Source organism: Aulostomus chinensis, chromosome 11 (genome assembly GCF_037954235.1).
Source record: "Aulostomus chinensis isolate RoL2024-O1b breed Wild chromosome 11, RoL_Achi_v1.0, whole genome shotgun sequence".
Classification (NCBI taxonomy): Eukaryota; Metazoa; Chordata; class Actinopteri; order Syngnathiformes; family Aulostomidae; genus Aulostomus; species Aulostomus chinensis.
Window position 1 is genome coordinate 21,976,080 of NC_141330.1, and position 282,725 is coordinate 22,258,804.

Below are 282,725 nucleotides of genomic sequence, written 5' to 3' on the forward strand. Positions count from 1 at the left end.
CAACTGGTGGGGCTCCCATGCCCTGGGTGCCTCCCCCAATTTTAACTACATTCTAGTCATCCACATCATCACATCTACACTCCCACGCACAACAAGCACCCTGCACCCATGTTGGGATGGGAGGGGGGGCAGCTGGGGCGGGGAGTGGGTCCAGTGCTGCCTCCTTTGCTAACCTCACCATTGCAGGTCTGGGGGCCTGGCCGGTGCTCTTGGGGGGGGGGGGGGTGGTCCTCCTTCCGGCGTGGTGGTTGGGCTGGGGTTTGCTGGCGGTTTCACTAAGTCTGAGGTGCCCTGGACCGTATCAGCATCTATGGAGTACTCAGCCCCTGTATGGAGGAAGATGAGGGTATTGTTTTGTCCAGGGTTGGCGGTCCTGGGCGTGCGTGCCTTCGGCTTACCCTGGCAGGCGGGCTGGGCCTCTCAGGGGAGTGGGGGGTCCTGGCTGGCTGGCTGGTGGTGCCCTATAGCCTGAAGCCCGCCTTCTCTGGGGGGAGGGGGAGAACAGGGGATGGGTGGAGGGCATGGGGATCGAGGGTTGGTGGGGGTAGCCCTGTACGGGGGTGGTGGGCCTGGTCATTGTGGTGGGCTGTGGTTGCCCAGCCTGGGTGTGGTGTGTGGGTGGGTGTCAGCCTCGCCGCTGGCGGACCTCTTGGGGGGCTCTGGTCGGGTCTCGGGCCAGAGGGGCCCTATAACCCTGGGCTCTGCTCATGCTGTGGGGGGGAGGGGGGGGATGCCCGACTGTCCTCTCTGCCCCGTCTTTCTTTTCTGTGGGTTTCTTCCGGGTGGGGATTGCTGCTCCTATGCTTTCCTACGGGTCCTGGCAAGGGTTGGGCCTGTGGCTGTTTCCTGGGGGGAGGGGTGGCCTGGGGCTCCCCGTGTCCAGGGGGTTTCTGGGTGCTCTGGTGGCCTGGTCCTGACCTGCCTGCTATCCTGGACTGGGTGTGTGATGTCCTGGCCCCCCCACATCAGCTACAGCCAGCTACGCACAGCATCCAAGACAAACCGTAGTACACACACATACACACGCGCACATAAACACATACACACGTATACCAGCCAAATGGTGAGCCTGCACTGGAAATTCTGCAACCAATGTTTTTTTCCTTTTTTTTTTCTTTTCTCCTCTCTGTTGTTGTTGTTACTTTTTCTTTGTTTGTTTGTTTGTTTGGTTTTTGTTTTTTTCTGCTATTGTTGTTGTTGTTTTTGTCCCCCCCCCTTGTCTTTCCTGTCCCTGTTCTCTCTTCCTATCCACTCCTGAGCCTCAGTCTGGTAGATTTATCAATGAACCAATACCATTCCTAATACAGTTAAACATACATGGCAATAGGAGGAGTTTATCAGATTCCTATTGCAGTAAAACTGCTTCAGTACAACAAGACACCAGGAACACTGATGCTGCTTGCCCCAGCTTCTGAGCAGGACAGGTTTAAAAAAAAAAAAAAAAAAAAAAAAGAATAAATGTTTGACTTGGATGTGTTTGTCATAGAAATATTGTGCATATAGCTGATCTACAAGTTCAGAAAACCTTAATGATATGAGGGACGAAATTTATTTTTATTATTTCTCAGTCAATATTTGACTATTGAGAATAATTTTGGCATTGTTTGGTTTTGACATGTTAATGTTCTTATTTCTTAGAAGTAAAAAATAATGCTTAAATATAAAATGAATTATTGCTCGTTTGACATGTCACACTGCACACTTGAGCACACTAACCATTTTCTCTTTAATCTGTTAAGATTACCTGTCTGGCATGAGTTGGAGAGACCAGCACTGAAAGCATGATAAGGCGAATGCTATCTGCTACCATGACCAACGCTCTGGCCTGCAGGTTCAACTGGGTGGGAAAGTCACCGAAGAGAGCCTTCAAGGAGACGCTCATGCAAGACTGCATGTTTGGTGAGTTGGTAGATTGATGGATATTGAATTAAATTAATTCATATATATTTTAACTGTTTTAAGTAAATAGGACTGGTACAAAAAGGACACTGGACAATTGTCACTTTGGAATGGAACCTGCCCACTGCTGCTTTTATTTTGAAGTATTTCTTTGTTTTCCATAGCAGCTGCTCGTCAATTTGACCGGAAGCTGACTGAAAAGCAGTTCGGGATGGAAGTACAGAAGTGGCTGCGCTTTGCACATGAGAGGATTGGCGGGGTGCCAAGGAAAGAGGTGCCAAAGAGTTAGGGACTAATGGTTTGGAGTTGGAGGCCAGTGGGTGTCATGGGGTTTGAAACCGTTCATCTTGTTCATGTTGAACTGCAGTCCTTTTGTGAAACTGATTAGATTGGAATCTAAAGTTTAATAAAGGACTAAATGAATAATTTGTCTGTTTGTTTCTGTTCATAGAGCATGAAGGTAAAGCAGCTGTTCTCAACCTTGGTTTCTGAAAAAATGTATACATATATATTTATATATGTGTATATATGTACATGTATGCAATCTGCAAGCTCCCAAGGTATTTTTGCATATTCATCTTGAATGGCCTAAGTATAATACATTTTGGGGTCCCCAAAAAGTATTCCTTTCATAGGAACACTTGGGGGTCTGTATAAAAAGGTTGAGAACCACTTCGGTAAGCATACTTCATGAACCATTTCAGCATTTGTCAACCTTCCTCTGTTCTGCAGGGGTTGCTCCAAACTTGGTTGTCCAGCAGTGACATCACTACCATTCAGACATATGGCAGTGAAGTCACGAGTAGATGACTTTGACATGCCCCCTGTGGAACTCCGCCAAATATAGATTAAAGTGATTATTTTGGCATTATTTGAGGCATATTGAAAAATAGAGGAAGGTTGAAAATGTGCTGGAATGGCCCTTTAGCAATATTTTTTCAATTTATAACTCAATGTATATATAGTTGAATCAATGTTTGTGGAATTGTATGTTCTTTCAATGTTGATGATAACATGGTTGAATCAAGGTTGATTCATTGTCTACATAGATTGAAAATTCAACATCATTTCCATGCTGATCATAATGAGCAACTTCAATGTTATTTTCAATGTTTAACATCAATGTTGATCTCAATTATTGGCCTGACAAAATCTCAATGTTGATTCAAGAACTTTTTGCTGTCTGGGGTCCCACAGGCCTTTAAAGTAGCAGTAATTAGACCCCTTCTTTTTATCAGTAATGGCAACACACAGGCAAGATCGTGAAGTCCGCGAGCTGCTCACCATCCACTGTGAAGAAGAGACTTGGCGGCAGATTTCTGGAACCGTGCAGGACACAGTGATTTATGGGAACATCACCGGCATTTTGAGCCACGGCGCACTTTTACGTGTAATGATGATGTTGCCAGCGCGATGACATACGAGAGAGAAAAACACAGGCATGCAGCCCTCACAGCGGGAGTTCAGACCTGCGTCTGCTGGAAGCTTGAATGCGCCTTAATGCCGAGCAAACGTGGGTGCAAAAACCCACGTTGGCACACGTTTTTCAATGCGAAAGGGGTACAAGTGACTGATAGAATCTGGAATTTGAATATCCATCCATCCATCGTCGTCTTCCGCTTATTCCTTACTACTAAGGGTCGCGGGGGGGCTGGAGCCTATCCCAGCATCTACGGGCGAGAGGCGGGGTTCACCCTGGACAGGTAGCCAGTCCATCGCAGGGCTAACATACAGAGACGAACAACCATTCACACTCACAGTCATACCTACGGTCAATTTAGAGAATCAAATTGTCCCCAAATTGCATGTCTTTGGATGGTGGGAGGAAGACAGAGTACCCAGAGAGAACCCACGCAGGAACAGGGAGAACATGGAGACTCCACACAGAAAGATCCCGCACCCGAGCCGGGACTCGAATTGGACTCGAATAGACTCGAACCCGGAACCTTCTTGCTGTGAGGCCACAGTGCTAATCACTGCACCACCATGCAGCCCCAATTTGAATATCGAAGGGTTGAATTCAAGCCTAATATCAATAACACACATTGTTTTTGGTTTTCATGCATTTCTTGCCCTTTCAGTAGATATTGAAGACACTTATCTATACTTCTCTCTTTTATTTTTCAGTGTTCTTTGCTCCAAATAAACACTGTTCATAATCTTGAATCTAGCACTTCGCACGGTCTTGTGGTCTCCAAACTTTCAAATTTCAAGAAAGGGTGAAATTCAAGCAATGGTTGCAATGGCCATAGCATAAGATTTCATCTGTATTTTTCCTGATAAGATTATTTTGCTAACTGCACATAAACTAACAAGAGGAATTACAAAATGGAAAGCTGTATTTGGACATAATACAACTTTAATACTAAAATATTTTGACAAAGACTAGAATTTGGATGGAATAGACCAGTGATCATCAACTGGCGGCCCCCGGGCCGAATCCGGCCCACCGAGCCGTCCAATCTGGCCCGCGACAGGATTCCAAAATTGTGAGGATCAAAGAGAAAATATCATGGGGCAACAGGGTAGCCGACTGGAAACTGCACTGTGCTATCACTGCGGAGACTGGCTAGGCCTGACGTCTGCACAGAGGCAATAGGTGGCGTCTGCGGGAGGGGAGTCGGATGGGGATTAGCTCCTGGTCGCGGCTCCTGTTGGTGGTCGAGGTAGTTTGCGCTAACGAAATGCGACAGGCGGACACCGCATGCCTGTGCATGACGAGGATGACCGTACCTCCCCAATTCTCGGCAGGGAGGAATTGGCGACGACTAAATTGGAGAGGGGGAAAATGGCGGAAAAAGAACGGTGGAAAAATACAGTGAAAAAAATATATATATCATGTGGTCCACACTATTAAAGCAACTGAAAACAGAAACAACTAAGACTCTTAACTGTCAGTAATCCCCACCATTTATGACTATTTAGGCTACATTCCGAAATGAGGACAGACTCGTTGCACTGTTTAACATTTATTGTTTCACACTGTTCTTTTTTACTTTTCCTCATGCCCTTACATAACATTTGGTTTTTATTTCACTTTGTTTACTTTGTTTCAAAAAATCAACTACTTGGGCACGGAGTTCAACGAAGCGCTCCAGTGCTTTGCCCTTACTGAGCCAGCGCACGTCATTGTGCAGCAACAGGTCATCATGAGAAGCTTGGGATTCGAGCACAAATTTGCGGAACAGGCGGTGCTGCGTGCTTGAATTTCCTCTGATGTGGTTAATAATTTGCATAGTTTTCTCCATCACCTCTTTGAGCTCCCCACTTAGTTTTGCGCACAGCACACTTTGATGGATAATACAGTGAAGTGCGTTAGTTTTAGGAGCGACAGTCTTTATTCTGCTCACCAGGCCCTTGTTTTTGCCAATCATGGCAGGTGCACCATCTGTTACTGTCAGGTTGATTTTATCCAGGGACAATCTATGGCTTTTAAAAAAATCCTCCAGTTTTCCAAAGATGACGTCAGCAGTGGTGTTGCCCTCCAGCGGAAGCAATGCCAGCAGCTCCTCTCGGAAATCTTTGCCATCAAAGTATCTGACAAAAACGCACAACTGTGAAATATCCGTGTTGTCAGTGAACTCATCAATAGCCAGCACAATGTATTTGGCTTCCTTGATCCCGTCAATAACAGCTTGCTGGACATGCTCTGCCAAGACGTGTACACGACGTGCAGCAGTTGAAGCAGAGAGAGGTATTTGTTTGACAGATGCAATAACTCTGTCCATGGATTTGTCGGGGCCAAGTTCCTCCAGAATGGCGAGCATGCACTCCTTTAAAACCTCACTTTCCGTGAAAGGCCGGTTATGTTTGCAAAGCACCCAGGCAGCCCGCAGAGATGCACACGTTACTCTCTCTTGATCGGTTAAAGTTCGAGTAATAATGCCCCTTGCACGGGAGTAGGCAGATTTCAATGTGGCGATTTTTCTCTGACGGGCCTCTGACTGCTCAGGATATGAATCCTTGAAATTTGTATGTTTAGTGTTGTGGTGACGGCGCAGATTATATTATTTTGCAACAGCAACAGTTTCGTTGCAAATGAGGCATACAGGTGACGCATTTCGGAAGGTTGGCATGATAAATGCGTACTTTTCAGTCCAGTCACTATTAAAGGATCTGTTTTCCACATCAACTTTTCGTTTCATGGCCTTTGAGAGTGCCATTTTACCTGTGCTAAGAGGCCGTTTCCTTTCACTTCCGCGGTGTTTGTTTTTCAAGTGCTCTATTAATAAAGTTGACTTAATTGAGTTGAGGCAAAATATCTCGATCACTCCTGGTGGTTGACTGTGGTATAGGTGATAGGAGCCTAACTCATAAAGCCTAAACATGCCTTCATTTTTGTAATGAAATGGAAAAAATATAAACAATAAACATCAAATAATGTTGTGCAAAAATTCGATTTTTATTTAATTTTTATTTGAGGGTCCGGCCCCCAAGGTGACTGTCCGGTAAAATTCTGGCCCTCTGACAAATATAGTTGGTGACCCCTGGAATAGACCTTTAAATCTAATATAATTGGATAAGAGCCTCCAGCTCTGCAGACACATACAATTGGCCTGAGTAACTAAAAGTGGCTTTTGTTGTTGTTGTTGTTGTGATTAAAATCTATTCAGAATCAGAATCAGAATACTTTATTGATGCCTGTGGGAAAATTAAGTTAGTTGCAGTTGCTCCCATTGTAGAATGCTAGAATAGAAAAAGAACTATATTGAAGAATGTAAAATAATATGTTAAAATAGGGAAAAAGGAATATGTTACCAAATATAAAACGTTAAAAAAGTACACTATATGGTCCACTATACTAATGAAAATAGGAAATAAGAAATGTATGTTAACACTATGCAACAATGTACATAACCATAGACATCCATCCATCCATCCATTTTCTTCCACTTATCCTGATTAAGGATTGCAGGGTGGGTGGAGCCTATCCCAGTGGCTTTCAGGTGAGAGGAGGACCTGGATGGGTCACCAGTCCATTGCAGGGCCAACATATAGAGACAGACGACCATTCATACTCACAGCCACACCTACGGTCAATTTAGAGTATCAATCAGCCTAGTCCCCAATTGCATGTCTTTGGACTGTGGGAGGAAGCCAGAGTACCCGCAGAGAACCCACACATGCACAGGGAGAACATGCAAACTCCACACAGAAAAATCCCGTGCCAAAGCCAGGACTCAAACCCTGAACCTTCTTGCCGCCCCAACCACAGAAAATCGTAAACAAATATGCAGTATGTAAATAAATATGTTGAGTATGTGCATTATGTTACAATAAGTATGTGGGCATGGCTGTGAGTGTGAATGGTTGTCTGTCTATATATGTTGGCCCAGCGATGGACGGGCAACCTGTCCACGGTGAACCCCGCCTCTCACTTCAAAGCCACTGGGATAGGCTCCACACACCCTGCGACCCTTAACAGGATAAGCGGTAGAAAATGGATGGATGGGTGAATGGATGGATAATAATAAAGTCATTGTGACAGTGACAGATTTTTTCATTATTTTAATAATAGTTTGCTCCTCTAAAATTTTGATAAATGTTGACGGAGAAAAAAGTAAATGCATGTTTGATAATTTCTATTGAAGGTATTTACTCATAATGAACCAATCTGTCAGGGGAGCTGAGAAGAAATACTGTTTATATACATGAAGGATATGAAGATGAGTTGAGTCAAGTTGAGTTTATCTAAATTGATGCCTATTTTAATCCACAGTCATTATTTCATAAGGATTAATTTCTAAAAAGTGCTGCAAGATAGTTTGTACAAGTGAGAAAGTTCAACAGAGTAGTGAAAAAAGAAAATGAAACAACCTCGTCATTAGAATATGTTTTCCCCATCTCTTTTCTTGCCAGATAAAGGAAGATTTCTCAGAAATTTCCACTGCCACCTCTGTACAGCATTAATACAAAACAAAGGAAATAGCAAACCCTTCCAGAGTTCATACCAGAAATGAGCTCTGCATAAAAAGTGATTGATGCAAGCTGACAGTATGACATGGAAACTTGAAGCTCAAGACAAGAAGGTTGAGGAGCAGAGAGTCTGGGAAATAATGTAGTAAGACCACAATGTTTGCTTTTTTTTGTTTACTAGACTTAATGCAGCGCTCCTATTTCTCATGCTGATGTATGCGTGTTTGTGTGTGTGTGTTGTGTGTGTGTGTGTGTGTGAAAGATGTCAGCCACAGGAAGTGAGGGTCGCCAAGTGTCAGTCAAATGCTTCTGCAATATGTGATATTGAAGGCTGTTGATAGAAAAAATTCAGACTTGGGGTTAAAGTAAGATCACACGAATTAGAATTTGGTCAAGTAAGAAGGAAGTTTGTGGTACTTATAGATAGTATCAAGGCTAAATCTAGACCTCCAGGATGATTATCTGGTTTAACACTCAGGTTCAATAATTTGTTTATAAATCATCAATCGTACCCTGAAATCTGCTGCAATTTCAGGCGACACAATTTAAATATGTATTTTCTATCTAACGATCATTTCCTGTCCTCATCCCATGTAACAATTGTAGCATTTTCATAAGTGGTCTCCTAAAAACCTAAGGATTTCTAAAAAACAAAAACAAAAAACAAAACAACAACAACAACGAAAGACCAACCTTGATAGAATTGTCCATATCCATTAAAACCTTGATTTCTCATTCTATGTTGCAGATAGAAAACAACACCAAAAACAACCAACTTGGACTTTGGCTTTTACGTAGAAATACACTTCATTTTGCCCTCGTAATATTTCATTTAAAAAAAGAAATCAATGAATAACAGCTCAGATGATGTGGCTATTATATCAAGCCTTAAATGGAGAACAACCCACAGATTGCATTAGATCGAAATGGGTGAGGCTTGTGTGAATTGCTTTACTTACTCCATGAGATTATGAGATGTAAAAATGAAAATATTATTATTTATTTTATGGCCCAATTTCCCCATTACAGTGACTTTGCTTAAAAGTAAATCAAACATTTAAATTATTCTTGTAGGATTTTTTTTTTTATTTGAAAAAGTGCTCTCAGGTTTGTAACAGCCTCAGCTGTAAAGCTGTCCTGTTTGTGTGATGACTCACTAAATGATAATGATCATATCTGGAAAGTTCACATTAAAGGGCAGGGAAGTCCAGTAGTATCCTATTACATAGTTGGCCATTTATCTGGAGTGTAAGTAATACATTTCACTCGTCATGATGGTGTGCAATTGTGTGTGAGCTGTAATAAAGGACAGAGGACCTTTTAAAAAATTTTAATATTTGAGGATTTACGAGAGGAGGAACACTTTTTGTCAGTACAAAAGGACAGTACAAAGCTTGTTCAAAAAGTAAATATTTCTACTGCATATTTAATTCATTCAGCTAACTGAATATGTGTCCTGTTGTATATTCCGAATGTTTAAAGAACTGACTCAAAGGAAAAAAGCTGTCTATAAAATAAGTTCGAAGAATTGTGTATTCTGGGAAAAGGAAACTATACAACCATATTTCTGGCAGGACAAGCTGAATTAACACAACTAGAACTTAAAGACTGTTATATTTGGACTGAATATGCTTTCATGTTGTTGTTAATTTAGGTTATGGAATGTGTCTAATAAAAACCAAAGGAAGTCATGTTGCATAAAAGACGAGAATCATCATTATATCTTGTTCTAAATATTTCCTTTATTGCTGTTTGAAGCAAATCAGGTATGAATGAATTCTTCACTGTCATATGTTATCGTAGTTATTATGTTAGCCTGACTGTCTTTACATAGGTGACAATAACAAAACACAAATTTTTACATCATTTTTACTCTTTTGTGGACATTTTTTTCTGTTCCTGTTCACACAGTGACTGGAACACATCTGGAGACGGACCATTCATTTACCTGGACATGTACAACTATGATAATTCCACCAGCGATGAAACCAGCGATAGATTTGCAGTCTCTGCAGTTTTCTATTACATGCTGTTCTGTCTAGGTTTAGTAGGTATGTTCAAGATGCTAAAACTGATTCAGTGCACACTCGTATCTATATCTATTTTAGTTATGTTCTACTTTGCCAAACCTAAATAATGACTCTTTCAGGCAACACCACTGTCCTCTGGATTCTCCTCCGCTATATACAGCTGAAGACAATGACTGACGTTTGCCTCCTGAACCTGGCCCTGTCTGATCTGATGCTGGCTGGAACCCTACCCCTGTGGGATGACAACTTTCTGAATCTTGTATCATGTAAACTCATCACAGGAGTCTATCAAGTGAGGCTTTATTTTAACAAGGGTTATTATTTATGAAACAATGAAGAATCAATCATATAAAATGTAAAACGTGACTCATGCTCAGAATTTTTTGAGATTTCAAAACCACCTACATTACGAATTTTTTTTTCTGGAGTTTTTTTTTTTTTGAGGTGTGAAAAGTCATTCACTTCCTGAAAAATCCCCATGCAAGAATGTAAGGAAAGATGCTGATTTGTATTTGGTGAATAATCATCATCTCACAACTTGCAAAATTCCTACTTTTACTCTACTACATGCCTATTAGCAAACTACTCTTTTGCTCTGCAAACAAAATGAGTGTGTTTTGTAACAACAGAATCCATTCACCAGAGAGATCAGGTCTTGTCTGTCTGAAGTGAAACAGGTGCTGTGGAATGAAGGAAATACAAAGAACCTCATTGCAGCCAGTAAAGCTTTGTGTAACATCCTGTTTTGACTTTGACATCCCTTCCCCCTCTCTGCCTCTCTGAACAGTTGGGTTTCTACAGTGGAACTTTGTTTGTGACCCTACTGAGCATTGACCGCTACCTGGCCATCGTCCATGCTGTGGCAGCCATGAGAGTCCGAACTCTTCGCTATGGGATCACAGCTAGTATTACTATCTGGGTTCTATCCATCTTCATGGCAACCCCACAAGTTGTCTTTGCCTCCATTGAGGTGGATATTGATGACAGCAGCTCCCTGAGTTGCCAGCCTTTGTACCCAGACGACAGGCAGCAATTTTGGAAGATGATACGGAATTTCAGTGAAACCACAGTGAGCCTTTTCCTGTCCCTCCCCATCATGATTTTCTGCTACGTGAAAATCCTGGTTGTGTTGTCGAAGACCAGAAACTCCAAGAAAGGCAGAGCTGTGAAGTTGATATTCATCATAGTGTGTGTGTTTGTGGTATGCTGGGTGCCTTACAATGTCACTGCTCTCCTTCAGACTCTGCAGCTGTTTGACATCTTAAACACGGAGCATGCTTCAACGACAATCAACTCTGCAATGGGCTATTCTGAGATCATAGCACTCTCTCATTGCTGTGTTAATCCAGTCATCTATGCATTTGTTGGGGAGAAATTCAGGAAGTGCCTGGTCAGTCTGTTGAGTAAATTCCTCTGCTGGAGGAGCAGAGGGCCTTTGAGCCACAGAGACACCGCAGATAGAGAGACTTCCAACACACCAGTAAAATCAGATTATTAAGAATGATGCATGTGTATGTGTGCGTGTGTTTGTGTGTGTGTGTGTGTGTGTGTACTTGTAATGACAAATAAAGAGAAAAAGAAAACACTAGATCACACTTTCTTCATAGGACAAACAAGATGAATGTAACCTAGTACATGGCTTGGCGCATGCTCAGAGAACCAAAATAAATTCAAAATGTTGCACAGATAAGTTCATGATTGGGTCCACGGTGTTCATTCTTGAATATTATAAGTTCATCGTTCTGTAGTAATTCAGGAATATTAGTCCTTGAAAAATAAATAAGTATGGATAAGCTAGAGATGGGCAGCACGGTGGTGCAGTGGTTAGCATTGTTGCCTCACAGCAAGAAGGTTCCAGATTTGAGTCCCGGCTCGGGCACGGGATCTTTCTGTGTGAAGTTTGCATGTTCTCCCTGTGCCTGCGTGGGTTCCAGGTACTCTGGCTTCTTCCCACAATCCAAAGGCATGGAAATGGGGAATAGGCTGATTGATACTCTAAATTGGTGTGGCTTTGAGTGTGAATGTTGTCTGTCTATACATGTCGGCCCTGCGATGGACTGGCAACCTGTCCACAGTTAACCCTGGATGCCTGAAAGCCGCTGGGATAGGCTCCAGCCCCCCCCCCCCCCGCTTCCCCCAACAGGAATAAGCACAAGAAAATGGATGGATGGAAGTTAGAGATGTTTCAAATGCGGGCGGCACGGTGGTGTAGTGGTTGGCACTGTTGCCTCTCTGCAAGAAGGTTCTGGGTTTGAGCCCCAGATCTGGCACAAGGTCTTTCTGTGTGGAGTTTGAATGTCCCCCCTGTGCCTTCCTGGGTTCTCTCCGGGTACCCCAGCATCCCCCCAGAGTCCAAAGACATGCCAATGGGGACTAAGCCAATTGAATACATAAACTGACTGTAGGTGTGGCTGTGAGTGTGAATGGTTGTCTATCTATATATGTTGGCGACCTGTCCAGGGTGTACCCCGCCGTCGTCGTCCTCCACTTATCCAGGTCCAGGTTGCGGGGGCAGCAGCCTCAGCAAGGACCCCCAGACTTTCCTCTCCCAAGCCACTTCCACCAGCTCTTCCGGGGACATCCTGAGGTGTTCCCAGGCCAGCCATGATCCCTCCAGCATATCCTGGGTTGGCAGCGAACACCCCCCGCAAGAGCTGGAGGTTGTGGCTTGATGGCGCTAAGAGGACCACATCATCCGCAAAAAAGCAGAGACGACATCCTCCCACCACCAAACTTGACCCTCTCCACCACCTGGATGTGCCTAGAAATTCTGTCCATAAAAGTTATGAACAGAGCCGGTGACAAAGGGCAGCCTTGGTGGAGTCCAACCCTCACTTGGAACAAGTTCGACTTACTGTCAGCAATACAAACCAGACTCTCACTCCTCTGGTTGAGAGACTGAATGGCCCTTTGTAAGGGGCCATCCACCCCATACATGGTCATAAGCCTTTTCCAAATCCACAAAGCACATGTGGACTGGTTGGGCAAACTCCCATACGCCTTCCAACACATTCACCCCCGGAGCTCTGCCACGGTAGAGTTGGTTCACTGCCTCGGTGACTTCTGCCCCACACGCTCCGATGGACATCCTTATGTTCAAACATGGTGTTAGTTATGGACAAACTGCAACTCGCCCAGAAGTCCAATAACTGCACACCACTCAGGTTCTGTTCGGGCCTACTGTTCCTCCCAATCACATCCCTTCAGGTCAGGCTGTCATTGCCCATGTGAGTGTTGAAGTCCCCTAGTAGGACCTCTTGCCCAAAGGCTGCTAGGGCTAGGGCTAGGCTGCTGCCCCCCCCCCCGCAACCCTTAACAGCATAAGCGGTAGAAAATGGATGGATGGATGGATGTTTCAAATGCAGTTGAAAACAAAACTTGTCATTTATTCAGATATTTTATTTGTGTATTAAATTTTGGTTATAATTTTTTTTCCCAAGAGTAGTGAGCCTTTGAATATACCTGTTTACTACAGGAAATGTATAAGGCTGAAAGAAATACACCACTAAGTATCAAAGTATCAGTTCCTCTTTATTGAAAAAAAATACATGACTAATTGAGAACAATATTCAGATAAAGTGATTAAGAACAGAGCAGTTTGGGCATGAAAAAGCCACTGAACTGGCAGAACCGATGAGACTTACCCACATCTAATGACCAACAGAAGAGTCTTCACTACATCTTGCAGGCTCGGTTTTCTAAATGACACACACTTCTACATTCACACTTGCTATGAAGTTAGTATATCAACCGCTTACATTACTGACAATATATTATATGTTACACCTTTACATCTGGTACACCATAAAACTGAAAAACTTTATCAGTAAATCACAGTGTATTGCTGTTAATTGTATGTCACTCACACATTGTTTAAGTATTTAGGCCACGAGTTTCATTATGCTTTTCCAGCTTTGCTCACTTGTGAATAACAACACAAATACATCAGTGTCTTGCTTTATGCTGCAATCTCAGTCTGCTGAATGCACCTTTCATAAAATCATACAAAACATGACAATTATTAAGGCCAATTGGATATGTGGAGCACTACTGCCTCCAGGTTGCTGTGCAGGACTCTTTTCTTTCCTTGGTCACTTCCAGACCCTACTACAGGACTGTCCTTGTGCTTCCTCTCAAATGATGTCAATTGAATGTACTTGCTCCTGCCAATACTACTGTTGTGCCAACTCTACCAGACCAAGAGATTAATTCAGAGATGTGGCTATTAGTCTAGCTGAAGAAAGGCTTTCGGCCTGTGAGGCCTAACACCCCTTTTCAAAGCCTGAATTCGAGTGACCACATGCTCTTGAACAAAGGATCGTAAAAGAGGGGTGATGACTCTGGCCACTGGCCCCCCTCTGAGAACCTGGCCACTGACCACATCCAAGAACCTGTCAAAATGCTGTTGGCTGAGAGCCAGTATCATCCCACAGGAAGTGACATCACATATAAACTTCAGCGCGGAGAAGATTCTTTCTCTCAGTGATTTTCTTCTCTCGGTGGTTTTCTTCCCTTGGGTGGTTTGCAACATCTTCAGAAGATTCAACTTCTCCGGTTCTCCACCTCGGACCTTGAGTGTAGTGCAGCAACGACAGATCTGCTCCACAAGGACAACTCTCTCCCTCCTGTCACAGCGTCCAGAGAAGCCACCGTCGAGCCACGCAATCAGCGTGAACTGGTCCCTGGTGAAAGAAAGCTCAACAGCTTCTTCATTGTTCCCACCAGTAACTCCAGCAGACCCTGCAGGCTGCCCCGCCGCTGCTCTGCTGCCCTCCGAGTCGAGCTGAACCGCGCTCCGGAACACGGAAACTGAATACCTTTCCGCTCCACCGGGTCAAGTAAGGATTCCTTTAACTAGGCATTTTCTGGGCAGAGAAATAGCTTAGTGTGTTGTATAATGTCTATGAATGCTCTGTTCATGTGACGGAAGTCCTGTAATTAGCAGAAATTACATAGAATTATATATTATTTATTGGCGTTAGTTATTAATAACCGTGACATCTCAAGAAGGTGTTACCGGTTATTAATACTGCACAAGTGTGTTAACACACATTTTTGGGTTTGCCTTTGTCCTCTCTCTCTCTCTCTTTCTCTCTCTCTCACTAAGCGCTCCGCTTAGTTATTAACATTCCATAAGTTCTACCTCCACGGTGCTAACTAGCGGCTAGCTAGCCTCAGCTAACTAGTCTGCTGCGATGCTAACTGATTGCAAGGCAACCAGACTCCCTCCTCCCCTTCCTCACTCCCTCACTCACACGTTTACACACACACACACACACACACACACACACACACACACACACACACACACACACACATGTTATCACTTGTGTCTTTTGTCAATTTGCTGATTGATTGATGCACTGTGTTAATAAATATATTTTTATTATATGAGAGAAATCGTAGTGTCTTTTGTGTTCGAATTTGTGGTCACGTGTCTAAGCAATAGCCAGTGCTTGGATCTCATCCTTCAACATCAGAGCTGTCCCTAGGTAGTTAATGTTACAGAATATTGACTGTTTAGTAGATAAACTCTGTTCAAGACTGATAACTGTTACAAGTTTGGTCGTATTATAGTTTCCCTGAACTCATCAGGGTGGTGCCCCGAATAATTAATATTTAATATTAATTAGTAATTTATTTAATAATCGATAATTATATTCATAATTATCGATTATCATAATTTTGACCAATTCGCTCTTCAGCGCACAACACTACCTACCCTTTTCTCATCTTCCTATGTCTCTGAAGTTCTGCATTAGTATTCTACAGCTCATGGCTGTAACTTAATTCCATAAATCATCTGGTTATAGTGCTTCTTTGGTATTTCTGACATGTTTTTGAAGCCACTCCTGCCAACTTTTTAGCCGTGAACTTGACTCAAGTCATGTCACTTTTTTTGACCAGCACCAAAACAAAAGTTATCTCATGATACTTTACAAGTACAGCAGATCTAGCATCACACTCCTTCAATGAAAATACACTCAACATATTCTCCATGAGCAAGCACACCCTGCAACAGCAGCGATGAAAACCTTCCTTTTAACATGCAGGAACGCTGTAATCCAGCCTGGAAGTGACAAAAGCATGGACAAGTTTTTCAGCATCTTTTTGAGACAGGATGTGCCTGATCTTAGCAATGTTACATAAATGAAAGAAGGCAGTCCTGGAGTTTTTTTTTAATGTGGGAGTTAAAGGACAAATCCTGATCAAAGATCCTTATAGTAGTGCTGGGGGCCAGGGTGATGCCATCCAGGGTACCTAGCTCATTAGATAAGGTGTCTCTAAGGTGTTGTAAGCCCAGCACAGTAAGTTCAGTTTTATCAGAGTTTAATAAAACGATTTTTTTAGGTCATCCATGTTTTTATTTCCTTTCGGGGAATAAAGGGGATCTGTTCTCACTCACAGAAGCCCCATGATGTTATAAAGCCTGTGAGTGGCCTTCATGAAACCCTGATGATGATGTCTTGCACTTGTCCAACATTGAGAACCGGGCACTCCTGTTCACACTGCTCAGCATGTTTTGCACTTATAGGATAGGGTTTTTATCAGGAATACAGTTTTGATTGAGCTCAATGTAATTCATTCATAGCCTAGATTCCCGTCCTTTTTATGCTCACAAACAATTGATGATAAGTATGGAGATATATCTGTATTCAATTGATCCTTTACCTTATTCTTAATTTTATCTGCCATTAAAGAACCTAATGGCACTAATTAGACAACCTCAGCATTTGTTAAAATTCAGGTGTGTGGAGAGGTGTCTTTTGATACTATTGTTGGGCTGGTGTTGGGAAACTGACTTGAATTGCACTGAATTTAATTGAATTTCCTTCTGGAGCAGTTTGGGTGCAGTGTTTGTATCCCTGGAGTTGTGTCCATCAGTCTAATTTTTAACTGCAGGAATGGATGCCTAAAACATAATTTTCATCTTCTGAAAATGCAGCACACCCTCTTTGTAGCAGTTGCCTCAATTTTTTGTGGGTCTGGTGTCATATGGTCAACTGACATTGCAGTGTCCATTGCTCAAGTTAATGGATGTATAACTGTCTGTGATTTATCAGGAGAGCATGCTGAATTGGCTGTGCTTCCACTAATGCTCAATGTTCTTGCTGTATTTTCATGAGTGCTGACTAACTTCACATTGTGAATAGCTTTGATTTTCTGTAGCTGTCTCAATTATTTGCTAGAAGATGGAGACAAAAGTCCAGTGCTACAGCTTTAAAGCTGGTTAAGTTTAGGGTAACTGTATGTCACGGTATGACTGCAATGTCTTTTATGGTTTTATTGCACATTCTAAGTATTATCAGAGAGCCATGCATAACCAGTGTAATTTTGAGCTTGATAGTCATTGGAATCTTGTTGGACACGATGTATGCTGAGCAGCAATACAGTAAGTGGGCAAACCAGCTGTGTTTGGTTGTCTGGTCATACAATTCTGTTAACTGAATCAAAATCATGGTTCAAGTAATTTGACAAAATTTTCCATTCACAGTACATTTCTTTTTTGAAACTGCCAGTCTTGAAACTGTAACTAGCTGAGTTAGAAGCATTAGTTTGTTCAAAAATTGAGCATAAAACCTGTGCAGAGCTGTGCAAGCTTCTCGCTGTGCTGTGGTAAGCTTGCATCTGTGAACTTGTGGTTCTGTTTATCACTGTGGGCTGGAACATGAACAAATCAAAAGCATTCTCAGGAACTAGCAAGATATATATGTTGCGAATGCAAGCCCACCCAAATTTATTGGCCAGGGGGGTGGGCAAATGTAAAAGGGTTGCACAATTTACTCTTTCTTAAAGTACAAATCATCTCTGATGTTTAATACAGTACAACATCAAACATCTGTGGCTTGGTCATCTGCTTCAGCATTGAGCATGAATGCCACCGTCAACTCAGTTGTTTTCAGCACTGGCAGGTAAAGCTGTTTTTCCTCCTCCACAAGTGATTTAAATGTCTATTTTACAAACTTCTGTGAAATGTTGTGCACTGCTGTATTGAATTGCAAGCAGGTTATATTTAAATGAGAGTTTGTGAGCCCGAATGGTTCTATGTTGATAAGAGAAAGGGGAAAATATCTATTTTCCTTTTCCTCATCCTGCATTAAGATAGCTTGAGTATTGCAAACAGCAGAATGATCACAGCTGCAACTGAAATGAACAATGCTAAAGTAGTTCATTGACAGGCATGGATATGATTACCTGTTTATTATTACCTCCATTAATTTGCTAATGTGATCTCAACTTTTTATCAGTTCCCTTCCAGAATTTCTAAAATAGTATACCCAAATGTAGATATCATCCAGCAGTTCATACTGAATGTTAATTTTCTTTAAAACAATCGCTGAACTTTTACACAAGTCCACCCAGTGCACTTCTACTTTGAGTGTGTTTTGACCCTTTGAATTATATTGCAAGATTACAAGTGTTCAGAAGTAATTATTTACATATGTCTGATAGTAAAACTTAAATGTTTTTTCAGGGTATATTGCAAGACCCCCAAATTATCTTTCTTTAGCACATGCTGATAAGTTGGCCAGAAATCATTCATTTTCTCTCCCCTAATTCATCCAGCTTTGCCGATATCACTGCAAGTCCTTCGGATTACTATGACGACAGCCCTTTGCCTGATTTTGACTTTGGAAGGTGTGTGTATGAGCGTCATGGAGCTACTTTTCTTCCCACCCTCTACTCCATTGTCTTCCTCCTTGGGCTCCTTGGTAACTCTCTCGTTATCTGGGTCATTGTTTATGGGGTGCGACTCCGCAACATGACCGACGTGTGTCTCCTAAACTTGGCAATTGCTGACCTCCTCCTGGTGTGTTCCCTCCCCTTCCTGGCCCACCAAGCTCAGGACCAGTGGCTCTTCGGGAATGCCATGTGCAAGGTGGTTTTGGGTATTTATTATGTTGGCTTTTACTGTGGCATTTTTTTCATCACTCTTATGAGTATTGACCGTTACTTGGCCATTGTACATGCTGTTTACGCTATGAGAGCACGCACTCGATCCTTTGGAATTGTTGCAGCAGTTGTCACATGGGTAGCTGGGGTTTTTGCCTCCTTCCCTGAACTGACCTTTCTTCAGCAGAGGCCAAGTAACAACAACTCTTATTTCTGTTATCCTGTGTATCCCTCTTTATATGACACTAACGCTCACTTTTGGAGTGTCTTCAGCCTTTTTGAAATGAACATTTTAGGTTTATACATCCCCATTGTCATCATAGGCTTCTGCTACCAGCAGATCATCTGGCGACTGCTTTACAGCCAGTCATCCAAGAAACATGCCATCCGTTTGGTCCTCATTGTGGTGACTGTTTTCTTATGCTGCTGGGTCCCCTACAATGTTGCATCACTTTTCAAAGCCCTGGAGCTTCTGCATTTTTACACTGAATGTGGAAGCAGCAAAGCCATCAGACTAGCTCTGCAGGTTACTGAGATCATTGGCTACATTCACAGCTGCCTAAACCCTGTGCTCTATGTGTTTGTCGGGAAGAGATTCAGGAGGAGCTTGCTAAGATTGATCAGCAGGGCTCCCTGCCGAATGTGGCAGGTCCTTAAGGTGTTTGTACCTCAGGAGCGAATCAGTCGGTCAGTCAACTCACAAACCACCAGCCTGGATGAGAGGAGCACTGCTGTGTAAAGACAGAGTCCTAGATGATGAGAATAACCCTTATGAAACATGAAAAATCATAGTCTGTTAAATTTATTTTTTGTGAAATTTTGTATGACAGTGACACATGCCATCACCTTGTGGCATAAATGTGTTTACCAAGAGTTATTTTTATTTTGTTTATGTTATATATTCATATATTTTTATAAGCTGTAAAGCCTACATAACAAAAAAAATACAGAAAAATATTAACATTAACATTGTTTGGACTCTTTAGGTTTTAAACTGAACTGTAAATGGAATCAAATTTTATAACTTCCAGGCTTCATGTGATTCCTTGAATTCTTACCAGCCAAAAGAAAGAGTACAGTTAAAATGCTGAAGTTCAGCATTCAAGGTACATTGTGAGCACTCTCAAAATGCAATGTGCAGCACAATTTCTCTGGTGCAGCAAGTGTCATAACCGCTGTAACAACAGGTTTGCTCTTACCATCATCTCTGAGAAAACCACAATCTCCGGGGTGAAGTCATAAATTTTTTTTTTATGTCCAACCAGCTGCAGTGAAGGCTGACGGCTGTGGTGCCTCAAGTGACTGGTGTCTAGGCTGAACAATTTGCACTGGGACACACCTAAAAAAATTTATTAAACAGTTGTATATATTTTTTATGATAATATAAAGTACAGATGTTATTTTTCTAATTCATATAATTTGCTCTATGGATCAACAGAAGAAGTGGTAGAAAATGGATAGATGGATGGATCAACATATAAAAAGTTTTATGAACTTAAAACTAACTTGGGGGTTCTTCATAATGAATTGAAGCCCTCACCTGTAATGGAAGAAAAAGGAAAGATATTTTTTATGTAACCTGAAGAGGAAGATTTAAAAATCTCCACACCCTATCTCTTACAGAGCAAGAACTAATTTCTTTATTTTATTATGGTTAAATTTGAAAAAACGTGTTTGCTTTCATGTATCTTTATTGTACCGTGTCATTAAGTTATTTTGTACAGAATCCAGCCATGATGTTTGAATATGGAACCATTTTACCATTACAATTTTGTCTTAAACAAACAATGACAAAAAACTAGAAATAATGTAATTGCATGTTGACCAAATTATAAGACCATAACCATAAAAGTATTTTAGAGCCAAAAATGATCAAATAGTGAAAAAGTCAGTAAGATAAAAAATTAAGGAATTAATGATGAATAATATAATTTGAAAAGCATGTATCAGCTACCATTCATTGTACCAAGCTAAGTAGCATTCACCTGGTCTCTATCTATAACAGTTACTAGGAAGCATATATCCCCCAAAAGTGTTTTTTTTTTTTTAAAGAAGATTCTACCTTAAACTCCATCCATCCATCCATTTTCTGTACCATTTATCCATTAAAGATCGCGTTGGGGGGGTTGGAGCCATTCCCAGCTGACATTGGCCAAGAAGCAGGGTACACCCTGGACAGGTTGCCAGTCCACCGTAGGGCACCTTCAACTCTTTGGCGTATATTTCTTTTGCTGTGTCAACTGAATCGTGCACATTTTCAAGTTATTTCATCAGCTCTTTTGTGGCGTCTACTAGTTCCATGGATTCTGGTATATTAGTGTACTTTATATCTGCCTTTTGATTGATTTGATTGTTTCTTTTTGTGTGTGATTTGGATGTATGAGCATACATACATGTACACATGTGTGTCCCCATTATCACTGCCGTACTTAAACCATAATCGGCAAAAAAAAAGAGATAAAGAAGGGTGCGGTAGGGATCTCTATGCATAAGTGAAAGTTGAATTTAATTGATAAGGAGATCATATTACAGTTTTTTTGGAAAATTGGTAAATTGTACAATAAGCTGTTGAAAGAAGTTTAGGTCATATATTTTTGTCTTTTTGTCAAGATTTCATGTTTCAGTGCCTGCTGTTGCCAAGACCCTGCAGATCTCACACCTGATAAAAAAAAAAACCACAATTTCAGTCTGCACAAACACAGGGTGTCATAGCACTTCATCATGAGTGAACTATGTTCAACTACATCTGTTGAAAGACAGTATTTTACTTCCAACTAGAGCATTTTTGTGTTTCTGTGTTTTGCAATGATACAAAGTCAACACATTCATGAAGAGTAGCAGGAGAGACTCAATGATTCAAGGACACTGTAAATGTGACAATGTAATATGCTAAATAAAAATGCTGAATATCATCATGATGAGTATTTTATTTGACTACATCAAAATTAATTAGTAGAACTCCAACAGGAATCTTGATGTGGAATATCCATATGTAAATTAAGTTTACTTCTTAAAAATAAATTAATATTTGACTCACAGTTTACATAGTTGAAATATTTGTAATAATGAATGTGTGTTTTACCGACATTTTCGAGAATATACCACAAATATCAATTAGTTTTGATATGTACAATTAAACGAGTCAACTCAATTTTTTTGGAGACGTAACTAACAACAACAAAAATTAAGTAAACAGAGCGGGAGTGACGTCAATCCCCGACGTGGAGGCAGTTTGAAGATTGTGGCAGGCATGACGCACGTATTGCCGGGCACATGGCACAGAGGACTGAAGAGAATTGAATTTCAACCTGGCCTGACCGTAAGTAATTCTAAACAATTGTCTATTTTCTGATGACCCTCCGTCATTACAGAAGCCAGACATGAGCATGAAATATCAGTTGACACACATGACTATCGCGGCGATACCATTCCTCGCCAGAGCTTATATGCCCTACTTATTTGGTTCTTAATGTTAGTTCTCAAGGTGCCGGGTCAACTCCACCTCTCTCAAAAGATTCGTATGGTTGAGTGCCGTGTCAACTAGCAAGGCACCGCGTCGGGCTTTAATAACGGTGGGTCTGGCTGTATTTTGGGCTGCTTTGACAGCCTACCGAGTGCTGTCTCAGGGACCGAACTACCGGACTCTCGTCTACGTGGACGAAGATTTTTTTTTTTTACTTATGTACCTGAACTCTCAGGCTGGACTCTGCCTTCATTTTCAGTGCAAGTCTCCTGTCTGGAGTGACTGTGTGTGTGTGTGTGTGTGTGTGTGTGTGTGTGTGTATCTCTAGTAGACATTTTAAAAGTTCACAAGAAAAGAGATTTTGCATGTCAGCTAAAGGATAAACTATCCAGTCAAGCTTTGTTTGTTCAGTGGAAGACTATAAATGCAATGTCCAATACACCAAGTGTGATGAACCATTTATTTTCACCTCAGCACAGGTAAAATACATTTCAGTCCACATGTCTTTTCAGATAAGGTTTCATTTTAGTAGTTTCTGTTGGTTGAAAACTGCTACACTGACATGCACACCTGTGGCTTACCTGTATTCTTTGAAATCATAACACCCAACCTAGAGGCCAAACATAAAAACTACATTTGGCGCCAACAGACATAGCAAAGTCCAGTTGACTTATGTCAATTCCATTGTGATATTTATGACCTGGATTAATGAGAATATGCACAAACACTTTCATTAGTATTGAAGTCATTATCAGTGTTGTCATTTGTGCATGACTGTTATCATTCAGATTTGTTGTAGTTGAAAAGATACATCTTTGTTTTGTATAGCTGATATGTAGTTTGGTAATTTATTGTATTCTGGTGACATTCTGCCTGCTCTAACCACTTTCCTTTACAATGTCTACAGAATTCTGATGATTCAGCCATCAATGTGGAAGAAGAGCTGGCAGTGCAGATGATGGCTCCGTACCTTCCACATAGTGAAATGGACAAGTCAGGGATGTAGGGATCGTCTTTGAGGGTTCCATCATACTCGACCACCTTGAAGATCTCAGCAGAGCCAGCTGCTATTTGCTTGGCTAACTATGGCTTTGTTTTGTAAAATCATCTCCAGGTGTTGTCTGATTCTGATTGCACAATCTGATGTTATTGCATATTTACATTTTGCATTAATGGGATTTTTTTTTAAATTCCTGTTAGGCATGATGCTTCAAATTTTTAATTTAGAGTTTAAAGGCAGTTTCACCAGAAGTGACTTAAATGTACATCTAAAGGAGAAAGTAGTAGTTGTTTGTATTTTCAGTTTGGATTACCTGCAGTTGTGAGAAATGCAGGTGTTTTAAAAAGCGCAAGAGTTGACCATTGTATTTTCACATCTCAAGCGAAGCAGCATATGCTGGAGATGATAGCTAGGCCTAGCTACTAGTCATCAATTTGTTTAGTGTGAAGACTACACCTGGCATTAATATGTATCTTTAATGTGTATCTTAAGCATTTTAGTTCAGACGCATTTGATCTTGGGTATCCTGAATTTCCTTTCCTCTAACAGCTTTGAATGTGCTGCTGTGGATAATGTGCACATAACTGCAATGGTAAGATAAACGGACATATTGAGATAAATGTTGGTTGGTCATTGTTGAGTTGGAAAAACATAGCATGCTGTGGTTGTGATACAGCTCCAGTTCTTGTGGAGAAGTATTTGAAGAAAAAAAATCTTTGTTGAAATACACTTTGGTTATTACTTGAAATGTAGAACATAAAAAAAAGTTTATGCTGGTATGTCCAGATGTTTAAAGAAATTCTTTGGGAAATTAAAAAAAAAATAAAGCTTTTGTTTTGTGAGCTCTTGGTCATATTGTTTTTTAGTACTGAATATCTTTCAATAAAAATTTGGATTAAAAAAAAACAGTCAGTACAACACTTTTTTTTTTTAGCAGTCATTAACAAATTTCCAATTATTTGCTACAAATGTTTGAAATTATATTTACTCAGTTAAACTGCTTTCTACTCAGGTTTTCCACATGGTTAACACAGTATTTGTTACATTTACTCAATTTGTGAACCAAATCAATTCATTCAGATGTACTTGAAAATATTACTGAATTTACTAATTACTCTTGTTTTAACAGATTTGAGAGCTTTCAAATCTACTCAATATTTCTCAGTGTGAAAATGTTACACTGATTGAATTAAGTAATATGCAGTATTTGTTTTTAGAGTGGTGCAGTGGTTAGCGCTGTTACCTCGGTTGATATAGTTATCAAATATACAGGTCTTCATCCTGTAATTTCATCCTTCTTGTCGTGGTTGGTCATGGCTTTTGCCATGAATTTCCCCAAAAGATGTGAACTTAAAAGCCTTGAATCAAATCAAGGACATTGTTTTTATGTGATGATTAGTGTACCCTGCTCAGGCCTTAAGTTGCCTCTACCCATGTTGTGGTTCTAATAAACAAATATAATTAATAAGATACTGTGACATCAAATGCAAGTCAATTTAATTTTATTTGTATAGTGCCAAATCACAATGTTATGACACTTTCCAAGTACAGCAGATCTAGCACCACACTCCAATGAGTTTACACCCAACAATTTGAACTCCGGCTGTAAGGGCTGCATGCCTGTGTTTTTCTCTCTCGTACGTCATCGCACTTACGTCATTTCACTTAAACATGCGCCGGAACACTGAGAGGTAAACAACATTGATGTCACAGAGTCAAGCGTTAGCTTTGTCGTTGCATGCATTGCAATTTTGTCTCTTTTGCAAAGCATACAAACTTGGTGCAGATTGGAAAATGTCTTGAGTGGTAATGCAGCGAAGGAGGATGGAGTTTCTGGCGAGTCTGGAAGGGAGCCGAAGAAGCTACAGGCGAAGCCTGAAAGGCAGCACAGTGACAAATCAGGATGTGACAGGAAGGTCACACATGAACACACACACACTCATTTTATTCTACTTTTTATTTTAACTGAAACACTTATATATTAAGGATAACAAGAGACATAGAAAGTAATTTGTCAAACACTGACACTGAATTTGCAGTAAGCTGCTCTACATTACAAGGTAATCCATAACTCCATGGCAGCAGAAGCTCAATTGGCTCTTCTCTTAATACTTAGTCTTCTGATCAGAAACATTAGTCGAATGCTTTATGTAAAGCTTTTAAATATAATTTTCAAATAAATAATGAATGGAGCAACTTCTGATAAATCCCTATTAACTTCTTGAAACCAAGTCAGCAAATAGGGCTGCACGGTGGTGCAGTGGTTAGCGCTGTCGCCTCACAGCAAGAAGGTTCCAGGTTCAAGTCCTGGCTCGGCACGGGATCTTTCTGTGTGAAGTTTGCATGTTCTCCCTGTGCCTGCATAGGTTCCCTCCAGGTACTCGGGCTTCTTCCCACCGTCCAAAGACATGCAAATGGGGACTAGGCTGATTGAATATTCTAAGTTGGCCAAGGGCGTGGCTGTGAGTGTGAATGGTTGTCTGTGTATATATGTTGGCCCTGCGATGGACTGGCGACCTGTCCAGGGTATCGCCCGCCTCTCGCCCAAAAGCTGCTGGGATAGGCTCCAGCCCCCCTGCGACACTTAATAGGAGTAAGCGGAAGACAATGGATGGATGGACAATTCATCAAATAACATACTTCCATATAAAAGTCACATCCACTTCTGGTTTAAATCACACCTATTTTTGCCCCCCAACCACCCCTTGTATGGAAATGGATAATAACAATTTTAACATGAAATAACAATTAAGTGTATGAAATTTATATGGAGATTCAGGCGCACAAGTTGCTCCTTGTATTTTTAATGGGAAAATAACACAGGACAAAATAAAATATTTACATGTAGTAAAATGTAAACACAGTCTTCTGTACAGAGAAATACACATGTAAAAATGAAATAAGTCATGATAAGACATTCAAATGACATTGCTTACTCTTTTTCTATAGGTAATTAAAATATGACAGTTACTCTGTATGATGTTTAAATCCCAGCCCTCTCTGCACATCTTTACATCATGACATAAAGAGATGGTGATTCCACAAAGCATTTACTGCTACAATCATGTAATACTTGTATAAATTCTAGAGAATTTTTTTCTTTGTTAAGAGATTAACAGGGTTTCGGGAAACACAGATTCCACAACACTGAATTAAAATGATACAAATGGGAGACCATCTGTACAAACCAATTCATCTGAACATAATTAATTTCATTTCATCTTAATCATTAATTAATTAAAATGTACAAAAAAGTGTTAGTTTCATCCTCCTAAATCAGTTGGCACAAAAGAAAAACTCAAACTGTGTAAACTGATGGATATTCATAAGGGATATATTTGAATATTGTTGGTGCAAGAATCTGGTGAATCCTTGATCATTAAAATTCACTGAGAATATGAGAACTTTCCAGACAATTGTTTCAACATTCATCCAAGTAGATGGACATGATAAAAGATGCTAAAAAAAAACTTGCAACATACAGTACAACAATATCTACCCACAAAATACAAACACAAAGCAAAAAACAATAAAAAGACAACTCATCCCTCAGCAATTAAACCACCAAACAATATCTTACTAGAATAAATAAAGAGAAACTGGTCTTATTTAAACACTCATATGTCTAGGTTCAGTATGGTCTGTCATACCTTAAAATGGGAAGCCATGGAAACAAAAAAAAAACGTTGTTGACTTTGGTTTTGTTACAGAAATGAAACTAACAATGACTAAGTTAAAGTATAAGTGCCTGTATTTTATAGACACACATTTCATACATCATCTCCAAAAAAACCCTTCACTCGCCTGGGGTTTTGCAGTTATTAATACTTAATATAGAAGAGAACTTAGCACAATACAGATAACCACTGCAGATACTGGTACGTACATGCCTTTTAAGAAAACAGCTACAACACAAGTCTTCATAAATAATTTCACACATTTTAGAGCGGCAACATTGCGCATGGGAGTGATGAAGCATACATTTCTACTAGAGGCCTGCTGCAGGGACTCATCAGTCCCTCCATAAAAATGCAGTTATGCTATCACATAATTAAACGCATAATCAGCTAAAGTCTGCACATTTATGCGGGGGCCGCATTTTTCACAGACACGCACTTTGCCGCATAATTCGCTGATTTCCACACAAAATGCACAAAATATGTGGGGCTTGCATAATTCCATAATCTCCGCATTTTCATTGCAAAAAAGAACATATCTTCACAGAAAGTTGAAAAATCAAGAGCGTTGTGAAGCGATATCATTGGAAAGCTGCAATCCCTCTGAAGAAGACATGATTAAGTCCGAAAATCAGTCTGATTTGCCATCAAAAATAAACTTGGAATTTGTTTGACTCATCAGCATTTTTTTAAGTTTGAGCCATGTGTTTATTTAGGTCTGAAATAAAACAAGAAGAGAACATAATAATTACTCCCAGCACTTTCTGTGATGAAGTATGCTTGGTTATCATCGGAAGTCACTAGAAATGAATGATTGGTTTTGAATGGAATGAGTGATGGGGGAATCACCCTCAGTTTTTGCAAATTCTCGCAGTTTCATTGCATAAAAATCCTACATATTCTGTCACATTTTGTAAGAAAATGTGCCTCATAATCAGGGATTGTTGCCTGCAACAATCACAATAATACTACATCTTTCTGGAAGGACTGGCTCATCTCTCCAACAGCATGGATTCACTAATGAATAAAATAAATAATGAAATAGATTGTTAATTTAAATTCTACAAAATGAGAATGGAAGGCAGGAATACTTTATATACAAATGAGGCGAATGCAGGTAGAATTCTGAGAAGCTTAGCCAAGTGCTTGCTCAGGTTTGTTTCTACTTCGCAAACTGAAATGTTGACATAAAGATCACACAACTATTGCACTTAAAATAACCACAATGTATTTCTGGAAAACATGGTTCAGTCATCATTTTGTTGTTAGAGAAGTAGAACTTTCTTCCCACATCACTGTTTTTTTCTTTCTACTCACTATCAAACCTTTCTTTCCTAAAATGTATTAAAAAAGACAGTTCTCTGTTTAACTGTACATGGTTTCACTTACAAAAAGTAATATGCTCTCCTTACAAAAAAAACAACATTTTCTTGTGTTCAACTGAAAGCAGCCTGAATTTCTCCTGTTATACATTACATTTTCTTTGTAACACTGTCCAAACAGCAAGACTTTGTGCTGGCTTGTTGAGAAAGTTTTGTTTTCTACCTGCTAAGTCGAGGTTGAAAATCTCATGCAGATTCCAAAAGTTAATTTGTTGTGAGGGGCATAAACCTAGTATGTCATTGTCCAAAAGGTATGGGGAAGAAGATGTTTTTGTCAGCAGAGGTCAGTCATTCAGCAGCAGCAGGATGTTTTGGATCAGTGAGGGAAATGGTGCTGGTGGTAACAGGGGCACTGCTCTTGACATCTCTACTGAACCAATGCAGCAGCCACATGAGAATGGTGGAGAAAGCTATCCTGTCAGGTGTTGTTGAGCAGGCGGCTGACAAGGAAAGCTTTAATAGTGCCAATGGCCCGAACATCATTCTGGTGTTTACGTCTCTCGATGAAGGAAATGAGTCTGGAAGTGTCAAGATATGAGCTGAGATCCTGAGATTGAAGCAACTGTGGTGGCTGTGTGCGATTTAAGATGGCATGTCCAGCGTCTCTATTGGTTGAGCCTTGAGGCTGGAGCCAGGACTCCTGCAGGCAGGACACTGCAGTGGGCCGTCTCACCGGATCGCCCTGTAGCAGCAGGCCAATGAAGTCCTTGGCAGCTGGACTAACAGCTTGAAAGTAGTCCTCGGGGAAGCTGAAGTCAAGGCGGCAGATGTTCAGACAAGTCTCCTCCAAACTTTCATCCAGGAAAGGCGAGGCACCACTCAGCACAACATAGGTCACCACCCCTGCAAACGAGACAATCAATACGCTACATGCATGCCAACAGCACAACACCACATAAAATAGCTGTCAGACTATCATTATTACTACATTACACAATAGTTTGTCTGTAGTATTACTTCCTGTGATTGTACAGGGTAATTTAACTCTGTATTATGTGTCATATTTCACAGACCTAAGCTCCAGAGGTCAGACATCAGAGAGGCAGGCTGACCCAAAACCAGCTCAGGAGCAGAGAACTCTGGGCTACCCGCAAGAGGATGGATGTAGGAGGATGAGTTTAGTTTAACAGCATCACCAAAGTCCGTCAGCTTCACCACAGCCTGAGAAGATGCATGCTCCACCACAATGTTCTCAGGCTGCCGGCACAGGGAAAAAGGACATTAACACTGCGTTTACACTTCAGGTCCTAATACCCAGATCCTGTTTTCTGTATTCATACATGAGCAAAAAATCTGGGTCATGTAAACCCACAATGTAAATGAGGTCTTAGATCAAAGAGATATCCAGGGAAACATATTTCTATGTGGTGAGTGGATGTTTAGGTTATGTAGAATGTGCATTTACTTTGAGATCGAGGTGTGCTATCTTCCATTGGTGAAGGTACTGGAGAGCTTCAAGAATATCTCTAAGGTACAGAGCCACTTTTTCCTCAGTCAAGTTTCCCAAGTTTACTATATAGTCCAGGAAACGTCCCTGGTCTGCCCTGAACACAGCAAACCATAACACAGAGCTTTGGACAAATGTCATACAACAATGGAATAAACATCATTCATACTTACAACTCTAGTACAAGTATGTAGCTGTTGGCTGTTTCATATGTGTCCAGCAACTTGACCAAGTTGGGATGATCCAAAGTCTGGAGGAGGCAGATCTCCTGCAGCACCTGATCTTGATGCAACAGCTTCTTGTTGACATATTTCACTGCTACTGTACTTTTGCTCCCTTGTTGGTCACACCGCTTGGCAACTGAGAAACGTCCCCTAATGAGAAGGGCCAGAACAGCTGTCAGTCACCATTACAGCAATCTTTCAGCAGATGCCTTACTTTCTCCTTTAAAAAGTGTCTGTTGTGCATTTCCCTGAATTCATATCCATTTATATGGTCATCTTCACATTCAGATACATACAAATCCACTGCCACTGGTAGTGATATCAGTCATGTTGCGAATCTCATGGTTTTCATTTGGTAATGAAGTCCCTCTTGATAGTCATATATCAAAGTTGAAATTTATGGGTTGGTACCTTCCGAGTTCACTGATTTCTGTGTAGATGGACTGAAAGTTGGTTTTCCATAAAATGTCACTGCCATCATTTTGGGTTCCTGGGAATAAATATTCTGCTTAGAGCTTTTTTTTTCTTTAGCATCACATTCTTTTTTTCTTAAGTACCACACTGAGCTTTGCAAAAGGTCAATTTAAAAAAAATCTGGACCTTGATGGCTCTCACCTGAGATACTGAGGCTTGCACAGGCAGAGACAGAACCTGCTACATTAGTGGCGACACATGTGTATACACCAGCGTCCTCTCCAGACACGCCCAGGACACAAAGAGATGCCTCTCCACTCTCACTTTGTTAATAGAGAATGAATCTTTTATCACTACCAAACTGCACATCTTTAAAGTTGTTATGCAATGATAATTACAATCAAACAGGAACTTCAAACTACTGAAAGGTATCTTGTCACCTGCAAATGATTTTGTACTGTCCGTTATTGTAGAGGGTGTTGTTGTCTGGCCCCCGCCAGGTGATGGTAGGTTGGGGTCGACCACACACTTTACATCTCAGAGTAACACTGTCACCACTCTCACATGCAGCATTGCTTAGTGGGATAAGGAACACTGGAGGGGCTGGAATTGAAAAAGCAAGGTAAAAAAAAAGTCATTTTCCTTGTTTTCTTACAACATTCTATTACAAAAAATACAAACAAAATACAATTGTCACATATTGGCAGTTTAAACCCATTCCACCCACCAGACTACAGCCCAAAGCAGGGAGTGTACTACAAGTTATATACAATCATAGCATTTTAGTTGAATTGATACCAAATGATAAAGTAGATGCAAATATGTATTAAGAAAAAAAACAACAAATAATTGTAAGAAATGAATAAATAGAATCAAATAAATGAGAAAAAAAGAATATGTTGTCCCACTTAAAAACATTTACATTTTCTTCATAACACACACTAACAAAGACATACATACCATTGCAGATGAGGTTAGGATTTAGAAGCTATAATGACAAAGTGAAAACAAATATAAATTTATTGCACAAATTTAACAAAAAACAAAACAAATACAGTAAATACATTAAACTCTTTTCAGCTCTCTCCACCTTAACAGAGACTTTGCTGGCCAGACTGCCTGGAGATTTATGATAGCCGTTCTCCATCATCCTGCCTTCCTTATCTCTCTTCTCAGACTTTCTGCAGATACGAAGCGCTGTATGCCATGATAATGATTTTCTAAACCAAAGAGAAAAGATTTTATTGCTTTTTTACTTTTACATTTACTCTTGTTTTCATCACAGGAGAAATGTCCCTCAATCTTACTTGATGGGTCCTTCTGGAAGTTCGGGGGTAATGGAGGATGAGGTATGTCCTAATACATAGCCAGGGATCCAGCCTTCAGCAGCAGGGCAGTGCTCGTTGGCTGACCTGTAGACCAGGAACATGTTCTGCTGGTTGCTGGCTAGCATTTGGACCACCTCATCCTGCATGACGCTGATCTCATCCTCCTTCACTGCCATGTAGTCCTGGGTCACCAACATGGTGGACAAACTGCTGCTGCTACTGCTTTCACTCTGTTGGAGGATCAGAAAACTTAAGGTTTTAAAATGTCAGGAGTCCAATAAAATTTAGGAAACAAAGATGCTACACATGCACAAAAATTAGGCTGTACAGTAAATATATCAGTATCTTTCAATCAATCAAATGTTTGAGTTGAGTGTCAGTCAAACCTACAACTTCGCTAATAATGTGAATGCATGCATCAAAGGAGGTAAATAGCTTTTTATCCTGCAGATGGATTGTTAATATGATAATATTATATAGATATAATGATGACAAACAAGTTCCTATGTCAGAGAGTACTCCATTTGTGAGAAGCTGTGAAGCATATCTTACTGTATGATCTCTCAATTACAGATGCCGTAATGAGGACCTTTGTGTTAACCAAAGTAAGACAGCTAACTTGATTTACAGGGCACAATGGGAATGTGCTTCTCATACGTGAGACAGAGCAGAGGTTCTTGATGATTTTGTATGAGAATTCATGTTTACGACAATGAATGAAAGCAAGAAAAGAAGTTGATAGAGTCATTTAGTGATGTTAGTGTCTATGGGCTGCAGTTTAGAAATGAGCTTTGCAGTGTGTCGGTGAATTAGATCCAGACTGTTAGTACACTGAGGAAAACCCAGAAAATTCTTGTTTTCACATACTTGGTGAAGTTAGTGCACTCAGGAAGCCATTAATCTACAACATAGTCGTTGTTGCAAGCCATTCTCAGTGGCAGTGGCAGGCTGGCTGGTAGCCAGTCAGAGAGGAGGGGTTAGTGACTGCGAGTAGCTTCACTGAAGCCTGGACCTCCTCTCAGAATCTTACCCCAGTTCTCTGCGTGGAATGTATGGGATGCTTGCTGGTGGAGGAGCAGGTGCTCATGCGATCTAAATCCTTATTGTTGGTGGAGGGTCGGAGATGAGTGGGCAGCCCATGACTCCCCTTGCCAAAAGTGTCACCTCCTCCATCGCTGTCACTGAGGTAGGAGAAGGAATGAGGCCAGCTATTTGGAGAGGGACGCATTGTTGGGACCATAGCCCAGAGAGAGTTGCCTTTATGAGCCAAGCTGCTTGAAGTAAAAGCTTCCTTTCCTCCTCCTATTCCTCCATCTCCTCCTCCTCCAAGGGACTGAGATGAAATCAGAGGGGGGACTGTCCTGACATGGGGGCTTTTGAGGGTCAGATTCAAAGGAGTCATAGACATTTGTGGTATCACAGTTGAGTGGTGTTTCTGGGTGTCTTCATAGTTTCCCAGACCCTGTCTAAAACTCCCCTCCAGGGTGCCTGACAGCCTGTTACTTTTAATGCTTCCATGCCAACCATCCAGCATCCTCATCTGGGCCACCTCAAAGTGTAACAGCTCCAAACTGGAGGTGCTGTCTGAGTGGGGGTTAGAGGGAAGGGGCTGAGGGTGGCAGGGGGACCACATACCTGCTGATCTGTCGGGCCCCTTGGGGTGTACAGGCTGGGGGAGGCATGAGGAAGGCTGGGGAATCCTGGAGGGTCTGGAGCAAGGGCCACACAGGGAAGAAGAGCTGCCCCCTGACTCTCCACAGCCACTGCTGCCACCTACCCCTCCCATGTTGGAGGGGTTGGTGGAGCTGCTGCCTCCTGGAAGGCCTGCATTACTAGTGCTGCTGTTTCTGTTGGGGGAAACACCAGGACCACCAACACCAACATGGTTCCTCTGGTACTCTATAGGGGATGTTAGCGCTGTGGAAGTGAATAAATTGAACTTAGAAGTAAATCATAAAAATACACTCATGCAAATGTATGATTTATGACTATCAGATTCTGACACTTATTATCTGACTAAGCTGATAGAGTTTTGCTGGCTGTAATAACTGCAGTAATCTCTTACCATTGAGGAAATTCTGCTGGTTCTCCAATATCTGACTGACCTGGTGGAGCCAGACTTGACAAACCCCTGGACTGTTTGAATGGAGGGTGTACCTCTCCAGGCTACCACTGGAGGATCTGGAAGTTAGTGTAAACTTACAGGGGTCATCTGCATTTTCTTCTACACCCAACCAGCTCACCTGAATTTATGAAGCAGGAGCAGTAGAAAAGAGAAGAAGGAGAGCATTTAATTGTTCAGAGGGGAATGATGGGACATTAGCTTATGGCAGGTGTTACATGTTGTCACCCCTATTCATCAAAGACTGACGTTTGGTCAACTCCCCCTGACGTCCACAGCCGATGTTGAGTGTACCCCTCTATGTCACATGGTTGTGTCTCCAACACTCTCATCCATTTCAACCAGCAACGCAGGACTCTGTCCTACAAATGTTGTATTCTGTCTGGTCCAATTTTCTTACTAATCTAATATTCTTTGAGTAGTTAGGGTTAGAGTTGGGGAATAGGGGTGAGACTCTGTTGCCTGGATAGCTAATCCCCTTTCGTGAAAATCAAAAAATGAGAGATTTGCATTCAGATCTATCAAATTGTCTACATTGTCAAGTGAAGCAGAGGGGGTACCCTCAACGTTTGCTGTGGATGCCAGAGGGAGTAAACCAAACGTCGGTCTTTGATGAATAGGGTCGAGATCGCGCTGTGGGTGTGAGTATCTTTCTGCCATTTTATGGAGATCCTCTAACCTTGATGCTGTTTTTGAAGAGGTAGCCAGGAGTGGAGAAGCCCTTCTTTTTGTCCAGGGGCTCGCTAAATATAACAATTTGCTCAAATAGGAACACTCTCCTTTCTTTCAGTCTGGATAGAAGTCCCCCATCCTGGTCTGAAACCAAAAAGGTGTCTTGGAGAAGCAATCTGCCCTGGGCTATGATTTTACCCTGAAGAAAGAAGTAGAGCAAAGAAGAGACCAAAGGACATTTTCTCATAAAAACAGAGCAGAAGCATTTATTATTTATTTATGTAAGTTTTAAAAAACAGGAAAAAATCCAGCTTCAATATTTATCTACACAGATAAGTGCACACTGACACCTAGTGGCGGTTTATCTTTATATCTCTCTCACTCACTCTCTCGCTCTCTCTCGATATACACTGTATATATGTGTGTGTGTGTGTGTGTGTGTGTGTGTGTGTGTGTGTGTGTGTACACACAGCGGGTAAAATAAATATTGAACACATCACCATTTTTCTCAGTAAATATATTTGTAAAGGTGCTACTGACATGAAATTTTCATCAGATCAGGCACAATCCATGCAACACACACATGCAATGGAATCAAACCTTAGATGTACCTAAATTAAGTAATGTGTTAAAAAATGACACAGGGAAGAAGTACTGAATGCATGAAGAAAGTGAGGTACAAAAAGGTACGGGAACCCAAGACACCAGCTGAAATATGTCAGTAATTAGAAAGCAATCCTGCCCCTTGTCAGAGCAAATTAATACAGTGTCAGCTGGTCCAGTTCCAACTGATGTCCTATAAAAAGGTATCTCATTGCCAAGGTGTCACAAAGAGAAACATCTCTTGATGGGTAAAAGCAAAGAACTCTCTCAAGACCTTCACAACCTTATTGCAGCTGATGGCATTGGTGACAAAAGGATTTCTAATCTTCTGAATGTTCCAGTGAGCACTGTTTGGGCTGTTATCCAGAAGTGGAAACAATATTATTTCACAATAAACTGGCCACAACCAGGTGCTCCTTGCAAGATTTCTGACAGAGGAGTTAAAAGAATTATCAGAAGAGCTGTCCAAGTGCCATGGGCTGTATGCACGTTCACCATGTAAGACTCCATTGCAGAAGAAAAAACTGAAAATGCAGAAACTCATTTAATGTTTGCTGCACAACACACACACACACAGATACACACATACACACACACACACATATATATATATATATATATATATATATATATATATATATATATATACACACATACATACATACATACATATCCAAATACACAATGTGTGTGTATATATATATATATATATATATATATATATATATGTGTGTGTGTGTGTGTGTCATTTAAAGTTTGCTGAATATATACACATGTATATACATATATACACGCGCGCGCGCACACACACACACACACACACACACACACACACATACATATATACAGTATATATATTCTGCGGCATGGTGGTGCAGCGGTCAGCACTGTCGCCTCACAGCAAGGTTCTGGGTTTGAGTCCTCGAGGCACAGAATCTTTCTGTGTGGAGTTTGCATGTTGTCCCTGTGCCTGTGTGGGTTCTCTCCTGGCACTCCGGCTTCTTCCCACAGTCCAAAGACATGCAAAAGGGGACTAGGCTAATTGGATACTCTAAATTGACCGTAGGTATGAATGTCAGTGTGAATGGTTGTCTGTCTATATATGTTGGCCCTGCAATGGACTGATGACCTGTCCAGGGTGTACTCTGCCTCCCCCCTGAAAGCCGCTGGGATAGGCTCCAGCCCCCCCCCCCCCCCGACCCATGCCAGGACCCGTAGGAAAGAATAGGAGCAGCAACCCCCACCTGGAAGCAACCCACAGAGAGACGGGGCAGAGATGACCCCGGTCCCGCCCACCGCCCCCGTACAGAGCTATACCCCCCAACCCACGATCCCCATCCCCTCCACCCATCCCCTGTTCTCCCCCTCCCCCCAGAGCAGGCAGGCTTCAGGCTATAGGGCACCACCAGCCAGCCAGCCAGGACTCCCCACTCCCCCGAGAGGCCCAGCCTGCCCGCCGGGGTCAGACGAAGGCACGCACGCCCAGGACTGCCACCACCGGACAAAACAATCATACCCTCATCTTCCTCCATACTCCATAGATGCTGATACGGTCCAGAGCACCTCAGACTTAGTGAAACTGGCAGCGAGCGATCCACCGCACAACAGCAGGGCCCGCGACCAACCCCAGCCCAACCACCACGCCGGGAGGAGGACTCCCCCACCCAAAGAGCACCGGCCAGGCCCCCAGGTCTGCAATGGACCCCCCATGCCGGGTCGGGCCCCGACCCAGCCCAAGGACCCCCAACCCCCAATCCCACAGGGTGCTGCCATGATAGGGGAAGCCGCCCCCATGCCCCCCACACCATCCCTCAACAGGCAAGACCCAAAGCCGCCCCAGAAGACAGTAACCCAGGGCCCACCAGCCCAGCGAGCCACCGGACACCCAAGGTACCCAGCGTCCATAGCCACCCGCCCCGGGGCCAGAGCCACGAAGCCCAGTCCCCCCCATCAAAACTATGTGATGGATTTAATTATCAGGGACCAGATTTGTTCAAACTCTGACAATCAACTTTCCTCCCAAGCAGACATTCTCTCCATGGAAATGTGGTCTAATAAAAGGTTTCTATATTGAGTAATGCTCAGGTTGTTCTTGGATTTCCAATTAATCAGGATGGCCTTCTTTGCGATGCTTAGAGCAGTGAGGAGCATGCAGGATTTGTTTACTTCCATATTAACATTAGTGAGGTCACCTAACAGACAAAGTGAGGGGGAGATGGGGATGGGGTACCCTAACCACCGTGATAGGTCTTTACAAACCCCCCGCCAAAAATTGTTAACAGGTGTACAAAGTCATATAGCATGCAGATAGCAGTCTGGTGAGCCAGTTGCACAATATGGACAAATGTTTGTTTGTGTGAGGCCCATCTGGAACATCCTTTGTCCTGTGTAGTGTGTTCTGTGGAGAACCTTGTAATTTATTAATTGTAGGTTACCACTGCGAATCATTCTAAATGTGTGAGAGCAGATTTGTATCTAAAAGTTAGGGTGTGGATTGATCGACAGATCTTTCTCCCATTTGGAGGAAGGAATAGAGATTATAAATTCTGTGTTTGAAACTATTGAGTTCATTTTAGACAGTAGCTTAGGGGGTGAAATTTGTAAAAAATCTGTTATTCTAGGTGGAAGCCCTAAGTCCAACTGGGTAAGGTCAAACCGTGCCTGTATTATAGATTTGAGCTGAAGATATTCCAGAAATTTGTTTTTGTTAATACCATAATTTCCTGTAATTTGGTTGAATTCTATGAATTCTTTGTCTTGGAAGATATGCTCTAGATTTTTAATCCCTTTATCAGCCCATGCAGCAAAATGTATTGTTTTTTTTTTTTATTTTGCAGGATGTCAGGATTGTTCCAGATAGATGTGAGCCTGCAAGGGGCGTTCGAGAGCCCATTGCTTTTGAGAATTCCCACCAGGCTATGAGGGTGTTGCTGATGCTAATATACTTAAAGCAGCTGTGGAGATTGATAACAGGGCTGATAAAAGGGAGATTTGGATTTCTTTGCAGAATGTTTGTTCAATAACGCGCCATGCTTGGTCTAATGAGTTTGGTTTTAACCATTTTAGTATGTATTGCAACCTATTGGCCAAGTAGTAATTATACAAATTTGGTAGTTCCAAGCCACCACAGTCTTTACTCTTTTGTAAAGTCTTTAAGCTTATACGTGGTAGTTTAGCTTTCCAGAGAAATTTGGAGATGTTAGAGTTGAGTGTTTTGAACCGAGGTTGGGTCAGAACCATCGAGAAAACATAGTTGATTTTTGGCAAGATCATCATTTTTACTGTTGCTATTCTTCCCATAAGTGATATGGGTAGTGTGCGCCACCGGGTGAGGTCATCCTCTATTTCTTTAATTAAGACAGTATGATTTAGCCATGTCAAGTCAGAAAGTTTGGCGGAGATGTTGATGCCCAGGTATTTAATGTTTCCTGGCCAGTGCCTGGTGCGGCGAGCGTACTCTGGAAACCTGAGTTGATGGGAAGAACAGTTGACTTGCTCCAATTAATTGAGTAGTCAGAAATGGTTGAGAATTTGTCAATGAGTGCTATCGTTTCAGGGAGAGATCATTGTGCATTCCGTAGGAAAAGTAATACATCATCAGCATAAAGGCTTATCTTATGGTTCACATTTGTAGTATCAATTCCCTTGATATTTTTGTTTTGCCGGACTGCAGCTGCAAGTGGCTCTATGAATATAGCAAAAAGGGAAAGGGAATGTGGACAACCCTGTCTGGTTCCTCTTTGGAGAGAGAAGCTTGGAGAAGTTTGATCATTTGTTCTGACACAAGCACTGGGAGTGCGGTAAAATGTTTTGATCCAGTTTACAAAGTTATCTCCAAACCCAAACTTTTGTAATGCGGTGAGGAGAAAATTCCAATTTACCCTGTCGAATGCTTTTTCTGCATCTAGGGAGACAATTATGGCATCCTTGCTCTGACTGTTACAGTAGTCTATCAGGTTGATAAGTCTACGTGTGTTGTTGGTAGAGTGGAATTAGATGCCACACAGGACACATTTACTTCAGAGGTTCTTTGAGCGCCACATTTATTTCTGACCACATTTGCAACAGGTCATTCTTTAAAAGAGTGTCTCAACTTCTCAGGCAAAGGGAGCGAACAGCTCATTTGTGGCTCTTCAAATAAAGAAAGAAATGGAAAAGACAAATAAATAAAAATAAATAAATGAAATACAGCAGTGGACTGGATTTCAGTAAGCTTCACTAAACACACGTGGGACTTCCCAGAGATTGGACAACTCCACACATGGTCAATTACCATGTACTCCAGAACACCATGGTCGGCGACCAGCCTTCAAAATGCCAGGAAACAAACTTCAGTAGTGCCGACTCCTTTACACGACGGGACCGTCCACTCTGCACATCTTAGGGTTGTCTGCACGTAAAACAGGAAGAATAACTCTGGAGCTCATGGCGGGATAACAATAACATTACCAATTACTGCCGCCTTGTGGCCAAAGTCTGCAATAACAAGCATGCCTGTGACAGTGCACTTTCAATCTGTTTCTCAAGTTTAGGGGACATTACACCAGAAAGAAAACAATAAATAACACATGTACTAACACTAAATTAACTAGGGGAATTATACCAACACGAAACAGTGAATAATACTTGATTTACCACATGGTTACATACTCCCCTGCAAATAGTCAGTGTCCGCGGTGACTACAAAACATGTACTGACTCAAACGCTTCCTGCAATGCTTTCTCAAAGAGGGCAGTACCCAGGCTTGTCACAACCTGGGAGACCAAGTCTGTGCTGACTGAGACAGCATTACAGGCTGACCTAGGCAGGTGGAATGGGTTTGGTTGCATACCTGCAGTTGCCCGTTTGCTCTTCCTAATGGCAAGTGTTGGTGCATCTGCTTTACTTCTTGCTCTGCCTGTTAACATTTGTCTTTCCCTGTTTGCTGGGGTGAGCAAGTCGCTGTCACCTACATCTGAGTGCACATCACTGTTTGTACATTCTATTTCTGTGTCACCATTTCTCACATCTGTATGACCTTCAAAGGTTTCTACACTGTCACCCTCATCTGCAGGTGTGGCTATAGGTAAATTGGTAAAGTGTAAGGTAAAGTGTAAGGTAAAGTGGGTGGCATGGCTCAGGGGTAGAGTGGTCGTCTAGTAACCAAAGGGTCGCTGGTTCGATCCCCGACCCCGGTGACCATGTCGAAGTGTCCTTGAGCAAGATACTGAACCCATAATTGCTCCTGATGAGTAGGTTGGCGCCTTGCATGGTAGCCTCCACCATCAGTGTGTGAGTGCGTGTGTGAATGGGTGAATGAGATGACACTGTAAAGCGCTTTGAGTGCCGCTAAGGTAGAAAAGCGCTATATAAATTGAGTCCATTTACCATTTACCATTTAAATTGACCCTGTCTGCCACATGAGGTAGAGTTGCTGTTTGCACAGGCTGGGGAGAAAAGACTTCCTCAACCACCACAAAATCAGAACCAGGTGACTCTGGCACATCTTCAGCCACTGGCTCTGTACTGGGCTGCACCCTATTCTTAAGTCTGGGTTTGGGAACTGGTTTTGCACAAGGCTGCAACTCTGACCTATGAACTCTCTTAATGGGACCTCCCTCAAAAGGTTCAACAGTGTGTGTGGTGCCTTGGATATCAACTACCTTGTAGACTATTGGACTCCATGCGTCTTGAATCTTACGTCTATCCAAGGGTCTGTGACGCAGGAGGACCAACTGACCAGTGTCTACTGGAGGGCAATACACTTTGTCATTTTGTAGTGCAACTCGCTCAGCTGCCTTCTGGCTTTCTCATGTGCCTGCCTGAGTCTCTCCTGGTGAACAGACAGCCAGTCCTGTTTCCTGTCTGGCACACACTCCCGCCCAAGCAGTGCATCTACTGGGAGATGTGGCTGAAACCCAAAAAGCAAATAATAGGGTACCCTGTGGAAGAATGAGGGGTGACATTATAGGCATACACTAGTTCAGGAAGATATTCTGGCCAATGCCTTTTTTTCTCCGGAGGAAGTGTCCTTCACAAATCATGGAGTGTTCGATTGTATCTTTCGCACTGAGCGTTTCCTTGTGGCCTGTATGGAGTTGTCCTATTCTTTTTAACCCAATACAGCTTGCACAGTTCTGATATCATTTTACTCTCAAAATTTCTACCTTGATCAGAGTGAAGCCTCTCGGGGACCCCCTTTCATGAACCACTCCCTGAGCAACACTTTAGCTGTAGTGTCCGCTTTCTGGTCCCTAGTTGGATATGCTTCCGTGAATTTTGTGAATACATCGGTCACAACAAGGACATTTTCACGTCCATCTGAAGCTGATTCTAACACAATAAAATCAACAGCCACAACCTCTAGAGGTCGGAAGGCCAGAAATGCCCTGACGGGAGCCTGGATTTTTGGCTGAGGCACCTTGGTTAAAATGCACCTTTCACAGTTTTTAACCCAGCATTCAACATCCTCACAGAGCCCTACCCAGAAACATCTCTCCCTTAGCAAGTTTACAGTGCGTTCTATGCCCTGATGTCCCATGCTGTTGTGTACACTCTATAGCACATGATCCCTCAAACAACAGGGCACGAGTAACTGCCACAGCTCGCCATGATGTGGATCTTTGACAAATCTGTACAACAAACCTTCCCTTTGCTTTATGCAGCTCCCCTGTTTCAGCAGCCTTTTCACTTGGCTAGACAGGGCTGCTCTCTCTCTGGGGCTTGGTCTCCTTCCCTGCTCCCAAAATGTCCAGAAGGCTTTAAGGGTGGGATCACTGCTCTGAAATCAGCTCCTCCCTGGTATTGCCTGGCAGAGTTGAGGTGTTACCTTGCCTTGTACTTAAATCAACCGACCCTGACTCCACAGCATGGATTTGTCTCACCCTGTAACACTCAAGACCCTGAGTGACAAGACTAGGATCCAGAACTGTCCCTCACCTAATCAGGCTACAAACTGAAATGCAATTGCCAAAATCTGCATCAGGATCTGTTTCAGGCTCCCCTGCAAACTCCTGCCAAGAGAGGGTATCGGCGGCGGCATTGCTCGAACCAGGATGGTACTTAGCGTCAAAATCAAAAACAGACAGTTGTGCAACTCACCTCTGCTCTAAAGCACCTAACTTAGCTGTCTGGAGGTGGCAGAGAGGATTGTTGTCTGTCAGGACAACAAACTTTGAGCCAAGCAAGTAACCCCTGAATTTTTCAGCAACTGCCCACTTTAAGGCGAACAACTCTAACTTCATACTACTGTAATTGCGGTCATTCTTCTCAGCCTGTCGTAGTCTACAGCTAGCGTAGGCTATGACTCATTTGGTGTCGCCCTGCTGCTGACACAATACAGCACCTAATCCATGCTGACTGGCATCTGTGTCAAGTATGAAGGGTTGTGTGAAATCGGCAAAACCCAAAATGGGTGCAGTAGTCAGTTTTTCTTTTAAGTGTTCAAACAATGAGCCACACTCTGGTGTCCACATTGCACAAAACTGGTCACCGAGTTTTCCTGTTTTTCTCACACCTGAACATTTGTTGACTAGATCATGCAAAGGCCCAGCCATCTGTGAGAAACCTTGAATGAATCTACTGTAGTAGCTACAGAAACCCAAAAATGACTGCAGCTCTTTAACAGTGGCTGGAACCTTCCAGTTTTTAACAGCAAAGACCTTGGAGGGGTCAGTACCTACACCTACTGCTGACACCTGATGCCCCAGAAACTTCACTGACTGCTGTAGGAAAGCACACTTCTGCAACTTAACCTTAAGGCCAGTCTCTGCCAGCCTCTTAAGTACAGTTTCAAGTCTCTCCAGATGTTGCTCAAATGTTTCAAAAAACACCAAGATATAATCTGGGTAAACCAGAAGTATCTGGAAAATCCGATCATTCATACTGACTTGCATAAGTCTCTGGAATGTAGCTGGCCCGTTACACACACCAAAAGGCATCCTCACATACTCGTATAAGCCAAACGGTGTAGCGAACGCTGTCTTTACCCTATCTCTCCCATGCATGGCCACCTGGTGGTACCTGCTTCCCAGATCTATAGTTGAAAAGAATTGTGCTCCTCTCAGAGCATCAAAACTCTCATCAATCCTTGGGAGAGGAAATGCATAACGTCTTGTCTTTGAGTTGAGTTTTCTGTAATCAACACATAACCTCAGACTACCGTCTGCCTTTCTCACAAGCACAATTGGCGAAACATCAGCACTGGCGCTCTCTTGGATGACGCCTTTTTTCAACAGCTTGCCAATGTGTTCTCTGACTTCACTGTACTGAGTGGGTGGGATTTGTCTGTATGGTTGTGTCACGGGTATGTTGTCTGTGAGATGTATCTCATGTTGCACTTTGTCAGTGTACCCTAGATCCTCATCTTCTGTTGCAAATACGAAAGAGTACTTTTCCAGCAACAAAGCCAGCTGTGCGCGCTGTTCTGGGTTACCATCTACATTTAGTTGGTCCAGGATGGACTGCACATCTGCGGACATGTCAGGGTGCTTGTCAACACTAACTTCCTCAGTATCAGCTGAGATTCTCTTGAACTGTACCTCACAAACCTCATCACTTATTACACTGTCTACATGAGTCAGAACCCCCAACCTAGTCCTTGGCTTTAACCAGATCTCTTCATCAGGCATGTTCATGACTTGTACTGGGAAAATGTGACTCTCAGATGAAACTAAGGTAGGTACAATCACCAAACCTCCCAGCAAAGGGGCATTTACAGGCTCAAGCAAAGTAAGGGGCCATTCTCACCAACAGTCCTAAGTCCCCTAGCCATGACGGTAGCTGCAGATGAAGCAGGCACATGTACTATATCCTTACCAGCTACCCTAGCAAAGGAGAGTCTGTCTGTTACATTTGCTACCTGAAGGTGATGAAAAGCCTCCCTCCAGTGAGAGTTAAGTTTACCCTGTAGTGCGGTGCCAAACTCAGTGTGTACTAGCTCCTTACATTTTTTTGACAATATTCATCCCAATGAGACCTGGTACAGAGTGAGAGAGTGAGCAGAATCTTTGACTATCAAGAAACTTTGCTCTGGGATAGTCAGACCCAGGGCTTCAACATTAAGCTCCACATAGCCTACATAGGGCAAGTCTAGTCCATTGGCTGCAGTGATCTTTAACAACTCAAATGCAGGAAGAATACCTTCTCCTTTTTTCTGACAAGTGTTCCCTGAAAAAACTCTCAGAAATTGTACTGACCATGCTACCAGTGTCGAGCAGGCATGATACTGTTTCACTTCAACAGTTTTGCATTCGCCAACTGCACGTTCTAAGATTTTACCCCTGTCAGGTGTCTCTTTTGGTGAGCCAGGTGCTTCCCCTCGAGTTGTTTGGCTCATGACAACCGAGGGTACGAGTTTTCCTGCTCTACAGAGGGACCAGGTGTAGAGGAATCGTGTTCCCTTTTGGCCTGTGGACACATTCATACAATGTGACCAACACCCTTACAGTTGAAGCAGATAGGCTGACCATCAGGTGTGAACTTTGGCTGTAGTCTAGCCCGTGGCTTGGATTCTAGAAAGGTATGTTGAGTATTACACTTACTCAGTTCACTTACAGCACAGGCTAGCTCAGCGAGTGTTTTGCTTAGTTCTGCCAGCTGTTTTTCCTGATGGGCAACTGCTCTTTGAACATCACCTAACACAGTACATTGGTTATTGTTTGTTGTAACAGTAGAGCATTGGACTTCTGAAACATCAGACTTTGCTTCGCTACTCTTTAACAGCCTGGGATGGGGGGACCTGCTGTCCTCCATTTCCCACAGGAAAGCTTCACTCCTCACATCCAGAAGGCTGGAGTCTGGTTCGTCCCTAACCATTTTTCTGAGATCATGCCGGAGGGCTGCATCTCTTAAACCCTCGATTAACTGATCCCTGAGCACAGTTTTCTCATTAGATATTACATTTGATGACTGTTTCACTACAGAGCTTAAGATCTGGGACAATGCATGGGAGTAGTCAGGGAGGTCTTCCCCATCTGCTTGTTTACAGTTCTAAAAGGACTGCAACAGTTGTGTGGTACTGCGTTTTTCACCAAATGCATTTCTCAGGTAGGAGTACAAATCACGGGGAGCCGCTGACTGATGCCCCATGCACGATCTCACCTCTTCTAATGCAGGACCATGTAACGGAAGTCAACCACTGCCAAATACCTCCAAAGAGTAAGACAAGTACAGAGACATCAGCTGAATGGTAAGAACAAGGTCTGAGCCATCAACATGTAGGCACTGCCAATCATCAGATAGCCCGCTGGAAACATAAGCTGGCCAAGGGAGGAGATAGAGGCTACAGCTGTCAAGACCAGAAAACTCCTCTCCATGCATGGAGGGTTTCACCCTAAGTCCAGTCCTGAGGCTGTACACTAGGCAGAAAGAGGGAAAATGGTGACTAGTGAGCATCAGAGCCACTGCCCAGCATGAAACATGGGAAATCCAAGAGTACATTAAGAATATGGCCTCTCAGGATGAGCTGCTCAGTGAATGCCTCAGACAGCTGAAACCCAACGAAAGTGAGGAGGGAGAGGAGCAGACATCGACGGATGGGCCCCTACAAGGCATGTATAACCACCATATTGAGGAAGTGACTGATTTCAAGAAGACAAAAGGCTGAAACATGCTGGGCTGACAGACAGCACAGAAGCACTCATCATGGGAGCACAACTGGTATCCCTAAGCACAAGAGCCATAGAGGCCAAGTCTACCAAACTAGATCATACTCAAGGTGATTATGCATTATTTGAGTCAGGTAAGTTATTGAAACATATGAGCACACTCTTACATCAAATCCTTGAAGGCGCCCTATATTCATCATGTCATTGCAACACTTGGGGACCACACACATCACCTCGACAGCTTTCTAACAGAAAGAGGGAAAGTAAACACAAAAATTTAGCATCTAATATCAGGAAACAGAGACCTTTAATCTTATTCTCAAGCTGTTCCATGATAACAGACATGATAGATTGACAGTTTATCTCAGTATATTGCTTTGAGAAGAAGCTTCAGCACAATGTCTTACCTCCAGGTTTGTTGTATCTACTCCAGCCTTCTTAGAAATTTTAAGAAGATCCTGGGAAGCAGTTAAAATGGGTTGAGAAACACTGGCTGTTGAGAAACATACTCAATAATTTCATTAGCCTGAATGCTGGATATCAGCTTACTTTCAGTAGCAGCTGGTACTTCATTATACGCTGGACAGGTTTGATGAGCAGATCAGTGATCTGCAGCCTGTGGCCCAATTGCTGCTTGAGCTCCTGGTCAAAGACAGGAATGTTATTGTCTCTCAGAGGAATGATGACATTTAATACAAGAAGACCATTTGTTTTAGGGCTGGGCAGTAAGTATGTATATAAAGTTGTGCAGAGTGGCTTGATAGTCTTACTTCAAAGTAAGTGTCGATGTACTCTGACACAATGTGCTCAGATTTAGGCTTGTTCTGGCAGTACACGATGTACATGTGTAGCCTCCGCTCCTATAATTCGAACAAACCCAGAGAAAAGAGGCAGCTTTTAAAAGTGAAATGAAATGTGGCATGGTACATTTTTACATCTACCTTTACCTTCAACAAAAAGGGAACCTTGTCTATGTTTTAGTCCGTCAGCAGAATTACATAGAAACTTTGTGTGTGATACTCACCAACCTTAGTGGAGTGATATAACATTGGGCATGGAATCCTTTAAATTTTGAACTTTTTTCAAAATATTACATCATAAGCCGCTTTGTACGCTACTCCATTATAACTGTTTCAGCAATGAAAACAACGGATGGATTCTGTAGAGCACTGTGCTACTTCAACAAAATGACTCTTCTCACAGTCACAGAGATCCATTTAGTGTGACTTAACATTTACAAATTTGACGAGTCACAAGACTAACTGATTCATCCACATTCAAGTTAAAGGGGGTTAACCTCTTACTGGTTAGTTGTAATGACAATGAGCCACTCCCCTGTAAATGTTTCTGATAGAAAACTGTGGATAAGTTGTTCGGAGAGTCACACAACCACCACAACATAACATGTCTCACAATTGGAATTTCATCCATTTGGTCTGATAACATTTGGCTCATCGATAAGTGCCGCACAACTGAATTATTTATCTAAGGTCAAGTAAAATGAGGGCTCACCCAAAGTAGCCAGCTCTGTCAATAGAGAATTTGCAATTACTGTAACATCCTCATTACCACATGGTGTCTACATACAGGAATACCATTTAGTCTAAAATACAGAGAGTTTTACCTGGCCACCATGAGCTTAAAGCATTGTGTGAACTCATTTGTTACGGGCTTGACTTTAATGGATATTAATTTACACGAAAATATAATGCCATAGCTATAACATAGTAGAAAATTGGCATATTTTTTTATTACATCTCACCTGTTTGACAAACAAAGAAGCAAGCCTCTCAGGATCCTCCAAACACTTCTCAAGCTCACCCAGGAAAATACTGTAGAGACATCAAGACATGAAACTGTCATTTTTAAGAACCCAGCCTGAAACAATTATTTTTGTTTATGTTCATGAGCCAGTCATAGGCCAGACTATTGGAAAGACTGCATACTCCTTGTGCCAGTCATAGATCTGGTGGATGTTTCCAAAGACCATCTTGTCTTTTCCTCTCATGTCATCTGGAACACCCTCCTCCTTCATTCTGCTCATGTAACCCTGAGGACAGAGAAGAAGATATGAAGCAAATATTCACCAATTACTGAACTGGAAGCTGTTTCCAAGATACTTTTTCATGTCTTCAATACCTCCACTACTGATCCCAGGTCTCTGACATAGTCTCTCTCAGTCTCCACCAGCTCCAGCATCACATAACTGACAGAAAACAGAAATAGTCAGCGTGTAATAAAAAAAAAATATAATGCACTCAGTTATGTTTGAACATCAGAAATATGCCATACAAGCACACAACTGAGGAACAAATATGATTTACAAGTTAAACTGGGCTTGAGTTTATGAAAACACAAGATGCAGGCTTGTCACTCACTGTCTTCTCTTGAGGAAGCTGGACTTGTGCTCATCCACCTCACTGATAGGTGAGGAGGAGGAGAGGAGGGAGTTGTCTGAGGGGTTTAGGGAGGGAGAGCTGTCACCTTGCTCCACTGGCAGAAAACTGGGACGGTCCCCTAGTGACTGGAAGAGAAAAAGTAACCAAGATGAAAAAGGTGATGCTTTTGGTGTGGTATGTGTTTATATTCTGGCCAGCAGTAATGTGTGTTTATAATGGGGAATGTTGATCAGCGTGTGCAGTGCCCTTTTGTCGAAACATTGGACAGCCGGCATGGAGTGAGTCATCACTGACAGATAACTAGTCAGCCATAATTCTATTCTCTGTTAATAAAAAAAAGTGTGTGCATCAGAATAAGTCTGTGTGCAAATGTGCAAATGTGCAAATGTGCGTGAGAGATTCCTGTCTCACCATCTTACTCTTCACAAGCTCTTCAATGGCACTGACCAGTTCGGCAGCACTAGGAGTCTCTGAGCTACCAGGATGAGTGGACAGACGTGATACAGACTGAAAAAGAGAAAGAAAATAAAAAGTTCAAAACTCAAGGTATGGCAATATTTATGTAAATGTAGAGCCGGAGAGTGCTGCATGCTCTCAAGAGTCATATAGACTAGTGCCGTCTATGTATGTGATCAAGCTCACCATGGTCGAGATCACCCCACTCTCCCTTATAAAAGGGTTAAAAAGGGGCCAAGTTGGAGCCATTCTCATGCTAGTTTGATGGTAACAGGGGTTAAGGGGTTGATTTAGATCAAGAGCAAGGGTTTTTAGCACTGGCACTATGATTTGTCAAACAACTTGTAAACAGTCTTGCTGGATGAAAGGTTCATGAAAGGTTCAAAAGAATGAAAGGTTCATGGCAGGCAAAGCAGCAGAAGTTGTAACAGCCATACTTAATGGGAAGACAACATGTTGGGTGTACTGCAGAAAAAAAGTGAATGGAGTATTCCCTTCAGCAACAAGAAAATAATAACACTCCAAGACATTTATTTGGTGGCAATTATATAAGGAGAAGGCAAGAAGAAAGGGAAGTAAAGATCTTAGGGGTTTTATATGGAGAGAAAGAGAAACTGAGAAAAAAGAGAGGCAAAAAAGAAATGGACATAATGCTGAGGGGAGAAACGTGCAACCATCAAGAAAATAAGAGGAAACGGAAAAATATTAGTGCCAAAGTAAAAGTTCCATCAATCCATCCATCCGTTGTCTATGCTGCTTATCCATCCAGGGTTGCGGGGGGGTGGGGGGGGTGAGCCTATCCCAGCAGACATTGGGCGAGAAGTGGGGTACAGCCTAGACAGGTCGCCAGTCAATCGTAGGGCCATCAGAGGCAATTAGGAGCTCAGTATCTTGCTCAAGGATACTTTGACATGGTCATCGGGGGAAGTTAGGATTGAGCGACCCTTCGGTTGCTAGAAGGCCACTTTATCTCTGAGCAATGCCACCCCCAAAGTAAAAGTTAAGGTGGTTTATTTATTATTAAGAAAAATGGAAAAATTTGAGGTGGCACAGCAAGAAGGTTACGGGTTCGAGTCCCGGCTTAGGCACAGGATCTTTCTGTGTGGAGTTTGTATGTTCTCCCTGTGCCTGTGTGGGTTCCCTCCAGGTACTCCAACTCCTTCCTACAGTCCAAAGACATGCAAATGGAGACGAGGCTAATTCAATACTCTAAATTGACCGTAGGTATGACTGTGAGTGTGAATGGTTGTCTGTCTATATGTTGGCCCTGCGATGGACTGGTGACCTGTCCAAGGTGAACCCCGCCTCTCCCTGAAAGCCGGTGGGATAGGCTCCAGCCCCCCCACAACCCTTAATCAGGATAAGTGGAAGAAAATGGATGGCAAAATTTGACATCAATAAAAATCTTTTTCTCTAGAGCCAGTTCTACTCTCAGGTTTTTTTTTAAGCGTAATTCTCTTTGAGTGAACAATTTGGCTTGTAAAAACTAAAGTTTCAAGCTTATTTTGTTTAAATCTAAAGAGTAGAAAGAACAGACATTTATAAAGGTAAAAGAGACAGAGAAATAAATGGTCTGGTTACCCTGAAAAATATACTTGAGTTCAGAAATTAAATATTTGCATTTGGTTACTTTCCATCTCTTTTCCCAGTTCAGCACACCAATGTATTTGTTGAAAATAAAAGACAAACTTGTGACTGTACATACGCACTGACCTTGTCATCCTGGGAGTCAGGCTGCAGCAGACTGTGTTGCTGGATGGCCATCGGGGGAGGAAGAGGGACAGCATCAGCCCCCTCCTCGCCCTCTTCTTCCCCACAGCTCTGTATGCCTGATGAGGAAGACTTTGACAGAGTACCACTGCTAAGTCCCTCATTACGTATACGCTAGCAAGAGACAAAAAGAGCAGAGACTGAGCTACTAGGTCAGGAGGCTTCAAGGAGCAGTGGTCAGCTACTCTAACTGTTCTTACGTCCTCCAGTGTTTCATCCTGTGGTGTAACAGCGCTGTCGTCAGAGTCCTTCTGTGAGCCTGGCATGGCATCCATGTTCTTCCTTGTGCCATCGCGGTTCTTTTTGTGCTTGTGGGCAAGTTTCTTGATGTGGCCATCTGCTTTGCCAGAGCTGAGGTGCCTCACGGGGCTGGTCAGCCATTTCCTCAAGGTGTTACCTGGACGTTTAGGACCGGGTGAACTGTGAGGCCCCACGGTGAGGCTGGAACCCAGCTGTAGGGTATCATTACCAGATACAGACAAGGTGTCTAAAAGTGGAAAGGGTTGATAACAGCATTAGATATTTACCAAGACACAGTTTGCTGTCTGAATGAAAACAAAAGTTATCTCATGATTAATTAAATACAAGAAAAGACCTAGAAGAATTAATTGATCTATTCTTAATTTCAGAATTTACACTAAACAAAACTAATTAAAAATTCCTGTTAAAACAGAAACAATACGATCCTTTACTTGGAGGTAGCTGAATCTCAGATGTTTATAATATATATATATATATATATATATATATATATATATATATATATATATATATATATATATATATATATATATATACTGTATATATATTTATTTATTTATAACCGGCTGCACCATCTCAGTCATCCTTTTCGCCCTCACCATGAATATGATTGTCAAGTCAGCTGAGGTAGAGTGCAGGGGCCCCTTGACAACATCAGGAGTACGCCAGCCCCCAATAAGAGCCTTCATGGATGACCTTACTGTCACCACTACATCCGTACCAGGCAGCAGGTGGATTCTTCAAGGCCTAGAGAAGCTCATCACCTGGGCAAGGATGAGCTTTAAACTAGCAAAATCAAGGTCTCTAGTGCTCAAGAGAGGGAAAGTAGTGGACAGATTCCGCTTCTAACTGGCTGGAGCCACCATCCCTTCCATCACAGAGAAGCCAGTTAAGAGCCTTGGGAAGTTCTTTGATTGTAGCCTCAAAGACTCTGCCTCCATCCAGAGAACCAGCACTGAACTAGAGGACTGGCTTACTGGTTGACAAAACTGGTCCGCCAGGGAGGTTCAAGGCCTGGATTTACCAGCATTCCATCCTGCCCCGGATCCTGTGGCCTCTGCTAGTGTACACTGTACCTTTAACAACTGCCGAGGGCATGGAGAGAAAGATCAGCAGCTACCTGCGGAGATGGCTTGGTCTACCACGCAGCCTAAGCAGCCCTGCTCTGTATGGCACCAGCAACATCCTGCAGCTCCAAATCAGTGGCCTCACTGAGGAGTTCATGGTGTCCAGAACACGGGAAGCACTGCAATACAGAGAATCCAGAGATCCAAAGGTGGCATCAGCTGGTATCCAGGTGCGAAAAGGCAGGAAATGGAGTGCAGGCAAAGCCCTGGACGTGGCGGAGTCTCGGCTGAGGCAGAAATCATTGGTGGGGTCCATAGAAACAGGGCGTGCAGGCATTGGGTATTTTCCATCAACCAGAGTTGACCAGGGCAAGGAGCGCCAACATCTGATCCAGGAGGAAGTGCAGGCAGGCGTGGAGGAAGGACGAGCTAGCAGGATGGTGGGAATGGGGAAGCAAGGAGCATGGACTAAATGGGAAAATGTTCTGCAACGGAAAATCACCTGGTCGAACATCTGGAAAGCAGACTTCCAACACATCAGGTTCTTAGTCCAGGCTGTTTATGATGTCCTTCCAAACCCAGCAAACCTCCACGTCTGGGGTAAAACGGAGACACCATCCTGTCCCCACTGCCCAGGACGAGGCTCCCTGGAACACCTACTCAGCAGCTGCCCAAAAGCCCTTGGAGACGGGCGCTATCGCTGGCGCCACGACCAAGTGCTTAGGACAGTGGCTGACAGCATCGCCACCGCCATCAACACCAGCAAAAGCCACCACAGTCCACAGACCATTATGTTCCACAGAGCTGGAGAGAAGCCCAACATACCACCACGGGCAAAGGCCGGCCTCCTCACCTCCGCCAATGACTGGCAACTGGAAGTGGACCTGGGCAGACAGCTGAAGTTCCCTCTCAGGATTACATCGACCAGGCTTCGCCCAGACATGATCATTGTCTCGAATTCCACCAAGCAGCTGATCATTCTGGAGCTCACTGTGCCATGGGAGGAACGCATGGACGAGACCAATGAGACAAAACGTGCCAAGTACCAGGAGCTGGTGGAAGAGTGCAGGAGGCAGGGCTGGAAGATGATCTCGTCGGGGAGGCAAAACGGAAGGCTATCAGATCCGCAACTGAAGCCGCAGAGAAAGCCACAAGATGGCTTTAGATTAAGAGGGCAGAACCGTGGGCAAACGCTGCTGGGACACAGGCCGGGGATTGATCACCCCGGTCATGTCGCCTGGGCTGAGGGGGACTGATGTTGAAAGACCCGAAACCCCGATGATCCCAGGATACAACATCACTGATAATGTGTCCCAGCGCACATAACATATATATATATATATATATATATACACATACATACACACACATATATATATATACACACATATATATATATATATATATATATATATATATATATATACACACACACACACACACACACACACACACACACACACACACACACACACATATATATGACTTGGAGCTACTCTCCCAGTCAGACTGGGAGAGTAGCTCCAACAGATCCCTGGTACAACATATGAAGTCTCTGTCCAGAAGATACAGTGCAGAGCCCTCAAACTCCCAGACCTCTGATAGAGGACCCGAACGACGACACAACACCACCACCCTGAGAGAGTGGGGTTAGGTGGGTTGGGGTGCGGTGGTATAATTTTAAATTTGATAGAGTTTATCACATTTTTCATTTGACCCTTAGAGATAGGGTGAGAAGCTCAGTCATTCGGGTAGTGCTCAGAGTAGAGCCGCTGCTTCTCCATGTATATTAGCCATACTAATCCCTGACAAGCACCCAGAGTTCAGACCGGCAGGCAGAGCTGCAGTTTAACACGCCCCTCTGCTGGTTCCTTTGTGTTGTCACCCACCCAGCCTATAAAAACTATGTCTGCCTCGAGGCTGTAAAAGCCTACGCCAACATCTGGAGGAGGAATTTATAGCAACCCAGTTAAAATTAAAACCACTGCTCCAGCAAACCAACCCAATAAAATTATTAAATGTCCAAATATTCGATCTCTCCCATCCAAGTCTCTCCTAGTGAATGATTTAATTACAAAATACCAAATTGATGTATTAGCACTTACTTAAACCTGGGTGCAGCAAGATGAATGTCAGTTTAAATGAATCTTCCCCTCCTAGTTACATTAACTACCATGTACCTCGTAGCACTGGCAGAGGAGGAGGAGTAGCTGCAATTTATCAGTCAAATTTGCTTATTAAACCTCGACCTAATAGTTCATTTTATTCATTTGAGAGCCTGACTGTCAGCTTTTCCCACCCAGACTGGAAAGCAGAGAAACCACTCTTACTTGCTGTGGTGTACCGTATTCCTGCACCTTATCCTGAGTTCTTAGATGAATTCCCTGACTTTCTGTCAAACTTAGCACTGAATTCCGACTAAGTCATTATAGTGGGTGACTTTAACATTCATGTGGACGTCGATGATGATTGTCTGGCCACTGCATTTAAGTTGCTTCTGAATTCAGTTGGTTTCTCTCATGGGTAAACAAACCCACTCACACTTATAATCATATCCTTGATTTAGTACTTACTTATTGAATAGAAGCGGACCGCATCACAGTTCTTTTTCAAAACCTCGTCTTGTCTGATCACTCCTTAATCACATTTGAATTTACCTTAACAAATTATATCTGACCTGGGAAAAATACCTGCTTCAGTAGATGCTTATCTGACTCTGCTGTTTCTATATTTAAAGAGCTTATTCCAGCATAGCTTGCTGCCACATCTTGTAATCATATAATAGGCAGTTATGCTAATTTCACCCCCACGCAGGTAGACTATCTTATAAATAGCACTGCAGCAGCACTCCTCGGGACACTTGATACCGTAGCTCCCCTGAAAAAGGTTATCAACCAGAAAAGAATAGCTCCCTGGTATAGCCCAAACCTGCGCGCTTTGAAACAGAAGACCAGACAACTGGAAAGGAAGACACATTCTAGCCAGCATGAAGACGACCATCAAGCCTGGAAGGATAGTTTATTAATATATATATAAAAAAAGAACTCTGTAATGCTAGAAACGCCTACTACTCAGCCTTAATAGAAAAGAATAAGAACAACCCCAGGTTCCTCTTCGACACTGTGGCCAGGCTAACCAAGAACCACAGTGCTGTTGAGCCATGCATCCCTCCAACTCTCAGCAGTAACGACGTCCTATCTTTCTTTACTGGAAAGATTGTGAATATTAGAACAAATATTGCCAGTAATGGAGCACAGACTACAATACCGGTAGAAGCACCTCACAGACTTGGTGCATTCTTGGACAGCTTCTCCCCATCAACCTGTCAGACTTACCTTCTGCAATTACTTCCTCCAAGTCAGCCACTTGTCTGCTGGATCCCATCCCTACAAGACTACTTAAGGGTGCCTTCCCCTTAGTCAACACTCCTATATTAAACAAAATCAATCTTTCCCTTGTCACAGGTTACGTGCCACAAGCCTTTAAGGTGGCCGTCATTAACCCTTTACTTAAAAAACCTTGTCTTGACCCAAATGTATTAGCCAACTATAGGCCTATATCAAACCTCCCCTACATCTCCAAGATCCTTCACAAGGTTGTCCTGGAGCAGCTACACAAACATCTGCACAGCAACGAGCTCTTTTAAGCCTACCAGTCTGGATTCAGAGAACACCATATCACTGAAACAGCACTGGTCAAAGTCTCTAATGATCTTCTTATAGCTTCAGACAGAGGTCTTGTCTCTGTACTTGTACTTTTGGACCTCAGTGCTGCATTTGACACCATCGACCACAACGTCCTACTACAAAGACTAGACCATGAAATTGGGATTAAAGGACATGCCCTAAAATGGTTCAAGTCATACTTATCTGACAGGTTATAGTTAGTTAATGGTAAAAATGACCATTCAGAGTATAGCAAAGTTACATATGGTGTACCACAGGGTTCAGTTTTAGGACCAATTCTCTTCATTCTTTACATGCTCCCATTAGGTGACATAATCCGGAAGCACTCAATGAACTTTCATTGTTATGCAGATGACACGCAACTCTACTTGTCTATGGAGCCAGATGACAGAAGCCGGTTTACCAATCTGCAAAACTGCCTGAAAAACATTAAATCCTGGATGTCTTCTAACTTCTTACTATTGAATTCAGATAAAACTGAGGTCATCGTGTTTGGACCAAAACACCTCAGGGACACACTCTCTAATCAGATCGCTACTGTAGATGGCATTATCCTGACCAACCACAAGGAACCTTGGAGTCATTTTTGAGCAGGACCTTTCTTTCAGCTCCCACATAAAGCATGTAACTAGGACCGCCATCTTCCACCTGTGCAGTATCACTAAGATTAGAAATATCCTTTCCCAGAGTGATGCTGAGAAACTGGTGCATGCATTTATCACTTCTAGGCTGGACTACTGTAACTCTCTCCTGTCAGGATGTCCAGAAAATTCTCGTAGTTGTTGTAGTTTGGCCTTGGTGTTTCGCAGTCTCTCTGTGTTTCCACAGATCCACCGGAGCTCCATCTCTCTGCACCAACTGCCACCTGCATCGCCCCCTTACCCCCCCCCTTTTCCCTGCTGTTACACCGGCCTGCGCTCCCCTCCCATGAACCAGTCTGCCATCCAGTTCTCCAATCAAGCTGGCTCGCTCTCCCTGCCCCCCCTGCCTACCAGAAGTGCATATTTTGTATTATAAACCATTTTCTTGCCTGTAACAACATCTATTGCAAGTCTGTCTGTCCTGGGTGAGGGATCCCTCCTCCGTTGCTCACCCTGAGGTTTCTCAGATTTTTCCCTGTTAAAAGGGTTGTCTATGGAGTTTATCCTCAGTCGATGTGAGGCTCTGAGGGCAGAGGATGTTGTTATGAGGCCATGAAAAGCCCTTTGAGACAAACAGTTTGTGAAAACGGGCTATACAAATAATATTGCCTTGCCTATAGAGGAGTCAATTGAGGTGGTTCGGGCATCTGGTGAGGATGCCTCCTGGACGCCTCACTTGGGCAGTGTTCCAGGCATGCCAAACAGGGAGGAGGCCTTGAGGCCGACCCAGAGGAGGAGGAGGAGGAGGAAAAACTGCTATATATTCTGGCTAAATTAATCTATTTTTCCATATATTAGGAGTCATTACTCTGCATAAAACAGAGGGGGGACAATTTTTAGAAAGCATGTAATTTTTAAAAATTCAATCACATACATTATTCTCACCTGTCTGTGTAGGTTCTCATTCATCCAGGTCATCGTAGATCGAAGCGAAGTAAAATCTGGTCAACTGGACATAAGTTTATCTTGAAGACGTTTCACCTCTCATCCGAGAGGCTTCTTCAGTTCTAGTGAAGAGTGTGGAAACTCCAGCTTATAAACCTATGTGGGAGTGGTCAGTGCTATTGTGGTGGAAACGACCCTCCCGAGACTCACCTGGCCTCCCCAAACAACAGTCGTTGTGCGGTGTCAGGGAGTTTCAGGGGTGGTCGTTTGGGAGTTTCACTGACCACTCGATGCTAATGGGCTGTGCTGGCATCAGCCGTTCCACATGGGTCTTTCAGTTGAGCTCTTTGGGGAAGTTTTGAAAGGACTTGGTTGTAAATAGGTGAAAGGAAATGTCGCAGTCCACCTCCTCTGTTCAAAGATGGTTTCTCTATCCTGACGTGGATGGCTTCTTTAACTCCTCTTTCAAACCATCTGTCCTCTCTGTCGAGGATTTGGACATGATCGTCCTGGAAGGAGTGGCTTTCCTCCTTGAGGTGGAGGAAAACCGCTGAGTCCTGTCCTCCAGAGTTGGCTCTTCTATGTTGGGCCATGCGCTTGTTGAGGGGCTGTTTGGTTTCCCCTATGTAGAGATCCGTGCAGGCCTCACTGCATCTGACAGCGTATACCAGATTGCTTTTCTGGCTGTGAGGGGTGGGATCTTTGGGGTGAACCAGTCTTTGTCTCAGAGTGTTGTCTGGTTTAAAAGACACAGGGATGCGGTGCTTATTATAGATTCTCCTTAATTTCTCAGAAACCCCTGCCACATAGGGGATCACTATGTTTTTTCTCCTGCCTTCTTCATCTTCCCTCCTCCTGGAGCTCTCCTCCTTTCTGGACCTGGAAGAGGATTTTACAAAGGTCCAGTCTGGGAACCCACAAGTTTTAAGTGCTCTTTTCAGATGCTGCTGTTCTTTTTTCCGGCCTTGGACGCTGGTGGGGATGGTCTCCGCTCGGTGTTGCAGCGTCCTGATGACACCTAACTTGTGCTCCAGAGGGTGGTGAGAGTCAAAAAGCAAGTATTGGTCAGTGTGGGTGGGTTTCTTGTACACATCCACCCTCAGGCTCCTGTCCTCTTGAATGTAGACGTCGCAGTCCAAAAAGGGCAGATGGTTGTCTTTCACATCCTCTCTGGTGAACTTGATGTTGACGTCTCCCGAGTTGATGTGTGCTGTAAACGGTTGTACCTCCTGAATCTTGATCTTCACCCAGGTGTCATCAACGTATCGGAACCAGTGGGTGGGGGAGGGTCCACTGAAGGAAGTCAGGGCCCTCTGTTCCACCTCTTCCATGTATAGGTTGGCCACGATAGGATATACGGGAGAACCCATGGCACAGCTGTGTTTTTGCCTGAAAAACTTTCCTCTGTACTGGAAGTAGGTTGTGTTCAGGCAAAGGTCCAGAAGTTGGCAGATTTGGTCCGGATTGAGGTTGGTCCTGTTGCTGAGGGTGTTGTCCAGCTGTAGGCGTTTCTTCACTGTTTCCACAGCCTCCATGGTAGGGACGCAGGTGAACAAGGAGGTCACATCGTAGGACACCATGGTCTCATCTGGGTCCAGCTTGAGTTCTCTAACCTTGTTCACGAAGTCCATGGAATTCTGGACGTGGTGGGGGGTTTTCCCTACCAAGGGGGCTAAGATGGTGGCGACGTGTTTGGCGATGTTGTACGTCACGGAGTTTATGCTGCTGACAATGGGTCGGAGCGGGGCACCTTCCTTGTGGATTTTGGGGAGGCCGTAAATCCGTGGGACTGCGTCTCCGGGGTACAGGCGGTGATACTCCAAGCGGTTGATGATTTCCCCCTTTTGCAGCTTCTGTAGGTGTTCCACCACTTTCTTCTTATAGCTGCTGGTGGGGTCGCGTTTTAAGGTCTCATATGTGTGAATGTCACTGAGAAGAGAACTGATCTTGTTCTGGTAGTCAGTTGTGTCAAGGACCACCGTGCATCTTCCTTTGTCAGCCGGAAGGATGGTGATGTTCTCATCTTTGCTCAGTGCATTCAAGGCCTTCCTTTCCTGGACCGAGAGGTTGGCAGAGGGGACCTTCGCTTCGGAGAGGGCCGCTGTGACCTTGAGTTGTAGTTCATCTGCTTCTGTGGTGGAGAGGTTGTTCTTCTTGATGGCGGATTCTGTGGCAGTGATGAGGTCCACAGTCGGGAGATGTTTCGGGGTGACAGCAAAGTTCATTCCTTTGGCAAGGACGCGTTTCTCAGGACTGGTGAGCTCCCTGTTGGATAAGTTCCTTATCCACCTGTCCTGTGAGTCCGCTGGGGTTGGGCCTTCTGCTTCTCGTTCCCGGTCGAGGCGAGACTGGAGGCGCGCGAATTTCCTTTTCTGCCTCTCCTTGCTCTTCTGATGTTGAGATAGTTGGGCTGTCCCAACGAAGGAGGTGACCTTGTCCCAGATGGCGGGTGGCAAAAATGGCGTTAACTCTTGATTAAGGTGATCTAGCTTGCTCTTTAGTCCCTCGATGGTGAAATGGACCTGTCTCACTCTCTCGTTGAGAAGCTGATTTTGGGCCCGTTCCAAAATCTTGCTGGCCCTGTGGCCCCTCACGGTGGATCCTAGTAGTAGGCTAGTGGGAATGAGGTTGTGTTGGCGGCATCGGAGGTTGAAACGTAGATGGTTCCTGTAGTCTGCGATTTTCCTTGCAGTCCTTTCGCATTCCCGCACCACACTAAGGATGTCCTTCCCATAGTGTTCGGCAAGATGTCTGTGTAGGTTCTCATTCATCCAGGTCATCGTAGATCGAAGCGAAGTAAAATCTGGTCAACTGCATGTAAGTTTATCTTGAAGATGTTTCACCTCTCATCCGAGAGGCTTCTTCAGTTCTAGTGAAGAGTGTGGAAACTCCTGATCAATATGGTTTTGTGTAGATTTAATATTTCATCATATAGCTCATTTACCAAATTATCTTCACTGCTATAATGCCTCAGCATAATCCACAAATGATTCGTGAGTCCTGGCAGTAGAAGATAGTGGGATGATATAGCTGTAGTAAATGGACTCAATTTTATGTAGCGCTTTTCTACCTTAGAATGTCATTCACCCATTCACACACACACTCACACGGTAGAGGCTACCTTGCAAGGTGCCAACTTACTCATCAGGAGCAATTATGGGTTCAGTATCTTGCTCAAGGACACTTGGACATGGTCACTGGGGTCAAGGATCGAACCAGTGACCAGTGACCCGCTAGACGGCCACTCTACCCCTGAGCCATGCCGCCCTCAAAACAACAATCAAATTATTTCTGGTCCAATGAGCAATTTATTTTTCCTTCCAGTCAGACAACTGTGACAGCCTATATGTAATTTGACTGGTACCTTACATACTACTTCCATTGTAACTGAAAAAAGAAAACACAATACACACACATCTATATATGAGAGAAATACTATATTATGAACCAAAAGATGCACTGAGGCTCAATGTTGTTGTAATGTGTCACACGTGATCAGGGCACCTCCCTAGGTCCAGCAGCCAGAATTTGCAGTTGTCAGAGTGTCCCCCCTGTGCTGAATCCATGGAACAAAATGGGTAAAGAGACACTAAGGGCACAATTCCATGGGCCATGTCAGTCACAGGGCTCGGGACTACTGAGTTGAAACTGTCACTTTCGGCATCCTCACAATAAGAATCTTTTCATGTTGCAAAACTGGTTTAGAAATGCCCAGTTCCAAGTAAGAACAGTTCTACAGTAACTAAAACTATAGAAGTGTGCAGTCCAGCGTAAGGAAAAAGAGAGTCAAACCTAGCATTAGACAGAAGGATATTTTCTCTGCTGCCCTCCCTCCCTCCATCGTGATTTGGTTACTGTGAGGACATTGGACATCGTGGCTTTTGAAGGGAATGTCTGGAAACATGAAGCATATCTACCGTATTCCCCTTTGTAGATGCACCCACTCAGTTTGTGTGGGTGGGTACATATTTTACAAGCTATGGGATGCATACAAGTAGTGCAGTATGCTTGGAGGAAATATAAATTTGGTTATGAAATCCAACAAAAAGGAGCAGCCTACTAAGAGAATCTCTGTTATTTTTTTATTATTATAATAATTTCAGATAATTCCGCAGGTTATAAAAGCTTCCTTTTCCAACTACTGAACTACTGACATTATTTTCCACTGTATTTTCTTACAACTCTATGTCCCTATGTGCACCATGCAAATTAAATTAGCCTCAGTGTGCTGCTCAGATGTACAAAGATCTCTGTTTATCTGTAAGTGTATGTGCTTACACCTCACCAGCCTCTTTCCTCTGAGAACATGCACATAGATACACTGGCTCCGAGTTCTGTTATCAATAACACCTTCATTCTGTGTGCAATTCTAATTATGTAACTCTTTAAGGCAAACTGAGTAATTTGGTAAATAAGGAAATACTGATGACAAAGTGACCTACAAAACATGGGGATCAGCTGAAACCAAGGGGCTTAAGTTAGTTTATGTTGTCATTGATTTATTCATCTTCAGCTGTTTCTGTCCAGAGTATAATCTACAGCTGTTCTGGCCACTCAAAGACACCAAAAGCAAATATAGAAGCAAAAGTAGATTAAAAACACACCTCCACAATAAAACACAAAAGAATGATTTCAGTGAAAAAAATAAGGAGTCAGCCTTTCTTCCTGTACTGTGCCAGGAAATCATTCAGCCAATTCTAAAGTAGGGTCCCTCCAAATCTTCTTTCATATTATGTACAAATGAAAAAGGTGGATGTGATACTGACAATAAAAAGGTTGCCAGAGAAATATTTGTTTATGATATTACCATAGAAACAAGCAGCACAGGACTCACTTACTCTTTCAGATTCGAAAGAGAAGGACACTTCATAACCATCTTTGTCAGGTGAGGGTCAGGTTGGTATATAGGTCCTTCTTCAAGTTTAATATTCACTTAGTGGCTACATGATCATGTTCCCCTATTTTGTGAATTATTTTGTCACAATTTCTGTATCTTTTTGTAATCTGAAATTAAATCATGGTAAGGATGAAGCCCAGGAAGCTGAAGCTCAGTGAAATTTCAATTTATGTTCATCACTAACTGACAATCATTAATTGACAACTCTATTAGGTTGTACATGTACTGGCTTCATATCCACCTCAGAATTGATATCGCAATTATTTTATTAGTTTAGGAAGCTATTAATGTTTTTTTATATATCTGTTTATCAGCTTTTATACAACAAACCTTCAACAACCTTCAGGCTCTTGGTAGTGACACTTAAAATGGGTAAATTTGTTCATAAATGAGCAGTGTCTGTACTAATACTACAAGCTTAAATTGTATTAATCCCTTAAGACAGAACAAAACCAGGTATCAATTTATTACCATGGACCTGAAGGCAGCAAAATATACTGATATCTTAAAAGCAAACTTAAAGAATTGGTGAGATCTAATTTTCTTACTTATTTAACACTTGCATTTAGCTGCTAAATTACAAATTTTAGCACATTTTATTTTTTTATTCTTTACATTTATTTTGACCACTCAAATAGATTTCACCTTCTTTCCATGATTATTATCATTACTTATTATAAATATTGCTTTCTAATATGTTTTAATAATTCATTATTAAAATTATTATTTGTATCCTTATTCACCCTTTAATGCTCGACACTGAATTTTATCTTTATACAAATACATTTCACTTTTAGTATATTATCTGTTTCTTTTTTCCTGCCTATGGTTCCTTCCCTTCCCTTCCCTTCGCTTCCCTTCCGTATTCCTTTTGTCACTTTAACTATGTGGTTTATGATGTAGTGCAGGGGCCCGTTTCACAAAGCAGGTTCATCAAACCCTGAGTTTAATCCTGATCTCTGAGTTGATCTACCCTGCAATAGAAAACTCAGAGTTTTTGGTTTCAGAACAGCGGATTTGAATCAGTTTGATCAACTCAGAGTAGGTTCATCTGGGGTAAAGCACGATCACGACAACTCTAAAAAGCCAGCATAAATGGAGCCCAGAGTCACCGAGTCACCATGGCGACAGAGAAGAGGAGAGCTTTGTTTTTCACGTCAGTGGAGTTGGAAATCTTGATGCGATCATGTGAAGAGTTCCAACACGCATTAAAAAAAGAAGTGCAACACCGCTGCAGCTGCAAAAGAGAGAGAGATGGCGTGGAAGAACATTGCTGCTCGGGTCAATGCGAGAGTTTGAATGTAGTCCTTTGCAATAATGATTATTACAGAGGAAGCTGCTTACATGGTAGCGCATTAATTTGTATCATTCAGATGCAAGAGAAACGCACTTGGCAGCAACTTAAAATGAAGCATAAAAACATCATTCAAACAGGTAAGACCATCTCAGGGGTACCCCATGTTCTGCATTGTAAATTAAATATTAAGTGGCTGTTTGACTGTTTACGATAGTTGTTTTATCCCCAACATCATGATGGTTTCATACACAAATGTCTTCATCGATATCATGTTCTGTTAAATAATTAAGCCTATTTAAACTAACACAGACTTCTACTCAGCCAACAGAAAGAAGGCAAATGCCCATAAAACGGGTGGTGGCCCAGCACCACCACCTCTAACAGAGGCACAGGAGCCAGAGTTTAGGAGGGCCAGTGGCTGAGGGAGTTCATCCTTAGAACCCAACCCCCAAGACACCAGTGCCTTCATAAAATGTAATATGGCTTGATATATATATATAGATAGATAGATAGATAGATAGATAGATAGATAGATAGATAGATAGATAGATAGATAGATAGATTGATAGATATATGACGTGAGAGCATGACTACGACTGGTGATGTTGCAAATGTAAGGACGGAGGAGGTTGTGTATATAGACGATGGACTGTGATGTGAGACGGTACCGATACTGTCTGGAACTGCGAGAACATCTATGCGCGGTCTGATCTCAATCTCCCGACGAATATTTAATTCTCTGCGCAGCAATGCTGCACCTTCATCCATGAGATCATCAAGGACATGCCATGCTAGTTGAAAAACTCGCCTGCTGATGAATGAATGCGGAAATCAAATGGAGTATGTGGCTCTGAAAGTGGGCGGAGACAGCGAGAAACTCGAGGTTCATTGACAAAAACCTGGTCCCGACCAGGTTCGTTTCATAGCGTCTGGTACTGCGGTAACTGACCGAGAGCTTAAGTTACCGCTGTCTGTGAAACAGGCGAGAGTGAACCCTCTCTCTCTGGTTTGAGTGACCTCTCTTTGTGAAACGGAAAACTCTAGGTTTTCCTTATTTCAGGGTTAATAGACCAGAGTTTTCACGAAACCTGCTTTGTGAAACGGACCTCTGGTTGTAGAGTGGGGAGTTTTTTTCTTTTATTTTGTAAAGAAGTTTGCGTTACATTGTGTTTGATTGATTCAATAATTTATTGATGGTATAAAACCAAAATGATACAGCCCAGTCTCACCTGTCTATGTCTGTTGAACAAACAAAAAACCCTTCCCTAAGTCAATTCCAAAAAACAACAACAACAACAACAACAACAAAAAACCCTGCTGGAGGGGAGGTTTACAGGGCCATGTAATTGTAGGGGAATTTTGAATCTCAGTTCAAATGTACCAATTACATTTCGCTTTCTTTATCATTTGAACGTATGTAATTTACTTAAAAGAATATCTAGCTAAGAGTGGATTGCACATGAAGTAGAGCACAGACACCACTACTATGCATATGAAGTTTGAAAACAAATGGCTAGGTCCATGAGCAGATATTATGGTATGAAACTGAGCCAGTGAATCAGTTTTGTGTGTGTGTGTGTATTTGGTTTGGGAAACACAATGATTGTCCTTTCAGCTACAACATTTCTAAAAGTCCTCCTTTTTGAACCACAATATGAATCCCATTTGTTTATAATCTGTATACTCTGACAGGAATAAAACTATTCCTCACTTTTAAAACTGCTTTCTGGTATGATGTGATAGAATATGAAAGGAAAAATCCTTCTCTTACCTTTGTGGTTGAAAAGCCTCTCCATCTCCATGGAGGATCTGGAGTGTGTAATGCAGAGCAATGAGCATGGCACGATGCCCTCCTGGGCTGGGGAGCGGTCTGTGGTGCGGACCAGACACCAGTCTGGCTTGTCATGGAGTCGCTCGAGAACTTCCACTGTCTGGCCACGTCGTACTGTCAGCTGCCCGATGCTGCCTCCATTCGTGGCCACAAAGTCATGGATTACCACCGTCAACTCACAACCACCAGACAGCTAAAATGGGAATGGAACAGTTATTTGGTTTCTATTAAGATAATAATGTATCAATAACTTTTTTTACTTTTAAAATGTTTGCATAAACCATAACAGTACTCTAACCTTTAGTGAACACTATGGGGACTGATTACTTCCATGCAAAATGAAACTTCATATAAAACTGAACACAGTAAGTTGTTTACTAAAAGAGAATCAAAATCCTCCCAGGTTTATTCACCCACCCCTCCCTGCTAACCAGGGAAAAATAAAAAGGGATTTAGAAAAATCCGTTTTGTAAAAATTTGTAAAATCCTTATTGAAAAATGGTTGCCATAAGATTTTTTTTTTAAATCTATTACACCAAATGGGCTTAAAGTACAAACAGTGACAGAAAACAACAAAGTTTCAATATGTGTATTGGTAGGTGTATGAGTGTGTGTGTGTGTGTGTGTGTGTGTGTGTGTGTGTGTGTGTGTGTGTGTGTGTGTGTGTGTGTGTGTGTGTGAGAAACAGAAGGTATGGTATTATTATGTCCAATATTGTATAGATAATGTAAGAAAGATAAATAAAAAAGATAAAATAAAATAAAAATATAAATTTGGACAAAGGGGGAAGAGAATAATCATAATAAAGAATAAGAAAATAAAACAATAACATCTGCATTACAAAATGTTAATATGATATGGTGTAGTATAATTTAAACTAATACAGTGTGACATAATACTATCAGACAAAACAATACTGTGCCAGGTAGTATAAGATATTATTGTACAATATAGCGTGATATAATATTGCACAATGTTGTATATAATAATATAATATAAGATCATATGCTATTATGTAACATATCTTAATAATCCACTATAACATAAAACCATTCACAAACACAGCCTAGTATAAACCAATCCATTATTGGCAGCCAAAAGAAGTTAATGACACTGACAAAAAAAAGGATAGGGATAGTTTATACCACACCGAAAACATGTCAAGTTTCACATGAGTAACACATGTCACACATGACCATTTGTTAAATAACTGCATTATCACAGGCAACTTGTTAACTTTTGGTCGAAAAGAACAATGATGAAAGAAAAACAAAATAGTATAGCCTTCTATGTTCATAGGCCTTAATGTAAATCCTGTTTTCATAGTTGTTGTTTTTTTTTAATAGTTTCATAGTTTTGAAGTTAAGGCACTTTGATTCTCATACATTATTAAAATACAAATTAAAATCTATGCTAAGATACAGGACTTACAATATCACACTCTTCGTAGAATCTAAAAGATGTTATTTGTAAATGTCTGTTTTGTATAAAACCATTTGGTGATACCCAGGAATTAGCTCACAAACCCATGGAGGTCCCAATCCCCCGGTTGAGAACAACTGCCATTAAGAAGAAATGATAAGGCCATGTTCTTCTATATTTTGAAAGATGTTAAATGACCATAAGGATGACAAGTAGCAGGTACTACAATTGGTGCTGGGCAAAACTGATGTTAACAATTCCATCAATGAACACTGGTACCAAAAGTTCTGCTCTCATCCCAATAGCAGCTGTGTAAAGTAAGTAACATGCTGATATTTGGTTGCTCATATTAACAGAACAAAATGTCCCTCCAACAAGTGTCTAAAAAAGAAGAGTAATAAGAGAGATAGAAATATTTCAATTCAGCATGTGACAATGCAGGCACTCAGCTTTTTTGATTAACGCTGCAGTGTTTTACAGAAGTGCTCACATATGGTCAAATCATGTTTGTTATCTTGCCATCTGAGAAATGGGTACAGTTTAGTTAATGAACACAGAAATGCACAGGTCCAGCAACAGTTGCCATTACTTAATGTTAGCTCATCCAGAAAAAAAATTGTCTTCAGAACAGCAAGCAATGATCTTTAGAGAGGTTACAGTCAAAATACACGTTACACAAAGTCCTTAAAGTTGTTCCATTTATCTCAATTAATTATAGCCACACAATCTTTGAAAAATTAAACAGTTCACTGCTGCTTCAATCAAACATTTTTCTTTATGGATTCCTCTGTATTTTGGAGCTAAAATAATACTCACAAGTATAGTCCATCCCACTTAACATCATCAGAGTGTGCTTTTAATAAAATCTACAACATACCCTTTGATAGTGCGGCAAAGCCAGGGAGCTGAGGAGCTGGCTAATAGGTTGTGAGATTCTGTCCTCCAGCCTCTCCATCGTTTTCCATTCCCTCATTTCAAGAGCTGTCCCCAAGTACAGGAAACCTCAGAGCAATCTGACCACGGCAATCCCAATCAGAAGCACAATGGATAGGCATAAACTGTCTTGTATAATTCCCCTGTCTAGAACTGACCTAACTAATTATAAATAAAGCTAGGAGAAAAGTCGCGGTTGTCCACTGAAACACAAACTCGCCTGTCTGGCATAATGACGAATCTCCACTGTGAGGCAAGCGTGGGAGTCTGAAGCAGCTGGTATACAAGTCAGTCACTAAAGCAGACAGGCCCGGGAACATGGGTACAAAGACGCACACACACACACACACACACACACACACACACACACACACACACACACACACACACACACACAAGAAGACAACACAAACACACCACTGTCAAAGCCCTTTGAATGAGCCAACTCACACGATTCTTAGAGAAAGAGAAAGCAGCTCTTTTCAGACCTGGAATTAAAATGCGTCTTGGGTGATCTCAAGTTCACACATGCGTATCCACATGTGTCACTAATGATTACTTGTGATCAGCTATCTCTTTCCTGCTGCTATACATACAAAAAAAAACCTGTGTATAAATTCCACTTGTAAAGATCACTTTTTTTAACCCGTAGAAGGCAGTTAGGTACCTCCTGGGCTTAGTCCATGGAAAATTGAAACAATAGGCACCCAATTATCCTAAATGGCTTTCTGATATGTTAATACTTGAAACCTGAGACACATACACATGCCCACACATAATACATACACACACACACACATACACACACACACACACACACACTCCTCTGTAGTAGTAGTTAATTGGACAGGAAACACTCGTTCAATCTGACTCTCATTTTCCTGATCACAGCAGAGAAGCAAACTAGAGAAAGTTAACTACTAGTGTGATAAATAGGACTTTATGTTAGATATGTCTGTCAATTGCTTCTGTTTATAATTAGAAAGACATAAAAGTAAAGAATTGCACTCCTGTGTATGTGTGTGTTTGCTTGACAGTTGCTCATACTGAGCGTAGGAGGACCGGCCTTCTGTGGTGCTATTACCAGTGACTTAAAAAGCTTTCAGCTTTCTCTCCCTTTGGCTTTCTCTCTCTCTCTCTCTCTCTCTCTCTCTCTCTCTCTCTCTCTCTCTCTCTCTCTCTCACACACACACACACACACAGTTTGCACAGCTATCCTTAATAGGACATTCCAATGACTTCCATTCAAGTGGAAAGTTAAACCCAAGGCATAAACCTAATCCTAACCCTAACCAACTGATGTGTTACCTTAATCTTAACCCAACATCATTTCAGACCTTAACTCAAATTTTAACCAGGAACTCAGAAATTATGTTGTGCCACACTAGGACCTGTTTTTGTTCCCTGTGAGGACTAGGGGTCCTGATAAAATCAGTGTTAGTTCTAGAAAAGGTCTCCAATTGGTAACAAAAACCAAGCACACACACGCGCACACACACACACACACACACACACACACACACACACACACACACACACACACACACACACACAAACACACACGGCTTTAAAGCTCTGCCAGATGGATTGTCACTCTGCAACAGGAAACATTTTGTGAAGAAATGCTTGCATGTACTTGCAGAGAATCATGGCACTGTGAAACAGCATGAATATCTACTACTGAGTGAATAAAATGAAAAATTGGGCACATTAGCGTGGATGACAAAGATAAAACAATATATACTTTTGTGTATTAAGGTTTTTTTTTCCTCAGTGGAAATGGCCTGATGGTTGCCGGCAAGTCCAATCTATACACTTTATTTGTAATTTGTTTATGTGTGTGTGTGTGTGTGTGTGTGTGTGTGTGTGTGTGTGTGTGTGTGTGTGTGTGTGTGTGTGAATTCCAATCTTATCACTGTCAAGTGTGTTCTGCAATATGCATGACGCATTTGACATGGTGTCTTGCTGGCATCCCCCTGGCTGTCCAACTCCTCGCCATCCCTACATCAATACAGTAATCCTATTGTTATTACCACTACTACACATGTTGATTTAGGCAGGTTTCATTGCAATGTTTGTCTTGTTTTGTGCTGAATGGCTTAATCAAGCAGTATGAGACAAAAAAGTCACCAACCATCTGCCTTTATGTTTGACCGTGGTAGCTTTGGGGATATGAATGGGCTCCTTCAGAGCTCCATGCAGATGCATGGTTCGCTCTTGAATGACTTCACGAAGGTTTTTGATCCAGTCCTGCTTGTTTTCAATACCTGAAGCCTGGGAGAGACACGCACACACACACACACACACACACACACACACACACACACACACACACACACACACACACACACACACACACACACACACACACACAGCAGGATCTGCTCACTCGACCTGATATATTGACCTGTATAAATTGTTGATCCACAGCAAATTATGATGTCTAATTCAGCAATTATCACACTACCTGTTTCAAGAAGTGTTTTGCAATTAAATGACTTATAGGTCCCCTTGAATGAAAATCATCGTTTTCATGTTTTTGGTGTTTATTCAACGTCCCCAAGTTGTGGGGAATACACACGAAGTGTGAGGCAGTGTCATAACCTCTGTTTCAAGTATCTCCCCTTTTTTGAACCACTGCAGGAAAATGGACAAATGCATTTTTAGCTGAAGTGTTACGTCCCAGTTCAGTCAGTGCCCCCCCACCCCCACTCACACACACTGGACCCACCCCTTTCACACACTTTCAGAGTGCCCAGACACTCGTGTTCATCCGTGTTTTTGGTGCAGTGTGAAAGCGGCTTAAGTAGCAGAAAGTCTCACTCCACCCTCCTACAGGGAGTGATCTGTCTTGGCTGAACACAGGAAACTATGTAGGACTTAGTGGGGGTGGATTTAAGACACGGAGAGACTCTTAATCATGTGTGAGCTCTTCTGTCGAGGGATGGGGAAGTTTAGATTGCATACGATGGAAGAAGTGGCACTGAGGGTCAAAATGCAAATATTTCTGTTGCCCCACTCATATCTACACTGTTGTTAAACAGATGTATAAAGTGAGAACAAGCTGTTAAAGTGTTCCCCTAGATGTGAGTCTTCACTATACTATACCTTGAGGGTGATCTTGTTGTCTGAGGAAGGGGTCCTGCCCACCCAAAGGGCAAACTTACAAGAATCTCCCTCCACATGTTCTGTCACTCCCAGCTCCAATGTCTGACGGGGTGAAAGAGGACATCAATGGATTAAAATGATTTATAAGGAGGAATTGTCGTCACAATTTGTGAACTTATAAAAAGCAGCATGTTGTATATGTCCTCAGAGGAACCTAGAACTCAACTTGAAATGAACCCTGACTCAACAGGCAATATGTTAAAATGGTACTAGAAGAAGAGGACTTATTGTGTTCATCAGGCTAAAACTGCAACAAACTAGTTTGATTGAAATCATATTAATTAAATCTTTTCAAAGTCAGACGAATATACACATAGTGGCTGGGGATCAGTTTAATTTACATATGCTTCAAATGGCTACAAATTCGTCTTCTGTACATTTTCTGTGGGTCCCACAGAGGTATTTAACCCAGAAGTTTAACAGCATAACTTAATGAAATCGTTAAGTGCAGTTCCTTACAACGAGAAGGATAGGAGTCAAATTAAATTGATGTGCATGGTAACACTTACCTTGTGTATAGGCAGTGCATTTTGGTCAGTCAGCTGCCAGACTGCCTTGTGAGTATATTTGTTCTTCGCTTTATAATATTTTTATTACTATTCATATAAACACATGAAAACCTAAGAAGCCATATATAGAGCACAAACAGTATATCACTTACAAAGAGCCTGCTCTTGTAGAGGTACTTGCTGCGGCCATTCGAGTCTTTGAATTCTTTGCTGAAAACCAGAGACATTTCAAAGAGGAAGAGGTGGCGGTCACGACCCTTCCGGATCAGAGTTTTAGGATCCCAAACCTGGAAGGACTCCTGCAGGATCAACTCTCCCTGTGAGTCAATGTTCCCATCGAACCCTGTGGAGGTTAAGGAAAAGAGGAAGATGATGAACAGTTTGGCTGTGTTTTGATGCTATACATGTACAGTATGTATGATAGTATCTTGTACTGAACATGTACTGTACTGTAAGTGGTGAGGAAACCAAAGTTCCTGCCTACTCACAGCAGACTAATTTGTGCCTAGTGACTGCTGAATGTGTGTCACATAACCCAGTAAATAGCAAAAATGTATGGATATGTATGTTTAGGCAACACAATGTTTGTGAGTGTGTGTGTGTGTGTGTGTGTGTGTGTGTGTGTGTGTGTGTGTGTGTGTGTGTGTGTGTGTGTGTGTGTGTGTGTGTGTGTGTGTGTGTGTGTGTGTGTGAGCATGTTTTAGCCCACCATCAAGCATGGAGAGGTGCATGGCATCATTGGCCTTCTTGGGGACACTGAGCATCACCTCAAGGCCATCCTTAATCTCTCCTTTTCCTTCTTCACAGCATGTCAACAGCTCCTACATCAGCCATACAAATGTGTGACAGTTAAGTAAAGTATTACTTGGTGTATTGGACCTATGTTCTTGCTAACACTTAGCTGTTCAATTTTTACTGTAGGCCTTTTCTTTTGTGTGAGGGAATCCCTTCAGTACCTTCAGCAGCAGCTGATACTTGGTAATTCTCTGAACTGGTTTGATCAAATAGGAGGAGATGGAGTTGGCAAGATGATGCCTTTGCTGGATTTCCTGTAAATCCACAATCACAGCGATCACTTTACACAATCTATCTATCACACACACGATCTATCAAACCCCTTTGTGATCACCTTTGCTGTGATCTGGAAGTCTTCATGTTCTTTCAGCAGCTCTTGAGTATGATGAATGCTAGAGCCAGTGGATGTGTGTGTGGACAGGTAAAACTCCCCTGTGTTATGAATCCACTCTAGGGCCTGAGGAAAAATATTGCAAGTGAGTATATTTGCACTGCAGGGACCTCAGCTCCACAAAGTTACAGTCTTGACTGTCAAAACCTGACAAAGCTGGTCCATTTTGTGCACTTCAGCACACCACAGTTGAAATCAATATAATTTTAGAATGAAAAAGCTGTATCACCTATCAACCTATCATGTCACCTCCAAGCACTACTTTGTCTTTGGTCTTTTCAGCAGGTTTGTGTTTACTCAGTAACTAGGCCAGCAGGTGACAAGCCCCTGGCAGGTGCAGGCAGAGGTGGCTCAGTCAGACTGCAAGAACAGATAGCATATGGGCTCTGGGAATAAAACCTAGACCCTAAAAAAATCCAAGAATATACCCATATCCTAGTAACATCCAATGAGTCATCTGAATTTATTGGCTTAGTGCATTGCTGCATGCTGGTGCTGAGCTGACCAAACACCACATGAAGGCGCAATGTTTCTAATATCTTTAAAAAAAATAATACAGTTTAGTCTGTGTTTAGTTTAATTTCAGTTTTATAAATACATGTATCTTTGAAGAATTATGCTTCTAAGAGAATGTATTCCGACTGAGAAAATTGAAGTTTCCAGTTCAGTTCCTTTCTTTCCAAAGAGTAACCAGTCTTCTTGTCTTGTTCTACTTATACTCAGCAAAAGTTATTAGGCAAAAATGCCACCCAAGAACTCGGTGCTTCTCTCTGCAACAATGAATGGAAGGCAACTTGTTGAACCTTTAAACATCAATTTTTTGCCACTAAAAACAAAACAATGAATCAGTGTTTAGTGTGTGACCATTTGCTCAAAATGTGCAAGTTGACAATGAAAACAGAAATATAAGCACCCACCTGTTTGGCACTGCGTTCAAAGACAACATATTGCTGGCATTGGTCCAGCCTCTGCTTCCTCATGGTCCAGAAGTGAAGCACTCTATTCTCGCTCTGCAGCAACTCATTCAAGATGTCTGGTAAAACACAACAGGCCGACCAAGACAAATACATTCATGCATATGTTATCATTATAAAGGATGATACTAAGCACCCACATTTGTTAGTTCAGTAATAACATACTGCTGGTGATAGAACACTAATATACAAAAGATCTGAAAAGGGATGAAACTCAAAAAATACTGCCTGAAATAAAGTTAGTAAATGAAAAAAATAAAAGTGGTTGAGTCATCTACTTACTCTTAACCTGAGTCTCCAGAACTTTGACATGGGACAACATGCTAGGCATGTTAACACTGTTCCTGTGCAGGTACTTTAGGAAGACATCAGCATTACGCCTGGCCAGCGTACATGCCTGTGTGTGCAAAGAAAGAGGACCACACTTACAAGATAAATGTACTACATGAGTGGAAGTAAAATGATATAGCGACTACGAGGCTGGCTAAAATAACCTGAGAAATCATGTTAATGTTACCTTGAGGAAAGCTTCTTTCTGTTCCAGATGTTTGCTGATCATAGGAGTCACGTGGTCTGACTCACTGCTGGGGCCTAGTTTATCAGTGCCACCACACCAGTCCTCTTCTCGTTTATACTCCTGCTCTAGGCTTTCCAACACACTGCACACCTGCAACATACACTATGACTGTAGCATGGGACCTGTGCAACTGAAAATCCTAGACAGCCATATTAAATTTTTCCCAATTATTTTATGTTTATTATACTGCCTCCCTCTTGGCCAGGTCCCCCAAAAGAGATCTTGCCCTCAAAGGATAAATTATCTGGTTGAGTAAGGGCAATTGAACTAATTAAAAAAATGACGCACCTTTGCAGCTGAATTTATGTTTACAAACTGTTATCATTTTCACAACATACTTTGATACCCACCGATACGTACCTGTTCCGAGGTCTTATAGAAGGCCACTGAAGCATTAATCAACTTTAGTTTGTCTTCCATCTTCAGCATCAGCTGCTGCCAGTGGTCTGCCACCTTCAAACACACAAAAACATTTAGGTTTCCATTTATTGCTAAAAGAGACAACTAGGATATGATTATCTCCCTGTTAATATGGAACTATAAGAGTGAAATACTTTTTCTGCACAGTCTCTGATCATATCCATGTCATAGTGGTTGGCCTGAAGAAGGGACTCAGCTTTCTGCTGTACCTGAAACGCACTCTGATGGGTTTTCTACATGGAGAACAAGGATCATGTTATGAAAGCAACAAGTTATATCACATCTGGAACAATAATTCCTTGAAATAATGATTTCATGATCGCCCGTACAGCCCTTTGGTGGTAGGTAAACATGCTTATGGGAAACAAGAGAAATCGTTCAATGACAGATTCTCTGTGATAAATTATTGATACACCCTACATCACACAGTACATGAAAAATACCTCTATTGCATGCTGGAATTGTTCATGTTCTTTCTGCAGCTGCTCGGCCTCTTGTAATGAACTGGCTGTGATCAAACCAGCGTTCAGCATGGACTCACCATTACGGATCCAACCGAGCACCTTCAACACAAACAAAAACAAACAAGGGTGTTTTTTGTAAATACACCATCATTAACAAATTATATGTATTTTATTAAAAATGAAAAATTAATCAAATTGAAAAAAAAAATCACTGGCCAACTCCAAACTGTCCCTTAATTGTGTTGGCTTGTGAGATTATGTGACCAGCGCTAGATATATGTTATGTTAGAATGTTATCAAGTTTACATAAAACCTACAATATAAAGTCAAATTTCACCTAACTTGGTGGAGGGGTGAAGAGTGGGTCAAGGAAGAGCCCATTACATTTTGAGGCAGATACCTTAAACAAGAGAAAAATGCATCATTTTGCAATGAGTTTGGCTTGGGTTGCTACTCATTCCCATTTTGTTGATTCATTTGAATATTTGCTGACTTTTATCACATTTCAGTCATTCATTCTGTCATTCTTTCTTTCCATATATTTTCTTTATTGCCTTTTCAACTTCCAATTCCCATGATTACCTCTATCTCTTTTCAACTCTCTTCATCCCCTCAAGCCTCTGACTCACGTACACACATACGGATGCTCACAAAACATTTCAGTATTTACTCATACTTATGACCAAAAAACAAGAGAACCATGCTCTCTGACGCACACACTCAATAAGAGTCCACACCTGCTGTGTGGGTGACACACAGAATTGCAGCCTGGCAATAATGCAAATATAGGGCTTGTAATGTTCCCATTGTGAACTGAGTACCCCATGGAACGATAGAAGTGTTAGGTGGTGAACATCTGAAGTGCCAATGTGCATGTATTGATATTAATAAGAATTCAGTATTACAATAAATTTTCCTTACATTATTTTATCATACCACTTCTAAGGCCACAACTGACATGCATCTCTCTTTTTTATTGATCCATTACTAATCCTCATATTTCAGTCAGATTTTAATAATGACACATAGAAAGCTCTACTAACATGTCACCATGTCTGGGATGTAAGAGAAGACACTAAAGCATTTGTAATATCTAGAGACCAATGCAAAGATGGGATATTCACACATAATATAAAATCACAGCTGAAATAGTCGCCACAGTTAACTGGTAACGGTTGTACCCACCTTTACAGAGCAGTCTGTTACAGACCACTGCTCGCCAAAACCAACTGAGAAAGTTTCTTTCCCCGGGCTGTCATAAGGGTGTCAGAAGAACCTCTACACTATGAGCACCTCCGACGCATATTTGGACCACGTCACTCTCGGTTATGGTTGAAATTGCACTATTCATTCATATACATACTTATTTACTTATTTATATGTTGTATGTTTTATGTTGTTGCTAAACCAGTCCATTGTGGTGAAGAGGGTAGTGACCGAAAGAACAAAATCGTGAATACCAGCGGCCGATATGAGTTTCCTCCGCAACCTGGCCTGGGAATGCCTCGGGATTCCCCCGGAAGAACTGGTGGACATGGCTGGGGAGAGGGCAGTCTGGGCTTCCTTGCTGAGACTGCTACCCCCGCGACCCGGACCCACCGGATGAAGCAGAGGAGGAGGACGACGACAACGATTTCAAAATCCACATTTAAACGATAATCCATCCATCCATTTTCTACTGCTTATCTTGTTGAGGGTAGCAGGAGGCTGGAGCCTATCCCAGCTACCTCCTGGCAAAAGGCTGGGCACGCCCTGGACGGGTCCCCAGTCCATCACAGGGGCAACACATATAGACAGACAACAATTCACTCTCATAGCCACACCTACGGTCAATTAAGAGCATCCCTTCAACCTAGTCTACTTTTGCATGTCTATGGACTGTGGTCGGAAGCTGGAGTACCAAGAGAGAACCCACACAGGGACAGGGAGAACATGAAACCTCCACACCGAAAGACTCTATGCCTGAGCCGGGGTTCGAATCCAGAACCATCTTGCTGTGAGGCAACAGTGCTAACCACTGCACCGCCGTGCCGCCCCAAGTAGTAAACAGGTTTAAACAAAGATAATCATTACATCACTGTTTCATTTTATTTTTAACTTGTCTTCACAAAGACTGAAAGGTGTTTTGAAGTATGTTAAAGACAAGCAACTGATCAACTTCATACAAAAAACAATAAGTGCTTTTGATGTTTTCATTTTAGTTTACTTTTTCAGTGAGAAAAATCCAGTCTGTGGCATAGTGGCGATTCAGATTGTCATCTTCAAACACAGCGATTTCTGGACCACAAACTGAGAGCATGGCTTTACTTTTGACTTCAGTAAAGAAATATTGTGCAGTCCATGTCTTGTTGAAAACACGGCACACAGAATCATTTTCTTTTTTCAAATTATGCCAACATTTTTTAGAAGTAGTTTCTTAACAGTTATTTGACCATAAAGGCCTGATTTGTGCAGTCTCTGAACAGTTTATGTAGAGATGTGTCTACTACTAGAACTCTGTGCGGCATTTATCTGGGATCTAATCTGAGGTGCTGTTAACGAACAATTTCTGATGCTGGTGACTGGATTAATTTATCATCAGCAGCAGAGGTGACTCCCGGTCTACCTTTCCTGGGGCAGTTCTCATGTGAGCCAGTTTCGTTGTCATGCTTGATGGTTTTTGCAAGTGCATTTGGGGACACATTCAAAGCGATTTCTGGAATGACTGACCTTCAGTTCTTTAAGCTATGATGGGCTGTCATTTCTCTTTACTTAGCTGATTTGTCCTTGCTATTATATGACTTCTAACAGTTGTTAAATAGGGCTGTCAGCTGTGTACCAAACTTACTTCTGCACAACACAACTGATGGTCCCAACCCCATTAAGAAGGCAATAAATTCCACAAATGAACCCTGACAAGGTACACCTGTGAAACAAAAAACATTTCAGGTGACTACGTCATGAAGCTCATTGAGAGAAGGCCAAGGGTTTTCAGCGCTTTCAACAGAGCAAAGGTTGGCTACTTTAAGGAGTCTAAAATATGAAACACATTTACAGTTATTAAAGAATTTTTTCTTTGCTATATTTTGCTTCATTATGCCGGCAGTATGTATCTACAATGTAGAAAGTAGTAAAAATAAAGATAAGACATTGAATGAGAAGGTGTGTCCAAACTTTTGACTGGTAGTGTACATGCATATATACAGTATAGAGAGAGAGGCAGAGGATGGAAGACAATCAACCCCATTCAAAAAAATGCTCAGGCCAAACCTGCAGGGGGCAACCAAACAATTTGGTGCAGGATATGGTCCACAGGAAGTGGCAGGGAGCTGAGTGTTAAAGAGTGATAAATGTGTGGGAAGAGCTCGGCTCATTCTCTTACCTGCTGCTGAAGGACCAACAGGCCACAGCTCATGTTCATCACATCACAGACGCAACTGGTAGGAAATGTAATGTGACCTTTTCAGTTTTGTATTTAAATTGAGGTTTGAATTTTGAAACTTTTAGTTACCTTCAAATATGAATTTAGACTAAAATATTCTTTAGGAAAAAGTTATGTATGCATTTATTATTGAAACTAATGCATATCTTTTTGTTTATCTTTAAGGTTTTCAACCTATTTCATTTGATTCTAAGTAATATCATCCTATGTTATTTCATTCTTCTCAAGAAATTAAAAGATCAAAGAATGAGAATCGAGTTGGCCTTTGCTTATGATGAACAAGCTAGCTAGCCGTCAAAACTCCAAATAAAAAGGCAAAATTTGACAATTGTCATGTACAGACAGTATTTAAGCACTGACATGACTTCACAGACTGCTGCAGTGATAAATCCTAAGAGTCTTTTTCCATGCACATATTTGTCCTCAGTCTTGAGAAGAAAAATAATCACAACATAGATGTGCTAACTCTGATGAGGTCAGTTTGATCCTGGTAAATTAAGCTTAACACTACTTTTATGTAATATTCAGAAGGACAAAAACACATTGACCTGAGTACAAACAGGTTTATTCTCTCAAATCTCAAAAAGCCCAACTCTTTCAAAACTTGTTTTAAAACCTGACCAAGTCCTAAATTACAGTCTAACATCCTTTTGTCCTTCTCCTCTTAAAGTACATACCTTTTTGACTTCAGCCTGCAGGTGTCTTAACTGGACACACTGCTCCAAACGTCTCCGATGCTGTTCCACAGCCAGGTCCAACTCCTGCTGCTTCTCATGGAGAAACTCCAGCAGATTTTGAACTCGTGTGGCCATGTCCACATCTCTGTCACATAATAGCTCTATGCCTGCATAGAAGACAATGAATATTTCACCTAATTTTCAATACTGTAAATAGAATCAGATATATAATTGTATAGCTTTTTTTTCTATTGTTTGGGATTTAATATTTAGCCATCTTGCACACACCTGTCCCCTAAGTTGAAGTCTTTACTTCTTTGCCAGATATGGTAGGGGTTGGCTGATGTCGGTAGATATGATTGCAATTATTCATAATCAAGAACTAGGTAACTGGTTAATGGAACCAATAGGCCTATGCAAATGCAAAAGCAGACCAAGAAGATGTATGTATGTATGTATGTATGTATGTATGTATATATATATATATATATATATATATATATATATATATATGTATATATATGTATATATATATATATATATATGTATATATATGTATATATATATATGTATATATATATGTATATATATGTATATATATATATATATGTATATATATATATATATATATATATATATATATATATATATATATATATATATATATATATATATATGTAAAACATGGATTGCTGCAGTTTCAAAGAGTTTGTGTGATTATGTTGTTGGTGGGGGACAGTGTGCATGAAGGGCACCTCCTCTGTTCAGTGATGGCCATTTCAGTTTAATGTAGATAGCTTTGCAGTGCGATTAATCCTCCCACCAATGTCCCACAAACATAGGACCAACACCATTGGACTCGTCTCACGAAGACGCAAAATCCATACACTCTGACCCCTCACCTATCTACAGCACAATGTCCACAAATTGGACAAAACTGTCAAAATGAGGACTTTTTTTACTCCCAGAACAAAATCTATCTCCTCGTAGGGCATTAATGCTATCGCTTCCAAACTTTCACACATTACTCTCCCAACTGTGCAGATTAAAAGTTATTAAAAGTTTTTTTTATGAATTACTGGGTTTGGATTTTATAAGCCGTAAAAGTGGGGGAGACACGTTTCACACTTACAATGGAGGCCTATGGGGAGACGGTGTCCTCTCAGGGTACATACTCTCAAACAAACGCTTCTCACGTCTACACCATACATCCCACAGCTTTTACAAACACACCACTGCATTTCTGACAAACATCCCTACAAAAGTATGGTATTATGTGTCACTTTTGACCAACATATGCTGACTTATTCCACTTTTAAACACTAAAATTCTGTTAATCCTCCTCTCTCTCCACTCTAGCACAGATCAAAGACAGAGCAGTGGGGGAGGGGTTCTGAAAGGGACAGCTCTCAGCTCTGCTCTCACTCTCTGATCAGACTCAGGCTTCTAACTCTTAAACTAAAAGGCCTACAAACTTGGCCAATACACCGTTGGATTTGGGCCGGTGTCAGCGACGTGGCCACAGGCCGCATGGGGGCTCTGGCCCTAACAACGCTGCCTGCAGCTTTAATTATTATTTGTTGTAATTGTTATGGTCGATACACCATGATTGTAATGTAAATCCATACCACTTGGGCAAATTAAGCCCTTTGTCTATATATTTCTAAGTAGCTTAAGTTGGATGGACTGATGGATGGATATGGGTGAATAGTTGGATGGATGGATGAACAGGCAGATGGGCAGTGTTGCTCATGATGCGAGCTGCAAGGTACACCCTAGTCATTAAATACTGTCCTTTATGATTCCTTCTTCTGTACTATATGGTAGCACTAGACCCTACGTGTGTGATGTACGTGCCATTCTACACATGCTATCTCTTCTTTGACTCACCAGATGCCTGGACCTCTGTGACATCATGCTGTAGCTCCTGTCCCTGGTGGATCACATCAAAGGTTAAGTTGTTCATGGTAAGCGACTTGTCTGCATGATGCTGCAGCCTCTGCTCATCCAGCGTCAGGTCCTCTGTGTCAAAGTCACTCATCTGCCGGGACAGTTCCTCGTTTGATGACTCCAGGTCTGAGATGATCTGGGAGAAGGAGAGAGGACACAGATGAATAGAGTCTAAAATTGTGCATGTTAAAGATTGAGGTTTTGCGATATAATTTTATGACAAAAACACTTAAAGAAATAAATGGACAACAATTTAGATATTAAGTAAAACAATTTGATGGATATGGTCATCACAATAAGCTGTTTATCATCAAACACCTTGCATCATGACACTAGGGGCAACGTGGCAACATTCAGGTCTGTCTATCACTGTTTTACTTTGATTCTAACTAATGTAGAAGATACAGTCATCCGTTCCTGAAAAGTCTCAGATTGTGGATTAGCTCTTGTAGTGTCACAAAATTTCTTAGCATATATCTGAGAACAGTATATTGTTTACATTAAATTTAATCATCCTTATTTTCCGATCTGGTCTGACAATCATTTGTCAGTTAATAAGACACAACTTCCTTAAAATGCAAAGGAAATGTGCGTTCACTAGCAAATATATACCTCAAGCCAAGCTTCAAACAGATAATAATACAAATCCCTCCCCTCATGAAAATTACAATGTTCAGTTTTTTGTTGGTGGCTGGAACTGATTCATCTCATGGGCATTTTGGAGGCTTTGTGGTGCTGTTGAACTTGGGGTGAGAGGTGTTCCTTATATTTTGGCTGACCCAGAGTTGAATACATCAGTGATACTTGGGTGAGAACCCAGGGTCATAGGGTTTTTCGGGTCTATAATCTTCATACACCCTTGCCTGGGCGACCCAGGCGGGGGGTGATCAATCCCCGGCTTTTGTTTGTCGCGTGTTGTTCCACAGGTCCCCCAACAGATCCACAGCCATCCTTTAGGCCCTCTCTGCCTCCCTGCTGAGTGTGCGTGGGCTGGAGGTGTGTTTCCCTATCCTCACCACCACTGGTCTGTCTGTCAAGAAGATCTGGACCCAGGAGCAGAGTAAAGACTTCAGCCACAGGTCCCTGAGCTTGGAGACCAGTCTTTGAGGAACAATGGTGGGCTGTGCTTTTTTCGGAGAGGGATGATGGTGGACCTCTTGAAGCAGGCAGGAACAACAGAGTGCCAACAGACAGGTTGAAAACAGAGGTGAACACAGGGGCCAGCTGCTCAGTACATGACTACAGTGCCGCCCAGGTATGCCATCGGAGCCAGCAGCCCCCCTGCTGTTTACACTCCTCAGAGTTCTCATGTTATGCTCTGAGACAGACAATATGTGGGTTGATGCTTGGTTCCTCCACGTTAGCTTTAGCCACGACATTAGCAGTCACTAGAAAGAAAACTGCTACCCAGGCATGGTTGACTTCAGATCCATTTTAAATACTTTACCTATTTTTCAAAATTATGAGTAATAAACAATAGACTGATGACAAATATTTAACTGAATGGGTGGTGCCACCCAATCTCTTTTTCTGGCTACGCCACTGCTTCAATACAATGTAGGTAATGGCTGAATGGGAAGAGGAATAGAGAGGAATGTGGATGAAATGTGCAAAATAAGCACTTGTTTTTTCATTGTAGCGCATGCAAAATTATTGCTGTGCTTTTAGCCAAGATGTGAGCAAGCAGGACCCCTTGCTTTAAAACTCATGTTTTACTGCTAAATGCTCCATCACCTTAATGTTACTCTAATATGAGATTTCCTGTGCATACCTCACAATATGTGACTGAACTCTATAAAGTCTGCTTTGTGATGTTCTTGCACTAGACTTTCAATAATGTAATGCTCATTAGTGCAGCTGTGTTTTCAACACTTTCCACCTCAGATATTTACACTCCATATCATTCTTTTTCTCTTCCTCTCACTTTAGCTTGATGAGGATAATCAAGCTTGTCTTTAATACACCAAACCTACTCACATCAATGGCATCCCTCTCAAAGATGCGAAGCTGGAGAAAGACTTTCAACTTGATCTTTCGCTCCTGAAACAGCTCCTCCATCTGGCCCTGGGCCTCATCTAGCTGCTGTAGCACACTCTCAGTGTGGGCCATGGAGCTGTTGTGGGGAGTCTTGCTGCTAGAGATGGCAGAATCTCTGTGCAGAGAAGCCAAGTACAGTTGATGATAAATACAGATATTTAAAAGGAGTACTACATTTAATTTCATCCATCCATTTACTTCTGCTTATTCCTGTTAAGGGTCACAGGGGGGCTGGAGCCTATCCCAGTGGCTACAGGCAGGGTACACCCTGGACAGGTCGCCATCCATTGCAGGGCCAACATATATAAACAGACAATGATTCACACTCACATTCATACAATTTAGAGTATCAATCAGCCTCATCCCCTCTTGATGTCTTTGGATGGTGAGAAGAACCTGGAGTACCCAGAGAGAACCCACACAGGCACAGGGAGAACATGCAGGCTTCACACAGAAAGATCCCATGCCCGAGCCAGGACTCGAACCCAAAACCTTCTTGCTGTGAGGCGACAGTCCTAACCACTGCACTACCATGCCGCCTCTACATTCAATTCATGTGGATTTAGCATCACTCTCAGATGATTGTCCAATGATGGCATGAATGAACCTCAAATCAGCATTCTAATGAGGTACTACTTTCAATACAGACTCTCAATATTGTTCTTTGAGAATACTTGAGAGTCTGTTCCTTTCTGTTTAGGTGCTAGCAGAAAATAGGAGAAGACTGAAGTCATTATTCTGATGTTTTCTGACATGACATGAAATTATAAACCAGGACTTGACTTGGGGCATAATGAATGAATGGAATGCATTCATTTCATATTTTCAGTGTAAAAATAGAGTAAATTAGGTATACAGTTAAAAATGGAGTAACTATAAGAAACTAGAGTAAATGATCAAAATGTAGGTTGATAACTGGGTAACCTAAGTGACTTGGGACTTGCTTGAGACTTGAAGTTTTAGATTTTCTTGTAACTTGCACATGTGACTTTATCCAGTTTTGGGGTATAACTGATGTGCAGATTGTTATTATGACCACAGGGTTAGGTGGGCAAGGGCATCAAAATTGTAATTAAGGCAGATGGGTTTTGGTTGGTGTGATATACTGCACGCAGAGATGACCAAACCTTGGTGTCTTTGGTTTCACGCCATTTATTGATAACTGCACAGTTTATACAGCCATGCTTACCGCTCCGGGCTAGCTTCTCATTCTGCCTAATTCTACGAGTGTAACTTACTCAATGTCCCGGAGAGGTAGCGCCATCTGGTGGCATAAATCAAAACTGCTATAAAATTCAGTTTACCACATTCCCTCCCCTCTAGATTACACTAATTTACTTACATGCCACATCCGGGAGCTCATACTATAACCTTAACTAGAACAGTTATTAGCAATCACTTCTGTTAACACATGTCATTTTCATTTCACTTTCTTTATTTTCTTTTTTTTCTTTTTTTTATATATAACAACAGAACATTGCTAACTAGGGATTTGGATAGACGACCGCCTCCCAGTGAGATTCCAGGACGCATTCTAGTCCTGTGGCTGGGGAACTCACTACTATCTAAGTATAGTCCTTCAAATAATCAGGAGCCTTCCTGGCCCTCTGAGATCTTCTCACTGCTGGCGATTGTCCTGCAGGTGAGAACTCAGGCGGTTCAACTGTTGTTTCTGCCGCAGGGTTGTCACTGGAGTCAGAGGAGAGGGGTATCTCAGGCAATGCCTGAGGTGGGGGTTCCATGTCTTCCTCAACCGTGGTGTCAGGCAACGCCGCTGTTGTGGCTGCCGAAGAAAGGGAACTTCTACCACGTACTTGGTCGATGTGTCGCCTCACCACTAGTCCATTTCCCAGCGTAGCTTTGCATGACACCGGTCCAGTCTTTTCTGTTATGGATCCTGGTACCCAGGCTGGTCCTGAGCCAAAGTTGCATGTGTAGACCAAATCTCCTTCTCCCAGTAACCTAGCTCTGGCATGCATGTCGTGGTAATGCTTTTGCTTCTCCTGTTTGCCATGTACACTGTTTTTGAAGTCTTGATGTATTAAATCAAGAGTGGACCTCAACTTCCTACCACACAACAACTCAGCTGGTGATTTGCCAGTCGTGGATTGGGGTGTTATGCGATAGCTGAACAGTGCTCTTGCCATTCTGGTTTCAATGGAGTCTCCTGCCATTTTTTTCATGAGTGACTTAAAGGTCTGAACGGCCCTTTCAGCTAAGCCATTAGAAGATGGATGGTATGGAGCAGACGTGATGTGACGTACGCCGTTTTTTCTAGCAAACTCTTTGAACTCTTCACTAGTAAAACAAGTAGCATTATCTGATACCATGATCTCAGGAATGCCATGCTGACTGAAATCCTTTCTTAGGCACTCAATGGTAATAGCGGATGTAGAGCCACTCACCGCATGTGCTTCAATCCACTTTGAATAAGCATCCACCACAATCAGGAACATTTTTCCCTTCCATGGACCAGCATAGTCCATGTGTATTCTTCTCCATGGGTTGTCAGGATATTCCCAGGGATGTAATGGTGCCACCGGAGGACTACTTCTGTTTTCCTGGCATGCCACACATGCCTTCACCAGTGCCTCCACATCGGCATCCATGTTAGGCCACCACATGTAGCTTCGTGCTAACCCTTTCATTCAAGTAATGCCAGGGTGTGCCTGATATAGGTGCTTCAGCAAGGCATTGCGACCAGGCGGGGGAATAACACCTCATCCTCCCCACAATATACATCCGTCCTGTGTGCTAAGCTCATCCTGCCGTCGGGCATAAGGTGTGAACTCAGGACTGTCCACCCTTGGCCACCCTCTCAATATGTACTCTCGTACTCTCGCTAGCACTGGATCTTTGTCAGTCCATTTCTTTATTTGCTGCGCATCCACCAACGGCACTCCCACGTCTTCAAACAGCAGCACTCTCTCCTCTTCCTCAGATATGCTCTCTCTTCCCCTTACCAAAGGCAATCTACTCAGAGCGTCAGCGTTTGAATGGTCTCGGCCCACCTTGTAGACTATGGTGTACTCATACGCTGCTAACGTGACAGCCCATCTCTGTATCCGGGGGGATGTCATCTGAGGTATGGCTCTCATTTCACGAAATAGTGAAATCAGTGGTTTGTGATCCGTCACCAAAGTGAACTGTCTCCCATACAGATATTTGTGGAATTTCTTCACTCCGAAAACCACCGCAAGGCCTTCTTTGTCCAACTGGGAATAATTCTTTTCCGCAGAACTGAGGGTCCTTGACACAAACCCTATGGGTCTCTCTGATCCATCAGCCATTCGATGAGAAAGTACCGCTCCCACACCGTAGGGTGATGCGTCACATGCCAAGATGAGAGGTTTGATGGAGTCATAGTGAACTAGCACACTACAGGACTGAAGTAGCGCTTTTGACTCTTCAAACGCCTTCTGCTGTTTTGCACCCCATGACCATTTTTCTTCCTTTTTTAACAGTGCATGTAGCGGTGCCATAAGCGTGGAGAGTTTTGGAAGGAACCTGTGGTAGTAATTTAGCAACCCGAGGTACGCTTTTAACTCTGTGACATTACGTGGCTCAGGTGCTTCTGCGATGGCTTCCACCTTCTCTGTCAAAGGGTGTAGCCCATTTGCATTTATCTTGTGGCCTAGGAACGCCACCTCTTCTCCCATGAATTCACACTTGCTCTGTTTCAGCCTCAGTCCGCTTTTTCCCAACCTTTGAAGTACTTCTTCCAGATTTTCCAGATGTTTTTGTTTATCTGACCCTGATATGAGGATATAATCCAGATAGATGGCAACATTTGGAATTCCTCCCAGAATGCCCTCCATTGTTCTCTGAAATATGGCGGGGCTAGAAGCTACTCCAAATGGTAGGCGGGTGTAGGTATACAAGCCTTTGTGTGTATTGATGGTCACATACCTTCTGGATTCTTCGTCCAAGACCACCTGTTGATAGGCATGACTCATGTCCAATTTCGTGAAGTGCTGTCCTCCATTCAGCTGTGCAAAGAGGTCCTCGACTCTTGGAATTGGATATTGATCCACCCGTGATGCTCTATTGACAGTGAGTTTATAATCTCCACATACTCTAATGGAGCCATCCGGTTTTCTCACCGGAACAATAGGCGCCGCCCACTCTGCAACCTGCACTGGTTCAATGATCTTCTCATCCAGGAGCCTCTGTAGCTCCCTCTCCACCAGCGGCTTAACAGCATAGGGAACTGGTCGGGGTTTGCAGAATCTTGGCTGGGCCTCCTTGTCCACATTAATCTTTGCTTTGACACCTTTAAGTTGTCCTAACCCTTCTTTGAACACCTCAGCATGTCTTTCTAGGCTCTCTTCCAGCTGTAGTTTAGGCTCTAACTCCACCTTATGCACTATCTCACCAAGCATGCCAAGCGCCTTTAACCAGCTCCGTCCCAGAAGATTAGGTCCTTCACCATCAACTATCACTGCAGGTAACATCTTTTCTATGTTTCCATGCTGCACTTTTAAATGTGCCTTGCCCAGCAGTCCAAGCCTTTCTCCTGAATATGTTGTCAATTTCAGTGAACAGGGTTTCAGCTCTGATTTGGCTGTTTTCTTCCACAGTTGTGTGTATTGCGTTTTGCCTAATACAGTTACTCCACAGCCTGTGTCGACTTCAAATGTTACTTCCATTCCATTGAGTTTTAAAGTGCGTGTGAAGGGAGGCACCTTGGACCACTCCAGTGACGTGCTAAAAACTGTGTAAAACATGTCTTCTGTATCAGTCTCTTCCTCCCCTCTAAACTGATTAGTCCGCTGCTCTCTTCCAGGGCCTTTGCCGTCGCCTCTATGACCCTTATTCGTCGGCCTCTGCACATTTGAATTTCCTGCCCTTGATCTACAGGCTTTCTTAATGTGCCCTCGCTTACCACAATTATGACAGATCTCAGTGGCAAACTTACATTCAGCGGCGGTATGCTGGCCCTTGCAGCGGTAACAACTGGGGAATTTTGTTTAAAAGACACAGGGATCTCTCATGACTCTCACCATCCTCTGGAGCACAAGTTAGGTGTCATCAGGACGCTGCAACACCGAGCAGAGACCATCCCCACCAGCGTCCAAGGCTGGAAAAAAGAACAGCAGCATCTGAAAAGAGCACTTAAAACTTGTGGCTTCCCAGACTGGACCTTTGTAAAATCCTCTTCCAGGTCCAGAAAGGAGGAGAGCTCCAGGAGGAGGGAAGATGAAGAAGGCAGGAGAAAAAACATAGTGATCCCCTATGTGGCAGGGGTTTCTGAGAAATTAAGGAGAATCTATAACAAGCACTGCATCCCTGTGTCTTTTAAACCAGACAACACTCTGAGACAAAGACTGGTTCACCCCAAAGATCCCACCCCTCACAGCCAGAAAAGCAATCTGGTATACGCTGTCAGATGCAGTGAGGCCTGCACGGATCTCTACATAGGGGAAACCAAACAGCCCCTCAACAAGCGCATGGCCCAACATAGAAGAGCCAACTCTGGAGGACAGGACTCAGCGGTTTTCCTCCACCTCAAGGAGGAAAGCCACTCCTTCCAGGACGACCATGTCCAAATCCTCGCAGAGAGGACAGATGGTTTGAAAGAGGAGTTAAAGAAGCCATCCACGTCAGGATAGAGAAACCATCTTTGAACAGAGGAGGTGGACTGCGACATTTCCTTTCACCTATTTACAACCAAGTCCTTTCAAAGCTTCCCCAAAGAGCTCAGCTGAAAGACCCATGTGGAACGGCTGCTGCCAGCACAGCCCATTAGCATCTGAGTGGTCGGTGAAACTCCCTAACGACCACCCCTGAAACTCCCTGACACCGCACAACAACTGTCGTTTGGGGAGGCCAGGTGAGTCTCGGGAGGGTCGTTTCCACCACAATAGCACTGACCACTCCCACATAGGTTTATAAGCTGGAGTCTCCACACTCTTCACTAGAACTGAAGAAGCCTCTCGGATGAGAGGTGAAACGTCTTCAAGATAAACTTACGTCCAGTTGACCAGATTTTACTTCGCTTCGATCTACGATGATCTGGATGAATGAGAACCTACACAGACATCTATTCAGTGTGGACAGTAGCTTGTTGTTAAATGTCCCTACCAGAGGATGAAAACAAAAATTCCAGACTATAGCCTTTAAAAGGCAATACTGAGGCACTTAGTTTTCTGGGTGAGATAACTATGCTTGAAATTTACTTGAATCATCTGTCAGAAAGGTCAAGTAGGATTGGGTGTCGCTGTAGTCTGTCGCCTCCTTGTTTTCCCCGCTTCTTTCTTATCTCCTTCTCCGACTTTACCCTGCCCACACCTCTGTGATGTGAGGTCTGAAACCTATGTGTGAGAGTGTGTTGTATGGGTTGGAAGAGCAAACTCCAATGGCTTGTTGTTAACAAAGTGCTCTGAATATGACCTGGCCATCGCTAACACACTTTTCTGCCGAAAGAACAAGTTCAAGACATTTTCAGCTCTAAATGCTGGCATCTCATAACCAAATTTTTTCATGGGCGCCTCCTAGTGGCACACCATGAAAATGCATGCTTGCAACAGTGATTTTGTCTTTTATTAAATAAATGATATCATATTTCTAGAGATGAGAGTGGCTCCATTCAAAGTGGGATGGATACTCTCTCTCTTAATCAGATCAGGTTTTCCCCAGAAAGTCTGCCAGTTATAAATGAAGCCCACATCATTTGCTGGACACCACCTCAACAACCAGCATTTAAATGATGACATGTGGTATACATATCACCGCTGATCAAATTAGGTAGGGCCCCAGAGAACTATGGAGTCAGATATTGTCTTAGCAAGTGTGCACATCAACTCCACATTAAGTTTGGTGATCTTCAATTGGCGTAATAGGATGTCATCAGATTATAGAGCTGCCAATGATAAAAATCTCTTTCTCAGTGGGTGTGTCGCTGAGTGGGGAATACCTATTGGGCGTGCAAAGTGGTTGGTGGTTAACTGTGGGTTTCTGCTAGGGGCTATGCTTCCTTCGGGCAGTCACCTAGCCACCCTGGTTTCCTTGCTGCTCAGGTGCTATGAAACACTGGGAATTAGTGGCTATGCTAGGTTCCCGGTCGGCTCGCACCAACGACGGGGGCCTGGCTTATCGCTATCAGCAGTGTTCCTGCTTCTATTCACATGCCATTCCCATCAATCTTCCTGCTTGACATGGACAGCAAGCTCCACATCCCTGCTAGAACCTTCTATGTTAAGAAACCCAACTGAGCAATCTGTAATATGTATGATGCAGTTTATAATACATGAATTTGCCATCTGGGCTGTTGTTCTGGGGCTTATATGCTTGGTGGTACGCAAGTTTTTCAAAGAGGGATAAGTGGTATTTGATTTGAAAAATTTGAGAAACACTGTCATAGACAATGTCATTGTTTGCTCCTAAGACTACTGCGATGTACTCAGCACGAGAGTATTGATTGGTGTTGATGAATGCTGGACTGACCGCTGCCTCATTTGTTCCCCCATATCTATTTGCCTGATGCGCAAATAGGCAGCAGAAAAGACAGCCCAGTTCCAGGCTTAACATCGAGTGACTGGGAGAAACAACCAACCAACAACAGCTGCATACAGCCCTCAGTGCAGATTTGCCAGACCAGTATCCACAGGACATTAAAAGGCATTGGGAAACCTTATCTGCCACCATAATAATTTCCTCCAAATCCATCCTTGATCAAAAAAAGTGGAAACATCAAGACTGGTATGATGAAAATGTAACCAAAATCCAGCAGCTTATTGACATCAAGTGGAAAACTTTCATCACCTGGCAAAATGACATCAACTGTAAGGATAAAAGAGAAGCCCATTCTAAAGCAAAAGCAGCTGTCCAATCATAGGTTAGGATACTGAAGAACCAATGGTGGACACAAAAGGCTCTGGAGATCCAAAAGCTTGCTGACTCTGGAAACACCAAAGGCTTTTTCGAAGCCATGAGAGCGGTATATGGCCCTAGCCTCCACTTCCTAACCTTCCACCCCCACCCCCCCTTTGGTCTAAGGATGAAGTCTCCCTGATGAAAGATAATGAAGCAATAACACACAGGTCAAGGGAGCACGATGATGAGCTTCTGAATGAAGACACTACTCCTGAGTTTGAGGCCCTGGACCAACTCCCTCAAATGCTCATAACTGACAGTATGGGAGATCCACCCAGTTTGGAAGAAGTGCAGGACACTATCAGGACCATGGAAAACAACAAGGCAGCTGAGCCTAACAGCATCCCAGCTGAGGTTCTGAAAGAAGGCGGACCTGCTCTCTTTGAACACATCCACACCCTCCTGCTCAAAATATGGGAAAAGAAGAAATCCCCACAGCTGAAGGGAGACAAGACCGACTGCAGGAATTACCATGGTATTTCCCTGGTGTTGGCCAACAGACTCACCCTCCCTGCCAGAAAGTATCCTTCCTGCGTCTCAGAGTGGATTCCACACAGAGGCACTACTGATATGAGCTTTGTTGTTGACAGTTGCAAGAAAAGTGTTGAGAACAAAATCACCCTCTCTACACGGCCTTCATAGAGCCTTTGATTCTGTTAACTGTCAGGCCCTCTGACTGGTCCTGGCAAAAATTAGCTGCCTGAAAAAATACATCCACATATGTATTTCTCTAGAAAGTGAAGTCCAGAAAAAAATTGCTGAGGGCACAGTTACATTTATGATAAGATTTTGGATACATTTGAGCATTTGTTCTTGGTGTTCAGTTTTGCCAAGGAATATACTACTATTACATGGATCAGTCACAGCCACCTCAGAAGCTGCAGTAAACTCCTTGTCAGAATATCAAAACCAAAGTACACTCATGGGCAGCATAGCTCAGGGGTAGAGTGGCCGTCTAGCAACAAAAGGGTTGCTGGTTCGATCCTTGACCCCAGTGACCATGTCCAAGTGTCCTTGAGCAAGATACTGAACCCATAATTGCTCCTGATAAGTAGGTTGGCACCTTGCAAGGTAGCCTCCACCATCAATGTGTGAGTGTGTGTGTGAACGGGTGAATGAGATGACACTGTAAAGCGCTTTGAGTGCCACTTAGGTAGAAAAGCGCTATATATATTGAGTCCATTTACCATTTACTCTCCAGGCATAATTGGTCATCTGAATTAAAGGAGGAATACTGTCCATAAGCATTCACCAGTTGTTTAACGAGTGCAATACCATTTTCAACTCGTTGTCATATAGTAGAGAGATTTATTTAATATAGAATATTCCCGTTAATTAACATTCATCCATTCATTTTCTACCGCTTATCCTAATGGGGGGGCGGGGGGGCTGGAGCCTATCCCAGCTGCCTTCGGTTGAGCAGCAGGCAGGGTAGTCAAGTCAAGCCAATTTTATTTATATAGCACCAAATCACAACAAAAGTTATCTCATGACACTTTACAAGTAGAGCTGGTCTAGTGCCACGCTCCTTCAATGAATTTGCACCCAACAATTCTCCATGAGCAAGCACATCCTGCAACAGTGGCGGCGATGAAAACCTTCCTTTTAACAGGCAGGAACGTCGAGCAGATCCAAGCTCAATGGGGACGGCCTTCTACTTTGACCGGTTGGGGGGAAAGAGAGCAGGAGAGCGGGGCAGAGACAAAGACAGATAATGGAGGAAGACAGATATGCAGAAGGAAAGGGAGGGACAGAGATAAAGAGAGAGAAAGGAGGAGAGACTGATGGACAGATGGGGATGTGAGCAGGTGGTGCTACAGGTGGAAGCTTGAGCCTCTTCAGGTCTGCAGCCTCCTCCAGCAGCACCCGGGATCTGGGATGAGGGGAACCCTGTAGGAATTGTCTTAATAGATAGGTCAGAGGTCAGAGGTAGTAGTCTCAGGAAGTATTTTATGAGTTCCTGTGGCCACCCTGAACTCAAGGCAAAAAAGGGCAATAGAACAGGATGAAGGGGGGAGTTGAGAAGCAAATATTTAACAGGTGTTATTTCCTATACCCTATAGTCATTGCTTTGATGTGGATATCATCTGCCCCTTTGTTGTTGAATGGTATAAAAGTTTGGGTCATTGTACAGATCAGGAGAGAACACTCAGCAGTCTTCTCTCCATGCTGCATACATTAAAGAGACTTGATTCATCACACCGAGTTCGTGATTCTTCAGAGTTAGCAACTCTCAATGATTTACAAGGAGAATTTCCCTTACAGCCCGAAGGATTGAAAAGAACTCCTAGGTTCCTTACAGTCGTGCTGGGGGCCAAGGTCATACCTTCCAGGGTACCTGTCGCGTTCAATGTGAACGGTGTTTTATTTTGGGGTTTTGGCGTCACCTAGTGGAAGGACAGTTAAATTGTTTTTTCCAAAAGTTTGCGGTCACAGTGGTTATGCTCGACAGTATTTTTTCACACTTTCTGTTGTGCCTTTGGAAAGCATCGTCTGTAAGTACCAGTTATAATGTGTACAATCATTTCTACGATGTATACTACCATTAGGACTGTGTCATTTATTTTCTAATATCTTACGATGGTTGTTTAACTTGTGTTGGAGCCTGCTAGGTCAATGTTAGCATTCGGCCTGTTAGCGTACAATTCTAGATTATAATAAAGGACAGTGATGTTTCATTGTGATTCATGGTGCAATTCACATTTGATTCATGTTGCAGTATGCAGTGTAGGGTGGTGCTGCATATATGGATTAAGGACGATTTCATGTGTCTACTTGTATATCTAGTTATTTACATTTGATCTATATGGTCATTTTATTTGTAGGTGATATGCTGTGTGGTGTTTGTGCTGCATGTAGCTGTGCATTTCACGTTGTTTATTTCATGGATGACTGTATGTTACAGTGAGCATTATTTAATTGGTGCTTCCTTTGTTTTTATTTCATTGCAGTTTACAGAATTGGTTTGAATGGTTTGGAGAAATACAGTAAAATCTGCAAAAACTTTACTCCGCCTCCGACCGTCTCTTCAAGCCTAGTGTTATCTGTCTGTTGATTGTGTAGACTCACATTGAGAACAGAACAGTAAAAAGACGGCTTCACAGCGAGCACGACTGCAAAGGAAAACAGGATACTAAATCAGCGCTTTGACCAGCTTCATCCCCTCACAACAATCACTGCAGAGAAACCCTCATCATGTCTGATGAAGGAGGGCCAGTCATGGAGCCTGAGGATAATGAGTCCAAGCATTCCGGCTCAGACAGACACTCTACGTGCACCAAGCATTCTGGCTCAGACAGACACTCTACGTGCACCAAGCATTCCGGCTCAGACAGACACTCTACGTGCACCAAGCATTCTACATCCAGTGCGGCAGCAGCGAGAGTGCGTGCCCAAGCTGAGGCTGCCAAAGCTCGTGCAGCCTTCATTCAGAGAGAGAATGAACTAAAACTGCAAGAGGCGAAAGTAGCAGCCGAAGTGAGAATGAAAGAGGCACAAGCAGAAGCTGAGAGGGAACTTAAACAGGCTCGTATAGCTGCCCAGTTATTATCTTTACATGCTGGAAGAGATGTGGCAGCAGCTGAGGCAGAGGCTCAGGTTCTGGAGGCAGCAGCGGAATCTGGAAATGATCAGTGCAATAAGAGAGATATGGAAGACACAACCCAAGTTGCCCTGCAGCGCACACAAGATTATGTCGAACATCACTGTCAGCTACATCATAGGGACACAGAGCGTCCACAGCGGTCTCCTGGAGAGGAGGAACCCCCAGAACTTGAACCATATACGCCATCATTACTGCCTTTCATTAATTCCAATGTGAACCCTCAATCTGAAGTAAGCCCTCTGCATCCTACACAGTCAAGAAGAGAGCTGGACTTAACGTGTCCGAGTAGGCAGAGACAACATGATGACTCAAGACCCAACAGAATTGCCACTGAAGCACAGCAGAGGATGGAGAGGTGGTCGCCGCCAGTAGCCCACCAACAGGCCTCTCAGCAAACACATCGTCTACCTGCAGATGTAAAGACGTCTAGAGGCCTTCCCGCTGAACAGTCTTCCTATCCTCACGCCTCTCATCCGGATCAAAATGACCTAGCAGATGTAAAACCGCCAAAAGAACGTCCCTTTTTGGCCAAGGCTCCACTCCCTATTCCACACACCTCCCCAGAGAAACATGTTCATACGCATCCCTCCCCTGAGACACACGTGGATAATAGGACTGTAATGGGTGACATGGCAAAGTACATGGTACGCCGTGAGCTTGTGAGCACAGGGCTCATTAAGTTCAACGATCACCCAGAAAGCTTTTGGGCATGGAAGTCCTAATTTGACAATGCCACAGGAGGACTGAATTTAACAGCAAGCGAAGAGCTGGATCTCTTATCTAAATGGCTTGGAAGCCAATCTTCCGAACATGTCATGAGAATCCGCTCTGCACATGTATACAACACTGCCGCAGGACTAGAAATGGCCTGGGATCGCCTTCAGCAGGTTTATGGCGCTCCTGAAGTGATTGAAAGGTCCCTCTTTGAGAGATTGGAGAAGATGCCTAAAATAAATCAAAGGGACCCACAAAAGCTCATGGAACTGGGTGACTTATTAAGAGAGCTGCATGCTGCAAAAAACCATGGTTACATGACCGGCCTTTCGTACTTAGACAGCGCCAAGGGTATCCAGGCTATTGTTGAAAAGTTACCATTTAACCTGCAAGAAAAGTGGAATGTTCTCAGTACAAAGACATGTATCATGTCCAATTCCCCCCATTTGGTTATTTTGTAAACTTTGTATGCAGTGAGGCGCGCAAAAGGAATGACCCCAGTTTCACCCTCTCAACAGCCCCTATGGGTCCGAGCAGTTCCCACCGCCCAATCACAAGCTCACACAAGCAAGAAGCAGTGGGGAGATCAGGGAACATCAAAAGCCGGGTGTCCGTCCACAAGACAGAGGTCGCTTCCAATTGCTCTTCTCCTCAGTCAGACCGGGCACCGGGAGAGACTGCACCCAGTGACATAAATAGGCAATGCCCCATACACAAGAAACCTGTAGTGATAGTTGCTAATGGCCTGCTGACCTGATACCGGTGAGCGTGTTACGTCATTTCCTGCCTATAATATTGTCGCTGTGTTGTTCGACTCTCTCAATCCTCCCTCAGGTGTACTGCTAACTTAATTGCTTGAAGCACCACTGTATACGACGTTTGGGTGTAATACATAGGTTTCTGTCACTTAAGTCTTTAGCAGGACTTTGCTCTGAAATTCCTCGTTCTATTTGTTATATTTGCCACAGGTCCGCTAGCTCACCTTAGCACACTAGCTATGGCCGCTCTCTCTCTTTCCACCTCTCCCCCCACCTCTCCCTCCCTCTCCTGCTCCATGTGCCAGATGTTTAGTTACTCCTCTGCCTCCTTTAGTGCTAATGGTACGTGTAAAAAGTGTAGTTTGTTTGTAGTCCTGGAGGCGAGGCTTAGTGAGTTAGAGACTCGGCTCCGCACCATGGAAGCTAGCGCTAGTCCTTTACCTTCAGGAGCTTCTCAGTCCACCTTAGCGGGTGCGGAGCCACCTAGCCTAGCCACCGCTAGCAGCTCCCCCGCAGCTCCCGAGCAGCCGGGAACTAGCCGGTCCCGCTGGGTGACATCACGAGGGAAACCTAGACGCAGTAAGCCCGTGTTTGCCCACCAACCCCTTCATGTTTCCAACCGCTTTTCCCCACTCAGCGACAAACCCGCTGAGAGTGAAACTCTTCATGTCGGCTCTGTTGCTCGCAGCCCCGCTGTGAAGCCGACATTAGTCATTGGCAGTTCTGTTCTTCGCAACGTGAAGGTAGAGATTCCAGCGAGCATAAAGTGCATCCCAGGGGCCAGAGCGGGCGACGCTGAGGCAAATCTAAAGCTGCTGGCAAAACGTAAGGTTAAATACAGTAAGATTGTGATACATGTCGGCGCTAATGACACCCGGCTTCGCCAGTCGGAATTAACTAAAGTTAACATGGCTTCGGTGTGCAACTACGCAAAAACAATGTCGGACTCCGTAATTTTCTCTGGCCCGCTGCCCAATTTAGCGAGTGACGACATGTTTAGCCGCATGCGTTCATTCCATGGCTGGATGTCTAGGTGGTGCTTAGATAACAACGTGGCTTACATAGACAATTGGAGCTCCTTCTGGGGAAAGCCTGGTCTGATTCGGAGAGATGGCGTCCATCCTACTTTGGATGGTGCATCTCTCTTATCTAGGAACATAGGCCAATTTATTAGCAATACTAATCCCTGACAAGCCCCTCTGCTGGTTCCTTCGTGTTGTCACCCACCCAGCCTATAGAAACTGTGTCTGCCCCGAGGCTTTATAAGCCTGCACCCAAATCTGGAGGAGTAATTTATAGCAACTTAGTTCAAATTAAAACAACTGCTCCAGCAAATCAACCCAATACAACTATTAAATGTGGTTTGCTTAATATTCGATCTCTTGCATCCAAGTCTCTCCTAGTGAACGATTTAATTACTAATTATCAGATTGGTGTATTAGCACTCACTGAAACCTGGGTGCAGCAAGATGAGTATGTTAGTTTAAATGAATCTTCCCCTCCTGGTTACATTAACTACCATGTACCTCGCACCACTGGCAGAGGAGGAGGAGTAGCTGCAATCTATCAGTCAAATTTGGTGCTTAACCCTCGACCTAACAGTTCATATAACTCATTTGAGAGCCTTATTGTCAGCTTTTCCCACCCAGACTGGAAAGCAGAGAAACCACTCTTACTTGCTGTGGTGTACCGTCCTCCTGCACCTTATTCTGAGTTCTTAGAAGAATTCCCTGACCTTCTGTCTAACTTGGCATTGAACTCAGACAAAGTCATTATAGTGGGTGACTTTAACATCCATGTGGACGTCAATGATGATTCTCTGGCTACTGCGTTTAAGTCGCTTCTTGATTCTGTTGGCTTCTGTCAGAGGGTAAACAAACCCACTCACACTTTTAATCACATCCTTGATTTAGTACTCACTTTTGGAATAGAAGCTGACCGCATCATAGCTCTTCCTCAGAACCCTGTCTTGTCTGATCACTCCTTAATTACATTTGAATTTACTTTAACAAATTATATCCTACCTGGGAAAAAGTCCCGCTTCAGTAGAAGTCTATCTGACACTGCTGTTTCTAGATTTAAGGAGCTTATTCCAGCAGGGCTTGCTGCCACACCTTGTAGTTATATAATGGGCAGTTGTGCTGATTTCACCCCCTCGCAGGTAGACTATCTTGTGGACAGCACTGCAGCAGCACTCCTTGGGACACTTGATGCCATAGCTCCCCTGAAGAAGAAGGTTATCAACCAGAAAAGAATAGTTCCCTGGTACAGCCCAGAGCTGCGTGCCTTAAAACAGAAGACCAGACAACTGGAAAGGAAGACACATTCCAGCCAGCACGAGGAAGTCCGCCAAGCCTGGAAGGAGAGTTTATTAATATATAAAAAAGAACTCCGTAATGCCAGAAGCGCTTACTACTCGTCCCTGATAGAAAAGAATAAGAACAACCCCAGGTTCCTCTTCAGCACCGTGGGCAGGCTCACCAAGAACCATAGTGCTGAGCCATGCATCCCCCCAACTCTCAGCAGTAACGACTTCCTTTCTTTCTTTACTGAAAAGATTGTGAATATTAGAACGAAGATTGCCAGTAATGGAGGACAGACTACAGTCCCCATAGAAGCACCTCCCAGACTTGGTGCATACTTGGACAGCTTCTCCCCCATCGACCTGTCAGAATTAACTTCTTCAGTCGGTTCCTCCAAGTCAGCCACTTGTCTGCTGGATCCCATCCCAACAAGCCTCCTTAAGGATGCCTTCCCTCTAGTCAACACTTCTATATTAAATCAAATTAATCTTTCCTTAGTCACAGGTTATGTGCCACAGGCCTTTAAGGTGGCTGTCATCAACCCTTTACTTAAAAAACCTTCTCTTGACCCAGATGTATTAGCCAGCTATAGGCCAATATCCAGCCTCCCCTACATCTCCAAGATCCTTGAGAAGGTTGTCCTGGAGCAGCTACATGAACATCTGCACAGCAACGAGCTCTTTGAAGCCTTCCAATCTGGATTCAGGGAACACCATAGCACTGAAACAGCACTGGTCAGAGTCTCTAATGATCTTCTTATAGCTTCAGACAGAGGTCTTGTCTCTGTGCTTGTCCTTTTTGACCTCAGTGCTGCATTTGACACCATCGACCACAGCATCCTGCTACAGAGACTAGACCATGACATTGGGATTAAAGGAACTGCCCTAAAATGGTTTAAGTCCTACTTATCTGACAAGTTTCAGTTTGTTAATGTTAATAATGACCATTCTGAGGATAGCAGAGTTACATATGGTGTACCACAGTGTTCAGTTTTAGGACCGATTCTCTTCACTCTTTACATGCTCCCATTAGGTGACATAATCCGGAAGCACTCGATCAACTTTCACTGTTATGCAGATGACACACAAATTTACTTGTCGATGGAGCCAGACGACACAAGCCAGCTTACTCATCTGCAAGACTGCCTGAAAGACATTAAATCCTGGATGTCCTCTAACTTCTTAATGCTCAATTCAGATAAAACTGAGGTAATCATTTTTGGACCTAAACACCACAGGGACACACTCTTGAATCGGATCTCTACTCTAGATGGCATCACCCTAACTCCGAGTACAACTGCAAGGAACCTTGGGGTCATTTTTGACCATGACCTTTCCTTCAGCTCCCACATAAAGCATGTGACTAGGACCGCCTTCTTCCATCTGCGACGTATCGCTAAGATTAGGAATATCCTTTCCCAGAGTGATGCTGAAAAACTGGTGCATGCATTTATCACTTCTCGGCTGGACTACTGCAACTCTCTCCTGTCAGGATGTCCTAAATACTCCCTAAAGAGTCTCCAGCTGGTCCAGAACGCTGCAGCGAGGGTTTTGACGGGAGTTAAGAAGAGAGAACACATCTCTCCCACTTTAGCTTCTCTCCACTGGCTTCCTGTAGGATCTAGAATCGACTTCAAAGTCCTTCTGCTGACTTATAAGGCTCTCAATGATAAAGCTCCATCCTATTTGAAAGAGCTCATTAGTCCCTACTGTCCGACCAGAGCACTCCGCTCCCAGAATGCAGGTCTTTTAGTGACTCCCAGTATCAATAAAAACAGACTGGGAGGTAGAACCTTTCGTTACCGGGCTCCTCTACTGTGGAACCAGCTCTCTCCATGGGTCAGACAGGCAGACACTTGAACTACGTTTAAGTCCAGGCTTAAGACCTTCCTCTATGACAGAGCCTTCAGTTAGGACTGGTTCAGGTAGCTCTGAACCATTGATAGCTATGCTGCTACAGGCTTAGACTGCTGGGGGACACATCAGGTTACATGGAGCCCTTCCCTCCTCTCCTCTCCTCTCCCCCTCTCTCCTCCTCTCCTCCCTGCACATTTTTGGAACTGTCCTACCACTACTTGTTGCACTTTGTAGTTTGGCCTTGGTGTCTCGCAGTCTCTCTGTGTTTCCACAGATCCACCAGAGCCCCAACCGCCGCCTGCATCGCCCCCCCCCCTCTTATTCCCTACTGTTACACCGGCCTGCGCTCCCCTTCCATGAACCAGTCTGCCATCCAGTCCCCCATCAAGCTGGCTTGCTCTCCCTGCCTCCCCTTCCAGAAGCTTCCTTCTTCAGCTGTTAATAACATTTCCATGTTTCCCACATTCTGCATTGTAAACCGTTTTCTTGTCTGTAACAACATCTACTGCACGTCTGTCCGTCCTGGGTGAGGGATCCCTCCTCTGTTGCTCACCCTGAGGTTTCTCAGATTTTTCCCTGTTAAAAGGGTTTTCTATGGAGTTTTTCCTCAGTCGATGTGAGGGTCTAAGGGCAGAGGATGTTGTTATGATGCCATGTGAAGCCCTTTGAGACAAACTGTTTGTGAAAATGGGCTATACAAATAAAATTGCCTTGCCTTGCCTTGCCTTGCCATCCTCTAAAAAAGTGTAGAGGTTTGTGGAGCATGGAACTTGGAGAGCGTACTAAATTCTTGAAGGAGAATGGTGTGTGTTTCAAGTGTTGTGCCTCTACAACTTACATGGCAAAAGACTGCAAAGCAGAGGTGAAATGCAGGGAATGTGACAGTGACAGGCATGTGGCAGCACTTCATCCTGGGCCACCTCCTGGAAACACAGCAGACCCTGCAGAGCATGGCGGGGAGGATGAAGGAGAGAAGAATCGGACTTCAGTCACCTCAAAATGCACCGAAGTTTGCAGTGGAGGCCAGAGCCCCAGGTCCTGTTCCAAGATTTGCCTGGCAAAAGTCTAGCCCAAAGCTCAGCCAGACAAAGCTGAAAGGGTGTATGTGATTCTGGATGACCAGAGCAATAGGTCCATGGCCAGGTCAGAATTCTTTAATCTTTTCAAGATCACTGGGTCAGATTCACCATACACCCTCTGCACCTGTTCAGGGGTTACGGAGACATCTGGGCGAAGAGCTACAGGGTTCACAGTTGAATCTTTGGATGGAAAAGTAAGTGTGACGCTCCCCACGCTCATTGAGTATAATCACATGCCAGACGACAGGGCTGAGATTCCAACCCCGGAGGCTGCACAACATCACACTCACTTGAAACCCATCGCACACAAGATACCACACTTGGATCAAGAGGCCCAGATTCTCCTCCTCCTAGGACGTGACATCCTCCAAGTGCACAAGGTGCGTGAGCTACGCAATGGACCTCCCAACACCCCCTATGCTCAAAGACTAGACTTGGGGTGGGTTGTTATTGGTGACGTGTGCTTGGGTTCGGCCCACAGACCAGCAGTGGTTAATTCTTTTCGCACAAATATATTAGAAAACGGCCGCCCATCACTCTTCACTCCATGCTCGAACCAGTTTCATGTCAAGGAGAAGTTCAGTGACAAAACACAGATCCACACTACTTCTCGCATCCCTTTTGTGCCGTCTGTCAGCGATGATCTCAGTCTCGGCAGCACCCTTTTTGAGAGATCCAAGGATGACGAGAAAATCGGCCTCTCCATCGAAGACGGACGGTTTCTGCAGTTAATGAATAAAGAGGTGTTTATGGATGACACTAATAGCTGGGTGGCACCGCTTCCATTCCGGTCTCCTAGACAAAGACTACCCAACAATCGAGCACAGGCTCTAAGCCGTCTTACCTCTCTCTGCCGTACTTTGGAAAGGAAGCCAGAGATGAAAGCTCATTTCTTGACCTTTATGCAAGAGATCTTCAATCGAGACCATGCTGAAGTTGCATCGCCACTGCAGGAAGAAGACGAATGCTGGTACTTGCCGTTTTTTTGAATTTACCACCCTCAAAAGCCTGGCAAAATAAGACTTGTTTTCGATTCCAGCGCCCAACACAATGGCGTCTCCCTGAATGATGTATTGCTCAAGGGCCCAGATTTGAACAATAGTCTGCTCAGTGTCTTGCTACGCTTCCGAAGAGAACCAATAGCCATCATAGCAGATATCGAGCAGATGTTTCACAGTTTTGTGGTCAGAGAAGACCACCGAGACTTTCTTCGGTTCCTATGGTTCAGGGAGAATGACCCCAGCCGAGACATCATCGAGTATAGGATGAAGGTGCACGTTTTCGGCAACAGCCCATCACCAGCTGTTGCCATCTATGGCCTTCACCGTTCAGCACAACATGAAGTGGATGAGTATGGCCTGGATGCCAAACACTTAATCGAACGCAACTTTTACGTCGATGATGGCCTCTTGTCATTGCCCTCAGTCAAAGAAGCTATTACACTGCTTAGGAGTGCTCAAGATATGCTTGCTAACTCCAACTTAAGGCTCCACAAAATCGCATCCAACTGCTGGGAGGTTCTGGAGGCCTTTCTGGCAGAGGACCATGCCAAGGTTATGATGAACCTGGACTTCTACGACAGTTCAACCCTCATCCAAAGAAGCTTGGGTCTCACTTGGGACCTCAGATGTGACATTTTCACCTTCAACATTGTGGACACAGACAAACCCTTGACTTGCAGAGGTGTTCTATCTATAGTGAACAGTATCTTTGACCCTCTGAGACTGATCTCGCCCATCACCATTCAAGGTAAATTCCTCCTGAGAGAGTTCACTACCAGTGAGTCCTCCGACTGGGACAGCCCTCTCCCTAGTGAACGGGAAGGCGAATGGAGGATGTGGAAAGACTCCTTACAAGACCTGAGAGAACTCAGGGTCTTTAGAGCATACATTCCCACCACGTTGTCCACAGCAAAGCGGAAGGAGCGCCATATCTTTTCTGACGCCTCTGTGAAGGCAGTTGCTGCAGTTGCTTACCTTAAGGCAATTGACCACGACGAAGAGTGTCATGTTGGATTTATCCTAGGAAAGGCAAAGCTTGCACCTTTGGTTGCACACACTATCCCGAGACTGGAGCTGAATGCTGCAGTTTTAGCAGTGGAGATGGCTGAACTGTTGGAGAGTGAATTGGACACCAGTATTGATACAGTGGAATTTTACACAGACAGCAAAGTCGTCTTAGGGTACATATATAACCAAACCAGACGCTTCCATGTCTACATTTGTAAATGAGTCCAGCGTATCAAGAAATCCTTCAGACCTGAGCAGTGGCATTACATCTGCACCACTCAGAATCCGGCAGATCATGGGAGTCGCTCAGTGCCTGCAAGTGAACTGGCTAGCACAACATGGCTCACAGGACCCACCTTCCTGTCTCAATCTGAAGGAGCATCAACTGTAAAGGAGGAGTCCCATGATCTTTTTGACCCTGACTCTGACATTGAGGTGTGTTCTCATGAGACTATCATCTCTACTGCGCCAGGCAAACTGTGGTCTTGTCGCTTTGAGCGGTTCTCCTCCTGGAAATCTTTAGTGCAAGCCATAGCATTTCTGACAAACTTTGCTTGTAACTTCAAAGCTGCTGTCAAAAGAAATTACACCACATGTAGGACAGCAGAAGAACTCTCACAGGCTCAAGCTCTCATCATCAGGTGTGTCCAGAGAGAGAAATACAGTGAGGAGTTCGCCTGTTTAACTGCTGGAAAAGACATTCCTAAACAAAGTCCTCTGAGAAAACTGAACCCCTGTGTCGACAAAGATGGCCTTCTGAGAATAGGAGGTAGACTCAAATATGCATTACTTGACACAGGAGAGAAGTTCCCTCTCATCATTCCAGGTGACTGTCACCTCAGCTCACTGATTGTACGGCACTACCACGAAAAGGTCAGACACCAGGGCCGGGTGTTCACAGAAGGCTCAGTACGTACAGCAGGGTTCTGGATTGTTGGAGCAAAGAAATGCATCAACAGCATCCTTCACCGGTGTGTGACCTGCAACAAACTTCGTGGCAGAGCTTCTGAGCAGAAAATGGCTGACCTACCACCTGACCGGATGAGCACAGAGCCACCTTTCAGCTACATAGGACTTGACGTGTTTGGTCCTTGGTCTGTCGTCACTCGAAGAACTCGTGGAGGTCAGGCCAATAGCAAAAGGTGGGCTGTCCTGTTCACCTGCTTGAGCACACGTGCAGTGCACATAGAACTCATTGAGTCAATGGATGGGTCAAGTTTCATCAACTCTCTGCGCTGGTTCTTCGCATTACGAGGCCCTGTGAAACAAATCCGTTCAGATTGTGGTACTAACTTCACAGGTGCCTGCAGCGAACTGGAAATGCTACTCACAGACCCTAAAGAGCCTAATGTCAGGAAGTACTTAGGTGAAGAGGGTTGCACATGGGTCTTTAATCCGCCCCACTCCTCGCATATGGGTGGAGTCTGGGAGCGGATGATTGGAGTCTCCAGAAGGATACTTGACGCCATGTTTCAGCAAATCAGTCCCTCAAACCTCACTCATGAGGTGTTGTCTACTCTAATGGCAGAAGTGACAGCGATCATCAATGCCAGGCCACTTGTCCCTGTCTCTTAAGATGCAGACCATCCCTTCCTCTTGTCACCTGCTACTATCCTGACACAGAAGATATGTGCTCCCCTGCCTCCACCAGGAACATTCGACAGCAGAGACCTCCACCGTCAGCAGTTGAAACAAGTACAACATCTCGCCAGTGTCTTCTGGGGCAGATGGAGGCGGGAGTACCTTCAAACGCTCCAAAGCCGTAGCAAGTGGCAGGACAACCAGCGTAACCTACGAGTGGGAGACCTGGTCCTTTTGAAGGACAACCAAGTGCAGAGAAATGAGTGGCCCTTAGCACTGGTCACAAAACCATTCCCTGATCAAGATGGAAAGGTCAGGAAGATTGAACTCAAGGTCACGAAATCAGGATCAGCCAAGACCTTCTTGCGGCCTATATCTGAGGTTGTCCTCATGACAGCTAAGTGTCTGGACTCAAAGTAACCCCCCCAATCTTTGATATATGTACAGAAATGTTTTGCATGTTTATTGTTTAATTAGTGGTATTTAATGTTCAATACCAGGCGGGGAGTGTCGCGTTCAATGTGAATGGTGTTTTATTTTGGGGTTTTGGCATCACCTAGTGGAAGGACAATTAAATTGTTTTTTCCAAAAGTTTGCGGTCACAGTGGTTATGCTCGACAGTATTTTTTCACACTTTCTGTTGTGCCTTTGGAAAGCATCGTCTGTAAGTACCAGTTATAATGTGTACAATCATTTCTACGATGTATACTACCATTAGGACTGTGTCATTTATTTTCTAATATCTTACGATGGTTGTTTAACTTGTGTTGGAGCCTGCTAGGTCAATGTTAGCATCCGGCCTGTTAGCGTACAATTCTAGATTATAATAAAGGACAGTGATGTTTCATTGTGATTCATGGTGCAATTCACATTTGATTCATGTTGCAGTATGCAGTGTAGGGTGGTGCTACATATATGGATTAAGGACGATTTCATGTGTCTACTTGTATATCTAGTTATTTACATTTGATCTATATGGTCATTTTATTTGGAGGTGATATGCTGTGTGGTGTTTGTGCTGCATGTAGCTGTGCATTTCACGTTGTTTATTTCATGGATGACTGTATGTTACAGTGAGCATTATTTAATTGGTGCTTCCTTTGTTTTTATTTCATTGCAGTTTACAGAATTGGTTTGAATGGTTTGGAGAAATACAGTAAAATCTGCAAAAACTTTACTCCGCCTCCGACCGTCTCTTCAAGCCTAGTGTCATCTGTCTGTTGATTGTGTAGACTCACATTGAGAACAGAACAGTACCTATCTCATTAGATAGGGTGTCTCTAAGATGTTTTGGGCCCAAGACAATGACTTCAGTTTTGTCAGAGTTTAATAAAAGGAAATAATGGGTCATCCAAGTTTTTATCTCCTTTAGACAGGCCTCCAGTTTAGTCAGCTGATTTGTTTCATGTGGATGCATTGATAAGTACAGCTGTGTGTCGTCAGCATAGCAGTGAAAAATAATTGAGTGTTTCCTAAAAATGTGACAGAGAGGAAGTAGATAAAGGGTGAAGAGGATTGGTCCAAGCACAGAGCCTTGTGGAACACCATAAGTGACTACAGTGGTTTTCGAGGGTTTATCATTAGTTAGTATGAACTGAGATTGACCTAGTAAATATGACATGAACCAGTTAAGTGCAGTTCCTTTAATGCCAATGACATGTTCTAGTCTCTGTAGAAGGATATGGTGGTCAATGGTATCAAAAGCTGCACTAAGATCTAATAAGACCAGCACAGAGACCAGTCCCTCATCTGATGCTAATAGGAGGTCATTGGTAACTTTGACTAGTGCTGTTTCTGTGCTATGATGAATCCTAAAACCTGACTGGAAATCCTCTAGTAAGCTGTTGCTGTGGAGAAAGTCACAGACCTGTTTAGCAACTGCTTTCTCCAGAATTTTGGAGAGAAATGGAAGATTTGATATCGGTTTGTAGTTGGCCAAAACTTCTGGATCCAGGGTTGCTTTTTTGAGAAGGGGTCTAATTACTGACACTTTAAAGGACCGTGGGACATAACCAGATAACAGCGACACATTGATCTTATCTAAGAGGGGGGTGCTAACGAGGGGTACAGAGTCCTTAAGTAGCTTGGTTGGAATGGGGTCTAGAAGACAAGTAGATGGTTTAGAGGAGGAAATTATTGAACTGAGCTCATGAAGGCTAACGGTAGAAAAACTGTCCAAGTGTTTGTCTGGTTCTACAGCTGCCTCTGAGGTTACAGGTGCCATGTTGTCAGCTGATGGCAGGAGGAGGTGAATTTTCTCTCTAATCAGGAGAAATTTTGTCATTAAAGAAGTCCATGAAGTCTTTGCTGCCCAGGGAAACAGGAATACTAGGTTCAGTAGAGCTGGGCTCTCTGTCAGTCTGGCTACAGTACTGAAGAAGAACCTGTGGTTTTTCTTGTGTTCCTCTATTAGTGCTGAGTAGTAAGCTGCTCTAGCTATTGTGAGATGATGAGCTATTGATCATGTTCTGTTCATATGTCACCACCATATCAGGAGTTGATTGTGTCTAAGTACATGACGTGATTGTTTGTATTAAGTTGTGCAGGCTGCTTGTCGCACCCGAACTTTCAAGGTTGAATGACAAAAACAACAGGACAAGACGATCTGACTGTGTAGGAGGCAGGAGTACTAATCAAGAAGTGTGATATGCATGAGTGTAAAATTACGTATGCAAAAAAGGTGCGGCTTCAAGTATATATTCACTGTCTGTTAATATCTTATTCAGACTCTCTCTTGCACTCTCATGGTTCATGTAGTGGGGTCTCCAGATATATCTGTGTCTGCTTTGCTGTATGAAATAAAATGTTGATTTGTCTAAAGCAGACGACTCCGGTTGATCTCTTCTCATCAACGGACCCGGTGAAGTCGGCATACTTCAACAATTTGTGGGCTCGTCCGGGATGAGAGTGAGGTCTTAATTTGGCTGTTTTGACTGAGCACAAAGGACACCACAAACTCTGGTCGACCAACAGAAATAAGGTAAGCAGAAACCTGTTACAACAAATTCTGCACATTTGAGAATTCTACCAAATTAAGAGTTAACAGTGTCCTAGTGTTAAGTTTCAAATTATGGAGTCAATGGTGATGAATGAAAAGAGTGAATAAGAGTTGATATTGTCCTTGGTTTGGCAACCCCACTGTTCTCTGACGAGGGAATAGGGCCTTGGGTTAAAGTCCCATTGGGTTAGAGTCCCATAAGGTGCTGGGTTAGATGCCTGGGGAATTCAGGACCCCTGAATTCTTTTACATACTTTTATATTGAGTAGTCAAAAGTGGACCAGGAAAAGTTTAAGTCTCTCGGAGGGAACGAGTGATTTGTGTGTCTGAAACATAATGTCTCTCTGTTTCATGGAAACCTAGCGGTGTTTACAAAGTGAACGGAACCTAACAAGAAAATATTATTTGACTGGGTCAGTTGCTCGGGTGAACTCCATACAAACTGGCTGGCACATGTCACTGTTAAGCAGGGACAGATGGATGGAGAAGTTGACAGAGAGATTGTTGATAATGTTTGGGACCCAAGGACTCAATGGAGGCCGCTGGGGCAGCAAATGAAAAATATTTTGCTTGTAATTGGGAATGTGGGTTCAGAGAAAGACAAAGAAAAGGCAAGAAGTAAGGCAAAGAGAAAAATGGAGGAGGTGTTCAAAGAAAGCAGAGCAGGGAAAGGCACTTGGTAAGTTGTTGTGGGAGAAGGAGAAAGAAAACAGGGAAAAGAGGGATGAGGCTAAAAAGAAGGGTGACCAGGCAGGGCTATTGGAAAAGAATAAGTGGAGGAAAGAAGAGAAAAGACATGAGGAAGAGAGAAGGGTGTGGTATGGTCTGGCTATGTTTTGTCATGGAGCGGAACATGCAAATCAAGAAACCCTACCCACCAAGGATGAAGGAGGAAGACGGTGAGGAGAAGAAGGACCTCATAACACTCGACGAGATAGAGCTCAGGAGTGAGGTATCAGGACATGCTATCACAAAATCCAAAACACGGCCACCACGTAGTACATCTAACATGACACTGCGCAGCCACAAACAAACACCGACACAATACCCCTTGCTGCAAATGGAAGAGGGCAGAAGTGACAAATATAAACCTCTTGTATTCGGTAATGTGCAATCAATCGTTGATAAAATGCAGAGGGTTCAGACCTGTAGCATCCCGCTGCATGTCCCGACATGACTTGAAAGACATTGAACTAAACGCTAACACTAATGAAGACCCTGATGACATGCCACGAACAATAGTAGTAGACCCCTTAGGGCAAGCTATTAGGAGAAATTGTCCACTCTCTAACACGGCCATCATTCCTAAAGTAACCTGGAGCTCGTCCCAGCATCCTCGAGAATATCTGACTCAGTCTTAAGATGAGTGGACCAGACACACTGGGTACCACCCCGGGAAGGCTGGGGTTCAACAGGACTGGTTTTGAAAAGCTGTGTTGGATGGAGTGCCTGAATCGGTAAGACAAAGCATGATGAGTAACCCTGACTTACCAGGAAGTGATTCTAACATATGGCAAAACCATCTTGTGCACCACCTGCAGAGAGCCAAAGATGAGGTGAACAAAGAAGAAAATTCAGTAAATCCTGCACCACGTGAGCACGGAAGAAGTGGCGGACCACCCAGAGGAATGAGGGCCCCTGATCCTCAGGCAGCACCGGTTCAGGATGGACAATATCCCCTGACAGGAGGGGACGAGTGGGAGGAGCCCGGCACCTATCAACAACAGTGACACACCCCACAGAGAAGCCCAGATGACACAGGTAAGGCAGATCCGATGTTATCTCTAAGGGTGTTGGATGACGACCTGCCATTTTTGGTCGACACGAGAGCCACACTCTCAACTTTAAACTCTGAACCACCACAAGACACTATCTCCTCGAGAACGGTGGACGTTGTGGGCTTCTCTGGGGTTGGACAGAAATTGCTGGTCACAATACCACTGAAAACCCAATTAGGTAAACAGACTCTTTTGCATCCATTTGTTGTCTCTCTGGGTGTACCTGTTAACCTGTTGGGGCGAGATCTTCTCATCAAACTAGGAGCCTCCATCCTCTGCAGTCCAGATGGACTCAATGTGACTCTACCCCATGAAATGTGCCTCTGATGTAATACTAACACCCATGGAGCAGGGCAGTACCTTCTTAAGTCACTGGAGGACGAGCTGACGGACATCTATTGGGGTATGTTACAGCCTGAAACCCCCCTATGTAATGGCCTCCTGTCTGCCTACCTGCAGTGGAAACCCTGGATCTCCCTATTTGAGCCCTACGTCCCTCCACCCGACCCACCTCATGTTACCCTCTTCTACGACCGAATGAGCAATGAGTGGTATCAGGAAGAATTTGAAGCACACCTACACTGAAAAAAAAGGAAATGGTGTGTCTTTAAATATACAAAAGGAAAGTTAATAGATACAACACGTTTAAATCATAATTCCACTATCAACATGATTTGATCACATAGTCTTAGTTTGTTTTTAAGAAAAGCTGAAAATACTAGTTTCTTTCGTATTAACATAAACTAAGTAAATTGAAAATGTAAATACAATTGAGTCATGTTTGGCCACCACCGGAAGTAAAATGACCTTTTTTGGGCATCCAGAGCCGAAGGATGGTGCTAATTCAAGTTTTAAAACTAACGGGTCTTCGCGCGCATGCAAACTATTACGAACTTCATTGGCTGCTTTGACTGAGGAGCGCACTGCCTGGACAGAGAGTGGCTACCTGCCGACTGAAATACTGAATAAAGTAAGTACTTTTATTCCTCCTTGTGAAACAGACCCATTTCCTGTGTCTTTGTTTTCCTAAAGTATATGGCAGCGACATTCGCTGCCTACGTGTAATGTGTAATTATGTTTTCCTGCTTTGCAAACAGTAATGCTAATGGTAGCTAGCTTGCGCCCCTCTAGCCACGGTTCACCCAACAGTGGTGATTTTGCTGCCGTCAGTCCGCCTCTGTCGCGTGCGTGAGGCCGCACACCTCTAGCTAAAAAGTAATGCAAACTGAGTAGTGGAACTGTCCGGAGCTAATGCGAGCTAACAGTCGCTAGCTCATGCTGGCTACTATCCATAGTGAGCAGGTACAACCCAAGGTAAGTGGCCATTGTAGAGTGCTGGTGTTGCAGGCGCGTTATAAAGCCAGGGATAACAAGTGATACTACAGCAAAGAAATGATAAATGTGGGCTGCCTTGTTTTTAAAAATATATGTAATGCAAACTTTATGCTGATGATTCAAGTTTCTCTCTACTCACACAATTTTATTTGCTGAAATGATCAAACTGACTGAAGCTTGTTAATTATGTAGTGCTTGTCATTGTGTCCAATATTACATATTGCAGAGTATTTCACTGTTGCTGTCTTAAACATGTTTCGTCTTGTTGTATTTGTGAGATTTACTTATTATTAATTGAAACAATCCATAATGTTCAGTCACATAAGCTTAAACATTTTTTCTTTTATAGGTCTGTCATCCTGTTTGGTTTAATAGTGGTAAGTTCCACGTTATCTTCCCTCCTCCATTATAAATTTGTTTCCCAAAAATGATTAATTTTCATTGAAAGGTCACTTTAAATAAGACTAAGAGTAGAAAACATTCATCCCGTGCATGTAAGAGCTAACAATCTGAAATATTGTTTTGTAAGGATGATGAGACTGACATTCTTAAATCTGTTTTGCAGGTTAGGTGGTGTAAATGTGGACCTGTAAGGTGTGTGCAGAAACTGTGTTGAGTAGGTCCAAGCTTTTGCATCATTATAAATTAAAGCATCCACATTTTTGACACACTCCCCGCTTTCCATGTACATACCGACATTGCCCTTGCAGTTCTAAAACGTGGAATGCACTAAATGTCCATCAAAGCAAAATCCATTCTACAGGAGTTGTATGCAAAGAGAAAGCGATATTTAGTGTCACCTTTGTGCTTGTAGTGATTTAACATCAGAAACGGATAATTTTGCACACATAAATGCTCATTTGAAGAGAAACGAGACTGTAAATTGTATGTTTTTAGGCTGTGACTTTAAAACTAACATTTATTGTACATTCAAAACCCACAAAAACAGAAAACATAACCATCACACATTAGTTGACTTTAAACCAGGAGTTGCTGTAGTCAAAATATCATCTTTGAATGAGTTGGAAGAAAATTGTCAGATAAGTGTTGAGCAGTCAGATACTCAAATTCCTTCAAGCAGTCAGTCTCACACTGAGGACCTCCAGAAGGTTATCGAACAAAGTTTTGCAGCTTCTCTGCTTAAGTTGGAGCACTTGGTCCATGTGCCTAGCAAAGCTGTTGATGAGTTTTTAACAGAACTCCATCATTTAATTTTTTAAGCGCCTATTACATTATCTTGTGACACTGTGCACGGCATCTTTACTAAAAGAAACTTATTTGTAGATGAACTGCTAATTAATGAAATTGCCCATACAATTTGCTCAGGTAATCCTGTGCAAAGGGCTATACAAAAAGGTGGACCTCTCAGTACCGCATACCTGCGCATGCAGTACTATAAGAAGAACTTTGGTGTTGTAGAGCCAACTGAATACATTCTTGATGCCAAAAACAAACAGAGTTTGCAATATGTCCCAATATTGAAGTCCTTGCACCAGCTCTTAAGTTGAAGAGAAATATTTGATCTAGTTGTTGAAGGCCGTCAAAGTCAGGGTCCTCCATTGTCATGTCATTATAAGTCCTTAAAAGATGGTTCCTTATTTAAGGAAAATTGTTTACTCTCTAGAGAAAAAACAAGCATAAGTTTAAATCTCTATGTGGATGACTTTGAAACCTACAATCCCCTTGGCACCTCACGCAAAAAACACAAGCTTTGTGCTGTGTATTGGGTTTTGGGAAACTTGTCTCCAGGATCTCATTCTTCACTGTCATCTATTTACCTGTCAACTTTATGCAAGAGTGGTGATGTTAAAACCTATGGGTAGGATAAAATCCTTGAACCACTACTAAAAGATCTGAAAATGCTGGAGAGTCAAGGTGTTTATGTCCCACTGTTAGGTGAATCAGTTGAAGGTACAGTGTTTAGTGTTGGGACGGACAACCTGCCTACATCGTGTAGCAGGATTCCTGGAGAGTTTTTCAGCAGAGTACTGGAAAAAAGCAGTGACATTCAGGAACATTCTGTTTTCTCAGGTGCGTTCCATCTTAGAACCAAGGAGCTTCATGAGGCTCATGTAAAAAGAGCACAGGATCCAGGTATAGCTTGTTGTGGTGTTAAAAGGGATTGTGTCTTTACAAAAAATCTGTGCTATTTTCATGTTATCTTTGGCTATCCACCTGATCTTGCTCATATTTTTGAAGGTATAATCCCAGTAGAGATAGCACTTTGCTTGAAAGTTTTCATTTCCAAAAAGTTTTTCACCTTGGATGACTTGAATAATGCCTGAATTCTGAAATTTCCCTACAAGGGGACTGACAGGACAAACAAACCTCATGTTGTGCCACAAAATTTCACCAATAAAAGAACAGTTGGCGGGAATGCACTTGAAAACTGGAGTTTACTCCGATTCTTGCCGTTTTTGGTCGGATCAAGGGTACCTGAAAATGAGCCTGCATAGCTTTTACTTATGGATCTGAAGGACATCATGGAGCTTGCTCTAGCCCCTGTCTTAAGTGATGACTCACTGGCTTTCTTAGAAAGCAAAATCCTAGAGCACCGACAAAGATTTAAAGAGTTGTTCACTGACATCAAACTGCTGCCAAAACATCATTATCTGGAGCACTATCCCCAAATGATAAGGCCGTTTGGTCCACTTGTTGGACAGTGGACAATGCGTTTTGAGGCTAAGCATAGCTTTTTTAAGCAGGTTATCAAACATACAAGGTGCTTCAAGAATGTGCCCCTCACATTAGCCTCTAATCATCAGATGATGATTGCTTATCATTTGAGTTCCCCATCTCTAACCAAGGCTAACTTAGAGGTGTCAGCTGTGTCAAGTCTACCAGTAGACTTGCTCACAGAAGAGATTGCACAAGCCAGCAGGGATAAGTTCTCAGACACAACTCAGGTTCACCTGGCTGAGTGTGTGACAACAAAGGTCATAACCTATAAGACAGGGATGATCCTGGCTCACAGAGCAATAGATGGCCTACCAGAGTTTAGTGAAGTTATGAAAATCTGTATTGTACATGAGAGCGTATTTTTTATTGCCAAAGAGCTATGAGGTTGGTACAGTGAGCATTATTGGGCCTTTGAACTCAGCCAAGCTCCCACAAGAACATTCAGTCTTGTAGCCCTCAGTGAACTCCTTGATAATTATCCACTTGCTGATTACAAGATCGGCCTGGTCCGTATGGTGACTTTGAAAAGGCATATTGTAATAAAAGGTATGTTAAATAGTATTTGCTGTTGTCTAGTTTTTGTCAAGTTGTCTAAAATCTTAAATTATCATGCCCTACACTACACTTTAACAACTGAATATGAAATGTATGGCTGTCTGACTTCTGCTCTGTCTTTTTTGCGTGTGCAGACTAAATAGGTTGGAAGATGGGGACTCCTATGATCCTAAAGATTATCTTAACTGATGGCAGTGCTCAGAGACTGACACTCCCTAGTGGACCCCCTGCATCCGTGGAGGACCTAATTGGTGATGTGAAGAAACAGTGTGGACTTCAGGGCAATTTCACTCTTCAGTTTATGGATTCCTTATTTGGAAATGACTTCCTTAATCTAACCTCAGTTTCAGAGGTAGAGGACAAAGGCAAGCTGAAAGTTGTTGATATGTCCAGGCCAACCACTCTGCCACAGTATGATGAGAGGTCTACTGCTCGCACACCAGTCAGAGACTCCCCATGCTGTCCTTCCTTCTTAAGTGACTCTTCTTCCCTGTCAGGTGGATGTGTCGATAGAGATAATTTTTGATCGAACGAGTCTACAAGCTCGCGGTCCTCTTGGCCGGATGTGTTCCATGTGCCCAAGTTCACCTATGATGCTGAATTAAAACTCAGAAAGGCAGATTTAGCGTATTCTCAAAACGGCACAGTGCTCATGCCTGATCCCAAGTTGAAGTCAAGCATACTCGACGGTTTAGTTCAGGAAATTGTTCAGTTCAAAGTCTATGTCAATGACAAAGAAATGGAACAGGTGGCCCAGAGTCTTATCAAGACACATCCATGTTTAACTGAAAAGGGGTCCTCTCGTGGATATGGTGGATGGAAAACCAGTTTAAAATATAAACTGTCAAATTACCGCACACACCTGAGAAAACTTGGCTGTCCAGAAGTGACTGTTAATTCTTTAAAAAACAAACCTGAAGGAAGGTGCAGTGTAGCCTTTGGTATCAAAAAGGCAAAGAAAGCGGAGGTGAATTTTTGTCCTACATACCCATTAGGAGAAAGAATGGAGAGTATGGACGCCATGCAAAAAAGTCTTCCCATGGATGTAAAACAGAAAAACAACAGGGAGGTTGAGAAACTCAAAATGGAAAAGACATTTGCTCACAGAAGATGAAGTTGTTCGTGATGCACCAATGGTGGCGGACTTCATGATGAGGTGGCCTGCCTTGCTCAATGTCAGTGAGGTAAATGTTATCACATCCTTTTTTCTTGTTTTTTTAAATCTGGGAATGAAAGTACAAGGTGTGTACTGTGTGAGCCTTTGTGTGGTTTCGAGGTTGTGTGCTTGTCATCTACTGTGTGGATTTTTCTCTTCAGTTGGCCGATTAAACCTTGTTTTATTCCTTCTTAACTGTTATGTAGATCAATGCTGAATTCAAGAGAATTGCAACCATTCCACTCCAGTCCAAGTTCCTTTCTCAGCTCAACCTCTTCTCCGACAACCTGATGAGACTTTTCAAAAAGAGAGGTGGACAGCTAGGGGAAAAACTAAAAAATGTCACAGCACAAATGACTGATGTAAGTTTGAAATGCAAGGGTAAATTTATACTTATACTTTTTTCATATCTTCTGAGTTTCTTTTTTCTCTTTATGTTCTGTCATCTGTTCATTCTTTAAATCATATTTCATGTTTTTTTGGGGGTTTTTTTGGGGTATTTTTCAGTGTGACGATGTTGATGCTGGACGAGAAACTATCATTAAGGGTCTCTGTATCTACATGGGTGAGGATCCTGAATACCTGCTGCGGGAATGTGTGGTGAGTACACAAGTTGTTATGTTTGCCTTCCAATCTTTAATATTCTATGTGATCAGAATGTCTGAAATTGTTCATCAGAGAAGAGGTATTGATTGTAATTTTAATAACGTTTTGATTTGTCAATCAATTGGAAATCACATATTAAATGAATAAAATAGTGGCTTTGCTTTGTTGCTAGTTAAAATAATGCAAGAAATTGAAGACTGTTACTGTTGAACCTGAACTTAAGCTACCCTGCTAAACTCCGCTACATTTTTGCGGTTGTCCAAAAGGTATTCATGGAAATGTGTGATGGTAAACTTTCCAACAAAGCCCTTGCTCTGAAAAATCGACTACTCCAGTGAAGCCACCAGGCAAATCATCAATCTGTTAAACAATCTGTCTGCAACAGACCTAAATGCTGTATTGAACAGGATTTAGAAATAATTTTTTCTCTGAGAAAAAAAAGTTTATGCTTATGTTCTTTTTCCCACTTTTATTTACTTTGAAAATACAAATAGAATTGTATTGTAGAATTGTAACATAGAGTTTAGTTTGGAGTGGAATTTATGAGCAAATATTTCCAATTTGCCTCAAACCCTCTTGATGTTTTATCATTTTCCAGTGTGAAAAAAGCTGTGCATTTTATTTGTATTTGTGTGTATGAATACACTGCTGTTGATTTGGGGAAATAGTAGAGCACTGATTGAAGCAATTATAATATAATATAAATATAATCTAATTATTATATATATATATATATATATATATATATATATATATATATATATAATTATATAATATAATTATATCAATAATTAACTGAGAGGAAGAGGAAAGGTAAGTTGGTTGGCTATATTTGAATCATGTGGGACCGATGTACACATTAAAAACACACAAATTCAGAGAACTTTTTTTTTCAGTGTAGAAGGTAAACAATGGCAAATCACTTCACAAAATATTTATGCTGGTTCAGAGCGTCTAGCCACGGCCACAATCCTCTCCAAAGAACATATGGTATGGTATCGTAACCCGAAGCAGTTCCACGTTTCCCTCACATTCCATCCAAACGATCAAGCTAAAGATCTTTGCCCGATGGTCAAAAAAGCTACAACAGCCACCGATTGGATAGCTACTGAGATACCTGCTGTCTTGTTCTCACCCACCTGCAAAACCTATTGCATTAACCTGGCGAAGTCGGCGTACTTCAACACTATATGAAGGGCTTTCTTATAACTTTTAAGGCTGTCTTGCCAGATTATATGTGACTCCTCTAGTTTGGAAGAGCGCCATATTCTCTCTAATTTCTGAGTTTTTTGTTTCAGCTGTCTGGTTTCTGAATTGTACCAAGGTGCTTGTTTCCTTGGATTTATAGATTTCCTTTTTAATGGGGCAATTGAGTCGAAAAGTTGTTCCTAAGGTGCCTGTTGCACTATTGATAAAATGTTCAGTTTGGGAGGGACTAAGGTACACCCTGGATGGGTCGCCAGACCATTGCAAGGCCAACACATATAGACAAACAAACATTCGCTCTCACAGTTGTACCTACAGTCAATTTAGAGTATCCAATTCGCCTAGAAAATTCTCTTTGCCTTGAAAAAAAACTTTTTTAATATGCAAGGCCATGATTTCTGTGACAAGAATGATTTAAAAGTGACTAAGTGCACATCCTCATCTTAAACCATGACCAACATCAAATCTGGGAGTCATACCATAAGCCAGTGTAACAAGGTAATTGCATCCCTCTCATAATTTTTGATCACTCTTAAAAATTGGTTCCCATAACCATGACATTTAATCATTGTCAACACAAATTGGTGGCTTATCACATCAAATGTTGATCACATCAAATGTTTTATTAAAAGCAACAAATAAAATAAACTATCACCTACAATATAGTCATTGTGATCTATCCTATCCAATATTAATCATGCGTTATTACATAGATTTCTTCAAGACATAAAATGAGATTGTTCTTCATTAATGATATCATCCGGATATAACTAAATATATATAACTAACTCTCTTCTGACAGGTGAAAGATTCATCATAATAACGAACAAACCAAAGATTATATACAAGAACTGAACGAATATTATGAAAATAAAATGTATATTTCTCACTAGAAATGTCATCAGAATGCTTTTTTAAATCAAAACTATCTTGGAATAAGGCACTTTCCTCCGAAAATGACAGGAGCGGCTGGCATGTTTTTGTTTTGAGAGGCCCGCATAAAAGAGTCACATGACCTACCAGCGTTCCAATAGAAATGAATAGCGAAAAAAACATACACATTTCACAATTTTTAGGCCTTTATCGTAGAACTGATACGCTTTGCACTGTGGACAAACGTAGCCTTTTCACGTTTTGACATGAGACTGTGTTGTGACATCAACTTTCATAATTAACATCAATTCTTAAATCATGAAATTTGTACAGAAATCAAGAGGGGCTGACATAATGAAACGTCATGGAAAAGCTCTGAAAATAGACTGATAGAAATGTCTATCGGCATCAAAAATAAATGTCTGATACTTTATACGTGAAGGAATCTGAATTTAAACACTTTGCTGTAACATTTCGGTAGCATATGATGTAAGGGTTGCGTTTGATTCTCCTTGTTTTTCTCTTTTTCTCTTGTCTATTCCTCATGCTCCTCTCTCCCTTAGTCTCTTCTTCTCCCCCCCCACCCCTTTCTTCATCTCTTCCTGTCTGTTCCATTTTCAGAAGCTCACTCTGCTGCTGGAGAAATTATTGTTCTGTGTACAGTGGTCATCTTGACCAGGCATGTTTACATGGTTTGAAGTGGATGTATGTTTTTCTTTTTATGCCTCCGCCCATCAAATATGCTGAGCCGGAGACATACTGTTCTCCAGTTGTCCTGCTGTACGTAAGTCTTTGCATCCGTCTGTCCGTCAGATTTTTTTTTTGTTTGCGCGATAACTTTTAAAAAGGTGGATGGATTTGCACCAAGTCTTGTGTGCCAGCACTCTATGATAGGTACATGAAGTAATTACATTTTGGAGGCCAACACTTACAATATGCTTTGGCATAGAGTTCCACCTGTTTTCATTTCTTAATATATTGTCTTATAACATTTATATGTTAAAGGTGACAATTTTTCAAGATCACCGTGGACCAGCAAGTAGTCAGCTACCACGTTACCTTGTTGATTGTGGCCCTGAGCTATGCTTTTAGTCTGTTTTATGTGTTGAATGTAAAATATCCCAAAGAGCTGGCTCTCACTCTGGAATTTGTACAAATATAAAGCAACTATTAATGTTTATTTTTAGGGCTAAGCAGCTTTGCTGTGAAAGCACCTATTCACCTTATTCTGTCCCACCCACTTTCAAGATTTATGCTTTTGTGTTTACATTTCCGGTCGACTAGCTGTCATAATACAATGACACAGCAGCCCATCTCAAACACCAGAGTCATCATTTAAATCGCATGCACATCTTTAGGGCTTTAAAGGAATACGCCATCCCCAGGTCAATTTGAGTTTGTCCCTGCAGTGACTAGAGTTGAATAGGTGAGCAGAAGTGGTTTTCAAGGCAACCCAGTGATTGTCCAAATCTGGCAGCACTGACTTTCGCGCTTAGCTTAGCATAGTTGCTGTAATCTATGTTGCCAGGATTTGGATATTGCCAGGATTTGGATATTGCAAAACAGAATACAGTCCGTTTATATTACGGACACTTACGTTTATTCTAAAACGGATATTTCCGTAAATTTACAGTAAATTATCCGTTCATTCACATGTACTTCTGTTCATTATATTAACACCGCTTCCACCTTACTTTCTATTCTGTGGACATTAATTTTTAAATCTATACGGATTGCTGAGATCTGTCCTAACTACTCCATGTATACATTGTCTGATAGGGATTGCTGCATCTCCAAATATCAATGAGGTCCATGCTATTCCATTTATTTCCTAGTACATTAATTTCCCTGTTGTTATGAGACATATATCCATTTTTTATTACATCACTGTATTAAAATCACCTCCCCATAAAACTGGGGAACTCTGTTCCCAGCAGGAATATATTATAACTAAATTTTATGCAGGAATTCCAACATTTTTCACCTGCCTCGTGAAAGTATGTCTTTACCAGTCACCATCATGAATTGACCCCTTTTCTCAAGTAAAGAATACTCATCTTTCCTACAGCTTCAGTGATGTTACCTGTAAAAAGAAAGTTTAAAACAAACCACACCAAAATAATGAATATAAAATCAATTTTAGATTGGTGGTAACTTTAAGCACTTCTTGCACGAGATTAGAAATATGCCAAAAAGGGCACATATGACGATTAAAAACACGTTAAAACACCAAGACACAAACAAGCACTCTCATTCACTTTGGTTGCTGCATATGCATGTGCCCTTGTGGTGCTTGGAGCACCACATTGTCACACGATGAGGACAGAACATAGACCTCCAGTGAGAACAGTGGTAGATGCTCAAATTGATAGCAATGATTATGGACTGCAACAATGGTCACTACGATTCCCCTGAAACAGTGTTCGTGGATCCTGTGTCTTTCCACCCTTAGGCATGCATGAATAACCTTGAGGTAGCTTATGTGTGTGGCTGACTACAATGTTTGTCAAACTGTTGATAAGATCCTCCTCAATAGTTACTTTGAAATTGGATTTAGTTGGATTGCGGAAGAGCTAAGGGTCCAGTTTTGAGTATGTGTAACTATTCACAGCAGTGAATCCATGAGACCAGAGCACCTCAGACTACACGTTTTACCAAGACTCAGAGCTGAAAGATAAAAACTGGATTTTCTTCTGAGGTAAAGTGATGGACTGATGCAGTCCAGAGACATGATTCAAACAACTGCTCCACCAGTAGCAAAAGCCTGGCAAACCTTTTTTCGTGCAAGTCTCCACATTGCAAAAGCTGGCAAGCCAAACATTAAAATACAGACTGAGTCGGCCTTTAGCCAAAGACATAACACACATCCTGTACAGAGAGAAGGCTGCTAAACAGTTAATAGGTCATCGCAACATATTTTTGTGAGAAAACGTTCTCGGTATTTGCCAAGACCATATACAAAAGCAGTATGGTCACTGATCTTGACTGTGATCATAGCGAACAGATGAACCACAGTTTGTAGGGACATGCATCTTATGATGGTTGTGTAAATTCCTAAGACTCACTAACATGGTGGCCAGTGGTCAACTTGTAATATTATCAGTATTTAGCCCAAAAATGTGCATGTAAGTGTCAGTGTCAGTCAGTGTAAATGTAACTGGTTTTTGTAACCTATTGGAGACCTTTTCTGGTATAAACACTGACTTTATCAGGACCCCTAGTAGTTATGGGGGTCAAAGACCAATCCTAAACCAGCACATCTTAATTTCTGAGCCCCTGGTTAAGGTTAGAGTTAAGATGTTAATAATGTTAGGTTGAGGTGTGGTTGAGGAATCAGCTGGTTAGGGTTAAGACTGGCAGACCACATGAATGGATGTCAATGGACTGTCCTGATAAAGATAGCTGCACAAAGCTGTATGGGTATATAAGAATGAATTGATATTTGTTATTTGTTTTCACTGCTTTATATGAAAGGGAGGTCTGCCCATTGATGTACATATCGTTGTGTTGCAGAGATGGCCATTGTAGTGCTACACCCTTGCACACTGTAACTGATAATTGTCTTTAAAAAAAGTAACACAAGTAAATGGAATAAACCTGACTACACATGAGCTGTCTGTAGCTGAACAGGGTAAACTCTGCTACTGTATTTCTACCTTTGGTCATAATGGTTGTATTTGGAAAGTCTGTTTTTTTTTTGTGAGGTGGTATTTGGTTTAATCAAATTTGAGTACCTGCAGAGTGCCTGGTAGATACTTTATGCTGTGTTGATTAATAATGTTCACCTCAGCCGTTGTATGAGGTCCTCTCCCTCCTTGATGACATTGACAGTAGCCTGTAGGGTCGTCTGTTGCTGCTGACTGAAATGTTTGATCAGGTCCTGCACCGCTTCCACTGACTCTGCATAAACATCATCAAGCAGCTCCTTCAGTAGCTCCTCCAACCATGTCCACAGCTACCAGAGCATCATTGGGTAGTGTAGACCACCATCAAGAGGAGAGAAAAGCATTAAAGTAAACAGACATCAATGCTCAAAAGAGCCCACACATGCTGTCAGCTTAACCCAGTTGTTTTTCTCAATATAAAGCTGCAAAAATGACAGATAGAAGATGAAAAAACAAACCCAAGGTAGTTCATCAATGGTCATCTTTGATTAGCCATAGCCACAGATAAGCCATCTAGATGAATTGGCTCAGCACTCTAGGGCTATGGAACAGGATATAGACTGAAAGAGAGTGACCCTGGCACCTAAAATTTGTCTGACACCTTAAGCCTGGTTTATGCTTCTGCGTTGTGTCGACATGATGCCGTCACTGAGCATTTAAGCCTGATTTATGCTTCTGCGTTGCGTCAACGCCGTACCTATGCTGTCGACGCAGACCCCAACGCGGACCCTACGATGTAGCCTGACACACGCCTCCAAAAAATCCCAACTACACGTCGCGTCAACGCGGGGTGACGTGAACGTCAAGGACTGTGATTGGTCCGCTCAGAACCAAAGCTCCAAGAAAAAATGGACCAAGCCGAAGAAAAGATTATCGAGGAGGTGCGCAAGTACGACCACCTCTACAACTTCTCTTAGTGGCACTATAAAGACTGCGACCCCCCCTGAGCAGCTTAGCGGTGAATTGCAGAGCAACGCATTCCCTCGACGCAGAACTATAAATGCTCAGTGACGGCGTAGGTACGGCGTCGACGCGACACAGAAACATTAACCAGGCTTTATAGGGGACACCCTCTCTAATCAGATCGCTACTCTAGATTGCATCACCCTGACCGCGAGTACAACCACAAGGAACCTAGGAGTCATTTTTGATCAGGACTTTTTTTTCAGCTCCTACATAAAGCATTTAACTACAGTAGGACCACCTTCTTCCACCTGAGCAGTATCATTAGATTAGGAATATCCTTTCCCAGAGTGATGCTTAGAAACTGGTGCATGCATTTAACACTTCTAGGCTGGACTACTGTTACTCTCTCCTATCAGGTAGTCCGGAAAACTCTCTAAAGAGTCTCTAGCTAGTCCAGAACACTGCAGCAAGGGATTTGACAGGAGTTAGGAAGAGAGAACACATCTCTCCCACATTAGCTTCTCTCCACTGCCTTTCTTTAGAATTTAGAATCGACTTCAAAATACTTCTGCTGACTTATAAGGCTCTTAATGATAAAGATCCATCCTATCTGAAAGAGGTAATTATTCCTTACTGTCCTACCAGAGCACTCCGCTCCCAGAATGCAGGTCTATTAGTGACTCCCAGTGTCTCTAAAAATAGACTGGGAGGGAGAGCCTTCAGTTACCGGGTCCTTTACTGTGGAACCAGCTCTCTCCATGGGTCAGGGAGGCAGACACACTTATATCACAGGGTAATGGAAAAAAATTGGAATCATATCTGCCCTAAAAAGTCCATATCTGGTGTCCCTACCTATAACATCCTGTATACATCCTAATTCTGAGCCCTGCAGTCTTCTGCACCAAAGATCCCTGGGATGTGCTCAATACTAGAAATGATGAACAATGAAATTGATTTCTGGACAGACCACCATGTCTTTCACTCTATCATGGTTATCAGTCCAATGCGGAAAAGAATGGTTCATAAAAGCAAATGCTGGCCCAAACTCAACGTTGAATGTCAAAGTGACAACACCTCCAGACTAATCTCAGCATTAATCTGCCTGAGCAATATCTAGAGGACAGAAAGACAACAAGACATGCTTAAGTCTATCATATAGACTCCAGCAAAAGCATCTTTGGCTATGAACTCAGCAAACATCAAGACTGGTAAGATAAGAATAACAAACCTTTATCAACTTACAAAATGACATGAATACAATGCTAAAAGAACAGCTCTTGTCAACACAAAGGCAGCTGTCCAATCTCAATTTAGGCAACTGAAAAATCTAAACTGGACAAAGGAGTCTCTGGAGATCCAGCAGCTTGCCATCTCAAGTTTCTTTGATGCAACAAGAGTGTATTTTGAATATATATACTATATATTATTTCTGAAAAATCCCCACATCATCTGGGAAGCCAAACACACCAGCATCAACACCAGTGCCCTGGAGGAGGCTAACTAACACTTTCACTGTCACTGCCACCATCGCCCAGTCCCAGTTCAAGACCCCCTCTTTTGACTGGCCATCTAATCCCTGTGCCTGACTTGAGCCCTCAAAAACAAATTCTATACTTCCACCTTCTCACAGGAGAAAGTGCCTCAGGAGATCAAATAAAAAGTTTAAGGACAACATAAAAGCAAACATCAAAAAATGCTACATAGATCCAAATACATGGGAGGATATAGTAGCTAAGAGGGTAACCTGGAGAAAACTTGCTGGGAATGATTTGACAAATTATCTTCTATTATTCCTATATGAAATTCTCATGTGAAAAATAGCAATAAACTGATATTCATGAGGCAAATAGGGCTAATTAGTGTTGAGAGGAAAGGAGAAGAGTACACACCTCTTTGACATGTGTGTGAAAGGCAACGGATATGTCCAACAAGACTTTCCGCTGCCCCACGCGTCGCACAAAGTCCTGGATGCGATCCTCCAGCTGGTGGGCAGCCTGGTAGATTTCTTCTGGGTCGCACTCCCCAGTCTGGGCTAACTGTTCTGCTGCTTCTAGCAACTTGTCAGCATTTGTGTAGGTGTTCTGCAAAATATCAAGATTTAGTCCAAAACCTACTGTAGTTTTAGGACAGACACTGCATGGTCAGTGTTGAAACATGTGGCTAATTTGTTGTAGGAGTTGTAACAGAACATTAAATGCAACTCTGCAATGTAGTGTTATGTAGTCATCCCAGTAATGAGTACATCATATCTGGATCATTACTGCATAATGCATTACCAAACAAGCTGCGGTTGGTCAGCAGTTTCTGTCTCTAACATGGAACACATCGCCTTTGTTCTATTGGCCATACTGCTAACTCATGGTCATATCTGAGCCGACAGCCTGTCACAACAGCTGAAGTCAAATGACACCTCTCTCTCTACAAGTGAGTCTTAACTGTGAGAAATTTGCACAGATTAATTTTGAAGGAACAGCATCCAAATGGAAACTCCAACACTGGACTGCCAAACCAATGGTGGGACTACTCAGTGAAAAAACATTTGTGTATGTATCTCATATGACTATTCTTTGGCTGGTAATATCTGCATCAGTGTAACAACAACAAAGCAGATCCTTTTGATGTATTAAAAAACCTCAGCCCCTGCCCTTAAATATGACTGTGCTACATATTTTGATCTGATGCAGAGTTTATGATTAAAGGAATAATTAATAGAATGCAACTTTCACATATCCATAGATACTGTGTTTGGTTATGTATTTGATTAGGGAAAGAAAATACTTTTCATCAGAGCTGAACTGGAATCAAAAAATGGCCCTGGCATTTTTGGTCATGGCGGCCCACCATGATTACTTATACGATATGCAGAGACACACAACATACCAGAGGATATGTGTTCACATTGTGTTGTTTAAAGCATTAAAATACATTTTTCACATCTTGAGAGTGTCACAATTCCCATCTTGAAGTGAAAGATGTCAAAGAAACACAGCTAGGGGTGTCTTTTCAGTGTTTAATAAAATCTGCTCATGATACTGTACATTTTCACAATTATGCCACCAGGAGAACGTGTTTCAATATAACAATCTTAGTCAATGTTGGGGCAATGGCAAACATGTCTGTGAGTTACGCACATTTTTCTGCACCTACTCACAGACTTTTTTGCCTTTTTCTCTGTGCTTTTCGGCACCCCCCTTGCACTTATGTGGTGGCCTATCCATCATCAGTAAGCTCAGAGAAAAATCTGACAATCTGAGCTGACCTATCTTTGGTCAAGGGGCAGGTAAAGGGCAGGCCGAGGAGGGCTGAGAGATATCATTAGATTAAGTCAATGTCCATCAAGAAAAACAACCAATGGGCTGTCGAGGTCGATAGAGACTAGGAAAAAAACAAAAACAATATTAAAACTGTTACTGTCAGGAACCGTCACCTTATCATGGTGGAGGAGTTTGAGTGCTCTAGTGACCCTAGGAGCTATGCTGTCTGGGGCATTTTGTCCCAGGTAGGGTAACCCAAGGCAGACTAGTCCTAGGCGAAGGGCCAGACAAAGAACGGTTCAACAGACCCCTCATGGAGAAATGAAAAAGTGTCTTGTGTATCCAGCCCGGAAGTGCACCCAGGCACCGGGGCCTGCCCTGGAGCCAGGCCTGGGGTAGGGGCTCAATGGTGAGGGGTTTTTGGTCACCCCTAGACTCTGCCTGTATGTTGGGGTTCACCCCGGTGGACCAAAGTGTTGCTTCCCTGCACCTCTGGGTCGAGGAACGGGCCCTGACGGTGGTCTGTGCTTATGTTTTGAACAGGAGGAGTTTGGTGAGGTCATGGAGAACGACTATCAGTCAGCTCCAAAAAGTTTCGGCAAACTGTATGTCACCTCAGGGGGGGAAGGCGGCAACTTGCCCACACTGGGGACGGGAGGCTGCTGACGTCAACTGGGGAGATAATTGGGCAGTGGAAGGAATACTTTGAGGAACTCCTCAATCCCACCAACACATACTCCATGGAGGAGATAGAGTTTGGGGAGTGCGTGGGGGGGGGGGGGGGGTCGTCCAATCTCGGGAGCAGAAGCCGCCATGGCAGTTAAGCAACTCTGGGGTGGCAGAGCTCCAGGGGTGGGTATCTCAAGGCTCTGGATGTTGTGGGTCTGTCTTGGTTGGCACATGTCTGCAACATTGCGTGGAAATCGGGGGCGGTGCCTTTGGAGTGGCAGACCGGGATGGTGGTCCCCATCTTTAAGAACAAGGACCAGAGTGTGTATTCCAACTATCGGGGGATCACACTCCTCAGCTTCCCTGGTAAGGTCTATGCCAGTGTACTGGAGAGGAGGGTCAGGTCGATAGTCGAACCTCAGATTGAGGAAGAGCAGTGTGGTTGTTGTCCAGGCCGTGGAACCATGGATCAGCTCTTCACCCTAGCCAAGGGTGCTGGAGGGGGCATGGGAGTTCCTTCACCTCATGCTTACGGTCCGCTAAGAAAGCCTTCTATCAGAACACGATCTGTGCCACTTCTGATTCCAGGAAACTGTTTATGGTATTTAACTTCTTGCTTTCTCCTCCAGTTGCTCAGCCTTCCACTGCACTTACTTCAGACATGTTTGCCTCCTTTTTTACTGAAAAGGTTGCTGCAGTCAGCAACCAGTTCTCTGAGCCTGACCAGTCTAGTCAGCACCAACCTGCCACTGCTGTTTCACTCTTCTGCTTTGCTCCTCTGAGCGAGGATGAGGTCTCCAGACTTCTCCTGAGCTCAAAACCTACAACTTGTCCTCTCGATCCAATACCCACCAGCATCCTGCAGACCATTTTGCCCACTATCAAACCTGCAGTCACACACATTGTCAATTCCTCCCAGGAAACTGGCATTTTTCCTGCTACTTTTAAGCAGGCCCGTGTCAGTGTGTCTGGCTGATATCTCCACATGGATGAAGGAATGCCACCTTCAACTGAATCTGTCTAAGACTGAACTTATGGTCTTTCCAGCTTGTCCATCTGTTCAGCCTCAGATCAGTGTCCAACTTGACTCGAGCCTACTTGTGCCCACAAACTCAGCCAGAAACCTGGGTGTCACGATTGATGACCAGCTGACCTTTAAGGTTCATGTGGCCTCAGTTTCTCGGTCTTGCCGTTATGCCCTTTACAACATCAGGAAGATCAGACCCTTCCTGACCCAACAGACCACACAGCTTCTGGTTCAGGCTCTTGTCATCTCACGCATTGACTACTGCAACTCTCTTCTGGCAGGCCTCCCTGCATGCTCATTCAAGCCTCTGCAGATGATCCAGAATGCAGCAGCACGTCTGGTCTTCAACCAGCCCAAAAGGGCACATGTCACCCCGCTGCTGGTTTCTCTTCACTGGCTTCCAGTGGCAGCCAGGATCAAATTCAAGGCACTTCTCTTGGCTTACAAAACAATCACAAGAACGGCTCCAGCCTACCTGGAATCCCTGATCCACGTCTACTCTCCTTCTCGCCCACTACGCTCTGCATGCGAAAGACGCCTGGTGCTTCCAGCCCAGCGCTGCTCTAAATCTCTAGCCAGACTCTTCTCTTCCGTTGTTCCCAAATAGTAGAACGAACTACCGAACTCTGTGCATTCTGCTGAGTACCTTTCTACTTTTAAGAGACAATTGAAGACTCAATTGTTCAGGGAGCACCTAGGCACTTAACCTTACTCTTCTCCTCTTTGTCCTGTGGGGTAGAATAAGTCAGAGGATCCAAGACCCAGCACTTAGTGATTATGTAGCACTAACTGTGTTGTGCGATGTTATATGCTTGTCCAAAAAAAAAAGGAGGGGGGGGAGGCGACACTTCTTCTGCCTCTAGATGGCAATACCTGTGACAAAATCACAACTGAAGCACTTTTGCGCTTACTAAGGGTTTTTCCTTAAGTCTGAATTCTTGCTTGTGTTGTACGTTGCTTTGGACAAAAGCGTCTGCTGAATGAAATTGTAGAATTGTCGAGTTTGCCCAACCAGTCCAAATGTGTTTCGTGGATCTAGAGAAGGCTTACGACTGTGTTCCCAGGAGCACCCTGTGGGGGGTACTTTGAGAGAATGGGGTGTATGACCCCTTACAAAGGGCCATTCGGTCTTTCAACCAGAGGAGCGAGAGTCTGGTCTGCGTCCACCAAGGTTGCCCTTTGTCACCGGTTCAGATGGCCTTTTCATGCCTGCTTTCCATGATGAATGACTTGAATAAAGCTCACCTCTTCAAAGTCCTCGTGTCTCTTCTGCAGAGCTCTGGCTCTGTGCAAAGACTTGCCAACACCTCTGTGTTTACTGAGAAAGGCCTCACCATGGTTCTCTATCCAGTCCAGCACCTTGAACAACACACACACACACACACACACACACACACACACACACACACACACACACACACAAATACATATAAATTCATGTTAGCATCCCACCATGAATTCATTTGATTCATCTAAGCCAGTGATCATCAACTGGCGGCCCCCGGGCCGAATCCGGCCCGCCGAGCCGTCCAATCCGGCCCGCGACAGGATTCCAAAATTGTGAGGATCAAAGAGAAAATATCATGGGGCAACAGGGTAGCCGACTGGAAACTGCACTGTGCTATCACTGCGGAGACCAGCTAGGCCTGACGTCTGCACAGACGCAATAGGTGGCGTCTGCGGGAGGGGAGTCGGATGGGGATTAGCTCCTGGTCGCGGCTCCTGTTGGTGGTCGAGGTAGTTTGCGCTAACGAAATGCGACAGGCGGACACCGCATGCCTGTGCATGACGAAGATGACCGTACCTCCCTGATTCTCGGCAGGGAGGAATTGGCGACGACTAAATTGGAGAGGGGGAAAATGGCGGAAAAAGAACGGTGGAAAAATACAGTGAAAAAAATATATATATCATGTGGTCCACACTATTAAAGCAACTGAAAACAGAAACAACTAAGACTCTTAACTGTCAGTAATCCCCACCATTTATGACTATTTAGGCTACATTCCGAAATGAGGACAGACTCGTTGCACTGTTTAACATTTATTGTTTCACACTGTTCTTTTTTACTTTTCCTCATGCCCTTACATAACATTTGGTTTTTATTTCAAAGTCTCAACAACACGCTTCAAAATGGTAGACTTCTCAGGACAAAAAAAGAAGGAAAAACCAACTGGCATAACTTAAAATAGCATGGTTAATAAATTCTAACTTAGTACCAGAACAAAACAGCTCACAAATAATGTTCGCACATTAAGTGGGCCAGCGATTTCAAATTGAAAGGCTGAAATGGGCTACTCACACTGCTTAATGGCTGAAGTTACATTTCCCCTCTGACACCAACTTTTTCACATCAGGATTGGCCGCTGTCAGACTTATACGCAAACAGTCCTCCAAAGACTGGTTTGACAGTCGGTTCCTCTCGTGTGTTTTTATCGAGTTCATCTTGGAGAATGCAGCCTCGCAGGTGTAGGTTGAACCGAACATGGTGAGCACATACATAGCCAGCGTCCTCAATGTGCCATAGTCCTCGGGACAAGACACCCAAAATGCACTCAGGCTTTCAGCACCACGGAGAGCAGCCTTCATGTCACCTGCGGCCTGGATTTCAGCCAGCTCGCTCTGAATGGCCGCCTGGTCCAACGGCACCATTTTCACCGCGTTTGTGGAGAATTCTCCGCTTGGGCTGATGGTGAATGGGTCGCGCACAAATCCAATGACATCCCTGGAAATGAAAAAGTCATCGAATCTAGCGGAGAAGTTGTCTTTTAATTGTGTGATGAATGTCTTCATCTTGTCTGTTACGTTGCTTTCTCCCACCGTCTTCAGTGTGTTGAAGTGCAGCAGCCTCTCTGACAACAAATCTGCATGGAACAGATCAAGTTTGTTCCCAAAGGCATCAAGTTTTTCCACCAAATCCACTACTGATTTTTCTTTTCCTTGCAGCTGCAGATTAAGTGTATTCAAATGGGAGAAAATGTCTGTTAAAAATGCAACGTTGCACATGTATTCTTTGTCTTGAATGATGCGGAGATGGTCAGCTGCCGCTTTTGATTTACTTTGTTTCAAAAAATCAACTACTTGGGCACGAAGTTCAACGAAGCGCTCCAGTGCTTTGCCCTTACTGAGCCAGCGCACGTCATTGTGCAGCAACAGGTCATCATGAGAAGCTTGGGATTCGAGCACAAATTTGCGGAACAGGCGGTGCTGCGTGCTTGAATTTCCTCTGATGTGGTTAATAATTTGCATAGTTTTCTCCATCGCCTCTTTGAGCTCCCCACTTAGTTTTGCGCACAGCACACTTTGATGGATAATACAGTGAAGTGCGTTAGTTTTAGGAGCGACAGTCTTTATTCTGCTCACCAGGCCCTTGTTTTTGCCAATCATGGCAGGTGCACCATCTGTTACTGTCAGGTTGATTTTATCCAGGGACAATCCATGGCTTTTAAAAAAATCCTCCAGTTTTCCAAAGATGACGTCAGCAGTGGTGTTGCCCTCCAGCGGAAGCAATGCCAGCAGCTCCTCTCGGAAATCTTTGCCATCAAAGTATCTGACAAAAACGCACAACTGTGAAATATCCGTGTTGTCAGTGGACTCATCAATAACCAGCGCAATGTATTTGGCTTCCTTGATCCCGTCAATAACAGCTTGCTGGACATGCTCTGCCAAGACGTGTACACGACGTGCAGCAGTTGAAGCAGAGAGAGGTATTTGTTTGACAGATGCAATAACTCTGTCCATGGATTTGTCGGGGCCAAGTTCCTCCAGAACGGCGAGCATGCACTCCTTTAAAACCTCACTTTCCGTGAAAGGTCGGTTATGTTTGCAAAGCACCCAGGCAGCCCGCAGAGATGCACACGTTACTCTCTCTTGATCGGTTAAAGTTCGAGTAATAATGCCCCTTGCATGGGAGTAGGCAGATTTCAATGTGGCGATTTTTCTCTGACGGGCCTCTGACTGCTCAGGATATGAATCCTTGAAATTTGTATGTTTAGTGTTGTGGTGACGGCGCAGATTATATTCTTTTGCAACAGCAACAGTTTCGTTGCAAATGAGGCATACAGGTGACGCATTTCGGAAGGTTGGCATGATAAATGCGTACTTTTCAGTCCAGTCACTATTAAAGGATCTGTTTTCCACATCAACTTTTCGTTTCATGGCCTTTGAGAGTGCCATTTTACCTGTGCTAAGAGGCCGTTTCCTTTCACTTCCGCGGTGTTTGTTTTTCAAGTGCTCTATTAATAAAGTTGACTTAATTGAGTTGAGGCAAAATATCTCAATCACTCCTGGTGGTTGACTGTGGTATAGGTGATAGGAGCCTAACTCATAAAGCCTAAACATGCCTTCATTTTTGTAATGAAATGGAAAAAATATAAACAATAAACATCAAATAATGTTGTGGAAAAATTTGATTTTTATTTAATTTTTATTTGAGGGTCCGGCCCCCAAGGTGACTGTCCGGTAAAATTCTGGCCCTCTGACAAATATAGTTGGTGACCCCTGGCCTAGGTGCTCTCTGAACAATTGAGTCTTCAATTGTCTCTTAAAAGTAGAAAGGGACTCAGCAGAACGCACAGAGTTGGGTAGTTCGTTCCACCATTTGGGAACAACAGAAGTGAAGAGTCTGGCTAGGGATTTGGAGAAGCGCTGGGCTGGAAGCACCAGGCGTCTTTCGCATGCAGAGCGTCGTGGCCGAGAAGGAGAGTAGACCTGGATCAGGGATTCCAGGTAGGCTGGAGCCGTTCTTGTGATTGTTTTGTAAGCCAAGAGAAGTGCCTTGAATTTGATCCTGGCTGCCACTGGAAGCCAGTGAAGAGAAACCAGCAGTGGGGTGACATGTTCAAGTTCAAATTTCAATAGTGCATATTTTTTATTTCTTTTTTGAAATCTTTCTTCTGCATGAACAGATGTTTAAAACTGACATACCAGCAATAAAGTTGAATTACTGACCTTCCTGTATCAGAAATATTTTGGAACAGGAAAAAATGGATTCCTCTGTTTGTCAAAGTGTATTCTTAAAACAGCAGAGGTAGCATTGTAGTATAGTATTTGGTAACTATAAAGAACAGGCACAAAGGGCTGAAAACAGTGGTAAACCACAAAAGTATCGCTGGCTTATGTCATCATATCTCAAAACTCACGAAGCACACTTTCTTTCAAAATACAATGTGCCATAGCAAATACTGGCATCTGTATACCATCAACAGTGTATAAAAAAGTAAGCCCAACCAAAACTGACTTTTTCAGGCCCATCAAACTAAAAAACATATTCAATGACAATAAACTGACATGTTATTTGGTTCAAACAAAAACTTGGGAACACTATTTGGATCGTCCACCTCCAGAGAGTTTACTGAATATTCAACAGGTTCAGTGAGTATTTCACATTCAAATCACTGGACATACCCTGTATGTTCAAGAATAGTCACGTATAAAAATATGTTAAACATCTACATATAAAGCTTACACAACATTGAATTGTTGAATCTCAAGTAATATGCAGTTGAAAGGTTATACATACTCTAAACTCTGTAGGCAGACTGTGCAAATAAATAAATATAAATAAAAATAAAATGAAATAAAGTGCTAACAAAACATTCAATAGACCCTCCAATTTTGTAGTCAAATAGGCATGTTGAACTTCTTTGGGATAATAACCTGAAACACCCAGTCCTTAACTATTTTGAACTGCTCTTCCAACTCAGCATGAGCAATATTGTGAATAACTGGGTGTCATGGACTTGTTTTGCCTACACATAAACCAGTACCAAAATCTGTGATGGTACAATAATCTGCCAGTCATACTTGCCAGCTGATGTATCAGACTTAAAATAAAAACAAATTAAAATATAATAATTACAGGGTGAAAAATAATCCAACCCTCACATTTAACAAAATCTTGAAACAACAGCATTAATTATGTAATAGCATTAACAATTTACATACCAAACTTGCAAAACAAACAACAAGCTGACAATTGCAAAGTGGCTTCATTCAGTTAGCCTAACAACATCAGAGTAATGACTTTGGTATTGAATCTCACATGTATGAATACCAATGCCTATAGACATAACTTGGTAATGAACCCATGGGCTGACAATGTGAAAGGAATACCTTAAAAATCGACCAGATCCACTGTCATAAACAAGTGAGATCTCATACCAAACCATCACTCTAACTCAACAGGAGATTTTTGAGACTTTGCAGTTTTGGTGAGAGTTTGTTCTGTCCCAACCCAAGCATCACTCTTTGAATGAAGTTGAAAGTGTTTTTCATGGCTTTAGGATAGTCCAAGTGCAGAGCATATGACAGCCCAAACAAGAGGCAAAGTGCTTGAGGTAGGTTTTGGACATCTTCTATTACCATACTTCCCTCAACAATGATGGCAGTTGACACTGGCTCAAGGTGGAGGTTAGTGGGAGAGAGCGGCACATCGTCATCGACGACAGTCAGCACCCCAACAGATACTTGGGCCCAGGCCTCATCACTGTCAGAAACCTGTATAAAACCAAACAAAAACAAAGATACAACAGTGAAATGTGGATGAGCATGATCAATTGTCATCGAGAGTAATCTGTTCTGCCTGCAATGCACTTAGCAGTTTTATCAACATTAGTCAGCCTTAAACATTTTACACACATCTAGTGAAGAAATGAAGTATCAAAGTCTTCCTTACAACCAGTTTCCTTCACTGTCTTATTGGCTTGTACTAGCTGATATATATGAGGGAGAGAAATTTCCTACATTTTATGCACAATGCCATACCACAGTATAGCAAGCAAGCTTAGCACTGTATGAGTGATGCTATTAGTCTATCTTTCATGTTGTGTGTAGAAGTAGACCTATTATCGGCCTGGCCAATTATCAGGGCCAGTATTCAACATTTTTACATCTATCACAATCAGTGATTTATTTATTTTTTGGATTGCTAATGGAACAATTAATTTAAAATGAGCTACTTTAATATATGAGGGGTGGAAGTAACAAACATTAAAAGACAAAAATGGAGCTCGTAAGAGAGAGATAGAGCAAGAGATAAAGTAGTGCCACTTGATAGTGAAGTCTGACTTTTTTCTGGACAGTGATTTTGGGACGGAAATACATCACTATATTGAACACAACCTGTTTTGGGAAGCAAAACTTTTTATTTTCGTGACCCCAGCAACCTAGCCGGAACTTCCTACTTCAAAACTTTAGGAGCCCCGAACTCCGCCCACAGGACACATTAGGTGACACAATCACTTGTCATGAGCTGCACTGCCAAAGAGGATTATATACAACTTCATGTCCATAAACCCGAACTATCCCTTTAATGTCTCACTCAAAACATCTAGTGGCCCAACTTTGGCCCACAGGCCCCACTTTGGGCAGCCTTGCAGTAGAGACAGGAAAGGCAGGGGAAAGAGACAGTGACATGCAGCAAATGGCGCCCTAAAAATTACAGTCAGGCTGCTATGGTTAGGACTCAGCCTTGATATGTGATGCATCTCTACCAGGTGAACTACAAGGCAAGCCCCTGTTTGTGAGATGAAAGGTGCATTTCTTCCATTTCACAGAAGCTAGGTTGGTAACCTCATCCAGCTGGCCTGCACTAAACTGTCAGTTATCATGCAGGTTATGCCCATCTCTGTACTAAACTGACAGGTATATAATCAGCATTAATCATTTTATCTGACTCTCAGTAAGATATTGCAAACATAAAGCAAATCCACCCACAACTTTGTGTGCTAAATTAAGATGTAACTAGGAGAACTTACTGAACAGGTGTGGTAGAAGTTACTGGGGTCATCACCAAGTAGAACAGGGAGGCCTCGCAGGACAAGGGTGCGCAGTGCTGTCACATCCGATTTCTACAAATGGATAATGAACAAATAAAGTTCAAGATTATGCAACATTAAAACATTACAGTACAGAAGCATTTGTCAAAATGTACATTAAGACATGCTGCAAACACTTACTGATTAGAGAAATGATTTTTAAGACAGCTATTAATCCACAGCTATAGTGTTATGTACGGCAACTGGCAACAGCTCTTAACAAAGTATTATAAATACCCAACAGTACTTAAAATACCCAAGACAATATAAGTAGCAACTTAAGCTCTGTAGGGCTCATTATCTATACACTTTGTAATTCTATAAATACTGAATAAATTCACTGATAAATTTTTGTAATACTGTAAAGAGTACGCACTGTCTGTCCCATTGCCTCCTACCTCACCTCCCTTTTTGTTAAGAGTCAGTGTTGTCTTACAATACCAGTAGTAGCTATTCTGCAGCAAGCATTTACGTGCATACAGTAGGGTTGGAAAGTCTGAGACCATGAGTGAAAATACTTATATTTTTCATTTTTTCAAATTTAATACTGCTTTTTTTCATGACAATCATCAATCTTCAAAAATCAAATAATATATTACATAATAAATGTTTCATTTTTCAAAGATTCAACTTTTCACTTATATTGTTTTAACTCATGAAATTTAATATTACTTGCTAAAGCGATCAAATAATATAGGTTTCCTTACAAAATGTAAGTTTAAATTCATTCCAGCATGTTTTAGTGCAATTTAAGAATATTTTGATGATGATCATGATAATATTGTGAATTGCAGTCATGTTGGACAGGATAATTGTGACATGAAATTTTCATATAGTTCCATGCCTTCCTGTAGTATACTTACTCCTGGACCAATTTGCTGTACAAACTCAGCCAATGTCTCTTCAATGCTCCCTTTCTTGGTTACTCCTGGACCAATTTGCTGTACAAACTCAGCCAATGTCTCTTCAATGCTCCCTTTCTTGGACTTGAAAATTGTGACAAGGCGAGATGTGTAGCGGTCCAGGGCATCATAGTATTCATTCTGCAGGTTTGTGGTGGCTATCCGGTTGAACTCTGCAAACACCTACGACACACAGTGGAAAAGCACAGACTTTTTTGAGAAGTAGTGCGATTGGAATTTACCTTACCTTGCGAGTGGAATTTACTTTATTAAGTAATAATCCCAATAATTAATAACTCGAGTGCATATAAAGCACACTGGTGCTGCTTACAGCTGTGCATAAAAACTCAACATGAAATACAGATTTTTTTTACTTTATAATTTTTTTTCAATTTATAGCAGGTGGTCAAAACTATACTGGTCACTGGCCCAAGCTTAAAGCGATATGCCAACATTTTTTTTGTTTTCATATTTTGCCTCACTCCCGAGTCCATGACAAACAGAGGGATACCATTCTTTCGACTGTGCATGCAGTAACAAGGGAGAGCCAGGCAGAGCTCACCCACCTCTATTAGCTTAGCTCAAATGCTGGGAATCAACGGGAAGCGCTAGCCTGCCTCTGCCTACAGTCAGCAGATAATCTCTACAGGGATATTCCTCCCTGGCATAATCACCCAGTCACTATGTACTCACCCCTGTGCGGATATGAGGATGGTTGCAGATCTTCAGTTCACAGCAAAATCCAGGAGTTAGGGCAGAAAACAGGATCGCGGCTAGTGGCAGTGAATGGCGCTCAAGATTAAAACTTAAAATAAAGTACAAAACAAGCACAAAATGTCTCCATCCTGCTCGTGTGGTGAAATCCAAATGTCCGTAGGCCGCGACGATCAAATTTGAAAACAAAAAAAGCATATGAATCAGTAATTGTCTCTCTGTAAAAAGAGCTGGCCACCGCTCCTTCAGTATTTTCACAGGAGGTCCGTCCTCCACAATCTCCCTCCTCCGTAGTGAGAAGGTCTGGTCCATCTTTGATGCAATGACAGTTCCACTGGGGTTCTGCTTTTTCATTTCTTCAACCAGAAGCTTTCTTTGGGCCTCTAGGTTATCTTCATTCTGTCCCTCAGGGAGTTCCGGTAAGTAATTTACCTCATATCTTTTCGGTCTTTTGAGGCCTCTTGATGCCATCTCTGGGGCACCTTGTTTCCCCCGATTTATATACACTCGATGTCGTCCTGTGAAGAAACCTGTTCCTCCACTTCGATCAGTTGATCTGGACATTCAATGTTTGATTCCACACCAGTTTTAAATTTTTCTGTAGCACTGTCACTGTGTACTTTACTTTTGTGTGCGTTAAACGTTGAATATACATTACTCTGAAAATGGCAGCCTTCATATGGACATGGAACAGTTTGTTTAAGTTTTAAATGGCTGCGCAAGTGTGTGAAAAATTCCGCTTCAGTGCAGGGCTCAAGGTATTCACATATCTGGCAGTGAAACGCAATTGTAGGTTTACTTGCTTGGCCAATGTGTGACTGAGAGTGCCAAAAACATAAATGCACTTTGAGTGCATTAAAAGATTTGAAAGTGCATAAGCAGTCCATATGCAGACATGGTATTGGCTGTTGCCGGGTGAAGCCCCCATGTTTTAGGCGATAGTGTTTTAACAACTGTCCTCTTTTGTTTGCAGAAAAAATACAATGCTTACAGGTCCACTGCATCTGCAAGAAATGATATGAAGTGGAGAATATGGTGGGGATAGACTATCGTAAATTCTAATTAAAGGGTGGCATAGTATATATGCTCTCCTGTTGGTTATAACTCCTTAAATTTAAATATCTTCCAAATTAAATGATACCAGCATCTTACCTCCAGTGCACTGATGCCACATTGATGAAGCTGCTGCTCAGACCTCAGGCAGTTTCTGCAAGCACTCTTTCTGAAAAGGACAAAGATAACTATTCCACTTGTAGTGTTGTGGTTTCTAGATTAGTAATACATTCCTTGCACACACACATATGTATATACTGTATGTATACTGTACATACGTGTGTGTGTGTATGTATACACACACACATATACACAGAATATTTCACAAACAAATACATTTATATTATAAACATTAGTGAAATATTCTGTGTATTTATATGTATGTGTGTGTATGTATACACACACACACACACACACACACATACATATGGACATAAACGCACACACACATATATATAGTGCTCAAAAGTTCAAGATCATTTTGAAATTCTAATCTTTAAGAGAAGCACATTTTTTCCATGAAAATAACTTGATCGGTAATACAGTTTAGATATTGTTGGTGTGGCAAATTATTTTAGCTGTAAATGACATATTTTCAATGGAATATCTACATATGTGCACAGAGGACTAGGGGTATAATGGTATGCGTATTCATACCAAACCGAGCTACCAAGCTACTACAACATACAGGTCGTGGCGATAACATTCCGTCACCCGGGGAAAACAAGGAGTTGTGATCTTTAGTTCCACACACATGCAGAGCAAAACCAAAGTTATCAACTCAACAATATAATTGAAGAAACACTGCAAAAAATGCATTAATGTTTAACTCTATCAATGGCACCTGGAGCTCTGACACTGAACCCTATACATAATAACACCATCCATTAAATGTTGCACAAAGCGTTGGGGTTATTATAATAACTCTGAATCAGGCCGCATTAAATCAAGGGAAGTTACTAAATGAATAAGGAAATCCACGGGAGGCTTTTGTCACACTCATGCTCCCTGAGCAATTTTAACAGGTCAAATGAGCTACAATGATCCCTTACACTGAAAAAAGGGTGAAAGATACAGAGAGCCACCTAAAGATGAAGTTGAAATGTTCTTTTTTTCCCCGTCTTCCACTAAGTATGATTGAGCAGCTCCTCGAGTCTACGTAAATTTAAAAGGTGCTTCGAGTGATTCTGGAGATAAATAACTTAGTTACGTATCATTATTAAATTGTTTTTTTTCCACCAGAATCACAGCACCTTTAACTATGGCAGTGTGTCTGTCACTTTCCTGTGACAACATAAAGTAAGTCTAAGAGTCATGCAGCATCCAGATCAGTTATATTTTTTATTTAGTATTATGCAATATAATATTCTAATGTAAATATTGTAAATTACAGAATGAAGTCGGGTGGGGACTCCTTAGTTGACATTCAGTCAGTCATTTAACCTCATCATTTCAGTAATGGGTATAAAATAGTTACTTTAAAAGAAATACATCGCAGTAACATGTTACTGTTGCAGTCTTCACCTCCAACACCATCAGGAGTGAGGGACAGTTGATCTGAGGGTTCATAAAAAGTTGCTTCAAGCAGAACATTTAAAATCGAAAAAAAGGAATGTGAACACCGCTCATATTTTTAGCACGATTGTGCGGATAGTTGGACACCCCCACTCCCCTGTGCGCCGCTCTCCTCTGTCCTTCTGCATGGTGCTGCGCTGCACACCACCAGTTTCCTTGATCTCAGCTCTTCCATTGCTGAAAGCTGCCGTCAGTCAGTCATAATTGTTCATCAAGTCCTTCACAAAGAAGTACTCAATGTTTGGAGATTTGGTTGTGCCATGGAGCTCTTGGTCCATGACTACACATAGGATGCGATCGAGCACATGGTGCTGACAGCTGATGAACTTGGGTCAGGGACTCCCATTCTTTTCAAACACCTGCTGCAGCTGAACGACTACACCTGACTTCTTTCCGGTGTTTACACTTGTCGTGTCAGCAATTATCATCAGAACTGATTCCCATAAGTTGAACTCCTGTAAGACACCCTGGAGCCCTTTTGTTCTTTTGGTTGCGGCTGTACCATCCTTCAACTGAAGCACACTCAGCTTGATTTCCTTTTCTTCATTTTTTAGGACCACTGCTTGATGTTCAATGCCATCAATTTTTTTTACCATCGAAATGCAAGCTCCACTTTTCCTGATGAAGTGTGCTAACCAGGTGCTGCTTCACTTCAGCAGCTCTCCTGTAGATAGCCTTGTGGATTCCTGGCTGACTTGGGGTTGGGATCTCGATGCCCTCACCAGAAAGCTGACGGCACACCCTTGCTGCTCCGTGAGTCGATAGCTTTGCGCTTATAATAAGGCGCCTTGCAACACCGGTGGGGTTATGCTTCCTTTTACTTGCTGATACTCCAGCCTCATCTTCCCAAGAACTGTCTTCAGACTCTTGACTAGCATCGCATGAGTCTGTGCCAGTTTCAGAAGAAACTATTTCTGCTGAAGTGGATGCTTTTGGTGAATTGGACTAATTCCCTGGCAATGTCTTCCTTCGCTTGGATGGGTGGATGGTCTTGGCACTGGCAGGCTTGCCAGTGGAATAACCAACCTGGCCTTTGCTTTGGATTTGAAGTTTGTAGAGATTCTAATCCTCTTTGCACAGTCATTGGCCTTTCACCTGGGTCACATCAAACAGCTCATTCAGTGAATCAAAGTTTTGCTTCTTTCTGCAATAGTCATAGTCTCGTAGGAGCTTTTCTAATTTTGCATGAATGGCTTGATCCAATAAATGCGGAAAGTTCAATGTCATGCTCCATAAAGACTTCAGCTCCCCAGCAATCAGACTGACCCTCTCTTTCTGTTCTTTGGCGATGGATTCAAGGGATTTGAAACGTCCTATCACATGGCTTTTCAGAGGCATGCGGCTCCGGTCACTCACGGGTGCATCATAGACTGCCACATTGGCTCGTCTTGATGGTGCTTGAAACTGCACCAAGTTTTTTGTCCCGGTTTCCTTGTTCTTCTCTGTGGTAGAAGAACTCTTTTTGAACCACATGTTCTAAGCAATGGCCTGTTCTGTTGTGTCACTCAAGAACACTTCAGAATGACCTGGACACAGAATGTACAAGATCATACCAGCATGCCAAGGAGGTAATGGAAGATTTCAGAACAGTTGAGAAGGTTATGCAAAGAGTTCTGATTCAGGCAGCTATTTTATTTATTTATCCATTTGAGTGAGTTTTAAGAAATGCTGCCAGAAGGCCCCTGCACTTTGTTTTAATATAATTAACCCTTAGAGCCCGATCGGCCCGCCGGCGGGCCAAAAAAACGTTGGACGTACTTGGGCACTGTAATAATGTACTGAAATTTGACGACAATGTTTACTTTCAATTCTCGATCAAATTTTGGCCTCTAATGCTCACAAAACAGGGTCGTGTGTCTGTTTTAGTGCATACGTTTCCTTTTTATGGTGATTTCAATCTGTTTCGGTACGAACTCGGAACATTTAAATTTTGCGACCGCTGCGGAATCAAAGTTGAATAGTGTCGCGTAGACTTCTTCTTTACGGCAGTGTTTGTAGTCTTTGGAAAGGGGAGAAGCTACTGAATCGATCGACACCTACCATTCCAAGAACTACAAATCCCAGCTACGTAAAACTTTGTGCGTAAAACCTGCGCAAAATATGCGCTCTCGCCAACTTTTACGCACAGCGCCCCAAAGACAAAGGCAGATCGCTGAACTGCACCCTGCACACTCGGGATCTGCTCCAAACCGCTGGCCACTGAAGTGCTTATAACAAAAAAACCTAAACCCTAACCATAACCCTAACCCTAATAGGGGCTTATTCGCAAATAACTCCGCCCCCTTTGCTCAAATAAACTTGAAACTTTCACCAATCACTCCGACGACCATCAGAACCCTATACACCAACTTTCAGCCTCCTACACCTTACGGTTCCAAAGTCCCTAACCCTAACCATAACCCTAAACCCTAACCCTAACCCTAATAGGTGCTTATTCGCTAATAACTCGGCCCCCTTTAATCCAATCAACTTGAAACTTTCATCAATCACTCCGACATAAGTCAGAACCCTATGCACCAACTTTCAGTTTACTACACCTTTAGGTTCCAAAGTCCCTAACCCTAACCCTAACCCTAAACCCTAACCCTAATACGGGTTTATTCGCGAATAACCCCGTCCCCTTTTCTCCAATCAACTTTAAACTTTCACCAATCACTCCGAATACCATCAGAACCCTATGCACCAACTTTCAGTCTCCTACATCTTACGGTTCAAAAGTCCCTAACCCTGACCCTAACCCTAATAGGGGCTTATTCACAAATAACTCCACGCACTTTACTCCAATCAACTTGAAACTTTCACCAATCACTCCAACGACCATCAGAACCGTATGCACCAACTTTCAGCCTCCTACCTCTTACAGTTCAAAAATACCCAACCCTAATCCTAACCCTAACCCTAAACTCTAACCCTAACCCTAATAGGGGCTTATTCGCCAATAACTCCGCCCCCTTTTCTCCAATCAAGTTGAAAATTTCACCAATCACTCCGACTTCCATCAAAACCCTGTGCACCAACTTTCAGCCTCCTACACCTTACGGTTCCAAAGTCCCTAACCCTTACCCTAAACCTAATCCTAATCCTATTAGGGGCTTATTCGCCAATAACACCGCCCCCTTTTATCCAATCAACTTGAAACTTTCACCAATCACTTCGACGACCATCAGAACCCTACGCATAAACTTGCAGCCTCCTACACCTTATGGTTCCAAAGTCCCTACCCCTAACCCTAAACCTAAACCCTAACCCTAACCCTAACCCTAATAGGGGCTTATTCGCAAATAACTCCGCCCCCTTTTCTCCAATCAACTTGAAACTTTCACCAATCACCCCCACGTAAATCAGAACCATATGCACCAACTTTCAGCCTCCTACATCTTACGGTTCCAAAGTACCTAACCCTAACCCTAAACCCTAACCCTTACCCTGACCCTAACCCTAATAGGGGCTTATTCACCAATAACTCCGCCCCCTTTTTTCCAATCAACTTGAAAATTTCACCAATCACTTCGACCACCATCAGAACCCTCTGCACATACTTTCAGCCGCCAACACCTTATGGATCCAAAGTCCCTAACCCTAAACCTAAACCCTAACCCTAACCCTAAAACTAACACTAACCCTAATAGGGGCTTATTCGCCAATAACTCCGCCCCCTTTTCTCCAATCAACTTCAAATTTTCACCAATCACTTCGACAACCATCACAACCCCATGCACCAACTTTCAGCCTCCTACACCCTATTGTTCCAAAGTCCCTACCCCTAACCCTAAACCTAAATCCTAACCCTAATAGGGGCTTATTCGCCAATAACTCCGCCCCCTTTTCTCCAATCAACTTGAAATTTTCAGCAATCACTTCGACAACCATCATAACCCCATGCACCAACTTTCAGCCTCCTATACCTTAGGGTTCCCAAGTCCCTAACCCTAACCCTAAGCCTAAACCCTAACCCTAACCCTAATAGGGGCTTATTCGCCAAAAATTCCACCCCCTTTTCTCCAATCAACTTGAAATTTTCACCAATAACTCCGACCACCATCACAACCCTGTGCAACAACTTTCAGCCTACTACAGCTTACGGTTCCAAAGTCCCTAACCCTAACCCTTATAGGGGCTTATTCACCAATTACCCCGCCCCCTTTTTTCCATTCAACTTGAAATTTTCACCAATCACTCTGACAACCATCACAACCCTGTGCACCAACCTTCAGCCTCCTACACCTTACTGTTCCAAAGTCACTAACCCTAACCCTAATAGGGGCTTATTCGCCAATATCTCCGCCCCCTTTTCGCCAATCAACTTGAAACTTTCACCCATTACTCAGCCCAACATCAGATCCCTATGCACCAACTTTCAGCCTCCTACACCTTACGGTTCCAAGGTCCCTAACCCTAAACCTAACCCTAAACCCTAACCCTAACCCTAACCCCAACCCTAACCCTAAACCCTAACCCGAACTCTAACCCTAAAAAGGGCTTATTCGCGTATAATTCCGCCCCCTTTTCTCCAATCAACTTGAAAGTTTAACCGATTACTCCAGCAACCATCAAAACCCTATGCCAAAACTTTCAGCTTCCTACACCTTACGGTTCCAAAGTCCCTAACCCTAACCCTAACCCTAATAAGGGCTTATTCGCCAACAACTCCGCCCCATTTTCTCCAAACAACTTGAAATTTTCACCAATCACTCTGACAACCATCACAATCCTATTCACCAACCGTCAGCCTCCTACACCTTACGGTTCCAAAGTCCCTAACCCTAACCCTAACCCCAACCCGAACCCAAAACATTAACCCTAAACCTAAAAGGGGCTTATTCGCCAATAACTCCGCCCTTTTTCTCCAATCAACTTGAAATTTTGACCAATCACACCCACAACCATCACAACCCTTTTTTCCAACTTTCAGCATCCTACACCTTACGGTTCCAAAGTCCCTAACCCTAACCCTAACCCTAATAAGGGCTTATTCGCATATAACTCCGCCCCCTTTTCTCCATCAACTAGAAAATTTCACCAATCACTCCAACAACCATTACAACCCGTTACACCAACTTTCAGCCTCCTACACCTTACGGTTCCAAAGTCTCTAACCCTAAACCTAATAGGGGCATATTCGCCAATAACTGCGCCCCCTTTTCTCCAATCCACTTGAAACTTTCACCAATAACCCAGCCCCCCATCAGATCACTATGCACACACTTTCAGCCTCCTACACCTTACGGTTTCAAAGTTCCTCACACTAACCCTAACCCCAACCCTAACCCTTAAACCTAACCCTAACCCTAACCCTAAAAGAGGCTTATTCGCCAATAACTCCGCCCCATTTTCTCCAATCAACTTGAAATTTTCACCAATCACTCCCATAACCATCACAATCCTATGCAACAACTTTCAGCCTCCTACATCTTACGGTTCCAAAGTCCCTAACCCTAACCCTAACCCAAACCCTAAACCTAAACCCTAACCCTAACCCTAACCCTAACCCTAAAAGGGGCTTATTCGCCAAAAACTCCGCCCCATTTTCTCCAATCAACTTGAAATTTTCACCAATCACTCCCATAACCATCACAATCCTATGCACCAACCGTCAGCCTCCTACACCTTAAGGTTCTAAAGTCCCTAACCCTAACCCTAACCCTAATAAGGGCTTATTCGCGTATAACTCTGACTCCTTTTCTCCAATAAACTTGAAAATTTCACCAATCACTCCAGCAACCATCAAAACCCTATGCAATAACTTTCAAAGTCCCTTACCCTAACCCTAACCCCAACCCTAACCCTAAACCCTAACCCTAACCCCAAAAGGGGCTTATTCGCCAATAACTAAGCCCCATTTTCTCCAATCAACATGAAATTTTCACCAATCACTCCGACAACCATCACAATCATACGCAACAACCATCAGCATCCTACACCTTACGGTTCCAAAGTCACTAACCCTAGCCCTAATAGGGGCTTATTCGCCAATAACTCCGCCCCCTTTTCTCCAATAAAATTGAAACTTTCACGAATCACTCAGCCCACCATCAGATCCCTATGCACACACTTTCAGCCTCCTACACCTTACGGTTCCAAAGTCCCTTACCCTAACCCTAACCCCAACCCTAACCCTAAACCCTAACCCTAACCCTAACCCTAACCCTAAAAGGGGCTTATTCGCCAATAACTAAGCCCCATTTTCTCCAATCAACTTGAAATTTTCACCAATTACTCCGACAACCATCACAATCCTATGCACCAACCGTCAGCCTCCTACACCTTACAGTTCCAAAGTCCCTAACCCTAACCCTAACCCCAACCATAACCCTAAACCCTAACCCTAACCCTAGAAGGGGCTTATTCGCCAATAACTTAGCCCCATTCTCTCCAATCAACTTGAAATTTTCACCAATTACTCCGACAACCATCACAATCATATACACCAACCTTCAGCCTCCCACACCTTATGGTTCCAAAGTCCCTAACCGTAAACCTAACCTTAAACCCAACCCTAACCGTAAACCCTAACCCTAACCCTAACCCTAATAAGCGCTTATTCGCGTATAATCCAACCCCCATTTCTCCAATCAACTTGAGAATTTCACCAATGACTCCAGCAACCATCAAAACCCTATGCAAGAACTTTCAGCCTCCTACACCTTATGGTTCCAAAGACCCTAACCCTAACCCTAACTCCAACCCAAACCCTAACCCTAACCCTAACTCCAACCCAAACCCTAAACCATAACCCTAACCCTAACCCTAAAAGGGGCTTATTTGCCAATAACTTAGACCCATTTTCTCCAATCAACTTGAAATTTTCACCAATCACTCCAATAACCATCACAAGCATGTGCACCAACCTTCAGCCTCCTACACCTTACGGTTCCAAAGTCCCTAACCCTAACCTTAACCCCAACCCTAACCGTAAACCCTAACCCTAACCCTACCCCTAAACGTAACCCTAATAAGGTCTTATTCGCGTATAATTCCGCGCCCTTTTACTCCAATCAATTTTAAAATTTCACCAATTACGCCAGCAACCATCAAAACCCTGTGCAACAACTTTCAGCCTCTAACACCTTACGGTTCCAAAGTCCCTCACGCTAACCCTAACCCCAACCCTAACCCTAAACCGTAACCCTAACCCTAACCCTAAAAGGGGCTTATTCGCCAATAACTCCGCCCCATTTTCTCCAATCAACTTGAAATTTTCACCAATCACTCCCATAATCATCACAATCCTATGCAACAACTTTCAGCCTCCTACATCTTACGGTTCCAAAGTCCCTAACCCTAAGCCTAACCCAAACCCTAAACCTAAACCCTAACCCTAACCCTAACCCTAACCCTAAAAGGGGCTTATTCGCCAAAAACTCCGCCCCATTTCTCCAATCAACTTGAGAATTTCACCAATGACTCCAGCAACCATCAAAACCCTATGCAAGAACTTTCAGCCTCCTACACCTTATGGTTCCAAAGACCCTAACCCTAACCCTAACTCCAACCCAAACCCTAACCCTAACCCTAACTCCAACCCAAACCCTAAACCATAACCCTAACCCTAACCCTAAAAGGGGCTTATTTGCCAATAACTTAGACCCATTTTCTCCAATCAACTTGAAATTTTCACCAATCACTCCAATAACCATCACAAGCATGTGCACCAACCTTCAGCCTCCTACACCTTACGGTTCCAAAGTCCCTAACCCTAACCTTAACCCCAACCCTAACCGTAAACCCTAACCCTAACCCTACCCCTAAACGTAACCCTAATAAGGGCTTATTCGCGTATAATTCCGCGCCCTTTTACTCCAATCAATTTTAAAATTTCACCAATTACGCCAGCAACCATCAAAACCCTGTGCAACAACTTTCAGCCTCTAACACCTTACGGTTCCAAAGTCCCTCACGCTAACCCTAACCCCAACCCTAACCCTAAACCGTAACCCTAACCCTAACCCTAAAAGGGGCTTATTCGCCAATAACTCCGCCCCATTTTCTCCAATCAACTTGAAATTTTCACCAATCACTCCCATAATCATCACAATCCTATGCAACAACTTTCAGCCTCCTACATCTTACGGTTCCAAAGTCCCTAACCCTAAGCCTAACCCAAACCCTAAACCTAAACCCTAACCCTAACCCTAACCCTAACCCTAAAAGGGGCTTATTCGCCAAAAACTCCGCCCCATTTTCTCCAATCAACTTGAAATTTTTACCAATCACTCCCATAACCATCACAATCCTATGCACCAACCGTCAGCCTCCTACACCTTAAGGTTCTAAAGTCCCTAACCCTAACCCTAACCCTAATAAGGGCTTATTCGCGTATAACTCTGATTCCTTTTCTCCAATCAATTTGAAAATTTTACCAATCACTCCAGCAACAATCAAAACCCTATGCACCAACTTTCAGCCTCCTACACCTTAGGGTTCCAAAGTCCCTAACCCTAACCCTAACCCCAACCCTAACCCTAACCCTAAAAGGGACTTATTTTCCAATAACTTCGCCCCATTTTCTTCAATCAACTTGACATTTTCAACAATCACTCCCACAACCATCACAACCCTCTGCACCAAATTTCAGCCTCCTACACCTTAGGGTTCCAAACTCCCTAACCCTAACCTTAACTCTAACCCTAATAAGGGCTTATTCGCCAATAACTCCGCCCTATTTTCTTCAATCAACTTGAAATTTTCACCAATCACTCCCATAATCATCACAATCCTATGCAACAACTTTCAGCCTCCTACATCTTACGGTTCCAAAGTTTCTAACACCAACCTTAACCCTAAACCCTAACCCTAACCCTAAAAGGGGCTTATTCGCAAATAACTCCGCCCCCTTTTCTCCAATCAACTTGAAATTTTCACCAATTACTCTCACAACTATCACAACCCTATGCAGCAACTTTCAGCCTCCGACATCTTACGGTTCCAAGTCTCGAACCCTAACCCTAACCCCATTCCTAACCCAATACCCTAACCCTAACCGTAACTGTAACCCTAAAAGGGGCTTATTCGCCAATAACTCCGCCCCATTTTCTCCAATCAACTTGAAATTTTCACCAATCATTCCGACAACCATCACAATCCTATGCAACAACTTTTAGCCTCCTAGACCTTACGGTTCAAAAGTCCCTAACCCTAACCCTAACCCTAATAAGGGCTTATTCACGTATAACTCCGCCCCCTTTTCTCTAATCAACTTGAAAATTTCACCAATCAATCCGCCCATCATCAGATCCCAATGCACACACTTTCAGCCTCCTACACCTTACGGTTCCAAATTCCCTAACCCTAACCCTAAACCTAATAGGGGCTTATTCACCAATAACTCAGTCCCCTTTTCTCCAATCAACTTGATATTTTCACCAATCACTCCGCCGACCATTGAACTCTATGCACCACTTTCAGCCACCTACACCTTCGGGTTCCAAAGTCCCTAAACCCTAACCCTAACCCTAACCCTAATAGGGGCATATTCACCAATAACTCCGGCCCTTCTTTTCCAATCAACTTGAAATTATCACCAATCACTCCGACAACCATCACAACCCTATGCACCAACTTCCAGCCTCCTACACCTTACAGTTCTAAAGTCCATAACCCTAACCCTAATAGGGGCTTATTCGCCAATAACTCCACCCCCTTTTCTCCAATCAACTTGAAACTTTCACAAATCACTCCTCAAAACAACAGATCCATATGCACACACGTTCAGCCTCCTTCACCCTACGGTTCCAAAGTCCCTAACCCTAACCCTAATCCTAATAGGGTCTTATTCACCAATAACTCTGCCCCCTTTTCTCCAATCAAAATATTATTTTCACCAATAACTCTGCCGACCATCGGAACCCTATGCACCAACTTTCAGCCTCCTACACCTTAGGGTTCCAAAGTCCCTAACCCTAACCCTAAACCTTAACCCTAACTCTAATTCTAATTGGGGCTCATTCGCCAATAACTCCGCCCCCTTTTCTCCAATTAACTTGAAATTTTCACCAATCACTCCAACAACATTCACATTCATATGCAACAACTGTCAGCCTCCTACACCTTACTGTTCTAAACTCCCTTACCCTAACCCTAAACCCCAACCCTAACCTTAAACCCTAACCCTAACCCTAAAAGGGCCTTATTCGCTAATAACTAAGTCCAATTTTCTCCAATCAATTTGAAATTTTCACCAATTACTCCGACAACCATCACAATCCTATGCGTCAACCGTCAGCCTCCTACACCTTACGGTTCCAAAGTCCCTAACCCTAACCCTAAAAGGGGCTTATTCGCCAATAACTCCGCCCCATTTTCTCCAATAAACTTGTAATTTTCACCAATCACTCCGACAATCATCACAATCCTATGCACCAACCGTCCGCCTCCTCCACCTTACTGTTCAAAAGTCCCTAACCCTAACCCTAACCCCAACCCTATCCCTACACCCTAACCCTAACCCTAACCCTAACCCTAAAAGGGGCTTATTCAAAAATAACTAAGCCCCATTTTCTCCAAACAACTTTTTATCAATCACTCCGACAACCATCACAATCATATGCACCAACTGTCAGCCTCCTACACCTTATGGTTCCAAAGTCCCTAACCCTAACCCTAACCCTAACCCCAACCCTAACCTTAAACCCTAACCCTAACCCTGAAAGGGGCTTATTCGTCAATAACTCTGCCCCCTTTTCTCCAATCAACTTGAAATTTCCACCAATCACTCCGACAACCATCACAGTCCTATGCACCAACCGTCAGCCTCCTACACCTTCTGGTTCCAGAGTCCTTAACCCTAACCCTAACCCTAATAAGGGCTTATTCGCGTATAACTCCGCCCCCTTTTCTCCAATCAACTTGAAATTTTTACCAATCACTCCGATAACCATCACAACCATGTGCACCAAGCTTCAGCCTCCTACACCTTACGGTTCCAAAGTCCCTTACCCTAACCCTAACCCTAACCCTAACCCCGGATCCTGAAAGATATAAAAAAAAAGAGGATGAAAATTAATAGTGACCCATGAAGGGAATAGAATTTCTAGAGAGGGATTAACAGATTTTTTTTATTTTTGAGAGTGTAACAGATATTTTACTGATTTTTTCTTTCTGTGAAAATCTAGTTACCTCTTTTAGAGATTTTAACGGGTACCTAATTTATTGGTCATGTGAGCTAATTGGCCGGACACACAACAGGTGTACAAATTGTAGTCCTTGAGGTGACATCATTCCCAGCCAATGGGATTACGACACACCACACTCCTCCTAATTGGAGGGCAGAACTCCCATCCTTTTTATACTGATCTTACTCTCTGCTCTGCTTGTTGCTCTCTTTCCTCTGAAGAAGCCTGAAGTAAGGCGAAACGTTAGGAGGAGCACAAACTAGCACTTATTTTATTTCTTTCTTTTAACCCTACAAAAAGAAAAAAATTCTTTTTTTAACCCTCGCACAACAGCACTTTAACTTTTAAGTCTTTTTCAAGACTAGAAAACTACAAAAGCCTTTTTTAAGGCTAGTAGTTTGGGCAACTATTGTTGCTGTAGCCATTTTTTATCAAAAAAAAGACTCCTTGATTTTTAACTCCTTCTTGGGGAGAAATTCGAGAAATCTTTTAGTTGGACAGAAGTGGACAGCGTCTTTATGCCTGGGCAGTTCTCTGGCCCTCTTATTTTGAAAATTACACAAGTGTGGTTTGCAGTGAAAGAAACACATAAGCAACTATCAATTTGCAGTGGTGTGATTATTGAGTTGGAAACACAGTGTGTGAAATTCATTTAGAGCACAAGGGTAGTCCGGGTTTTTCATGACGACTTGTCTGCCTCTCAGTCTTCCTTTTAGTTTTTCTCAGGAAGATCTGCCCCTTGATGAGAGATTTTAATTAAGGACCTATAAGACTGAGGGTTAAATTTGAAAATTAATATTTTTCTATCATATTTTTATCCCAGAGTTTTCTCTTTTTATCTCCCTTTCCCTTATATTTTAGGATAGAGTTTTCTCTTTTTATCTCCCTTTCCCTCATATTTTAGGATGAGACCAAAACATAACAATGAAAAAAAAAAACGGAGTCATAGGACTTCCGAAAAAAATGGTCAAAGAATGGATCACAATGAGCCTACTGACAATACTACTACCAGGATATACTTCAAGTTGATCCAGGCAATCCATCATAATCACATCATCCAGGAATCCCTGACAAATAATTCTTTTCCAAGAGGCATGATGAGACAGGTGAATAAACTTACCTCATTCATTAAACCAGATTCCCCAAATGAATACACAACACAACAGATTAAACAGAACACCAACCAATGGATGTTCAATAACATGAAAATATTACAAAATCACTGTGACGCAATAATCTCAAATATACTATCGAAGCCACCTAACTTCGATCTTCAATCAGCGGAGAAAGCTTGGTTTTTTGGAACTATAAGATATAAGAAACGCCTGCGGCCTGAAACAAGAGTGGAGTTCAATAAGTTGATTCAAGTGGAACCTCCACACTCTAATAACCCAGACCTGGACCGAGAGAACTGGCCTCCGTTACCATCTGCGGCTCAACCTTGTGGAGGGGTCTTGGCGGCTTTCACCCGTCCAAAGATACATGGAAAAGAATTTCACTTGTCGGACCAATTTCCCTCCTACAGAAGGGAGAACAGGGAAACCCAGCTATCTTATAGAAATCCTCTACCCAGGACTTCTTCTGCCTCCTCCTCTCAGATCTTGGAACAACCCTCTACCCTCTTACCTAACCCTAACCCCAACTGTAATGGGACAGGACATGGATCTCCGACCCTGCCACCTATCCTTATCCCTTCCCCTAACCCTAACCTCACCTCTGACCCCTTGCCTAACCCTAACCCTCAGGGGAGACTAGGCCAATCCCTGGTCCCTTTACCTAACCCTAACCCTCAGGGAGAACTGGGTCAACCCCTGACCCCTATACGTGACCCTAACCCTAACCCCTTGCCTAACCCTAACCCTCAGGGAGAACTGGATCAACCCCTGACCCCTTTACCTAACCCTAACCCTTACCCCTTGCCTAAACCTAACCCTCAGGGAAGACTGGATCAACCCCTGACCCCTTTTCCTAACCCTAACCCTAATCCTAACCCCTTGCCTAAACCTAACCCTCAGGGAGGACTGGATCAACCCCTGACCCCTTTACCTAACCCTAATCCTAACCCCTTGCCTAAACCTAACCCTCAGGAAGGACTGGACCAATCCCTGGTCCCTTTACCTAACCCTAACCCTTACCCCTTGCCTAAACCTAACCCTCGGAGAGAACTGGGTCAATCCTCCGTCCTTTCATCTAATCCTAACCATCAGAGAGGACTGGATCAACCCCTTTCCCCTCATATAACCCTAACCTTAACCTGATTCCCTATCCCTTACCTAATCCTAACCCTCAGGGAGGATTGGGCCAATCCCCTGTCCCTTTACCTGATCCTAACCCTAACCTTACCCCTACTTTTATGCCTAACCCTAGCCCCCAGAGAGGACTGGATCAATCCCTGGCCCCTTCACTTAACCCTAACCCTCAGAGAAGACTGGATCAATCCCCTGTTCCTCGACCAGATCCTAACCCCCTAACAGTCTTTCCTCATACCATCCATCACTTACCACAGGACAGCTCTCCAAAACCACGACGAGATCCCCGACATCAGAAGATCGCTCGATGGAAAGGAGAAACCCTCCAAATTCCCTCCCTTAATTTAGGGGGTCTTGCGGAAGAGTATACAAAACACTCACCTCTTCCAGACCAGGATGGAACCCCGAAAAGGATGATGACCATTACGGCGGATGTCCACATGGACCAAGGTCCAACCTCTCCGGGTCTGCACAGGGGACAGGAAGGAAAGTTTTGGAGAGGGCTATCTCCGCGGACCCCACTAGGAGAGAAAAACAATAATAATAACAAAATAACACAGCCCTTACCAACCATGCCATTTTCTAATGTCGCGGTCTTGCTTGAAGACGTCCTTTCCTCTTCCTGCTCCGATACAGTGACACTGCATGGACCGGACCATCCCCCCTCCTCCACACCTGTGTCTCCTGCGGCCCCTCCGAATACCGAAAGGACTATCACAACGCGGATAGAACCGGAACAAACCCGACGGAAAGACAAAGGTTCCTGTTCCCCCCAAATACGACAACCTGTTTTTAATTCTCACCTAATTAACACCGAACTGAATAAGGATTGTACAGGAACTTACTTACCGTTAATTACCACTCCATTGACGGTAATTGACGACGCCCTCGCCTCGGGGGACCCTCTTACCGTTCCCCTTAAAACAAATCCAAATTCTGGAACAAACATGAGATACAAAGAACGGGTTGAAGATAAAGAACGGTCACTTACCTTGGAGACGACGGTCAACCTTCTGCCTCAGGATTCGGGAGATTGGAAATCCAATTTAAACCCCAACTTCTCTGACCGAGGGGAGTTCATGGTCCCTGCAAATAGTTCGGAAAATTCTATTCTGACCTCATCTGCGACACCAGTCCACTCCGCTCACAGAAAAAGACCCATTTACCATGAGAAAACATTCCATAAAATCTCCACATGGAACTTGAAAGTGGAGTCACCTTTTTTAATTGTGGGGGACTCAAATCTTTCGAGAATCCCCCATTTTAACAATCCAGATCTTCAAATTGACAGCTTTCCTGGGGCACAGGCTCATCATTTAACAGCCATCATTAGAAAACTACCAACACACCCAAACACCCATAAAATCATCTTGGCTGTAGGTCTCAATAATATATTGAGGGAACAACTGATGGACACAATTAGAATTTCACCAGCTTTATTCAGCGGCAAAGGACATCTTCCCACATGCGGAAATATTCTTCCCGTTGATCCAGATTTCTAAAAATCAAAATAGAAAAATTCATGACAGGGTAACTCAATGAAACCAGTTTTTAAAGAAAAAATGCAGAACTCTACATGGCATTCCAGACAGTAACTTTAAGGTAAAGTCAGACCAGGTAAATTGGACAGCATCCACAGCAGATACTATCCTTATGAACTGGCTAGACCAGTTAAACTGCTGAGGGAGCGTACGGGATTTCCCGACCCTGTGGATAGCAATATCCTGAATCTCTCCCTCTCATATGTCCTGAACAATGCTGAACGCAGCATTCTAGAAAAAGGTCTTTTTTTTATTCCGACACCAACTCACATAAATAAAAATGACCTACACCGCAGTCTCTATGGTTTCCATAGACGACTAAAACTAAGGTATTATTTTAGAGATGCTGTCTCCAGTCAGGGACCAAGGTTTACTGAGCCCTCATTCTGGGAACCCTCTGGTACCAACAGTCCACCAGAACTGGAAAAGTTGATAGAGCAAGATAATCTGATTCTGGAGGAATTCCACCTAAAAAAAGAATCAGAATCCAATTTAACATCTCTGGAAAAAGAAGCTCTCAAACAACTACGACAGAACCTTGACCTAATTATTAAACCGGCGGACAAGGGTTCTAAGATTGTAATACAGGACAAAGCACAGTACCTCATTGAAGCTGACAGACACCTTAAGAACACTCTGCATTATAAACCTTTGGAGAAACCCCTGCAAACAGAAACCCAACATCAGTTACACTGCATCATAGAAGACCTACATAAACGGAAATTCATTTCACACAAACAAAAAACTTACCTCAAAGGTCCAGCCCTCCCACGTCCGAGGAAATTTTACCTCCTACCGAAAATACATAAAGACCCGGAGACCTGGACAGTTCCACATCAGATTCCACCTGGCAGACCCATCGTCTCTGACTGTGGGAGCGAATCCTACCGGATCGCGGAATACATCGACTCCCACATAAATCCTCTTTCGCAGAAACACGGCAGCTACATTAAAGATATGTATGACTTTTTAGAAAAAATCAGGTCAATCGAAGTTCCTCCTGACACACTACTCTTCTCAATTGATGGTGACTCACTATATACCAATAGAGATACCACCCTAGGACTCCATGCAGTTAGGGAGGTTCTTTCAAGATCCCCGGATCCCTCTCGTCCAGATGATGCTCTCCTGGAACTGCTGGAAATTAGTCTTAAGAGAAATGACTTCATTTTTAACTCTTCCTCTTACCTTCAGGTCCATGGGACAACAATGGGGAAGAAGTTTGCACCCGCTTATGCCAAAATATACATGGCGGAATGGGAGAGAACGGCATTCCTGAAATGCTCAAAACTCCCCATCCTCTACTTAAGATATTTGGATGACATATTTGGGATCTGGAGTCATTCGCGTGAGGAGTTTAATCATTTTTTTAACATCCTCAATGAACATCACAACGCGATTAAATTGAAGGCTAGTATACAGACGGAGGAACTCCAATTTTTAGATACAACGATTTTTTTTTAAAAGCACAACAACCATTGGAATCTGGCAACTCGAGTATATTTTAAAGCTACAGATACACATGCACTTTTACATAAACACAGTTTCCTCCCCGACATACTTTTAAAGGCATTGTCAAGTCCCAATTGATAAGATTCCGCCGTTTGTGCACAGACCAGGAGGACGTTGAAAAAGCCATAACCACTCTTTTTAAGGCTTTACGTCAGAGGGGCTACAGTAGGTCCTTCCTGAGGGAAATAAAAAGGGAAACAATAGGTAGAATAACTGCCCCTGCTTCCCAACCTACCGAAAATGGGATTATCCCCCTCGTAACTCCTTTTTCCTCCTCCTCTGTGATTTTAACCTATAAAATGAGACGGAATTTTATCCAACTCCAAGATGACATGCCTTTTTTTTGCACAGTTTTCTATGATCAATGCTTACCGTAGAAACAAAAATCTTAAAGACCTTCTCGTCCATGCAGAATTGACTAACGAAAGGGAGACAAACCATATACATTTTAGAAGATACAATTTTATTTATAACCCACATAGTAAAAAAGGAGCCCCATTGGATGACACACTACAATTAGATTCATCCAATCTGGTATATATCATTTTGTGCAAACATTGCCAAAAATTATATGTGGGACAAACAACAAATAAACTAAAAGACAGATTTTATCAACACTTATACTGCATCCGTAAAGAAACCGAGACAGCTCTCCTCCATTGCCACTTCAGAGTGCATGGGGTTACCAACCTGGTCCTCTTGGGGGCACTGTCCACTGCATCCCTATCACTCCGCGGGAGGAGAGCAAAGGAATCAGCTTTAATACAAAAGCTAGAGACCATCCATCCTCTCGGTCTGAATGAAAGACGGGACATTTGATTTTAATGTTGATGGGACGACCCCCCTTTTTTTAGTATTGTTTTTAATTATGAAAGTTCCCTTAATTTTTTTAATTTTTTTAATAGAGTTACAAAATACACCTTTTCACCTACTATTTGAGATCCACTGGTGGCAGAGAGGTTATGACTCTTGCCACCAGTTCAAGAATCGTGGGATCGATTCCAAGGCCAGCCTAGACGGATGTTCTGAAGATCTTCTCCGTTTCTAACATGATCAAGGATTCCATATGACCTCCTCTTGCTATTATTTATATTTTTAAAAAAAAGGGATTAAACAGAGGACATTTACGGTATGTGACGAGCCCGTGCTTTTCCTCTCCTTAACGGAATGGAAACTTCCCCTAACCCTAACCCTAACCCTAAAAGGGGCTTATTCGCCAATAACTCCGCCCCATTTTCTCCAATCAACTTGACATTTTCACCAATCACTCCCACAACCATCAAAACCCAATGCACACATCTTCAGCCTCTTACACCTTACGGTTCCAAAGTCCCTAACCCTAACCCTAACCCTAACCCTAATCCTAATAAGGGCTTATTCGCGTATAACTCCGCCCCCTTTGCTCCAATCAACTTTAAAATTTCACCAATCACTCCGACAACCATCACAACCCTCTGAAACAACTTTCAGCCTCCTAAACCTTACGGTTCCAAAGTTTCTAGCCCCAACCCTAACCCTAACCCTAACCCTAAAAAGGGCTTATTCGCAAATAACTCCGCCCCCTTTTCTCCAATCAACTTGAAATTTTCATCAATCACTCCAACTACCATCAGTTCCCCATGCACACACTTTCAGCCTCATACACCTTACGGTTCCAAAGTCCCTAACCCTAACCCTAAACCTAAAGCCTAACCCTAACCCTAAAAGGGGCATATTCGCCAATGACTCCGCCCCCTTTTCTCCAATCAAAATGAAATTTTCACCAATTACTCCGCAGACAATCAAAACCCTATGCACCAACTTTCAGCCTCCTACACTATAAGGTTCCAAAGTCTCTAACACTAAAACTAACCGTAACCCTAACCCTAACCCTTAACACTTAACCCTAACCCTAACCCTAACCGTAATCCTAATAGGGGCTTATTCTCAAAAAACTCCGCCCCCTTTTCTCCAATCAACTTGAAATTTTCACCAATCACTCCAACAACCATCACAACCTTATGCACCAACCTTCAGCCTCCTACACCTTACGGTTCCAAAGTCCCTAACCCTAACCCTAACCCTAAACCTAAAGCCTAACCCTAACCCTAAAAGGGGCATATTCGCCAATGACTCCGCCCCTTTTCTCCAATCAACATGAAATTTTCACCAATTACTCCGCAGACAATCAAAACCCTATGCACCAACTTTCAGCCTCCTACACTATAAGGTTCCAAAGTCCCTAACACTAACACTAACCGTAACCCTAACCCTAACCCTTAACCCTTAACCCTAACCCTAACCCTAACCGTAATACTAATAGGGGCTTATTCTCAAAAAACTCCGCCCCCTTTTCTCCAATCAACTTGAAATTTTCACCAATCACTCCAACAACCATCACAACCTTATGCACCAACCTTCAGCCTCCTACACCTTACGGTTCCAAAGTCCCTAACCCTAACCCTAACCCTAAACCTAAAGCCTAACCCTAACCCTAAAAGGGGCATATTCGCCAATGACTCCGCCCCCTTTTCTCCAATCAACATGAAATTTTCACCAATTACTCCGCAGACAATCAAAACCCTATGCACCAACTTTCAGCCTCCTACACTATAAGGTTCCAAAGTCCCTAACACTAACACTAACCGTAACCCTAACCCTAACCCTTAACCCTTAACCCTAACCCTAACCCTAACCGTAATACTAATAGGGGCTTATTCTCAAAAAACTCCGCCCCCTTTTCTCCAATCAACTTGAAATTTTCACCAATCACTCCAACAACCATCACAACCTTATGCACCAACCTTCAGCCTCCTACACCTTACGGTTCCAAAGTCCTTAACCCTAACCCTAACCCTAATAGAGGCTTATTCTCCGAAAACTCCGCCCCCTTTTCTCCAATCAACTTTAAAATTTCACCAATCACTCCGACGACCATCACAACCCTATGCACCAAGTTTTAGCCTTATACACATTATGGTTCCAAAGTCCCGAACTCTAACCCTAACCCTAACCCTAAAAGGTGGCTTATTCGCCAATAACTCCGCCCCCTTTTCTCCAATCAACTTGAAATTTTCACCAATCACTCCAAATACCATCAGTTCCCCATGCACACACTTTCAGCCTCATACATCTTACGGTTCCAAAGTCCCTAACCCTAACCCTAACCCTAACCCTAAAGCCTAACCCTAACCCTAAAAGGGGCATATTCGCCAATGACTCCGCCCCTTTTTCTCCAATCAACATGAAATTTTCACCAATTACTCCGTAGACAATCAGAACCCTATGCACCTTCTTTCAGCCTCCTACACTATACGGTTCCAAAGTCCCTAACCCTAACACTAACCGTAACCGTAACCCTAACCCTTAACCCTAACCCTAACCGTAACCCTACCCCTACCCCTAAAAGGGGCTCATATGCCAATAACTCCGCCCCTATTTCTCCAATCAACTTGAAAATTTCACCAATAACTCCAACGACCAATAGATCCCTATGCACACACTTTCAGCCTTCTACACCTTACGGTTCCAAAATCCCTAACCCTAACCCTAACCCTAATAGAGGCTTATTCGCCAAAAACTCCACCCCCTTTTCTCCAATCAACTTGAAAATTTCACCAATCACTCCGACGACTAACACAACCCTATTCTCCAACTTTTTGCCTCCTACACCTTAAGGTTCCAAAGTCCCTAACCCTAACCCTAAACCTAATAGGGGCTTATTCGCCAAAAACTCCGCCCCCATTTAACCCTTAAAATAAAATAACACAGCCCTCACTAACCACGGCATTTTCTAATGTTGCGGTCTTGTTTGAAGACGTCCTTTCCTCCTCCTGCTCCGATACAGTGACACCGCATGGACCGGAAAATCCCCCCTACTCCACACCTGTTTCTCCCGCGGCCCCTCTGAATACCGAAAGGACTATCACAACGCGGATAGAACCTGAACGAACCCGAAGGAAAGACAAAGGTTCCCGTTCCCCCCAGATACGACAACATGTTTTTAATTCCCACCTAATTAACACCGAACTGAATAAGGATTGTACAGGAACTTACTTACCGTTAATTACCACTCCATTGACGGTAATTGACGACGCCCTCGCCTCGGGGGACCCTCTTTCCGTTCCCCTTAAAACAAATCCAAATTCTGGAATAAACATGAGGTACGAAGAACGGGTTGAAGATAAAGAACGGTCACTTACCTTGGGGATGACGGTCAACCTTCTGCCTCAGGATTCGGGGGATCGGAAATCCAATTTAAACCCCAACTTCTCTGACCGAGGGGAGTTCATGGTCCCTGCAAATAGCTCGGAAAATTCTAATCTAACCTCATCTGCGACATCAGTCCACTCCGCCCAAAGAAAAAGACCCATTTACCATGAGAAAACATTCCATAAGATCTCCACATGGAATTTGAAAGTGCAGTCACCTTTTTTAATTGTGGGGGACTCAAATCTTTCGAGAATCCCCCATTTTAACAATCCAGATCTTCAAATTGACAGCTTTCCTGGGGCACAGGCTCATCATTTAACAGCCATCATTAGAAAACTTCCAACACACCCAAACACCCATAACATCATCTTTGCTGTAGGTCTCAATAATGTATTGAGGGATCAACTGATGGACACAATTAGAAAACAATTTCACCAGCTTTATTCAGCGGCAAAGGACATCTTCCCACATGCGGAAGTATTCTTCCCGTTGATCCAGATTTCTAAAAATCAAAATAGAAAAATTCATGACAGGGTAACTCAATTAAACCAATTTTTAAAGAAAAAATGCAGAACTCTACACGGCATTCCAGACAGTAACTTTAAGGTAAAGTCAGACCAGGTACATTAGACAGCATCCACAGCAGATGCTATCCTTATAAACTGGCTAGACCAGTTAAACTGCTGAGGGAGCGTACGGGACTTCCCGACACTGTAGATAGCAATATCCTGAATCTCTCCCTCTCATATGTCCTGAACAACGCTGAACGCAGCATACTAGAAAAAAGGTATTTTTTTTATTCCAACACCAACTCATATAAATAAAAATGACCTACGCCATAGTCTCTATGATTTCCATAGACGACTAAAACTAAGGTATTATTTTAGAGATGCTGTCTTCAGTCAGGGACCAAGATTTACTGAGCCCTCATTCTGGGAACCCTCTGGTACCAACAGTCCACCGGAACTGGAAAAGTTGATAGAGCAAGATAATCTGATTCTGGAGGAATTCCACCTAAAAAAAGAATCAGAATCCAATTCAACATCTCTGGAAAAAGAAGCTCTTAAACAACAACGACAGAACCTTGATCTAATTATTAAACCGGCGGACAAGGGTTCTAAGATTGTAATACAGGACAAAGCACAGTACCTCATTGAAGCTGACAGACACCTTAAGAACACTCTGCATTATAAACCTTTGGAGAAACCCCTGCAAACAGAAACCCAACATCAGTTACACTGCATCATAGAAGACCTATATCAACGGAAATTCATTTCACACAAACAAAAAACTTACCTCAAAGGTCCAGCTCTCCCACGTCCGAGGAAATTTTACCTCCTACCGAAAATATAAAAAAGACCCAGAGACCTGGACAGTTCCACATCAGATTCCACCTGTCAGACACGTCGTCTCTGACTGTGGGAGCGAATCCTACCGGATCGCGGAATGCATCGACTCCCACATAAATCCTCTTTCGCAGAAACACGGCAGCTACATTAAAGATATGTATGACTTTTTAGAAAAAATCAGGTCGATCGAAGTAACCCTAATAGGGGCTTATTTGCAAATACCTCCGCCCCCTTTTCTTCAATCAACTTGAAACTTTCACTAATCAGTCCGCCCACCATCAGATCACTATACACATACTGTCAGCCTCCTACACCGTACGGTTCCAAAGTCCCTAACCCTAACAGTAACCCTAAAACTAAAAGGAGCATATTCGCCAATAACTCCGCCCCCTTTTCTACAATCAACTTGAATATTTCACCAATCACTCCGACAACCATCACAACCCTATGCACCAAACTTCAGCCTCCTACACCTTACGGTTCCAAAGTCCCTAACCCTAACCCTAACCCTAATAGGGGCTTATTCGCCAAAAACTCCGCCCCCTTTTCTCCAATCAACTTGAAAATTTCACCAATCACTCCAATTACCATCAGAACCCTATGCACCAACTTTCAGCCTCCTACACCTTACGGTTCCAAAGTCCCAAACCCTAACCATAACCCTAACCTGAACCCTAATAGGGGATGATTCGCAAATAACTCCGCCCCCTTTTCTCCAATCACCTTGAAATTTTCACCAATCACTCCGACAACCATCACAACCCTATGCACCAACCTTTAGCCTCCTACAACTTACGGTTCAAAAGTCCCTAACCCTAACTCTAACCCTAATAGTGGCTTATTCGCCAAAACTCCGCCCCCTTTTCTCCAATCAACTTGAAAATTTCACCAATCACTCCGCCCACCATCAGATCACTATACACATACTGTCAGCCTCCTACACCGTACGGTTCCAAAGTCCCTAACCCTAACCGTAACCCTAAAACTAAAAGGAGCATATTCGCCAATAACTCCGCCCCCTTTTCTCCAATCAACTTGAATCTTTCACCAATAACTCTGCCCACCATCAAAACCCTATGCACTCCCTTTCAGCCTCCTACACCTTACGGTTCCAAAGTCCCTATCCCTAACTCTAACCCTAACCCTAATAGGGGCTTATTCGCCAATAACTCTGCCCCCTCTTCTCCAATCCACTTGAAAATTTCACAGATAACTCCAACGACCATCAGAAAACTATGCACTAACATTCAGCCTCTTATACCTTACGGTTCCAAAGTCCCCAACCCTAACCCTAACCCTGACCCTAAACCTAACCGTAAACCCTAACCCTAACCCTAATAGTGGCTTATTCGTAAATAACTCCGCCCCCTTTTCGTCAATGAACTTGAAAATTTCACCAATCACTCCGACAACTATCGCAACCCTATGCACCAACTTTCACCCCCCTACACCTTACAGTTCCAAAGTCCCTTACCCTAACCCTGACCCTAGACCTAACCGTAAACCCTAACCCTAACCCTACTAGGGGCTTATTCGCCAATAACTCCGCCCCCTTTTCTCCAATCAACTTGAAAATTTCACCAATCACTCCGATGACCATCAGAATCCTATGCAACAAGTTTCAGCCTCCTACACCTCACGGTTCAAAAGTCCCTAACCCTAACCTTAACCCTAACCCTACTAAGGGCTTGTTCGCCAATATCTCCGCCCTTTTTCTCCAATCAACTTAAAACTTTCACCAATCACTCTGCCGACCATCAGATCCCTATACACACAATTTCAGCTTCCTACACCTTATGGTACCAAAGTCCCTAACCCTAACCCTAACCCTAAACCCTAACCCTAACCCCAATAGGGGTATATTCACCAAAAACTCCGCCCCCTTTTCTCCAATCAATTTGAAATTTTTCCCAATCACTCCGTCAACCATCAGAACCCCATGCACCAACTTTCAGCCTCCTACACCTTACAGTTCCAAAGTCCGTAACCCAAAACCTTAACCCTAAACTAATAAGGGCATATTCGCAAATAACTCCGCCCCCTTTTCGATGAAGGTCGCTAGCGGGGGGGCCGTGGAGGAATTTCCTGCTTAAAAACAGCCGGGCAGGTTTTCGCCTCTGCAAAATGTGAACCTAATAGGTGAATGGTAAAATCTTGTGTGTGTCTACTGTGAAGCGGACAATTTAATGTAAATATCAAATACGATATTTAAGGGGGGATTATGTAGGGGCGTGAGTTTATGTAAGACATACGTGTCTGGAGAAAGTTTATGTAAGATATACTGGTCTCCAAGTAAACAGGGTATTGCGAGTACAAGGTCTTAAGTTCAGGTCATATGAGGACGGGAAAATGGACTGGATGTTCCAGTAAACCTGTACCCCAGTACCTTGCCAAACAGGATGCACCTTGCTGAAGAGAAGCACGTACACACACATGAGTAATGACGTCAACGAAAGGTATAAAATGTGAATGCAAGTTGTAAGGAGGGTTCTGTCTGTATGTAAGATGTGAGGTGGTTGATCTGTGCATTAAACCCGCAAGAGGCTGTAAGATGATCCGTCGTTGAGTCTCGTTTGTCATCTCAACTTGAATGAGAGATCCGAGGTCAACTCAAACATTCCAAAGTCCCTAACCCTAACCCTAACCCTAATAGGGGCTTATTCTCCAAAAACTCCGCCCCCTTTTCTCCAATTAACTTGAAAATTTCACCAATCAGTCAAACTACCATCAGTACCCTATGCACACACTTTCAGCCTCCTAAACCTTACGGTTCCAATGTCCCTAACCCTAACCCTAACCCTAATAAGGGCTTATTCGCCAATACCTCCGCCCCCTTTTATCCAATCAACTTGAAAATTTCACCAATCACTCCGCCGACCATCAGAACCCTATGCAACAACTTTCAGCCTCCTACACTTTACGGTTCAAAAGTACCTAACCCTAACACTAACCCTAAACCCTAAACCTAACCCTAACCCTAATAGGGGCTTATTCACCAATAACTCCACCACCTTTTCTCCAATCAATTTGAAACTTACACCAATCACTCCAACATCCATCAGAACCCTATACAACAACTGTCAGCGTCCTACACATTACGGTTCCAAAGTCCCTAACCCTAACCCTAACCCAAACCCTAACCCTAACCCTAACCCTAATAGGGGCATATTTGCCAATAACTCCGCCCCCTTTTCTCCAATCAACTTGAAATGTTCACCTATTACTCCACGAACCATCAGAACCCAATGCACCAACTTTCAGACTCCTAGACCATACGGTTCCAAAGTCCCTAACCCTAAACCCTAACCCTAACCCTAACCCTAATAGGGGTTATTCGCCAATAACTCCGCCCCCTTTTCGCCAATCAACTTGAAACTTTCACCAATCACTCTTCCCACCATCAGAACCCTATGCACACAATTTCAGCCTCCAAAACCTTACGGTTCCAAAGTCCCTAATCGTAACCCTAACCCTAACCCTAATAAGGGCTTATTCGACAATAACTCCGCCCCCTTTTCTCCAATCAACTCGAAAATTTTACCAATCACTCCGACAACCATCACAACCCTATGCAACAAGTTTCAGCCTCCTACCCCTCATGGTTCCAAAGTCCCTAACCCTAACACTAACCCTAACCCTACTAGGGGCTTATTCGCCAATAATTCCACCCCCTTTTCACCAATCAACTTCAAACTTTACCAATCACTCTTCCCACCATCAGAACCCTATGCACCAACCATCACCCTCCTACACCTTACGGTTCAAAAGTCCCTAACCCTAACCCTAATAGGGGCTTATTCGACAATAACTCCGCCCCGTTTTCTCCAATCAACTTGAAAATTACACCAATCATTTCGACGACCATCAAAACCATATGCAACAAGTTTCAGCCTCCTACACATCACGGTTCCAAAGTCCCTAACCCTAACAGTAACCCTAACCCTAAACTCGAACCCTAACCCTAACTCTAATATGGGCTTATTCAACAATAACTCCACCCCCTTTTCTCCAATCAACTTGAAATATTCTCCAATCACTCCGACAACCATCACAACCCTATGCACCAACTTTCAGCCTCCTACACCTTACTTTTCCAAAGTCCCTAACCCTAACCCTAACCCTAAACCTAAGCGTAAACCCTTACCCTAACCCTAACCCTACTAAGGGCTTGTTCGCCAATAACTCCGCCCCTTTTCTCCAATCAACTTGAAATTTTCACCAACCACACCCACGACCATCACAACCTGATGCACCAACTTTCAGAGTCCTACACCTTATGGTTCCAAAGTCCCTAACCCTAACCCTAACCCTACTAAGGGCTTGTTCGCCAATAACACCGCCCCTTTTCTCCAATCAACTTTAAATTTTCACCAATCACTCCGACGACCATCACAACCCCATGCACCAACTTTCAGCCTCCTACACCTTATGGTTCCAAAGTCCCTAACCCTAACCCATTTTCCTAACCCCTAACCCTAACCCTAACCCTACCCTAATAAGGGCTTATTCACCAATAATTCTGCCCCTTTTCTCCAAACAACTTGAAATTTTCACCAATCACTCCGACAACGATCTCAACCCTATGCACCAACCTTCAGCCTCTTACTCCTTACGGTTCCAAAATCTCTAACCCTAACCGTATCCCTAATAGGGGCTAATTCTCTAAAAACTCCGCCAAGTTTTCTCCAATCAAGTTGAAAATTTCACCAATCTCTCCAACTACCATCAGTACCCTATGCACACACTTTCAGCCTCCTACACCTTACGGTTCCAAAGTCCCTAACCCTAACCCTAAATCCTAAATCTTACGGTTTCAAAGTCCCTAACCCTAACCCTAAACCCTAACCCTAACCCTAATAGGGCATATTCGCCAATAACTCCGCCCCCTTTTGTCCAATCAACTTGAAAGTTTCACCAATCACTCCAACGACCATCAGAACCCTATGCTCAAATTTTCAGCCTCCTACACCTTACGGTTCCAAAGTCCCTAACCCTAACCCTAAACTCTTAACCTTACGGTTTCAAAGTCCCTAACCCTAACCCTAACCCTAACCCTACTAGGGGCTTATTCGCCAATAACTCCGCCCTCTTTTCGCAAATCAACTTGAAACTTACACCAATCACTCCAACAGCCATCAGAGCCCTATGCACCAACTTTCAGCTTCCTACACCTTACGGTTCCAAAGTCGCTAACTCTAAACCTAACCCTACTAGGGGCTTATTCGCCAATAACTCCGCCCCGTTTTCTCCAATTAACTTGAAATTTTCACCAATCACTCCGACGACCACTACAACCCTATGCACCAACTGTCAGCCTTCTACACCTTTTGGTTCCAAAGTCCCTCACTCTAACCCTAACCCTAACCCTACTAGGGGCTTATTCGCCAATAACTCCGCCCCTTTTTCTCAAATCAACTTTTAACTTACACCAATTACTCCAAAAGCCATCAGAACCCGATGCAACATTTTTCAGCCTCCTAAACCTTATGGTTCCAAAGTCCCTAACCCTAACCCTAACCCTAAACCTAACCGTAAACCCTAACCCTAAACCCTTACCCTTAACATTAATCCTCACCCTCATAGGGGCTTATGTGGCAATAAATCCGCCGCCCTTTTCGAATCAACTTTAAAATTTCACCAATCACTCCGCCGACCATCAGAAACCTATGCACCAAATTTCAGCCTCCTAAACCTTACGGTTCCAACGTCCCTAACCCGCGTTAGCGTTTTCTCAGCGATAGAAGGCCAAAATGAACACTTCATGCATAACTCCTGGATTTTGAGGACAACTGAGTGAAATCCACATGTAACGCCAAGTTTATGCATCTTTCTATGCTTTCAGGTTGAAAATTTTCTGAAAATTCACTTTGAACAAAAGTTATGGCTGTTTTGTATCACACTTCACAAATAGCGTTTTCTCAGTGAGAGAAGGCCAAAATGAACACTTCATGCATAACTCCTGTATTTTGATGAAAACTCAGTGAAATCCACCTGTGACTTCAAGTTTATGCATCTTTCTATGCTTTCAGGTTGAAAATTGTCTGAAAATTTACTTTGAACAAAAGTTATGGCTGTTTTGTATCACACTTCACAAATAGCATTTTCTCAGTGAGAGAATGCCAAAATGAACACTTCATGCATAACTTCTGTATTTTGAGGAAAACTGACTGAAATCCACCTGTAACTTCAAGTTTATGCATCTTTCTATGCTTTCAGGTTGAAACTATACTGAAAACTCCCTTTGAACAAAAGTTGTGGCTGTTTCGTATCACAGGTCACAAATAGTGTTTTCTCAGCGAGAGAAGGCCAAAATGAACACTTCATGCATAATTGCTGAATTTTGAGAAAAACTCAATGAAATCCACCTGTTACTTCAAGTTTATGCATCTTTCTATGCTTTCAGGTTGAAACTATACTGAAAACTCATTTAGAAAAAAGGTTATGGCTGTTTTTTTATCACAAGTCACGAATAGTGTTTTCTCAGCAAGAGAAGGCCAAAATGCACACTTCATGTAGAACTCCTGTATTTTGAGGGAAACTCACTGAAATCCACCTGTAACTTAGAGATTATGCATCTGTCAATGCTTTCAGGTTGACACTTGACTGAAAACTCACTTTGAACAAAAGTTACGGCTGTTTTGTATCACAAATAGCGTTTTCTCAGCGAGAGAAGGTGAAAGTGAACATTTCATGCATAACTCCTGTATTTTGAGGAAAACTGCGTGAAATCCTACTCTAGCTTCTCTTTGATGCATCTTTCTATGCTTTCAGGTTAAAACTTGACTGAAAACTCCCTTTGAAAAAAAGTTGTGGCTGTTTTGTATCACAGGTCAAAAATTGTGTTTTCTCAGCGAGAGAAGGCCAAAATGAACACTTCATGCAGAACTCCTGTATTTTGAGGAAAACTGCGTGAAATCAACCTTTAACTTCAAGTTTATGCATCTTTCTATGCTTTCAGGTTGAAACTTGACTGAAAACTCACTTTGAACAAAAGTTATGGCTGTTTTGTATCACAGGTCAAAAATTGTGTTTTCTCAGCGAGAGAAGGCCAAAATGAACACTTCATGCAGAACTCCTGTATTTTTTCGAAAGCTGAGTGAAATCCATCTGTAACTTCAAGTTTATGCATCTTTCTATGCTTTCAGGTTGAAACCTGAATGAAAACTCACTTTGAATAAAAGGTATGGTCTGTTTTGTATCACAGGTCACAAAAAGTGTTTTTTCAGCGAGAGAAGGCCAAAATGAACACTTCATGCAGAACTCCTGTATTTTTTGGAAAACTGAGTGAAATCCACCTGTAACTTCAACTTTATGCATGTTTCTATGCTTTCAGGTTGAAACTTGACTGAAAACTCACTGTGAACAAAAGTTATGGCTGTTTTGTATCACAGGTCACAAATAGTGTTTTCTGTGCGAGAGAAGGCCAACATTAACACTTCATGCATAACTCCTGTATTTTTTCGAAAACTGAGTGAAATCAAACTTTAACTTCAAGTTTATGCATCTTTCTATGCTTTCAGGTTGAAACTTGGCTGAAAACTCACTTTGAAAAAAAGTTGTAGCTGTTTTGAATCACATGTCACAAATAGTGTTTTCTCAGCGAGAGAAGGCCAAAATGAACACTTCATGCAGAACTCCTGTATTTTGAGGAAAACTGCGTGAAATCCACTTCTAATTTCTCTTTTATGCATCTTTCTATGCTTTCAGGTTAAAACTTGACTGAAAACTCACTTTGAACAAAAGTTATGGCTGTTTTTATCACAGGTCACAAATAGTGTTTTCTCAGCCAGAGAAGGTCAAAATGAACACTTCATGCAGAACTCCTGTATTTTTTTCGAAAACTGGGTGAAATCCACCTGTAACTTCAAGTTTATACATCTTTCTATGCTTTCAGGTTGAAACTTGAATGAAAACTCACTTTGAACAAAAGTTATGGCTGTTTTGTATCACAGGTCACAAAAAGTTATTTCTCAGCGAGAGAAGGCCAAAATGAACACTTCATGTAGAACTCCTGTATTTTGAGGAAAACTGCTTGAAATCCACGTCTTACTTCTCTTTTATGCATCTTTCTATGCTTTCAGGTTGAAACTTGACTGAAAACTCACTTTGAACAAAAGTTATGGCTGTTTTGCTTCACAGATCACAAATAGTGTTTTCTCAGCGAGAGAAGGCCAAAATGAACACTTCATGCATAACTCCTGGATTTTTTGGAAAACTGAGTGAAATCCACCTGCAACTTCAAGTTTATGCATCTTTCTTTGCTTTCAGTTTTGAAACTTGACTGAAAACTCACTTTGAAATAAAGTTGTAGCTTTTTTGTATCACATGTCACAAATAGTGTTTTCTCAGCGAGAGAAGGCCAAAATGAACACTTCATGCATAACTCCTGTATTATGAGGAAAACTGCGTGAAATCCACCTCTAACTTCTCTTTTATGCATCTATCTATGCTTTCAGGTTGAAACTTGACTGAAAACTCACTTTGAACAAAAGTTATGGCTGTTTTACATCACAGGTCACAAATAGTGTTTTCTCAGAGAGAGAAGGCCAGAATGAACACTTCATGCATAACTCCTGGATTTTTTGGAAAACTGAGTGAAATCCACCTGTAACTTCAAGTTTATGCATCTTTCTATGCTTTCAGGTTGAAACTTGACTTAAAACTTACTTTGAACAAAAGTTGTAGCTTTTTTGTATCACAGGTCACAAATAGTGTTTTCTCAGCGAGAGAACGCAAAAATGAACACTTCATGCAGAACTCCTGTATTTTTTGGAAAACTGAGTGAAATCCACCTCTAACTTCTCTTTTATGCATCTTTCTATGCTTTCAGGTTGAAACTTGACTGAAAACTAACTTTGAACAAAAGTTATGGCTGTTTTGTATCACAGGTCACAAATAGTGTTTTCTCATCGAGAGAAGGCCAAAATGAACACTTCATGCAGAACTCCTGTGTTTTGAGGAAAACTGCGTGAAATCCACCTCTATCTTCTCTTTTATGCATCTTTCTATGCTTTCAGGTTGAAACTTGACTAAAAACTCACTTTGAACAAAAGTTATGGCTGTTTTGTATCACGTCACTAATAGTGTTTTCTGTGCGAGAGAAGGCCAACATGAACACTTCATGCAAAACTCCTGTATTTTTTGGAAAACTGAGTGAAATCAAACTTTAACTTCAAATTTATGCATCTTTCTATGCTTTCAGGTTGAAACTTGACTGAAAACTCACTTTGAAAAAAAGTTGTAGCTGTTTTGAATCACATGTCACAAATAGTGTTTTCTCAGCTAGAGAAGGCCAAAATATAACACTTCATGCATAACTCCTGTATTTTGAGGAACACTGAGTGAAATCCACCTCTCAATTCTTTTTTATGCAACTTTCTATGCTTTCAGGTAAAACTTGACTGAAAACTCACTTTGAACAAAACTTGTAGCTGTTTTGTATCACAGGTCACAAATAGTGTTTTCTCAGCGAGAGAAGGCCAAAATGAACACTTCATGCATAACTCCTGTATTTTTAAGAAAACTGAGTGAAATCCACCTCTAACTTTTCTTTTATGCATCTTTCTATGATTTCAGGTTGAAACTTGACTGAAAACTCACTTTGAAAAAAAGTTATGGCTGTTTTGTATCACAGGTCACAAAGTGTGTTTTCTCAGCGAGAGAAAGCCAAAATGAACACTTCATGCAGAACTCCTGTATTTTTTGGAAAACTGAGTGAAATCCACCTGTAACTTCAAGGTTATGCATCTTTCTATGCTTTCAGGTTGAAACTTGACTGAAAACTCACTTTGAACAAAAGTTATCGCTGTTTTGTATCACAGGTCACAAATAGTGTTTTCTCAGCGAGAGAAGGCCAAAATGAACACTACATGCAGAACTCCTGTATTTTGAGGAAAACTGCGTGAAATCTACCTCTAACTTCTCTTTTATGCATCTTTCTATGCTTTCAGGTTGAAAATTTACTGAAAACTCACTTTGAACAAAAGTTATGGCTGTTTTGTATCACATGTCACAAATAGTGTTTTCTCAGCCAGAGAAGGTCAAAATGAACACTTCATGCAGAACTCCTGTATTTTTTGGAAAACTGAGAAAAATCCACCTGTAACTTCAACTTTATGCATCTTTCTATGCTTTCAGGTTGAAACTTGACAGAAAACTCACTTTTAAAAAAAGTTATGGCCTTTTTTATCACAGGTCACAAATAGTGTTTTCTCAGCGAGAGAAGGCCATAATGAACACTTCATGCATAACTCCTGTATTTTGATGAAAACTCACTGAAATCAAGCTGTAACTTCAAAGTTATGCATCTTTCTATGCTTTCAGGTTGAAATTTGACTGAAAACTCACTTTGAAGAAAAGTTATGGCTGTTTTGTGTCGCAGGTCACAAATAGTGTTTTCTCAGCGAGAGAAGGCCAAAATGAACACTTCATGCAGAACTCCTGTATTTTGAGAAAAACTCACTGAAATCAAGCTGTAACTTCAAGTTTATGCATCTTTCTATGCTTTCAGGTTGAAACTTGACTGAAAACTCACTTTGAACAAAAGTTATGTCTGTTTTGTTTCACAGGTCACAAATAGCGTTTTCTCAGCGAGAGAAGGCCAAAATGAACACTTCATGCAGAACTCCTGTATTTTGAGGAAATCTCACTGAAATCCAACTGTAACTTCAAGTTTATGCATCTTTCTATGCTTTCAGGTTGAAACATGACTGAAAACTCACTTTGAACAAAATTTATGGCATTTTTGTATCACATGTCACAAATAGTGTTTTCTCAGCGAGAGAAGGCCAAAATGAACACTTCATGCATAACTCCTGTATTTTGAGAAAAACTCACTGAAATCAAGCTGTAACTTCAAAGTTATGCATCTTTCTATGCTTTCAGGTTGAAACATGACTGAAAACTCACTTTGAACAAAAGTTATGGCATTTTTGTGTCGCAGGTCACAAATAGTGTTTTCTCAGCGAGAGAAGGCCAAAATGAACACTTCATGCAGAACTCCTGTATTTTGAGAAAAACTCACTGAAATCCAACTGTAACTTCAAGTTTATGCATCTTTCTATGCTTTCAGGTTGAAACTTGACTGAAAACTCACTTTGAAAAAAAGTTGTAGCTGTTTTGAATCACATGTCACAAATAGTGTTTTCTCAGCGAGAGAAGGCCAAAATGAACACTTCATGCATAACTCCTATATTTTGAGGAACACTGAGTGAAATCCAACTCTCAATTCTTTTTTATGCATCTTTCTATGCTTTCAGGTTAAAACTTGACTGAAAACTCACTTTGAACAAAAGTTTTAGCTGTTTTGTATCACCGGTCACAAATAGTGTTTTCTCAGCGACAGAAGGCCAAAATGAACACTTCATGCATAACTCCTGTATTTTGAAGAAAACTGAGTGAAATCCACCTCTAACTTTTCTTTTATGCATCTTTCTATGCTTTCAGGTTGAAACTTGACTGAAAACTCACTTTGAACAAAAGTTATCGCTGTTTTGTATCACAGGTCAAAAATAGTGTTTTCTCAGCGAGAGAAGGCCAAAATGAACACTCCATGCAGAACTCCTGTATTTTGAGGAAAACTGCGTGAAATCCACCTCTAACTTCTCTTTTATGCATCTTTCTATGCTTTCAGGTGGAAAATTGACTGAAAACTCACTGTGAACAAAAGTTATCGCTGTTTTGTATCACAGGTCACAAAAAGTGTTTTTTCAGCGAGAGAAGGCCAAAATGAACACTTCATGCAGAACTCCTGTATTTTTTGGAAAACTGAGTGAAATCCACCTGTAACTTCAACTTTATGCATCTTTCTATGCTTTTAGGTTGAAACTTGACTGAAAACTCACTGTGAACAAAAGTTATGGCTGTTTTGTATCACAGGTCACAAATAGTGTTTTCTCAGCAAGAGAAAGCGAAAATGAACACTTCATGCAGAACTCCTGTATTTTTTGGAAAACTGAGTGAAATCCACCTGTGACTTCAAGTTTATGCATCTTTCTATGCTTTCAGGTTGAAACATGACTTAAAACTTACTTTGAACAAAAGTTGTAGCTGTTTTGTATCACAGGTCACAAATAGTGTTTTCTCAGCGAGAGAAGGCAAAAATGAACACTTCATGCAGAACTCCTGTATTTTTTGGAAAACTGAGTGAAATCCACCTCTAACTCCTCTTTTATGCATCTTTCTATGCTTTCAGGTTGAAAGTTGACTGAAAACTCACTTTGAAAAAACGTTATGGCTGTTTTGTGTCGAAGGTCACAAATAGCGTTTCCTCAGCGAGAGAAGGCCAAAATGAAAACTTCATGCAGAACTCCTGTATTTTGAGGAAAACTCACTGAAATCCACCTTTAACTTCAGGTTTATGCATCTTTCTATGCTTTCAGGTGGAAACTTGACTGAAAACTCACTTTGAAGAAAGGTTATGGCATTTTTGTATCACAGGTCACAAATAGTGTTTTCTCAGCGAGAGAAGGCCAAAATGAACACTTCATGCAGAACTCCTGTATTTTGAGAAAAACTCACTGAAATCCAACTGTAACTTCAAGTTTATGCATCTTTCTATGCTTTCAGGTTGAAACTTGACTGAAAACTCACTTTGAAAAAAAGTTGTAGCTGTTTTGAATCACATGTCACAAATAGTGTTTTCTCAGCGAGAGAAGGCCAAAATGAACACTTCATGCATAACTCCTGTATTTTGAAGATAACTGAGTGAAATCCACCTCTAACTTTTCTTTTATGCATCTTTCTATGCTTTCAGGTTGAAACTTGACTGAAAACTCACTTTGAACAAAAGTTATCGCTGTTTTGTATCACAGGTCAAAAATAGTGTTTTCTCAGCGAGAGAAGGCCAAAATGAACACTCCATGCAGAACTCCTGTATTTTGAGGAAAACTGCGTGAAATCCACCTCTAACTTCTCTTTTATGCATCTTTCTATGCTTTCAGGTGGAAAATTGACTGAAAACTCACTGTGAACAAAAGTTATCGCTGTTTTGTATCACAGGTCACAAAAAGTGTTTTTTCAGCGAGAGAAGGCCAAAATGAACACTTCATGCAGAACTCCTGTATTTTTTGGAAAACTGGGTGAAATCCACCTGTAACTTCAACTTTATGCATCTTTCTATGCTTTTAGGTTGAAACTTGACTGAAAACTCACTGTGAAAAAAAGTTATGGCTGTTTTGTATCACAGGTCACAAATAGTGTTTTCTCAGCAAGAGAAAGCGAAAATGAACACTTCATGCAGAACTCCTGTATTTTTTGGAAAACTGAGTGAAATCCACCTGTGACTTCAAGTTTATGCATCTTTCTATGCTTTCAGGTTGAAACATGACTTAAAACTTACTTTGAACAAAAGTTGTAGCTGTTTTGTATCACAGGTCACAAATAGTGTTTTCTCAGCGAGAGAAGGCAAAAATGAACACTTCATGCAGAACTCCTGTATTTTTTGGAAAACTGAGTGAAATCCACCTCTAACTCCTCTTTTATGCATCTTTCTATGCTTTCAGGTTGAAAGTTGACTGAAAACTCACTTTGAAAAAACGTTATGGCTGTTTTGTGTCGAAGGTCACAAATAGCGTTTCCTCAGCGAGAGAAGGCCAAAATGAAAACTTCATGCAGAACTCCTGTATTTTGAGGAAAACTCACTGAAATCCACCTTTAACTTCAGGTTTATGCATCTTTCTATGCTTTCAGGTGGAAACTTGACTGAAAACTCACTTTGAAGAAAGGTTATGGCATTTTTGTATCACAGGTCATAAATAGTGTTTTCTCAGCGAGAGAAGGCCAAAATGAACACTTCATGCATAACTCCTGTATTTTGATGAAAACTCACTGAAATCAGGCTGTAACTTCAAGTTTGTGCATCTTTCCCTGCTTTCAGGTTGAAACTTGACTGAAAACTCACTTTGAACAAAAGTTATGGCTGTTTTGTGTCACAGGTCACAAATAGTGTTTTTTGAGCGAGAGAAGGCCAAAATGAACAAATCATGCATAACTCCTGTATTTTGAAGAAAACTGAGTGAAATCCACCTCTAACTTTTCTTTTATGCATCTTTCTATGCTTTCAGGTTGAAACTTGACTGAAAACTCACTTTGAACAAAAGTTATCGCTGTTTTGTATCACAGGTCACAAATAGTGTTTTCTCAGCGAGAGAAGGCCAAAATGAACACTTCATGCATAACTCCTGTATTTTGATGAAAACTCACTGAAATCAGGCTGTAACTTCAAGTTTGTGCATCTTTCCCTGCTTTCAGGTTGAAACTTGACTGAAAACTCACTTTGAACAAAAGTTATGGCTGTTTTTTGTCACAGGTCACAAATAGCGTTTTTTGAGCGAGAGAAGGCCAAAATGAACACTTCATGCAGAACTCCTGTATTTTGATGAAAACTCACTGAAATCCAACTGTAACTTCAAGTTTATGCATCTTTCAATGCTTTCAGGTTGAAACTTGACTGAAAACTCACTTTGAACAAAAGTTATGGCATTTTCGTATCACAGGTCACAAATAGTGTTTTCTCAGCGAGAGAAGGCCAAAATGAACACTTCATGCATAACTCCTGTATATTGATGAAAACTCACTGAAATCAAGCTGTAACTTCTAGTTTATGCATCTTTCTTTGCTTTCAGGTTGAAACTTGACTGAAAACTCACTTTGAACAAAAGTTATGGCTGTTTTGTGTCGCAGGTCACAATTAGTGTTTTCTCAGCGAGAGAAGGCCAAAATGAACTCTTCATGCAGAACTCCTGTATTTTGATGAAAACTCACTGAAATCCAACTGTAACTTCAAGTTTATGCATCTTTCAATGCTTTCAGGTTGAAACTTGACTGAAAACTCACTTTGAACAAAAGTTATGGCATTTTCGTATCACAGGTCACAAATAGTGTTTTCTCAGCGAGAGAAGGCCAAAATGAACACTTCATGCATAACTCCTGTATAATAATGAAAACTCACTGAAATCAAGCTGTAACTTCTAGTTTATGCATCTTTCTTTGCTTTCAGGTTGAAACTTGACTGAAAACTCACTTTGAACAAAAGTTATGGCTGTTTTGTGTCGCAGGTCACAATTAGTGTTTTCTCAGCGAAAGAAGGCCACAATGAACAAACCATGCATAACTCGTGTATTTTGAGGAAAACTCACTGAAATCAAGCTGTAACTTCAAGGTTATGCATCTTTCTATGCTTTCAGGTTGAAACTTGACTGAAAACTCACTTTTAAAAAATGTTATGGCTGTTTTGTATCACAGGTCACAAATAGTGTTTTCTCAGCGAGAGAAGGCCAAAATGAACACTTCATGCAGAACTCCTGTATATTGAGGAAAACTCACTGAAATCAAGCTGTAACTTCAAGTTTATGCATCTTTCTATGCTTTCAGGTTGAAACTTGACTGAAAACTCACTTTGAACAAAAGTTATGGCTGTTTTGTATCACAGGTCACAAATAGCTTTTTCTAAGCGAGAGAAGGCCAAAATGAACACTTTATGCAGAACTCCTGTATTTTGATGAAAACTCACTGAAATCCACCTGTAACTTTAAGTTTATGCATCTTTCTATGCTTTCAGGTTGAAACTTGACAGAAAACTCACTTTGAAAAAACGTTATGTCTGTTTTGTGTCGAAGGTCACAAATAGATTTTTGTCAGCGAGAGAAGGCCAAAATGAACACTTCATGCATAACTCCTGTACTTTGAGAAAAACTCACTGAAATCAAGCTGTTACTTCAAGTTTATGCATCTTTCTATGCTTTCAGGTTGAAACTTGACTGAAAACTCACTTTGAACAAAAGTCATGGCATTTTTGTGTCACAGGTCACAAATAGTGTTTTCTCACCGAGAGAAGGCCAAAATTAACACTTCATGCACACCTCCTGTATTTTGATGAAAACTCACTTAAATCAAGCTGTAACTTCAAGGTTATGCATCCTTCTTTGCTTTCAGGTTGAAACTTGACAGAAAACTCACTTTTAAAAAAAGTTATGGCCTTTTTTATCACAGGTCACAAATAGATTTTTGTCAGCGAGAGAAGGCCAAAATGAACACTTCATGCATAACTCCTGTATTTTGATGAAAACTCACTGAAATCAAGCTGTAACTTCAAAGTTATGCATCTTTCTATGCTTTCAGGTTGAAATTTGGCTGAAAACTCACTTTGAAGAAAAGTTATGGCTGTTTTGTGTCGCAGGTCACAAATAGTGTTTTCTCAGCGAGAGAAGGCCAAAATGAACACTTCATGCAGAACTCCTGTATTTTGAGGAAATCTCACTGAAATCCAACTGTAACTTCAAGTTTATGCATCTTTCTATGCTTTCAGGTTGAAACATGACTGAAAACTCACTTTGAACAAAATTTATGGCATTTTTGTATCACATGTCACAAATAGTGTTTTCTCAGCGAGAGAAGGCCAAAATGAACACTTCATGCATAACTCCTGTATTTTGAGAAAAACTCACTGAAATAAAGCTGTAACTTCAAGTTTATGCATCTTTCTATGCTATCAGGTTGAAACTTGACTGAAAACTCACTTTGAACAAAAGTTATGGCCTTTTTTTTTCACAGGTCACAAATAGCGTTTTCTCAGCGAAAGAAGGCCAAAATGAACACTTCATGCAGAACTCCTGTATTTTGAGGAAAACTCACTGAAATCCACCTGTAACTTCAAGTTTATGCATCTTTCTATGCTTTCAGGTTGAAACTTGACTGAAAATTCACTTTGAACAAAAGTTATGTCTGTTTTTTTTAACAGGTCACAAATAGCGTTTTCTCAGCGAGAGAAGGCCAAAATGAACACTTCATGCAGAACTCCTGTATTTTGATGAAAACTCACTGAAATCCAAATGTAACTTCAAGTTTATGCATCTTTCTATGCTTTCAGGTTGAAACATGACTGAAAACTCACTTTGAAGAAAAGTTATGGCTGTTTTGTGTCACAGGTCACAAATAGCGTTTTCACAGCGAGAGAAGGCCAAAATGAACACTGCATGCAGAACTCCTGTATTTTGATGAAAACTCACTGAAATCCACCTGTAACTTCAAGTTTTTGCATCTTTCTATGCTTTCAGGTTGAAACATGACTGAAAACTCACTTTGAAAAAAAGTTATGGCTGTTTTGTGTCGAACGTCACAAATAGCGTTTTCTCAGCGAGAGAAGGCCAAAATGAACACTTCATGCAGAACGCCTGTATTTTGAGGAAATCTCACTGAAATCCAACTGTAACTTCAAGTTTATGCATCTTTCTATGCTTTCAGGTTGAAACTTGACTGAAAACTCACTTTGAACAAAAGTTATGTCTGTTTTTTTTAACAGGTCACAAAAAGCGTTTTCTCAGCGAGAAAAGGCCAAAATGAACACTTCATGCAGAACTCCTGTATTTTGAGGAAATCTCACTGAAATCCAACTGTAACTTCAAGTTTATGCATCTTTCTATGCTTTCAGGTTGAAACATGACCGAAAACTCACTTTTAAAAAAAGTTATGGCATTTTTGTATCACTGGTCACAAATAGTGTTTTCTCAGCGAGAGAAGGCCAAAATGAACAGTTCATGCATAACTCCTGTATTTTGATGAAAACTCACTGAAATCAAGCTGTAACTTCAAAGTTATGCATCTTTCTATGCTTTCAGGTTGAAATTTGGCTGAAAACTCACTTTGAAGAAAAGTTATGGCTGTTTTGTGTCGCAGGTCACAAATAGTGTTTTCTCAGCGAGAGAAGGCCAAAATGAACACTTCATGCAGAACTCCTGTATTTTGAGGAAATCTCACTGAAATCCAACTGTAACTTCAAGTTTATGCATCTTTCTATGCTTTCAGGTTGAAACATGACTGAAAACTCACTTTGAACAAAATTTATGGCATTTTTGTATCACATGTCACAAATAGTGTTTTCTCAGCGAGAGAAGGCCAAAATGAACACTTCATGCATAACTCCTGTATTTTGAGAAAAACTCACTGAAATAAAGCTGTAACTTCAAGTTTATGCATCTTTCTATGCTATCAGGTTGAAACTTGACTGAAAACTCACTTTGAACAAAAGTTATGGCCTTTTTTTTTCACAGGTCACAAATAGCGTTTTCTCAGCGAAAGAAGGCCAAAATGAACACTTCATGCAGAACTCCTGTATTTTGAGGAAAACTCACTGAAATCCACCTGTAACTTCAAGTTTATGCATCTTTCAATGCTTTCAGGTTGAAACTTGACTGAAAATTCACTTTAAAGAAAAGTTATTGCATTTTTGTATCACAGATAATAAATAGTGTTTTCTCAACGAGTGAAGGCCAAAATGAACACTTCATGCATAACTCCTGTATTTTGATGAAAACTCACTGAAATCAAGCTGTAACTTCAAGTTTATGCATCTTTCTATGCTTTCAGGTTGAAACTTGACTGAAAACTCACTTTGAACAAAAGTTATGTCTGTTTTTTTTAACAGGTCACAAATAGCGTTTTCTCAGCGAGAGAAGGCCAAAATGAACACTTCATGCAGAACTCCTGTATTTTGATGAAAACTCACTGAAATCCAAATGTAACTTCAAGTTTATGCATCTTTCTATGCTTTCAGGTTGAAACATGACTGAAAACTCACTTTGAAGAAAAGTTATGGCTGTTTTGTGTCACAGGTCACAAATAGCGTTTTTACAGCGAGAGAAGGCCAAAATGAACACTGCATGCAGAACTCCTGTATTTTGATGAAAACTCACTGAAATCCACCTGTAACTTCAAGTTTTTGCATCTTTCTATGCTTTCAGGTTGAAACATGACTGAAAACTCACTTTGAAAAAAAGTTATGGCTGTTTTGTGTCGAACGTCACAAATAGCGTTTTCTCAGCGAGAGAAGGCCAAAATGAACACTTCATGCAGAACGCCTGTATTTTGAGGAAATCTCACTGAAATCCAACTGTAACTTCAAGTTTATGCATCTTTCTATGCTTTCAGGTTGAAACTTGACTGAAAACTCACTTTGAACAAAAGTTATGTCTGTTTTTTTTAACAGGTCACAAATAGCGTTTTCTCAGCGAGAGAAGGCCAAAATGAACACTTCATGCAGAACTCCTGTATTTTGAGGAAATCTCACTGAAATCCAACTGTAACTTCAAGTTTATGCATCTTTCTATGCTTTCAGGTTGAAACATGACCGAAAACTCACTTTTAAAAAAAGTTATGGCATTTTTGTATCACTGGTCACAAATAGTGTTTTCTCAGCGAGAGAAGGCCAAAATGAACAGTTCATGCATAACTCCTGTATTTTGAGAAAAACTCACTGAAATCAAGCTGTAACTTCAAGTTTATGCATCTTTCTATGCTTTCAGGTTGAAACTTGACTGAAAACTCACTTTGAACAAAAGTCATGGCATTTTTGTGTCACAGGTCACAAATATTGTTTTCTCACCGAGAGAAGGCCAAAATGAACACTTCATGCATAACTCCTGTATTTTGATGAAAACTCACTGAAATCAAGCTGTAACTTCAAGTTTATGCATCTTTCTATGCTTTCAGGTTGAAACATGACTGAAAACTCACTTTGAAGAAAAGTTATGGCTGTTTTGTGTCACAGGTCACAAATAGTGTTTTCTCAGCGAGAGAAGGCCAAAATTAACACTTCATGCATAACTCCTGTATTTTGATGAAAACTCACTGAAATCCACCTGTAACTTCAAGTTTATGCATCTTTTTATGCTTTCAGGTGGAAACTTGACAGACAACTCACTTTTAAAAAAAGTTATGGAATTTTTGTATCACAGGTCACAAATAGTGTTTACTCAGCGAGAGAAGGCCAAAATGAACACTTCATGCAGAACTCCTGTATTTTGATGAAATCTCACTGAAATCCAACTGTAAAATTCAAGTTTATGCATCTTTCTATGCTTTCAGGTTAAAACTTGACTGAAAACTCACTTTGAACAAAAGTTATGGCTGTTTTGTGTCGCAGGTCACAAATAGCGTTTTCTCAGCGAGAGAAGGCCAAAATGAACACTTCATGCAGAACTCCTGTATTTTGATGAAAACTCACTGAAATCAGGCTGTAACTTTAAGTTTATGCATCTTTCTTTGCTTTCAGGTTGAAACTTGACTGAAAACTCACTTTGAAGAAAAGTTATGGCATTTTTGTATCACAGGTCACAAATAGTGTTTTCTCAACGAGAGAAGGCCAAAATGAACAAACCATGCATAACTCCTGTATTTTGAGGAAAACTCACTGAAATCAAGCTGTAACTTCAAGTTTATGCATTTTTTGATGCTTTCAGGTTGAAACGTGACTGAAAACTCACTTTAAAGAAAAGTTATGGCATTTTTGTATCACACATCATAAATAGTGTTTTCTCAACGAGTGAAGGCCAAAATGAACACTTCATGCATAACTCCTGTATTTTGTTGAAAACTCACTGAAATCAAGCTGTAACTTCAAGGTTATGCATCTTTCTTTGCTTTCAGGTTGAAACTTGACTGAAAACTCACTTTGAACAAAAGTTATGTTTTTTTTGTGTCACAAGTCACAAATAGTGTTTTCTCAGCGAGAGAAGGCCAAAATGAACACTTCATGCAGAACTCCTGTATTTTGATGAAATCTCACTGAAATCCAATTGTAAATTCAAGTTAATGCATCTTTCTATGCTTTCAGGTTGAAACTTGACTGAAAACTCACTTTGAAAAAAAGTTATGGCTGTTTTGTGTCGCAGGTCACAAATAGTTTTTTCTCAGCGAGAGAAGGCCAAAATGAACACTTCATGCAGAACTCCTGTATTTTGATGAAAACTCACTGAAATCCAAATGTAACTTCAAGTTTATGCATCTTTCTATGCTTTCAGGTTGAAACTTGACTGAAAACTCACTTTGAACAAAAGTTATGGCTGTTTTGTTTCACAGGTCACAAATAGTGTTTTTTCAGCGAGAGAAGGCCAAAATGAACACTTCATGCAGAACTCCTGTATTTTGATGAAAACTCACTGAAATCCAACTGTAACTTCAAGTTTATGCATCTTTCTATGCTTTCAGGTTGAAACATGACTGAAAACTCACTTTGAACAAAAGTTATGGCATTTTTGTATCACAGGTCACAAATAGTGTTTTCCCAGAAAGAGAAGGCCAAAATGAACACTTCATGCATAACTCCTGTATTTTGACGAAAACTCACTGAAATCAAGCTGTAACTTCAAGTTTATGCATCTTTCTATGCTTTCAGGTTGAAATTTGACTGAAAACTCACTTTGAACAAAAGTTATGGCTGTTTTGTGTCACAGGTCACAAATAGCCTTTTCTCAGCGAGAGAAGGCCAAAATGAACAATTCATGCATAACTCCTGTATTTTGATGAAAACTCACTGAAATCCACCTGTAACTTCAAGTTTTTGCATCTTTCTATGCATTCAGGTTGAAACATGACTGAAAACTCACTTTTAAAAAAGTTATGGCTGTTTTGTGTCACAGGTCACAAATAGCTTTTTCTCAGCGAGAGAAGGCCAAAATGAACATTTCATACAGAACTCCTGTATTTTGAGGAAAACTCACTGAAATCAAGCTGTAACTTCAAGTTTTTGCATCTTTCTATGCTTTCAGGTTGAAACTTTACTGAAAACTCACTTTTAAAAAAAGTTATGGCATTTTTGTATCACAGGTCACAAATAGTGTTTTCTCAGCGAGAGAAGGCCAAATTGAACACTTCATGCATAACTCCTGTATTTTGAGAAAAACTCACTGAAATCAAGCTGTAACTTCAAGTTTATGCATCTTTCTATGCTTTCAGGTTGAAACTTGACTGAAAACTCACTTTGAACAAAGTAATGTCTTTTTTGTTTCACAGGTCACAAATAGCGTTTTCTCAACGAGAGAAAGCCAAAATGAACAGTTCATGCAGAACTCCTGTATTTTGATGAAAACTCACTGAAATCCACCTGTAACTTCAAGTTTATGCATCTTTCTATGCTTTCAGGTTGAAACATGACTGAAAATTCACTTTGAACAAAAGTAATGGCATTTTTGTATCACAGGTCACAAATAGTGTTTTCCCAGAAAGAGAAGGCCAAAATGAACACTTCATGCATAACTCCTGTATTTTGACGAAAACTCACTGAAATCAAGCTGTAACTTCAAGTTTATGCATCTTTCTATGCTTTCAGGTTGAAATTTGACTGAAAACTCACTTTGAACAAAAGTTATGGCTGTTTTGTGTCACAGGTCACAAATAGCCTTTTCTCAGCGAGAGAAGGCCAAAATGAACAATTCATGCATAACTCCTGTATTTTGATGAAAACTCACTGAAATCCACCTGTAACTTCAAGTTTTTGCATCTTTCTATGCATTCAGGTTGAAACATGACTGAAAACTCACTTTTAAAAAAGTTATGGCTGTTTTGTGTCACAGGTCACAAATAGCTTTTTCTCAGCGAGAGAAGGCCAAAATGAACATTTCATACAGAACTCCTGTATTTTGAGGAAAACTCACTGAAATCAAGCTGTAACTTCAAGTTTTTGCATCTTTCTATGCTTTCAGGTTGAAACTTTACTGAAAACTCACTTTTAAAAAAAGTTATGGCATTTTTGTATCACAGGTCACAAATAGTGTTTTCTCAGCGAGAGAAGGCCAAAATTAACACTTCATGCATAACTCCTGTATTTTGATGAAAACTCACTGAAATCAGGCTGTAACTTCAAGTTTATGCATCTTTCTATGCTTTCAGGTTGAAACTTGACTGAAAACTCACTTTGAACAAAAGTTATGGCTGTTTTGTGTCACAGGTCACAAATAGTGTTTTCTCAGCGAGAGAAGGCCAAAATGAACACTTCATGCAGAACTCCTGTATTTTGATGAAAACTCACTGAAATCCAACTGTAACTTCAAGTTCATGCATCTTTCTATGCTTTCAGGTTGAAACTTGACTGAAAACTCACTTTGAACAAAAGTTATGGCATTTTTGTATCACAGGTCACAAATAGTGTTTTTTCAGCGAGAGAAGGCCAAAATGAACTCTTCATGCATAACTCCTGTATTTTGAGAAAAACTCACTGAAATCAAGCTGTAACTTCAAGTTTATGCATCTTTCTATGCTTTCAGATTGAAACTCAACTGAAAACTCACTTTGAACAAAAGTTATGGCCTTTTTGTGTCACAGGTCACAAATAGTGTTTTCTCAGCGCGAGAAGGCCAAAATGAACACTTCATGCAGAACTCCTGTATTTTGATGAAAACTCACTGAAATCCACCTGTAACTTCAAAGTTATGCATCTTTCCATGCTTTCAGGTTGAAACTTGACTGAAAACTCACTTTGAAGACAAGTTATGGCATTTTTGTATCACTGGTCACAAATAGTGTTTTCTCAACGAGAGAAGGCCAAAATGAACACTTCATGCAGAACTCCTGTATTTTGAGAAAAACTCACTGAAATCCACCTGTAACTACAAGTTTAAGCATCTTTCTATGCTTTCAGGTTGAAACTTGACTGAAAACTCACTTTGAACAAAAGTTATGGCATTTTTGTTTCACAGGTCACAAATAGTGTTTTCTCAGCGAGAGAAGGCCAAAATGAACATTTCATACAGAACTCCTGTATTTTGAGGAAAACTCACTGAAATCAAGCTGTAACTTCAAGTTTTTGCATCTTTCTATGCTTTCAGGTTGAAACTTTACTGAAAACTCACTTTTAAAAAAAGTTATGGCATTTTTGTATCACAGGTCACAAATAGTGTTTTCTCAGCGAGAGAAGGCCAAATTGAACACTTCATGCATAACTCCTGTATTTTGAGAAAAACTCACTGAAATCAAGCTGTAACTTCAAGTTTATGCATCTTTCTATGCTTTCAGGTTGAAACTTGACTGAAAACTCACTTTGAACAAAGTAATGTCTTTTTTGTTTCACAGGTCACAAATAGCGTTTTCTCAACGAGAGAAAGCCAAAATGAACAGTTCATGCAGAACTCCTGTATTTTGATGAAAACTCACTGAAATCCACCTGTAACTTCAAGTTTATGCATCTTTCTATGCTTTCAGGTTGAAACATGACTGAAAATTCACTTTGAACAAAAGTTATGGCATTTTTGTATCACAGGTCACAAATAGTGTTTTCCCAGAAAGAGAAGACCAAAATGAACACTTCATGCATAACTCCTGTATTTTGACGAAAACTCACTGAAATCAAGCTGTAACTTCAAGTTTATGCATCTTTCTATGCTTTCAGGTTGAAATTTGACTGAAAACTCACTTTGAACAAAAGTTATGGCTGTTTTGTGTCACAGGTCACAAATAGCCTTTTCTCAGCGAGAGAAGGCCAAAATGAACAATTCATGCATAACTCCTGTATTTTGATGAAAACTCACTGAAATCCACCTGTAACTTCAAGTTTTTGCATCTTTCTATGCATTCAGGTTGAAACATGACTGAAAACTCACTTTTAAAAAAGTTATGGCTGTTTTGTGTCACAGGTCACAAATAGCTTTTTCTCAGCGAGAGAAGGCCAAAATGAACATTTCATACAGAACTCCTGTATTTTGAGGAAAACTCACTGAAATCAAGCTGTAACTTCAAGTTTTTGCATCTTTCTATGCTTTCAGGTTGAAACTTTACTGAAAACTCACTTTTAAAAAAAGTTATGGCATTTTTGTATCACAGGTCACAAATAGTGTTTTCTCAGCGAGAGAAGGCCAAATTGAACACTTCATGCATAACTCCTGTATTTTGAGAAAAACTCACTGAAATCAAGCTGTAACTTCAAGTTTATGCATCTTTCTATGCTTTCAGGTTGAAACTTGACTGAAAACTCACTTTGAACAAAGTAATGTCTTTTTTGTTTCACAGGTCACAAATAGTGTTTTCTCAGCGAGAGAAGGCCAAAATTAACACTTCATGCATAACTCCTGTATTTTGATGAAAACTCACTGAAATCAGGCTGTAACTTCAAGTTTATGCATCTTTCTATGCTTTCAGGTTGAAACTTGACTGAAAACTCACTTTGAACAAAAGTTATGGCTGTTTTGTGTCACAGGTCACAAATAGTGTTTTCTCAGCGAGAGAAGGCCAAAATGAACACTTCATGCAGAACTCCTGTATTTTGATGAAAACTCACTGAAATCCAACTGTAACTTCAAGTTCATGCATCTTTCTATGCTTTCAGGTTGAAACTTGACTGAAAACTCACTTTGAACAAAAGTTATGGCATTTTTGTATCACAGGTCACAAATAGTGTTTTTTCAGCGAGAGAAGGCCAAAATGAACTCTTCATGCATAACTCCTGTATTTTGAGAAAAACTCACTGAAATCAAGCTGTAACTTCAAGTTTATGCATCTTTCTATGCTTTCAGATTGAAACTCAACTGAAAACTCACTTTGAACAAAAGTTATGGCCTTTTTGTGTCACAGGTCACAAATAGTGTTTTCTCAGCGCGAGAAGGCCAAAATGAACACTTCATGCAGAACTCCTGTATTTTGATGAAAACTCACTGAAATCCACCTGTAACTTCAAAGTTATGCATCTTTCCATGCTTTCAGGTTGAAACTTGACTGAAAACTCACTTTGAAGACAAGTTATGGCATTTTTGTATCACTGGTCACAAATAGTGTTTTCTCAACGAGAGAAGGCCAAAATGAACACTTCATGCAGAACTCCTGTATTTTGAGAAAAACTCACTGAAATCCACCTGTAACTACAAGTTTAAGCATCTTTCTATGCTTTCAGGTTGAAACTTGACTGAAAACTCACTTTGAACAAAAGTTATGGCATTTTTGTTTCACAGGTCACAAATAGTGTTTTCTCAACGAGAGAAGACCAAAATGAACACTTCATGCAGAACTCCTGTATTTTGAGAAAAACTCACTGAAATCCACCTGTAACTTCAAGTTTATGCATCTTTATTTGCTTTCAGGTTGAAACTTGACTGAAAACTCACTTTGAACAAAAGTTATGGCGGTTTTGTTTCACAGGTCACAAATAGCGTTTTCTCAGCGAGAGAAGGCCAAAATGAAAACTTCATGCAGAACTCCTGTATTTTGAGGAAATCTCACTGAAATCCAACTGTAACTTCAAGTTCATGCATCTTTCGATGCTTTCAGGTTGAAACTTGACTGAAAACTCACTTTGAACAAAAGTTATGGCATTTTTTTATCACAGGTCACAAATAGTGTTTTCTCAGCGAGAGAAGGCCAAAATGAACACTTCATGCAGAACTCCTGTATTTTGATGAAAACTCACTGAAATCAAGCTGTAACTTCAAGTTTATGCATCTTTCTATGCTTTCAGGTTGAAACTTGACTGAAAACTCACTTTAAACAAAAGTTATGGCGGTTTTGTTTAACAGGTCACAAATAGCGTTTTCTCAGCGAGAGAAGGCCAAAATGAACACTTCATGCAGAACTCCTGTATTTTGAGGAAATCTCACTGAAATCCAGCTGTAACTTCAAGTTCATGCATCTTTCTATACTTTCAGGTTGAAACTTGACTGGAAATTCACTTTGAAAAAAAGTTATGGCTGTTTTGTATCACAGGTCACAAATAGCGTTTTCTCAGCGAGAGAAGGCCAAAATGAACACTTCATGCAGAACTCCTGTATTTTGATGAAAACTCACTGAAATCAAGCTGTAACTTCAAAGTTATGCATCTTTCTATGCTTTCAGGTTGAAACATGACTGAAAACTCACTTTGAACAAAAGTTATGGCATTTTTGTGTCGCAGGTCACAAATAGTGTTTTCTCAGCGAGAGAAGGCCAAAATGAACACTTCATGCAGAACTCCTGTATTTTGAGAAAAACTCACTGAAATCCAACTGTAACTTCAAGTTTATGCAGCTTTCTATGCTTTCAGGTTGAAACTTGACTGAAAACTCACTTTGAACAAAAGTTATGGCATTTTTGTTTCACAGGTCACAAATAGCGTTTTCTCAGCGAGAGAAGGCCAAAATGAACACTTCATGCAGAACTCCTGTATTTTGAGAAAAACTCACTGAAATCAAGCTGTAACTTCAAGTTTCTGCATTTTTCTATGCTTTCAGGTTGAAACTTGACTGAAAACTCACTTTGAACAAAAGTTATGTCTTTTTTGTTTCACAGTTCACAAATAGCGTTTTCTCAGCGAGAGAAGGCCAAAATGAACACTTCATGCAGAACTCCTGTATTTTGAGGAAATCTCACTGAAATCCAACTGTAACTTCAAGTTCATGCATCTTTCTATGCTTTCAGGTTGAAATTTGACTGAAAACTCACTTTGAACAAAAGTTATGGCATTTTTGTATCACAGGTCACAAATAGTGTTTTCTCAGCGAGAGAAGGCCAAAATGAACACTTCATGCAGAACTCCTGTATTTTGAGAAAAACTCACTGAAATCCACCTGTAACTACAAGTTTAAGCATCTTTCTATGCTTTCAGGTTGAAACTTGACTGAAAACTCACTTTGAACAAAAGTTATGGCATTTTTGTTTCACAGGTCACAAATAGTGTTTTCTCAACGAGAGAAGGCCAAAATGAACACTTCATGCATAACTCCTGTATTTTGAGAAAAACTCACTGAAATCCACCTGTAACTTCAAGTTTATGCATCTTTATTTGCTTTCAGGTTGAAACTTGACTGAAAACTCACTTTGAACAAAAGTTATGGCTGTTTTGTGTCACAGGTCACAAATAGCGTTTTCTCAGCGAGAGAAGGCCAAAATGAACACTTCATGCAGAACTCCTGTATTTTGAGGAAATCTCACTGAAATCCAACTGTAACTTCAAGTTCATGCATCTTTCTATACTTTCAGGTTGAAACTTGACTGAAAATTCACTTTGAACAAAAGTTATGTCTGTTTTGTGTCACAGGTCACAAATAGCGTTTTCTCAGCGAGAGAAGGCCAAAATGAACACTTCATGCAGAATTCCTGTATTTTGATGAAAACTCACTGAAATCAAGCATTCACTTCAAAGTTATGCATCTTTCTATGCTTTCAGGTTGAAACTTGACTGAAAACTCACTTTGAACAAAAGTTATGGCGGTTTTGTTTAACAGGTCACAAATAGTGTTTTCTCAGCGAGAGAAGGCCAAAATGAACACTTCATGCAGAACTCCTGTATTTTGAGGAAATCTCACTGAAATCCAACTGTAACTTCAAGTTCATGCATCTTTCTATACTTTCAGGTTGAAACTTGACTGAAAATTCACTTTGAACAAAAGTTATGTCTGTTTTGTGTCACAGGTCACAAATAGCGTTTTCTCAGCGAGAGAAGGCCAAAATGAACACTTCATGCAGAATTCCTGTATTTTGATGAAAACTCACTGAAATCAAGCATTCACTTCAAAGTTATGCATCTTTCTATGCTTTCAGGTTGAAACATGACTGAAAACTCACTTTGAACAAAAGTTATGGCATTTTTGTGTCGCAGGTCACAAATAGTGTTTTCTCAGCGAGAGAAGGCCAAAATGAACACTTCATGCATAACTCCTGTATTTTGAGAAAAACTCACTGAAATCAGGCTGTAACTTCAAGTTTATGCATCTTTCTATGCTTTCAGGTTGAAACTTGACTGAAAACTCACTTTGAACAAAAGTTATGGCGGTTTTGTTTAACAGGTCACAAATAGCGTTTTCTCAGCGAGAGAAGGCCAAAATGAACACTTCATGCAGAACTCCTGTATTTTGAGGAAATCTCACTGAAATCCAACTGTAACTTCAAGTTCATGCATCTTTCTATACTTTCAGGTTGAAACTTGACTGGAAATTCACTTTGAAAAAAAGTTATGGCTGTTTTGTATCACAGGTCACAAATAGCGTTTTCTCAGCGAGAGAAGGCCAAAATGAACACGTCATGCAGAACTCCTGTATTTTGATGAAAACTCACTGAAATCAAGCTGTAACTTCAAAGTTATGCATCTTTCTATGCTTTCAGGTTGAAACATGACTGAAAACTCACTTTGAACAAAAGTTATGGCATTTTTGTGTCGCAGGTCACAAATAGTGTTTTCTCAGCGAGAGAAGGCCAAAATGAACACTTCATGCAGAACTCCTGTATTTTGAGAAAAACTCACTGAAATCCAACTTTAACTTCAAGTTTATGCAGCTTTCTATGCTTTCAGGTTGAAACTTGACTGAAAACTCACTTTGAACAAAAGTTATGTCTGTTTTGTTTCACAGGTCACAAATAGCGTTTTCTCAGCGAGAGAAGGCCAAAATGAACACTTCATGCAGAACTCCTGTATTTTGAGAAAAACTCACTGAAATCAAGCTGTAACTTCAAGTTTCTGCATTTTTCTATGCTTTCAGGTTGAAACTTGACTGAAAACTCACTTTGAACAAAAGTTATGTCTTTTTTGTTTCACAGTTCACAAATAGCGTTTTCTCAGCGAGAGAAGGCCAAAATGAACACTTCATGCAGAACTCCTGTATTTTGAGGAAATCTCACTGAAATCCAACTGTAACTTCAAGTTCATGCATCTTTCTATGCTTTCAGGTTGAAATTTGACTGAAAACTCACTTTGAACAAAAGTTATGGCATTTTTGTATCACAGGTCACAAATAGTGTTTTCTCAGCGAGAGAAGGCCAAAATGAACACTTCATGCAGAACTCCTGTATTTTGAGAAAAACTCACTGAAATCCACCTGTAACTACAAGTTTAAGCATCTTTCTATGCTTTCAGGTTGAAACTTGACTGAAAACTCACTTTGAACAAAAGTTATGGCATTTTTGTTTCACAGGTCACAAATAGTGTTTTCTCAACGAGAGAAGACCAAAATGAACACTTCATGCATAACTCCTGTATTTTGAGAAAAACTCACTGAAATCCAACTGTAACTTCAAGTTTATGCATCTTTATTTGCTTTCAGGTTGAAACTTGACTGAAAACTCACTTTGAACAAAAGTTATGGCGGTTTTGTTTCACAGGTCACAAATAGCGTTTTCTCAGCGAGAGAAGGCCAAAATGAAAACTTCATGCAGAACTCCTGTATTTTGAGGAAATCTCACTGAAATCCAACTGTAACTTCAAGTTCATGCATCTTTCGATGCTTTCAGGTTGAAGCTTGACTGAAAACTCACTTTGAACAAAAGTTATGGCCTTTTTTTATCACAGGTCACAAATAGTTTTTTCTCAACGAGAGAAGGCCAAAATGAACACTTCATGCAGAATTCCTGTATTTTGATGAAAACTCACTGAAATCAAGCATTCACTTCAAGTTTATGCATCTTTCTATGCTTTCAGGTTGAAACTTGACTGAAAACTCACTTTGAACAAAAGTTATGGCGGTTTTGTTTAACAGGTCACAAATAGTGTTTTCTCAGCGAGAGAAGGCCAAAATGAACACTTCATGCAGAACTCCTGTATTTTGAGGAAATCTCACTGAAATCCAACTGTAACTTCAAGTTCATGCATCTTTCTATACTTTCAGGTTGAAACTTGACTGAAAATTCACTTTGAACAAAAGTTATGTCTGTTTTGTGTCACAGGTCACAAATAGCGTTTTCTCAGCGAGAGAAGGCCAAAATGAACACTTCATGCAGAATTCCTGTATTTTGATGAAAACTCACTGAAATCAAGCATTCACTTCAAAGTTATGCATCTTTCTATGCTTTCAGGTTGAAACATGACTGAAAACTCACTTTGAACAAAAGTTATGGCATTTTTGTGTCGCAGGTCACAAATAGTGTTTTCTCAGCGAGAGAAGGCCAAAATGAACACTTCATGCATAACTCCTGTATTTTGAGAAAAACTCACTGAAATCAGGCTGTAACTTCAAGTTTATGCATCTTTCTATGCTTTCAGGTTGAAACTTGACTGAAAACTCACTTTGAACAAAAGTTATGGCGGTTTTGTTTAACAGGTCACAAATAGCGTTTTCTCAGCGAGAGAAGGCCAAAATGAACACTTCATGCAGAACTCCTGTATTTTGAGGAAATCTCACTGAAATCCAACTGTAACTTCAAGTTCATGCATCTTTCTATACTTTCAGGTTGAAACTTGACTGGAAATTCACTTTGAAAAAAAGTTATGGCTGTTTTGTATCATAGGTCACAAATAGCGTTTTCTCAGCGAGAGAAGGCCAAAATGAACACGTCATGCAGAACTCCTGTATTTTGATGAAAACTCACTGAAATCAAGCTGTAACTTCAAAGTTATGCATCTTTCTATGCTTTCAGGTTGAAACATGACTGAAAACTCACTTTGAACAAAAGTTATGGCATTTTTGTGTCGCAGGTCACAAATAGTGTTTTCTCAGCGAGAGAAGGCCAAAATGAACACTTCATGCAGAACTCCTGTATTTTGAGAAAAACTCACTGAAATCCAACTTTAACTTCAAGTTTATGCAGCTTTCTATGCTTTCAGGTTGAAACTTGACTGAAAACTCACTTTGAACAAAAGTTATGTCTGTTTTGTTTCACAGGTCACAAATAGCGTTTTCTCAGCGAGAGAAGGCCAAAATGAACACTTCATGCAGAACTCCTGTATTTTGAGAAAAACTCACTGAAATCAAGCTGTAACTTCAAGTTTCTGCATTTTTCTATGCTTTCAGGTTGAAACTTGACTGAAAACTCACTTTGAACAAAAGTTATGTCTTTTTTGTTTCACAGTTCACAAATAGCGTTTTCTCAGCGAGAGAAGGCCAAAATGAACACTTCATGCAGAACTCCTGTATTTTGAGGAAATCTCACTGAAATCCAACTGTAACTTCAAGTTCATGCATCTTTCTATGCTTTCAGGTTGAAATTTGACTGAAAACTCACTTTGAACAAAAGTTATGGCATTTTTGTATCACAGGTCACAAATAGTGTTTTCTCAGCGAGAGAAGGCCAAAATGAACACTTCATGCAGAACTCCTGTATTTTGAGAAAAACTCACTGAAATCCACCTGTAACTACAAGTTTAAGCATCTTTCTATGCTTTCAGGTTGAAACTTGACTGAAAACTCACTTTGAACAAAAGTTATGGCATTTTTGTTTCACAGGTCACAAATAGTGTTTTCTCAACGAGAGAAGACCAAAATGAACACTTCATGATTAACTCCTGTATTTTGAGAAAAACTCACTGAAATCCAACTGTAACTTCAAGTTTATGCATCTTTATTTGCTTTCAGGTTGAAACTTGACTGAAAACTCACTTTGAACAAAAGTTATGGCGGTTTTGTTTCACAGGTCACATATAGCGTTTTCTCAGCGAGAGAAGGCCAAAATGAAAACTTCATGCAGAACTCCTGTATTTTGAGGAAATCTCACTGAAATCCAACTGTAACTTCAAGTTCATGCATCTTTCGATGCTTTCAGGTTGAAGCTTGACTGAAAACTCACTTTGAACAAAAGTTATGGCCTTTTTTTATCACAGGTCACAAATAGTGTTTTCTCAACGAGAGAAGGCCAAAATGAACACTTCATGCAGAACTCCTGTATTTTGAGGATAACTCACTGAAATCAAGCTTTAACTTCAAAGTTATGCATCTTTCTATGCTTTCAGGTTGAAACTTGACTGAAAACTCACTTTGAACAAAAGTTATGGCGGTTTTGTTTAACAGGTCACAAATAGCGTTTTCTCAGCGAGAGAAGGCCAAAATGAACACTTCATGCAGAACTCCTGTATTTTGAGGAAATCTCACTGAAATCCAGCTGTAACTTCAAGTTCATGCATCTTTCTATACTTTCAGGTTGAAACTTGACTGAAAACTCACTTTGAACAAAAGTTATGTTTTTTTTGTGTCACAAGTCACAAATAGTGTTTTCTCAGCGAGAGAAGGCCAAAATGAACACTTCATGCAGAATTCCTGTATTTTGATGAAATCTCACTGAAATCCAATTGTAAATTCAAGTTAATGCATCTTTCTATGCTTTCAGGTTGAAACTTGACTGAAAACTCACTTTGAACAAAAGTTATGGCTGTTTTGTGTCGCAGGTCACAAATAGTTTTTTCTCAGCGAGAGAAGGCCAAAATGAACACTTCATGCAGAACTCCTGTATTTTGATGAAAACTCACTGAAATCCAAATGTAACTTCAAGTTTATGCATCTTTCTATGCTTTCAGGTTGAAACTTGACTGAAAACTCACTTTGAACAAAAGTTATGGCTGTTTTGTTTCACAGGTCACAAATAGTGTTTTTTCAGCGAGAGAAGGCCAAAATGAACACTTCATGCAGAACTCCTGTATTTTGATGAAAACTCACTGAAATCCAACTGTAACTTCAAGTTTATGCATCTTTCTATGCTTTCAGGTTGAAACATGACTGAAAACTCACTTTGAACAAAAGTTATGGCATTTTTGTATCACAGGTCACAAATAGTGTTTTCCCAGAAAGAGAAGGCCAAAATGAACACTTCATGCATAACTCCTGTATTTTGACGAAAACTCACTGAAATCAAGCTGTAACTTCAAGTTTATGCATCTTTCTATGCTTTCAGGTTGAAATTTGACTGAAAACTCACTTTGAACAAAAGTTATGGCTGTTTTGTGTCACAGGTCACAAATAGCCTTTTCTCAGCGAGAGAAGGCCAAAATGAACAATTCATGCATAACTCCTGTATTTTGATGAAAACTCACTGAAATCCACCTGTAACTTCAAGTTTTTGAATCTTTCTATGCATTCAGGTTGAAACATGACTGAAAACTCACTTTTAAAAAAGTTATGGCTGTTTTGTGTCACAGGTCACAAATAGCTTTTTCTCAGCGAGAGAAGGCCAAAATGAACATTTCATACAGAACTCCTGTATTTTGAGGAAAACTCACTGAAATCAAGCTGTAACTTCAAGTTTTTGCATCTTTCTATGCTTTCAGGTTGAAACTTTACTGAAAACTCACTTTTAAAAAAAGTTATGGCATTTTTGTATCACAGGTCACAAATAGTGTTTTCTCAGCGAGAGAAGGCCAAATTGAACACTTCATGCATAACTCCTGTATTTTGAGAAAAACTCACTGAAATCAAGCTGTAACTTCAAAGTTATGCATCTTTCCATGCTTTCAGGTTGAAACTTGACTGAAAACTCACTTTGAAGACAAGTTATGGCATTTTTGTATCACTGGTCACAAATAGTGTTTTCTCAACGAGAGAAGGCCAAAATGAACACTTCATGCAGAACTCCTGTATTTTGAGAAAAACTCACTGAAATCCACCTGTAACTTCAAGTTTATGCATCTTTATTTGCTTTCAGGTTGAAACTTGACTGAAAACTCACTTTGAACAAAAGTTATGGCGGTTTTGTTTCACAGGTCACAAATAGCGTTTTCTCAGCGAGAGAAGGCCAAAATGAAAACTTCATGCAGAACTCCTGTATTTTGAGGAAATCTCACTGAAATCCAACTGTAACTTCAAGTTCATGCATCTTTCGATGCTTTCAGGTTGAAACTTGACTGAAAACTCACTTTGAACAAAAGTTATGGCATTTTTGTATCACAGGTCACAAATAGTGTTTTCTCAGCGAGAGAAGGCCAAAATGAACACTTCATGCAGAACTCCTGTATTTTGATGAAAACTCACTGAAATCAAGCTGTAACTTCAAGTTTAAGCATCTTTCTATGCTTTCAGGTTGAAACTTGACTGAAAACTCACTTTGAACAAAAGTTATGGCGGTTTTGTTTAACAGGTCACAAATAGCGTTTTCTCAGCGAGAGAAGGCCAAAATGAACACTTCATGCAGAACTCCTGTATTTTGAGGAAATCTCACTGAAATCCAGCTGTAACTTCAAGTTCATGCATCTTTCTATACTTTCAGGTTGAAACTTGACTGGAAATTCACTTTGAAAAAAAGTTATGGCTGTTTTGTATCACAGGTCACAAATAGTGTTTTCTCAGCGAGAGAAGGCCAAAATGAACACTTCATGCAGAACTCCTGTATTTTGATGAAAACTCACTGAAATCAAGCTGTAACTTCAAAGTTATGCATCTTTCTATGCTTTCAGGTTGAAACATGACTGAAAACTCACTTTGAACAAAAGTTATGGCATTTTTGTGTCGCAGGTCACAAATAGTGTTTTCTCAGCGAGAGAAGGCCAAAATGAACACTTCATGCAGAACTCCTGTATTTTGAGAAAAACTCACTGAAATCAAGCTGTAACTTCAAGTTTCTGCATTTTTCTATGCTTTCAGGTTGAAACTTGACTGAAAACTCACTTTGAACAAAAGTTATGTCTTTTTTGTTTCACAGTTCACAAATCGCGTTTTCTCAGCGAGAGAAGGCCAAAATGAACACTTATTGCAGAACTCCTGTATTTTGAGGAAATCTCACTGAAATCCAACTGTAACTTCAAGTTCATGCATCTTTCTATGCTTTCAGGTTGAAATTTGACTGAAAACTCACTTTGAACAAAAGTTATGGCATTTTTGTATCATAGGTCACAAATAGTGTTTTCTCAGCGAGAGAAGGCCAAAATGAACACTTCATGCAGAACTCCTGTATTTTGAGAAAAACTCACTGAAATCCACCTGTAACTACAAGTTTAAGCATCTTTCTATGCTTTCAGGTTGAAACTTGACTGAAAACTCACTTTGAACAAAAGTTATGGCATTTTTGTTTCACAGGTCACAAATAGTGTTTTCTCAACGAGAGAAGGCCAAAATGAACACTTCATGCATAACTCCTGTATTTTGAGAAAAACTCACTGAAATCCACCTGTAACTTCAAGTTTATGCATCTTTATTTGCTTTCAGGTTGAAACTTGACTGAAAACTCACTTTGAACAAAAGTTATGGCTGTTTTGTGTCACAGGTCACAAATAGCGTTTTCTCAGCGAGAGAAGGCCAAAATGAACACTTCATGCAGGACTCCTGTATTTTGAGGAAATCTCACTGAAATCCAACTGTAACTTCAAGTTCATGCATCTTTCTATACTTTCAGGTTCAAACTTGACTGAAAATTCACTTTGAACAAAAGTTATGTCTGTTTTGTGTCACAGGTCACAAATAGCGTTTTCTCAGCGAGAGAAGGCCAAAATGAACACTTCATGCAGAATTCCTGTATTTTGATGAAAACTCACTGAAATCAAGCATTCACTTCAAAGTTATGCATCTTTCTATGCTTTCAGGTTGAAACTTGACTGAAAACTCACTTTGAACAAAAGTTATGGCGGTTTTGTTTAACAGGTCACAAATAGTGTTTTCTCAGCGAGAGAAGGCCAAAATGAACACTTCATGCAGAACTCCTGTATTTTGAGGAAATCTCACTGAAATCCAACTGTAACTTCAAGTTCATGCATCTTTCTATACTTTCAGGTTGAAACTTGACTGAAAATTCACTTTGAACAAAAGTTATGTCTGTTTTGTGTCACAGGTCACAAATAGCGTTTTCTCAGCGAGAGAAGGCCAAAATGAACACTTCATGCAGAATTCCTGTATTTTGATGAAAACTCACTGAAATCAAGCATTCACTTCAAAGTTATGCATCTTTCTATGCTTTCAGGTTGAAACATGACTGAAAACTCACTTTGAACAAAATTTATGGCATTTTTGTGTCGCAGGTCACAAATAGTGTTTTCTCAGCGAGAGAAGGCCAAAATGAACACTTCATGCATAACTCCTGTATTTTGAGAAAAACTCACTGAAATCAGGCTGTAACTTCAAGTTTATGCATCTTTCTATGCTTTCAGGTTGAAACTTGACTGAAAACTCACTTTGAACAAAAGTTATGGCGGTTTTGTTTAACAGGTCACAAATAGCGTTTTCTCAGCGAGAGAAGGCCAAAATGAACACTTCATGCAGAACTCCTGTATTTTGAGGAAATCTCACTGAAATCCAACTGTAACTTCAAGTTCATGCATCTTTCTATACTTTCAGGTTGAAACTTGACTGGAAATTCACTTTGAAAAAAAGTTATGGCTGTTTTGTATCACAGGTCACAAATAGCGTTTTCTCAGCGAGAGAAGGCCAAAATGAACACGTCATGCAGAACTCCTGTATTTTGATGAAAACTCACTGAAATCAAGCTGTAACTTCAAAGTTATGCATCTTTCTATGCTTTCAGGTTGAAACATGACTGAAAACTCACTTTGAAAAAAAGTTATGGCATTTTTGTGTCGCAGGTCACAAATAGTGTTTTCTCAGCGAGAGAAGGCCAAAATGAACACTTCATGCAGAACTCCTGTATTTTGAGAAAAACTCACTGAAATCCAACTTTAACTTCAAGTTTATGCAGCTTTCTATGCTTTCAGGTTGAAACTTGACTGAAAACTCACTTTGAACAAAAGTTATGTCTGTTTTGTTTCACAGGTCACAAATAGCGTTTTCTCAGCGAGAGAAGGCCAAAATGAACACTTCATGCAGAACTCCTGTATTTTGAGAAAAACTCACTGAAATCAAGCTGTAACTTCAAGTTTCTGCATTTTTCTATGCTTTCAGGTTGAAACTTGACTGAAAACTCACTTTGAACAAAAGTTATGTCTTTTTTGTTTCACAGTTCACAAATAGCGTTTTCTCAGCGAGAGAAGGCCAAAATGAACACTTCATGCAGAACTCCTGTATTTTGAGGAAATCTCACTGAAATCCAACTGTAACTTCAAGTTCATGCATCTTTCTATGCTTTCAGGTTGAAATTTGACTGAAAACTCACTTTGAACAAAAGTTATGGCATTTTTGTATCACAGGTCACAAATAGTGTTTTCTCAGCGAGAGAAGGCCAAAATGAACACTTCATGCAGAACTCCTGTATTTTGAGAAAAACTCACTGAAATCCACCTGTAACTACAAGTTTAAGCATCTTTCTATGCTTTCAGGTTGAAACTTGACTGAAAACTCACTTTGAACAAAAGTTATGGCATTTTTTTATCACAGGTCACAAATAGTGTTTTCTCAACGAGAGAAGGCGAAAATGAACACTTCATGCAGAACTCCTGTATTTTGAGGATAACTCATTGAAATCAAGCTTTAACTTCAAAGTTATGCATCTTTCTATGCTTTCAGGTTGAAACTTGACTGAAAACTCACTTTGAACAAAAGTTATGGCGGTTTTGTTTAACAGGTCACAAATAGCGTTTTCTCAGCGAGAGAAGGCCAAAATGAACACTTCATGCAGAACTCCTGTATTTTGAGGAAATCTCACTGAAATCCAGCTGTAACTTCAAGTTCATGCATCTTTCTATACTTTCAGGTTGAAACTTGACTGGAAATTCACTTTGAAAAAAAGTTATGGCTGTTTTGTATCACAGGTCACAAATAGCGTTTTCTCAGCGAGAGAAGGCCAAAATGAACACTTCATGCAGAACTCCTGTATTTTGATGAAAACTCACTGAAATCAAGCTGTAACTTCAAAGTTATGCATCTTTCTATGCTTTCAGGTTGAAACATGACTGAAAACTCACTTTGAACAAAAGTTATGGCATTTTTGTGTCGCAGGTCACAAATAGTGTTTTCTCAGCGAGAGAAGGCCAAAATGAAAACTTCATGCAGAACTCCTGTATTTTGAGAAAAACTCACTGAAATCCAACTGTAACTTCAAGTTTATGCAGCTTTCTATGCTTTCAGGTTGAAACTTGACTGAAAACTCACTTTGAACAAAAGTTATGTCTGTTTTGTTTCACAGGTCACAAATAGCGTTTTCTCAGCGAGAGAAGGCAAAAATGAACACTTCATGCAGAACTCCTGTATTTTGAGAAAAACTCACTGAAATCAAGCTGTAACTTCAAGTTTCTGCATTTTTCTATGCTTTCAGGTTGAAACTTGACTGAAAACTCACTTTGAACAAAAGTTATGTCTTTTTTGTTTCACAGTTCACAAATAGCGTTTTCTCAGCGAGAGAAGGCCAAAATGAACACTTCATGCAGAACTCCTGTATTTTGAGGAAATCTCACTGAAATCCAACTGTAACTTCAAGTTCATGCATCTTTCTATGCTTTCAGGTTGAAATTGGACTGAAAACTCACTTTGAACAAAAGTTATGGCATTTTTGTATCACAGGTCACAAATAGTGTTTTCTCAGCGAGAGAAGGCCAAAATGAACACTTCATGCAGAACTCCTGTATTTTGAGAAAAACTCACTGAACTCCACCTGTAACTACAAGTTTAAGCATCTTTCTATGCTTTCAGGTTGAAACTTGACTGAAAACTCACTTTGAACAAAAGTTATGGCATTTTTGTTTCACAGGTCACAAATAGTGTTTTCTCAACGAGAGAAGGCCAAAATGAACACTTCATGCATAACTCCTGTATTTTGAGAAAAACTCACTGAAATCCACCTGTAACTTCAAGTTTATGCATCTTTATTTGCTTTCAGGTTGAAACTTGACTGAAAACTCACTTTGAACAAAAGTTATGGCTGTTTTGTGTCACAGGTCACAAATAGCGTTTTCTCAGCGAGAGAAGGCCAAAATGAACACTTCATGCAGAACTCCTGTATTTTGAGGAAATCTCACTGAAATCCAACTGTAACTTCAAGTTCATGCATCTTTCTATACTTTCAGGTTGAAACTTGACTGAAAATTCACTTTGAACAAAAGTTATGTCTGTTTTGTGTCACAGGTCACAAATAGCGTTTTCTCAGCGAGAGAAGGCCAAAATGAACACTTCATGCAGAATTCCTGTATTTTGATGAAAACTCACTGAAATCAAGCATTCACTTCAAATTTATGCATCTTTCTATGCTTTCAGGTTGAAACATGACTGAAAACTCACTTTGAACAAAAGTTATGGCATTTTTGTGTCGCAGGTCACAAATAGTGTTTTCTCAGCGAGAGAAGGCCAAAATGAACACTTCATGCAGAACTCCTGTATTTTGAGAAAAACTCACTGAAATCAGGCTGTAACTTCAAGTTTATGCATCTTTCTATGCTTTCAGGTTGAAACTTGACTGAAAACTCACTTTGAACAAAAGTTATGGCCTTTTTGTGTCACAGGTCACAAATAGCGTTTTCTCAGCGAGAGAAGGCCAAAATGAACACTTCATGCAGAACTCCTGTATTTTGATGAAAACTCACTGAAATCCACCTGTAACTTCAAGTTTATGCATCTTTCTATGCTTTCAGGTTGAAACTTGACTGAAAACTCACTTTGAACAAAAGTTATGGCTGTTTTGTGTCGCAGGTCACAAATAGTGTTTTCTCAGCGAGAGAAGGCCAAAATGAACACTTCATGCAGAACTCCTGTATTTTGATGAAAACTCACTGAAATCCACCTGTAACTTCAAGTTTATGCATCTTTCTATGCTTTCAGGTTGAAACATGACTGAAAACTCACTTTGAACAAAAGTTATGGCATTTTTGTATCACAGGTCACAAATATTGTTTTCTCAGCGAGAGAAGGCCAAAATGAACACTTCATGCATAACTCCTGTATTTTGAGAAAAACTCACTGAAATCAGGCTGTAACTTCAAGTTTATGCATCTTTCTATGCTTTCAGGTTGAAACTTGACTGAAAACTTACTTTGAACAAAAGTTATGTCTTTTTTGTTTCACAGGTCACAAATAGCATTTTCTCAGCGAGAGAAGGCCAAAATGAACACTTCATGCAGAACTCCTGTATTTTGAGGAAATCTCACTGAAATCCAACTGTAACTTCAAGTTTATGCATCTTTCTATGCTTTCAGGTTGAAACTTGACTGAAAACTAACTTTGAACAAAAGTTATGGCCTTTTTGTGTCACAGGTCACAAATAGCGTTTTCTCAGCGAGAGAATGCCAAAATGAACACTTCATGCAGAACACCTGTATTTTGATGAAAACTCACTGAAATCCACCTGTAACTTCAAGTTTATGCATCTTTCTATGCTTTCAGGTTGAAACTTGACTGAAAACTCACTTTGAACAAAAGTTATGTCTGTTTTGTGTCACAGGTCACAAATAGCGTTTTCTCAGCGAGAGAAGGCCAAAATGAACACTTCATGCAGAATTCCTGTATTTTGATGAAAACTCACTGAAATCAAGCATTCACTTCAAATTTATGCATCTTTCTATGCTTTCAGGTTGAAACATGACTGAAAACTCACTTTGAACAAAAGTTATGGCATTTTTGTGTCGCAGGTCACAAATAGTGTTTTCTCAGCGAGAGAAGGCCAAAATGAACACTTCATGCATAACTCCTGTATTTTGAGAAAAACTCACTGAAATCAGGCTGTAACTTCAAGTTTATGCATCTTTCTATGCTTTCAGGTTGAAACTTGACTGAAAACTCACTTTGAACAAAAGTTATGGCTGTTTTGTTTCACAGGTCACAAATAGCGTTTTCTCAGCGAGAGAAGGCAAAAATGAACACTTCATGCAGAACTCCTGTATTTTGAGGAAATCTCAATGAAATCCAACTGTAACTTGAAGTTTATGCATCTTTTTATGCTTTCAGGTTGAAACTTGACTGAAAACTCACTTTGAACAAAAGTTATGGCCTTTTTGTGTCACAGGTCACAAATAGCGTTTTCTCAGCGAGAGAAGGCCAAAATGAACACTTCATGCAGAACTCCTGTATTTTGATGAAAACTCACTGAAATCCACCTGTAACTTCAAGTTTATGCATCTTTCTATGCTTTCAGGTTGAAACTTGACTGAAAACTCACTTTGAACAAAAGTTATGGCTGTTTTGTTTCACAGGTCACAAATAGCATTTTCTCAGCGAGAGAAGGCCAAAATGAACACTTCATGCAGAACTCCTGTATTTTGAGGAAATCTCACTGAAATCCAACTGTAACTTCAAGTTTATGCATCTTTCTATGCTTTCAGGTTGAAACTTGACTGAAAACTAACTTTGAACAAAAGTTATGGCCTTTTTGTGTCACAGGTCACAAATAGCGTTTTCTCAGCGAGAGAATGCCAAAATGAACACTTCATGCAGAACACCTGTATTTTGATGAAAACTCACTGAAATCCACCTGTAACTTCAAGTTTATGCATCTTTCTATGCTTTCAGGTTGAAACTTGACTGAAAACTCACTTTGAACAAAAGTTATGTCTGTTTTGTGTCACAGGTCACAAATAGCGTTTTCTCAGCGAGAGAAGGCCAAAATGAACACTTCATGCAGAATTCCTGTATTTTGATGAAAACTCACTGAAATCAAGCATTCACTTCAAATTTATGCATCTTTCTATGCTTTCAGGTTGAAACATGACTGAAAACTCACTTTGAACAAAAGTTATGGCTGTTTTGTTTCACAGGTCACAAATAGCGTTTTCTCAGCGAGAGAAGGCAAAAATGAACACTTCATGCAGAACTCCTGTATTTTGAGGAAATCGCAATGAAATCCAACTGTAACTTGAAGTTTATGCATCTTTCTATGCTTTCAGGTTGAAACTTGACTGAAAACTCACTTTGAACAAAAGTTATGGCCTTTTTGTGTCACAGGTCACAAATAGCGTTTTCTCAGCGAGAGAAGGCCAAAATGAACACTTCATGCAGAACTCCTGTATTTTGATGAAAACTCACTGAAATCCACCTGTAACTTCAAGTTTATGCATCTTTCTATGCTTTCAGGTTGAAACTTGACTGAAAACTCACTTTGAACAAAAGTTATGGCTGTTTTGTGTCGCAGGTCACAAATAGTGTTTTCTCAGCGAGAGAAGGCCAAAATGAACACTTCATGCAGAACTCCTGTATTTTGATGAAAACTCACTGAAATCCACCTGTAACTTCAAGTTTATGCATCTTTCTATGCTTTCAGGTTGAAACATGACTGAAAACTCACTTTGAACAAAAGTTATGGCATTTTTGTATCACAGGTCACAAATATTGTTTTCTCAGCGAGAGAAGGCCAAAATGAACACTTCATGCATAACTCCTGTATTTTGAGAAAAACTCACTGAAATCAGGCTGTAACTTCAAGTTTATGCATCTTTCTATGCTTTCAGGTTGAAACTTGACTGAAAACTTACTTTGAACAAAAGTTATGTCTTTTTTGTTTCACAGGTCACAAATAGCATTTTCTCAGCGAGAGAAGGCCAAAATGAACACTTCATGCAGAACTCCTGTATTTTGAGGAAATCTCACTGAAATCCAACTGTAACTTCAAGTTTATGCATCTTTCTATGCTTTCAGGTTGAAACTTGACTGAAAACTAACTTTGAACAAAAGTTATGGACTTTTTGTGTCACAGGTCACAAATAGCGTTTTCTCAGCGAGAGAATGCCAAAATGAACACTTCATGCAGAACACCTGTATTTTGATGAAAACTCACTGAAATCCACCTGTAACTTCAAGTTTATGCATCTTTCTATGCTTTCAGGTTGAAACTTGACTGAAAACTCACTTTGAACAAAAGTTATGTCTGTTTTGTGTCACAGGTCACAAATAGCGTTTTCTCAGCGAGAGAAGGCCAAAATGAACACTTCATGCAGAATTCCTGTATTTTGATGAAAACTCACTGAAATCAAGCATTCACTTCAAATTTATGCATCTTTCTATGCTTTCAGGTTGAAACATGACTGAAAACTCACTTTGAACAAAAGTTATGGCATTTTTGTGTCGCAGGTCACAAATAGTGTTTTCTCAGCGAGAGAAGGCCAAAATGAACACTTCATGCATAACTCCTGTATTTTGAGAAAAACTCACTGAAATCAGGCTGTAACTTCAAGTTTATGCATCTTTCTATGCTTTCAGGTTGAAACTTGACTGAAAACTCACTTTGAACAAAAGTTATGGCTGTTTTGTTTCACAGGTCACAAATAGCGTTTTCTCAGCGAGAGAAGGCAAAAATGAACACTTCATGCAGAACTCCTGTATTTTGAGGAAATCTCAATGAAATCCAACTGTAACTTGAAGTTTATGCATCTTTCTATGCTTTCAGGTTGAAACTTGACTGAAAACTCACTTTGAACAAAAGTTATGGCCTTTTTGTGTCACAGGTCACAAATAGCGTTTTCTCAGCGAGAGAAGGCCAAAATGAACACTTCATGCAGAACTCCTGTATTTTGATGAAAACTCACTGAAATCCACCTGTAACTTCAAGTTTATGCATCTTTCTATGCTTTCAGGTTGAAACTTGACTGAAAACTCACTTTGAACAAAAGTTATGGCTGTTTTGTGTCGCAGGTCACAAATAGTGTTTTCTCAGCGAGAGAAGGCCAAAATGAACACTTCATGCAGAACTCCTGTATTTTGATGAAAACTCACTGAAATCCACCTGTAACTTCAAGTTTATGCATCTTTCTATGCTTTCAGGTTGAAACATGACTGAAAACTCACTTTGAACAAAAGTTATGGCATTTTTGTATCACAGGTCACAAATATTGTTTTCTCAGCGAGAGAAGGCCAAAATGAACACTTCATGCATAACTCCTGTATTTTGAGAAAAACTCACTGAAATCAGGCTGTAACTTCAAGTTTATGCATCTTTCTATGCTTTCAGGTTGAAACTTGACTGAAAACTCACTTTGAACAAAAGTTATGTCTGTTTTGTTTCACAGGTCACAAATAGCGTTTTCTCAGCGAGACAAGGCCAAAATGAACACTTCATGCAGAACTCCTGTATTTTGAGAAAAACTCACTGAAATCAGGCTGTAACTTCAAGTTTATGCATCTTTCTATGCTTTCAGGTTGAAACTTGACTGAAAACTCACTTTGAACAAAAGTTATGTCTGTTTTGTTTCACAGGTCACAAATAGCGTTTTCTCAGTGAGAGAAGGCCAAAATGAACACTTCATGCAGAACTCCTGTATTTTGAGGAAATCTCACTGAAATCCAACTGTAACTTCAAGTTTATGCATCTTTCTATGCTTTCAGGTTGAAACTTGACTGAAAACTAACTTTGAACAAAAGTTATGGCCTTTTTGTGTCACAGGTCACAAATAGCGTTTTCTCAGCGAGAGAAGGCCAAAATGAACACTTCATGCTGAACTCCTGTATTTTGAGGAAATCTCACTGAAATCCAACTGTAACTTCAAGTTTATGCATCTTTCTATGCTTTCAGGTTGAAACTTGACTGAAAACTCACTTTGAACAAAGGTTATGACCTTTTTGTGTCACAGGTCACAAATAGCGTTTTCTCAGCGAGAGAAGGCCAAAATGAACACTTCATGCAGAACTCCTGTATTTTGATGAAAACTCACTGAAATCCACCTGTAACTTCAAGTTTATGCATCTTTCTATGCTTTCAGGTTGAAACATGACTGAAAACTCACTTTGAACAAAAGTTATGGCATTTTTGTATCACAGGTCACAAATAGTGTTTTTCTCAGCGAGAGAAGGCCAAAATGAAAACTTCATGCATAACTCCTGTATTTTGAGGAAAACTCACTGAAATCAAGCTGTAACTTCAAGTTTCTGCATTTTTCTATGCTTTCAGGTTGAAACTTGACTGAAAACTCACTTTGAACAAAAGTTATGTCTGTTTTGTTTCACAGGTCACAAATAGCGTTTTCTCAGCGAGAGAAGGCCAAAATGAACACTTCATGCAGAACTCCTGTATTTTGAGAAAAACTCACTGAAATCAGGCTGTAACTTCAAGTTTATGCATCTTTCTATGCTTTCAGGTTGAAACTTGACTGAAAACTCACTTTGAACAAAAGTTATGGCCTTTTTGTGTCACAGGTCACAAATAGCGTTTTCTCAGCGAGAGAAGGCCAAAATGAACACTTCATGCAGAACTCCTGTATTTTGAGGAAATCTCACTGAAATCCACCTGTAACTTCAAGTTTATGCATCTTTCTATGCTTTCAGGTTGAAACTTGACTGAAAATTCACTTTGAACAAAAGTTATGTCTGTTTTGTGTCACAGGTCACAAATAGCGTTTTCTCAGCGAGAGAAGGCCAAAATGAACACTTCATGCAGAACTCCTGTATTTTGATGAAAACTCACTGAAATCCACCTGTAACTTCAAGTTTATGCATCTTTCTATGCTTTCAGGTTGAAACATGACTGAAAACTCACTTTGAACAAAAGTTATGGCATTTTTGTGTCGCAGGTCAAAAATAGTGTTTTCTCAGCGAGAGAAGGCCAAAATGAACACTTCATGCATAACTCCTGTATTTTGATAAAAACTCACTGAAATCAGGCTGTAACTTCAAGTTTATGCATCTTTCTATGCTTTCAGGTTGAAACTTGACTGAAAACTCACTTTGAACAAAAGTTATGGCTTTTTTGTTGTCACAGGTCACAAATAGTGTTTTCTCAGCGAGAGAAGGCCAAAATGAACACTTCATGCATAACTCCTGTATTTTGAGAAAAACTCACTGAAATCAAGCTGAAACTTCAAGTGTATGCATCTTTCTATGCTTTCAGGTTGAAACTTGACTGAAAACTCACTTTGAACAAAAGTTATGGCGGTTTTGTTTCACAGGTCACAAATAGCGTTTTCTCAGCGAGAGAAGGCCAAAATGAACACGTCATGCAGAACTCCTGTATATTGAGGAAAACTCACTGAAATCAAACTGTAACTTCAAGTTCATGCATCTTTCTATACTTTCAGGTTGAAACTTGACTGAAAATTCACTTTGAACAAAAGTTATGTCTGTTTTGTGTCACAGGTCACAAATAGCGTTTTCTCAGCGAGAGAAGGCCAAAATGAACACTTAATGCAGAACTCCTGTATTTTGATGAAAACTCACTGAAATCAAGCATTAACTTCAAAGTTATGCATCTTTCTATGCTTTCAGGTTGAAACATGACTGAAAACTCACTTTGAACAAAAGTTATGGCATTTTTGTGTCGCAGGTCAAAAATAGTGTTTTCTCAGCGAGAGAAGGCCAAAATGAACACTTCATGCAGAACTCCTGTATTTTGATGAAAACTCACTGAAATCCACCTGTAACTTCAAGTTTATGCATCTTTCTATGCTTTCAGGTTGAAACTTGACTGAAAACTCACTTTGAACAAAAGTTATGGCATTTTTGTATCACAGGTCACAAATAGTGTTTTCTCAGCGAGAGAAGGCCAAAATGAACACTTCATCCATAACTCCTGTATTTTGAGAAAAACTCACTGAAATCCAACTGTAACTTCAAGTTTATGCATCTTTCTATGCTTTCAGGTTGAAACTTGACTGAAAACTCACTTTGAACAAAAGTTATGTCTGTTTTGTTTCACAGGTCACAAATAGCGTTTTCTCAGCGAGAGAAGGCCAGAATGAACACTTCATGCAGAACTCCTGTATTTTGAGGAAATCTCACTGAAATCCAACTGTAACTTCAAGTTTATGCATCTTTCTATGCTTTCAGGATGAAACTCGACTGAAAACTCACTTTGAACAAAGGTTATGGCATTTTTGTTTCACAGGTCACAAATAGCGTTTTCTCAGCGAGAGAAGGCCAAAATGAACACTTCATGCAGAACTCCTGTATTTTGAGGAAATCTCAATGAAATCCAACTGTAACTTCAAGTTTATGCATCTTTCTATGCGTTCAGGTTGAAACTTGACTGAAAACTCACTTTGAACAAAAATTATGGCCTTTTTGTGTCACAGGTCACAAATAGCGTTTTCTCAGCGAGAGAAGGCCAAAATGAACACTTCATGCATAACTCCTGTATTTTGATGAAAACTCACTGAAATCCACCTGTAACTTCAAGTTTATGCATCTTTCTATGCTTTCAGGTTGAAACTTGACTGAAAACTCACTTTGAACAAAAGTTATGGCTGTTTTGTGTCGCAGGTCACAAATAGTGTTTTCTCAGCGAGAGAAGGCCAAAATGAACACTTCATGCAGAACTCCTGTATTTTGATGAAAACTCACTGAAATCCACCTGTAACTTCAAGTTTATGCATCTTTCTATGCTTTCAGGTTGAAACATGACTGAAAACTCACTTTGAACAAAAGTTATGGCATTTTTGTATCACAGGTCACAAATATTGTTTTCTCAGCGAGAGAAGGCCAAAATGAACACTTCATGCATAACTCCTGTATTTTGAGAAAAACTCACTGAAATCAGGCTGTAACTTCAAGTTTATGCATCTTTCTATGCTTTCAGGTTGAAACTTGACTGAAAACTCACTTTGAACAAAAGTTATGTCTGTTTTGTTTCACAGGTCACAAATAGCGTTTTCTCAGCGAGACAAGGCCAAAATGAACACTTCATGCAGAACTCCTGTATTTTGAGAAAAACTCACTGAAATCAGGCTGTAACTTCAAGTTTATGCATCTTTCTATGCTTTCAGGTTGAAACTTGACTGAAAACTCACTTTGAACAAAAGTTATGTCTGTTTTGTTTCACAGGTCACAAATAGCGTTTTCTCAGTGAGAGAAGGCCAAAATGAACACTTCATGCAGAACTCCTGTATTTTGAGGAAATCTCACTGAAATCCAACTGTAACTTCAAGTTTATGCATCTTTCTATGCTTTCAGGTTGAAACTTGACTGAAAACTAACTTTGAACAAAAGTTATGGCCTTTTTGTGTCACAGGTCACAAATAGCGTTTTCTCAGCGAGAGAAGGCCAAAATGAACACTTCATGCTGAACTCCTGTATTTTGAGGAAATCTCACTGAAATCCAACTGTAACTTCAAGTTTATGCATCTTTCTATGCTTTCAGGTTGAAACTTGACTGAAAACTCACTTTGAACAAAGGTTATGACCTTTTTGTGTCACAGGTCACAAATAGCGTTTTCTCAGCGAGAGAAGGCCAAAATGAACACTTCATGCAGAACTCCTGTATTTTGATGAAAACTCACTGAAATCCACCTGTAACTTCAAGTTTATGCATCTTTCTATGCTTTCAGGTTGAAACATGACTGAAAACTCACTTTGAACAAAAGTTATGGCATTTTTGTATCACAGGTCACAAATAGTGTTTTTCTCAGCGAGAGAAGGCCAAAATGAAAACTTCATGCATAACTCCTGTATTTTGAGGAAAACTCACTGAAATCAAGCTGTAACTTCAAGTTTCTGCATTTTTCTATGCTTTCAGGTTGAAACTTGACTGAAAACTCACTTTGAACAAAAGTTATGTCTGTTTTGTTTCACAGGTCACAAATAGCGTTTTCTCAGCGAGAGAAGGCCAAAATGAACACTTCATGCAGAACTCCTGTATTTTGAGAAAAACTCACTGAAATCAGGCTGTAACTTCAAGTTTATGCATCTTTCTATGCTTTCAGGTTGAAACTTGACTGAAAACTCACTTTGAACAAAAGTTATGGCCTTTTTGTGTCACAGGTCACAAATAGCGTTTTCTCAGCGAGAGAAGGCCAAAATGAACACTTCATGCAGAACTCCTGTATTTTGAGGAAATCTCACTGAAATCCACCTGTAACTTCAAGTTTATGCATCTTTCTATGCTTTCAGGTTGAAACTTGACTGAAAATTCACTTTGAACAAAAGTTATGTCTGTTTTGTGTCACAGGTCACAAATAGCGTTTTCTCAGCGAGAGAAGGCCAAAATGAACACTTCATGCAGAACTCCTGTATTTTGATGAAAACTCACTGAAATCCACCTGTAACTTCAAGTTTATGCATCTTTCTATGCTTTCAGGTTGAAACATGACTGAAAACTCACTTTGAACAAAAGTTATGGCATTTTTGTGTCGCAGGTCAAAAATAGTGTTTTCTCAGCGAGAGAAGGCCAAAATGAACACTTCATGCATAACTCCTGTATTTTGATAAAAACTCACTGAAATCAGGCTGTAACTTCAAGTTTATGCATCTTTCTATGCTTTCAGGTTGAAACTTGACTGAAAACTCACTTTGAACAAAAGTTATGGCTTTTTTGTTGTCACAGGTCACAAATAGTGTTTTCTCAGCGAGAGAAGGCCAAAATGAACACTTCATGCATAACTCCTGTATTTTGAGAAAAACTCACTGAAATCAAGCTGAAACTTCAAGTGTATGCATCTTTCTATGCTTTCAGGTTGAAACTTGACTGAAAACTCACTTTGAACAAAAGTTATGGCGGTTTTGTTTCACAGGTCACAAATAGCGTTTTCTCAGCGAGAGAAGGCCAAAATGAACACGTCATGCAGAACTCCTGTATATTGAGGAAAACTCACTGAAATCAAACTGTAACTTCAAGTTCATGCATCTTTCTATACTTTCAGGTTGAAACTTGACTGAAAATTCACTTTGAACAAAAGTTATGTCTGTTTTGTGTCACAGGTCACAAATAGCGTTTTCTCAGCGAGAGAAGGCCAAAATGAACACTTAATGCAGAACTCCTGTATTTTGATGAAAACTCACTGAAATCAAGCATTAACTTCAAAGTTATGCATCTTTCTATGCTTTCAGGTTGAAACATGACTGAAAACTCACTTTGAACAAAAGTTATGGCATTTTTGTGTCGCAGGTCAAAAATAGTGTTTTCTCAGCGAGAGAAGGCCAAAATGAACACTTCATGCAGAACTCCTGTATTTTGATGAAAACTCACTGAAATCCACCTGTAACTTCAAGTTTATGCATCTTTCTATGCTTTCAGGTTGAAACTTGACTGAAAACTCACTTTGAACAAAAGTTATGGCATTTTTGTATCACAGGTCACAAATAGTGTTTTCTCAGCGAGAGAAGGCCAAAATGAACACTTCATCCATAACTCCTGTATTTTGAGAAAAACTCACTGAAATCCAACTGTAACTTCAAGTTTATGCATCTTTCTATGCTTTCAGGTTGAAACTTGACTGAAAACTCACTTTGAACAAAAGTTATGTCTGTTTTGTTTCACAGGTCACAAATAGCGTTTTCTCAGCGAGAGAAGGCCAGAATGAACACTTCATGCAGAACTCCTGTATTTTGAGGAAATCTCACTGAAATCCAACTGTAACTTCAAGTTTATGCATCTTTCTATGCTTTCAGGATGAAACTCGACTGAAAACTCACTTTGAACAAAGGTTATGGCATTTTTGTTTCACAGGTCACAAATAGCGTTTTCTCAGCGAGAGAAGGCCAAAATGAACACTTCATGCAGAACTCCTGTATTTTGAGGAAATCTCAATGAAATCCAACTGTAACTTCAAGTTTATGCATCTTTCTATGCGTTCAGGTTGAAACTTGACTGAAAACTCACTTTGAACAAAAATTATGGCCTTTTTGTGTCACAGGTCACAAATAGCGTTTTCTCAGCGAGAGAAGGCCAAAATGAACACTTCATGCATAACTCCTGTATTTTGATGAAAACTCACTGAAATCCACCTGTAACTTCAAGTTTATGCATCTTTCTATGCTTTCAGGTTGAAACTTGACTGAAAACTCACTTTGAACAAAAGTTATGGCTGTTTTGTGTCGCAGGTCACAAATAGTGTTTTCTCAGCGAGAGAAGGCCAAAATGAACACTTCATGCAGAACTCCTGTATTTTGATGAAAACTCACTGAAATCCACCTGTAACTTCAAGTTTATGCATCTTTCTATGCTTTCAGGTTGAAACATGACTGAAAACTCACTTTGAACAAAAGTTATGGCATTTTTGTATCACAGGTCACAAATAGTGTTTTATCAGCGAGAGAAGGCCAAAATGAACACTTCATGCATAACTCCTGTATTTTGAGAAAAACTCACTGAAATCAGGCTGTAACTTCAAGTTTATGCATCTTTCTATGCTTTCAGGTTGAAACTTGACTGAAAACTCACTTTGAACAAAAGTTATGTCTGTTTTGTTTCACAGGTCAAAAATAGTGTTTTCTCAGCGAGAGAAGGCCAAAATGAACACTTCATGCAGAACTCCTGTATTTTGATGAAAACTCACTGAAATCCACCTGTAACTTCAAGTTTATGCATCTTTCTATGCTTTCAGGTTGAAACTTGACTGAAAACTCACTTTGAACAAAAGTTATGGCATTTTTGTATCACAGGTCACAAATAGTGTTTTCTCAGCGAGAGAAGGCCAAAATGAACACTTCATCCATAACTCCTGTATTTTGAGAAAAACTCACTGAAATCCAACTGTAACTTCAAGTTTATGCATCTTTCTATGCTTTCAGGTTGAAACTTGACTGAAAACTCACTTTGAACAAAAGTTATGTCTGTTTTGTTTCACAGGTCACAAATAGCGTTTTCTCAGCGAGAGAAGGCCAGAATGAACACTTCATGCAGAACTCCTGTATTTTGAGGAAATCTCACTGAAATCCAACTGTAACTTCAAGTTTATGCATCTTTCTATGCTTTCAGGATGAAACTTGACTGAAAACTCACTTTGAACAAAGGTTATGGCATTTTTGTTTCACAGGTCACAAATAGCGTTTTCTCAGCGAGAGAAGGCCAAAATGAACACTTCATGCAGAACTCCTGTATTTTGAGGAAATCTCAATGAAATCCAACTGTAACTTCAAGTTTATGCATCTTTCTATGCTTTCAGGTTGAAACTTGACTGAAAACTCACTTTGAACAAAAATTATGGCCTTTTTGTGTCACAGGTCACAAATAGCGTTTTCTCAGCGAGAGAAGGCCAAAATGAACACTTCATGCAGAACTCCTGTATTTTGATGAAAACTCACTGAAATCCACCTGTAACTTCAAGTTTATGCATCTTTCTATGCTTTCAGGTTGAAACTTGACTGAAAACTCACTTTGAACAAAAGTTATGGCTGTTTTGTGTCGCAGGTCACAAATAGTGTTTTCTCAGCGAGAGAAGGCCAAAATGAACACTTCATGCAGAACTCCTGTATTTTGATGAAAACTCACTGAAATCCACCTGTAACTTCAAGTTTATGCATCTTTCTATGCTTTCAGGTTGAAACATGACTGAAAACTCACTTTGAACAAAAGTTATGGCATTTTTGTATCACAGGTCACAAATAGTGTTTTATCAGCGAGAGAAGGCCAAAATGAACACTTCATGCATAACTCCTGTATTTTGAGAAAAACTCACTGAAATCAGGCTGTAACTTCAAGTTTATGCATCTTTCTATGCTTTCAGGTTGAAACTTGACTGAAAACTCACTTTGAACAAAAGTTATGTCTGTTTTGTTTCACAGGTCACAAATAGCGTTTTCTCAGCGAGAGAAGGCCAAAATGAACACTTCATGCAGAACTCCTGTATTTTGAGGAAATCTCACTGAAATCCAACTGTAACTTCAAGTTTATGCATCTTTCTATGCTTTCAGGTTGAAACTTGACTGAAAACTAACTTTGAACAAAAGTTATGGCTGTTTTGTGTCGCAGGTCACAAATAGTGTTTTCTCAGCGAGAGAAGGCCAAAATGAACACTTCATGCAGAACTCCTGTATTTTGAGAAAAACTCACTGAAATCAAGATGTAACCTCAAGTTTATGCATCTTTCTATGCTTTCAGGTTGAAACTTGACTGAAAACTCACATTGAACAAAAGTTATGGCGGTTTTGTTTCACAGGTCACAAATAGCGTTTTCTCAGCGAGAGAAGGCCAAAATGAACACTTCATGCAGAACTCCTGTATTTTGATGAAAACTCACTGAAATCCACCTGTAACTTCAAGTTTATGCATCTTTCTATGCTTTCAGGTTTAAACTTGACTGAAAACTCACTTTGAACAAAGTTATGGCTGTTTTTTGTCACAGGTCACAAATAGCGTTTTCTCAGCGAGAGAAGGCCAAAATGAACCCTTCATGCATAACTCCTGTATTTTGATGAAAACTCACTGAAATCCACCTGTAACTTCAAGTTTATGCATCTTTCTATGCTTTCAGGTTGAAACTTGACTGAAAACTCACTTTGAACAAAAGTTATGGCATTTTTGTATCACAGGTCACAAATAGTGTTTTCTCAGCGAGAGAAGGCCAAAATGAACTCTTCATGCAGAACTCCTGTATTTTGAGGAAATCTCACTGAAATCCAACTGTAACTTCAAGTTTATGCATCTTTCTATGCTTTCAGGTTGAAACTTGACTTGAAACTCACTTTTAAAAAAAGTTATGGCATTTTTGTATCACAGGTCACAAATAGTGTTTTCTCAGCGAGAGAAGGCCAAAATGAAAACCTCAATGCATAACTCCTGTATTTTGAGAAAAACTCACTGACATCAAGCTGTAACTTCAAGTTTATGCATCTTTCTATGCTTTCAGGTTGAAACTTGACTGAAAACTCACTTTCAACAAAAGTTATGGCATTTTTGTATCACAGGTCACAAATAATGTTTTCTCAGCGAGAGAAGGCCAAAATGAAAACTTCATGCATAACTCCTGTATTTTGAGAAAAACTCACTGAAATCAAGCTGTAACTTCAAGTTTATGCATCTTTCTATGCATTCAGGTTGAAATTTGACTGAAAACTGACGTTGAACAAAAGTTATGGCTATTTTGTGTCACAGGTCACAAATAGCGTTTTCTCAGTGAGAGAAGGCCAAAATGAACACTTCATGCAGAACTCCTGTATTTTGAGGAAATCTCACTGAAATCCAACTGTAACTTCAAGTTCATGCATCTTTCTATACTTTCAGGTTGAAACTTGACTGAAAATTCACTTTGAACAAAAGTTATGTCTGTTTTGTGTCACAGGTCACAAATAGCGTTTTCTCAGCGAGAGAAGGCCAAAATGAACACTTAATGCAGAACTCCTGTATTTTGATGAAAACTCACTGAAATCAAGCATTAACTTCAAAGTTATGCATCTTTCTATGCTTTCAGGTTGAAACATGACTGAAAACTCACTTTGAACAAAAGTTATGGCATTTTTGTGTCGCAGGTCAAAAATAGTGTTTTCTCAGCGAGAGAAGGCCAAAATGAACACTTCATGCAGAACTCCTGTATTTTGATGAAAACTCACTGAAATCCACCTGTAACTTCAAGTTTATGCATCTTTCTATGCTTTCAGGTTGAAACTTGACTGAAAACTCACTTTGAACAAAAGTTATGGCATTTTTGTATCACAGGTCACAAATAGTGTTTTCTCAGCGAGAGAAGGCCAAAATGAACACTTCATCCATAACTCCTGTATTTTGAGAAAAACTCACTGAAATCCAACTGTAACTTCAAGTTTATGCATCTTTCTATGCTTTCAGGTTGAAACTTGACTGAAAACTCACTTTGAACAAAAGTTATGTCTGTTTTGTTTCACAGGTCACAAATAGCGTTTTCTCAGCGAGAGAAGGCCAGAATGAACACTTCATGCAGAACTCCTGTATTTTGAGGAAATCTCACTGAAATCCAACTGTAACTTCAAGTTTATGCATCTTTCTATGCTTTCAGGATGAAACTTGACTGAAAACTCACTTTGAACAAAGGTTATGGCATTTTTGTTTCACAGGTCACAAATAGCGTTTTCTCAGCGAGAGAAGGCCAAAATGAACACTTCATGCAGAACTCCTGTATTTTGAGGAAATCTCAATGAAATCCAACTGTAACTTCAAGTTTATGCATCTTTCTATGCTTTCAGGTTGAAACTTGACTGAAAACTCACTTTGAACAAAAATTATGGCCTTTTTGTGTCACAGGTCACAAATAGCGTTTTCTCAGCGAGAGAAGGCCAAAATGAACACTTCATGCAGAACTCCTGTATTTTGATGAAAACTCACTGAAATCAACCTGTAACTTCAAGTTTATGCATCTTTCTATGCTTTCAGGTTGAAACTTGACTGAAAACTCACTTTGACCAAAAGTTATGGCTGTTTTGTGTCGCAGGTCACAAATAGTGTTTTCTCAGCGAGAGAAGGCCAAAATGAACACTTCATGCAGAACTCCTGTATTTTGATGAAAACTCACTGAAATCCACCTGTAACTTCAAGTTTATGCATCTTTCTCTGCTTTCAGGTTGAAACATGACTGAAAACTAACTTTGAACAAAAGTTATGGCATTTTTGTATCACAGGTCACAAATAGTGTTTTATCAGCGAGAGAAGGCCAAAATGAACACTTCATGCATAACTCCTGTATTTTGAGAAAAACTCACTGAAATCAGGCTGTAACTTCAAGTTTATGCATCTTTCTATGCTTTCAGGTTGAAACTTGACTGAAAACTCACTTTGAACAAAAGTTATGTCTGTTTTGTTTCACAGGTCACAAATAGCGTTTTCTCAGCGAGAGAAGGCCAAAATGAACACTTCATGCAGAACTCCTGTATTTTGAGGAAATCTCACTGAAATCCAACTGTAACTTCAAGTTTATGCATCTTTCTATGCTTTCAGGTTGAAACTTGACTGAAAACTAACTTTGAACAAAAGTTATGGCTGTTTTGTGTCGCAGGTCACAAGTAGTGTTTTCTCAGCGAGAGAAGGCCAAAATGAACACTTCATGCAGAACTCCTGTATTTTGAGAAAAACTCACTGAAATCAAGATGTAACCTCAAGTTTATGCATCTTTCTATGCTTTCAGGTTGAAACTTGACTGAAAACTCACATTGAACAAAAGTTATGGCGGTTTTGTTTCACAGGTCACAAATAGCGTTTTCTCAGCGAGAGAAGGCCAAAATGAACACTTCATGCAGAACTCCTGTATTTTGATGAAAACTCACTGAAATCCACCTGTAACTTCAAGTTTATGCATCTTTCTATGCTTTCAGGTTTAAACTTGACTGAAAACTCACTTTGAACAAAGTTATGGCTGTTTTTTGTCACAGGTCACAAATAGCGTTTTCTCAGCGAGAGAAGGCCAAAATGAACCCTTCATGCATAACTCCTGTATTTTGATGAAAACTCACTGAAATCCACCTGTAACTTCAAGTTTATGCATCTTTCTATGCTTTCAGGTTGAAACTTGACTGAAAACTCACTTTGAACAAAAGTTATGGCATTTTTGTATCACAGGTCACAAATAGTGTTTTCTCAGCGAGAGAAGGCCAAAATGAAAACCTCAATGCATAACTCCTGTATTTTGAGAAAAACTCACTGACATCAAGCTGTAACTTCAAGTTTATGCATCTTTCTATGCTTTCAGGTTGAAACTTGACTGAAAACTCACTTTCAACAAAAGTTATGGCATTTTTGTATCACAGGTCACAAATAATGTTTTCTCAGCGAGAGAAGGCCAAAATGAAAACTTCATGCATAACTCCTGTATTTTGAGAAAAACTCACTGAAATCAAGCTGTAACTTCAAGTTTATGCATCTTTCTATGCATTCAGGTTGAAATTTGACTGAAAACTGACGTTGAACAAAAGTTATGGCTATTTTGTGTCACAGGTCACAAATAGCGTTTTCTCAGTGAGAGAAGGCCAAAATGAACACTTCATGCAGAACTCCTGTATTTTGATGAAAACTCACTGAAATCCACCTGTAACTTCAAGTTTATGCATCTTTCTATGCTTTCAGGTGGAAACTTGACTGAAAACTCACTTTGAACAAAAGTTATGGCTGTTTTGTTTCACAGGTCACAAATAGTGTTTTCTCAGCGAGAGAAGGCCAAAATGAACACGTCATGCAGAACTCCTGTATTTTGAGGAAATCTCACTGAAATCAAACTGTAACTTCAAGTTTATGCATCTTTCTATGCTTTCAGGTTGAAACTTGACTGAAAACTCACTTTGAACAAAAGTTATGGCATTTTTGTGTCGCAGGTCAAAAATAGTGTTTTCTCAGCGAGAGAAGGCCAAAATGAACACTTCATGCAGAACTCCTGTATTTTGATGAAAACTCACTGAAATCCACCTGTAACTTCAAGTTTATGCATCTTTCTATGCTTTCAGGTTCAAACTTGACTGAAAACTCACTTTGAACAAAAGTTATGGCATTTTTGTATCACAGGTCACAAATAGTGTTTTCTCAGCGAGAGAAGGCCAAAATGAACACTTCATGCATAACTCCTGTATTTTGAGAAAAACTCACTGAAATCAGGCTGTAACTTCAAGTTTATGCATCTTTCTATGCTTTCAGGTTGAAACTTGACTGAAAACTCACTTTGAACAAAAGTTATGTCTGTTTTGTTTCACAGGTCACAAATAGTGTTTTCTCAGCGAGAGAAGGCCAAAATGAACACTTCATGCAGAACTCCTGTATTTTGAGGAAATCTCAATGAAATCCAACTGTAACTTCAAGTTTATGCATCTTTCTATGCTTTCAGGTTGAAACTTGACTGAAAACTCACTTTGAACAAAAGTTATGGCCTTTTTGTGTCACAGGTCACAAATAGCGTTTTCTCAGCGAGAGAAGGCCAAAATGAACACTTCATGCAGAACTCCTGTATTTTGATGAAAACTCACTGAAATCCACCTGTAACTTCAAGTTTATGCATCTTTCTATGCTTTCAGGTTGAAACTTGACTGAAAACTCACTTTGAACAAAAGTTATGGCTGTTTTGTGTCGCAGGTCACAAATAGTGTTTTCTCAGCGAGAGAAGGCCAAAATGAACACTTCATGCAGAACTCCTGTATTTTGATGAAAACTCACTGAAATCCACCTGTAACTTCAAGTTTATGCATCTTTCTATGCTTTCAGGTTGAAACTTGACTGAAAACTCACTTTGAACAAAAGTTATGTCTGTTTTGTTTCACAGGTCACAAATAGCGTTTTCTCAGCGAGACAAGGCCAAAATTAACACTTCATGCAGAACTCCTGTATTTTGATGAAAACTCACTGAAATCCACCTGTAACTTCAAGTTTATGCATCTTTCTATGCTTTCAGGTTTAAACTTGACTGAAAACTCACTTTGAACAAAGTTATGGCTGTTTTTTGTCACAGGTCACAAATAGCGTTTTCTCAGCGAGTGAAGGCCAAAATGAACCCTTCATGCATAACTCCTGTATTTTGATGAAAACTCACTGAAATCCACCTGTAACTTCAAGTTTATGCATCTTTCTATGCTTTCAGGTTGAAACTTGATTGAAAACTCACTTTGAACAAAAGTTATGGCATTTTTGTATCACAGGTCACAAATAGTGTTTTCTCAGCGAGAGAAGGCCAAAATGAACTCTTCATGCAGAACTCCTGTATTTTGAGGAAATCTCTCTGAAATCCAACTGTAACTTCAAGTTTATGCATCTTTCTATGCTTTCAGGTTGAAACTTGACTTGAAACTCACTTTTAAAAAAAGTTATGGCATTTTTGTATCACAGGTCACAAATAGTGTTTTCTCAGCGAGAGAAGGCCAAAATGAAAACTTCATGCATAACTCCTGTATTTTGAGAAAAACTCACTGACATCAAGCTGTAACTTCAAGTTTATGCATCTTTCTATGCTTTCAGGTTGAAACTTGACTGAAAACTCACTTTGAACAAAAGTTATGGCATTTTTGTATCACAGGTCACAAATAATGTTTTCTCAGCGAGAGAAGGCCAAAATGAAAACTTCATGCATAACTCCTGTATTTTGAGAAAAACTCACTGAAATCAAGCTGTAACTTCAAGTTTATGCATCTTTCTATGCATTCAGGTTGAAATTTGACTGAAAACTGACGTTGAACAAAAGTTATGGCTATTTTGTGTCACAGGTCACAAATAGCGTTTTCTCAGTGAGAGAAGGCCAAAATGAACACTTCATGCAGAACTCCTGTATTTTGATGAAAACTCACTGAAATCCACCTGTAACTTCAAGTTTATGCATCTTTCTATGCTTTCAGGTGGAAACTTGACTGAAAACTCACTTTGAAAAAAAGTTATGGCTGTTTTGTTTCACAGGTCACAAATAGTGTTTTCTCAGCGAGAGAAGGCCAAAATGAACACGTCATGCAGAACTCCTGTATTTTGAGGAAATCTCACTGAAATCAAACTGTAACTTCAAGTTTATGCATCTTTCTATGCTTTCAGGTTGAAACTTGACTGAAAACTCACTTTTAAAAAAAGTTATGGCATTTTTTTTACACAGGTCAGAAATAGTGTTTTCTCAGCGAGAGAAGGCCAAAATGAACACTTCATGCATAACTCCTGTATTTCGAGAAAAACTCACTGAAATCAGGCTGTAACTTCAAGTTTATGCATCTTTCTATGCTTTCAGGTTGAAACTTGACTGAAAACTCACTTTGAACAAAAGTTATGGCCTTTTTGTGTCACAGGTCACAAATAGCGTTTTCTCAGCGAAAGAAGGCCAAAATGAACACTTCATGCAGAACTCCTGTATTTTGAGGAAATCTCACTGAAATCCAACTGTAACTTCAAGGTTGTGCATCTTTCTATGCTTTCAGGTTGAAACTTAACTGAAAACTCACTTTGCACAAAAGTTATGGCCTTTTTGTATCACAGGTCACAAATACTGTTTTCTCAATGAGAGAAGGCCAAAATGAACACTTCATGCATAACTCCTGTATTTTGATGAAAACTCACTGAAATCCACCTGTAACTTCAAGTTTATGCATCTTTCTATGCTTTCAGGTTGAAACTTGACTGAAAACTCACTATGAAGAAAAGTTTTGGCTGTTTTGTGTCGCAGGTCACAAATAGTGTTTTCTCAGCAAGAGAAGGCCAAAATAAACACTTCATGCAGAACTCCTGTATTTTGAGAAAAACTCACTGAAATCAGGCTGTAAAATCAAGTTTATGCATCTTTCTATGCTTTCAGGTTGAAACTTGACTGAAAACTGACTTTGAACAAAAGTTATGGCTATTTTGTGTCAGAGGTCACAAATAGCGTTTTCTCAGTGAGAGAAGGCCAAAATGAACACTTCATGCAGAACTCCTGTATTTTGATGAAAACTCACTGAAATCCACCTGTAATTTCAAGTTTATGCATCTTTCTATTCTTTCAGGCTGAAACTTGACTGAAAACTCACTTTGAAGAAAAGTTATAGCATTTTTGTATCACAGGTCACAAATAGTGTTTTCTCACTGAGAGAAGACCAAAAGTAAAACTTCATGCATAACTCCTGTATTTTGAGGAAATCTCACTGAAATCCACCTGTAACTTCAAGTTTATGCATCTTTCTATGCTTTCAGGTTGAAACTTGACTGAAAACTCACTTTGAAGAAAAGTTTTGGCTGTTTTGTGTCGCAGGTCACAAATAGTGTTTTCTCAGCAAGAGAAGGCCAAAATAAACACTTCATGCAGAACTCCTGTGTTTTGAGAAAAACTCACTGAAATCAAGCTGTAACTTCAAGTTTATGCATCTTTCTATGCTTTCAGGTTGAAACTTGACTGAAAACTTACTTTGAACAAAAGTTATGGCGGTTTTGTTTCACAGGTCACAAATAGCGTTTTCTCAACGAGAGAAGGCCAAAATGAACATTTCATGCAGAACTCCTGTATTTTGATGAAAACTCACTGAAATCCACCTGTAACTTCAAGTTTATGCATCTTTCTATGCTTTCAGGTTGAAACTTGACTGAATACTCACTTTGAACAAAGTTATGGCTGTTTTGTGTCACAGGTCACAAATAGCGTTTTCTCAGCGAGAGAAGGCCAAAATGAACCCTTCATGCATAACTCCTGTATTTTGATGAAAACTCACTGAAATCCACCTGTAACTTCAAGTTTATGAATCTTTCTATGCTTTCAGGTTGAAACTTGACTGAAAACTCACTTTGAACAAAAGTTATGGCTGTTTTGTATCACAGGTCACAAATAGTGTTTTCTCAGCGAGAGAAGGCCAAAATGAACACTTCATGCATAACTCCTGTATTTTGATGAAAACTCACTGAAATCAAGCTGTAACTTCAAGTTTATGCATCTTTCTATGCTTTCAGGTTGAAACTTGACTGAAAACTCACTTTGAAGAAAAGTTTTGGCTGTTTTGTGTCGCAGGTCACAAATAGTGTTTTCTCAGCAAGAGAAGGCCAAAATAAACACTTCATGCAGAACTCCTGTGTTTTGAGAAAAACTCACTGAAATCAAGCTGTAACTTCAAGTTTATGCATCTTTCTATGCTTTCAGGTTGAAACTTGACTGAAAACTTACTTTGAACAAAAGTTATGGCGGTTTTGTTTCACAGGTCACAAATAGCGTTTTCTCAACGAGAGAAGGCCAAAATGAACATTTCATGCAGAACTCCTGTATTTTGATGAAAACTCACTGAAATCCACCTGTAACTTCAAGTTTATGCATCTTTCTATGCTTTCAGGTTGAAACTTGACTGAATACTCACTTTGAACAAAGTTATGGCTGTTTTGTGTCACAGGTCACAAATAGCGTTTTCTCAGCAAGAGAAGGCCAAAATGAACCCTTCATGCATAACTCCTGTATTTTGATGAAAACTCACTGAAATCCACCTGTAACTTCAAGTTTATGAATCTTTCTATGCTATCAGGTTGAAACTTGACTGAAAACTCACTTTGAACAAAAGTTATGGCTGTTTTGTATCACAGGTCACAAATAGTGTTTTCTCAGCGAGAGAAGGCCAAAATGAACACTTCATGCATAACTCCTGTATTTTGAGAAAAACTCACTGAAATCAAGCTGTAACTTCAAGTTTATGCATCTTTCTATGCTTTCAGGTTGAAAATTTACTGAAAACTCACTTTGAACAAAAGTTATGGCTGTTTTGTGTCACAGGTCACCAATAGCGTTTTCTCAGCGAGAAAAGGCCAAAATGAACATTTCATGCAGAACTCCTGTATTTTGATGAAAACTCACTGTAATCCACCTGTAACTTCAAGTTTATGCATCTTTCTATGCTTTCAGGTTGAAACTTGACTGAAAACTCACTTTGAACAAAAGTTATGGCATTTTTGTATCACAGGTCACAAATAGTGTTTTCTCAGCAAGAGAAGGCCAAAATGAAAGTTTCATGCATAACTCCTGTATTTTGAGAAAAACTCACTGAAATCAAGATGTAACTTCAAGTTTATGCATCTTTCTATGCTTTCAGGTTGAAACTTGATTGAAAACTCACTTTGAACAAAAGTTATGGCTGTTTTGTTTAACAGGTCACAAATAGCGTTTTCTCAGCGAGAGAAGGCCAAAATGAACACTTCATGCAGAACTCCTGTATTTTGATGAAAACTCACTGAAATCCAACTGTAACTTCAAAGTTATACATCTTTCTATGCTTTCAGGTTGAAACTTGACTGAAAACTCACTTTGAACAAAAGTTATTGCCTTTTTGTGTCACAGGTCACAAATAGCGTTTTCCCAGCGAGAGAAGGCCAAAATGAACACTTCATGCATAACTCCTGTATTTTGAGAAAAACTCACTGAAATCAAGCTGTAACTTCAAGTTTATGCATCTTTTTATGCTTTCAGTTTGAAACTTGACTGAAAACTCACTTTGAACAAAAGTTATGGCTTTTTTGTTTCACAGGTCACAAAAAGCGTTTTCTCAGCGAGAGAAAGCCAAAATGAACACTTCATGCAGAACTCCTGTATTTTGATGAAAACTCACTGAAATCCAGCTGTAACTTCAAGTTTATGCATCTTTCTATGCTTTCAGGCTGAAACTTGACTGAAAACTCACTTTGAAGAAAAGTTATGGCATTTTTGTATCACAGGTCACAAATAGTGTTTTCTCAATGAGAGAAGGCCAAAATGAACACTTCATGCATAACTCCTGTATTTTGAGGAAAACTCACTGAAATCAAGCTGTAACTTCAAAGTTATGCATCTTTCTATGCTTTCAGGTTGAAACTTGACTGAAAACTCACTTTGAACAAAAGTTATGGCTGTTTTGTGTCGCAGGTCACAAATAGTGTTTTCTCAGCGAGAGAAGGCCAAAATGAACACTTCATGCAGAACTCCTGTATTTTGAGAAAAACTCACTGAAATCAAGCTGTAACTTCAAGTTTATGCATCTTTCTATGCTTTCAGGTTGAAACTTGACTGAAAACTCACTTTGAACAAAAGTTATGGCCTTTTTGTGTCACAGGTCACAAATGGCGTTTTCTCAGCGAGAGAAGGCCAAAATGAACACTTCATGCAGAACTCCTGTATTTTGAGGAAATCTCACTGAAATCCAGCTGTAACTTCAAGTTTATGCATCTTTCTATGCTTTCAGGCTGAAACTTGACTGAAAACTCACTTTGAAGAAAAGTTATGGCATTTTTGTATCACAGGTCACAAATAGCGTTTTCTCAGCAAGAGAAAGCCAAAATGAACACTTCATGCAGAACTCCTGTATTTTGAGGAAATCTCACTGAAATCCAACTGTAACTTCAAGTTTATGCATCTTTCTATGCATTCAGGTTGAACCTTGACTGAAAACTCACTTTGAACAAAAGTTATGTCTGTTTTGTTTCACAGGTCACAAATAGCGTTTTCTCAGCGAGAGAAGGCAAAAATGAACACTTCATGCAGAACTCCTGTATTTTGATTAAATCTCACTGAAATCCAACTGTAACTTCAAGTTTATGCATCTTTCTGTGCTTTCAGGTTGAAATTTGACTGAAAACTCACTTTGAAGAAAGGTTATGGCATTTTTGTATCACAGGTCACAAATACTGTTTTCTCAGCCAGAGAAGGCCAAAATGAACACTTCATGCATAACTCCTGTATTTTGAGAAAAACTCACTGAAATCAAGTTGTAACTTCAAGTTTATGCATCTTTCTATGGTTTCAGGTTGAAACTTGACTGAAAACTCACTTTGAACAAAAGTTATGGCATTTTTGTATCACAGGTCACAAATAGTGTTTTCTCAGCGAGAGAAGGCCAAAATGAACACTTCATGCAGAACTCCTGTATTTTGATGAAAACTCACTGAAATCCACCTGTAACTTCAAGTTTATGTATCTTTCTATGCTTTCAGGTTGAAACTTGACTGAAAACTCACTTTGAACAAAAGTTATGGCATTTTTGTATCACAGGTCACAAATAGTGTTTTCTCAATGAGAGAAGGCCAAAATGAACACTTCATGCATAACTCCTGTATTTTGAGAAAAACTCACTGAAATCAAGCTGTAACTTCAAGTTTATGCATCTTTCTATGCTTTCAGGTTGGAACTTGACTGAAAACTCACTTTGAACAAAATTTATGGCTGTTTTGTTTCACAGGTCACAAATAGTTTTTTCTCAGCGAGAGAAGGCCAAAATGAACACTTCATGCAGAACTCCTGTATTTTGAGGAAATCTCACTGAAATCCAACTGTAACTTCAAGTTTATGCATCTTTCTATGCTTTCAGGTTGAAACTTGACTGAAAACTCACTTTTTAAAAAAGTTATGGTATTTTTGTATCACAGGTCACAAATAGTGTTTTCTCAGCGAGAGAAGGCCAAAATGAACACTTCATGCATAACTCCTGTATTTTGAGAAAAACTCACTGAAATCAGGCTGTAACTTCAAGTTTATGCATCTTTCTATGCTTTCAGGTTGAAACTTGACTGAAAACTCACTTTGAACAAAAGTTATGGCCTTTTTGTGTCACAGGTCAAAAATAGCGTTTTCTCAGCGAGAGAAGGCCAAAATGAACACTTCATGCAGAACTCCTGTATTTTGATGAAAACTCACTGAAATCCACCTGTAACTTCAAGTTTATGCATCTTTCTATGCTTTCAGGTTGAAACTTGACTGAAAACTCACTTTGAAGAAAAGTTATGGCATTTTTGTAACACAGGTCACAAATAGTATTTTCTAAGCGAGAGAAGGCCAAAATGAACACTTCATGCATAACTCCTGTATTTTGATGTAAACTCACTGAAATCAAGCTGTAACTTCAAAGTTATGCATCTTTCTATGCTTTCAGGTTGAAACTTGACTGAAAACTCACTTTGAAGAAAAGTTATGGCGGTTTTGTGTCGCAGGTCACAAATAGTGTTCTCTCAGCGAGTGAATGCGAAAATGAACACTTCATGCAGAACTCCTGTATTTTGAGAAAAACTCACTGAAATCAGGCTGTAACTTCAAGTTTATGCATCTTTCTATGCTTTCAGGTTGAAACTTGACTGAAAACTCACTTTGAACAAAAGTTATGGCTTTTTTGTGTCGCAGGTCACAAATAGTGTTTTCTCAGCGAGAGAAGGCAAAAATGAACACTTCATGCAGAACTCCTGTATTTTGAGAAAAACTCACTGAAATCAAGCTGTAACTTCAAGTTTATGCATCTTTCTATGCTTTCATGTTGAAACTTGACTGAAAACTCACATTGAACAAAAGTTATGGCCTTTTTGTGTCACAGGTCACAAATAGCGTTTTCTCAGGGAGAGAAGGCCAAAATGAACACTTCATGCAGAACTCCTGTATTTTGATGAAAACTCACTGAAATCAAGCTGTAACTTCAAAGTAATACATCTTTCTATGCTTTCAGGTTGAAACTTGACTGAAAACTCACTTTGAACAAAAGTTATGGCCTTTTTGTGTCACAGGTCACAAATAGCGTTTTCCCAGCGAGAGAAGGCCAAAATGAACACTTCATGCATAACTCCTGTATTTTGAGAAAAACTCACTGAAATCAAGCTGTAACTTCAATTTTATGCATCTTTTTATGCTTTCAGTTTGAAACTTGACTGAAAACTCACTTTGAACAAAAGTTATGGCTTTTTTGTGTCACAGGTCACAAAAAGCGTTTTCTCAGCGAGAGAAAACCAAAATGAACACTTCATGCAGAACTCCTGTATTTTGATGAAAACTCACTGAAATCCAGCTGTAACTTCAAGTTTATGCATCTTTCTATTCTTTCAGGTTGAAACTTGACTGAAAACTCACTTTGAACAAAAGTTATGGCTGTTTTGTGTCGCAGGTCACAAATAGTGTTTTCTCAGCGAGAGAAGGCCAAAACGAACACTTCATGCAGAACTCCTGTATTTTGAGAAAAACTCACTGAAATCAAGCTGTAACTTCAAGTTTATGCATCTTTCTATGCTTTCAGGTTGAAACTTGACTGAAAACTCACTTTGAACAAAAGTTATGGCCTTTTTGTGTCACAGGTCACAAATGGCGTTTTCTCAGCGAGAGAAGGCCAAAATGAACACTTCATGCAGAACTCCTGTGTTTTGAGGAAATCTCACTGAAATCCAGCTGTAACTTCAAGTTTAAGCATCTTTCTATGCTTTCAGGCTGAAACTTGACTGAAAACTCACTTTGAAGAAAAGTTATGGCATTTTTGTATCACAGGTCAAAAATAGTGTTTTCTCAATGAGAGAAGGCCAAAATGAACACTTCATGCATAACTCCTGTATTTTGAGGAAAACTCACTGAAATCAAGCTGTAACTTCAAAGTTATGCATCTTTCTATGCTTTCAGGTTGAAACTTGACTGAAAACTCACTTTGAAAAAAAGTTATGGCTGTTTTGTGTCGCATGTCACAAATAGTGTTTTCTCAGCGAGAGAAGGCCAAAATGAACACTTCATGCTGAACTCCTGTATTTTGAGAAAAACTCACTGAAATCAAGCTGTAACTTCAAGTTTATGCATCTTTCTATGCTTTCAGGTTGAAACTTGACTGAAAACTCACTTTGAACAAAAGTTATTGCCTTTTTGTGTCGCAGGTCACAAATAGTGTTTTCTCAGCGAGAGAAGGCAAAAATGAACACTTCATGCAGAACTCCTGTATTTTGAGAAAAACTCACTGAAATCAGGCTGTAACTTCAAGTTTATGCATCTTTCTATGCTTTCAGGTTGAAACTTGACTGAAAACTCACTTTGAACAAAAGTTATGGCTATTTTGTGTCGCAGGTCACAAATAGTGTTTTCTCAGCGAGAGAAGGCCAAAATGAACACTTCATGCAGAACTCCTGTATTTTGATGAAAACTCACTGAAATCAAGCTGTAACTTCAAAGTTATGCATCTTTCTATGCTTTCAGGTTGAAACTTGACTGAAAACTCACTTTGAACAAAAGTTATGGCCTTTTTGTGTCACAGGTCACAAATAGCGTTTTCTCAGCGAGAGAAGGCCAAAATGAACACTTCATGCAGAACTCCTGTATTTTGAGAAAAACTCACTGAAATCAGGCTGTAACTTCAAGTTTATGCATCTTTCTATGCTTTCAGGTTGAAACTTGACTGAAAACTCACTTTGAACAAAAGTTATGGCATTTTTGTGTCACAGGTCACAAATAGCGTTTTCTCAGCGAGAGAAGGCCAAAATGAACACTTCATGCAGAACTCCTGTATTTTGAGAAAAACTCACTGAAATCAAGCTGTAACTTCAAGTTTATGCATCTTTCTCTGCTTTAAGGCTGAAACTTGACTGAAAACTCACTTTGAACAAAAGTTCTGGCTGTTTTGTGTCGCAGGTCACAAATAGCGTTTTCACAGCGAGAGAAGGCCAAAATGAACACTTCATGCAGAACTCCTGTATTTTGATGAAAACTCACTGAAATCCACCTGTAACTTCAAAGTTATGCATCTTTCTATGCTTTCAAGTTGAAACTTGACTGAAAACTCACTTTGAAAAAAAGCTATGGCTATTTTGTGTCGCAGGTCACAAATAGTGTTTTCTCAGCGAGAGAAGGCCAAAATGAACACTTCATGCAGAACTCCTGTATTTTGAGAAAAACTCACTGAAATGTAGCTGTAACTTCAAGTTTATACATCTTTCTATGCTTTCAGGTTGAAACTTGACTGAAAACTCACTTTGAACAAAAGTTATGGCCTTTTTGTGTCACAGGTCACAAATAGTGTTTTCTCAGCGAGAGAAGGCCAAAATGAACACTTCATGCAGAACTCCTGTATTTTGAGAAAAACTCACTGAAATCAAGCTGTAACTTCAAGTTTATGCATCTTTCTATGCTTTCAGGTTGAAACTTGACTGAAAACTCTCTTTGAACAAAAGTTATTGCTGTTTTGTGTCCCAGGTCACAAATAGTGTTTTCACAGCGAGAGAAGGCCAAAATGAATACTTCATGCAGAACTCCTGTATTTTGATGAAAACTCACTGAAATCCACCTGTAACTTCAAGTTTATGCATCTTTCTATGCTTTCAGGTTGAAACTTGACTGAAAACTCACTTTGAAGAAAAGTTATGGCATTTTTGTATCACAGGTAACAAATAGTGTTTTCTCAATGAGAGAAGGCCAAAATGAACACTTCATGCAGAACTACTGTATTTTGATGAAAACTCACTGAAATCCACCTGTAACTTCAAGTTTATGCATCTTTCTATGCTTTCAGGCTGAAACTTGACTGAAAACTCACTTTGAACAAAAGTTATGGCTGTTTTGTGTCGCAGGTCACAAATAGTGTTTTCTCAGCGAAAGAAGGCCAAAATGAACACTTCATGCAGAACTCCTGTATTTTGATGAAAACTCACTGAAATCAAGCTGTAACTTCAAAGTTATGCATCTTTCTATGCTTTCAGGTTGAAACTTGACTGAAAACTCACTTTGAACAAAAGTTATTGCCTTTTTTTGTCGCAGGTCACAAATAGTGTTTTCTCAGCGAGAGAAGGCAAAAATGAACACTTCATGCAGAACTCCTGTATTTTGAGAAAAACTCACTGAAATCAGGCTGTAACTTCAAGTTTATGCATCTTTCTATGCTTTCAGGTTGAAACTTGACTGAAAACTCACTTTGAACAAAAGTTATGGCTATTTTGTGTCGCAGGTCACAAATAGTGTTTTCTCAGCGAGAGAAGGCCAAAATGAACACTTCATGCAGAACTCCTGTATTTTGATGAAAACTCACTGAAATCAAGCTGTAACTTCAAAGTTATGCATCTTTCTATGCTTTCAGGTTGAAACTTGACTGAAAACTCACTTTGAACAAAAGTTATGGCCTTTTTGTGTCACAGGTCACAAATAGCGTTTTCTCAGCGAGAGAAGGCCAAAATGAACACTTCATGCAGAACTCCTGTATTTTGAGAAAAACTCACTGAAATCAGGCTGTAACTTCAAGTTTATGCATCTTTCTATGCTTTCAGGTTGAAACTTGACTGAAAACTCACTTTGAACAAAAGTTATGGCATTTTTGTGTCACAGGTCACAAATAGCGTTTTCTCAGCGAGAGAAGGCCAAAATGAACACTTCATGCAGAACTCCTGTATTTTGAGAAAAACTCACTGAAATCAAGCTGTAACTTCAAGTTTATGCATCTTTCTCTGCTTTAAGGCTGAAACTTGACTGAAAACTCACTTTGAACAAAAGTTCTGGCTGTTTTGTGTCGCAGGTCACAAATAGCGTTTTCACAGCGAGAGAAGGCCAAAATGAACACTTCATGCAGAACTCCTGTATTTTGATGAAAACTCACTGAAATCCACCTGTAACTTCAAAGTTATGCATCTTTCTATGCTTTCAAGTTGAAACTTGACTGAAAACTCACTTTGAAAAAAAGCTATGGCTATTTTGTGTCGCAGGTCACAAATAGTGTTTTCTCAGCGAGAGAAGGCCAAAATGAACACTTCATGCAGAACTCCTGTATTTTGAGAAAAACTCACTGAAATGTAGCTGTAACTTCAAGTTTATACATCTTTCTATGCTTTCAGGTTGAAACTTGACTGAAAACTCACTTTTTAAAAAAGTTATGGTATTTTTGTATCACAGGTCACAAATAGTGTTTTCTCAGCCAGAGAAGGCCAAAATGAACACTTCATGCATAACTCCTGTATTTTGAGAAAAACTCACTGAAATCAGGCTGTAACTTCAAGTTTATGCATCTTTCTATGCTTTCAGGCTGAAACTTGACTGAAAACTCTCTTTGAACAAAAGTTATTGCTGTTTTTTGTCCCAGGTCACAAATAGTGTTTTCACAGCGAGAGAAGGCCAAAATGAATACTTCATGCAGAACTCCTGTATTTTGATGAAAACTCACTGAAATCCACCTGTAACTTCAAGTTTATGCATCTTTCTATGCTTTCAGGTTGAAACTTGACTGAAAACTCACTTTGAAGAAAAGTTATGGCATTTTTGTATCACAGGTAACAAATAGTGTTTTCTCAATGAGAGAAGGCCAAAATGAACACTTCATGCAGAACTACTGTATTTTGAGGAAAACTCACTGAAATCAAGCTGTAACTTCAAAGTGATGCATCTTTCTATGCTTTCAGGTTGAAACTTGACTGAAAACTCACTTTGAAGAAAAGTTATGGCATTTTTGTATCACAGGTCACAAATAGTGTTTTCTCAATGAGAGAAGGCCAAAATGAACACTTCATGCATAACTCCTGTATTTTGAGGAAAACTCACTGAAATCAAGCTGTAACTTCAAAGTTATGCATCTTTCTATGCTTTCAAGTTGAAACTTGACTGAAAACTCACTTTGAAAAAAAGCTATGGCTATTTTGTGTCGCAGGTCACAAATAGTGTTTTCTCAGCGAGAGAAGGCCAAAATGAACACTTCATGCAGAACTCCTGTATTATGAGGAAATCTCACTGAAATCCAACTGTAACTTCAAGTTTATGCATCTTTCTATGCTTTCAGGTTGAAACTTGACTGAAAACTCACTTTTTAAAAAAGTTATGGTATTTTTGTATCACAGGTCACAAATAGTGTTTTCTCAGCGAGAGAAGGCCAAAATGAACACTTCATGCATAACTCCTGTATTTTGAGAAAAACTCACTGAAATCAGGCTGTAACTTCAAGTTTATGCATCTTTCTATGCTTTCAAGTTGAAACTTGACTGAAAACTCACTTTGAACAAAAGTTATGGCCTTTTTGTGTCACAGGTCAAAAATAGCGTTTTCTCAGCGAGAGAAGGCCAAAATGAACACTTCATGCAGAACTCCTGTATTTTGATGAAAACTCACTGAAATCCACCTGTAACTTCAAGTTTATGCATCTTTCTATGCTTTCAGGTTGAAACTTGACTGAAAACTCACTTTGAAGAAAAGTTATGGCATTTTTGTAACACAGGTCACAAATAGTGTTTTCTCAACGAGAAAAGGCCAAAATGAAAACTTCATGCAGAACTCCTGTATTTTGATGAAAACTCACTGAAATCAAGCTGTAACTTCAAAGTTATGCATCTTTCTATGCTTTCAGGTTGAAACTTGACTGAAAACTCACTTTGAAGAAAAGTTATGGCCTTTTTGTGTCACAGGTCACAAATAGCGTTTTCTCAGCGAGAGAAGGCCAAAATGAACACTTCATGCAGAACTCCTGTATTTTGAGAAAAACTCACTGAAATCAAGCTGTAACTTCAAGTTTATGCATCTTTCTATGCTTTCAGGTTGAAACTTGACTGAAAACTCTCTTTGAACAAAAGTTATTGCTGTTTTGTGTCCCAGGTCACAAATAGTGTTTTCACAGCGAGAGAAGGCCAAAATGAATACTTCATGCAGAACTCCTGTATTTTGATGAAAACTCACTGAAATCCACCTGTAACTTCAAGTTTATGCATCTTTCTATGCTTTCAGGTTGAAACTTGACTGAAAACTCACTTTGAAGAAAAGTTATGGCATTTTTGTATCACAGGTAACAAATAGTGTTTTCTCAATGAGAGAAGGCCAAAATGAACACTTCATGCAGAACTACTGTATTTTGAGGAAAACTCACTGAAATCAAGCTGTAACTTCAAAGTGATGCATCTTTCTATGCTTTCAGGTTGAAACTTGACTGAAAACTCACTTTGAAGAAAAGTTATGGCATTTTTGTATCACAGGTCACAAATAGTGTTTTCTCAATGAGAGAAGGCCAAAATGAACACTTCATGCATAACTCCTGTATTTTGAGGAAAACTCACTGAAATCAAGCTGTAACTTCAAAGTTATGCATCTTTCTATGCTTTCAAGTTGAAACTTGACTGAAAACTCACTTTGAAAAAAAGCTATGGCTATTTTGTGTCGCAGGTCACAAATAGTGTTTTCTCAGTGAGAGAAGGCCAAAATGAACACTTCATGCAGAACTCCTGTATTTTGATGAAAACTCACTGAAATCCACCTGTAACTTCAAGTTTATGCATCTTTCTATGCTTTCAGGTTGAAACTTGACTGAAAACTCACTTTGAAGAAAAGTTATGGCATTTTTGTAACACAGGTCACAAATAGTGTTTTCTCAACGAGAGAAGGCCAAAATGAACACTTCATGCAGAACTCCTGTATTTTGATGAAAACTCACTGAAATCAAGCTGTAACTTCAAAGTTATGCATCTTTCTATGCTTTCAGGTTGAAACTTGACTGAAAACTCACTTTGAAGAAAAGTTATGGCGGTTTTGTGTCGCAGGTCACAAATAGTGTTCTCTCAGCGAGTGAAGGCGAAAATGAACACTTCATGCAGAACTCCTGTATTTTGAGAAAAACTCACTGAAATCAGGCTGAAACTTCAAGTTTATGCATCTTTCTATGCTTTCAGGTTGAAACTTGACTGAAAACTCACTTTGAACAAAAGTTTTGGCTTTTTTGTGTCGCAGGTCACAAATAGTGTTTTCTCAGCGAGAGAAGGCCAAAATGAACACTTCATGCAGAACTCCTGTATTTTGAGAAAAACTCACTGAAATCAAGCTGTAACTTCAAGTTTATGCATCTTTCTATGCTTTCATGTTGAAACTTGACTGAAAACTCACTTTGAACAAAAGTTATGGCCTTTTTGTGTCACAGGTCACAAATAGCGTTTTCTCAGCGAGAGAAAGCCAAAATGAACACTTCATGCAGAACTCCTGTATTTTGATGAAAACTCACTGAAATCCAGCTGTAACTTCAAGTTTGTGCATCTTTCTATGCTTTCAGGCTGAAACTTGACTGAAAACTCACTTTGAAGAAAAGTTATGGCATTTTTGTATCACAGGTCACAAATAGTGTTTTCTCAATGAGAGAAGGCCAAAATGAACACTTCATGCATAACTCCTGTATTTTGAGGAAAACTCACTGAAATCAAGCTGTAACTTCAAAGTTATGCATCTTTCTATGCTTTCAGGTTGAAACTTGACTGAAAACTCACTTTGAACAAAAGTTATGGCTGTTTTGTGTCACAGGTCACAAATAGCGTTTTCTCAGCAAGAGAAGGCCAAAATGAACACTTCATGCAGAACTCCTGTATTTTGAGAAAAACTCACTGAAATCAAGCTGTAACTTCAAGTTCATGCATCCTTCTATGCTTTCAGGTTGAAACTTGACTGAAAACTCACTTTGAACAAAAGTTATGGCTGTTTTGTGTCACAGGTCACAAATAGCGTTTTCTCAGCGAGAGAAGGCCAAAATGAACACTTCATGCAGAACTCCTGTATTTTGATGAAAACTCACTGAAATCCACCTGTAACTTCAAGTTTATGCATCTTTCTATGCTTTCAGGCTGAAACTTGACTGAAAACTCACTTTGAACAAAAGTTATGGCTGTTCTGTGTCGCAGGTCACAAATAGTGTTTTCTCAGCGAGAGAAGGCCAAAATGAACACTTCATGCAGAACTCCTGTATTTTGATGAAAACTCACTGAAATCAAGCTGTAACTTCAAAGTTATGCATCTTTCTATGCTTTCAGGTTGAAACTTGACTGAAAACTCACTTTGAACAAAAGTTATGGCGGTTTTGTGTCGCAGGTCACAAATAGTGTTTTCTCAGCGAGAGAAGGCAAAAATGAACACTTCATGCAGAACTCCTGTATTTTGAGAAAAACTCACTGAAATCAGGCTGTAACTTCAAGTTTATGCATCTTTCTATGCTTTCAGGTTGAAACTTGACTGAAAACTCACTTTGAACAAAAGTTATGGCTATTTTGTGTCGCAGGTCACAAATAGTGTTTTCTCAGCGAGAGAAGGCCAAAATGAACACTTCATGCAGAACTCCTGTATTTTGAGAAAAACTCAGTGAAATTAAGCTGTAACTTCAAGTTTATGAATCTTTCTATGCTTTCAGGTTGAAACTTGACTGAAAACTCACTTTGAACAAAAGTTATGGCCTTTTTGTGTCACAGGTCACAAATAGCGTTTTCTCAGCTAGAGAAGGCCAAAATGAACACTTCATGCAGAACTCCTGTATTTTGATGAAAACTCACTGAAATCAAGCTGTAACTTCAAAGTTATGCATCTTTCTATGCTTTCAGGTTGAAACTTTACTGAAAACTCACTTTGAAGAAAAGTTATGGCCTTTTTGTGTCACAGGTCACAAATAGCGTTTTCTCAGCGAGAGAAGGCCAAAATGAACACTTCATGCAGAACTCCTGTATTTTGAGAAAAACTCACTGAAATCAGGCTGTAACTTCAAGTGTATGCATCTTTCTATGCTTTCAGGTTGAAACTTGACTGAAAACTCACTTTGAACAAAAGTTATGGCATTTTTGTGTCACAGGTCACAAATAGCGTTTTCTCAGCGAGAGAAGGCCAAAATGAACACTTCAACCAGAACTCCTGTATTTTGAGAAAAACTCACTGAAATCAAGCTGTAACTTCAAGTTTATGCATCTTTCTATGCTTTCAGGCTGAAACTTGACTGAAAACTCACTTTGAACAAAAGTTATGGCTGTTTTGTGTCGCAGGTCACAAATAGCGTTTTCACAGCGAGAGAAGGCCAAAATGAACACTTCATGCAGAACTCCTGTATTTTGATGAAAACTCACTGAAATCCACCTGTAACTTCAAAGTTATGCATCTTTCTATGCTTTCAAGTTGAAACTTGACTGAAAACTCACTTTGAAAAAAAGCTATGGCCTTTTTGTATCACAGGTCACAAAAAGCGTTTTCTCAGCGAGAGAAGGCCAAAATGAACACTTCATGCAGAACTCCTGTATTTTGAGAAAAACTCACTGAAATCAAGCTGTAACTTCAAGTTTATGCATCTTTCTATGCTTTCAGGTTGAAACTTGACTGAAAACTCACTTTGAACAAAAGTTATTGCTGTTTTGTGTCCCAGGTCACAAATAGTGTTTTCACAGCGAGAGAAGGCCAAAATGAATACTTCATGCAGAACTCCTGTATTTTGATGAAAACTCCCTTAAATCCACCTGTAACTTCAAGTTTATGCATCTTTCTATGCTTTCAGGTTGAAACTTGACTGAAAACTCACTTTGAAGAAAAGTTATGGCATTTTTGTATCACAGGTAACAAATAGTGTTTTCTCAATGAGAGAAGGCCAAAATGAACACTTCAGGCAGAACTACTGTATTTTGGGGAAAACTCACTGAAATCAAGCTGTAACTTCAAAGTGATGCATCTTTCTATGCTTTCAGGTTGAAACTTGACTGAAAACTCACTTTGAAGAAAAGTTATGGCATTTTTGTATCACAGGTCACAAATAGTGTTTTCTCAATGAGAGAAGGCCAAAATGAACACTTCATGCATAACTCCTGTATTTTGAGGAAAACTCACTGAAATCAAGCTGTAACTTCAAAGTTATGCATCTTTCTATGCTTTCAAGTTGAAACTTGACTGAAAACTCACTTTGAAAAAAAGCTATGGCTATTTTGTGTCGCAGGTCACAAATAGTGTTTTCTCAGCGAGAGAAGGCCAAAATGAACACTTCATGCAGAACTCCTGTATTTTGAGAAAAACTCACTGAAATCAAGCTGTAACTTCAAGTTTATACATCTTTCTATGCTTTCAGGTTGAAACTTGACTGAAAACTCACTTTGAACAAAAGTTATGGCGGTTTTGTGTCGCAGGTCACAAATAGTGTTTTCTCAGCGAGAGAAGGCCAAAATGAACACTTCATGCAGAACTCCTGTATTTTGAGAAAAACTCACTGAAATCAGGCTGTAACTTCAAGTTTATGCATCTTTCTATGCTTTCAGGTTGAAACTTGACTGAAAACTCACTTTGAACAAAAGTTATGGCTATTTTGTGTCGCAGGTCACAAATAGTGTTTTCTCAGCGAGAGAAGGCCAAAATGAACACTTCATGCAGAACTCCTGTATTTTGAGAAAAACTCAGTGAAATTAAGCTGTAACTTCAAGTTTATGAATCTTTCTATGCTTTCAGGTTGAAACTTGACTGAAAACTCACTTTGAACAAAAGTTATGGCCTTTTTGTGTCACAGGTCACAAATAGCGTTTTCTCAGCGAGAGAAGGCCAAAATGAACACTTCATGCAGAACTCCTGTATTTTGATGAAAACTCACTGAAATCAAGCTGTAACTTCAAAGTTATGCATCTTTCTATGCTTTCAGGTTGAAACTTTACTGAAAACTCACTTTGAAGAAAAGTTATGGCCTTTTTGTGTCACAGGTCACAAATAGCGTTTTATCAGCGAGAGAAGGCCAAAATGAACACTTCATGCAGAACTCCTGTATTTTGAGAAAAACTCACTGAAATCAGGCTGTAACTTCAAGTTTATGCATCTTTCTATGCTTTCAGGTTGAAACTTGACTGAAAACTCACTTTGAACAAAAGTTATGGCATTTTTGTGTCACAGGTCACAAATAGCGTTTTCTCAGCGAGAGAAGGCCAAAATGAATACTTCATGCAGAACTCCTGTATTTTGATGAAAACTCCCTTAAATCCACCTGTAACTTCAAGTTTATGCATCTTTCTATGCTTTCAGGTTGAAACTTGACTGAAAACTCACTTTGAAGAAAAGTTATGGCATTTTTGTATCACAGGTAACAAATAGTGTTTTCTCAATGAGAGAAGGCCAAAATGAACACTTCAGGCAGAACTACTGTATTTTGGGGAAAACTCACTGAAATCAAGCTGTAACTTCAAAGTGATGCATCTTTCTATGCTTTCAGGTTGAAACTTGACTGAAAACTCACTTTGAAGAAAAGTTATGGCATTTTTGTATCACAGGTCACAAATAGTGTTTTCTCAATGAGAGAAGGCCAAAATGAACACTTCATGCATAACTCCTGTATTTTGAGGAAAACTCACTGAAATCAAGCTGTAACTTCAAAGTTATGCATCTTTCTATGCTTTCAAGTTGAAACTTGACTGAAAACTCACTTTGAAAAAAAGCTATGGCTATTTTGTGTCGCAGGTCACAAATAGTGTTTTCTCAGCGAGAGAAGGCCAAAATGAACACTTCATGCAGAACTCCTGTATTTTGAGAAAAACTCACTGAAATCAAGCTGTAACTTCAAGTTTATACATCTTTCTATGCTTTCAGGTTGAAACTTGACTGAAAACTCACTTTGAACAAAAGTTATGGCCTTTTTGTGTCACAGGTCACAAATAGCGTTTTCTCAGCGAGAGAAGGCCAAAATGAACACTTCATGCAGAACTCCTGTATTTTGAGAAAAACTCACTGAAATCAAGCTGTAACTTCAAGTTTATGCATCTTTCTATGCTTTCAGGTTGAAACTTGACTGAAAACTCACTTTGAACAAAAGTTATTGCTGTTTTGTGTCCCAGGTCACAAATAGTGTTTTCACAGCGAGAGAAGGCCAAAATGAACACTTCATGCAGAACTCCTGTATTTTGATGAAAACTCACTGAAATCCACCTGTAACTTCAAGTTTATGCATCTTTCTATGCTTTCAGGTTTAAACTTGACTGAAAACTCACTTTGAAGAAAAGTTATGGCATTTTTGTATCACAGGTAACAAATAGTGTTTTCTCAATGAGAGAAGGCAAAAATGAACACTTCATGCAGAACTACTGTATTTTGAGGAAAACTCACTGAAATCAAGCTGTAACTTCAAGTTTATGCATCTTTCTATGCTTTCAGGTTGAAACTTGACTGAAAACTCACTTTGAAGAAAAGTTATGGCTTTTTTGTGTCACAGGTCACAAATAGCGTTTTCTCAGCGAGAGAAAGCCAAAATGAACACTTCATGCAGAACTCCTGTATTTTGATGAAAACTCACTGAAATCCAGCTGAAACTTCAAGTTTATGCATCTTTCTATGCTTTCAGGCTGAAACTTGACTGAAAACTCACTTTGAAGAAGAGTTATGGCATTTTTTTATCACAGGTCACAAATAGTGTTTTCTCAATGATAGAAGGCCAAAATGAACACTTCATGCAGAACTCCTGTATTTTGATGAAAACTCACTGAAATCCACCTGTAACTTCAAGTTTATGCATCTTTCTATTCTTTCAGGTCTAAACTTGACTGAAAACTCACTTTGAACAAAAGTTATGGCTGTTTTGTGACGCAGGTCACAAAAAGTGTTTTCTCAGCGAGAGAAGGCCAAAATGAACAATTCATGCATAACTCCTGTATTTTGAGAAAAATTCACTGAAATCAGGCTGTAACATCAAGTTTATGCATCTTTCTATGCTTTCAGGTTGAAACTTGACTGAAAACTCACTTTGAAGAAAAGTTATGGAGTTTTTGTATCACAGGTCACAAATAGCGTTTTCTCAACGAGAGAAGGCCAAAATGAACACTTCATGCAGAACTCCTGTATTTTGAGAAAAACTCACTGAAATCAGGCTGTAACTTCAAGTTTATGCATCTTTCTATGCTTTCAGGTTGAAACTTGACTGAAAACTCACTTTGAACAAAAGTTATGGCTATTTTGTGTCGCAGGTCACAAAAAGTGTTTTCTCAGCGAGAGAAGGCCAAAATGAAGACTTCATGCAGAACTCCTGTATTTTGAGAAAAACTCACTGAAATCCACCTGTAACTTCAAGTTTATGCATCTTTCTATGCTTTCAGGTTGAAACTTGACTGAAAACTCACTTTGAACAAAAGTTATGGCCTTTTTTTGTCACAGGTCACAAATAGCGTTTTCTCAGCAAGAGAAGGCCAAAATGAACACTTCATGCAGAACTCCTGTATTTTGATGAAAACTCACTGAAATCCACCTGTAACTTCAAGTTTATGCATCTTTCTATGCTTTCAGGTTGAAAATTGACTGAAAACTCACTTTGAAGAAAAGTTATGGCATTTTTATATCACAGGTCACAAATAGTGTTTTCTCAACAAGAGAAGGCCAAAATGAACACTTCATGCATAACTCCTGTATTTTGATGAAAACTCACTGAAATCCACCTGTAACTTCAAGTTTATGCATCTTTCTATGCTTTCAGGTTGAAACTTGACTGAAAACTCACTTTGAACAAAAGTTATGGCTGTTTTGTGTCGCAGGTCACAAATAGTGTTTTCTCAGCGAGAGAAGGCCAAAATGAACATTTCATGCAGAACTCCTGTATTTTGAGAAAAACTCGCTGAAATCAAGCTGTAACTTCAAGTTTATGCATCTTTCTATGCTTTCAGGTTGAAACTTGACTGAAAACTCACTTTGAACAAAAGTTATGGCGGTTTTGTTTCACAGGTCACAAATAGTGTTTTCTCAGCGGGAGAAGGCCAAAATGAACACTTCATGCAGAACTCCTGTTTTTTGATGAAAACTCACTGAAATCCACCTGTAACTTCAAGTTTATGCATCTTTCTATGCTTTCAGGTTGAAACTTGACTGGAAACTCACTTTGAAGAAAAGTTATGGCATTTTTGTATCACAGGTCACAAATAGTGTTTTCTCAACGAGAGAAGGCCAAAATGAACACTTCATGCAGAACTCCTGTATTTTGAGAAAAACTCACTGAAATCAGGCTGTAACTTCAAGTTTATGCATCTTTCTATGCTTTCAGGTTGAAACTTGACTGAAAACTCACTTTGAACAAAAGTTATGGCTAATTTGTGTCGCAGGTCACAAATAGTGTTTTCTCAGCGAGAGAAGGCCAAAATGAACACTTCATGCAGAACTCCTGTATTTTGAGAAAAAGTCGCTGAAATCAAGCTGTAACTTCAAGTTTATGCATCTTTCTATGCTTTCAGGTTGAAACTTGACTGAAAACTCACTTTGAACAAAAGTTATGGCTTTTTTGTGTCACAGGTCACAAATAGCGTTTTCTCAGCGAGAGAAGGCCAAAATGAACACTTCATGCAGAACTCCTGTATTTTGATGAAAACTCACTGAAATCCACCTGTAACTTCAAGTTTATGCATCTTTCTATGCTTTCAGGTTGAAACTTGACTGAAAACTCACTTTGAACAAAAAATATGGCTGTTTTGTGTCGCAGGTCACAAATAGTGTTTTCTCAATGAGAGAAGGCCAAAATGAACACTTCATGCAGAACTCCTGTATTTTGATGAAAACTCACTGAAATCCACCTGTAACTTCAAGTTTATGCATCTTTCTATGCTTTCAGGTTTAAACTTGACTGAAAACTCACTTTGAAGAAAAGTTATGGCATTTTTGTATCACAGGTAACAAATAGTGTTTTCTCAATGAGAGAAGGCCAAAATGAACACTTCATGCAGAACTACTGTATTTTGAGGAAAACTCACTGAAATCAAGCTGTAACTTCAAGTTTATGCATCTTTCTATGCTTTCAGGTTGAAACTTGACTGAAAACTCACTTTGAACAAAAGTTATGGCTTTTTTGTGTCACAGGTCACAAATAGCGTTTTCTCAGCGAGAGAAAGCCAAAATGAACACTTCATGCAGAACTCCTGTATTTTGATGAAAACTCACTGAAATCCAGCTGAAACTTCAAGTTTATGCATCTTTCTATGCTTTCAGGCTGAAACTTGACTGAAAACTCACTTTGAAGAAGAGTTATGGCATTTTTTTATCACAGGTCACAAATAGTGTTTTCTCAATGATAGAAGGCCAAAATGAACACTTCATGCAGAACTCCTGTATTTTGATGAAAACTCACTGAAATCCACCTGTAACTTCAAGTTTATGCATCTTTCTATGCTTTCAGGTCTAAAGTTGACTGAAAACTCACTTTGAACAAAAGTTATGGCTGTTTTGTGACGCAAGTCACAAAAAGTGTTTTCTCAGCGAGAGAAGGCCAAAATGAACAATTCATGCATAACTCCTGTATTTTGAGAAAAATTCACTGAAATCAGGCTGTAACATCAAGTTTATGCATCTTTCTATGCTTTCAGGTTGAAACTTGACTGAAAACTCACTTTGAAGAAAAGTTATGGCATTTTTGTATCACAGGTCACAAATAGTGTTTTCTCTACGAGAGAAGGCCAAAATGAACACTTCGTGCAGAACTCCTGTATTTTGATGAAAACTCACTGAAATCCACCTGTAACTTCAAGTTTATGCATCTTTCTATGCTTTCAGGTTTAAACTTGACTGACAACTCACTTTGAAGAAAAGTTATGGCATTTTTGTATCACAGGTCACAAATAGTGTTTTCTCAACGAGAGAAGGCCAAAATGAACACTTCATGCAGAACTCCTGTATTTTGAGAAAAACTCACTGAAATCAGGCTGTAACTTCAAGTTTATGCATCTTTCTTTGCTTTCAGGTCTAAACTTGACTGAAAACTCACTTTGAACAAAAGTTATGGCTATTTTGTGTCGCAGGTCACAAAAAGTGTTTTCTCAGCGAGAGAAGGCCAAAATGAAGACTTCATGCAGAACTCCTGTATTTTGAGAAAAACTCACTGAAATCAAGCTGTAACTTCAAGTTTATGCATCTTTCTATGCTTTCAGGTTGAAACTTGACTGAAAACTCACTTTGAACAAAAGTTATGGCCTTTTTGTGTCACAGGTCACAAATAGCGTTTTCTCAGCAAGAGAAGGCCAAAATGAACACTTCATGCAGAACTCCTGTATTTTGAGAAAAACTCACTGAAATCAGGCTGTAACTTCAAGTTTATGCATCTTTCTATGCTTTCAGGTTGAAACTTGACTGAAAACTCACTTTGAACAAAAGTTATGGCTAATTTGTGTCGCAGGTCACAAATAGTGTTTTCTGAGCGAGAGAAGGCCAAAATGAACACTTCATGCAGAACTCCTGTATTTTGAGAAAAACTCACTGAAATCAGGCTGTAACTTCAAGTTTATGCATCTTTCTATGCTTTCAGGTTGAAACTTGACTGAAAACTCACTTTGAACAAAAGTTATGGCTAATTTGTGTCGCAGGTCACAAATAGTGTTTTCTCAGCGAGAGAAGGCCAAAATGAACACTTCATGCAGAACTCCTGTATTTTGAGAAAAAGTCGCTGAAATCAAGCTGTAACTTCAAGTTTATGCATCTTTCTATGCTTTCAGGTTGAAACTTGACTGAAAACTCACTTTGAACAAAAGTTATGGCTTTTTTGTGTCACAGGTCACAAATAGCGTTTTCTCAGCGAGAGAAGGCCAAAATGAACACTTCATGCAGAACTCCTGTATTTTGATGAAAACTCACTGAAATCCACCTGTAACTTCAAGTTTATGCATCTTTCTATGCTTTCAGGTTGAAACTTGACTGAAAACTCACTTTGAACAAAAGTTATGGCGGTTTTGTGTCGCAGGTCACAAATAGTGTTTTCTCAGCGAGAGAAGGCAAAAATGAACACTTCATGCAGAACTCCTGTATTTTGAGAAAAACTCACTGAAATCAGGCTGTAAAATCAAGTTTATGCATCTTTCTATGCTTTCAGGTTGAAACTTGACTGAAAACTCACTTTGAACAAAAGTTATGGCTATTTTGTGTCGCAGGTCACAAATAGTGTTCTCTCAGCTAGAGAAGGCCAAAATGAACACTTCATGCAGAACTCCTGTATTTTGAGAAAAACTCAGTGAAATCAAGCTGTAACTTCAAGTTTATGAGTCTTTCTATGCTTTCAGGTTGAAACTTGACTGAAAACTCACTTTGAACAAAAGTTATGGCCTTTTTGTGTCACAGGTCACAAATAGCGTTTTCTCAGCGAGAGAAGGCCAAAATGAACACTTCATGCAGAACTCCTGTATTTTGATGAAAACTCACTGAAATCAAGCTGTAACTTCAAAGTTATGCATCTTTCTATGCTTTCAGGTTGAAACTTGACTGAAAACTCACTTTGAACAAAAGTTATGGCCTTTTTGTGTCACAGGTCACAAATAGCGTTTTCTCAGCGAGAGAAGGCCAAAATGAACACTTCATGCAGAACTCCTGTATTTTGAGAAAAACTCACTGAAATCCACCTGTAACTTCAAGTTTATGCATCTTTCTATGCTTTCAGGTCTAAAGTTGACTGAAAACTCACTTTGAACAAAAGTTATGGCTGTTTTGTGTCGCAGGTCACAAAAAGTGTTTTCTCAGCGAGAGAAGGCCAAAATGAACACTTCATGCATAACTCCTGTATTTTGAGAAAAATTCACTGAAATCAGGCTGTAACATCAAGTTTATGCATCTTTCTATGCTTTCAGGTTGAAACTTGACTGAAAACTCACTTTGAACAAAAGTTATGGCCTTTTTGTGTCACAGGTCACAAATAGCGTTTTCTCAACGAGAGAAGGCCAAAATGAACACTTCATGCAGAACTCCTGTATTTTGAGAAAAACTCACTGAAATCAGGCTGTAACTTCAAGTTTATGCATCTTTCTATGCTTTCAGGTTGAAACTTGACTGAAAACTCACTTTGAACAAAAGTTATGGCTATTTTGTGTCGCAGGTCACAAAAAGTGTTTTCTCAGCGAGAGAAGGCCAAAATGAAGACTTCATGCAGAACTCCTGTATTTTGAGAAAAACTCACTGAAATCCACCTGTAACTTCAAGTTTATGCATCTTTCTATGCTTTCAGGTTGAAACTTGACTGAAAACTCATTTTGAAGAAAAGTTATGGCATTTTTGTATCACAGGTCACAAATAGTGTTTTCTCTACGAGAGAAGGCCAAAATGAACACTTCATGCAGAACTCCTGTATTTTGATGAAAACTCACTGAAATCCACCTGTAACTTCAAGTTTATGCATCTTTCTATGCTTTCAGGTTGAAACTTGACTGAAAACTCAGTTTGAACAAAAGTTATGGCTGTTTTGTGTCGCAGGTCACAAATAGTGTTTTCTCGGCGAGAGAAGGCCAAAATGAACATTTCATGCAGAACTCCTGTATTTTGAGAAAAACTCGCTGAAATCAAGCTGTAACTTCAAGTTTATGCATCTTTCTATGCTTTCAGGTTGAAACTTGACTGAAAACTCACTTTGAACAAAAGTTATGGCCTTTTTGTTTCACAGGTCACAAATAGCGTTTTCTCAGCGAGAAAAGGCCAAAATGAACACTTCATGCAGAACTCCTGTATTTTGATGAAAACTCACTGAAATCCACCTGTAACTTCAAGTTTATGCATCTTTCTATGCTTTCAGGTTTAAACTTGACTGAAAACTCACTTTGAAGAAAAGTTATGGCATTTTTGTATCACAGGTCACAAATAGTGTTTTCTCAACGAGAGAAGGCCAAAATGAACACTTCATGCAGAACTCCTGTATTTTGAGAAAAACTCACTGAAATCAGGCTGTAACTTCAAGTTTATGCATCTTTCTTTGCTTTCAGGTCTAAACTTGACTGAAAACTCACTTTGAACAAAAGTTATGGCTATTTTGTGTCGCAGGTCACAAATAGTGTTTTCTCAGCGAGAGAAGGCCAAAATGAAGACTTCATGCAGAACTCCTGTATTTTGAGAAAAACTCACTGAAATCAAGCTGTAACTTCAAGTTTATGCATCTTTCTATGCTTTCAGGTTGAAACTTGACTGAAAACTCACTTTGAACAAAAGTTATGGCCTTTTTGTGTCACAGGTCACAAATAGCGTTTTCTCAGCGAGAGAAGGCCAAAATGAACACTTCATGCAGAACTCCTGTATTTTGATGAAAACTCACTGAAATCCACCTGTAACTTCAAGTTTATGCATCTTTCTATGCTTTCAGGTTGAAAATTGACTGAAAACTCACTTTGAAGAAAAGTTATGGCATTTTTGTATCATAGGTCACAAATAGTGTTTTCTCAACAAGAGAAGGCCAAAATGAACACTTCATGCATAACTCCTGTATTTTGATGAAAACTCACTGAAATCCACCTGTAACTTCAAGTTTATGCATCTTTCTATGCTTTCAGGTTGAAACTTGACTGAAAACTCACTTTGAACAAAAGTTATGGCTGTTTTGTGTCGCAGGTCACAAATAGTGTTTTCTCAGCGAGAGAAGGCCAAAATGAACATTTCATGCAGAACTCCTGTATTTTGAGAAAAAGTCGCTGAAATCAAGCTGTAACTTCAAGTTTATGCATCTTTCTATGCTTTCAGGTTGAAACTTGACTGAAAACTCACTTTGAACAAAAGTTATGGCTTTTTTGTGTCACAGGTCACAAATAGCGTTTTCTCAGCGAGAGAAGGCCAAAATGAACACTTCATGCATAACTCCTGTATTTTGATGAAAACTCACTGAAATCCACCTGTAACTTCAAGTTTATGCATCTTTCTATGCTTTCAGGTTGAAACTTGACTGAAAACTCACTTTGAACAAAAGTTATGGCTGTTTTGTGTCGCAGATCACAAATAGTGTTTTCTCAGCGAGAGAAGGCCAAAATGAACATTTCATGCAGAACTCCTGTATTTTGAGAAAAACTCGCTGAAATCAAGCTGTAACTTCAAGTTTATGCATCTTTCTATGCTTTCAGGTTGAAACTTGACTGAAAACTCACTTTGAACAAAAGTTATGGCGGTTTTGTTTCAGAGGTCACAAATAGCGTTTTCTCAGCGGGAGAAGGCCAAAATGAACACTTCATGCAGAACTCCTGTATTTTGATGAAAACTCACTGAAATCCACCTGTAACTTCAAGTTTATGCATCTTTCTATGCTTTCAGGTTGAAACTTGACTGAAAACTCACTTTGAACAAAAGTTATGGCTATTTTGTGTCGCAGGTCACAAATAGTGTTTTCTCAGCGAGAGAAGGCCAAAATGAACACTTCATGCAGAACTCCTGTATTTTGAGAAAAACTCAGTGAAATCAAGCTGTAACTTCAAGTTTATGAGTCTTTCTATGCTTTCAGGTTGATACTTGACTGAAAACTCACTTTGAACAAAAGTTATGGCCTTTTTGTGTCACAGGTCACAAATAGCGTTTTCACAGCGAGAGAAGGCCAAAATGAACACTTCATGCAGAACTCCTGTATTTTGATGAAAACTCACTGAAATCAAGCTGTAACTTCAAAGTTATGCATCTTTCTATGCTTTCAGGTTGAAACTTGACTGAAAACTCACTTTGAACAAAAGTTATGGCGGTTTTGTGTCGCAGGTCACAAATAGTGTTTTCTCAACGAGACAAGGCAAAAATGAACACTTCATGCAGAACTCCTGTATTTTGAGAAAAACTCACTGAAATCAGGCTGTAACTTCAAGTTTATGCATCTTTCTATGCTTTCAGGTTGAAACTTGACTGAAAACTCACTTTGAACAAAAGTTATGGCTTTTTTGTGTCGCAGGTCACAAATAGTGTTTTCTCAGCGAGAGATGGCCAAAATGAACACTTCATGCAGAACTCCTGTATTTTGAGAAAAACTCAGTGAAATTAAGCTGTAACTTCAAGTTTATGAATCTTTCTATGCTTTCAGGTTGAAACTTGACTGAAAACTCACTTTGAAAAAAAGTTATGGCCTTTTTGTGTCACAGGTCACAAATAGCGTTTTCTCAGCGAGAGAAGGCCAAAATGAACACTTTATGCAGAACTCCTGTATTTTGATGAAAACTCACTGAAATCAAGCTGTAACTTCAAAGTTATGCATCTTTCTATGCTTTCAGGTTGAAACTTGACTGAAAACTCACTTTGAACAAAAGTTATGGCCTTTTTGTGTCACAGGTCACAAATAGCGTTTTCTCAGCGAGAGAAGGCCAAAATGAACACTTCATGCAGAACTCCTGTATTTTGAGAAAAACTAACTGAAATCAGGCTGTAAATTCAAGTTTATGCATCTTTCTATGCTTTCAGGTTGAAACTTGACTGAAAACTCACTTTGAACAAAAGTTATGGCATTTTTGTGTCACAGGTCACAAATAGCGTTTTCTCAGCGAGAGAAGGCCAAAATGAACACTTCATGCAGAACTCCTGTATTTTGAGAAAAAACTCACTGAAATCAAGCTGTAACTTCAAGTTTATGCATCTTTCTATGCTTTCAGGTTGAAACTTGACTGAAAACTCACTTTGAACAAAAGTTATGGCTTTTTTGTGTCACAGGTCACAAATAGCGTTTTCTCAGCGAGAGAAGGCCAAAATGAACACTTCATGCAGAACTCCTGTATTTTGATGAAAACTCACTGAAATCCACCTGTAACTTCAAGTTCATGCATCTTTCTATGCTTTCAGGTCTAAACTTGACTGAAAACTCACTTTGAACAAAAGTTATGGCTGTTTTGTGTCGCAGGTCAATAAAAGTGTTTTCTCAGCGAGAGAAGGCCAAAATGAACACTTCATGCATAACTCCTGTATTTTGAGAAAAATTCACTGAAATCAGGCTGTAACATCAAGTTTATGCATCTTTCTATGCTTTCAGGTTGAAACTTGACTGAAAACTCACTTTGAAGAAAAGTTATGGAGTTTTTGTATCACAGGTCACAAATAGCGTTTTCTCAACGAGAGAAGGCCAAAATGAACACTTCATGCAGAACTCCTGTATTTTGAGAAAAACTCACTGAAATCAGGCTGTAACTTCAAGTTTATGCATCTTTCTATGCTTTCAGGTTGAAACTTGACTGAAAACTCACTTTGAACAAAAGTTATGGCTATTTTGTGTCGCAGGTCACAAAAAGTGTTTTCTCAGCGAGAGAAGGCCAAAATGAAGACATCATGCAGAACTCCTTTATTTTGAGAAAAACTCACTGAAATCAAGCTGTAACTTCAAGTTTATGCATCTTTCTATGCTTTCAGGTTGAAACTTGACTGAAAACTCACTTTGAACAAAAGTTATGGCGGTTTTGTGTCGCAGGTCACAAATAGTGTTTTCTCAGCGAGAGAAGGCAAAAATGAACACTTCATGCAGAACTCCTGTATTTTGAGAAAAACTCACTGAAATCAGGCTGTAAAATCAAGTTTATGCATCTTTCTATGCTTTCAGGTTGAAACTTGACTGAAAACTCACTTTGAACAAAAGTTATGGCTATTTTGTGTCGCAGGTCACAAATAGTGTTTTCTCAGCGAGAGAAGGCCAAAATGAACACTTCATGCAGAACTCCTGTATTTTGAGAAAAACTCAGTGAAATCAAGCTGTAACTTCAAGTTTATGAGTCTTTCTATGCTTTCAGGTTGAAACTTGACTGAAAACTCACTTTGAACAAAAGTTATGGCCTTTTTGTGTCACAGGTCACAAATAGCGTTTTCTCAGCGAGAGAAGGCCAAAATGAACACTTCATGCAGAACTCCTGTATTTTGATGAAAACTCACTGAAATCAAGCTGTAACTTCAAAGTTATGCATCTTTCTATGCTTTCAGGCTGAAACTTGACTGAAAACTCACTTTGAACAAAAGTTATGGCCTTTTTGTGTCACAGGTCACAAATAGCGTTTTCTCAGCGAGAGAAGGCCAAAATGAACACTTCATGCAGAACTCCTTTATTTTGAGAAAAACTCACTGAAATCCACCTGTAACTTCAAGTTTATGCATCTTTCTATGCTTTCAGGTCTAAAGTTGACTGAAAACTCACTTTGAACAAAAGTTATGGCTGTTTTGTGTCGCAGGTCACAAAAAGTGTTTTCTCAGCGAGAGAAGGCCAAAATGAACACTTCATGCATAACTCCTGTATTTTGAGAAAAATTCACTGAAATCAGGCTGTAACATCAAGTTTATGCATCTTTCTATGCTTTCAGGTTGAAACTTGACTGAAAACTCACTTTGAAGAAAAGTTATGGAGTTTTTGTATCACAGGTCACAAATAGCGTTTTCTCAACGAGAGAAGGCCAAAATGAACACTTCATGCAGAACTCCTGTATTTTGAGAAAAACTCACTGAAATCAGGCTGTAACTTCAAGTTTTTGCATCTTTCTATGCTTTCAGGTTGAAACTTGACTGAAAACTCACTTTGAACAAAAGTTATGGCTATTTTGTGTCGCAGGTCACAAAAAGTGTTTTCTCAGCGAGAGAAGGCCAAAATGAAGACTTCATGCAGAACTCCTGTATTTTGAGAAAAACTCACTGAAATCCACCTGTAACTTCAAGTTTATGCATCTTTCTATGCTTTCAGGTTGAAACTTGACTGAAAACTCACTTTGAACAAAAGTTATGGCATTTTTGTATCACAGGTCACAAATAGTGTTTTCTCTACGAGAGAAGGCCAAAATGAACACTTCATGCAGAACTCCTGTATTTTGATGAAAACTCACTGAAATCCACCTGTAACTTCAAGTTTATGCATCTTTCTATGCTTTCAGGTTGAAACTTGACTGAAAACTCACTTTGAAGAAAAGTTATGGCTGTTTTGTGTCGCAGGTCACAAAAAGTGTTTTCTCAGCGAGAGAAGGCCAAAATGAAGACTTCATGCAGAACTCCTGTATTTTGAGAAAAACTCACTGAAATCAAGCTGTAACTTCAAGTTTATGCATCTTTCTATGCTTTCAGGTTGAAACTTGACTGAAAACTCACTTTGAACAAAAGTCATGGCCTTTTTGTGTCACAGGTCACAAATAGCGTTTTCTCAGCGAGAGAAGGCCAAAATGAACACTTCATGCAGAACTCCTGTATTTTGATGAAAACTCACTGAAATCCACCTGTAACTTCAAGTTTATGCATCTTTCTATGCTTTCAGGTTGAAAATTGACTGAAAACTCACTTTGAAGAAAAGTTATGGCATTTTTGTATCACAGGTCACAAATAGTGTTTTCTCAACAAGAGAAGGCCAAAATGAACACTTCATGCATAACTCCTGTATTTTGATGAAAACTCACTGAAATCCACCTGTAACTTCAAGTTTATGCATCTTTCTATGCTTTCAGGTTGAAACTTGACTGAAAACTCACTTTGAACAAAAGTTATGGCTGTTTTGTGTCGCAGGTCACAAATAGTGTTTTCTCAGCGAGAGAAGGCCAAAATGAACATTTCATGCAGAACTCCTGTATTTTGAGAAAAACTCGCTGAAATCAAGCTGTAACTTCAAGTTTATGCATCTTTCTATGCTTTCAGGTTGAAACTTGACTGAAAACTCACTTTGAACAAAAGTTATGGCGGTTTTGTTTCACAGGTCACAAATAGCGTTTTCTCAGCGGGAGAAGGCCAAAATGAACACTTCATGCAGAACTCCTGTTTTTTGATGAAAACTCACTGAAATCCACCTGTAACTTCAAGTTTATGCATCTTTCTATGCTTTCAGGTTGAAACTTGACTGGAAACTCACTTTGAAGAAAAGTTATGGCATTTTTGTATCACAGGTCACAAATAGTGTTTTCTCAACGAGAGAAGGCCAAAATGAACACTTCATGCAGAACTCCTGTATTTTGAGAAAAACTCACTGAAATCAGGCTGTAATTTCAAGTTTATGCATCTTTCTATGCTTTCAGGTTGAAACTTGACTGAAAACTCACTTTGAACAAAAGTTATGGCTAATTTGTGTCGCAGGTCACAAATAGTGTTTTCTCAGCGAGAGAAGGCCAAAATGAACACTTCATGCAGAACTCCTGTATTTTGAGAAAAAGTCGCTGAAATCAAGCTGTAACTTCAAGTTTATGCATCTTTCTATGCTTTCAGGCTGAAACTTGACTGAAAACTCACTTTGAACAAAAGTTATGGCTATTTTGTGTCGCAGGTCACAAAAAGTGTTTTCTCAGCGAGAGAAGGCCAAAATGAAGACTTCATGCAGAACTCCTGTATTTTGAGAAAAACTCACTGAAATCCACCTGTAACTTCAAGTTTATGCATCTTTCTATGCTTTCAGGTTGAAACTTGACTGAAAACTCACTTTGAAGAAAAGTTATGGCATTTTTGTATCACAGGTCACAAATAGTGTTTTCTCTACGAGAGAAGGCCAAAATGAACACTTCATGCAGAACTCCTGTATTTTGATGAAAACTCACTGAAATCCACCTGTAACTTCAAGTTTATGCATCTTTCTATGCTTTCAGGTTGAAACTTGACTGAAAACTCACTTTGAAGAAAAGTTATGGCTGTTTTGTGTCGCAGGTCACAAATAGTGTTTTCTCGGCGAGAGAAGGCCAAAATGAACATTTCATGCAGAACTCCTGTATTTTGAGAAAAACTCGCTGAAATCAAGCTGTAACTTCAAGTTTATGCATCTTTCTATGCTTTCAGGTTGAAACTTGACTGAAAACTCACTTTGAACAAAAGTTATGGCCTTTTTGTTTCACAGGTCACAAATAGCGTTTTCTCAGCGAGAAAAGGCCAAAATGAACACTTCATGCAGAACTCCTGTATTTTGATGAAAGCTCACTGAAATCCACCTGTAACTTCAAGTTTATGCATCTTTCTATGCTTTCAGGTTTAAACTTGACTGAAAACTCACTTTGAAGAAAAATTATGGCATTTTTGTATCACAGGTCACAAATAGTGTTTTCTCAACGAGAGAAGGCCAAAATGAACACTTCATGCAGAACTCCTGTATTTTGAGAAAAACTCACTGAAATCAGGCGGTAACTTCAAGTTTATGCATCTTTCTTTGCTTTCAGGTCTAAACTTGACTGAAAACTCACTTTGAACAAAAGTTATGGCTATTTTGTGTCGCAGGTCACAAAAAGTGTTTTCTCAGCGAGAGAAGGCCAAAATGAAGACTTCATGCAGAACTCCTGTATTTTGAGAAAAACTCACTGAAATCAAGCTGTAACTTCAAGTTTATGCATCTTTCTATGCTTTCAGGTTGAAACTTGACTGAAAACTCACTTTGAACAAAAGTTATGGCCTTTTTGTGTCACAGGTCACAAATAGCGTTTTCTCAGCGAGAGAAGGCCAAAATGAACACTTCATGCAGAACTCCTGTATTTTGATGAAAACTCACTGAAATCCACCTGTAACTTCAAGTTTATGCATCTTTCTATGCTTTCAGGTTGAAAATTGACTGAAAACTCACTTTGAAGAAAAGTTATGGCATTTTTGTATCACAGGTCACAAATAGTGTTTTCTCAACAAGAGAAGGCCAAAATGAACACTTCATGCATAACTCCTGTATTTTGATAAAAACTCACTGAAATCCACCTGTAACTTCAAGTTTATGCATCTTTCTATGCTTTCAGGTTGAAACTTGACTGAAAACTCACTTTGAACAAAAGTTATGGCTGTTTTGTGTCGCAGGTCACAAATAGTGTTTTCTCAGCGAGAGAAGGCCAAAATGAACATTTCATGCAGAACTCCTGTATTTTGAGAAAAACTCGCTGAAATCAAGCTGTAACTTCAAGTTTATGCATCTTTCTATGCTTTCAGGTTGAAACTTGACTGAAAACTCACTTTGAACAAAAGTTATGGCGGTTTTGTTTCACAGGTCACAAATAGCGTTTTCTCAGCGGGAGAAGGCCAAAATGAACACTTCATGCAGAACTCCTGTTTTTTGATGAAAACTCACTGAAATCCACCTGTAACTTCAAGTTTATGCATCTTTCTATGCTTTCAGGTTGAAACTTGACTGGAAACTCACTTTGAAGAAAAGTTATGGCATTTTTGTATCACAGGTCACAAATAATGTTTTCTCAACGAGAGAAGGCCAAAATGAACACTTCATGCAGAACTCCTGTATTTTGAGAAAAACTCACTGAAATCAGGCTGTAATTTCAAGTTTATGCATCTTTCTATGCTTTCAGGTTGAAACTTGACTGAAAACTCACTTTGAACAAAAGTTATGGCTAATTTGTGTCGCAGGTCACAAATAGTGTTTTCTCAGCGAGAGAAGGCCAAAATGAACACTTCATGCAGAACTCCTGTATTTTAAGAAAAAGTCGCTGAAATCAAGCTGTAACTTCAAGTTTATGCATCTTTCTATGCTTTCAGGTTGAAACTTGACTGAAAACTCACTTTGAACAAAAGTTATGGCTTTTTTGTGTCACAGGTCACAAATAGCGTTTTCTCAGCGAGAGAAGGCCAAAATGAACACTTCATGCATAACTCCTGTATTTTGATGAAAACTCACTGAAATCCACCTGTAACTTCAAGTTTATGCATCTTTCTATGCTTTCAGGTTGAAACTTGACTGAAAACTCACTTTGAACAAAAGTTATGGCTGTTTTGTGTCGCAGGTCACAAATAGTGTTTTCTCAGCGAGAGAAGGCCAAAATGAACATTTCATGCAGAACTCCTGTATTTTGAGAAAAACTCGCTGAAATCAAGCTGTAACTTCAAGTTTATGCATCTTTCTATGCTTTCAGGTTGAAACTTGACTGGAAATTCACTTTGAACAAAAGTTATGGCGGTTTTGTTTCACAGGTCACAAATAGCGTTTTCTCAGCGGGAGAAGGCCAAAATGAACACTTCATGCAGAACTCCTGTTTTTTGATGAAAACTCACTGAAATCAGGCTGTAACTTCAAGTTTATGCATCTTTCTATGCTTTCAGGTTGAAACTTGACTGAAAACTCACTTTGAACAAAAGTTATGGCTAATTTGTGTCGCAGGTCACAAATAGTGTTTTCTCAGCGAGAGAAGGCCAAAATGAACACTTCATGCAGAACTCCTGTATTTTGAGAAAAAGTCGCTGAAATCAAGCTGTAACTTCAAGTTTATGCATCTTTCTATGCTTTCAGGTTGAAACTTGACTGAAAACTCACTTTGAACAAAAGTTATGGCTTTTTTGTGTCACAGGTCACAAATAGCGTTTTCTCAGCGAGAGAAGGCCAAAATGAACACTTCATGCAGAACTCCTGTATTTTGATGAAAACTCACTGAAATCCACCTGTAACTTCAAGTTTATGCATCTTTCTATGCTTTCAGGTTGAAACTTGACTGAAAACTCACTTTGAACAAAAGTTATGGCTGTTTTGTGTCGCAGGTCACAAATAGTGTTTTCTCAGCGAGAGAAGGCCAAAATGAACACTTCATGCAGAACTCCTGTATTTTGAGAAAAACTCAGTGAAATCAAGCTGTAACTTCAAGTTTATGAGTCTTTCTATGCTTTCAGGTTGATACTTGACTGAAAACTCACTTTGAACAAAAGTTATGGCCTTTTTGTGTCACAGGTCACAAATAGCGTTTTCTCAGCGAGAGAAGGCCAAAATGAACACTTCATGCAGAACTCCTGTATTTTGATGAAAACTCACTGAAATCCACCTGTAACTTCAAGTTTATGCATCTTTCTATGATTTCAGGCTGAAACTTGACTGAAAACTCACTTTGAACAAAAGTTATGGCTGTTTTGTGTCGCAGGTCACAAATAGCGTTTTCACAGCGAGAGAAGGCCAAAATGAACACTTCATGCAGAACTCCTGTATTTTGATGAAAACTCACTGAAATCCACCTGTAACTTCAAGTTTATGCATCTTTCGATGCTTTCAGGTTGAAACTTGACTGAAAACTCACTTTGAAGAAAAGTTATGGCATTTTTGTGTCGCAGGTCACAAATAGTGTTTTCACAATGAGAGAAGGCCAAAATGAACACTTCATGCAGAACTCCTGTATTTTGAGGAAAACTCACTGAAATAAAGCTGCAACTTCAAAGTTATGCATCTTTCTATGCTTTCAAGTTGAAACTTGACTGAAAACTCACTTTGAAAAAAAGCTATGGCTATTTTGTGTCGCAGGTCACAAATAGTGTTTTCTCAGCGAGAGAAGGCCAAAATGAACACTTCATGCAGAACTCCTGTATTTTGAGAAAAACTCACTGAAATCTAGCTGTAACTTCAAGTTTATGCATCTTTCTATGCTTTCAGGTTAAAACTTGACTGAAAACTCACTTTGAACAAAAGTTATGGCCTTTTTGTGTCACAGGTCACAAAAAGCGTTTTCTCAGCGAGAGAAGGCCAAAATGAACACTTCATGCAGAACTCCTGTATTTTGAGAAAAACTCACTGAAATCAAGCTGTAACTTCAAGTTTATGCATCTTTCTATGCTTTCAGGTTGAAACTTGACTGAAAACTCACTTTGAACAAAAGTTATTGCTGTTTTGTGTCCCAGGTCACAAATAGTGTTTTCACAGCGAGAGAAGGCCAAAATGAACACTTCATGCAGAACTCCTGTATTTTGATGAAAACTCACTGAAATCCACCTGTAACTTCAAGTTTATGCATCTTTCTATGCTTTCAGGTTGAAACTTGACTGAAAACTCACTTTGAAGAAAAGTTATGGCATTTTTGTATCACAGGTCACAAATAGTGTTTTCTCAACAAGAGAAGGCCAAAATGAACACTTCATGCATAATTCCTGTATTTTGATGAAAACTCACTGAAATCCACCTGTAACTTCAAGTTTATGCATCTTTCTATGCTTTCAGGTTGAAACTTGACTGAAAACTCACTTTGAACAAAAGTTATGGCTGTTTTTTGTCGCAGGTCACAAATAGTGTTTTCTCAGCGAGAGAAGGCCAAAATGAACATTTCATGCAGAACTCCTGTATTTTGAGAAAAACTCGCTGAAATCAAGCTGAAACTTCAAGTTTATGCATCTTTCTATGCTTTCAGGTTGAAACTTGACTGAAAACTCACTTTGAACAAAAGTTATGGCGGTTTTGTTTCACAGGTCACAAATAGCGTTTTCTCAGCGGGAGAAGGCCAAAATGAAAACTTCATGCAGAACTCCTGTTTTTTGATGAAAACTCACTGAAATCCACCTGTAACTTCAAGTTTATGCATCTTTCTATGCTTTCAGGTTGAAACTTGACTGGAAACTCACTTTGAAGAAAAGTTATGGCATTTTTGTATCACAGGTCACAAATAGTGTTTTCTCAACGAGAGAAGGCCAAAATGAACACTTCATGCAGAACTCCTGTATTTTGAGAAAAACTCACTGAAATCAGGCTGTAACTTCAAGTTTATGCATCTTTATATGCTTTCAGGTTGAAACTTGACTGAAAACTCACTTTGAACAAAAGTTATGGCTAATTTGTGTCGCAGGTCACAAATAGTGTTTTCTCAGCGAGAGAAGGCCAAAATGAACACTTCATGCAGAACTCCTGTATTTTGAGAAAAAGTTGCTGAAATCAAGCTGTAACTTCAAGTTTATGCATCTTTCTATGCTTTCAGGTTGAAACTTGACTGAAAACTCACTTTGAACAAAAGTTATGGCTTTTTTGTGTCACAGGTCACAAATAGCGTTTTCTCAGCGAGAGAAGGCCAAAATGAACACTTCATGCAGAACTCCTGTATTTTGATGAAAACTCACTGAAATCCACCTGTAACTTCAAGTTTATGCATCTTTCTATGCTTTCAGGTTGAAACTTGACTGAAAACTCACTTTGAACAAAAAATATGGCTGTTTTGTGTCGCAGGTCACAAATAGTGTTTTCTCAGCGAGAGAAGGCCAAAATGAACACTTCATGCAGAACTCCTGTATTTTGAGAAAAACTCACTGAAATCAAGCTGTAACTTCAAGTTTATGCATCTTTCTATGCTTTCAGGTTGAAACTTGACTGAAAACTCACTTTGAACAAAAGTTATGGCGGTTTTGTGTCGCAGGTCACAAATAGTGTTTTCTCAGCGAGAGAAGGCCAAAATGAACACTTCATGCAGAACTCCTGTATTTTGAGAAAAACTCAGTGAAATCAAGCTGTAACTTCAAGTTTATGAGTCTTTCTATGCTTTCAGGTTGAAACTTGACTGAAAACTCACTTTGAACAAAAGTTATGGCTATTTTGTGTCGCAGGTCACAAATAGTGTTTTCTCAGCGAGAGAAGGCCAAAATGAACACTTCATGCAGAACTCCTGTATTTTGATGAAAACTTACTGAAATCAAGCTGTAACTTCAAAGTTATGCATCTTTCTATGCTTTCAGGTTGAAACTTGACTGAAAACTCACTTTGAACAAAAGTTATGGCGGTTTTGTGTCGCAGGTCACAAATAGTGTTTTCTCAACGAGAGAAGGCAAAAATGAACACTTCATGCAGAACTCCTGTATTTTGAGAAAAACTCACTGAAATCAGGCTGTAACTTCAAGTTTATGCATCTTTCTATGCTTTCAGGTTGAAACTTGACTGAAAACTCACTTTGAACAAAAGTTATGGCTTTTTTGTATCGCAGGTCACAAATAGTGTTTTCTCAGCGAGAGAAGGCCAAAATGAACACTTCATGCAGAACTCCTGTATTTTGAGAAAAACTCAGTGAAATTAAGCTGTAACTTCAAGTTTATGAATCTTTCTATGCTTTCAGGTTGAAACTTGACTGAAAACTCACTTTGAACAAAAGTTATGGCCTTTTTGTGTCACAGGTCACAAATAGCGTTTTCTCAGCGAGAGAAGGCCAAAATGAACACTTCATGCAGAACTCCTGTATTTTGATGAAAACTCACTGAAATCAAGCTGTAACTTCAAAGTTATGCATCTTTCTATGCTTTCAGGTTGAAACTTGACTGAAAACTCACTTTGAACAAAAGTTATGGCCTTTTTGTGTCACAGGTCACAAATAGCGTTTTCTCAGCGAGAGAAGGCCAAAATGAACACTTCATGCAGAACTCCTGTATTTTGATGAAAACTCACTGAAATCCACCTGTAACTTCAAGTTTATGCATCTTTCTATGCTTTCAGGCTGAAACTTGACTGAAAACTCACTTTGAACAAAAGTTATGGCTGTTTTGTGTCGCAGGTCACAAATAGCGTTTTCACAGCGAGAGAAGGCCAAAATGAACACTTCATGCAGAACTCCTGTATTTTGATGAAAACTCACTGAAATCCACCTGTAACTTCAAGTTTATGCATCTTTCGATGCTTTCAGGTTGAAACTTGACTGAAAACTCACTTTGAAGAAAAGTTATGGCAATTTTGTGTCGCAGGTCACAAATAGTGTTTTCTCAATGAGAGAAGGCCAAAATGAACACTTCATGCATAACTCCTGTATTTTGAGGAAAACTCACTGAAATCAAGCTGTGACTTCAAAGTTATGCATCTTTCTATGCTTTCAAGTTGAAACTTGACTGAAAACTCACTTTGAACAAAAGTTATGGCATTTTTGTATCACAGGTCACAAATATTGTTTTCTCAGCGAGAGAAGGCCAAAATGAACACTTCATGCATAACTCCTGTATTTTGAGAAAAACTCACTGAAATCAGGCTGTAACTTCAAGTTTATGCATCTTTCTATGCTTTCAGGTTGAAACTTGACTGAAAACTCACTTTGAACAAAAGTTATGTCTGTTTTGTTTCACAGGTCACAAATAGCGTTTTCTCAGCGAGAGAAGGCCAAAATGAACACTTCATGCAGAACTCCTGTATTTTGATGAAAACTCACTGAAATCCACCTGTAACTTCAAGTTTATGCATCTTTCTATGCTTTCAGGTTGAAACTTGACTGAAAACTCACTTTGAACAAAAAATATGGCTGTTTTGTGTCGCAGGTCACAAATAGTGTTTTCTCAGCGAGAGAAGGCCAAAATGAACACTTCATGCAGAACTCCTGTATTTTGAGAAAAACTCACTGAAATCAAGCTGTAACTTCAAGTTTATGCATCTTTCTATGCTTTCAGGTTGAAACTTGACTGAAAACTCACTTTGAACAAAAGTTATGGCGGTTTTGTGTCGCAGGTCACAAATAGTGTTTTCTCAGCGAGAGAAGGCAAAAATGAACACTTCATGCAGAACTCCTGTATTTTGAGAAAAACTCACTGAAATCAGGCTGTAAAATCAAGTTTATGCATCTTTCTATGCTTTCAGGTTGAAACTTCACTGAAAACTCACTTTGAACAAAAGTTATGGCTATTTTGTGTCGCAGGTCACAAATAGTGTTTTCTCAGCGAGAGAAGGCCAAAATGAACACTTCATGCAGAACTCCTGTATTTTTAGAAAAACTCAGTGAAATCAAGCTGTAACTTCAAGTTTATGAGTCTTTCTATGCTTTCAGGTTGAAACTTGACTGAAAACTCACTTTGAACAAAAGTTATGGCTATTTTGTGTCGCAGGTCACAAATAGTGTTTTCTCAGCGAGAGAAGGCCAAAATGAACACTTCATGCAGAACTCCTGTATTTTGATGAAAACTCACTGAAATCAAGCTGTAACTTCAAAGTTATGCATCTTTCTATGCTTTCAGGTTGAAACTTGACTGAAAACTCACTTTGAACAAAAGTTATGGCGGTTTTGTGTCGCAGGTCACAAATAGTGTTTTCTCAACGAGAGAAGGCAAAAATGAACACTTCATGCAGAACTCCTGTATTTTGAGAAAAACTCACTGAAATCAGGCTGTAACTTCAAGTTTATGCATCTTTCTATGCTTTCAGGTTGAAACTTGACTGAAAACTCACTTTGAACAAAAGTTATGGCTTTTTTGTGTCGCAGGTCACAAATAGTGTTTTCTCAGCGAGAGAAGGCCAAAATGAACACTTCATGCAGAACTCCTGTATTTTGAGAAAAACTCAGTGAAATTAAGCTGTAACTTCAAGTTTATGAATCTTTCTATGCTTTCCGGTTGAAACTTGACTGAAAACTCACTTTGAACAAAAGTTATGGCCTTTTTGTGTCACAGGTCACAAAAAGCGTTTTCTCAGCGAGAGAAGGCCAAAATGAACACTTCATGCAGAACTCCTGTATTTTGAGAAAAACTCACTGAAATCAAGCTGTAACTTCAAGTTTATGCATCTTTCTATGCTTTCAGGTTGAAACTTGACTGAAAACTCACTTTGAACAAAAGTTATTGCTGTTTTGTGTCCCAGGTCACAAATAGTGTTTTCACAGCGAGAGAAGGCCAAAATGAACACTTCATGCAGAACTCCTGTATTTTGATGAAAACTCACTGAAATCCACCTGTAACTTCAAGTTTATGCATCTTTCTATGCTTTCAGGTTGAAACTTGACTGAAAACTCACTTTGAAGAAAAGTTATGGCATTTTTGTATCACAGGTCACAAATAGTGTTTTCTCAACAAGAGAAGGCCAAAATGAACACTTCATGCATAATTCCTGTATTTTGATGAAAACTCACTGAAATCCACCTGTAACTTCAAGTTTATGCATCTTTCTATGCTTTCAGGTTGAAACTTGACTGAAAACTCACTTTGAACAAAAGTTATGGCTGTTTTGTGTCGCAGGTCACAAATAGTGTTTTCTCAGCGAGAGAAGGCCAAAATGAACATTTCATGCAGAACTCCTGTATTTTGAGAAAAACTCGCTGAAATCAAGCTGAAACTTCAAGTTTATGCATCTTTCTATGCTTTCAGGTTGAAACTTGACTGAAAACTCACTTTGAACAAAAGTTATGGCGGTTTTGTTTCACAGGTCACAAATAGCGTTTTCTCAGCGGGAGAAGGCCAAAATGAACACTTCATGCAGAACTCCTGTTTTTTGATGAAAACTCACTGAAATCCACCTGTAACTTCAAGTTTATGCATCTTTCTATGCTTTCAGGTTGAAACTTGACTGGAAACTCACTTTGAAGAAAAGTTATGGCATTTTTGTATCACAGGTCACAAATAGTGTTTTCTCAACGAGAGAAGGCCAAAATGAACACTTCATGCAGAACTCCTGTATTTTGAGAAAAACTCACTGAAATCAGGCTGTAACTTCAAGTTTATGCATCTTTATATGCTTTCAGGTTGAAACTTGACTGAAAACTCACTTTGAACAAAAGTTATGGCTAATTTGTGTCGCAGGTCACAAATAGTGTTTTCTCAGCGAGAGAAGGCCAAAATGAACACTTCATGCAGAACTCCTGTATTTTGAGAAAAAGTTGCTGAAATCAAGCTGTAACTTCAAGTTTATGCATCTTTCTATGCTTTCAGGTTGAAACTTGACTGAAAACTCACTTTGAACAAAAGTTATGGCTTTTTTGTGTCACAGGTCACAAATAGCGTTTTCTCAGCGAGAGAAGGCCAAAATGAACACTTCATGCAGAACTCCTGTATTTTGATGAAAACTCACTGAAATCCACCTGTAACTTCAAGTTTATGCATCTTTCTATGCTTTCAGGTTGAAACTTGACTGAAAACTCACTTTGAACAAAAAATATGGCTGTTTTGTGTCGCAGGTCACAAATAGTGTTTTCTCAGCGAGAGAAGGCCAAAATGAACACTTCATGCAGAACTCCTGTATTTTGAGAAAAACTCACTGAAATCAAGCTGTAACTTCAAGTTTATGCATCTTTCTATGCTTTCAGGTTGAAACTTGACTGAAAACTCACTTTGAACAAAAGTTATGGCGGTTTTGTGTCGCAGGTCAAAAATAGTGTTTTCTCAGCGAGAGAAGGCCAAAATGAACACTTCATGCAGAACTCCTGTATTTTGAGAAAAACTCAGTGAAATCAAGCTGTAACTTCAAGTTTATGAGTCTTTCTATGCTTTCAGGTTGAAACTTGACTGAAAACTCACTTTGAACAAAAGTTATGGCTATTTTGTGTCGCAGGTCACAAATAGTGTTTTCTCAGCGAGAGAAGGCCAAAATGAACACTTCATGCAGAACTCCTGTATTTTGATGAAAACTCACTGAAATCAAGCTGTAACTTCAAAGTTATGCATCTTTCTATGCTTTCAGGTTGAAACTTGACTGAAAACTCACTTTGAACAAAAGTTATGGCGGTTTTGTGTCGCAGGTCACAAATAGTGTTTTCTCAACGAGAGAAGGCAAAAATGAACACTTCATGCAGAACTCCTGTATTTTGAGAAAAACTCACTGAAATCAGGCTGTAACTTCAAGTTTATGCATCTTTCTATGCTTTCAGGTTGAAACTTGACTGAAAACTCACTTTGAACAAAAGTTATGGCTTTTTTGTATCGCAGGTCACAAATAGTGTTTTCTCAGCGAGAGAAGGCCAAAATGAACACTTCATGCAGAACTCCTGTATTTTGAGAAAAACTCAGTGAAATTAAGCTGTAACTTCAAGTTTATGAATCTTTCTATGCTTTCAGGTTGAAACTTGACTGAAAACTCACTTTGAACAAAAGTTATGGCCTTTTTGTGTCACAGGTCACAAATAGCGTTTTCTCAGCGAGAGAAGGCCAAAATGAACACTTCATGCAGAACTCCTGTATTTTGATGAAAACTCACTGAAATCAAGCTGTAACTTCAAAGTTATGCATCTTTCTATGCTTTCAGGTTGAAACTTGACTGAAAACTCACTTTGAACAAAAGTTATGGCCTTTTTGTGTCACAGGTCACAAATAGCGTTTTCTCAGCGAGAGAAGGCCAAAATGAACACTTCATGCAGAACTCCTGTATTTTGATGAAAACTCACTGAAATCCACCTGTAACTTCAAGTTTATGCATCTTTCTATGCTTTCAGGCTGAAACTTGACTGAAAACTCACTTTGAACAAAAGTTATGGCTGTTTTGTGTCGCAGGTCACAAATAGCGTTTTCACAGCGAGAGAAGGCCAAAATGAACACTTCATGCAGAACTCCTGTATTTTGATGAAAACTCACTGAAATCCACCTGTAACTTCAAGTTTATGCATCTTTCGATGCTTTCAGGTTGAAACTTGACTGAAAACTCACTTTGAAGAAAAGTTATGGCATTTTTGTATCACAGGTCACAAATATTGTTTTCTCAGCGAGAGAAGGCCAAAATGAACACTTCATGCATAACTCCTGTATTTTGAGAAAAACTCACTGAAATCAGGCTGTAACTTCAAGTTTATGCATCTTTCTATGCTTTCAGGTTGAAACTTGACTGAAAACTCACTTTGAACAAAAGTTATGTCTGTTTTGTTTCACAGGTCACAAATAGCGTTTTCTCAGCGAGAGAAGGCAAAAAATGAACACTTCATGCAGAACTCCTGTATTTTGATGAAAACTCACTGAAATCCACCTGTAACTTCAAGTTTATGCATCTTTCTATGCTTTCAGGTTGAAACTTGACTGAAAACTCACTTTGAACAAAAAATATGGCTGTTTTGTGTCGCAGGTCACAAATAGTGTTTTCTCAGCGAGAGAAGGCCAAAATGAACACTTCATGCAGAACTCCTGTATTTTGAGAAAAACTCACTGAAATCAAGCTGTAACTTCAAGTTTATGCATCTTTCTATGCTTTCAGGTTGAAACGTGACTGAAAACTCACTTTGAACAAAAGTTATGGCGGTTTTGTGTCGCAGGTCACAAATAGTGTTTTCTCAGCGAGAGAAGGCAAAAATGAACACTTCATGCAGAACTCCTGTATTTTGAGAAAAACTCACTGAAATCAGGCTGTAAAATCAAGTTTATGCATCTTTCTATGCTTTCAGGTTGAAACTTCACTGAAAACTCACTTTGAACAAAAGTTATGGCTGTTTTGTGTCGCAGGTCACAAATAGTGTTTTCTCAGCGAGAGAAGGCCAAAATGAACACTTCATGCAGAACTCCTGTATTTTGAGAAAAACTCAGTGAAATCAAGCTGTAACTTCAAGTTTATGAGTCTTTCTATGCTTTCAGGTTGAAACTTGACTGAAAACTCACTTTGAACAAAAGTTATGGCTATTTTGTGTCGCAGGTCACAAATAGTGTTTTCTCAGCGAGAGAAGGCCAAAATGAACACTTCATGCAGAACTCCTGTATTTTGATGAAAACTCACTGAAATCAAGCTGTAACTTCAAAGTTATGCATCTTTCTATGCTTTCAGGTTGAAACTTGACTGAAAACTCACTTTGAACAAAAGTTATGGCGGTTTTGTGTCGCAGGTCACAAATAGTGTTTTCTCAACGAGAGAAGGCAAAAATGAACACTTCATGCAGAACTCCTGTATTTTGAGAAAAACTCACTGAAATCAGGCTGTAACTTCAAGTTTATGCATCTTTCTATGCTTTCAGGTTGAAACTTGACTGAAAACTCACTTTGAACAAAAGTTATGGCTTTTTTGTGTCGCAGGTCACAAATAGTGTTTTCTCAGCGAGAGAAGGCCAAAATGAACACTTCATGCAGAACTCCTGTATTTTGAGAAAAACTCAGTGAAATTAAGCTGTAACTTCAAGTTTATGAATCTTTCTATGCTTTCAGGTTGAAACTTGACTGAAAACTCACTTTGAACAAAAGTTATGGCCTTTTTGTGTCACAGGTCACAAATAGCGTTTTCTCAGCGAGAGAAGGCCAAAATGAACACTTCATGCAGAACTCCTGTATTTTGATGAAAACTCACTGAAATCAAGCTGTAACTTCAAAGTTATGCATCCTTCTATGCTTTCAGGTTGAAACTTGACTGAAAACTCACTTTGAACAAAAGTTATGGCCTTTTTGTGTCACAGGTCACAAATAGTGTTTTCTCAGCGAGAGAAGGCCAAAATGAACACTTCATGCAGAACTCCTGTATTTTGAGAAAAACTAACTGAAATCAGGCTGTAAATTCAAGTTTATGCATCTTTCTATGCTTTCAGGTTGAAACTTGACTGAAAACTCACTTTGAACAAAAGTTATGGCATTTTTGTGTCACAGGTCACAAATAGCGTTTTCTCAGCGAGAGAAGGCCAAAATGAACACTTCATGCAGAACTCCTGTATTTTGAGAAAAAACTCACTGAAATCAAGCTGTAACTTCAAGTTTATGCATCTTTCTATGCTTTCAGGTTGAAACTTGACTGAAAACTCACTTTGAACAAAAGTTATGGCTTTTTTGTGTCACAGGTCACAAATAGCGTTTTCTCAGCGAGAGAAGGCCAAAATGAACACTTCATGCAGAACTCCTGTATTTTGATGAAAACTCACTGAAATCCACCTGTAACTTCAAGTTGATGCATCTTTCTATGCTTTCAGGCTGAAACTTGACTGAAAACTCACTTTGAACAAAAGTTATGGCTGTTTTGTGTCGCAGATCACAAATAGCGTTTTCACAGCGAGAGAAGGCCAAAATGAACACTTCATGCAGAACTCCTGTATTTTGATGAAAACTCACTGAAATCCACCTGTAACTTCAAGTTTATGCATCTTTCTATGCTTTCAGGTTGAAACTTGACTGAAAACTCACTTTGAAGAAAAGTTATGGCATTTTTGTGTCGCAGGTCACAAATAGTGTTTTCTCAATGAGAGAAGGCCAAAATGAACACTTCATGCATAACTCCTGTATTTTGAGGAAAACTCACTGAAATCAAGCTGTAACTTCAAAGTTATGCATCTTTCTATGCTTTCAAGTTGAAACTTGACTGAAAACTCACTTTGAAAAAAAGCTATGGCTATTTTGTGTCGCAGGTCACAAATAGTGTTTTCTCAGCGAGAGAAGGCCAAAATGAACACTTCATGCAGAACTCCTGTATTTTGAGAAAAACTCAGTGAAATTAAGCTGTAACTTCAAGTTTATGAATCTTTCTATGCTTTCAGGTTGAAACTTGACTGAAAACTCACTTTGAACAAAAGTTATGGCCTTTTTGTGTCACAGGTCACAAATAGCGTTTTCTCAGCGAGAGAAGGCCAAAATGAACACTTCATGCAGAACTCCTGTATTTTGATGAAAACTCACTGAAATCAAGCTGTAACTTCAAAGTTATGCATCTTTCTATGCTTTCAGGTTGAAACTTGACTGAAAACTCACTTTGAACAAAAGTTATGGCCTTTTTGTGTCACAGGTCACAAATAGCGTTTTCTCAGCGAGAGAAGGCCAAAATGAACACTTCATGCAGAACTCCTGTATTTTGAGAAAAAACTCACTGAAATCAAGCTGTAACTTCAAGTTTATGCATCTTTCTATGCTTTAAGGTTGAAACTTGACTGAAAACTCACTTTGAACAAAAGTTATGGCTTTTTTGTGTCACAGGTCACAAATAGCGTTTTCTCAGCGAGAGAAGGCCAAAATGAACACTTCATGCAGAACTCCTGTATTTTGATGAAAACTCACTGAAATCCACCTGTAACTTCAAGTTTATGCATCTTTCTATGCTTTCAGGCTGAAACTTGACTGAAAACTCACTTTGAACAAAAGTTATGGCTGTTTTGTGTCGCAGGTCACAAATAGCGTTTTCACAGCGAGAGAAGGCCAAAATGAACACTTCATGCAGAACTCCTGTATTTTGATGAAAACTCACTGAAATCCACCTGTAACTTCAAGTTTATGCATCTTTCGATGCTTTCAGGTTGAAACTTGACTGAAAACTCACTTTGAAGAAAAGTTATGGCATTTTTGTGTCGCAGGTCACAAATAGTGTTTTCTCAATGAGAAAAGGCCAAAATGAACACTTCATGCAGAACTCCTGTATTTTGAGAAAAACTCACTGAAATCAAGCTGTAACTTCAAAGTTATGCATCTTTCTATGCTTTCAAGTTGAAACTTGACTGAAAACTCACTTTGAAAAAAAGCTATGGCTATTTTGTGTCGCAGGTCACAAATAGTGTTTTCTCAGCGAGAGAAGGCCAAAATGAACACTTCATGCAGAACTCCTGTATTTTGAGAAAAACTCACTGAAATCTAGCTGTAACTTCAAGTTTATACATCTTTCTATGCTTTCAGGTTGAAACTTGACTGAAAACTCACTTTGAACAAAAGTTATGGCCTTTTTGTGTCACAGGTCACAAATACCGTTTTCTCAGCGAGAGATGGCCAAAATGAACACTTCATGCAGAACTCCTGTATTTTGAGAAAAACTCACTGAAATCAAGCTGTAACTTCAAGTTTATGCATCTTTCTATGCTTTCAGGTTGAAACTTGACTGAAAACTCACTTTGAACAAAAGTTATTGCTGTTTTGTGTCCCAGGTCACAAATAGTGTTTTCACAGCGAGAGAAGGCCAAAATGAACACTTCATGCAGAACTCCTGTATTTTGATGAAAACTCACTGAAATCCACCTGTAACTTCAAGTTTATGCATCTTTCGATGCTTTCAGGTTGAAACTTGACTAAAAACTCACTTTGAAGAAAAGTTATGGCATTTTTGTGTCGCAGGTCACAAATAGTGTTTTCTCAATGAGAGAAGGCCAAAATGAACACTTCATGCATAACTCCTGTATTTTGAGGAAAACTCACTGAAATCAAGCTGTAACTTCAAAGTGATGCATCTTTCTATGCTTTCAGGTTGAAACTTGACTGAAAACTCACTTTGAAGAAAAGTTATGGCATTTTTGTATCACATGTCACAAATAGTGTTTTCTCAGCGAGAGAAGGCCAAAATGAACACTTCATGCATAACTCCTGTATTTTGAGGAAAACTCACTGAAATCAAGCTGTAACTTCAAAGTTATGCATCTTTCTATGCTTTCAAGTTGAAACTTGACTGAAAACTCACTTTGAAAAAAAGCTATGGCTATTTTGTGTCGCAGGTCACAAATAGTGTTTTCTCAGCGAGAGAAGGCCAAAATGAACACTTCATGCAGAACTCCTGTATTTTGATGAAAACTCACTGAAATCCACCTGTAACTTCAAAGTTATGCATCTTTCTATGCTTTCAGGTTGAAACTTGACTGAAAACTATCTTTGAACAAAAGTTATGGCGGTTTTGTGTCGCAGGTCACAAATAGTGTTTTCTCAACGAGAGAAGGCAAAAATGAACACTTCATGCAGAACTCCTGTATTTTGAGAAAAACTCGCTGAAATCAAGCTGTAACTTCAAGTTTATGCATCTTTCGATGCTTTCAGGTTGAAACTTGACTAAAAACTCACTTTAAAGAAAAGTTATGGCATTTTTGTGTCGCAGGTCACAAATAGTGTTTTCTCAATGAGAGAAGGCCAAAATGAACACTTCATGCATAACTCCTGTATTTTGAGGAAAACTCACTGAAATCAAGCTGTAACTTCAAAGTGATGCATCTTTCTATGCTTTCAGGTTGAAACTTGACTGAAAACTCACTTTGAAGAAAAGTTATGGCATTTTTGTATCACATGTCACAAATAGTGTTTTCTCAGCGAGAGAAGGCCAAAATGAACACTTCATGCAGAACTCCTGTATTTTGAGGAAAACTCACTGAAATCAAGCTGTAACTTCAAAGTTATGCATCTTTCTATGCTTTCAAGTTGAAACTTGACTGAAAACTCACTTTGAAAAAAAGCTATGGCTATTTTGTGTCGCAGGTCACAAATAGTGTTTTCTCAGCGAGAGAAGGCCAAAATGAACACTTCATGCAGAACTCCTGTATTTTGATGAAAACTCACTGAAATCCACCTGTAACTTCAAAGTTATGCATCTTTCTATGCTTTCAGGTTGAAACTTGACTGAAAACTCACTTTGAACAAAAGTTATGGCGGTTTTGTGTCGCAGGTCACAAATAGTGTTTTCTCAACGAGAGAAGGCAAAAATGAACACTTCATGCAGAACTCCTGTATTTTGAGAAAAACTCACTGAAATCAGGCTGTAACTTCAAGTTTATGCATCTTTCTATTCTTTCAGGTTGAAACTTGACTGAAAACTCACTTTGAACAAAAGTTATGGCTTTTTTGTATCGCAGGTCACAAATAGTGTTTTCTCAGCGAGAGAAGGCCAAAATGAACACTTCATGCAGAACTCCTGTATTTTGAGAAAAACTCAGTGAAATTAAGCTGTAACTTCAAGTTTATGAATCTTTCTATGCTTTCAGGTTGAAACTTGACTGAAAACTCACTTTGAACAAAAGTTATGGCCTTTTTGTGTCACAGGTCACAAATAGCGTTTTCTCAGCGAGAGAAGGCCAAAATGAACACTTCATGCAGAACTCCTGTATTTTGATGAAAACTCACTGAAATCAAGCTGTAACTTCAAAGTTATGCATCTTTCTATGCTTTCAGGTTGAAACTTGACTGAAAACTCACTTTGAACAAAAGTTATGGCCTTTTTGTGTCACAGGTCACAAATAGCGTTTTCTCAGCGAGAGAAGGCCAAAATGAACACTTCATGCAGAACTCCTGTATTTTGAGAAAAACTAACTGAAATCAGGCTGTAAATTCAATTTTATGCATCTTTCTATGCTTTCAGGTTGAAACTTGACTGAAAACTCACTTTGAACAAAAGTTATGGCATTTTTGTGTCACAGGTCACAAATAGCGTTTTCTCAGCGAGAGAAGGCCAAAATGAACACTTCATGCAGAACTCCTGTATTTTGAGAAAAAACTCACTGAAATCAAGCTGTAACTTCAAGTTTATGCATCTTTCTATGCTTTCAGGTTGAAACTTGACTGAAAACTCACTTTGAACAAAAGTTATGGCTTTTTTGTGTCACAGGTCACAAATAGCGTTTTCTCAGCGAGAGAAGGCCAAAATGAACACTTCATGCAGAACTCCTGTATTTTGATGAAAACTCACTGAAATCCACCTGTAACTTCAAGTTTATGCATCTTTCTATGCTTTCAGGCTGAAACTTGACTGAAAACTCACTTTGAACAAAAGTTATGGCTGTTTTGTGTCGCAGGTCACAAATAGCGTTTTCACAGCGAGAGAAGGCCAAAATGAACACTTCATGCAGAACTCCTGTATTTTGATGAAAACTCACTGAAATCCACCTGTAACTTCAAGTTTATGCATCTTTCGATGCTTTCAGGTTGAAACTTGACTGAAAACTCACTTTGAAGAAAAGTTATGGCATTTTTGTGTCGCAGGTCACAAATAGTGTTTTCTCAATGAGAGAAGGCCAAAATGAACACTTCATGCATAACTCCTGTATTTTGAGGAAAACTCACTGAAATCAAGCTGTAACTTCAAAGTTATGCATCTTTCTATGCTTTCAAGTTGAAACTTGACTGAAAACTCACTTTGAAAAAAAGCTATGGCTATTTTGTGTCGCAGGTCACAAATAGTGTTTTCTCAGCGAGAGAAGGCCAAAATGAACACTTCATGCAGAACTCCTGTATTTTGAGAAAAACTCAATGAAATCTAGCTGTAACTTCAAGTTTATACATCTTTCTATGCTTTCAGGTTGAAACTTGACTGAAAACTCACTTTGAAGAAAAGTTATGGCCTTTTTGTGTCACAGGTCACAAATAGCGTTTTCTCAGCGAGAGAAGGCCAAAATGAACACTTCATGCAGAACTCCTGTATTTTGAGAAAAACTCACTGAAATCAAGCTGTAACTTCAAGTTTATGCATCTTTCTATGCTTTCAGGCTGAAACTTGACTGAAAACTCACTTTGAACAAAAGTTATGGCTGTTTTGTGTCGCAGGTCACAAATAGCGTTTTCACAGCGAGAGAAGGCCAAAATGAACACTTCATGCAGAACTCCTGTATTTTGATGAAAACTCACTGAAATCCACCTGTAACTTCAAGTTTATGCATCTTTCGATGCTTTCAGGTTGAAACTTGACTGAAAACTCACTTTGAAGAAAAGTTATGGCATTTTTGTGTCGCAGGTCACAAATAGTGTTTTCTCAATGAGAGAAGGCCAAAATGAACACTTCATGCATAACTCCTGTATTTTGAGGAAAACTCACTGAAATCAAGCTGTAACTTCAAAGTTATGCATCTTTCTATGCTTTCAAGTTGAAACTTGACTGAAAACTCACTTTGAAAAAAAGCTATGGCTATTTTGTGTCGCAGGTCACAAATAGTGTTTTCTCAGCGAGAGAAGGCCAAAATGAACACTTCATGCAGAACTCCTGTATTTTGAGAAAAACTCAATGAAATGTAGCTGTAACTTCAAGTTTATACATCTTTCTATGCTTTCAGGTTGAAACTTGACTGAAAACTCACTTTGAAGAAAAGTTATGGCCTTTTTGTGTCACAGGTCACAAATAGCGTTTTCTCAGCGAGAGAAGGCCAAAATGAACACTTCATGCAGAACTCCTGTATTTTGAGAAAAACTCACTGAAATCAAGCTGTAACTTCAAGTTTATGCATCTTTCTATGCTTTCAGGTTGAAACTTGACTGAAAACTCACTTTGAAGAAAAGTTATGGCATTTTTGTGTCGCAGGTCACAAATAGTGTTTTCTCAATGAGAGAAGGCCAAAATGAACACTTCATGCATAACTCCTGTATTTTGAGGAAAACTCACTGAAATCAAGCTGTAACTTCAAAGTGATGCATCTTTCTATGCTTTCAGGTTGAAACTTGACTGAAAACTCACTTTGAAGAAAAGTTATGGCATTTTTGTATCACAGGTCACAAATAGTGTTTTCTCAGCGAGAGAAGGCCAAAATGAACACTTCATGCATAACTCCTGTATTTTGAGGAAAACTCACTGAAATCAAGCTGTAACTTCAAAGTTATGCATCTTTCTATGCTTTCAAGTTAAAACTTGACTGAAAACTCACTTTGAAAAAAAGCTATGGCTATTTTGTGTCGCAGGTCACAAATAGTGTTTTCTCAGCGAGAGAAGGCCAAAATGAACACTTCATGCAGAACTCCTGTATTTTGATGAAAACTCACTGAAATCCACCTGTAACTTCAAGTTTATGCATCTTTCTATGCTTTCAGGTCTAAACTTGACTGAAAACTCACTTTGAACAAAAGTTATGGCTATTTTGTGTCGCAGGTCACAAAAAGTGTTTTCTCAGCGAGAGAAGGCCAAAATGAACACTTCATGCATAACTCCTGTATTTTGAGAAAAATTCACTGAAATCAGGCTGTAACATCAAGTTTATGCATCTTTCTATGCTTTCAGGTTGAAACTTGACTGAAAACTCACTTTGAAGAAAAGTTATGGAGTTTTTGTATCACAGGTCACAAATAGCGTTTTCTCAACGAGAGAAGGCCAAAATGAACACTTCATGCAGAACTCCTGTATTTTGAGAAAAACTCACTGAAATCAGGCTGTAACTTCAAGTTTATGCATCTTTCTATGCTTTCAGGTTGAAACTTGACTGAAAACTCACTTTGAACAAAAGTTATGGCTATTTTGTGTCGCAGGTCACAAAAAGTGTTTTCTCAGCGAGAGAAGGCCAAAATGAAGACATCATGCAGAACTCCTGTATTTTGAGAAAAACTCACTGAAATCAAGCTGTAACTTCAAGTTTGTGCATCTTTCTATGCTTTCAGGTTGAAACTTGACTGAAAACTCACTTTGAACAAAAGTTATGGCCTTTTTGTGTCACAGGTCACAAATAGCGTTTTCTCAGCGAGAGAAGGCCAAAATGAACACTTCATACAGAACTCCTGTATTTTGATGAAAACTCACTGAAATCCACCTGTAACTTCAAGTTTATGCATCTTTCTATGCTTTCAGGTTGAAACTTGACTGAAAACTCACTTTGAAGAAAAGTTATGGCATTTTTGTATCACAGGTCACAAATAGTGTTTTCTCTACGAGTGAAGGCCAAAATGAACACTTCATGCAGAACTCCTGTATTTTGATGAAAACTCACTGAAATCCACCTGTAACTTCAAGTTTATGCATCTTTCTATGCTTTCAGGTTGAAACTTGACTGAAAACTCACTTTGAAGAAAAGTTATGGCTGTTTTGTGTCGCAGGTCACGAATAGTGTTTTCTCGGCGAGAGAAGGCCAAAATGAACATTTCATGCAGAACTCCTGTATTTTGAGAAAAACTCGCTGAAATCAAGCTGTAACTTCAAGTTTATGCAGCTTTCTATGCTTTCAGGTTGAAACTTGACTGAAAACTCACTTTGAACAAAAGTTATGGCCTTTTTGTTTCACAGGTCACAAATAGCGTTTTCTCAGCGAGAAAAGGCAAAAATGAACACTTCATGCAGAACTCCTGTATTTTGAGAAAAACTCACTGAAATCAGGCTGTAACTTCAAGTTTATGCATCTTTCTATTCTTTCAGGTTGAAACTTGACTGAAAACTCACTTTGAACAAAAGTTATGGCTTTTTTGTATCGCAGGTCACAAATAGTGTTTTCTCAGCGAGAGAAGGCCAAAATGAACACTTCATGCAGAACTCCTGTATTTTGAGAAAAACTCAGTGAAATTAAGCTGTAACTTCAAGTTTATGAATCTTTCTATGCTTTCAGGTTGAAACTTGACTGAAAACTCACTTTGAACAAAAGTTATGGCCTTTTTGTGTCACAGGTCACAAATAGCGTTTTCTCAGCGAGAGAAGGCCAAAATGAACACTTCATGCAGAACTCCTGTATTTTGATGAAAACTCACTGAAATCAAGCTGTAACTTCAAAGTTATGCATCTTTCTATGCTTTCAGGTTGAAACTTGACTGAAAACTCACTTTGAACAAAAGTTATGGCCTTTTTGTGTCACAGGTCACAAATAGTGTTTTCTCAGCGAGAGAAGGCCAAAATGAACACTTCATGCAGAACTCCTGTATTTTGAGAAAAACTAACTGAAATCAGGCTGTAAATTCAATTTTATGCATCTTTCTATGCTTTCAGGTTGAAACTTGACTGAAAACTCACTTTGAACAAAAGTTATGGCATTTTTGTGTCACAGGTCACAAATAGCGTTTTCTCAGCGAGAGAAGGCCAAAATGAACACTTCATGCAGAACTCCTGTATTTTGAGAAAAAACTCACTGAAATCAAGCTGTAACTTCAAGTTTATGCATCTTTCTATGCTTTCAGGTTGAAACTTGACTGAAAACTCACTTTGAACAAAAGTTATGGCTTTTTTGTGTCACAGGTCACAAATAGCGTTTTCTCAGCGAGAGAAGGCCAAAATGAACACTTCATGCAGAACTCCTGTATTTTGATGAAAACTCACTGAAATCCACCTGTAACTTCAAGTTTATGCATCTTTCTATGCTTTCAGGCTGAAACTTGACTGAAAACTCACTTTGAACAAAAGTTATGGCTGTTTTGTGTCGCAGGTCACAAATAGCGTTTTCACAGCGAGAGAAGGCCAAAATGAACACTTCATGCAGAACTCCTGTATTTTGATGAAAACTCACTGAAATCCACCTGTAACTTCAAGTTTATGCATCTTTCGATGCTTTCAGGTTGAAACTTGACTGAAAACTCACTTTGAAGAAAAGTTATGGCATTTTTGTGTCGCAGGTCACAAATAGTGTTTTCTCAATGAGAGAAGGCCAAAATGAACACTTCATGCATAACTCCTGTATTTTGAGGAAAACTCACTGAAATCAAGCTGTAACTTCAAAGTTATGCATCTTTCTATGCTTTCAAGTTGAAACTTGACTGAAAACTCACTTTGAAAAAAAGCTATGGCTATTTTGTGTCGCAGGTCACAAATAGTGTTTTCTCAGCGAGAGAAGGCCAACATGAACACTTCATGCAGAACTCCTGTATTTTGAGAAAAACTCAATGAAATCTAGCTGTAACTTCAAGTTTATACATCTTTCTATGCTTTCAGGTTGAAACTTGACTGAAAACTCACTTTGAAGAAAAGTTATGGCCTTTTTGTGTCACAGGTCACAAATAGCGTTTTCTCAGCGAGAGAAGGCCAAAATGAACACTTCATGCAGAACTCCTGTATTTTGAGAAAAACTCACTGAAATCAAGCTGTAACTTCAAGTTTATGCATCTTTCTATGCTTTCAGGCTGAAACTTGACTGAAAACTCACTTTGAACAAAAGTTATGGCTGTTTTGTGTCGCAGGTCACAAATAGCGTTTTCACAGCGAGAGAAGGCCAAAATGAACACTTCATGCAGAACTCCTGTATTTTGATGAAAACTCACTGAAATCCACCTGTAACTTCAAGTTTATGCATCTTTCGATGCTTTCAGGTTGAAACTTGACTGAAAACTCACTTTGAAGAAAAGTTATGGCATTTTTGTGTCGCAGGTCACAAATAGTGTTTTCTCAATGAGAGAAGGCCAAAATGAACACTTCATGCATAACTCCTGTATTTTGAGGAAAACTCACTGAAATCAAGCTGTAACTTCAAAGTTATGCATCTTTCTATGCTTTCAAGTTGAAACTTGACTGAAAACTCACTTTGAAAAAAAGCTATGGCTATTTTGTGTCGCAGGTCACAAATAGTGTTTTCTCAGCGAGAGAAGGCCAAAATGAACACTTCATGCAGAACTCCTGTATTTTGAGAAAAACTCAATGAAATGTAGCTGTAACTTCAAGTTTATACATCTTTCTATGCTTTCAGGTTGAAACTTGACTGAAAACTCACTTTGAAGAAAAGTTATGGCCTTTTTGTGTCACAGGTCACAAATAGCGTTTTCTCAGCGAGAGAAGGCCAAAATGAACACTTCATGCAGAACTCCTGTATTTTGAGAAAAACTCACTGAAATCAAGCTGTAACTTCAAGTTTATGCATCTTTCTATGCTTTCAGGTTGAAACTTGACTGAAAACTCACTTTGAACAAAAGTTATTGCTGTTTTGTGTCCCAGGTCACAAATAGTGTTTTCACAGCGAGAGAAGGCCAAAATGAACACTTCATGCAGAACTCCTGTATTTTGATGAAAACTCACTGAAATCCACCTGTAACTTCAAGTTTATGCATCTTTCGATGCTTTCAGGTTGAAACTTGACTGAAAACTCACTTTGAAGAAAAGTTATGGCATTTTTTTGTCGCAGGTCACAAATAGTGTTTTCTCAATGAGAGAAGGCCAAAATGAACACTTCATGCATAACTCCTGTATTTTGAGGAAAACTCACTGAAATCAAGCTGTAACTTCAAAGTGATGCATCTTTCTATGCTTTCAGGTTGAAACTTGACTGAAAACTCACTTTGAAGAAAAGTTATGGCATTTTTGTATCACAGGTCACAAATAGTGTTTTCTCAGCGAGAGAAGGCCAAAATGAACACTTCATGCATAACTCCTGTATTTTGAGGAAAACTCACTGAAATCAAGCTGTAACTTCAAAGTTATGCATCTTTCTATGCTTTCAAGTTAAAACTTGACTGAAAACTCACTTTGAAAAAAAAGCTATGGCTATTTTGTGTCGCAGGTCACAAATAGTGTTTTCTCAGCGAGAGAAGGCCAAAATGAACACTTCATGCAGAACTCCTGTATTTTGATGAAAACTCACTGAAATCCACCTGTAACTTCAAGTTTATGCATCTTTCTATGCTTTCAGGTCTAAACTTGACTGAAAACTCACTTTGAACAAAAGTTATGGCTATTTTGTGTCGCAGGTCACAAAAAGTGTTTTCTCAGCGAGAGAAGGCCAAAATGAACACTTCATGCATAACTCCTGTATTTTGAGAAAAATTCACTGAAATCAGGCTGTAACATCAAGTTTATGCATCTTTCTATGCTTTCAGGTTGAAACTTGACTGAAAACTCACTTTGAAGAAAAGTTATGGAGTTTTTGTATCACAGGTCACAAATAGCGTTTTCTCAACGAGAGAAGGCCAAAATGAACACTTCATGCAGAACTCCTGTATTTTGAGAAAAACTCACTGAAATCAGGCTGTAACTTCAAGTTTATGCATCTTTCTATGCTTTCAGGTTGAAACTTGACTGAAAACTCACTTTGAACAAAAGTTATGGCTTCGCAGGTCACAAAAGTGTTTTCTCAGCGAGAGAAGGCCAAAATGAAGACATCATGCAGAACTCCTGTATTTTGAGAAAAACTCACTGAAATCAAGCTGTAACTTCAAGTTTGTGCATCTTTCTATGCTTTCAGGTTGAAACTTGACTGAAAACTCACTTTGAACAAAAGTTATGGCCTTTTTGTGTCACAGGTCACAAATAGCGTTTTCTCAGCGAGAGAAGGCCAAAATGAACACTTCATACAGAACTCCTGTATTTTGATGAAAACTCACTGAAATCCACCTGTAACTTCAAGTTTATGCATCTTTCTATGCTTTCAGGTTGAAACTTGACTGAAAACTCACTTTGAAGAAAAGTTATGGCATTTTTGTTTCACAGGTCACAAATAGTGTTTTCTCTACGAGTGAGAGGCCAAAATGAACACTTCATGCAGAACTCCTGTATTTTGATGAAAACTCACTGAAATCCACCTGTAACTTCAAGTTTATGCATCTTTCTATGCTTTCAGGTTGAAACTTGACTGAAAACTCACTTTGAAGAAAAGTTATGGCTGTTTTGTGTCGCAGGTCACGAATAGTGTTTTCTCGGCGAGAGAAGGCCAAAATGAACATTTCATGCAGAACTCCTGTATTTTGAGAAAAACTCGCTGAAATCAAGCTGTAACTTCAAGTTTATGCAGCTTTCTATGCTTTCAGGTTGAAACTTGACTGAAAACTCACTTTGAACAAAAGTTATGGCCTTTTTGTTTCACAGGTCACAAATAGCGTTTTCTCAGCGAGAAAAGGCCAAAATGAACACTTCATGCAGAACTCCTGTATTTTGATGAAAACTCACTGAAATCCACCTGTAACTTCAAGTTTATGCATCTTTCTATGCTTTCAGGTTGAAACTTGACTGAAACTCACTTTGAGAAAAGTTATGGCATTTTTGTATCACAGGTCACAAATAGTGTTTTCTCAACGAGAGAAGGCCAAAATGAACACTTCATGCATAACTCCTGTATTTTGAGAAAAACTCACTGAAATCAGGCTGTAACTTCAAGTTTATGCATCTTTCTTTGCTTTCAGGTCTAAACTTGACTGAAAACTCACTTTGAACAAAAGTTATGGCTTTTTTGATTCGCACGTCACAAAAAGGGTTTTCTCAGCGAGAGAAGGCCAAAATGAACACTTCATGCAGAACTCCTGTATTTTGAGAAAACTCACTGAAATCAAGCTGTAACTTCAAGTTTATGCATCTTTCTATGCTTTCAGGTTGAAACTTGACTGAAAACTCACTTTGAACAAAAGTTATGGCCTTTTGTGTCAAAGGTCACAAATAGCGTTTTCTCAGCGAGAGAAGGCCAAAATGAACACTTCATGCAGAACTCCTGTATTTTGATGAAAACTCACTGAAATCCACCTGTAACTTCAAGTTTATGCATCTTTCTATGCTTTCAGGTTGAAATTGACTGAAAACTCACTTTGAAGAAAAGTTATGGCATTTTTGTATCACAGGTCACAAATAGTGTTTCTCAACGAGAGAAGGCCAAAATGAACACTTCATGCAGAACTCCTGTATTTTGAGAAAAACTCACTGAAATCAGGTTGTAACTTCAAGTTTATGCATCTTTCTATGCTTTCAGGTTGAAACTTGACTGAAAACTCACTTTGAACAAAAGTTATGGCTAATTGTGTCGCAGGTCACAAATAGTGTTTTCTCAGCGAGAGAAGGCCAAAATGAACACTTCATGCAGAACTCCTGTATTTTGAGAAAAAGTCGCTGAAATAAGGCTGTAACTTCAAGTTTATGCATCTTTCTATGCTTTCAGGTTGAAACTTGACTGAAAACTCACTTTGAACAAAAGTTATGGCCTTTTTTTTTCACAGGTCACAAATAGCGTTTTCTCAGCGAGAGAAGGCCAAAATGAACACTTCATGCAGAACTCCTGTATTTTGATGAAAACTCAATGAAATCACCTGTAACTTCAAGTTTATGCATCTTCTATGCTTTCAGGTTAAACTTGACTGAAAACTCACTTTGAAGAAAAGTTATGCATTTTTGTATCACAGGTCACAAATAGTGTTTTCTCAACGAGAGAAGGCCAAAATGAACACTTCTTGCAGAACTCCTGTATTTTGAGAAAACTCACTGAAATCCAACTGTAACTTCAAGTTTATGCATCTTTCTTTGCTTTCAGGTCTAAACTTGACTGAAAACTCACTTTGAACAAAAGTTATGGCTATTTTGTGTCGCAGGTCACAAAAAGTGTTTTCTCAGCGAGAGAAGGCCAAATGAAGACTTCATGCAGAACTCCTGTATTTTGAGAAAAACTCACTGAAATCAAGCTGTAACTTCAAGTTTATGCATCTTTCTATACTTTCAGGTTGAAACTTGACTGAAAACTCACTTTGAACAAAAGTTATGGCCTTTTTGTGTCACAGGTCACAAATAGCGGTTTCTCAGCGAGAGAAGGCCAAAATGAACACTTCATGCAGAACTCCGGTATTTTGATGAAAACTCACTGAAATCACCTGTAACTTCAAGTTTATGCATCTTTCTATGCTTTCAGGTTGAAACTTGACTGAAAACTCACTTTGAAGAAAAGTTATGGCATTTTTGTATCACAGGTCACAAATAGTGTTTTCTCAACGAGAGAAGGCCAAAATGAACACTTCTTGCAGAACTCCTGTATTTTGAGAAAAACTCACTGAAATCCAACTGTAACTTCAAGTTTATGCATCTTTCTTTGCTTTCAGGTCTAAACTTGACTGAAAACTCACTTTGAACAAAAGTTATGGCTATTTTGTGTCGCAGGTCACAAAAAGTGTTTTCTCAGCGAGAGAAGGCCAAAATGAAGACTTCATGCAGAACTCCTGTATTTTGAGAAAAACTCGCTGAAATCAAGCTGTAACTTCAAGTTTATGCATCTTTCTATGCTTTCAGGTTGAAACTTGACTGAAAACTCACTTTGAACAAAAGTTATGGCGGTTTTGTTTCACAGGTCACAAATAGCGTTTTCTCAGCGAGAGAAGGCCAAAATGAACACTTCATGCAGAACTCCTGTTTTTTGATGAAAACTCACTGAAATCCACCTGTAACTTCAAGTTTATGCATCTTTCTATGCTTTCAGGTTGAAACTTGACTGAAAACTCACTTTGAAGAAAAGTTATGGCATTTTTGTATCACAGGTCACAAATAGTGTTTTCTCAACGAGAGAAGGCCAAAATGAACACTTCATGCAGAACTCCTGTATTTTGAGAAAAACTCACTGAAATCAGGCTGTAACTTCAAGTTTATGCATCTTTCTATGCTTTCAGGTTGAAACTTGACTGAAAAACTCACTTTGAAGAAAAGTTATGGCTGTTTGTGTCGCAGGTCACAAAAAGGGTTTTCTCAGCGAGAGAAGGCCAAAATGAACATTTCATGCAGAACTCCTGTATTTTGAGAAAAACTCGCTGAAATCAAGCTGTAACTTCAAGTTTATGCATCTTTCTATGCTTTCAGGTTGAAACTTGACTGAAAACTCACTTTGAACAAAGTTATGGCCTTTTTGTGTCAAAGGTCACAAATAGCGTTTTCTCAGCGAGAGAAGGCCAAAATGAACACTTCATGCAGAACTCCTGTATTTTGATGAAAACTCACTGAAATCCACCTGTAACTTCAAGTTATGCATCTTTCTATGCTTTCAGGTTGAAAATTGACTGAAAACTCACTTTGAAGAAAAGTTATGCATTTTTGTATCACAGGTCACAAATAGTGTTTTCTCAACGAGAGAAGGCCAAAATGAACACTTCATGCAGAACTCCTGTATTTTGATGAAAACTCACTGAAATCCACCTGTAACTTCAAGTTTATGCATCTTTCTATGCTTTCAGGTTGAAACTTGACTGAAAACTCACTTGAACAAAAGTTATGGCTGTTTTGTGTCGCAGGTCACAAATAGTGTTTTCTCAGCGAGAGAAGGCCAAAATGAACATTTCATGCAGAACTCCTGTATTTTGAGAAAAACTCGCTGAAATCAAGCTGTAACTTCAAGTTTATGCATCTTTCTATGCTTTCAGGTTGAAACTTGACTGAAAACTCACTTTGAACAAAGTTATGGCGGTTTTGTTTCACAGGTCACAAATAGCGTTTTCTCAGCGAGAGAAGGCCAAAATGAACACTTCATGCAGAACTCCTGTTTTTTGATGAAACTCACTGAAATCCACTGTAACTTCAAGTTTATGCATCTTTCTATGCTTTCAGGTTGAAACTTGACTGAAAACTCACTTTGAAGAAAAGTTATGGCATTTTTGTATCACAGGTCACAAAATAGTGTTTTCTCAACGAGAGAAGGCCAAATGAACACTTCATGCAGAACTCCTGTATTTTGAGAAAAAGTCGCTGAAATAAGGCTGTAACTTCAAGTTTATGCATCTTTCTATGCTTTCAGGTTGAAACTTGACTGAAAACTCACTTTGAAAAAAAGTTATGGCTGTTTTGTGTCGCAGGTCACAAATAGTGTTTTCTCAGCGAGAGAAGGCCAATATGAACACTTCATGCAGAACTCCTGTATTTTGAGGAAATCTCACTGAAATCCAACTGTAACTTCAAGTTTATGCATCTTTCTATGCTTTCAGGTAGAAACTTTACTGAAAACTCACTTTGAAGAAAAGTTATGCCATTTTTGTATCACGGGTCACAAATAGTGTTTTCTCAACGAGAGAAAGCAGAAATGAACACTTCATGCAGAACTCCTGTATTTTGAGAAAAACTCACTGAAATCAGGCTGTAATTTCAAGTTATGCATCTTTCTATGCTTCAGGTTGAAACTTGACTGAAAACTCACTTTGAACAAAAGTTATGGCTTTTTTGTGTCACAGGTCACAAATAGCGTTTTCTCAGCGAAAGAAGGCCAAAATGAACACTTCATGCAGAACTCCTGTATTTTGATGAAAACTCAATGAAATCCACCTGTAACTTCAAGTTTATGCATCTTTCTATGCTTTCAGGTTGAAACTTGACTGAAAAACTCACTTTGAACAAAAGTTATGGCCTTTTTTTTTCACAGGTCACAAATAGCGTTTTCTCAGCGAGAGAAGGCCAAAATGAACACTTCATGCAGAACTCCTGTATTTTGATGAAAACTCAATGAAATCCACCTGTAACTTCAAGTTTATGCATCTTTCTATGCTTTCAGGTTTAAACTTGACTGAAAACTCACTTTGAAGAAAAGTTATGGCATTTTTGTATCACAGGTCACAAATAGTGTTTTCTCAACGAGAGAAGGCCAAAATGAACACTTCATGCAGAACTCCTGTATTTGAGAAAAACTCACTGAAATCAGGCTGTAACTTCAAGTTTATGCATCTTTCTATGCTTTCAGGTTGAAACTTGACTGAAAAACTCTCTTTGAACAAAAGTTATTGCTGTTTTGTGTCGCAGGTCACAAATAGTGTTTTCTCAGCAAGAGAAGGCCAAAATGAACACTTCATGCAGAACTCCTGTATTTTGAGAAAAACTCACAGAAATCAAGCTGTAACTTCAAGTTTATGCATCTTTCTATGCTTTCAGGTGAAACTTGACTGAAAACTCACTTTGAAGAAAAGTTATGGCATTTTTGTATCACAGGTCACAAATAGTGTTTTCTAACGAG

At 40.3% G+C, this 282,725-nt stretch overlaps 3 protein-coding genes across 3 annotated transcripts; 2 read left to right on the forward strand and 1 right to left on the reverse strand.

The window, feature by feature from the left end:
- Positions 1 to 7,850: 7,850 nt before the first annotated feature.
- On the forward strand, positions 7,851 to 11,515 carry LOC147253780 (C-C chemokine receptor type 5). Its single transcript, XM_086217389.1, has 4 exons — positions 7,851 to 7,960; positions 9,727 to 9,866; positions 9,965 to 10,137; positions 10,633 to 11,515. The coding sequence occupies exons 1-4, from the start codon at positions 7,881 to 7,883 to the stop codon at positions 11,341 to 11,343; spliced, it is 1,104 nt and encodes a 367-aa protein (XP_086073515.1). The 5' UTR covers positions 7,851 to 7,880; the 3' UTR covers positions 11,344 to 11,515.
- Positions 11,516 to 17,606: 6,091 nt separating this feature from the next.
- LOC147253781 (C-C chemokine receptor type 5-like) lies at positions 17,607 to 21,632 on the forward strand. Its single transcript, XM_086217390.1, has 2 exons — positions 17,607 to 17,758; positions 18,414 to 21,632. Exons 1-2 carry the CDS (start codon positions 17,658 to 17,660, stop codon positions 19,477 to 19,479), a joined length of 1,167 nt encoding a protein of 388 aa, XP_086073516.1. The 5' UTR covers positions 17,607 to 17,657; the 3' UTR covers positions 19,480 to 21,632.
- Positions 21,633 to 26,017: 4,385 nt separating this feature from the next.
- triob (trio Rho guanine nucleotide exchange factor b) lies at positions 26,018 to 140,604 on the reverse strand. The gene is given in 51 exon segments (XM_086218971.1): positions 26,018 to 29,105; positions 29,276 to 29,459; positions 29,668 to 29,806; positions 29,883 to 30,083; positions 30,345 to 30,423; positions 30,549 to 30,670; positions 30,788 to 30,950; positions 31,308 to 31,335; positions 31,438 to 31,567; positions 31,655 to 31,905; positions 32,706 to 33,592; positions 33,741 to 33,918; positions 34,477 to 34,668; positions 45,827 to 45,904; positions 46,067 to 46,117; positions 46,209 to 46,301; positions 46,430 to 46,519; positions 47,422 to 47,491; positions 47,606 to 47,709; positions 47,799 to 47,865; positions 48,038 to 48,183; positions 48,470 to 48,565; positions 50,228 to 50,398; positions 50,485 to 50,771; positions 64,790 to 65,044; positions 69,115 to 69,168; positions 69,171 to 69,205; positions 69,339 to 69,478; positions 70,313 to 70,414; positions 71,034 to 71,224; positions 71,591 to 71,702; positions 71,838 to 71,930; positions 72,011 to 72,133; positions 72,985 to 73,100; positions 73,324 to 73,438; positions 73,559 to 73,708; positions 73,979 to 74,071; positions 74,173 to 74,271; positions 74,482 to 74,601; positions 78,601 to 78,767; positions 80,491 to 80,686; positions 82,528 to 82,702; positions 121,338 to 121,507; positions 124,013 to 124,204; positions 128,304 to 128,432; positions 129,423 to 130,016; positions 130,152 to 131,027; positions 133,434 to 133,568; positions 134,828 to 134,920; positions 135,751 to 135,972; positions 140,398 to 140,604. Coding segments are annotated over 51 exon segments (9,186 nt in total). The 3' UTR covers positions 26,018 to 28,680.
- Between the last annotated feature and the right edge of the window lie 142,121 nt (positions 140,605 to 282,725).

Excerpts from the sequence above, each read along its gene's own strand:
- LOC147253780 (XM_086217389.1), top strand. The coding sequence starts at position 7,881 with ATGCAAGCTGACAGTATGACATGGAAACTTGAAGCTCAAGACAAGAAG. Across the intron at positions 7,961-9,726 it reads AGAGTCTGGGAAATAATGTA|TGACTGGAACACATCTGGAG; the intron begins GTAAGACCACAA and ends CTGTTCACACAG. Across the intron at positions 10,138-10,632 it reads TCATCACAGGAGTCTATCAA|TTGGGTTTCTACAGTGGAAC; the intron begins GTGAGGCTTTAT and ends CTCTCTGAACAG.
- LOC147253781 (XM_086217390.1), top strand. The coding sequence starts at position 17,658 with ATGTTTAATACAGTACAACATCAAACATCTGTGGCTTGGTCATCTGCT. Across the intron at positions 17,759-18,413 it reads GTTGTTTTCAGCACTGGCAG|CTTTGCCGATATCACTGCAA; the intron begins GTAAAGCTGTTT and ends TAATTCATCCAG.